The sequence below is a fragment of the Argiope bruennichi genome, chromosome 7 (genome assembly GCF_947563725.1).
Source record: "Argiope bruennichi chromosome 7, qqArgBrue1.1, whole genome shotgun sequence".
Taxonomy (NCBI): Eukaryota; Metazoa; Arthropoda; class Arachnida; order Araneae; family Araneidae; genus Argiope; species Argiope bruennichi.
Genome location: NC_079157.1, coordinates 36,823,361 through 37,026,615, shown reverse-complemented (window position 1 = coordinate 37,026,615; position 203,255 = coordinate 36,823,361). Strand labels below are relative to the sequence as shown.

Sequence of the window (203,255 nt, the reverse complement as noted above, 5' to 3'; positions counted from 1 at the left end):
AAAGTGTCTGTATTATTGAAAAATATTTACACTGAAAAAAAATACATGCATACACAAAAATAATTATATTTTTTTGAATTTCTGCATAAAATCGATTTAAAAAACAACCTTTTTTCTTTTTTTTTTTTTTTGCTGAAAAAGTGACGTAAAGCAAAAAAAAAAAAAAAATTCTAATTCTGAAATTTATTAAATAATTTATTCAAACTTTTGCAGAAACTTACCTTTTGCAGAAAAATATTACATACTATACTGAACTAAGTAATGAGTTCTATTTCAATTCAGTCTTTAAATACTGAAGTTCAAATAATAAAGAACATGAAATTTTTAAAAATATTTTTTCGTATTTTATAACATAAAAATAACTACAGAATATTTCTAAGTGCGAAAATTGCTTATTCTGTAAAATTCGGGAATAATTATTGAGAAATTATTGTATCAATTTGAAAAATTGTACCAAAAAATACGCATTCATTTTTAATTTATGAATTTTTCGTAAGAAGGTTTTAGAAATTTTTAGTTTAAAATTAAAAAAAAATAGGATTTAAAGATGCCAAACAGCATTAAAAGGTGAATAATGCAATTCTAAAAATCAATGTAAAAAAATTCAAATTATTTTTCAAAAGGGTTTTATATAAAATAATTGTTCGAATAGCAACTCTTTGTTGTATCAAATTTAATTAACACTTATTAACATTTTTTTAATCATAAAATATTAATAAATTAACTTAATATTAGTAATTTCATGTAAATTAATTTTTTTTTAAAAAGATTTTTTTAGAATTTTTAAAATAAAATTTTAGAACATATAAAATAAAGTCTTAGAATAGAAATTTCTTTAACCAAAGTCTTTTTTCATAATTCTGTTTTGATTTTTGTGTGTGTATTTTTCTGTTGTTTCATGTGAATTTTCCAAAACACCAAACTTTTTTATTTGAAGTTTTTTAATGAAGAATAAAGAATATTGAATTGTAAAAATATTCGATATTTTCGCCAAAAATCGACTTAATGTAGTTACTTACCTTTAATAAAAAATCTGTAATCTAAATGCCATTTATTTTGTGATATTGTTTTTTAAAAATGTATTTTCGTTTGTTTTAAAATGCTAATTAAAATTCTTTCTGTTAGGTTTTCAAGATGGTTCTTCATCCGATTCTGTCACCACAAAGGTAAATTACTTTATAATTTTTAAAATACGAATCTTTGATTTCGTGTAGAATCTCATTAAGAACACAACAATCAATTTTATAAACATATATTGACAGAATTTTGCATAAATAAATTTTTTTTTCAATTTTTTTTCTTTGTTTTGTGGCAACTTATTATTGGAAGGATTTTTGAAAATTTTAAAAGAAAAATTAAGTATTTCTGAGCTTGAAGCAAATATTGTAATGTTCAATAGGTGAAATATGTATTTAAAAAATTCAGGAAGAATTATTTGATGTTATATTTAAATGCTTATGGAATGATTTAAATCTTTGCAACATGTTAATACATTTTATCCATTCCTTATCAAAAAGAATTATTAATAAATTTTGTCAGATTTTTTATGGCTTCAGAATAATTATAAAAAATACAGTACAACGATTTAGACAGTGTGAAACTTTATCATAAACGTTCTTTATACATATAAATTACAAAAACAAAATCAGACATAAGACTTCTTACATAAAGAATTATAAATAGTGAATATTTTGAACTTACTGCTAAAATACGGAGCTTCTCAGCTTCTGTTCCATAAATATAGGTCCTAGCTATATATGCTATGCTACAAAGCTAAATTAAAAAAAGATGAGAAAAAAAAAAGGATAATAAATTTTAGAAAGTCAACGGAAAATTCCTCTTATTCTTTAAAAAAACAAACATAAAATTTTACTTGGATCTAGCATATAAATATTTCACAACAAACATGCACTGAATCACTATTTCAAAACCGATACTTAAAAAGTTTAAATTGAAGCTTCAATAAATTTCAGACAAAAATAGTTATTTTAAAATGTAAACAGAACAAATATCTGTTGCCGAAATCGAATTACATTTATATGTTATCAGCAAGTATGAAATCTGGCATTCTATAGAACACCTAGGCATTGTATAAAATGCCTAAAAACTAGCCGGCAATGCATGAAACGATTCATATTTCACACATTTCCTAGGCATTCTATAGAATACCAAATGAGAAACAAGCCAAGTACGAAAATACATCTCCGATTCGTTTCAAATATCACGTGGCAAGGCACGTGACTTTTAACGTGAGCATCTGGCTCAGAATTTGTCAGTTGCACTTTGTAGTTTGTTAGGGTTTAGTTTGATTTAGTTATATTAACGTCCCATTAAAAAAAAAAAAAAAAAAAAAAAACATTAGATGTAGTTTGTTTAGGAGTGTTCGCAATTTTACGTAAATTTATTCAACAACAACAACAAAAAAAATTTAGCTTTTTACTGTGCTACATGAAAATGGCGAAGCAAGCTGTAGTATTGGAGAAGAAATCGTCGTCTGTAGACGTAAAACAACGATTCAACGTTGAAGTGTCCAAAATTCGAGTTAATGCTACAAAAAACTTTTTTTCTTAACCGAAACGCCTTGTCAGAAGTTAATAAATGACGTAGAACAAGTAGGTTTATTTTAATTTCTTATTTTTTTATGTGAAAATTTTGTTTTCCCTTAACGAGAAAGGCATAAATTTTGTTTTATACAACTTTTATTTTTCTTTACGAATTTTAAATAAAAATTTTTAATGGCAATCTCATAATTTTTCCAGAAAAACATTTGTGTTTTGGGGGAATGCACGCCATTTATATAATAGCCTTATGATGACTTTTTTTCATACTTTTTATAAATAGCATTTGTTATTCTATAGAATGCTTAGGGAAAGTATGTAACCATTAAGATATTTCATACTTTGCCTAAAAACGTCCGGCAATATATACAATATAATTTTGTAGAATGTCGGGTTTCATACATTACCGGTAACTGATATAATAAAACATACTGGAATATTATATTATAAACAGATCATCAAATTTCAAATCCATATATACAATAAAATGGAAAAAATAAATTATTTAGATTGATGGCAGAATGCTTTCATTGGCATGGTTAGTGTAATAAAGAAAAAGGCAAAATTTGGTTCAAGGTTTTTTTATATTGTATATTTGAGGCAAAAATTTAACTAAATGAACTGATTATAGCTCTTTTGATGTTTCAGACACTATTTAAAGTCACTGCATTTCATTCTTGACAAAATGATATTTTTATTGATATACTTTATTTTATTTGTTCATAAGGTAGTATTATGAACTTCTGAAATATGAAATTATTTTTTATAATCAAAATACCCCTTCCTATCTTCAAAAAAATTTATTTTTTTGAAAATGATTTTTTCCAGAAACTTATTCATTATTGTAGCAAAACAATTTCATAAACCTTTTTTGTGCGAAGTCACAGTGATCGTTTGGTTATTAAAATCTACCGTCAAACAAAAATAATATCCACAAATAATTCCTCTTGGAAACATATTGATGCTTTTTTTTAAGACGAGCGTTTTCTACATGTAATCTTTTTTCATTTTTTCCTAAAAAAAAAAGCTTCGATCCTGACTATATATTTTTATTATTCAATACCAAAATATTCTATCAACCGTATAGTTTAAGTATTTTATTATTATTTTTAAATATAGAAGAGGGGAAGCCAGAAAATCTAGTTCGGAAAAAAAAAATATTTTAGGCTAGATTCGACATGTCAATCGTTGGCTATCAAATTTCTGTCCATCTTGACCATCAACTCATTTTACCGAAACAATGTCTGTCCGTTGTCTTGAAACAACTCTTTACGGAACTAATATCGTTCTTTTGTTTTTATAAAATGAGTGACTTTTTTTAAATATTATGTGATTTATCGAAGCTAAAATTTCAATCATCTTTATTAATAACTAGTCGCCTTTGGCAACCAGCCGGTTCGCCCATCTTAATGCACGTTAAAATTTTAATAATTAAATATTTTATATAACTCCTATTTTAATAGATTCTTCATCAAAATAGTTTAAAACTTCAAATTTTGATAGTCATATAATTCATTCATCTATACTTACATAAAGCTCAATGTTTGTGTGTGTGTGTGTGTGTTGGCGCTCTACAGGCCAGACCGGATAAAGAGGATAGGCTTAAGAAATTTTCGGCCACTTATTTCAAACGATTCTGTTTATTTTCTTAATGTTTGACGCATTTAATATAAAACATTGTTAATGAATCGATCTTTCAGATTCATTCTGAAGTGCTTTTGAATAAAAATAAAACAGAATGAAGGAAATTAAAAATTTCTAATCTGCATAGCGTTACCCCAACTGGAGTAGAAAATTCACGCATTTGCGTTACCATAATTGGCTTTGAAAATTCACGCATGTGCATTGTGTTCTGATTGTTGACAACTATTTTCAACGGATACGGACTTGGTTTTGAAGGCTTAATATGTTTTCGACAGATTATTTCAAACGATTCTATTTATTTTCTTAGTGTTTGATGCATTTAAAACTAAACATTGTTAATGAATCGATCTGTTCATGATGAATCTGAGAAAATTTTATTAATAAGATATTATATAAATTAAGAAAAATATTCTTTAGTGCCCATAAGGTTTAAATACTCAGCGACTCTGTTTTCAGTAATCATATTTAAAAAAAAAGGCTTCGTTTCAGTGAAAAAAATATTATTATATTAATTGCAGTTTAATCATTTACACTTTAATTTAAAGCATAGAAAATTAGAGATATACATATTACGTTATGGCTGAAGGCCTTTATAATATTATGTGTGGATTATATGACTATCAAAATTTGAAGTTTTAAAATATTTTAATGAAGAAACAATTAAAATGGGAGTTCCATAAAATATTTAATTATTAAAATTTTAACGTGCATTAAGATTGGCGAACCGGCTGGTCGCCAAAGGCGTCTAGTAATATCATAAAGGCTTTCAGCCATAACGTAATATGTATCTCTTTAATTTTCTGTTAGCTCCCGTAGAATTTTTGCTTTAAATTAAAGTGGAAATGGTTAAATTAAAATTAATATAGGAACATTTTTTACTGAAACGAAGCATTTTTTTTTAAATATGAGTACTGAAAACAGAGTCGCAGAGTATTTAAACCTTATATATCTTAGAATATATTTCTTAATTTAAGTAATATCTCAAGAATTTGTCAACAAAATTTTCTCAGATTCATCATGAATAGAAAAAATTAATTGACAATGCTTGGTTTTAAATGCATGAAACCCTAAGAAAATATACAGAATCGTTTGAAATAATAGGTCAGAAACATGTTAAGCCTTCAAAACCGTTGAAAATATAGTCTGTATCCATTGAAAATAAGAGTTGTCAACAATCAGAACAAAATGCGCATGCATGAATTTTCAACGCCAGTTATTGTAACGCAAATGCGTGAATTTTCTACGCCAGTTATTGTAACGCAAATGCGTGAATTTTCTACGCCAGTTGGGCTACGCCAGTTTTCTACGCCAATAACGCTACGCAGATTAGAATTTTTTAATTTACTTTATTTTGTTTTATTTTAATTCAAAAGTACTTCAGAATGAATCTGAAAGATCGATTGATTAACAATGTTTAATTTTAAATGCATCAAACACTAAGAAAATAAACAGAATCGTTTGAAATAATCGGCCGAAAAATGTTAACCCTAGCCTCATTACTGTTGGGGGAAAAAAAACAACTGAAGCCTTACTCATTTGGCGGTGGGGAAAATGAAAAAGATTTTTTGGCGGGAAAGTTAGTTTTTAATTAATAATTAAAATTCTAATTAAAATTTCAAAAAAAGGGACCCCATGTTCACATTTCCGACCTCCAAGGTGAATGCGCCAAATTCGGTAGCTGTAGGTCAAATGATTTGGCCTGTAGAGCGCCAACACACACACACACACACATTGAGCTTTATATAAGTATAGATAGATAAAGGGGAACACATGCATGTATGTCCTAGAATACAAAACGATTGATCTACAGCTTTAGGCACGCTCTTCAAATTTGGCACATATATACTTTAAAGAGGGTAAAATTGTGAAATCCGGAGGAATTTTTAAAAAATTGTAATTAGAATTTGCGTTTTCCTCTACGATTACTCTTGGGAATATTATGGCATAAAATAATTACATAATCTACATTACATAAAATTGCATAATCTTAAAACAAAATCTTTTTTTAATGATACCATAATTTTTAGTTGTGCAATTTTTTTTCCTGAAATTTTGATATTTTTTTAAAAGTAATTCCTGAATAATTTTTTATAATCTGTTAGATTGTTGCAATCAAATTGAAATCACCATCATTGTTTCATCGGGCATTTAATGTAATTTTTTATTATTATTATTGTTAAATATTTAGAGGGAAAAGTTTCTGATAAACATCTGCATAATTTACAAGAAAGAAGTGAAGTTACATTACAACATGCAATTTGAAATGGATTACTGATGTTCATGAAACTAGATCCCATTACAGAGTTCATGTTCATGTTCACATAGTAAACAGAAAAAATGTAAAACTATTAAAATGCGAATCTTTAATGTTTATCACATTTTGTAATTTAAAAATATTTTGTTGGGGGAATCATGAATTTGAAATCACATGCAAGGAATTTAATTGAAATTAAACATAATCATTATCCCTAGCTAGTCTCTGGTTAAAATAAAATTATTAATTTGCGACATTCTATCAAATCGAATCACATATAAATCCTTCATGCCTTCAAATTTCCATTATCTCATTTAAAAAATAATATTTCATAAGTATTTCAATGCATTTCATTTTCGGAGTCTTCTAATGTGTAACTGAAATTTCTGCAGGGCCCATCTGCCGAGCGAACACCTGCATCCCAATGGGAGCCGCTCTTCCAAAGGCGCCAACAAGGAAGGAAAACATCTGCTGCCCCCGAACATAAAGTATTGATAGAAGAACTGGATTAACAATTTAGAGATAGTTTTAATGTCATTGTTTTTCTTTCAGTCAGAATTACAATCTTAGACACAACATGATGAACGTAATTAAACATTAATAGTTGTTGGGTTTTGTGACACATTATGTAACGTCTGTTTCTGAGTTATTAAACAAAATTTTTCGTTCTATCACGTGACATTATTTTAAAGATTTGACACACGCTCCTATTTAATAAAACAGAAAACTATTATGAAAAAGAATTTACCAATTCCTTCAGTAAACTCTTTGAAAACATAATTATTATAATTATTCGAAAAATATTTTCAGTATACGAAATTATTTTTATAATTAAACCCAAAAAATGTTGACAAAAAATAGGAATAAAATTTACGAGTTAACATAAACTTATTTTCGAAAGTGTAAACAATCTACAAAATTTACAAATCAGATAGATTGGGCTCCTCGAAACTTTCTCGCGCACTCTCTAATGAAGATGTGGACATTGCGCAAGGCAGTGAATTCTAAGAGTGCTCAGATTTTTATTGTCAGAGTCCCGCACGGAACAGATTAGTCTCCTTGTATAGTATAAAAAAAGAGCACCCATTTTGACTGCTTTTTTCTTTTCATTACGTTTTTGAATTATAGTGTTTACATACATAGGAAAGAAAAGAAGTCTATCCTTTGACAGATTTGATTTAAAATTTATTAAAAATCTACACTGATCAAAATTCAGTTACTAAAATTGTGTATTTCCTTTATTCACGTCGTTGAGATTTGAATTATCGCGTTTGATGCATGCAAAAATATACAGACCGATGGTCATTCCCTCAAGGATTTTGTTCAAAATTTATTTATTTTCGAAAAGCACAATACAGAGAAAGCTCCATTTACAGAGTGCTTAAACAGCAAACAAAAACACAATAAGAAAATGATAAAAATTACAAAAACGAATATGTAATGAGAAACGAAATGAGTTTATAGTAAAAACACTACGGTAGTTAAAATACCCAATGAGATCATTACATAAAAAGACCAATTCTAAAGTTAAAACATTAAGGTAGGTACATTAAAAAGTCGATTTTTTGCGAAATTATTTTTTTTAATTTAATATTTTTAATATTTGAACAACAGGTTTCTGTTTAAAATCGTTAGAATTTTGCTCTTAAGTCTATTATATATATATATATATATATATATATATATATATATATATATATATATATATAATCTTGTTCAAATTTTCAATAGTTAATAAAATACTTTTTATTCATCCACTCAAGTTCAAATACACTTTTTTAAACTTGTAGTGGATGACATTAGATGTCAATTTCAAATATTAATTCATTAATTAAATTTGTCCAGTAATTTCTATTTAGTCGCCAAATTCGTCGCCATGTCGCCAAGCTCTGAGATTACTGACGCAACACCCGATCATAAATATTATAAGATATATATATAAATAATATAAGAAAATAAGTAGGAATTCAATTAAAAAAAATTTGCCACTAATATTGTAATTCTTTCATATGTATATACATATTTATATTAATTGTAATTATTTAATAAATTGTAACTAAAATAATTTCTTTTTGTTGACCTAAATAGGAATTGACTTACAAATTTTTTATATATATATTACTTGTCTTGGGAAAGATTATATTCGCATCTACATATATTTTAATGCGATTTTAGGTCTTTAGATGCAATTTTAATCACATTCTAATCTTTGATAAAATTTTCTTTCATAATAAATTAAAATCTAATGCAAATTTTTAGTTCAAATTTGGTATAATTATTTTTCAACATGTTCCTGCAGTTAGAGAATAAGTAATCTATACATTTAGAAATATTGTGTAGTTGTTTTAAAGCTTTACAGCGTGAAAAAAAAGTGAAAATTTCGTGTCATGTATCAGTCGAACCCCAATATTTACAGAATGGATAGAAATACAGCTTATTTCTTAGTTTAGGAACTAGGTAACGCATTTCTGAAGCTGTCTGCAGAATTTTAAGCAAATCATTTGATAAACCTTTAAATTAGAATATTTTTGTTGTATACCTCCTTTTAGCCCCCCCCCCTAAAAAAAGTCTTTTTTACCAATTTTGTAAAAAATTTCTGAGACTTAACTGGTATATTTTGGTTCCATATATGTTTTTCCAAACTTTTTTATGCAAATAGTCAAAAATATAACTATTTTTGAAAAAATTCATCCCGAACGCTGTCATATACAGTGGGTCCCAAAATTATGTATACACCTCGAAAGTTTGAAATATTTTATGAGTAAAGTGAAGTTTAAAGCTAAACTTCACTTGGAAATAATCGAATTTCCCATTGTCGATACTATTGCCCTGTCTCCCCTGTTATGTGAACAAAAAAAAATTTAGTTTCTTTCATCTTTTTATTCATAAAAGAAATGGATATGAAACTTCGCCTGAAAAAGATGTCACAAAATTCAGTATATACTCAAAGTTTCTTACTACTTTTTCTTAAAAGAAATTCTTTAAAGTATTGTTACAATTGCATGAAGAATGTGAACGTAATAGTAGTTTTTCATGAATATAATTATTGCTTTTCAATCTTAAAATCTCATAAAATGAGCTCTGGGGGGAGAGGGAAACGTCTGAAAAGAAACATTGTTCAGTCATCAAATAGTCAAAAGATGGCAAATCTCTTCGAGAAATTGCGTTGTTAATTGGGAAAAGTCATGGTAGTGTTCAAAAAATAATTCAGAAGTATCGAAAATCTGGATCTGCGGCCAATGTTCTAAGAAGAGGGAGCAAAGAAATTTTAACCACTACTGCAAAGAAGATTTTACGTTCAGTAAAGAAAAATCCAAACTTAAGCGTCCCAAAACTTGCATCGTCGATCTCCTCAGAAATTGGAAGAAGCGTTTCAGCTGAAGATGTTAGAAATGTTCTTTAGAATGCAAGATTTCATGGCCGTACTCCGGTCAGAAAACCACTCATTAGTTACGTTAATGGGGGGGGGGGGGGCATTCTTTTACAAAAAAAAAAAAAAAAAAATTATATTTCAAAACCGGAATCATTTTTGAACACTGTTCTATTCTGCAAATTCAATCTGTACGGAAGTGGCAGACGATATAAAGTGTGGAGGGAAGTTGAGAAAGAACTAGATCCTAGGAATACCGTAAAAACGGTTAAGTATGGAAATGGATCTGTCCTTTTGGGACGGTATGACAGCAGGAGGAGTAGGAGAACAGAGTCTTCATTGATGGCATTATGGATAGAATGTTATATCTTGACACCTTACAGAATAATTTACAAAAAAGTGCCGACAAAGTAGGACTTGGGTTAAACTTCGTCTTCTAGCAAGTCAATGAGCAGAAACATACTGCGAAAATAGATAAGTTGTATTTGTTGCACCATTGCTACATACTCCAGACCTAAATATCATAGAAAATTCATGGGCTCAGTTGGAAAAATCTGTCCATGAACATGATGTGACGAGTAAAGTTTGAGTTTGATGGAGTTTACTGGCACTAAAATCATTTCTGATTATGCAGCGCCAACCATAAGGTCTATGCAAAATTCGATGTAATATTTAATAGAATGAAGCTTATTTACCTCTTTCTTGTCCCATTCTGATTGCCAATCCAGATTTAGAATGGTTTTTATGTATTTCTTGATGTCGTTAAAAGGAACAGGGTCATTTAAAAGGCTGGTAGCCGATTTCGCTGCCTCGTCAGCCAATTCATTGCCCGGTATACCCACATGTGAGGGAACCCAGCAAAATAGGAGTGAATAGCCTTTACATGTAAGACTATCGTGCAATTCACGAATTTTAAAAGTTAATACATGGCTGAAGCGATGGAGTGATGTTAAGGATTCCGAAACACTCAGCGAGTGTGAATAAATAATATAATTGTCGGGGGGACCATTAGAAATTTGTGATAATGCATAAAGGATAGCAAAAATTTCTGCTGTAAAAACCGAACATAATGGATGAAGTTCGAATGAAGTAAAGAGTAAAGAGAGAAGAGTGGGCAAAAATTTCGGTTGAAACAACAACAAAAAACTAGCGAAATCCATGCCTAAAAGATTACGAGCTGTGATCCAGGCAAAAGGATAAGCGACTAAATATTAATTTAAACTTTTTATGGAAATTAATAAGGTTGTATACTCAATTTAGTGGTGTATTTTTTTTCCTCTAAATGTCATATTTATTCCTTTTTTTAAAAAATAAATTCAATTTCGTAATTTTTTTTTTTTTTTTTTTTACACACTGGAGGAGGAGAACAAGTAGTATTGACAGTAAAAAAACATGATTTTCTTAAAGCAAAATTTAGCTCGGTTGGTAAACAACATATGTAACAGGTTGTACGTTTAGGTGTATACTCAATTTTGAGGTTCACTGTATCTTAAAACTGTATCAAAAAATCCCTAAAAAATAAACACTAGAAGCATAAGAATCCCAAAAATAAAATACCCAAAATTATTAAAGTTTTGCAAACGCTTATATATTTTAAAATAATCAGACATTGTCACAAAAATATATAAAATCACAATGATTAAAAAAAATGGTCGTAAGTCGAGAATACGAAGGGGGGGAAAAAACTAAGTAAAATAAAACACATAATGCATTCAAAAGTTGCAAACGCTTCATTTTAAAAGCAGCAGAAGACGTGATAAAAATATCAAAAGATATCTTATAAAATTTGTACAAAAATACAATGAGATCTTTTAAAAAAAAAAATGCCTCTTGAAATTAATTATAACTTCTCAAAGATCTAGCAGGCACAGCGAAATTTATAGAATTCAATATATTACTAGAGTCCATCAAATCATACACAACTTTATTATAAAAGAAAACACAAATAATATCACATCTAAAATACAAGTTAGGCATATCAAAAACATTACGCAGATATAAGGAAGACACATCTGGTAAATAAAAACCAACTTTCTTATAGAGTAAAAATCGCAAGAAGTTGATTTGTTTTCACTCAATAGTTTCAATTTTGCTTTCATAACTGGAATCCCAGATAACACTGCAATATTCCAGATTCTATCAGACATAAGAAAATACTAGACCCTCAGAGAAAGTTTATTGGAAAATTCTCCTGTCTTCCATTTCAGAACAACAGGCTTGCGATACGTCTTAGATACCATGGAATGAATATGTTGGGAAAAAATCCAAATTTGGAATCAAAATCAATGAACCATGATTGAGCTTAAACGTGCTAATATATATATATATATATATATATATATATATATATATATATATATATATATATATATATATATATATATATATATATATATATATATATATATATATATATATATATATATATATATATATATATATATTAAAACTTAATTTAATCCTAATTACCAAAGTTTTATCTTAATTCAGCCCATATTAACTTCATTCCAAAATATTCTCTTATTTCCTGATCCAATTCTACCTTTTTTTAAATTTAATTTAATTAATACAACGGAAGGTCTGTAAAATTGCTGACATCGACAAGTTCCCACACTCAGAGTGAAGGGATGAAAATTTGTTGAGCTAAGACATTCTTTTTACAGATCCCTATAATTCCCTTACCAAAATCGATAAGTGTAAAAAAAAAAAAAATCCCTATTGGAATCTCACAGTATATAATCACGGGAATAAATCCTTCATTAGCTTTTCCTCTCTTGTGTCGTTCTGTGTTGTTGTGCTCGTCGCTTCATCTTGTACATAAATTATGCCTCCCGGGATGGAATAAAAGCGCAGTTTCAAATTCGAAAGTGTCTTCTCTGCCTTCGGCCACGATTCTGCTTAAAAATTTATATTTACATATATATGATTTAATATTTGAATTTGTTCGAGTGTTAAGTACATTTTCTCTAGAAAGTATTGTAATCGTCAAAAAATTCGTACTCGAGATTTTGATGAATCTTGAGATTTTAGATCTCTCCGGGTGCGAAAAATGCATTTTTGGAAAATGTCTGTCTGTCTGCCTATAACAAAGCTAACTCGAAAATGGTTTCAGATAGGCGGTTAAAATTTGTTATACGGTCTTTACACCAAATTTATATATTTTTATCAAATTCTGTACTAAACCCAAGAAGAAATTAACTCTCAATCAAGATATAGAACATAAAATAGCAACGGGACTATAATTTTTACAACCCTGTGCCCCACTTTTTATTTTACAGTATACATAATATAGAGAAATACGTAAACACGATTCATAAACACAATAATTTTCAAAAATATGTAATAATTTTTGAAAATTATTGTTCATAATAAATTCATAAACAATTGTTCAATTATTAATTCATAAACAAAATTTTCAGAAATTTGTAAAAGCGATAATTCATAAACACAATGATTCCAATATATGAAATCAAGTATGGGATTTTTTGACTACAATTGCAGTTTTGCGTCAAACTTTTGCTTCAATCGGTTTAGAGAAATGCGTTTAAAACACAAGTTCGATTTTTGTTGTTGTTTATAATGGCACTTGCCATGGACAAACTCAATAACGAGGTCAATGATTTTAAGCCAAGGGAACGTCTCTTGTTTTAGTAGCGCCAATTATGGCCACGAGTACTTCTTAGATACTCACATTCGCTTGCACAAGGCACATTCACGCATCTCACAGATAGAACAGAGGAAGAACAACCATGCCCGAACCGGGACTCGAACCCAGGACGCCCAGATCACGCGGAAAACGCGCTACACCTATGTCAGCACGCCGCCAGTTCAATTTTTGGATACTATTAATGCATACCAAGGATTAATCGCCAAATAACTCGCCAAGGATGACACGACATATTTAGTGAAAATGCTGAATCCACGTCAAAAGTAATTATTGTACGCCAATGCCATGTAAGGCTTTCTCTGGCATGAAAAGTTTATTAGAGTATGCGAGAAAGTTTTGGGGAGACAACTTCAACTGGTTTATCGTTAAGGTGTAATCTGTTGTCTATGCACCAATTAGAAAGAGAATGAAGATCTCTTTTAGACTTTGTAAAAGAACAGCATCTAAACTGTTATGTTTCGATTTAAATCATTTAAAATCTTCCAGAAATAAAAAATGATAAGAGTATTTAAGAATACATGCAAGGTAATGAATGAATAAAATAAAAAGCAGAAGTCCAAGATTAGAATCCTGTGGGACTCGGACTTTACTGTGGGACACTAGTAAACTAGTGGGAAACAACGTAAATAAAATAAAAGTAGTGCTCAATTGCGTAACTATGAAAGAAGCCAATCAATCAGCCAGGCTTATAAGAAAACAAATATCACTTAACTATTTTAAGAGATCTAAATCGATTGAATCAAAGGCCTTAAAAAAGTCGGCTTAAATAACATCAAGTTGAGAGCAAGATTGAAATGAAGAAATAATTTCATCCGGTCAAGAAAAATAAATTAATAGTTGAGCGCTTTGAAATGAATCTGTGTTGAGATATAGAAATTATGTTTTTAACTCGATGCAACAGCAGTTTACGGATTATACTCTCCAAAATCTCTAGATATAGAACATAAAACAGCAATGGGACTATAATTTTTAAAACCCTTTGCCCCATTTTTTATTTTATAGTATACATAGTATAGAGAAAATATTATAATAATCGTCAAAAAAAATTTTGAACTCTAGATTTTGACGAATCTCTACGCTTCAGACCTCTCCGAGTTCGAAAAACATATTTTTGGAAATGGTTCATCTGTCTGTGATAAAGATAACTCAAGAACGCTTAGATCTAGATGGATGAAATTTGATTTACACTCTTTATACCAAATATATAGATTTCTATCAAATTTTGAGCAAAATCCGTTCAGATAAAGTCCGTTGTTTGAATATAAGATAGCATGATAACTACAAAACGAAGATAGTATGGTGAAAGCTTATAAGCCAGTTAACAGCTACGCTACACGAGCAATTGCTTTTGTATCATGGTCATGTTACTGGACTGCGAACCACAAGGTCCCAGGTTCTATCCTCGCGCATCACAATCTTCCACAATAGCTAGATGGATAAAATTCGGTATACATATTTAAAAGTTATAGTGGAAACATCTATCAAATTTCGAGCCAAATCCAATGAGGGTTTGATCGTCTGACGGTCAGTGCTTTCAGAAACTTATAAAAGAGATAACCCAAAAACGCAATGACTTAAATATATTAAATTTGGCATGAGATTTTGCGGGAAAAAACGTATCTAAAATACAGACTCGATTTTCAGATGTTATTAACCGCATACCAGGGATAAATCGCCAAACCACACGCCAAAGATCATATGATAGATTCAGTAAAATTTTAAATTCACATCAAATGTTAATATTTTATAATTATTGTACGCCAATGACATGCAAGATGTTCTCTGGTACACCTTTATTGCAGAGTATGCGAGAAAGATCTAAGGAGACCACTCACTTTATCTCAACAACAGGTTAAATAAAACAAGAAGGGAATAAATGAAAAACCGTGCGTCCCTTAATTATAAAAGAAGGAATGTTACGGACGATTTCAAATTTTTAATCGCCAATGCTACATCATCATATTTGTCGATTTTATAAGGGATCATACGCTGTCGATTTTAATAAGATCATCGACACAATTACTTAAATTTTCATAAATTCCGATATCATCTCTGCTAGGTTTGAAAACGAAGCTAAAATAAGTACAGGGTTAGCAAGAACTAAGTTACCCACTTCAGAGGGCTCTAAAATGCGTTCTATTGATCCAAATGAGATAAAATTTGAAGTACAGATTATTGAGATGATGCGTTTTACATTTATTAAATAAAAGAATTAGAACAAAAATTCACTATTAGGTGGCGCTATAATACACATAACCATTTAATATGGTTTATAATTGTTAAATAAAGTAAAATTAAAATTGCTCAATATGTCCTCCTTTATTTTCAATAATATGCTCCAATTGCAGAACCATATTTTCTATAGATGATAGGAGTGAGTCTGCCGGAATATTAAGAATATGGCGCCGAATGTTGTCCTTCAGATCTGGTAGAGATGATGGCCTTTGACGGCAGATATTGTCCTTCAAATAATCCCACAACCAAAAGTCGCAAGGAGTGACGTCCGGCGCGCGAGGAGGCCATGCTACTGATAACTCGTGCTTCTGTGCTGTATTTACAATCGCTTTATACGACAATCAATATGAGGTGGTGCACCATCCTGCATGAAAATGGTGTCTTGAGGGTATCCACGCTGTAGAAGAGTTCGGATTACAAAATACCTCAGCTTATCATGGTACAGTTGTTCTGTGATGAAACAGGTTTGGATTTCATTTCAAGTTATATCTTCAAAGAAATACGGTCCAATGATAAAGGTAGCTGCAAAATCACACCATATTGTCACTTTTTCAGGATGCAAGAGTTGTTCCTGAATAACGTGAGGGCTTTCCTGCACCCAAATTCAACAGTTGTGGGTGTTAACTTGCCCATTAAAACAAAAGTGGACTTCATCACTCCACAGAATGTTCCATGGCCAAGTTGTGCCAACCACCATTCGAGCAAGGAACTGAAGTGCAAAAGTTTTACGGTTCTCTAAGTCCCCATCCTGCAACAGGTGCACAGACTTGATTTTGCATGGATAAAAATGCAAAATCTGATTTTTCGTACAGTTGAATACAGCATATCCAGAACACGGGAAACAACTGGCAAACTTGCACTATTATGCGGCGACTAACTGCTGACTTCAACAAGCACAATCGCAACATTTTCCACGCTGGAAGGCGGGATTTTTTCTTCTTTTTTTTCCCCGTCCTCTACCTGGAAGAATGCCATGTTGCCCAGTTCCCCCACCCCCTTCAAATTTTTGCATCAATGCCATTTGTGTTACAACGCCATGTATTGGTGAATTTTTGTACTAATTTTTTTTAATTAATAAATGTAAAGCGCGTCATCTCAATAATCTGTAGTTCAAATTTTATCTTATTTAGAGCAATAGAGCGCATTTTAGAGCCCTCTGAAGTGGGTAATTTATTTCTTGCTAACCCTGTACAAAAGCATTTGCAATACGCCATCATTTTCATAACATTCCTTATTATAGTCAACGAATCGATTTTTTTAATAGTTGAAATAAGACCAGAAATGTTCAAGATTCAAAACTAGATTACTCTTTTATAGACAGAGATGTGTGTTATAATCATTTTGGATATTATACTGAACGAATAATGGTTATGATTTCAAATTTGTTAAACGAATCAGGATTAGCATCTTTTAAAGCTAATTAATGGACTGTGGTCTTTCTTTTCATTAAGCTCCTGGTTTCCACTGAATATCAAAAGGAAAATTTCACAGCAAAATTTTTTCTAAAAGATATAGTTCTCCTAAAAATATCGTCTAACTAAAAATCGCATCGTTTATGTCATTAAAATTAAGTTTAAAAAATCCCAATCAGTCTTATACAATCAGTGCTACAAAGTTTTTAAAAAAAATCATCTCTTTTAAAATCAAGATCAGAAATATTCACGTTTCCCTTACTGAAGTGGACAGGTACAAAATCAATAGAAACTGACACAGAAGTATGATGTTTGTCCTCAGATATCAAAGGACTGTTGTTGTGCCAGACAGAAATATCACTTGAAACCACATCATCTATACTTATAATAAAGCTCAATGTGTGTGTGTGTTGGCGCTCTACAGGCCAGACCGTTTGACATACAGCTACCAAATTTGGTACATGTATACCTTGGAGGTTGGGAATGTGCACCTGAGGTTTCTTTTTTCGAATTTTTAATTAGAATTTTAATTATTAATTAAAAACTAACTTTCCCGCCAAAAAAATCTTCCATTTTCCCCACCGCCAACTTTTCCGCCAAAAAAATCTTCCATTATCCCCAGCGCCAAACGAGAAAGGCTTCAGTTTTTTTTTCTTCCAACAGTAATGAGGCTAGGGTTAAAATTTTTCAGCGGATTATTTCAATCGGTTCTGTTTATTTTCTTAATGTTTGATGCATTTAAAATTAAACATTGTTAATGAATCAATCTTTCAGATTCATTCTGAAGTACTTTTGAATTAAAACAAAACAGAATGAAGGAAATTAAAAATTTCTAATCCGCATAGCGTTACCCCAACTGGCGTAGAAAAAATCACGTATTTGCGTTACGTAACCGGCGAAGAAAATTCACGCATGCGCATTCTGTTCTGATTGTTGCCATGACAACGTTATCAATGGATGATTTAAATTATTTTTGGGTTAGTTGCATGCTTTTGTAAGTAAATTGTGAATAGGTCAGTTATATATTTTTTGTATATGCTTATAGTTTTAAGTACATCGTTTTTAAAGTAGTTTTTTTAAAACCTGTTTTCAACCGTTTATTTTAAACGATTCATTTTATTTTCTTAGTGTTTGATGCATTTAAATTTAAACATTGTTAATTAATCGATCTGCTCATAATGAATCTAAGAAAATTTTGTTGACCAACTCTTGAGATATTACATAAATTTAAAAAGATATTCTTTAGTGCCCATAAAGTTTAAACGCTGGGTGACTATTTTCAGTAATCAGATTATAAAAAAATGCTTTGTTTCAGTAAAAAATATTATTATATTAATTGAAGATAAATTCTTTCCACTTTAATTCAAAGCATAAATTCTACGGGTGCTAACAGAAAATGAGCGAGATACATATTACGTTATGACTGAATTCCTTTATAATATTATGAATGAATTATATGATAATCAAAATTTGAAGTTTTAAAATATTTTGATGAAGAAGCTATTAAAGTAGAAATTGCATAAAATATTTAATTATTAAAATTTTAACGAACATTAAGATTGGCGAACCGGCTGGTCGCCAAAGGCGGCTAGTTCAAAATAAATCAGATTACTGATTATTAGAATTATGAATATTATTATATTGAACCAAATTGAAAAGATTCATAAAATTGGGCAGTTTATAAACAATTGGATTGATGTCTTCACAAAAAGCATCATATACAGAATAAATCAAAATCACCACAAATGAATATTTTATCATAAGAACCAAATCACTCATAAAAAAATGACACGCGTTATTTACATAAGATGAAGGTGGAAAATAAACCACACATAAAAAATCTCTTTTCTGTGATTAAACCTGACTGAAATCGAAATAGCCACAGGATACAAACAAGGAGCATCCAAATTGTGCGACGAAAAACAATTTTTGATAGCCACAAGGAACACCAACACCCCATCTACAAGAATTAGCTAAAGAACCACGACCAATTTTTTTTTCAAGAGATAATCGAATAGGTGCAAGGAATCAACAGTCACAAAGTCATATCTCTGAAGGACAAGTCATAGAACTAAAGAATTCAACTGTCTTGGTGCGTACACCACGAACATTTTGTTAAAATAAAGACAGTCATATCGAATAGGCCATGATAGCCAAGTTGATAGGGGGTTGGATTCGCAGCGCTTGGGTTGCGAGTTCGTGTCCCGCCGGCCGAAGTCTCTCCGTGTACATGGCAGCTGGCGCATGCATAAATTTGTCAGTTGCAAAGTCCTCCAAGCCGAGATCATTGAGGGTACTGGATCAGAGGTGATCGTTCTCTAATTCAGATCTAAATTGCGATCTGAATGAAATGTATGAATGAAGTCCGCCACGTGAAAAGGGCTGTGACGCATGGGTAGCTGAGATGCACTCCTGGCCCTAGATGGCGCTATTGAAACACTAAAACTAGGCTTAATAGTCATTACAAAGTTTCTGTTGATACATCTCCGTAATGAGGAGGCTTACTGTCCGATTCACATATTATTTCTCGAGATATCTGGTCATTTCTTAGTTTACCATAATACTCAGCGATTAGACAACCCTCAGGTCAAAACTATGCACACTCAATAGCTTTTGAAGGTAATTTTCATGTACTAGGACGTGGAAAAAAGCAATCGATATTTTATTAATTTCTCATATACGTAGTATAGAGAAAGTGTAGTAATAATAAAAAAATTCGAATACGAGATTTTGGCAAATCTCCAGGTTTTAGACATCCTAAATTTAAAAAACACATTCTTGGAAAATGTCCATTTTTGTCTGTGACAAAGACAACTCAAAAACACTTTGAAATGTATGGTTGAAATTTGGTAAACGGTCTTTACACCAAATTTGTATCAAATTTTGAACAAAATCCATTCAGAGGAAGCCTATCTGCCCCGCTGTTCGAATATAAGCTAACACAATAACTGCAAAACGAAAAGAACTAGATAGATGAAATTCGGCATACAGATTTAACATCTATTGTGTAGATACCAATAAAATTTTGAACCAAATACATGAAGGGGTTGACGGTTTGTACCCTCAGAAACATATAAAAGATATAATTAAAAAACAAATGAACTAAATATATCAAATTTGGTATGGGATTTTCTGACTACAAGTGTAGTTTTGTTTCAATCGACTGAGGAATAAGTGTTTAAAACACAGATTCGATTTTCGGACACTATTAACCGTATGTAAGGGATTAAACGCTATTCAATAAACATGCTGAATTCACGCCAAAGGTTGATATTTCGTAACTATTGAACATCAACAACATACAAGGCATTTTCTGGGATCACCCTTGTTAGAGAGTAAGCGAGAAAGCCTTGGAGATATAACTCCGGCTAAATTCGAATTTATGACACTGAAAAAATTTCAAATTCAAAGGCGCCAAAAAGTTTCTAAAACCATTCACTAGCTTCAACAATTTCTTGTAAACAAAAGTGAAGTTTTTCGATCTGGATAATATCGACAATCGAAGATAGAAAAAATCATCCAATTTATTGTGTGTGTGTGTGTATATATATATATATATATATATATATATATATATATATATATATATATATATATATATATATATATATATATATATATATATATATATATATATATATATCCTTCCAGAAAATAGCAAACTCGTTCGTTAACTCAATAGAGATCCATCAAGAATTGATTGATTACACCACAAATGCCTCTCTGGTAAAATAAAAAGAACTGCTTCAACATATAACATTAGGAAAGCATTAATTTGTGATAACAGAAATTAATAAAATTTACAGAGAAACTTTTTTTTCCCACTATCTCTCCTGCCGATACTACTTAAACAACTTTCTTACACTTTTTCGAAGATCACGGCAAATACTGAAGGCAAGTCTTTTCATTTACCGGAGATTAACCCCCAACCCTAGGGGCTAGGCGCTCCGTTAAAACATATCATTATATAACATTAGGAAGTCAGTCTTGAAATTTATAAATAATTCATTCTTCTCTTCAGCATTTGTAGACCTTCTCTCTGATGTTCTCTTAAAAATATGTAAACCATCGAGAATTTCATAAGAAACTGAGCGAGGATAGAACTTGGGACCTTGTGGTTCGCAGTCCAGTAACATGAACGCGATACAAAAGCAATTGCTCGGGTAGCGTAGCTGTTAACTGGCTAATAAGCTTTCATCACAGACTCTCCCTCCAGTGAGTCGAACGATAAGACTGTTGAGTGGTGATGTATTAGCTGTTGATTCTACCCATTTGAGTTGCGCCAAGTGTTGTGGCGAGCGTGTGTGGGCGAGTGGTTGCTGATGCTGCGTCAAGTGAGTCTGACGACTTTGGGTTGCTGCGGCCTTTTTGTGTTGCCGCGTCAAGTGAATGTGACGACTTTAGTTTGCTGTGGGTAGATGACGCAACAACAACTGTACGAAGGTTGAAGGATGATCATCCGAGGTCACCAATGTGATGAGCGAGGATAGAACCTGGGCTCTTGTGGTTCGCAACCCAGTAACATGACCACAATAAAAAAGCAATTGCTCTGGTAGCGTAGCGGCTAACTGGCTTATAAGCTTTCACCACAAGATAAGCGTCTACAGCACTCAATGACATATTTAAAAAAAATGCATTATAAACTTTTACAATCCCCACGGGGGGCACCTTAGAAATAGGGTTGAGACATGACGATTGATTCTCGCCGTCCAGATGGTTGCAGAAATGGACTGAGGTTGGCTACCTTCTACCGATTACGGAAGTGGTTGCATCGTAGCCAGTGATGGCTTTCTTGAGATTCAACCATAGTTTCCACCTTATCGCTGTGTTCTGGTCCTTCAGATTTTTCCTCGATTGCATTCGTGGCGGGCAGAGTAGCCTTTTGTGGTGTAGATTTGTACTTTAGATACAAATCTGTGTATCAAAATTTTAGCCATTTAATTATTCACATTTTGTTGCTGTTGTGCTAATTTGTGCCTGGTAGTCAGACTCCCCACGAATGGATTTCGCAGAAAATGTGACAGAAATCTATAAACTTACTGTAAAAACCACATATCAAATTTCATTCCTCTAGCTCTAAACATTTTTTGAATTATCGTTCTTACAAACTGAGATAATTCCAAAAAAAATGTTTTTCAAATTGGAGAAGGTTTGAAGAGTTTGGAATTCGTCAAAATCTCATGTTCGAATTGTTTGACGATTACTCTATGTATGCGAGAGTGGAAAAATGCACTAAGAACTGTTGTGGCAGATAATTCCATCATTAAATATTGGTTATAGTAAGATTAGGTTATCAGCAGGCAAATCAACACATATGTGCATCGCAAGTATCTACTTGCTTGGCGTTCTCAAGAACTTGCGTAGCAAAATGCTCAGCAAAGAACAATTTCCATCCAGGGAAATAGAGTGATATACTAAGTTTGGATGATAATATATCAACCTGATAATTTGTTAACAGGCACACAAAACTGATACAGACTAAGAGTACAAGGTATCAACTTTTGAACTTAATTGATACCGAATTTAAACTGAACTAAATATCGACGGCGATAAAGAACCAATCCTTCGAAATGCGAGTTTTTTAAAATTATATATATTTCACCCCTTATCATTACAGCCCTTTAGCGCATGCAACAGTGTACATATCATTGAAAATTACTCCAATACTAACTATTTTGGAAAAGCCTTTCCTCTTCCCAACCATCCATCAATCACTGTCAAAACCATAGCTACCATTACATCGTCATTTCCGAACAAGCAAAATCCCAATTCCGAGTCATATTCATATCAATATTAGATACCGCAAGTGGGAGAACCAATAACCACTGAGATAGGGTTTCATTCTGATGGGAAATCAATCGATTACCAGCTGTATCATGTACAATCGAGTATTTTTACCAGTATAAGCCTGATACATAACCGAATATCAACTCAAGCCTAAGACATATTCTAGTCGGAAGGATTTGAGGCTTCAGTACTCGAAGCAATTAATAATTAAAATTCATATAAGAAAATATAAATTACCTTTCAAATTTATTTACATTATATGGTATAATGACTTCTTGTGAGTAAAGTATTAGTAAACTAAAGCACTCAAAAAACCATTTCATGTCTAGTATTCAGCAAAAACGTTCCACAAATACTTCTGTTTTATCGATTTTGCAAAAAAAAAAATATATAGATTTTTTGCAACATAATCTGAGAATTAGCCTTAGGAAAGGGGGGGGGGTACAATTTCCCGTTCAGTTTTATGATATTTTTTTATTATTATAGATGAAATAGTATAACTAGTTACGCCTTTTATTTTTATTATAGCTCTTATACTTTTTTGACATAGAACTACAGAATCCTACTTTTGTTACTGACACCAATATATGCCACTGTGCATGAAAGATATTTATCATGCGTCCCATATTTATATTATATATATATATATATATATATATATATATACGGCAATTAAAGTCACTTTGTTCTAATGCAATTCACTTTGTCAAAAATATAATAGACAGAACATAGATTTGGAATAAAAAAAACCGAACTTCATAAAAATGAATTGCATCAAAACATTTTATCAAGAAATAAATGAAAAATAACACCAAGAAATAAATGATTAATTGAACAATACAATGAGTAAATTCATACAAAAATTTCTCAACATATTAAAAATATTGCAAAAATACTAAATAAAAGGAAAATAGTAAATCCCAAGAATAAAATTGAAAAAAAAAAAAAAAAAAATGAATAGAAAAACACTGTATGTATCACGACTGACATAAGGTAATACAATGCATAAATTAAGTTAGAGATTTCCTTATCCCCTGTTAAATGACCACCTTTAAGAAAAAATCATTTGGATTTAAATAATACATATGGATAAGGTATGATGGATTTAATTTATTTCCTTGTACTTCAACTTCAAATCCTTATTTATTATTGTATATTATATATATATATTTACAAGTTTTTAAATAACTCTGAGATTTTGGATTCTGTTTTAAACAAAATTTCAAAAATTAGAAAACCTAACTATCCTTCTTTGCACGAAGACATTTTCTGTAATAATTTTTTTTTATTTGCTTTTTTTCCTATTCTCATCAAAGGTTTTCTTTCTCAATTCAGAATGTTATTAATTTCCTTTTTCAAAATATGAATTCCCAATTTTATAGTACACTTTTCTTTTGTGAATGCTGTAATTTATCTTCAAAGGAAGTATATTTTTTTTATAGAACTTTGTTTTGCTCTGACAATACAGAAAACTATTTACTATACCTTTTGTGTTGCCTAATGCATTATTGGATGCATCTATTTATTTATTTCTTCTCAGGCTGACTTCATGTAATAATTAGAAATCAACACTTTCAAATAGACTTACAAAAAAAAAAAAACTCATTACAAATCTAAATTGATTTCTTAGCACTGCAAAAAAAAAAAAAAAAACCATTTTTAATAAAATATTATTTTACATTTCATTGCTTTTTTTGTCTCATAAATGATAAAATAGCTTGATGTATGGGGGTGCTCATTCTAATATGAATGTTTCAAGACTGAAAATTGTTTACTATTTCCTTTACTAAATGTATTGGAAGTTTATATTTTTCAATATGATTGCTGTATTACTTTTTTTAAATTCTATGAATTTGCAATTAAATTATCAGTGAAACATTTAAGGGGGGAATGAAATACTCATTCCAACTCAAAACACAAGTGTTCTTGTGCAGGCTCGACAACTCAAATTTTATATTTCTTTCATACTAGGTTAAAAAATAAAGAGGGAGAAAAACCCTAGAAAACTGAAGTTATACATCATCATAACATATACTTGTCGGTCACACTTGAGCAGTGCACAAAGTTTCTTTTCAATACAGAAATAGACCTTCAAAGATACAGATTTATGCTCTGCTTACGATCGGAAATATATTCAGTGGAATGAAAATTTGAAGGCAGACAGAAAGTTTCAAATTAACGATTTAAAACAGACTATTACACAATAAGATTTCATTTTTGGAACTACATCTCAGAGATTAACAGTACACTAAAAGAGTTAAAACGATTTGACTATACAACTGTAGTGGACATGTTATATTTTTAAAATGTAATCATTTCAATTGACTAAAAATCTTAAAAGTGGAAATAACAAATAACAAAAAAACAATTACATGAGTATAAGGAATCATTTGTAATAGAAAAATGAAACTCAAGTAAACACTCAATACATATTTAACTGAAAACTTTATTTACATAAATAAACAAAAGTTAACAAAATATTTACTTTTAACAAAAAATGATGAGGTACAAAATATTTTAATATGAATTTTCATCTGAAATTAGAGGTATCTATGACTTTCTATTTATAAACATCCAAATTGGTCGTCTGGGAGGCATTATAATTTACATATTAAGAGCAATAAATATTTTTAAATGATTTTCACGTTACTCTTAGTCATGAATATTTGCATCCTGTAAAATTATAAAGAAATAAAAATAGAACTGATCTAATTTAAACACCAAGTAATAATAATAATAATAGAAAAATACACAAATACTTGAAATAAATTAGACATAAAACAGTTAACTTATTTCAAGCAAAGAAAAAAAACGATATCAAAATATTTGCTGGAAATTTAAAGCATATTCACCTGGTAAGTCCACTGTCCATTTAAAACTTAATGTCTAGAAAGAGAATAAAAGTGAAGACATCAAAACTCATAGAAATCTATGTGATTTTTGATATTTATTCACATTTTACAATATTTAGTTAATGTAGAGAACACTTTTCTTCTTTGTATTAATGAGATGATATAATTTACAATGCAAGTTGCTATCAAATCCTCAGGACAAGACTTCAGTACTGAACACTGTAAAAGTGTACCGAAGCAAGATAAATTTGACACTTACTAATGGTTTATTTTCATGTTTTACCTTGAGCAACGTTTTCCTGAAAGAGAAAAAATATATGTTAAGAATTCACCCTTTTAATATTTGAAACAAATAGAAACACAATTGCTAAAATCCTAGTTTAGTGTGCCCCTTATTTCACCAAAGATGACAACAGAAAAAAGTCACCAATCAAGACAGCTCGCAATATAAACACTACTGTGAAACAGTTAGTTACCCAAAATTTTTAATTAGAATTATGAGATTTATTGAACACAATTATTTTATATAAGAACACTTTTTTTAAAAAAACGTTTTGTATAACAATTCCTGAATTTCCTTTGAATTCTGAAACAATGAACTTGTGCAAATTGGCTGCACTGGTTTGTACATTAAACAAAATTCTAACAAGTGATACATTCGATATCTGAAGAAGGCAATGGGCAGAATTTTTTTTTTATTATAAATAAACATCCTACAGCTTCACTAGCAGCACAACTGTTTGTAAATAAGGTGACAGTGAAAAATTTCTTGAAAACTGATATCACATCCAGTAGAAACTGATATCACATCCAGTAGTTATGTTTCCATAATTCTTTCTACTGACTCATGCTTTGTTCTTTGCCCACCTAGCTTGAGTATGAAATCTTAGCAATTTTGTTTTGCATCTTTCTTTCCATTGTTTTTGGGGATTATAAAATGCTGTTTAGTTGCTGTGTAAAGGAAATCATAAAATGGGACTCAAGGTTTCAGTTTATAATTTCCCAAAAGGCGTGAATCTGAGAAAACAGTGGATTGTTGCCATTCACAGAAAGGTTATTGAACTCTACAAAAGCAGCAAGGTATGAAGCTATTTTATCAATATATTCTTAAAGAACTCGTTTCATGACATAATGTAAGAATAGTGTTATCTTTTTATTTCCTTCAAAAATAAGAAATGGGAAGTTGAAATAGAATCTCATGAATCTCACAAAATCATTTCATTTCTGTAGGTTTTTATGGAAAAAAGAATAAGACCTTGGATAAACAAAAAAATTGTCGAATATATAGGAGAAGAAGAACCAACTTTAGTAATGAATCAGTTGAATAGAATTACTTTTTTACAGAATCTAGTGCAAATGATATTATTTCTTTATGAATAATTTTTGCTCTGGCTGTTTATAGATTCTTTATTAAGATTTATTGTATACATAATTTATATACATAAATATTTAACATTATCAAGTTTGAAATGCTAATGATTTAGAATTAGGGGTAATGTATGCTTACAATGCAATGTGTTTGAGTGCATTATTGATCAAAATAACTCGTTATTTTCTGCCAGAGCAATAATATTAAGAATAATAAGAAATTAATTTCTTAAATATTACAATTTTATTTACCATTTTACCTAGCTCTGTAAATTTTGTTTACACTGTAAAACAAAAATAAACATTGAACATTATGAGGATATTGTTATTGCATAAAGACTAAATTTAAATTAGTATATAAGAAAATCAAATCATAATTTATTAAATGGGTTTCTAAATTATATTAAAAGTCTGCATTTCTCTTAATTTAATCAATGTAATTTGCATATAACGCAGTTATAGATTGCAGGATAATAAATTTATTTCTTACCTATTGCATTATGTTTTATTTACTGTAATCGATCTTGCTAGTTTCTGTTCATTTTACCAGTAAAGTAAAACAAAAATAAACACTGAATCATTATTTTGAATTTGTAGTTATTATTTAAATTCTGAAAACTTATTTGAAGAAACTTGAACATTATTGTGATAACAAACATAATGAGAAAAAAAAATTCTTAAAATGTTACTATGGTCATCTACAAATATATATATTTACATAATTATTGTAAAGGGAGAGGAGAGGAATCATTGTAGGAAACAAATTGTAAACTTCAAACTATAAAATATATTTTTTTTAATATTAGAAATTGTATTACAAGAATTTTCAGTTTTGTTTACTTAGCATTAACCCTAGTTTTAGATCTTAAAGTCACAATAAAGGAATTAATATTTCCAATAGCTTAAGAGACTGTTCATGGTTTCAATAACATTCTCTCAAACAAAACTTTTAGGATTCCTGACATAATAACCTGATTGTAAATTCTTCACACATGCATCATTTCATAAGCAGAAAACATCACAGTACTGCTTTTATGTCAACTTTACTTTTATGCAGGAGATATGTGTAGTTATATATTCAATTTTGTATATGTTATATGCTGCTGAAAGAAACTTTGTCCCAATGGTCTAGCTTAAGTGACAGACTAAGTATATCTGGCTTTCACTTAAGCTTGTCTTTTCAGATTTTATCATTTCTATTGTCATCTTCAAATACTGAGCAAAAGTTACTGTCTTTCTGAAAGATTAGTGAATTTTTATTCTCTTGCTTATAAATTGTAGACTATTTTGAAGTATATAGACAATTTATTAAGGTTACCATACTTGCGGTAAATTTTTGGGCATAACATTTTTTTTTTTTTTTTTGAGAAATTTAAGTAAATGTGTTTAAAAGTAAATTAAATATATTTTAAGGAAGTTAGTTTACATTAATGTCATGATTTTATAATTTGTAAATTGTGCAATTTGTTTTGCCAAGCACTTTAGGGGGTTAACGTAGAAATGCATTTGTTATGTTTTTTTCTTCAGGATCTTGGTTTTATTTGATTTGACTCTTAATCATTAATAATTTAAATAAGTATATCATATTTGCAACTATTCTCGAAGGAAATATAAACTTGAAATCAAACAAAATTTTAATAATGAAATGTGAACATACTTTGGAAAATACAAATATTTATAATGATTTTTTAGTTGTCAAATAAAGTAATTGAAATAGAATTAAATTATCACTTATTAAGTAATTTTATCAGTTTTCTTTAACTGATAAAATTACTTAATTCTACAGAGACATTCTTACTATAAAAGATTAAAAATACTCCATCTTCCTTAAACATTCAGAATATAAAAGCAATAAAATATAAATAATAATATATGTCTGTGTTTGGTCAAGTTCAACTTAAGTTTCAATTTAGTTAGCATTTTTAATATTAATGAAAAGGGAACGTATAATTTTAGTATATCTCCTTTGAACTTCCAAGTGAAATTCCCAACAAATTTTGTAATAAAAGGAAGAAAAGGAAAGGAATGATGATTTATGCAAGAAGAGAAAGTTTGCCATTCTCAAATCGATAGTGATATGATCTATCAATGATGATGTCAAGATGCAGCACTGAAGCCTTATTTCCCAACAGTAACGATAGCAGACATTTTTTGGAATAATTTTCATAAAAAAACAGCAGACATTTGCAGTGATGCAAAAGATGTCATTTTGGTGCCATATGTACAGGGTGTCCAGAACAAGAATTATGTGTAATAAAATGAAAAACCGAGAAAAGCTGGAAACTCCACAACGATTCATGTGGGAAGTATCGTAATTGATCAGTTAAGATCTGCTATTGAACGCATTGTCAAACAACTTGAAATTTTGCAGGTAAATGAGGGTGGTCACACGAAGCATATTTCCCTACATCATCCTGAACTGCTCTTCTAGTGCAATTTCATCCTAATCTGTTCTTGTTTCTGCAAACTGAACTGTCCCCATCTCCAAACAGCATACTGTTATTTTTTCCTTACTTTACTTAATGTGGTTTGATGACAAGTGTTCAGAAACTGGTCAATAAATGTGAGCATTGTTTCTTGCATTAAAATTAATCTTTTTCCGGAAAAGCGCTCTCTGACATATTTTGGAATGAACACCCCACCCCCCCTTAAATTCCGTAAGTGATCTCGTGTATAGTCTATTTAACAAATTTTGTTGCAAACCGTTCACCCGTTTGCATTGTAGATGCTGTTCATAGGGGAAGTTTAATTATTACCACACTGTATTTCAAAACATAGACATCGAACACACAAATACAACATTCCTCATAAAATTTCTGACTATCCCAATTATCAAAAATCAGATTATTGATCACACACAAACTTTATCAAATAATCATGGGAAATCTACAAAAAGAACAATAAATTGCAAATAATAACACTGAATTAAACATTAAAAATAACACTGAATGTTTTATTAGAAGCAATACTATTTTCAATTATGAAACATATTTTAAATAAATTCTTTAATGGATGTCGATCATTTTAAATTTCCAGTTCTTACATAACTGTAGCAGTAAATGCACAACTCAACAAGAAAAAAAAATGTAAACAAATCAGTATTAGGATTACTAGGGAAATAATTTTCTTTGCCTTTTTGGAGTCACCATATCATCAACAAACTCTGGGGCACACTAAACTATGATTAAACCAAAAAATTTTGTCAAATAAATAAAGAAATTTAATTGACATACCTGAAGACCAGAATCAGGTTTACACACTAATCCCAATTTTTTAGCTTCTATTTCATAGATGAGTAGTCGCCACATTTTGACTACAAAAACTTCTGCTTCTTCATCTAACACCTTTAAAAGGGGGAAAAAACTTTTTTTAAGTAAAATATTTATTATAACAAAAAATATTTTAAAAACAAATTCGTAATAGTAAAATCTGAATACATTTAGGAATTTTAAACACATTAACAGGGGTGTTTGTGGGACCCCAAAAAATCCCCTGAAACTTTTACGGACTTACTACCGGCATTTTGGAGTTTCGAGAAGGGGGGGGGGGAGAAATGAAAAATTACAATTATGAAGTATTGAATGACCTAATTATAAAAGTTCAATGAATTACTTTTTTTGCAAAATTAATAACCATAAATTTTCAAACATATAAACTACTACATTTTATGCAAATATTTTAAATTACCTGAATTAATTCTTTTAAAAAATTATCTAATTTCTGCTGCTATTTTTTTATTTTCTGATGTTTGTGGGCTTGTCTTTCTTTTGTGGTGAACTCCATAATTGCAGGAAGGTTGACTTTTATTTTCCTCATTTACAGTTGAAGAAATTTCCTCGAGAACTGCACATGCAGAGGTAGAAGCAGTTTGCTTTTCTGCTAATGTAGAAGGTTTTTCAGAGACTTTTATAGGCGACTCATCTGAAATACATGTTTTTAAGTCCTCTTCATATGTTTTCCAACTTCTGTTCATATTCAGTAAGAGATCTTTGTGAATTGGACCAGTCATTGGATTTTTTGAGCCATATTTTTCACATGAGGTTTCTTTAGAAGCCATTAAATCATATTTAATAGTCTGCACTGCATCTAGGGAATCAATCTTAAGAGAGGTTCTATAGTCAGTGACAAGTGTATCCATTAAGTTGAATGCACTTTCCACTAATGGGCCATGGAAGCAGCTAAGGCAGGCTTTGACCAATTTAGCTAATGTAGGATACTTATAATCATTTGTGAAATCATCTTTTAAATTAAAAACTTTAGACCAATATTTATCAATTGTACACTTGACTTGATTTCCACTTTCATCAGATGTGTAGAGCATTTCTTTGGTGATATCAATATCACTCTGGTATAACCTTATTTCAGTTTCTACTTTTGACTTTTCATTATCACTAAAAATATGGGACATAAAAGATGATAATTTTTCAAAAGCTAATATTGTACTGGTTTTACCTCTTAGCTCTGGATCTAATGCTGTAAAACTAATCAGATATGAATTTTTAAGGGGTAATTTCTGTTTCATATGCTGAAATTTCAAAGTGAAATTCTCTTGCGTACATAAATAAAAAAATATTTCAATAAGCGAAACGAAAAATTTACACATGCATCAATAAATGAAACGAAAATTTTACACAGCGGAGAAAAAAAAGTTGCGAAGCGATCAATGACAAATAGCTAATACGGCGAAAAATCCCCCTTCTCTACTTATTGGCGCCACGCCAGGAGAGATAAGACCTTTGAATCCAGAGTCACGTGATCGCACATCTGGTCGAACGCAGTCTCTCCCTTTTTTTTCTGCCGCGCCTACTTGCCGAAAAGAAACCAGAAGAGAATGTCCGAGAACCGGGGGAATGAGTCATAACTCACAATAAGGAAAGAACAAAAAACAAGTTTTTTCCCCCTTTTCACGCATTATCACTGCCTTTGGAGAAAGAAAGGAAAAGTTTTCACCACACACACTGACCTTGCGTTTTCTGCTTTCAAAGCAAACAAAATTACCCAGATCAAAATAAATAATTCATTATTATTCCTACTTCCTTTTGAACGACGATCCCCGGAATTTCCGGGTATCGAAGTTCAAAATCCCCGGAATTCCGGGGTTTCCCCGGAGCACAAACACCCCTGCATTAAATTCTGAAAATATTTATACTGAATCAGCTGGTTTTATGTTATAGGATCTGCACATTGCATTATGTAACATGCAAAACATCCTAAAAGGTAGATCATTATACATAAACTACAGAATTCTAGTCTAAATCAATTCTAAAACCTTATTATATTACAATGTTTTGAATTAAAAGCTCGATTTTAATTCAATTTTTTCTTTTATTATTATAACAAATAACTATTTCATGGCAATTAAGAGCTATCTAATATACAAAGAACAATGCTCTCATAAATTCGAAAATTAAACTAGGAATCAATAAGAATTTACAAATCCATTTATTCAAAATAAAAATAAAGACAAAGAGCTTACCATTGATACATCATCTAAAATGCTTTGTGCTGCACTACCAGCCATTATTTTTGAACATATAAATTCTACTAAAGTTGGTTCTTCTTCTCCTATATATTCGACTATTTTTTTGTTTATCCAAGGTCTTATTCTTTTTTCCATAAGAATCTACAGAAATGAAATGATTTTGTGAGATAAGAAGAAATATATCAAACTATATATATATATATATAACTTTTTTGCTATGATACAAGTTGCTTAATGATTAACCTTAACAAAATAACATTACAAAGCATGATTACTTTGTTTTATTTATTCATTTTTGCCAAATGATGTATTTGGGCATCAATTTGAACAGATTTTTCAGTCATCAGTTCATGGATTTCCTTAACAAATAAGGTGAAACGTTTTTGTGCAGCCTAACGTACATTTTGAAACTATTTACTTTCATTGAGCATATGTGAAAATATTTCCGCTATATCATTGAATACATTAAAAGTTATAATGCCCATAAAAATTCAGCTTTAAATTATTATTCTTTAATTAAAAAATTTGAAATTGATTTATTTTTTGACATAAAACTTGACATTTTTGGATTTGATGTCATATTTCCCTGTATTCTTTTTAGATATTAGGTACAACATCAATGATGACTTTTTTGAACTTGCAGGCATTCTTGCATGTTTTCCTCTTTTACCAAGATTAGTAAGTTTTCCCATATTACTTAAGCATATTATCTTCTTACAAAGCAAGCAGTACAACAAATGGATTTTTGCCAATTCATATTTAATATGAATTTTGAGCAGTTCACTGTTTAAAAAATAACCTCTCGAATCTACTTTGAAAAATCTGACAGTTTCACAAATAATAGGCAAATCATTCAATAAACTCAAATATGGTAGTTAAATACCACCACGCTTCTCCGACCAGAGAAATGTATCTTATTCTTTCATGCAGTTACAAAGTTAGTCATTAACTGCAATTCAGGAATCTCATGGAAAAAAGGACAAATGTCTTGAAAATCAAAACTGAACTGATCTATACAAAATGGGTAGGAGAAGAAAAGGGGCAAGTTTCTACATTATACAATCATGAATGGTATTGTTTCATTCTTAGAAGTTATGATTACGATCTTTTATTCTTGCAATCTTTAGAGTTTGGCAAGTTTTAAATGGGGGGGAAAAACTAAAATTCTCCGTGCTTTTTCCGGTTTCTATGAAAGTTTTAAAATTTCCTTGCATTTCCTCTGTTGACTTTTAAATTCCCTGTGTTTTTCTATTTCTCTCAGTGGTATGGCAACCCTATATCTGCACGTTTATAAAATAATAACTAGAGCAAAACTTTTAAAGATAACAGTAACTCAAAACATGAAGAAAATTCCTAAAACTTGATTAAAAACAAAATCTAATTATTTAAAAGAAAATTATTTCCCTCTAGTTAGAAAAAAATATTTGTCTTTTGTATTGTAATAAAATTCTAGTAAATAATCAAAGAAATATGTAATCTAAATATTTTTTGCTACAAGAGATGTTATTTCTTAAAGCAATAATTTAATATTATAGTATTTTATTTTTGATTCATTTAATGTGCAACTGCTTATTTAATATTAACTTATTATTATTTAGCATGCAACTTATGCTGCATTTTCTTATAAAGCAGCACTTACAGACATTAAATGTGTTCCTCCATTACATAGGGAATTTTTTTAAAATTGTTCATAACTAATAATAGCTAACGGTAGATGGGGGGGGGGGGGTAAAAAGGAGACAATTACCATAATTACCATTAATGTTTTAAACTAGCCAAGAAAGTTTGTAATTTTATTAATATTTTTTATCTGCCCCTCCCCTTTCAAAGATAGCTTTATATTTATTTCATCTCTCTCCTCAAACAGACAACAATATTTTATACATTATTTGCAAGAGAATGAATTATTAAATAGAAATATCATAATTAAAAAACTTAAAACTAGGAAGAAAGTTTTTAAAGATGAATTACACCTTCTTTTTAGCCAAATTAATAATAATAATTCAAATCAAGTAAAACTTTCTCTTCATTAATTACACAATCTAACTTTCTTTTAATGCAGAAACATACTAACTTATCTACAACAAATATAACTTAGTAGAATTTATTATTAAGTTTATTATATAATGAATATTAATGCTGGCATGTGGTGAACTGAGAGCATAGAGACTCAAAGGTTCACCTCTGGATTCTGAGACACACTATTGTAAAATCAGTTATACAATAAATTTGGTAAGTAGAATTAACAACTACAATTAAGTTGTTTCCTGAAATATTGATCATTCTGCTATCAAGCAATTAATAGAGATTATATATATGCACAGAAATCCCTCTTACTGCATATTGCTTCATTAGAAATTGCTATGTCTACACTTGATTCAACACCTTGCTAATTAATGAAGCTGGAAAATATTTTTAGAAATGCCCTGAATACGGCTAACTAAAAATTATTCATTCAGAGGAAAGAAGATGTAAAATAATTCAAGAAATAGCTATTAGTTAAAATTAAAAAATAGGCTTCATCGTTTCCAGATGAGTAATTACCACGAGTTACATATGGGAAAGAAAAGTAGGTTTTCCCTTTCCACTTTTATTTCATGATATATACACTTTTTTATTTGCTTTTGATTAATTAAAATAATATTTTGCCTTAACAAATAACAAGGTAAAATTTAAAAAATAAACCTTCAATATTAATATTTAAAAGCCTAATGAACAAGCTGGTCAGTAAAAATGGCCAGTTTTATTGAAACATCACCCTGTTGTTTAATAAGAATGAAAAATATAAATCGAGTGAAATCAGTGTACCACAAATTATTGCTTGGCCAGATTAAAATGTATATTCATTACTTCTAAAATATATAATACAGTTATTTCACAAAATTTCATGCTTTAATAACACGAATCACAATGATTATTTGTCTGGCAATGGTTAAGCTATTTTTACCCTCGATTCAACTCAGTTTGATGGTTATTTTTATCTCTCATTTCGATTTATTTCCTTCTTCTGATGAAATCGAGGTTTTGCTGATACAGCACATCCTTTTCCAAACATTTCTAATAACATTTTGCCACTTTATTAATTAGATAAGCAAAGTATTGAATTAATTGCAGCTACAAAAGCATCTAATTAAGATGTCTGAAGTGTTCATACAGAAACTGACAAGACCGATTTCTGTACAATGTATACTAAGAGTATAAATTTAAATACAGTTTTTTTTTTCCAGCAATGCATTTGTATATAATATAGAAACAATCAAATAAATTTTTTTAAAAACCAAAATTGGCCCCTTTTTAAAGAGAACATTTGAATGGGACCACAATAAAGTTTGAATGCAAGTCATAATTATGACATAAGCAAAAAGAAATAATACATTATTTTATTTAGAATGCAAAAGAACCAAATAAAATTAGGTATCTGAAAAACACACTTGGCAATAAGACAACTTAAACAATTAGCACTTACCTTATCAACAACTGTCCAATCTAAATTATAAGCAAAAAGTTCATTCTTTTCAGTAGGAATTTTTTCAATTAAATTTTTTATATGTTTCCTTTTTTCTTCTATTGTCATTTGTAAGATAGAATTTGGACTTTTAGAATCTTCATGATTATCATCTATAGGAATGAGCTTTCTTTTCTTTTTTGTTTCTGTTTCTTCATCATTCACATTGAACACATCGTCAACAGTCACTTTTCTTTTATGCATACCATGATTATTATTGGCTGGAACAGAAGGGCTGGAATTGTGTTGCTGAGTTGGACTTCCTCCTGAAAATAAAGAATGACAAACTGAATATTGATTGATGAAATGTTGACCCACAAAGCCTTAAAATGTTATTAACCCCTCCAGGACCAAGGTCTTGTTCATGTGAAGTACTCAGCTTCATTGCACAGGCCATTGCCGTGTATTAGTGAATTTTAAATGGAACAATCTATTTGAATATTTAAATGCTATTAAATACTGTGAAGCTGCAATGGTTTCTTCAACAGTCAAATTATATGGCAACTGATTTTCATGTACAAGTATTAGTGTCTATTCCACACTTCTAGATTTAATAAATTTATTGGTATAAACAAAAGCTCTTTAAAAATACAAGGACAATTTAAAAGTTTCTTATTCTTTGCTTTCATTCTTTCAAAGAATTCAGGAAAGTGCATTCAGCAGACTGTTGTAGGGGTGAGGGTGAAATATTTCTGGATGTGTTAGTAGGAACCTTGGGATTACGTTAAGCTTTATTTTGTTAGTAAATAAGTAAGTTAAGTAATAGTAAGTAATTAGTAAATAAGTAAGTTAGTAAGCTTTATGTGTTAGTAGTTGGGATTATGTTAAGCTTTATTTTGTTAGCACAGATTAGAGACAGTGTTACCCTCCAAGATTATGTGAAATGATAGCAATTTTCCTTTGATGCAAAAGACACATATAGTTAAATATACCATTAGATTCTCACTCTGAGTCTACTATTAGTTAGTCTTCAGAAATAAAACACAATTAAAGATGAACTTGTCAGTAAGAACTCCCAGGACTGGGAATTTCAATATCCACAGATTATTATGGCTTAATTTCCTTTAAATATTTTTTTTGTATGGATAATATTTATAATTTTGTTTCCATGTGTAAATTATTTGTTTTTGCAGGTATATTTAAAAGTTGAGTATTTTGCTTGTTTTATTCATTTCTATCAGTAGGACATTTTTTATATTAATACAAATTAAGTAGTTGTATACTATACACCTTACTTGTAAAACTGAAATCATTAAGTTGCTGATTTCATACTTTTTTTTTTTTTTTTTTTTTGCAAATTAGGCTAAACTGCAAGAAATGCACGTGACGCTCTAATTAAGGGGCATTTGGTTTTGACAGTGCTTCATTCTTTGCAAGATGCTCTAAAAGGAGTTAAATCAAATTTTAAGCAAGTTTAACAGGAGAACCTATATAAAAACGCTGAAACATTTTACAGAAATATTTAATAAATAAAACACCTAGCAACTGCTCATGCATAAAGTGAAAGAATGGATGTCCTTGAGATTAGTAGAAGCGACAGAAGCACACTCTGCTGCAATAACTGCAACTTATTTAAAATAACCTCAAAGTTAGTTGAAATATTTAAAACGCTTTATACAAAAGAGGATTTTTGATACCATTATTTATATGGAAGGGAAAAGGTAGTAATAAATCACCCTTTTCCTTTCCTTTTTTTTTTTTAAACTTTAATATCAACTGATACTCTTGTTCCACAAAATCTGGGGGGAAAAATCAATGATAAAATTATTTATAAATTAATCATTCACTTAAAATTTTAATCACTATTTGGTGTATATATACTATATATATCAGATATTCAAATTTCGAGAAGTTGCTCCTAAGTTATGCATCTCCATTATCAAAACCAATTCAATTAAAATTAATAGCTGAATACTAATCATATGTCCATTTAATGTATACAATTTTTTAAAATTATTTTATACATCTGACACTAAATTACAATATGATTCATTTGAAATTTTGATTGAAATCTAACTATATAGAGAGGATATTAAAATAAGAAAATCAAAAATTCTAAAATTTAATAATATTTTAAAACATTAAGTAAAAAATATTTTAATAAATTTATTTCATCAAAATCTTTTTGTTCATCTTTGCACCACTACGACTAAGACATGAAATGAGAAGAAAAGAAATGAAGGCTTGAATTTTTTTTAAAAGCATATATTTTCATTCATTTTTACCAACAAGAGTGCAAGAGCACCCAAACAAATATTCACAAATCTTTGATTACGAAGATAAAATTTTCTGACTTGTATATAAAATACGTGGCATGTCATTTCAAAACAGGAAATTTTTATAAATGAATGTTTTTAGAACAATACTTTTAACTCCGATTATAATATAAGGTTCAATTTACCAATTAAAATTATTTCTTAAATATATTTTCACACAAAAAACTAATCAATAAAAACTAAATTTTTTTGACATAAATATAACAAATTTTGCCAACCAACAATGGATAAATAATCCAACTTTCAGTTGCATAGGTCACATGTTTCATACACATGACAATGGGAAGATTTAAAAAGTACAAGGAACGAGGAAAGGAACAAACCTAGTCGCAAACTTGTGAAGCCCATAAGTTTGGTTTCTTCAGGTTGAGCGATGACATCAGAGAAACCTGAGAAACTATTTTGAGATATTTCTTCTTCTGGAATAGGTCGCTTAGATGATAACCGTTCAAATTTCTCTTCAATAGATATAGGAGAAGATATGGTCTTCGGTATGGATCTCATTTTAACAGGAGAAGGTTGTATCTCCGGTTCTGGCTCAGATTCAGGAGATTCCGGCTTGGGAGGTTCCAAGTGACGGCTTTCTTCCATCAATAACTGAAATATAGAAATTCAAGGAAACCAGTATAAATAATCTGGATAATAACAGTTGAAAATCAAAAATTAATAGCATAAAAAAACTTGTAATTTGATATTTTCTTTTATTTTAAAAGAAAATAATCAAGTCTTATCACCATAACATGTTTATTTTTCCTTACTTAACTCTCTCAACTACTATGTAATATAGCAAATGAAGGGAGGGTCAAAACAAAAGCCATGCTCTAAATAGATAAGAGCCCAATAATAATTCATTGCAAAACAATTAAAAGTAAGAGGACAGAGGAACTATTCTACTATACATTATATCAAGGAACAACTTTTCTTTACAGCAAATCATCTAATTCCTATAAAGGCTATAAAGTGTATTTACATGCACACACCAAAAGCATATAAAAGTTGTAAGCATTATAAGCATATAAAAGTTTGAAATATAGCAACATATCTAAAAATTTTCAATATATAATTTAATAATAATAATTTAATACATTCATACGGGCATGTTTAACTGGTGGCTCACACAAAATGCTCTAAAATACGGTTGCTACCAACAAAGATTTACATTCCAGTGTTTCATCAGATAGTGGTGCATACAACCAAAAATTTAAAATTAATTTGTTCAGTAACTAGGAAAAAAAATCCACTTATTTAAAAATTAAACTAAAGAAAATTCATTATTTATTGAAAAAGCAGAATTTATTTCAACTCAATAATAAAAACATATTTTATTCTTATGCAATTTTGTCAAAACATTTCAAGCACTATTTACAATACATTTTAAATAAAACTTAAAAAACATTGTTAAAAATAAAAAACAGCATTAGTTTCCAATGCTGTATCCCCCCCCCCCTTCTTTAGTTTGGCACTGCCTGAAATAGCACTTGAATAGCTGTCCATAGAAAAACTGCAGCATTAGTTGTTGAAGCATGTCTTCAAAGTTTTTGGTACTGAATGCATGCATCAATGGGTACAATAACAAAAATACTGATTAAAATAAGAGGAATAAAAACTTACTCTTTCAACTTCCGCTTCTGGGTCAGGATGTCCCTCTTCAACAAGCTTCTTACGAAGTTCATCTAATTCTTCTTTTTCTCTCTGTCTATCAAGCATGTCCTCTTCAATTTCTTTTTCTCGCTCCTTCATTCGACGAACTAAACCATTTCCTCTGCAAAAATTATTATTTTTTAAGCATTAAAAATCTGCAAGTAATAAAAAGGGAAAATAACTTGCATTAATGACTTCAATGTTCCTTACTTGAAATATTTAGGATCATCTTTTTCATCATCATAATCTTCTAAGAATTCTTTTAACCGTCTGGCTTCTTTAAGCTAAAGAAATAGGTACATAATTAGAAAATAAATCAATTATTTAGTCAGCAATCTTTTACTATCTATAAAATCCTTTTTCTACAAAATTTTGCAGTGTGATCTTACTTCATCTCTTTTTTGTTCTTCTGCCTTTATTCTTTCTTTTTCATATTCTTTAGCTTTTCTTCTTTCTCTTGCCATCCAATTTTTAAGACGCTAATAAATATAAAAATATTCACTTGTCTGATTTCATTTTATACACAGATTTCTCTTATTTATAAAAATTTAGATGAATATAATCAACTTTTTTTTTTTAAAGTTCAACCACAATAAATCCAAGATTGTAATTATTTTAAAAAATGCAAAATAATGTCCAAATAGTATTGCATATTTAATAATACTATATTCTTTGATGTACTGGAAATATTCACTAAATCAATAATATTAAATGAGCATAAAATAAAATGAGTAAATTAATCAATTAAGACTCAATTTTTAATTTAAAGCAAAGACTACAATAAATTGCTTTTAAATGACAATAAAAAAAATCAAGGTTTAGAATAAGAATAAAATTAAATTCAGAATTCAAATATATCAATAAAAAATGGCTAAAATGTCATTTTAAAAACTTTTATGAATATATATATATATATATATATATTAAATTTAGTAAATATTAAATCTATGGAAAAAATAAATAATATCTGATCAAGAACTAAGCAATTGGGGTGGGGGAATGCATATTGACTTCATAGCAAAAGTAAAAAAGAATCAATAGGATATCTTTCATTGAGCCACAAAAATGAAATATAACTTTTCTATTAATAAGATGTGAAGAGCTGACAGATTAAAAGAAGGAAGGATCCATCCCACAGCCTCTCAAGCAATTAATCATTAGCATTACATGTCAGATTGTCTAAATGAAAAAAGTATACATCTCCAATAAACAGACATTAAAACGAACTAAAAATAAGCTATATAAATTCTATCAATTGAATCACCCCAGAGATTCCTAGAGTTACTGACAAAAATTTACTACATACACTCAAATTAACTTTAAATTGCTTTCATGACTAGAGTAAATTATTTTAACATGTATTAAATGTTTTACAACAGATCATTTACAGTAACATTTGATGATGGGGAGGGGGAAGTAATGATTATGCTACAGCAGAAAAACATAATTGCATTTGTTTTTGATTTTTTAATAAAATAACAATTAAAAGGAAAGCATGTAATCTGAAATAAGACAGACATTGGAAAAAAAGAAAATCAAGTTTCTATATTCAAATTTTTTTTTCTCCACATTTTATTTAAGTATTAACAAATAGTAACAATTTATTCTCCTTTCAAAAAGGAGTATATAAAAAGCAAAACAATTAAAGATGAAAGTCAATTATACATTAACAAGAAAAAAAAATTAATGTACTCAATAAAAACAAAGTACAAAAACAATAATTGTATTCAAAGGTAATAAAGCTAATATACGAGGTATACATCCTTCCAAGATCTACTGACAGGTACCTCAATTCTTGATAAGACAAAAGTAATAAAATATTTTTGAAAAAAAAAAATGCTAAATCAAATTAAACAATTCTGAAAACATACCTCCTGATATATACTCTCTTTTTCCTTAGCTTTTCGCTCATGCTTTTTCTTCTCATATAAATCATCATCGTCTTCATCTCTAACTTCCTTTTCTTTTGGCCTGAAAAATTAAATGTCTTATAAATGGAATCTATTACAAACTGTAAAAAAAAAAATTAATTTAATATCATGAATATTATATATTTTTAAGAATTACTGCAGAAAACAAAATATCTTTGCTATTTTAAATTTAAAATAAAAATCCAAGAGTCATTTTACTTAACTCTAATAATAATTCATCAAATAGGTTCAAGACTTTTGCTAATTTCGTGAATTCAATACTTCTTTAATATTCTTATTACTTCATAATTAGTAAAATGATGCATTCAAAAGTGACAACTTCACTAAATTTTTGATAATTGCTATAATCATTGTTCATACAATCAAATGCTTAGTGATAATAAGCTACAATACCATAATATATCACTACAATACCATAATATATCACTACAATACCATAATATATCACTACAAGTATTTTTGTGTGTCTGGTACATTATTCCCATCCTAACCAACATTCTAATTGTTTCACAAAATTATTTAACTATTTTGAACAAATTTTATTACCTATGATTATTTACTAAACAGATTTAGCGAAATACCAAGAGAAAATATTACAGTTTTTTAATAAATTAGATGATGCAAAGTAGAAGAATAGTATAAAAAGGAATCCAGTTCAAAAAATATATATATAATATCCTAACAGATATAAATATACAAGATATAACTTTATCATTTATCTAATGATTATGCCGATCATAGAAATGCACAATGGTATAATATGGCCACACATATACTGAACAGGGCTATTTGGAAAACACATATTTAAAATTTATTAAATGTGTTCTTTCCAAATTAAAATAATTTAATTAATATCTTATAATATTGTTATAAGTTTTGTTAATTTCTTTGAAATGAAGAAAAGAAACACAAAAATGCATATTTTACAGTCAATGAGTTAATTAAATGGAAATAACGGATTACCTAAAGTTATTGTACTTACTTCTCATCTACTTGTTCTCTTTCTCGAATCCATTCACTCACGTCTCTAGATGCAGCTCTTTCTATATGTCTTTCACGAGACCTCTCTCTATGGGTTCTGGATACTATTGGCGACTCTCGAGGAGATTCGTGCCTTCTTTCACGACTGCGGCGTCTTCTACTACGCTCTTCCCGTCCACCAGAACGTTCTTTTGATGCCCTCTTCTCTCTGTCTCTTTCACGCTCTCTTTCCCGTTCTCGCATCCGGGGTTCAGGGGATTCATAGTCCCGTCTTCTCTGCCTGTGACCCTTATCCTTATCTCTCTCCTCTTCAGCTCTCTAGGCAATATAAATACAACAGAAACTTTGAGGAACAATACAAAAATCTGATAATTTTACAGCACAACAAAAAAATTTACTTGATTGAGAAAACACAAACATTAAGACATCACTGCTTTTTGAAAGAGCAATTTCAGCAAATAAAATTTTTACCAAGTCAACGGCACAAGTAGAAACAATTCCATCCACAGTCAAGGATGTGTTTGTTTTTTCAGGAAACGCTGTGAAATATATTTCATGAGAGCAGAGATATAACATTTTAACAATGACTCGAGTAACTCAAAAGGATTGATTTCATTAAAAGTCAAACGATAGAACTTCTTTACTTTTTAAAAAGTATAGAAACATTTACCCTGCTGGAAAACATAAGCCCAATTCTATTCCAATGCTGCCATATTTGTAAAAATTATAACTGAATGCAACTTGAGATAGGAAAAGCTATAACAAAATAGGAACGAAAATTTATTAACAAGAAGTAAATGAATATCATTAAGAGGATACTAAAGGCAGACTGAAATAATTTCTTTAATGTAATGAGTAAAGGAAGGATATGATGGAAGATTTAATATCTAATATTTCAGACCAAACAAAAGTTCTCTCATTCCACTTTCATTAAAGGCTTACATTTTTAAAAATAATAAAGTTTCATTTTAAAAATATATGTTACAATTTTTGGGTTCTCTTGATGATTAGAATAATTAAAATTTGTTTTTCTCTAAACTTTTTCATTTACAATTTAATGTTAATTCAAAATATTTCTTTCATATGAACATTTAAAATTACTTAGAAAAATATTGAAAATGCAAAATGTGAAAACTGATTTCTTTTTGTTAAAAAAAAAATTATTGTTTTCTATGATAAAAATTTAAACAATTAAAAATTTTTTTAAAGGAAAAGCAAATAAGAAGATTCTACCTATTTAAAATGCAGATATTTAAAGAAAATCCATTACCAAATACATCTATTTAAAGTTCCTTTATAAAAATGGAGAAAAGAGCATAATGCATTTAAGAAATCTTGACAATCTTACATTTGTAAATGCTATTAATTAATAACATTTATTTTTCCACACAATAAATATTAAGATATAAAACATTAAAATTGATTTAGCTTCCAAATTTCTATAATGTGTTAACTTTCACCCGTAAATTTCCATTTAAATTATATAAACTAAGTTGAATTTATAAGTTATTCACACTTGTTTTCAGCAATTAAATTCACTATTGGCATTAAAAAAAGTTATTAGCAATAAACTGATATTTTATTTTGATCTGATTTATTTATATACCAGTGTAACAAAACATGCAAATAAAGAAATAAAAATTATACAGTCATTAGAATTTCCAAAATAAGTAAAAATTTGAAACCAACTCTATTATGATAAAAGAGTTTAAGGAAGATAAATAGGAAAGATAAAGGAAAAACATTTTTCTAGATCAGTAAATTCCAATGGCATTTAAAATCTGGAAATTCTAAGGCTGAATAATTCAAATATTAAAATAACAGCAAAATATAACTTGCAAAATATTCTGATTATCCGTAAGCTAGACGAACTATGTGTAGGCAACTTCTTCTTTCAAGAGCTTCCTTCACTCCCAAGATGCTAACTGGAAACTCAATACAGTGGTTTTGTCTCAGATATCAAATAAAATAAGTTTCAATTAACGAATTAAAGTTGCTTATCCACAAATTTAAAAGCATAATATCATGACACTAAAATAAAATTTTAATTGTTCTTAAGACACTACTGCTAGGAGAAGATAAAAAAAATATATATGCGATTGTTCGTATAGGAGTTAAGCTAACTTTACTTCCTTGAAATAAATAGATAAATAAATAAAACTTAACCAAAATTGTTTGTCGTGCACAGCCAATGAAATATTATCAACAAATTTTAGGAAAATAAAATGCCACAGAATAATGGAAAGAAATAATGAAAAAGAACAAACAAGAAAACTTCACATACCTTACAGCAAAGCATGCTGATATGCAGATGGTATAAATATGGAGTTTACTATTATAATCAAAAATCATTTTAAATTATTGAAGACAATTCAATATTAACCAGCGAATGAAAAAGAAAGGACAAAAAGTATAAAAACTAATTGTTTCAATTAGGAAAGTGTGCGATTAAAACTCTACATTACGAAGAAGGTCAATAATGAATTTTTTACTCACCCCATTCAGAATTCCCTTCCCACCCCTTAGACAGAAATGATATATCTTATTTAGAAATAAAATACTAAATTCTTAATTTAATTCTTCCATTTTTTTTCCCAAACAGCTTATAAATTTGTGGAAAATAGTGAAATATCTTCAACTGCAAAATGTTTTGATATGACAGAAGACTAAATATTTTAAAAACTTTTAGTTATTGTATGCTACACAGTTTTGCGAAATTTCCTTTATATTTACAAATATTCAAAGATAAAATAACACAAAAGCTACTTTAAATCCATTAAGTTGAAACTAAAATTTAGGGCAGACACAAATGGGGGAAAAAAATCAAGAAATGTAAAAAAAATTTACCATATTCACTAAAAAAACTGTAATTTTCTGAAATTCAAAACCTAAACAATTCAATGATTTTCTTAGATAAAGATGGGGGGGGGGACTCATATTAACAAAACAGCTTATCAATGTGACATTCTAAAAAACACAAATTACAACAGAATGTAGAATTTATAAGGCACAATGAGGCATCCAGTTTTAAGCAAAAATCATAAAATGAAAACAAAGAACAATGTATTCACAAATTTACAGTTTATCATGCCACAAACATTCATACTACTATAATTATATGAATACTGATCTTATGAATAAAGATTTCAAAGAAAAAAGTGTTTAAGTATTTCAAAGAAAAGTAACTCAATCTAGAATCTTTTTCTATTACTACACATATTGATATACGAATTTAATCCAATGGAAATTCCTTTATTTTAAATTTTTCAATATTTTCAAGATAGTATAAATTTTTCAAGATATTTCAATATTTTTCATTATATTTATTAACACGAAAGATACATGTTATGATCAATATGATTATTATTAATAATGATAATAAGTAAAGGCTATTAATCAATTTTTCACATTGATCATAACATATATTCCTCAAAATATAAGCAAAAACGAGATTTATAAATTTTAAAGCAATTTTAAAGGATAAAAAAAAAAAAAATTACAAAAATACAATGCAAAGCCCATGCTGCAAATAGCAAGAAACAACAAATAGAAAGAAAACAAGTGGTATGAACCAGTTCAACACATTTTATTTATTTAAACCTCTGAGGCATGAAGCTACATATTTTACACAAAAACTTACCAAATGCTATTCAATTTAAAGCTACAAACAAAAATTTCAATAAGCGTATAGTGTTTTGTTTTTTCATAGGGAAGTCAAACAAGTGTCAACAACATATATTATAATTTACTCACCGACTCCTAGACAAAATTAAACAGCATAGCCCATTTAGTGGCGTGTAGTAGCTTGTTTAACATCAACAAGGTTTATTCCTATTATTTGGGGAATCATAAAACTTAAGCTGAATCCACTAGCACTAATCATTTGCACATTCACACATTAAAACATGCATAATGTATGATAAACGACCTTTTTATTTTTCTTCTTTTGCAAATGCAATTTTCAAAATGTAACTAAAAAAATTTTTTCAAAAATTTTCAAATGTAACTAAAAGATTTTTATACACATGCTAAAATTATAAGGTATTTAAAATGAAAATGCCATTTTAAAACATAAATGGCATTAATTCATTTTCAATAATATGATTCCCTTAACGTAATATTTACATAAGTTATTATTTTTAAAAAAACTGAAGTTAACAAAACTATACTATTGCATATTGGTTAAAATTATTAAAATCCTTTTATTTAACTTTCTCAATTATAAAAAGATCATTGCTGAAAATGATACCAAATCTTTCCTCAAAACTGTTACAATTTTTGCAACATCTAAAAAAAAATTTATAATATGAGCTAGTATCTTTATAAATTTAAGAAAAAGAAAATTGATCACAATTTGATAGTTACCTTATAAGTATCACGGAATTTATCAATTTCACGATGTATTAAGGACTTTTTATCTTCTTCTAAATCCATTTCATCAAGTTCCTAAATATATAGAAGAATTGAATGTTTAATTAGAAATTAACTGAATTATTTACAGAACGGACATTTAAACATAAATTAAAGTAAATATTTCATTAACATTTTTAAAAAATACATTCATATTCTTTTAAAATATTTAAATGAAGTCATAGGTAAATCCTATATCATGTAGCAGAAAAATGCCTTTGTAAGTAAATTAGGGAATGATAATAGAGGTTAAAACCAAGGAATTGCGCCCTTTTCTTTAAAGGAACAAAAAACTAAAACAGTAGCTTTTACATAAATATAGAAGCCAAGAAACTGCTGAGAAAGATAAAAGAATGAAATTATCTAATAAAAAAAATATGTTTTTAGCTAAAAAATATTCTTAATAGTAAAGATAAAATTATTAAAAGCATATATAGACATACTCTTGGTAAAATAAATTTAATACATTTTTTAAAAATTTAATACATTTAAAAAATTCTATTAACCCAATTCTCTCCACCACCACCACCACCACCACCAACAGCATATTTTAAAGAAAATAACAGCTATACTATGCAAACTGAAATAAAAGATAAAAATCAAGGATTTCAGAAAAACAAAATAAAAAATGAGATGGGTGTATTATGAGTAAAATACTGTACAGTAACAGTATTTCCTCTCTAAACAATTAAAATATTACTATTAAAAGTGAAAAGTTACAATTTAACAAGAGTTAGTAGTGGTGGCAAAAAACATAACAAAACTGTTGTAATTATGATCATTTTGTATATTTGTTAATTTGCCAACAAAACAAAATTCAACAGTGATAATTTCTAGTAAAAATTAACAATAAATTGCTAAGTTAGAGGGAAAACAGAATTCAGGTGATAGTTTTTAGAAAGAAAAAAACATATTTAATTAAGGAATCTCAACTTTGATTCAAATATATTTCAAAAGAAATATTTAAACAGAAATTAACTTTAAATGTATATAAATAATATTCTACATAAAAAAATTCCACATTTAAATAAAAATTTCAATTTTAAGGAGCTTTTACATAGTAACGTACTAAGGATACCAAATAATTTGATCACAAGCTATATTTTAATCAAAAATACACCCATATATACAGTCAAATTTAATTACCATTGACTAAAAAGTCACTAGAATGATAATTTTAAAAGGATTACAATAGGCATTTAAAATTGGGGTTGTTAAAACTATTCAAGAAATAGCAAACAGATTTAATGCATTTTTGCACATCAAGGAAGGAATTATTTGTATAATATTTTAAACTTCACAAAAAAAATTATAGCTACTTCATTTATAAGAGGTTATAAAAATGTAAATATAATCATTAACAAATGTTTCTTACATGAACTTGCATTACAGCCTTTTCTTATCACTTTTCTTTTATATATGAATATCATCAAAATTTATTCCTTTCAAACAATTATATATAAAACAATACTGCTTATACTGAAAATAATGCTTAAAAATTTGATACAGACAAGTAAAAAATTTGAATATGCAAAAAAATTAAAATATTGTCACGAATAAATGTATGATCGCACAATAGGCAAATCCAGAAAAAAATATGTATGTATATATGTATAGAAAGCAACTTACATTCTTTTTCAATCTTTCATAATCAATTCTAGGTTTTGGACTGCTAACTTCAGAATTTTGACTGGTTTTTTCTGGTTGACTGGTTACAGTTGTTGTAGTAGAATTATCTAAATAACATATCATAAATAATTTTACAATATGCAATGAGAAATAATTCCAATGAGAAAGCATACTAAAAACATTTTATTTAAAAATTGATGACAATTGTCATCACTTTTAAAACTCAAGTTTTACATAGTACAAGTTAATATAATCATTGAAGAATTGTCTGTAATAATATACAAATATTAATATATTAAAAAAAAAAAAACCTATGCAATATTCCATCATAAATCAAATTTTTTCTATATATTCATTTCATTTTTTTTTTTTTTTTATTTTCTCTTACAAGTTGGTTGGTTTACAGGACTTAATGGCACAAGAGCCAGGCTAATGCTGCACAAAATCTGTTACAAAGATGCTGAACCAATAATACTCCTTCATCCACTGCATGCATGAATTCACATAACTGTTGTACCTTTGAAAAGTATTTGGCAAGCCTCCGATAACTCATCAGCATTCTTGTTCCCTTCTTTTGTACCACAATTCATGAAATGAATAGATTATTCCTATTTACAAAAGGTAAAAATATAAACTCATGCCACTCAAATTACACGGGCTGTCAAAAGTACCCAAATATTTCACTACTGAATGAATTAAAAAGAGATTGGCACTTTTCAGTTTCTTCAGTAGAATTTTTGTTACTGTTAGAATTACTTTGATTCTGAATTATAATATACAGCGATCCAGCTGGAGGTATATGAAAGTAGTTTTGATTACTTTGGTGTTACAAATATCATTTTTTTTTTAATTGAGAATAGCGTTTTCTTTTGATTTATGCGAGTAGCGATAATTGTACAAATGCTTATTCCTGAAATAAGAAAAAAAGAGTGGATTAAAATTTAGTACCGATTGATAAATGGCTATTGCCAACAATTACATTACATGGGTCATCTATATCATCATTAAGGTACAACATTTGTTCAATCTTCCACTCTTTTCCTTAGAGTTATCCAGATTTATTTCCTTTTCACAATTTTTTTTACAAAATAAAATATCGAATATAAGTCTGAATTATTTTTATAACGATAAGAAATTATTAGGTCCCATAATAAAATACTTTAAAAATATTTTAATGCTACTGCCTAAATACAAACATAAAATAAAATACAATATAAAATCCAAAATAAATTTTACTAATATTATTAAATTATTTTGAGTTTTTGTTTCATAAGCATTAGCATTTGATTCTCTTAGCATTATAGTGGAACCTGCTTAATGAGTATCCTTCCTAAATTTTATTCATAATGCAAAACACTTGTTAAACAAAACATTTTTTTAATAAAAAGCAAAGAATATTAATGTCTTAAATAGTGAAAAATCTCAGAACCATAGATGGAATTACAAGACATTTTTCTGACTGGTAAACCACTAAAAACAGAGGTAATTGATCAAAAAGTAGAAAACAAGAAATCTGAAAAGCAACACGAAACGACACACGAAATGAAAACATGCAAAAGGTACGAGTTAAATAGTTCACATACAGAAAAAATTATCAAAACTACCATACAACTGGCTTTTATATTCATTTCAAAATATTAAAAAAAAGAAACCAACAGCATATGATTTTCTCAGATAGATGTACCAGTTTGCATTTATGCATCAGTTACATTAAAAATACAAAAAGCAACTTCATTTTATATACATGATTTAGATGTGAAAAAAATGTTTGAGAGCTAAGACCACATTTTTTCAACATGAAAATTTCTCTGGAATTTGGCAACTTTGCCAGATACTTTCATTGTAGCTTCTTTTGACACTAATTGTTGCCTTAAGACTATTGTTTACTACAAGCTTTTTTGCTACGAACTTCAATTTGTAGTTTATTGATGCTGAATTCATGTTTTACAGAGGTTTTTGTCCAATTTATCTTTAAGATATTCTTTCTTAAACAATTGAATTACAGATTTCTTAAAAGACGACAAAAGAAATTGAAAAAGAGGAAAACTATGGACCTGAGGAAGAAACGCATTCCTGCAGATATGAAAAATAAGAAATATTCTGCAATGAAAACTAATTTTAAATAGTGGGCCTTACAAATTTGAAATTCACCACTTACAGAAAATAGCATTTTAAAGTTTTTGCATATTATATTAAAACAAGAGGCCAACTGTTTTTAATGATATTTTTACTTTTAAAGTTATTATCTGACACAATTTGTTACAATATTAAACATTCTGTCTTTACAGTCAAAGCCCTGCAATTTCTTTTTAGTTTCACTATCATCTTACTAGAGGCTATGACTGCTGAGTTGCGAATTTCAGGGATGTATCACAGAATTCTTGAACTCTAGGTTCTTAACATCTGGACTGAATAGCTGACATAAGTATTAACATGACACTGAGATTACTTAGAAAATGATCGAGTCAAAGAAAGTAGATAAAATAGAAAGCTTTTGCAAGGTAAAAACAGATTCATAGCAAGCCACAATTGCTTTCACTTGTAAATCAATTTATTATATGTATTTAATAAATTGCCACGATGATTCACAATAAGTGATAAGTTCAGCAGTCATATGATTTGCAGATCAGAAAATTATAAAATTTCCATATAATAAATGGAATGGCAGCAGGAGGAGAAAAAATGTTTTGAGAACAAGGTTTGCAAATCTGAAAGATTTATCTTCAACAAAAATTTTATGAACTATGACCATTTTTGTAAGCATAAAATAAATTTAACATACCTTTCTCATCCGGTGGTCTCGATAATTCAGCTGAATGAGCATTTATTAAGTGTTGAAGACTTGTCATGATTGCATTATCTCTTTGTTTAGTTTGTTCATCTAATGCATCATCACTCGTCTCTCCTTCTTCTTTGCCGCTATCTTTGTCATTTTTATCCTTTTCATCTTCTTCATGTGCTTTAGATAATTTGCTGGCTTTGTACTCATCTAGTTTTTCTTTTGTTTTCCCATCAACTTTTACCTAAAACAACACATTAAATATTATTAACTGATAAAAGAATCTGATACATTAGTAGATACTTAGAAGAATATTTGGTACTTGTTGATATTTATGGCATGCATGAAAAATGAACATAAAATTAAACATCTTACATAAAAATAGAATAAGCAATTCTTTTTGGGTACAGACATTACATTAAGGTAATGTATGGCACTCCAAAAGTTAAAAATGATTTATTGCTGCCACACATTAAGTAATTTTTTTTTAATTAAATGATAAATTGAATGCCATGTTCACATAATAATCACAAGAATAAAAGGCATAAAATTTACATTCATAAAAGGTGGAGTTATTCTTAAAAATAATGTATGTTTTAAGAACATTCTTTCAATTAAAACTAGGGGGGCTTCAGTCTCTGCTCACTTTTGCTCACCAACCCCCACACATTATCCATCAGTTCCAGCTAATAAGTAAATAATCACTATTGGTCATTCATTCAACATTGGAAGCTTAATCTTTCTAACCTATATTTGCTGGCTGGTCTACTTTCAATCCAAAATTCAAAGTCCACAATGAGAACATTTTTCGTCATATCTCCAATATCTATATATTGATTCAATTTTCAATATTCTGCCACAAATGCAGCAACTTTCCTTTTCAAATTGGCATATTCTTATTTGGTATTCACATTTTTTGTTTATCTGATATCACTGGACATTCCATAACTGTTTTTTTAAAGCAATATACAGGATAAATATTGCCTATTTATTTAAACGACTACTGACAGATGAAAAATTTCCGTTAATTGGGAAAGGTAAACAAACCTAAAAGTTATTAATTAGTGTTGCTATAAGTGGTATGTCTAAATGTAGAATTAGCTAACAATATTGTTTTAAGCTCATTTGCTGTTAATTAAAGCTTTAAATTTCCTTTTTTTACACCATTTCACCATTAAGTACATTATAAATACATACTATGACAAAACATTAATTTTAATTAACTATTTCAAACAATACAGGCAAAACAAACATCAAATGCCATGGATAAGATGACCCGCTACCATCGACACAATATATATATATATAAAAAAAAAATTTATATAATACAGAGTTATGAAAATTTTTAACATAGTTAGAAAAAATGCACAAGTCAGTATTTTCACATTATGTTTATTTTCTGATATAACACTGAAGATTATCTTTGATTGTTAAAAGCTGCATATTTAACATTTATAATGCACAGCCTCAATCTGGGTGACACTTTTAAAACCATTTTCATGAGAACTTAGAATATTTTTTCTTCCTTCAATCAAATATTTTTTAAACAGAAGATAAACAAGGCATATAAAAGTCATATCACTGGAAAATATTAAGCACAAAATATCATTACAACTGAAGCTACAATAAATAGATTATTCAACAGCTCACTTCAATAAATTTATCACCTCATATTGCAAACAAAAAAAGTTAAAATAGTTCACATTAAAATAGTTAAAATTCGTGTTTCCCCCCCCCCCCCCCCCGATACAAAATTTGTACATTATTATTATTATATTAAACATTATTATACATTATTATTAAAACATTATATTAAATTATAAATTTCCCAACAAATCCATATATAAAACGCTAACAAATGCAGCAAAGACATTGAGCTTATTATTTACTGCCTTCGCAACCAGTCGACATGGCAGAAATTTTATTTCGTTTCAGTCTATAAATATACTTCAAAAAATTATGAAGTTATGGCGAAAAAAACGATAAAATGTCGGTTAATTTTTAAATAGTTCAAATTTTAATAAAAACTCAAAAAAAAAAATTGCTCTAAGGTGCATATTCCAGACCTCCAAGGTATACATGTGCTAAATTTGGTAGCCAAAGGTCAAATGGTTTGGCCTGCAGAGTTGCCAACACTCACACTCAGCCTTATATTATAAGTATAGATAGTCAAATGGCAACAGTAAATATAAACAAAGAATCATACAAATTTCAGACTATTTAATTAATTGAACATTTTTACAGCTGTATTGAATCAAATACTTCATTCAGTTAATTAAAAGAACAGCAAATTATTATTAGATGTGTTTTGGAGATAGTTGGAAACAGTTTTAATCGAATTCTCGTATTTTGGTTGTATCAAATTACAAGGTGAAATTTTTTTAAAAAGAAATGCGTCTCATATTAATAATTAAAAGCCAAAAAATTTAACAATTTAGGTGAACAAACTGGTTGACAAAGGCAGCTAGTATTATTAAAAGAAACAATTTTAAAAAATAAGCCGCCATATGAAAAGTGAATTGAAAATGTTCAGAAACATTTCTTCTTATTTTTTGTTAAAAAACTAAGCTTGCTTTTGAAACAAAGAAAAACTGATATACAAGGGTACTGTTCAGCATATCATTATGGATTTGTTGCAGTATTCCAAAGTTAATGTCCGCTGCTGTGTTATCTTAGGAGCATAAAGCCACTCGAATGATGTGTAGTCTCGCATTTCTTCAGCGATATCATGCACAAAGCCAATTTGGCTACCAATGACTATTTCTTTTCCCCGTCATTGAAGAAACACTTATCCTAAACAAGGTTCATATTAGACGGTGACGTTCAAAAAGGTGTCAAGAATTGGCTCAATAGCCAGGACCCGATTATTACCAAGACAGGTTAAACAAATTAGGCCAGCAGTGATAAATGCTTCAACAGGTTTGGTGATTATGTAGATATGTGACTGCCACATATGTCTCTTAATTACCATTTGTATCCTGTGTTTATTGTTAATAAAGCATTTTTTCCTTTGCCTTGTAAACTTTTTTTGGATCATCCCTCGTAAAAGAATAAAAGAGTAAAAAATATTTGAAAACAACAAGAGAAAATTAAGAAAAATGAAATTCAAACAGCCAAAATAGATTTAACCAAATGAAAGATATATAAATACTTCCATCCCTAAGTGTAAAAAAAAAAAAAAAAAAAAAAAAAAAAAAAACATAGCATACCACAAGTTTTCTATCTCCTAATTCATAATCATGCAAAATTCTCATAGCCCTAAGTGCAGATTCTGGATCACCATATTCACAGAACCCAAAAGCTATAAATAAAACAAATAAACATGGAAATAAACATATACATTTTAGAGTCAGTATAAATGTGAGATTAAACAAATTTACTAAAAATTAATTTAAAAAATTAAGATTATTTTTTATAGATATGACATATCTGTTAATATATCTTATTCACCAAGAAATGTCATATTGGACAAAATAGAGTTCTCATTTATAATTTTTATTGAAAAAACATTTTTTTGCTTTAAAATAATATAAATTATTATTTAAATACAAAATGTAGCTTAAAATGTAGTTGATATAATTACTAAAAGAATAAAATAAATTCTTAATTTATAATCTCTTTTTTCAATTCATATGAAGTTTTTAAAATTTAATCAAATATTATATAGATAATATTTTTGAAATTCATTTTAAAATCTTACCTCTAAGATGATCACTTAAATGTCTAGTATATTCTGACATGCAAATCAGACAACTTTTATTTGAGGTATTCAGATTCAATTACAAATTCAATAAAGCAGACTAATCATGGATTTCACAAATTTTTGTATCAAATTACATGTTCACGAATATTTTAATTTCAGTCCATAAATTCTTAATTATATTAATTTCATACATTTGGCACAAACAGGCAGAATAGTTCAATGGTTGAATACTTTTCAATTAATCATAATTAAAATTTCTTTACCTTGTAATTTCCCATTTGCTCCTTGGACGCGTTTCCAATTTAATACAATACCACATCTCTAAAGAATAAAATTTTTTTAAAAAAATTAGCTCAAATAGTTTTAAATGATCATTCATTTAACAAAGCACATAAAAAATAGCACTACCTGTAATATTTGACGGACGAGGTTGTCAGGGGCCCTATCTGTTATGTTACCAACAAAGACGGTAACTGGGGGACCTTTTGGAGAATCATGCAGGTCAATATTATTCTGAAAATAAAATGTGATGAAAAATGAAAAACAAAGCAAACTAATTAAGGTAAATTTCTAAGAAAAATAGCTTTTATCTATTAATCCATATAAATTGATAATTCCAAGAGTACATGCCAATCCTTCTGTTCTGTTATCTTATTTTTCTTAATTTAATGCACTAATTCTTAAATTTAGTTCAATGATTATAAGATTTATGTTGTGTGTGTTGCAACTTATGGCACTTTACAAGTCCGCTGACAGTTATCTGTCACCTATTTAAAACGAGTGAACATCTCTTGTTTTTTTAACAGAGCCAACAAGGGCCAAGAGTATGACTTAGCTACTTCATGTGTCATGCACGACCCCTTTATACAGGAGGCGTGGGAAGCACATTCACACACCTCAGAGATAGAACATAAAAGAAGAACAACCATGTCCAAATCGGGACTTGAACCCGGGATGCCCAGATCACGGTACTACCCCATGCCAGGACGCCGGCACAAGATTTATAGGAATACACATTAAAAGAAAAAGAAACTTAAATACTAGATAACAGCTTTCACAGCAAATTCATGTGTCAAAGAATGCCCATATAAATTTTAACTCATTTAATCCATTGATCTAATTATCTAGACCTACATCTTCTCAAAGCAACAATACCTGAAAGCAGAACAATTTTCTGTGTTTCATCTGGTTGAAAAAAAATAATGAAGCAAACAGAATCTAATAAATAAATAGCATTTTTAATGCAGTGTAAATGTTAATAAAATAGTTAATCATAATTAGCAACAGTAAAAGACAATTTGAAGTAAACAGAAAAATGCATAGATGGAGCAAAATATATTTTATTAATATACCAATTATATAATCTAAGGTTGTTAAAATTATTTTTTATTTTATTTAATCATCAATTTTATAGAAAGTTATACGGACACATCACGCATAATAGCTGCTTTCCAAAGATTGTCACAATTACATATATGTGTGTTACACTTTTTAAAAAAACATCATTAAATAATTATGTATGACAGTTGTCATTCTAGTTATATATGTATGTAAACACATAATTTTTTTAGTGGCAAGAAAGAGAAGACACTTTTGAATTTTAAACTACGCTTTATTCCATCCCAGGAGGCGTAATTTTGTACAAGCAAGAAGCGACAAGATACATCAATCTACGTCACAACACGAGAGCGAAAGAGAAAAGAATGACAAATATTTTCCCAATGATTATATATCATGAGATTCTGATTTTCTTTACAAGAGTCATTTTAGGTAAGGGGATTATAGGTATGTTTTAGAAGAAATTACTCAGTTTGACAGTTTTTTATTACTTCACTCGGAGTGTGTGAAAGTGCAGATTTAAGCATTTTTACAGAGCTCTTGGCACATTAAATAAAAAAAGGTGGAATTGGACCAGGAATTCCACCTTTTACCATTTAGAATGAACTTAATATGGGCTGAATTAAGATAAAACTTTGGATAAATAGGATTTAAATTAGATTTTAAAATATCATTACATATTTATGTCATCCTAGATATCTTCAAATAGATATCTAGTATGACATAATATCAAATAGATTCCTAGATATCTTTCATAGGAACAATAATTATATATCTAAATAAGGCGGGGAGGAGAAAGAAAAACCAAAATAGACTCCTTTGGATACTTCAGTAACAACCTATATAAAATTACAATCACATAATGATTTTATAACAAATACTCATCCTGAGAAAATATTTTTATCAAAGAACATTTAAAAAAATTTTAATGTTCTCTTTTAACAGAAAACATTTAAAAAAAAGTATTTCTATATAATTAAAAGCACATACTTCTTGTTTCTTAATCGTTGTATGTGTATTAAGTTTTTTCATTTTTAATTGATGATGCTGAGGCAATGGAATAGGAGTTGGCATAGTCATAGCAACAGGAGTCATCATCTATAATTAAAATATTAAAATACATAACAAAGTTTAGTTTTTAATACAAAATATGTTTACAGAAACGCAAAAATAACACAAATTTACAACTCAACGATATATATTTTAATTAGCAATAACAATCTTTAAAATCAAAAGATTTATAAATTTTGAATTACCAAAAATAATAATAATAATATTCATTTTTTAAATTTGTAATCAACAAAATGGAAGAGCGATTCTTTCCTTGTTTGAAGTTAATGAAAACTAAAATTGTGTTTTATTATTATGAGACAATTTTTTCATTATTTTAAAATTAAAAAATTGGAGAAAAATTAAAAGGAAATCCACAATCACAAATTTAAAATTATCATGCGATAACATTATTTTTTAAGTCATTATTTGTCTTAATTAAAATTATTAACCAATTTAAACCAGTTTGAAACAATCACGAGGCTTCTATATCAGTCTCTGTCCCTCTTTCTATATATGTGCATATAATGATACATTTTTTTAAAAAACTTTCATTTTCAATTTTTCTAATGGCAAACAAAATTTTGGAGCTCGACCGATTTTGAGATGAAATAACAGCTATGAAGTCATAGTTCTACGTCAACCTTTTAAAAACGCGTCTGCTGTCAAAGAAGCATACGTAATAATAAAGCAATACTGGTAAAAGCAGGTCAACCTTTTAAAAACGCATCTGCTTTCAAAGAAGCATACATAATAATGTAATACTGGTAAAAACAGGTAAAAAAATACATGAGATTAAAAGATGATGAAAATTGTTATTTATGCTTTATTCATTGCCTACGCGATTTCGAGCTTCAATATTCACTGCCTATGCGATTTCGATCTTCAAAACCCCCTAACCAAAACAACACCATGTTCTCACATGATAATAATATTAATATTATCAAATAATAATTTAACAATACTGATTTTTATTATACTAAGGTCTTGAAAAATAAGAAATTAAAATTAAACACTTGAAATTTTGCTAGATTCAGTATTAGGTTAGGTTCAAATTGATGCATACTTTTCAATCTAGAACTACTATACATATTTTGACCTATTACTGACCAATTTAGGACATAAATTTTATTCTTAAATTATGTTAAAAATTTAGCAAATTAAGATAACTGCATAGTAAAAGCAAATTCTACCCAACTTTTTAAAAAAATAGTCAGAAAATTGGCAGAAAGTCATTAAAAACTCTTACCTGTCAATTTTTTTAATAATAAAAATTTAATATCAAAATTAAAAATGAAAGATATATAAAAAAATCAGACTGCTTTCAAATTCCTTGAAACGAAGGTTAGGAGAATGAAAAAATTTTAATTCAAAGTCTAGTTAATGAATATTATATGCCAAATGATAATTCTTGAGAGTACATACTGATTTGTTACACAGAGTAAAAAAGAGAGAAATGCATTTGGCTTAGCTAAGAATTTCTTAAATAAGACATTAATGGTTAAGAAAGGAAATTAGGTATCTGCAAAGGTTAATAAAATATAAAGAATATTGCCAATTTTAGGGAGAGGAATTTAATACAAATATTAAATTTTAATTTTAATATTTGACAAGTTTATGAGTTTAATCTCAAGCGAGCTGTTCATTTTGATATTCCCTGTCACATATGGTGAACTGTTCATTCTATTATTCATTTGACAATTTCCCAAAAAGGACATTATACTAAAAACAGAAAAATATACATTCAAAGAATTAAGAGAAAATAATTCCAAGAATGTAATATATTTTTTGGATATTTTATAAACTGACTTTTTGCTCTCAAATTACTTAAAAGAATAAAACTTGATAGCATTTAATGATCATTTAACAAAATATACTCTTCCAAACAACAACATTCTATTATTATTCAACACAGCATTATTACACTTTACAAAAGTCTTTAATAATAAAGGAAATTAATATTTTAAAATAATATCACTTACTGGTGCTGGCATCATACCCACAGTCATTGGGATCATACCTCCTAGGCAAAAAGAAACCTCACTAAGTTATTCCAATAAATGAGTTAAATATGAAATATCACATATTTAAAATAAAGTAATAAAATTCACTAGTTTCTGCAAATACAATAAAGAATATTTATAGAAAAATTTAAGGAAATACTAAGCTAAAACCAGCAGGAGTAGTTTCCCATAAACTTTCTAATAAACTTGTCATGCCGAGTCTAGCATGGCATTGGCATACAATAATTGCAAAATTTTAACTTTCATTGAATTTGGCACAAAATTTGACAGATGATGTCAACACTTTGGATGTTAAACATGTGTACTGATTCTTATCTATCTAGCTGTCTCCTTTTAGTAGTTACCGTATTAACTTATATCCGAGCAGCCGGACAGACAAACTTTTTCTGAATAGATTTCCTCAAAATTTGATAAAAATCCGGAAATTTGGTTTTAAAGGCCATATACCAAATTTCAATCATTTAGCTCAAACCGTTTTGAGTAATATTTGTCACAGATAGACCGATATTTGCCAAAAATGTGTTGTTTTTTTTTAACTTGGAGAGGTCAGAAATGTGAAGATTTGTCAGAATCTCGAGTTCAAATTTTTTGACGATTGATATACTTTCTTTATGTAAATCAATATAATAGATAAATATCAATATATTAAATAGTATACTAATGCAAAGTAATAAGAAATCATCAGGCAACTTAAGTAATTTAAATTACAAGACTAAAGCTGTTAAAATATATATTTATTTTTCAATTAGACAAAAAAATTATGCATGAAACAAATTTCATAAGTAATTAAAACAAAGGAATTATAAATATAATTCATTGTAACATCTTTATAATTGACAGCAAAGTAAATTAAATTTTTATAGTTAGGTTGAAAAAAAATTTTTTTTTTAACTTTCTTACAATTTTAATTTCTATAAACTAAAACCAAATATTAATAAAGTTTTATATGATGTTTACATATAAACATTTTTACCAGAAAAAAATAATTCAATGTTATTATTTTCTCAAGAGAAGATAATATTTAATTACTTTTTTACAATATTTTGTTTTGAGCATTATGGAAATGATTCCATTGAATTGAAATCAAGATCAACTAAATTCTGATAAGGTTGAAAAATTTTAAAAATAATAATAAATGAATCAATACAATATGCATTAGATTTGGCCTCACAGTAGGTATTGGAAAAAAATATTCAGAATGCAATTTTGATTTTGAAATCAAGAATTGTTACCAAGATTTAATAATGGCTTCAATACATATTGAATAATAATTATAAAAAATATTTTAAACAACTTTTTAACATTAACTGGTTTCTGCAATAAGAAAAGAATTAAAGAGAAAAAAAGAGAAAAGATGAAACTGCATGACTATCAGAGGAACGAATTCGAAGATATTTTCATGAATATACATCAAATTCAATAAAATACAAAAAGTTAAAATTTTGCAAATACCACAAAAAAAATTATTTCTTTAGAATAAATAAGTAAAAGAATGAAGATATTATTTAGAACAGATCTGAATAATTTTTGACATTCAATACAAGAAACAATAACTCTTATGTTTGCATCATTCCTGGTCATAATAAAGATGACTGTGCATCTGTATGAGCTGGCAATCTACCGATTAGCCCATTTGATCAACACTTACCAAACCTGGCATATTTATACTTTGAAGTGCATATATATTTTAAGCTTATTTTCCAATCATATATTTCATATAAAATAAAAAGCTATTCTTGCATATTATATGCACATGAGAAAAAACTAATCTTATGAATGTATTACTATGATGTTGGTTAAAGCTTAAATTAAAATATTATGTTAACTCTCATAACAACTAAAATCTAGAAAAGTACAATTTTTAACATGTTTATATGAAATAAATAAGAAACATTTCTAGGAAAATAAGGGCAAGAAAAAGTTTATTGTAAACTTCAAAATATCTATACAATAGAATTTTGTAGAGCATAATCCATTGCCAAATCTTATTCATAACGAAAAACACTCATTAAATCGTAAATCAAATAATTTTTCCCATAACATCAAACGAATAATGCGCATTTTTGGGGGGAGGGAGCTCAAATTTATAATAATGAAATTTATTATTTATGATGCATGTTGTTTTATAAGAAAGTCACCTAAAGACATCTTTTTTGTCTGCGTTTCTAAAGTTGGAGAAAATGCGGTATAGTGTTAACGTTAAATAATTTTATAGAATATATGGCTAATATTTTATTAGGTGAATGCTTCTCTACATACAATGAAACAGTTTTCATTGGATTCAGCAAACTTTTCATTTCACTGAAGATTGATGCTATACTGACCAAAGTAATTACATCCTCCTCTGAATGAAATCCCTTGCACAACTTTTCGGTGTGATACAGAATGCAATTCCTAGCTATGTTTACAAGTGTACTTACAAGTTATTCAAAAATTTCTCTCTCATATCAAAATTTTAAACACTGATGCTTAACAAAATATATCTAAAAAAAAGCTTAAACTAAACTGCATATTTTAGAATTCCACTTTCAATTTGTAAGAGGGGGGGTATCAAGAAACAAAGATTACTATTTGTTTCAGGATCTTGAAACTATCACTTTTCCACTACTGTACTTCACTAAAGAGCGGTACACAGAATGAAGAGCGGATATTACTAATCCTAATTCTAATAATAATATGAGTTCACCATATTGCTGTAAACATCTACTCCTTTCATTTCTCCACTCATCCCTTTTTTGAGGAAATAAAGGACTCCTGATGTATGTGTAAAATTATAGAGATTCCGAATCCAAAAATAAACAGTAAATAAAGACAGACAGCTATAAAATAGTCAAGATTCTGAATACGACTTCATTATGAATTTTAAATTTTTACATAGATCCTCAGTCCTGAGTCATATATTAAAATATTCTTGAAATACTTAATATTTTATAGTTTTTCGCTGAAATTGAGCATTGAATAATTTATCTCATTTCATTTGATTTGATATTAGACCATTTCATTAACTGTCTCAAAGAATATCCCAACCAGTGCCAGAAGTTCCCCAAAAATAATTTACATAAAATAATGAAATGGCAATATAATGATGATTGTCCCAAAATAGTGATAAGTAAAAATTCGTAACTCAATCAGATTTACATTCCCCCCCCCTTCTTTTTTTAAACTTAACAAAGAATAAAAAAATATTTTCCTGAATATGAGTCACAGGACTATATAAAATGCAGGCTTCTGAAGTTCCTTTAAATAATAGAAAATATTATTATTTACACTATTTATTAATTCACATTACCAAAAATACATACCTATCTCTGCTAATAATAAACATGAAAGTATGAGTTGGCCCCTTCAAGGCAGATCATTAAACTTACTTTGGAAAGAATGTGAGATTTTTTAAAACTTCCATTAAAAATTGAATGAAATTTCAATGTTTTTCATCATAACTTCCAAAATTGCAATACAAAGACAATTTTTACATTGTTGCAAAATACTAATAATTTTCTTTTCAAAATCACCAATTTAGATGCAGCATAATTTTTCCCACATTTAAAATTAAAATTAATTATTAAATTACATATATATTTCCATATACTTTAAAAATATTTTAAGCATGTTTTACGGGTATTTATTTTACTATTATGAAAAATTTCCAGATAGTTTCATTAATACTACAAATCTATCATCCTGCATTTTTTTCCCCTTCATTGTTGATGATGAAAATTCGAAGCTATGGCTGATTTTTCCATAATAAGAAGATATATATATAAAATATGCTTTTAATTTACTTTGATTTTTATTTATAATTAAGATTGAACTTTACAAGTAAGCAATACTAAAAGTTAAATTAAAACTTTCTTGTCATTTAATATAAAATAAATGGATGAATATTATCATTTTTGGCTATTTTACTGTAATGCAGTAAATATTTTTACGAATTACATTTTTTTATTAAATAATCCTCTTAAATATTTTACATAAATTAAGAAAAATATTTTTTTTAATATATATAAATTTTTAATGCTAAACAATTCCACTTTCTGTCATTTTATAATGCTTAGTTTCAACAAGAAAATTCTTCTATCAAGTTGAAGTTTAATAACTTCAATTTTACAAATAACAATTCCAAATTTAGGAGAAGAAAATTAGATATTTCACAATGACCTGAACATTATAATGTTTCCAAAACTACTTGTCAATTAAAATTTAAAGTTAAAAAAATAATTTGTTGAGGAAGCCATTATAAAACTACATACATTATTTAAGTGAACGTTTTAACAATTATTAATTATAGCCAACCAGTTGGCTACTAAAGGTGGCTAATATACAAGAGTTATGTTTATACTTTTAAACTGATAAACTCTCCCCATGAGCCACCTTACAGCAATGTGGCAACATTTTGTTTTCAATTCAAATTATAAATACATAGAAACACACCAGACAAATCTTTGGTGAAATGGGGAACTGAATTTATAATCATCAGATCTTGGAAGTCAAGGTTTGGCTAAAATGATTTCAACTGTCTCCCATATTAAATTTCAATAAATAATAAAACTGAAATAGATATTCTTACTTCAATATTTATAATTTTATTTAAAATACTAATAAAATTATTTTACATTGTTCTAAAATAACATATACAATACAAAAACTAAATTTAATGGGAAGATGTAAGTTATGAAAAGGCAAAGTATAGACTCACCCATTGGTGGAACAGCATAAGGCGGTGGCATCATTGGAGGCATAGGAGGAATGCCAGGTATAGGTAATGGAGGACCTGGGGGAAACGACATCTTCGGCACAGCTTTAATAAACTTCACTGGAAAAAACTAAAAAAATAAAGATTCCTTAAAATCAATTAACCAAAAAACAATCCTCTTACAAAGGGCAGGAGAACTAACTTCAGGAAGTGGAAAAGAAGTAGTACATCTGAGAATAGCAGGAACATTTCAGCATGCTTCTTATTTAAATAAGTACACACATTTAAAGATACATACATATATATATATATATATATATATATATATATATATATATATATATATATATATATATATATATATATATATAAGTGGGAGGGGGGTAAAAACTCAAGTTATCACAGTACATACATCACAAAGAAAAACATTACAATACTAGTAAGAAAATAATAGGAAAGCAAATTCAATAAGAAAACAATATAACTTTAATTTTCAAAATTATTAATCAATAATTGTAAATAAGAAGGGATGTAAAACTTTCTTCAAATATTAATTAAAAAGAATTATAATTTTCATAAGAAAAAATAATTTCAAAAAGAATTGATTTTAACTTTTATATGAAACAAAAATTAACAAGACATACTTTTAATTTAAATTAAAATCTGAAAAAGAAATAAAAATTTAACCAAATTTTTTACTTCACACGATTGTGAGGAATTATATTACTTTCCAAAATCTTGATATAAACTGAAACTAAAAATAAAGTTTCAGAAAAATATAATCTTATATTTATACATTCTGAAAATATTTCCAATAATGTAGCATTAAATAAACAGTATATGCTAGTTTAACCTTGCAAATGAAAAAATATTTTTACAAAAGAAAGTTTGTCATCCCAACATGAATATAACAAAAAGTTTTGAGAAAAGAAGAAAACAAAATAAATAACTCAAAAGGTAACAGCCTCCAAAATGAAATATGTTTCTTAAAAATGAACATATAAAAATCAAAGGAGTTAGAGTGAAATGAAAATTAGTTAAAAGTTTAAGGGTAAAAAATTCAATATTAACATACCCTATAATTACTACTTAGCCAATGTGCAAAATGACTACTGATTAAAATTCTCCCTGTTAATAAAGTACAAGCAATCATAAAACAAGTTCATAATATTAAATGCAGGCAAAAGCTACTCTGAATTCAAAAAATAATGATTCATGCTTCAATCCGTAAAACAATAATAAAAAAAATCTTAAATGCACATAGCAGAACCTTAATTTTTAACTCATAAACACTAGTTTTTATAAATTGTTAATACATTATTAATAATCAAGTAAAACTGACACTATAAGTACTATACAGACTATAATCACAATCTGGAAAATATTCAGTGTGTCAGGAATACAAAAACATGCAAAATCACTTTAAAGATTATCTTTTTAAAAAGCTATACATTAGCCAACTGAAAGGTGGGGAAAGTTAAAATAAAAGATCTTACTGGTTGTTGTTTCATCCTCTAGTATAAAAAAATACTCAGATTAAACTCAGATTTATTATAATTTCCAAACATATAATTTTAAAAGAAATTACACTCATAAAGTATAAAATTTTTTTTACAATTAACAATGAAAAAAAACACTTCAATAAAACTAAATGTAATCATTAAAATCAATGCACTAAAATCAACATGTACCAAATTTTAACAAGATGCTGTATCACTATAAACACTGACAGCTCAAAATAAGTTATATACTTTTGTTTCTGAAAAAAAAAATCACTTATTTTTAAAAAAAGCTTTAATTTCTAAGTCTTTAGCAGAGAGGCCGACCTACTGGTACATAAAATACAGAATGTCTGGAAAGTATCATCACACTTATATTAATTAAAAATAAACAAAGATATTTTCTTATGGTTTTTTTTTTTTTTTGTCTCATAAAGAAAATATTAAAGGGTTTCTTTTTTTTCTTTTGCCATGTTATATTGCAAGATTTCAACATGCATACCTTAGTCATGCACAACACATCTGAGTCTTTATGAAATTTCTAGCCACATTCCTAGAAGCATTGCAGGATCAATGTTCTGAATAGTTATTGTAATTTGACTTTTCGTCATGAATTGGAGACTGGTAAACAATGTTTCTCTCATATCCTGATAAGACATTTCAAAGTATAATGTCTGAAGATCTAGATGGCCACGACATCAGACTTCCTTTCCCTACCCATCGCACAAAGAATTTTTCATTCAAAATCTTTTACACTTCCAAATTCCAGTGTAGTATTAACCTCTCCTACTAGAAAATGATATTAGGCTGCAAGTCCTCTACTTGAAGAAATGTGAAAATTTATTTCAAAAATTCAGAATAGACAGTGACTTTGGGGGGGGGGGCATTATTCAATGAACCACATCACTCATTCATTCAAGTCTAGGGTTTGTCTCTTGCCTCCAACAATAGAGGAATTTCTAATCCCCAAATTTGAGTATTGTGCCAGTTAATAATACTTGATACATGAAACATTGCCTATTACAAAAACAATACATGTTGTAGAAAATTTTCATCCTCCTCCAATCATATGTATAATTTCTTTTACAAATGTTCATTGTTGAGACTTATGATTATGCTTTAACTCATGCAAAAATTGAAGGTTATAAGCATAAAGCTGTAACCTTTTATGCACTATGCTGTGACAATCGATGGCAGTATTTGTAACTTCTGAAACATGTAGTAAATCAGTTCACAAGAACTATGAAAGAAGCATTCATCAATTCATGTAATGCCATCACAGCTTTTGCCAGGGCAGCCAGATTTTCATTTTGACAGTATGCTACTTGTCCTCGTAAATCTTTTATACCACATACAAAACTGTGGATTTTGTAGGTAGATTTCCATTGTAGGTAATCTGAAATGTATCGGTAACCATGCTGTAGATTCAAATTCAATAAGCCATGCTACAATTTATACTCATTTTTGGGGATGAAGCCATTCTGAAACAATGTTACAAAATGTTGATGTAGGGCCATCTAGTTTACATATCATTAAAAAGAAACTTTAATATTTTCTATAAGGGAAAAAAAAACATATGAAAATCTTTGTTTGCTTACTTTTAATTCATTTTTGGAAGTGTCCTATGCTTTTCAGACATATCATATATTCTCTTTACAGACAAATTAATATATATATAAAAATTGGCATTCAAAATTTCTTTGCTGTGAATCATCGGCAATCTTATTATGCAATTGGATATCCATCTTAATTTGCAATGATTAATTTTTAAATGTAAATTTTTTAAAAATGCAAGAAACAAAAGTTAAAAAAAAAAAAATTCAAAAGAATTTTGAAAAAGGTAAGACAGGATCAAACCATTTTATTTAAACTATTATATTGTTTTGTTTTCTTCCTTGGAAAATAAATTAAAAATCATTTAGATAATGTCAACTCTAATTATATTCCTCCTTTAAAAAACAATATTCATTTTATCATCATTGCAAATATATTTTTAAAATCTATAAGTTATCTGACAGATAAAATTTTTTTAACTCAGTCATCACTGCCAAATTCTGGTCAAATTGCAGACCTTTCCTGCCACAAAAAATAATAAAAATCATAAAATTCTTAAATTCATAATAAAAATGTTCATTCAATTTTAATATGCAAAAATAGTTAAAATGATGCAATAAATTCTTAAATCCAACACACTATTCACAAACACCAGACATTAACAGAAACAAATATTAGAATATAAATCAAGAAATATCCAAGAAATTAAGAAATATTTAAAAAAAAAACAAAAAAAACTCAAGAATAATTTATCACTCGAACTCCAGAAGATTATTTAAAAAATAAAATCCAAACTAGAATGCATAATAAATTTATTTAATTGCACTGGCAGAGTTTCATGGTGAAAACGAATGGCTATTATCAATAAGCAAGCATCCCTTAAAGAAAGAATAAAACTGATCATTATAAACTATTTATTATACACCTAGTATAGAGCAAAATAATCTCTTTCCCCTCAAAATCAAATTATAGCTATCTTTACTATAGTAGCAGAGAAGATTTTTATCAAATATTTTTCAAACATGGATAATGCACTAGCATATATATATATAACATTTATATATATATATATTTAAATGGTGCTATGTTTGATATTTAGAACATATTCTGTTGACAACTTCTTCAATCTTACCCATTTTCAAGATTATCTATTTAGATGACATGTTTTATTTCAGAAACATGTAATTTTGATAGGGATTCTTCAGATGGTAATAGCATGAATTTTGCATAATTTTTATTTTAAATATATCTATAAGCAATATAATTCTAGATATATGAAACAGGAAAAATTCGTTCCGCAGTTAAAAAGTAATTATCTTATTGTCAGAACATATTATCTTTTATATGCTTTTATTTAGCTCAACTTGCTTCATATTAGAAAGAATTTTGTAATTGATTTTTAACTCATTTCCAAAGAAAAGAATCTAAAAAAATTTTGTACACTAATGTATGTTATTTTAATACTTTTACAATTCTTAACTATCAATTAATTAAATTTCGATTCTACATAAAGGATTCAACATAGAAAATTTGCAAAAAGGGGGAAAAAATTAGTATTTATTATAATTGAATTATAAAGTAAAGATCAAGAAACAGAAATTAAAACCTTTATAGTGCAATAATAAAAGTGTTTGAAAAAGTTTTTTAATTCATATATTATTGATGTTTATTTCAAATGGGGAAAGTCTTTGCACCTAACAATACCCACATTTTTTTTTTTTTTTTTTACATGCACTATGGTATCTATTCTATGACACTAACCTATTTCAGCACCTATTCTATGGTCATTTTATATTATGTTTCACTTACCAGTTAAAAACAGTCAACAGAATAGCTGCAGGATTCTTCATGAAGATATTTATACATTATTTAAATCAAAATTTGTTCAAAATATGATTAAATAATGACTGGAGTAATATTTTAAACAATTGAAATAAAACTTAAAATTATAATTAGGTAATTTTCACTGATTACAAATAATTATTTCATTTTCATTAATAAAAAAGAAAGCTGATAGAAATTAAATTTTATGAATGTGAACAAAGCATACAAATAATATAACTACATGGCCCTAATAACTTTTTTACATCTACAAAATTTTAAATAATTTCTTAGCAAAGAACCAATAGTACTTTCTCAAAAATAATTAATTTACATTGTTAACAAGTCAAAAACACAATATATACAGTGCAAGCTTACAAAATCACAAAAATATACAAAATACACCACACAAGACACAAATTACAAAACGAAAATTGCTACCTAGCAGCCTCAAATCTTTATGCAATATTTAGAGAGAAAAAAAAAAGTTGCTGGTTAAAATTTGTTTCGAAGTAATCGGTATTAAAAAACAAGTAATTAAACTTGAGTCAATACTATTTTATTTGTTACCTAATAATATAACCGACTATTACCTGAACTACTTAAAATAAATGTTCACTATGAACATTCTTTTAACAACAATAGATATTTAATTCAAGCTTTATTTAAATATTTCATTTCTCCAAATATGTTAACAATATATTTAACATCAAAATCCAATAAACAAGTTTTTGCAAATAACAATTATATTAACATGTATGCAGGAAATGGTTGAATTCTGCATTAACATTTTAAAAAATCTTAGATGCATTTTAGTTAATGCCTTAGTTCTCTATTTGAATTTAATTTCTTAATAATAACTATCAAATCAGAATTTACATATAACTAGAAAACAAATTTAAAAACTATTTTTAGCTTTAATATAAATTAATATTGGACTGTAAAAAAAATATTAAAAATGTATTCTTGCTTTTTTTTAGGCATTCATATCAAATTTCCAAATAATTTTTTATATTGATCAAATAAAAGAAAGTAATACAATTTTATAGAATGAAATCAAATATTTTTTTTACATAAAAATAAACTTAAAATGCTTACTAATTATAAGATGCATGATCTTTTAAAAATTGAGTGATAAAAAGATAATTTAATTAATAAGCAATTTTTGTTTAATGTTTAAATTTAATATTACTTTATTATGTTTTTTATAATTATGAATTAATAAAAATGAAAGGATGCTAAATATTATTGAATTCTATATTTTAATGAAACATTCACTAGTAAGATGTCAAATGCTAGAATATGTAACAATTATTTGGTTCTGAAAATCAATTTTATTATAACTAAAATTGTAAACATTTATATTTGTGACATTTATAGTAATAATATTTTCTACTTTAACATATGATTGGAAGTAACACATGAAATATAAATGTATATGAAATACTCAGCAGCAGGCATACCAAATGAAGATCACCACAAATATATTCAGAGATTTCAAAGAGTTTGATGAAGCACTCATGCAAAAAAAAAAAAATAAAAAAAAAAATAACCATATTTCACAAAAAAATGGATGCAAATGCAAAATATCAAAACATTAAACAAAAAATATCTCTGGTCCTAAACAAAGAAATTTAATAATGATCTTTTAAATCAGTGAAAATCATATTTATGATCTCATCTCTTTCTACAGAAATAATCTTGAAGTATAATCTGCAAGCCAATATTTAAATAAAGTCTATCTTTAAAAAAAAAATTCTTTTGTATGCTTTGTACAAAATCCGAAAGATTTATCATACTCAAGTCAATATTTAATACAGCAATACATTCTCACTTGCATAATTTTTTAACACTACAAATTCAAAAGATTATAGACAATATACAGCATGCACATAATACAGATATGCAACACTTCAAGCCATATTCCAGTTTATATTTACAAAACATCTTTCAAAGTGAATAAATGTTAGTAGCTTTAATAAAAAAGATTTACTTCAAATAACAATAAGGCAGAATTCTTAAAAAAGTCTTTGAAAAGAATTTTCGAAAAACAGACCAAAACCAAAAGGAAAGTGACATCAAGCACACAATGGTTAATTTGCAAAGCAAGAAAAGTGAAAGTGCAAACACCACACAAATACGTAAGCATGCAAAAAAACCATGAAGCAACCGACGACTGTATATTCAATCTAAGAACACAAAGCAAGGCAACAGATTAACCCTTACCAAACTGGATTATTAGTTGACCAGATGCGTAGAAACTTGTTATTCCTTTATGTCCTAGCAAAGTTTTTTTTGTTATTACACTTGGTAGCATTGAAGGATACAGTAAGTCAAATCACCTTTCGAAATAATATTTGCCTAACTGAATACCTCATTAATAAAGCAAGGAAAATGCTCATCTGAAGCAGAGGGATACTATGAACAGAATTTCAAGATAGGAACATTCTAAACTAATATTTGTTGGTGCATATAACAGGAAACTTTAAAAAAAAAGAGAGAGAGAGGTGAAAATAGGACATATATTACAAAGGATAATTACTATAATATGCAAGGAATGTTTCTTTTATTATTATTTAAGTAAAAATGAGGCACATAATTAAATTTTGGCATAGTTATTAAGATAGAAAAATATATTAAATCAATTTTCCTCTTTTCACAGACTTTTAATAATTTTTAGGAAAAAAAAATCAAAACATACTTAAGTATGTATAACAATGTAATATATATATTATTCCTTTACAGAATGTTGCAATGGAAAATATATACTATATTTAAAAAAAAAAAAAAAAAACAGAATTTGGACCACATTTTAAGATATCTATAAAAAAATTAACTCTAAAATTCCTCTTCTTTATAAATTATCATGTTTTACATGAAAAATTAATAATTCTGACTATATCTTGAAATTAAAATTTTACAAAACCCATAAATGCAAAGAGGGAACAGCAGTGCATTAATTATCAGAAAAGAATATCAGAAGAAAATTAATTTTTAAACACATTTACTATTGAATCTGTTCAATGGCAAACTAGTTATTAAAGTTAAACTTTTAAGTTTATTTTCCTAATGGAAAAATTGAGCATTGAATCCACTTTTGTACAGGAGAGAAAAATTTATAAATTAGGAGAATACAAAACCAAAACAGAAATAAACTAAGAAAATTTTTCCAATAAATCAAATTGCAATAAAATTTTATTGTATGGACCTGATAAATTATTTCAATAGTTTAGCAATTTTATTTAGGATTCAGGAAATAAAAAAATACCAATATAATGATACTGATTTTTTCATATTTATAAAGCTTCCTCTTTCAAAAGTACTTTACTAGAAAAAATCTGCCCATTTCGTTATTAAAAAACATTATTTAATTTCTATACATATCCAAGCCATAATTTCATTTATATTTTCTACATAGAGAATATAGGGAACGGAAAACAGGCAGAAACATTTAAAATATATTCTTATCATTCAGCCTCTTTGGAAGGAGAAATTAATTTTATAGGGAAAAAAATTTAGAATACACATTAAATATGATAAATTTTGAGTGAATACATATTTTAAACTTTTAACTTTCAGTTTAGAGGGCTTGAATTTATCTCCTAAACCACTATGTCATTCTTAGTAGAATGCAAAGCAAAAATTACAATAATATTATAAGCCCTCTACTGTAGATCCAATTACTTGCTGATTAATGTTATTTTAATAACATTACAGAAAATTTTACTAAGAAACTAGAATACATGATATAAAAATAATTCCTTCAAAGTAAAAGAATTCAATTATTATGAAACCTTTATTATTTAATTCAATAATAATAAAAACACACTGATATTTATTTTTCTACTATTTGAGGTTAAGATATGACGAATTTCTTATTCAAAAATAAACAATGTAAAATATCATCTTTATAAATTAATAATATTATATATATGTTATATAATTAATGAATGAGGGGAAAAATTTAATTAAAAAAAATTAATGATCAAGCAAAAAACTTTCTAAACAGCTTCAAATAAGGCAACAAAATAGGATGTACAATGCTCAAGATTTCCATTTTATTCAGAGATCATTAAAATGTTGTTATGCATGTTGATAATAAATCAAATATAGTACAAAAAAAGTAGAAAATTTCAATATGAATTGAATTAAAAAAATATAAATCTCGTAATGTTCATATTAAATGTAATAAAAAGAAGACTCTTAAACAGCTACATCCATGAAGTTGTATAATCATTTCAATAAATTCGACTGAATAAGTATAAGACTAAGTACGAGTGACTTAGATTAAAACAATAAATAAATTAAGCATATAAACCAATAGTTTAGTTACAACTCAACTGCAAATAAATTTTAAATTATGATATACATAATTATCTGAATATTAATATTTGTAACTCCTTAAATATATCTTTATAGCAGCTCCACCTTGTAAATTATAATTTTAATTTAAAATTGAAGCGTGCATAAATCTTTTAAATTCATCTCATTTCAAGCAAAAACAAAAAAAAAGGACTTTATGTAAGTTTTTCTAAAGCACTATCCATACCAAATTAAAGACTTCAAAATGCATTGAGATTTGATTTACAATTCAAATTCAGATTATTTAATAATTCTATTTCCAAATTAAAGATTAAAAGCATTCAATATAAAATTATCAGAAATAAAATTGAAATAGTATGATTAACTTTTAAATTATCAACCTTATGCCAAAAAGCATCTATAAAAACATTTGTCGTAAATTTTTTTTTGGAATTAAATTAATAGAATAATTTTTTTAATAAAACCTTTAATGTAAACATAGCAACAAATTTTAACTACTTAATGTAAACAGATCATATACTCATTCAAGTTTTAATTACTATTAGATGAAATATCATTCAAAATCTTTACCTTTAATGTTAAATTTTCAAGCATAGCAGTAGTTGTTCATAACGTGAAAAAATGAAATTCTAAGAACCCCTTCCCCCAATAAATATGTTACTTATGGACATTCAGCAGTTCTGACATTCAATGTGCAAGTAGACTTTTTTATGTGTTTATAAATTTTATGCAACTTTACAACAACAATAAATGCAACTTTAAAAGTTACAGTAGGCAAAATTATCATTAATGTATAAAAGGATTATTTCAATAAAATTTTCACAAAAGGGAAAGCAATATGAGGAAAATACTAATTTACAGATAAATCACTAAAGATAAAGTATTTAAAAATTCAGTGCATAATGGAAAAAAAAATAACATTTAAGGATATTAAGTAAAAAATAATTTCATTAAAGAAAAATATGAGTACTAATCTTCATAAACCGTAGCCAATTCGGCAATCAGAAAGCAAGGACAAAACTAAAGAATTATGGTAAAACTGCCTAATTGCAATTTTTTTTATAGCACACAAAATTGCCATAAATGGTTATCTAATTGTATGTGTTAATCAATATTCAGTGAGTTTTCTGCATTAGGCATAACTAGGTAAACAGTGGCAAAAAAAAAAAAAAGTGTCAGGTTCTTTCATTTTACCATAAAAACAGTTTGTAACCCTAATTAATAAACAAGCAAAAGAAAAAAATTTAAACTCTTTTTAAAATTATAATTATTGGACAAAAAAATTGCTAAGTATTTTTACATTTAATTTAGCATTAATAAGTTTTCATAAAACTGAATTTGAATGTGCATTATGCAAGATATTTATGCATAAAAGAAGGGAAAAAAGCATGCAGTTTTATTTGACCATCCCAATATAAGCAAATATATCCGAAATTAAAAACAAATTTTCAAAACTACATTCCTTAATTTATTTCATTCAGATGGGAAAATATTATAAAGTTGAAGGTAATTAATTTTTAAGAAAAAAGTTCATAATCCAAATAATTTATTACAATCATAAACTCATAAAAATAATGTCTATGTAAAAATATTTGTAGCAATTTTGTTAACATTTTATGTAGTATGGCTTAGTTTTATTAATATCTTATTTTATCTTAGTACTAATTAAGCCGATTATGTAAAAATTCGAACAATGTAAAATAAAAACAGAATAATTGAGTGTGGGACAATTATACAAAATAAATTACTCTTTTCCAATTACTAACATACTAATAAGAATCATTATATCAGTTACCTCAATCATACTAAATAGTAAACAAATAAATACATAAAATTAAATAATTTGAATTTACCATAATATGTTGTAAAAAAAAAAGAAAATCTAATGTAGATAAATAATATTATTAAAAATAGCAACACTTTATCAATACACAAAAGTTGCAAAATTTAAAACTAACCATGTAACTATTTTTAGCTATCTTCTTTTAACAGCTTCCCATCTAAAAGAAAAAGGAAAATGTTTGATTAATCAACAGAATAAGGGTTTTAAAATTCTAATAATTAAAATTTTTCAATTTTAGTCAATACATAAAAACTGAAATCGCTTGAAAACTCTAATGCACGTTTCTACAATCAAATTACATAATTAATAACAATGTCATTCATCAAACAAGCAAAAAGTGCACAGAGGAACAATTTACATAAAATTATAACAGCATCTATGAATCACAGCGCCGCAATTCAATGTCATTGCGATAATTGAGTAAAATATGTTTGGACATTTTTGAAATATTTTTAAATTAATTGGACAATTTGCACTTCAATAAAGATATATTTTTTAAAAACATAATGGAAAGAATATGAAAAATTTCTTAAAATACTTTTCTAGATATATTTTACTTTCATAATTATACAGAAACTTCTCTTTTACAAAATATCAATGAAGTTCTAAAAAATATTTATCGGCCATTTGTAATTCGTACCTGGTGTGGAAAAGGCAAAGAAAATAAAATGTATATATTTAGCACACTGAAGAAAGCACAATTTTCTCGAAATGAATAAGATTTTCTTATCTTTCAGAATTAAATTTATAACTATTCAAATGATACAGCGTCAGAAAAAAAAATAATTTTTTTAGAAATTAAAAACTCATCTAAGTTCAGTTACAAAGATCTCTAAAACAATTTCTAAAGAGTTGAGTTGTCAAAATGCTTCTCATATCAGACTTTGAAATTATAGCTGTGGATTTATCTTGCGATAATTATTGCATTTAAAAGTAACCAGAAATTATATTAAATGGCCAAAGTTTATAAATGCAATGTTTTAGTATGAATTAGTGTACATCAATTAATTAAGAACTTTAAAATAAATCATTATTTCGCGGACTTATCAGAACACCAAATAATCTTTTCCAACCGGTTATTTAATTTGTGAAATATAATGAAAAAAGAACAATTATATTTGAAAATAATGGGAGGAAACTGACGATCTTATTAAATTTAACAATATTTTTTTGACCAAATTCTTTCTTATTTTCTTGACACAAGCAGCCAACAGCAATGCAATGATTTGTAAAAAGAGTTATCATTAATGATTTCGCTTATTTTTTTATAACAGTAATAATAATTATATGTATGTTAAGTTCATAAGTATTTTCTATTCACATTTTGAAAAATGCCAATCATTTAAACTATTAAAAATATACAATTTTATATTTATGTCCCACAAAAAATTATTCTAACTTAAAATCTCTAATTATTCCAACCACTTAAATTAAATTAATTTATATTATTAAAATACAAATATTAGATAAAAATTAAAATAACAATAATGCAAAATAAGTATTTATTATACTTAATTTATTTAAATTTAAATTATTTCTTAAAATTTAAAGTGTCAAATAAAAATTTATAAAAACTGAAAATGTTTTATTATTTGGAAAGAGAACTCGGACCTGCTGGAAGCAAGCAGCTAATTAAGAAATGCTGCATGTTTTCATGTTTTTTACCCAAAGTTACAATTTTCCGAAGTGAGAGATGCAGCTAAGCGCATTATGCCGTATTTTCAGGAATCGTTTTGATATCGCAGAAATGAATTTGAATCTTGTGCTAAATTATGAATTTTTACTTCAAGCATATTGGAGGGATAAATTCTTCTATTTTGTAGAGTTGCAATTTTTAAGAACTTTAAAAAATTCCCATATGTAAGTAAAAAAAAAAAAAAAAAAAAAAAAAAAGGCATTTCAAATATAAAATTCATCTATAAAGAAGCAGTGTACCATTAGGCTGTCATCTGTAGTTCTAAAAGGAAACAAAATGGTATATTTCCAAAATTTTCTAAATTTCAAAGTGCTAAGTATATATTTTTTGAAAATTTTAAAATAGATGTCCTTCTTTGTGAATACTATACCAAAATGGAAAAAGCATTTGGTATTGATCGCTGCCCTTCGGCTATTGGTTTTAAAGATCAAGAGTTTCAAGCTTTAAGCAGAATGTGCTTTTTTCATTATTCTAGAGAATTCTTGACTTAATTATAAAGTAGAGAAAAGCACAAAAAGAATATTGTCGGTAACATATTTTATGTATTAACGCTCCTATATAAAAATGCGCCAAGAGTAAAAACCAAAACCTACGCCCCTTCCCTTTCTCTTTTCTTTTAACGCAAATTCTTCTTCTTCTTTTTTTTTTTTCTAATTTTTATGCTAAGGAATACAAAAAATGAAAGAACACTTAAACCTAAATAATAATATACAAAACATTTTGGAATTTATATGATTTAAACATTTCAAATAACTTTGCAATGATCTTTGTATTGATAGAGTATTGAATATAAGGCGTATCATTTCCAAAAACGTTTGAAAAACAAATTTTATATGAAAAAAAAGCTTGAAATTTTTATGCTAAGTTTTACAGAAAAGAACTCTTATACATTAGAAAAATACAAATCAAAAATGATTTTTATTACTTCATACTTGAAAAAAATATAAAATGTGTACCAATCTCTTAATCCATCAAAAAAATATGTGTGTGTGTATGTACGTAATAACATTTTAAAGTCTAATTAATTTGTTATCGTTGTTCCTCGCACAAATTATGCCTCCTGGGATGAAATAAATCGAAGTTAAAATTTCAAGTCTCTTCTCAACCAAGCATCTGCTAAAATAAGTCTATACATAGAGAGTGTTTTTTTTTTTAAACTGACGGTACTCAGAGACCTCTGCAGCTTGAAGTATCAGCCGCAAAACCACCAAATTTTGTACGGGAACTATTAACAACATGGGGGAAAAGGAATCCGTGAAAAAAAATTAGTTCTAGAAGTTGCCGATAGAGGAAAATGTGGCGCTTTATACTTTCAGACAGCTAAAATCTTGCATAAAACACGGGGAATGCAAAATCCTGATTACGTAGTCGACACCAGGGCCAGTATTTTGAGTTATAAAGAAAAAGCGGAGCATTGAAAATTATTTCAAGTATCAATTGATTTGTAAAATGCGTCTCACTTTAGCACAGCGTGCATTACTTGTGAAGCTCTTTTATCTTAATCAATCGAATGCAGCGGCCGCTCTTCGCGAATTTAGAAGTCGTAAAGGACCTCTATCAATTAATGCAGTGAAAGTAATGATTAAAAAATTTTGAAAAAACAGGTTCTCGTGCAACTCTGCCTATTAGAGGGCGGAAACCGGTATCGGAGGATACGATTACTGATGTTGCGACTGCAATCGTTGAAAGAAATCAGACGAGCACTGCTGGTAATAGCAGCACACGTGGAGTTGCTGGATGTTAGTGCTTCAATAAATGGGAAGTTTTAAGAAAAATTCTTCAAATTTATCCATATAAAATTAGCCTTTTGCATGAATTAAAGCCTACAGATTATGATCTTCGATTAACAATTGCTTAATGAATGGAGATCCAAGATTGAGGTCGACGAGGCTTGGCCTTGGACAATTCTCTGGAGTGATGAGGCCCATTTTTATTTGAATGGGATTGTTAACACTCAGAATTCTAGAATTTGGGCACCTGAACAACCCTATGCATTTCAAGAAATCCTACTCCATTCTCAAAAAGTAACTGTTTGGTATGGTTTTACAGCATATTTTATCATCGGACCATAGTTTCTTAAAATTATTACCCTAGCAGGATCACAGACCTGTTCCGTAAACGTTCAAAGTTATCATGATTTGCTGAGTAGTTTTGTTATCCCACAACTTCAGCAAAGGCAATGCTTAGATAAAATTGTCTTTATACAGGATGGAGCACCGCCATATATTGATATATGCGTACAGAAACTGTTGCACCATTACTTCACGGAAGAAAGAGTCATTAGTCGCTGTTTTCGTGTTGCATGGCCACCTCGCTCCTCGGATCTAACCCCATGTGACTTTTTTCTGTGCAGTTATTTAAAATCGAAGGCTTATATCGGTGGAGTCTCGAACTTAACAGTTTAAAAAGAAAACCTAACATGGGCTGTTATGACATGTCTCTTGAAATGTTGCATTCAGCTGTAGAGAGTATGGTGTACAGAATGCTACGCTTAGTCCAAGAAAATGGAGGTCATATTGAAAATAGTGAATATCTTCCTAGGAAAAGCGATTCTACTGATTAAAAACAAAAGAACAAAGAATAAAAAGGAAGTCAAATAGAATCTCCTTTCTTTTTTATTCTAAATTTTAACCATTTACAGAAGTTATTTTTTTCGAATAAAGCACATTTGTGGAAAAATTAATTCTTTGTTATTCATTTATCTGTTTACTGTAACTTTTTAAAATTTTATAGTGCAGTTAAACTTAAAATTTGGATCAAAAGCGCCACATTCCTCCATCGGCAAATTTTCGAACTAAATTTTTTTTCGCAGATTCTTTTTCCCCATGTCGTCAATAGTCCCCGTACAAAATTTAGTGGCTTTGCGGCTGATAGTTCGAGCTACAGAGGTCTCTCAATACAGTCAATTAAAAAAAACACCCTGTATATTGAAATAATAAAAATCGTATAAAAGTCTTGTAATTAAGCTAGTATCTAAAATGATATATAGGATTATTTCACACATATAGTTAAATGTATTCATCGAAATTTGCAATTAATAATGTATAATGATATATTTAACGCTGTGTGACAAAATTAAAAAGCATTGCATGAAATAAAGAGGCATACAATTACAGAAAAATTCATTTTACTCAAAGATGAATTAAAATGAGCACATTATTAATTTATTTACGACATGCAAAATTGCATTTCGATGTATTTAAAAAAAATTCATTTATATACAAATAAAAAACAATGCATTCTTTTCGAAAAATTTTGAAGGCATTAGAAAGCGGAGAAATCACTTTCCACACTTTTATCGGCGCGAAAGTGATCAGGATTTTGTTGAATTCAATTTTATTCAGAAGAAATAAATCACTTGCTATTTTATTGTCTTACTCAGGCGCTGAGATGAAAATACAAACTATAGTTGGCAAAAATATCTTTTGCATCTTGCCGTTTCTGTTACCGTCAAAATTATCGGCAAAGTTGCCTCATATAGTTTAAAATTTTTTTTAAAAAAACGAAGAATGTGTATATGTAGTAAAAAAAATATCCGATTGGTGTCTGGTTATCGTATACGAAAACATTGTTAGTATTATTGTATCATTTATTGCTTAAAATTTGTGTCATAACGGTCCTTTCATTTTTAATGAAAATATTTTCCAGTTCTTAGCATTCGAAAGTATTAATCCAAATTTTTAAAGACCAGCCGTTCGGAATTATGTTGAACTTTTTTTCCTGATTAATAGAGTTTTTAACGAATGAAAATAAACATGGGATTAGTTACATCTAATCTGCCCCGTGGTTTTTCCTCCACCCTTCTTTATTAAAACTCCCATTAAGAAAATGTGTAAAATTTAATTTTTTCTATGAGTACTTATAATTCCTTTTATTATTTTACTGTAATATATATATAATTTTATTGTAATATTTATGTAAGACTCTTTTTTCAAAAACATAGTTTCCGATATTCTGCTTTTCTGCTAATTTATTTGAAAAATTATTCTTTTTTGAGACACATGATACTGTTACGGAAAGATTTTGAAATTTTAACAACTTCTAGTTATATTGTTGTCGAATGTTCGTTGCTTTCTCGATAATCGGAAAACAAAGCTACTTATTTTTCGCATGAATCTGAAAGGTTTAAAATCTATGCTCCATGCTTTTCCTGGAAAAGCAAAAAACAAAGTTATCTTATTTGTTTATTTATAATTTATTCTGTTTGATAAGTAAACAATAATAAGCTCTAAACCATAAGCTAATAATCATAAGCTTCTAATAAGCTCTTACCTATTAAGCAACCTATGGCTTTTCTAAATTTCAAAGTGCTAAGTATATATTTTTTGAAAATTTTAAAATAGACGTCCTTCTTTGTGAATACTATACCAAAATGGAAAAAGCATTTGGTATTGATCGCTGCCCTTCGGCTATTGGTTTTAAAGATCAAGAGTTTCAAGCTTTAAGCAGAATGTGCTTTTTTCATTATTCTAGAGAATTCTTGACTTAATTATAAAGTAGAGAAAAGCACAAAAAGAATATTGTCGGTAACATATTTTATGTATTAACGCTCCTATATAAAAATGCGCCAAGAGTAAAAACCAAAACCTACGCCCCTTCCCTTTCTCTTTTCTTTTAACGCAAATTCTTCTTCTTCTTCTTTTTTTTTTTTTTTCTAATTTTTATGCTAAGGAATACAAAAAATGAAAGAACACTTAAACCTAAATAATAATATACAAAACATTTTGGAATTTATAAGATTTAAACATTTCAAATAACTTTGCAATGATCTTTGTATTGATAGAGTATTGAATATAAGGCGTATCATTTCCAAAAAAGTTTGAAAAACAAATTTTATATGAAAAAAAAGCTTGAAATTTTTATGCTAAGTTTTACAGAAAAGAACTCTTATACATTAGAAAAATACAAATCAAAAATGATTTTTATTACTTCATACTTGAAAAAAATATAAAATGTGTACCAATCTCTTAATCCATCAAAAAAATATGTGTGTGTGTATGTACGTAATAACATTTTAAAGTCTAATTAATTTGTTATCGTTGTTCCTCGCACAAATTATGCCTCCTGGGATGAAATAAATCGAAGTTAAAATTTCAAGTCTCTTCTCAACCAAGCATCTGCTAAAATAAGTCTATACATAGAGAGTGTTTTTTTTTTTTTTAAACTGACGGTACTCAGAGACCTCTGCAGCTTGAAGTATCAGCCGCAAAACCACCGAATTTTGTACGGGAACTATTAACAACATGGGGGAAAAGGAATCCGTGAAAAAAAATTAGTTCCAGAAGTTGCCGATAGAGGAAAATGTGGCGCTTTATACTTTCAGACAGCTAAAATCTTGCATAAAACACGGGGAATGCAAAATCCTGATTACGTAGTCGACACCAGGGCCAGTATTTTGAGTTATAAAGAAAAAGCGGAGCATTGAAAATTATTTCAAGTATCAATTGATTTGTAAAATGCGTCTCACTTTAGCACAGCGTGCATTACTTGTGAAGCTCTTTTATCTTAATCAATCGAATGCAGCGGCCGCTCTTCGCGAATTTAGAAGTCGTAAAGGACCTCTATCAATTAATGCAGTGAAAGTAATGATTAAAAAATTTTGAAAAAACAGGTTCTCGTGCAACTCTGCCTATTAGAGGGCGGAAACCGGTATCGGAGGATACGATTACTGATGTTGCGACTGCAATCGTTGAAAGAAATCAGACGAGCACTGCTGGTAATAGCAGCACACGTGAAGTTGCTGGATGTTAGTGCTTCAATAAATGGGAAGTTTTAAGAAAAATTCTTCAAATATATCCATATAAAATTAGCCTTTTGCATGAATTAAAGCCTACAGATTATGATCTTCGATTAACAATTGCTTAATGAATGGAGATCCAAGATAGAGGTCGACGAGGCTTGGCCTTGGACAATTCTCTGGAGTGATGAGGCCCATTTTTATTTGAATGGGATTGTTAACACTCAGAATTCTAGAATTTGGGCACCTGAACAACCCTATGCATTTCAAGAAATCCTACTCCATTCTCAAAAAGTAACTGTTTGGTATGGTTTTACAGCATATTTTATCATCGGACCATAGTTTCTTAAAATTATTACCCTAGCAGGATCACAGACCTGTTCCGTAAACGTTCAAAGTTATCATGATTTGCTGAGTAGTTTTGTTATCCCACAACTTCAGCAAAGGCAATGCTTAGATAAAATTGTCTTTATACAGGATGGAGCACCGCCATATATTGATATATGCGTACAGAAACTGTTGCACCATTACTTCACGGAAGAAAGAGTCATTAGTCGCTGTTTTCGTGTTGCATGGCCACCTCGCTCCTCGGATCTAACCCCATGTGACTTTTTTCTGTGCAGTTATTTAAAATCGAAGGCTTATATCGGTGGAGTCTCGAACTTAACAGTTTAAAAAGAAAACCTAACATGGGCTGTTATGACATGTCTCTTGAAATGTTGCATTCAGCTGTAGAGAGTATGGTGTACAGAATGCTACGCTTAGTCCAAGAAAATGGAGGTCATATTGAAAATAGTGAATATCTTCCTAGGAAAAGCGATTCTACTGATTAAAAACAAAAGAACAAAGAATAAAAAGGAAGTCAAATAGAATCTCCTTTCTTTTTTATTCTAAATTTTAACCATTTACAGAAGTTATTTTTTTCGAATAAAGCACATTTGTGGAAAAATTAATTCTTTGTTATTCATTTATCTGTTTACTGTAACTTTTTAAAATTTTATAGTGCAGTTAAACTTAAAATTTGGATCAAAAGCGCCACATTCCTCCATCGGCAAATTTTCGAACTAAATTTTTTTTCGCAGATTCTTTTTCCCCATGTCGTCAATAGTCCCCGTACAAAATTTAGTGGCTTTGCGGCTGATAGTTCGAGCTACAGAGGTCTCTCAATACAGTCAATTAAAAAAAACACCCTGTATATTGAAATAATAAAAATCGTATAAAAGTCTTGTAATTAAGCTAGTATCTAAAATGATATATAGGATTATTTCACACATATAGTTAAATGTATTCATCGAAATTTGCAATTAATAATGTATAATGATATATTTAACGCTGTGTGACAAAATTAAAAAGCATTGCATGAAATAAAGAGGCATACAATTACAGAAAAATTCATTTTACTCAAAGATGAATTAAAATGAGCACATTATTAATTTATTTACGACATGCAAAATTGCATTTCGATGTATTTAAAAAAAATTCATTTATATACAAATAAAAAACAATGCATTCTTTTCGAAAAATTTTGAAGGCATTAGAAAGCGGAGAAATCATTTTCCACACTTTTATCGGCGCGAAAGTGATCAGGATTTTGTTGAATTCAATTTTATTCAGAAGAAATAAATCACTTGCTATTTTATTGTCTTACTCAGGCGCTGAGATGAAAATACAAACTATAGTTGGCAAAAATATCTTTTGCATCTTGCCGTTTCTGTTACCGTCAAAATTATCGGCAAAGTTGCCTCATATAGTTTAAAATTTTTTTTAAAAAAAACGAAGAATGTGTATATGTAGTAAAAAAAATATCCGATTGGTGTCTGGTTATCGTATACGAAAACATTGTTAGTATTATTGTATCATTTATTGCTTAAAATTTGTGTCATAACGGTCCTTTCATTTTTAATGAAAATATTTTCCAGTTTTTAGCATTCGAAAGTATTAATCCAAATTTTTAAAGACCAGCCGTTCGGAATTATGTTGAACTTTTTTTCCTGATTAATAGAGTTTTTAACGAATGAAAATAAACATGGGATTAGTTACATCTAATCTGCCCCGTGGTTTTTCCTCCACCCTTCTTTATTAACACTCCCATTAAGAAAATGTGTAAAATTTAATTTTTCTATGAGTACTTATAATTCCTTTTATTATTTTACTGTAATATATATATAATTTTATTGTAATATTTATGTAAGACTCTTTTTTCAAAAACATAGTTTCCGATATTCTGCTTTTCTGCTAATTTATTTGAAAAATTATTCTTTTTTGAGACACATGATACTGTTACGGAAAGATTTTGAAATTTTAACAACTTCTAGTTATATTGTTGTCGAATGTTCGTTGCTTTCTCGATAATCGGAAAACAAAGCTACTTATTTTTCGCATGAATCTGAAAGGTTTAAAATCTATGCTCCATGCTTTTCCTGGAAAAGCAAAAAACAAAGTTATCTTATTTGTTTATTTACAATTTATTCTGTTTGATAAGTAAACAATAATAAGCTCTAAACCATAAGCTAATAATCATAAGCTTCTAATAAGCTCTTACCTATTAAGCAACCTATGGCTTTTAAAAACTTTTAATTTTCTCTTATTTTGCTGAAACAGTTTAAATTTTGAAACATTTTGAGAATAAAAACACTTTAGGAACATAATTTTCTTTTAAATATAACGAAGATTCCTTAATTTTGTACCCCTTGGTAACTACGTCCAGGGCACGTGCCTGTCTTCCACACACTAATTATGCCACCGGTTTAAAAAGTGGCCTCAAAATTTAAGTACTTCATTTTGTTCATACATCAAAATTTAATTCTAATAGCAATACATTTTTTTTATAACTGTCTTTGCCTATATTTTCTAACTAGAAGAGCAATCATTTAAATTGACTGTTATCCTCTTGATAATATCTTAGATATGATTGTCGTAAATTAATTAACAAAAGTTATAGTGGAAGTTTTTATACGCATTAGCTTGTTCTAGATTAGTTGACGAAGATTGTAGTGGGAAATCATATACAGATTGGCATAATACTTAAGAGGGAATTGTAGCACACATAAAGAATTGTAGTACACATTAGATGAAAATATTCAGTAATATTAAAGTATTATTTTTTTGTGATATCTTTTCTTCTCATAACGACAGCGGCGGCCATTCAAACAAAAAAAATTTACTAAAATCTATTTAGAACAAATAGTAATCCACTAACAAAAAGGAATCAGATAGGCTAGGAATAAAAAAAAAGTTAAACTTCATAAAATAAGGAATTCTGTCAGACACAAACAACATGAATTAAAATAAGTACGATTAAATGAATAATAAAATGAATAAATTTATACAAAAAATTAACCGATCACAAGAATAATAAAAATCGATTTCGAAAACGCTGAAATCTGTATTTTCGTGGAAATGCAATGCCAAATACAAAATAAAAATAATGTTGAAAGAAAATATTTGCAGATCGGAGCGCATGAATCATAGACCTGAGACACTGATCTATTTTTTTTATTTTTATATTTTATATTTTTATTTATTTACTAGCCGCCTTTGGCGACCAGCCGGTTCGCCAATCTTAATGTTCGTTAAAATTTTAATAATTAAATATTTTATGCAATTCCTACTTTAATAGCTTCTTCATCAAAATATTTTAAAACTTCAAATTTTGATAGTCATATAATTCACTCATTATATTATAAACGCCTTCAGTCATAATGTAATATGCATCTCTCTAATTTTCTGTTAGCTCCCGTAGAACTTTAAATTAAAGTGGAAAGGATAAATCTGCAATTAATTTAATAATTTTTTTACTGAAACAAAGTATTTTTTTGTAATATGATTAATGAAAACAGTCACTGAGTGTTTAAACTTTATGGGCACTAAAGAATATCTTTCTTAATTTATGTAATATTTCAAGAATGTGTCAACAAAATTTTCTCAGATTCATCATGAGCATATCGATTAATTAACAATGTTTAATTTTAAATGCATCAAACAATAAGAAAATAAAATGAATCGTTTAAAATAATCGGTCGAAAACAGGTTTAAAAAAACTACTTAAAAAACGATGGACTTAAAACTATAAGCACATACAAAAAATATATAACTAACATAAATACACTTTAATTTTTTAAAGCATGCAACATCTAAAAATAATTTAAATCATCCGTTGATAATGGTTGTCATGTCAACAATCAGAATACAAGGCGCATGCGTGAATTTTCAACGCCAGTTACGGTAACGCAAATGCGTGAGTTTTTCTACGCCGGTTGGGGTAACGCTATGCAGATTAGAAATTTTTAATTTCCTTTGTTCTGTTTTATTTTAATTCAAAAGTACTTCAGAATGAATCTGAAAGATCGATTAATTAACAATGTTTAATTTTAAATGCATCAAACATTAAGAAAATAAACAGAATCATTTCAAATAATCAGCCGAAAAATCTTAAGCCTAGCCTCATTACTGCTGGGGGAAAAAACTGAACCCTTACTCATTTGGCGGTGGGGAAAATGAAAAGATTTTTTTGACGGGAAAGTTAGTTTTTAATTAATAATTTAAATTCTAATTAAAAATTCAAAAAAAGGGACCCCAGATGCACATTTCCGACCTCCTAGGTATATATGTACCAAATTTGGTAGCTGTAGGTCAAATGGTCTTTTCTGTAGAGCGCCAACACACACACACACACACATTGAGCTTTATATATAAGTATAGATATACATATATATATTTATATTGATGTATAGATTTATATATCAGCTCTATGGCATGAATCATTTCTACAATCCAGCGTAAAAACACTATAAATAAAAGCTTGTAATCTTATAAATACATAATGTTCGCGACCGCTAGTAAAAAATGATTAAAATTCGCATTGAAACAAATGGCTTCTAATAACAGAAAAAAGAAAAAAAAAAGGATTTCAAAATGTAAAATAAAAAGGGAAATCTTTTCGACGAACTGGAAGGTAAAGATAAATTCTTTATAATCTAAGTTATTGTTTTGAAATTTCTTTTAATCCTTAGACAAAAACAACAAAATTTTAAATTTTGAAGCAACCGTATTAGATTAGTAGATTATTTTATTGCTATCATCCAATTCAGTAATTATGACAAAAAAATTATATTAAGGTAAAAAATAATAATGATAATAATAATAAGTAAAAAATAATAACGATAATAAAATTAAGGTATAAAATTAATATACAAATATAAACTTGTTACGAAATTTATATTTTTGAAAAGCTTCTAAGTTTTAAAGCAAATGCCTAAAATTTGCATCAGTCGACAAAAACTAAAAACTTATCGTTTGCATTTTAAAAATATTTGAAGAAATAAATTATCGTTTGCAATTGTTCTTTCGATTAAATGCAAATAATAACATTTTATGATAGAAAATGTGAATTTATCGTTTAATCTTTCAATTATATTGGAGGAGAAAATTGCCTGCTTTCCTTAATTAATATTAGAATTAAAATCTTATTTGTTGCGCCGTTCTAAAATTGATAAATGCATTCCCTGGTATTATACATTTTGTAACATTCATTCAATTGTTTTGCATTAATATAAAAAAGAGCTACTGATCTTTTATATTGAGATAGGAATGTGAGTGACCGTATACAAAGTATTGATTCAGTATTATAATTCTAGAAAAATTCGAATTCGAGATTTTGACGAATCTAAACCTTTTAGAATTTCCAGAGTTCGAAAAATCATTTTTGAAATAATGCTCCTGCCTATCTATTCGTATATCTGTCTGTCCGCGAGAAAGATAAATCAAAAACTCTTTGAATTGGACTTATGAAATCTGGTTTTTGACCAAATTCGTAGATTTCTGTCAAATTTTGAGCGAAAATTAATCAGAAGATAAATACGAAACGAAGACAGTTATATTGGTGAAATTTGGTATGCAGATTAACATCTAAAATGTAGATCTTATCAAAGTTGGAACCAAATTCGTTAAGAAGTTGACTTTCTATCACTCTATATTTTCAAAAGCATATAAACACGATAATTTAAATCCGCAATAACTTAAATTGTGTAACTTCAATTGTAATTCTATGTCAATTTTTCATTTCATTCGGTTGGAATAAACACGTCTAAGAGACAAACTGTGTTGTCGGATGCACATTGTTAAATGCCAAGGATTAATCGCTGAAAATTTGCCAAGGATCATACGATAGATTCAGTAGAAATGCTAAATTCAATCTAAAGATCAATATTTCATAACCATTGTTCGCCAGTGTCCGGCAAGGCATACGCGGTGTTTTTCGAGACCAGTAGTAGAAGGAAAATACCTCCCCCCCCCCCTTTTTTTTCTCAAGAGTATGCGATAAAGTGTTGGAAAGACCAGTCCACTGTTTTTTTAATATTTTTATTTAATTTTTTTTAATTTTCTAAACTGTTTTCAAAGCAAATAGAACACACTGCACTATATGTAACGGGAATTTTTGCTTTTTATCAGCTATCCATCAACTCTAGCTTAAATAAAAGAACACTTTTTTTTTTTTTGATATCACGATGCGGATTTTTTATTTTTTTTAATAATTTAAAAACCATTCCTTCTTGTGAAATTGTTCATGCAGAAAATGTTTTCTTTTCAACTTAATATGTCTTAACATATAAGTAACTGTTTCTCACTACAAAAATGAAATTCCTTTCATTTTCTTTTTAAACAAAATTAACAGCTATTGGTAAATTGATTTATCTGGGATTGGTACATTGCAACTTAAATTCTATAGCCCGTAGTCTATAATTTTAAGAGAAGAAAAAATATTTTTTGGCACTTAATTCTCTTTAATTTAGTAGTTGATGTAAAAACACATCTAGACTTCCAATTGTTTTTAACTCAAAGCACAATTCTAGTAGTTTCACCACTAATACCTTTCAAGTAAATAATTTTCAGGAAGTAAGGTACAACATGGCTAACTAATTGTAGCACTTGTCCCGCAATGAGTTAAAGTATTTTTAAGATGTAACATTTTGGATTGGTGCTATTAAAAACAATTGCATTTGATATTTTAAAATTTTACTGATACGTTAACTACTCCGATCCGCCCAGAAACAAATAGTAAAATTCTGAACCGAACCGAATTCGAACCGGACCGAAGCACAGAACATCGAATGTTCTAGACCAAACGTTGGAACTCGTGTTTTAATGGAATAGTCACCAAGATTCTGAAATAACCGGAATCTTTCCCCCTTTTTCCCCCGACAAAGTGTTCATTAAGTAGGCAAAGGTTCAAGGTCATTGGTTCGGTAACCGTCCATTAGCCATTATTACGTATATAAAATTATTTTCCTTACTTAAGATTTATTGTGTAAGAAAGCAATATAATAAATTCGTAATAATGTATTGTGAACTGTCTTAGGGACTTGAGATAGGAGCTGTCAAACGACATTCCTTTTGATGGGGTGATTGTAATTATAATATCTGGTATCAGACAAGTATCAATAAATACAAACATGTCTACCAGGAGAAAGTTGAACTTTTTGAACTAAAGCTTGAATTCCATTCTGGACGTTCTTTAGAAAACTCATTGATATTCGATCCAAACATATTTTTCTAGTACATTTTTTTTTTTTTTTTTTTTTTTTTTTTTTTGTATTCTATGCAATTAAACATTTATCCAAATTTGGATAGAAACTTAAATATTTGGCATTATAAACTACATACCAAATTTCATCGCTTTAGCTCAGTGCATTTTTGAGTTATCGTATTCACAAACAGATAGACGGACACATACACATAAAATGTGTTTTTTGGACTTAGGGAAATTTCAAACACGAAGATTCGTAAAAGTCTCTAAGTCGAATTTTTCGATGTTTTCAGCATCTTTTCTTTGCACCAGAGACTGCAAAAAAGATGATACTTTTTCGTAGAAAATATCTTTAATCATATATTTATTCTACTGCTCTGTTCAAGTCTATTTAACACGGGATGTTTTTAAACAGATTATAGGGAACAACGGCATGAAAGTTAATCTGTAATTATTTCGAGATAAGGATCTTGTAATAAATTGCTCCTTCTTCTTCCCGAAAGCTTCTAAAACTCTATTCTATTGATTAATTTAACTTTTTAAATCGTTTTTTATCATTGGGAACATATTGTTGTTTTGGAATTGGGTTTGTGACAGCGAAAAAAAGTGTGACCCTAATTTTAATAAGAAAATATAAAAAATCTGATTACATCTTACTTTCTGAAAGATTAAACACGCGTGGAGAAAAATTTAATAGCTTGAAGAAAAATAGTTGAATAAATAATTAAACAAATAAAACATCAGAAACATTTATTGGCAAGATGATTAGCTTCAGAATATTCTAGGAAGTGCACTTGTTAACATCATCTAAGCATATTTATTCAAGCTCTCAAATATTTTGATATCCATTAACTGTAACTTTTTCACTTCTATGGGATAACAGCCTTTGTCGCCGTATCCTTTACTGTTTATATTCACGTTCAAGTGCACTTGCTTCAGTTCTTTTGGTTGTATTATATTTTAATATTTATTTTTCAAGCGAGTTAAGTCTCCCGCCCCTCCCCATTATTTTACTTTAAAACAGACCAAATTATTTTCTTAAATTGTATTTTCTTCATACAGTGTAAAGAACATGGATCGTAAAAATTTATCAATTGAAAAAAAAGAAAAAAAAAAAAAAAAAAAAACCACGAGAAATTGTTCAAAAACAAACAGCGAAAATATAAATTTAAAAGGCGGAAAATATTTTGATTTTATTGATTAATAAAAAAAAAAGATCAACGAGAGTAATTATTAGAACCAAAAAAGAAATCGAAACAGAACTCTACGTTGGAGCCAAGCAAATATGAGAATGAATTGGCTTTATAATGGGAACATAGGAAAGGAAATAATTGGTGTGATATCTGAAACTTTTTCGCATATTCTCTATTAAAGTTGTTATTACTCTTCCCAAAATAAAACTGTGCACTTTGGGAAAGCAGTGAATCCCAAGCATGACATTTACAAAAAGTAATTACAAAATGTAGATCTTTAATGTGAATCTAGCGATTTTACTGAATCTATTGTGTTATTCTAGTGATTTATTTGGAGATTAATCTCTAGGACGCGATTAATATACAAGTACCAGAAAATCGATGATATATTTTGTATGCCCTTTTACCAACCGATTGAAATTAAAATTTGACACGTAACTACAATTATAATTACAAAATTTCATGCCAAATTTTATATATTAAGATCGTTGTGTTTTTGAGCAATCGCGTTTATATGCATGTGAAAGTGCAGATCCATAAAAAGTCAACCCCTTAATGGATTTGGTTTCAAATATGATACAAATCTGTATTTTACGTGTTAAATCTGTGTATCAAATTTTATGCATATAGTTCTCCTCCCTTTGTAATTATCATATTAGCTTACTTTTGATCAGTCGGACAGACAGACTTCCTCCAAATGGATTTTGCTCAAAATTTGATAGAACTCTACAAATTTGCTATAAAGTCCACTCCCTAAATTTCATCCGTTCAGCTGAAATCAATTTTGAATTATCGTACTCACAGACAGATAGACATAGGGCCAAAAAATGTGTTTTTCGAACTCACGAATGTTTTACAGGTGAAAATTCGTCACAATTACAAGTTCGAATGTTTCAACAATTACAACACTTTTTCTTGATATATTTCGTTTAAGAGAAAGTAAGAAAAGCCGCATTTAATATTATTGAAAGCGCTTGTGTACAAAGATAGTTGCTAAAACAATAAAACTGAAAAAAAAAATACTTGTTTTAAAACTTTTTAAAACAATTTGATATATTTATAAAATTTAGGAAAAAAAAACCTTAGTTGAAATTAAATAGATATCAATTAAATAATTTGTTTCTTAAATTTTAAAATAATTTTTTTGTGATAAAAATGTTCTGAAATTATTGAAAAAAAACCCCTAAATTTTCTATTAAATGTCTAATTAAAATCTTGAAAACTTCTTTTGTTATTTAGCTCCTATAACTCAGGACGCAACGTCAAACCAAATGCCAAATCTCTCTCTATCTTCAATTGCCCTGTAAAGCAGTTTGCACGATTTTTAATTATTCATGTCGGAGTTTACAGATAGTATGTCATCTTATAAAAAACAAATTATAATAAAAGCTTAGTTTCAAAGAAAGGATCACAATTTATGAAATAATAAGGTGCTTCTGTGAAGTTCAAAACACCATTTCAGGTGAACAACACCATTTCAGAGAAAGTATCACATCAACTCTCGAGAGCTTCTTTTGTTGTTCAGTATGTTTCTAGGTTGTTTTAACAGCATCTAGTCTACCCCTGTGAGTCATTTTAACACCCTTGGCATAGCTTGGCTATCCTTCAAATTTGTTCAGATAAACAACAGCTCTTTTACTTTTAGTTGTCACAGTAAAACAGTTGTATTGAAACTAATAGTTACTCTTTGGTTGAATAAAATTTAAAAGCCTGCGCAGATTAACGGGAGTATTTTTTCAATCCAATACTTACCTAATATAAACCGCACCGTGCTTATTTCTACTTATAAGAAAGAGGAATGAGTATGTGTTGGCGCTCTACAGGCCAGGCTGTTTGACCTAGAGCTACCAAATTTGGTCCAAACACGCTTTGGAGGATAATAATGTTTACCTCAGAGTGATTTTTTTTCAAATTTTAATTAATTAAAAATATATTAGGTTTTGATATTTTTTTGCGATAACTTCCTGAAACATACCGGCACAAAAATGACTCTTACATGTTTGAAAGCCCCCCCCCCCAAATTATTTTTTTTACTGTAGCCAATTAAGATGCTGTAAAAATCACTTGTCGATATTTAATTAACTTTTAAACACATTTTTTTTAATATATTTCTCAGCAATATTTTCATTGTGAATGGGACAGAAATCGCTTTCATTGTTTCATGAAACACTTGATCGCGGGATTTCCTTCCATAATTGAAAGCTAAAGAAGATCCTGTTAAATGTCTACATATTTTACAAGGCAAATAACAAGTGGGAGTGGTCTCCAAAAAACTTTCTCGCATACTCTCTAATAAATTTGTCATACCAGAGAACGCCTTACATAGCTTGGCGTGCAACAGTTACGGAATATTAACTTTTGGCGCGAATTTAGCATTTTTACAGAATCTATTGTGTTATCCTTGGCGATTAATCTATGCCATGCGTTAATAGTATCCAAAAACCGTATTTGTATTTTAGACGTTTTTTCTTAAACCGATTGAAGGAAACATTTGACACAAAACTGCAATTATTGACACAAAATCTCATACCAAATTTGATATATCTAAGTCATTGATTTTATAAATGATCGCGTTTATATGTTTTTGAAGGCACAGACAGAAAGTCCGACAGACAGTCAACTCCTTGTTGGATTTGGCTCAACATTTGGCAAGTGTCTACACTAGAGATGTTAAATCAGCGTACCGAATCGTATTTACCTAGCTCTCTTCGTTTCGTTATTATAGTGGTAACTTATACTCGAACAGTCAGACTTTCTCTGAATAGATTTTACTCAAAATTTAATAGAAATCTACAAAATTGGTCTTAATCCTGTGTACCAAATTTCAACCATCTAGCTCAAAGCGTTTTTGAGTTGTCGATGTCAGACACACAGACGGATATTTTCTAAAAAACTTGCTTTTCGCAGGGAGGTCTAAAACGTGGAAATTCGTCAAAATCTCGAGTTTGAATTTTTTGAGGATAATTATAATTTTTCTATACTCCGTATACGAGAAAGTAAAAAGTAGTTATAATACCATTAAATTTAGAATATATATGAAATGGTCATAACCCCGATATGATGTCATGGAACTGGTCCCCATATCGCAGTGAATAGAACATATGTAAGACTATTAAAATGCCTGACAATTCAACGGAAGCATGGATATAAAGTTTTATCTAAAGCTGTAATTGAAATTAAACATAACGAATACCTCTGGCGAACCAGCTGATCGCCGAAGAGGTGTAGTTTTTATAACATAGTGTATAAAACTGATTTTTTTTCCTTGATTTCATCAAGAATATAATATAAATCCACAGCACTGGCGTCAAAATTATATATCAACTATACTTATTCAACACGTTAATTTTTTGAATCACCGGTAACGTAGAAAGATAAATAAACAATCTGCTCACCAACGGATATGATCCGAAATTCGGTAAAGGTTTATAATTCTAATAAAGAACCTATATGTGTCATTTGTATTTAGTTTAACCCTTTAAAGGGCCATTTTTTTCTAGTCATATTATGTTAAAATATTTTTAGATTTGAAATTAGAATAAGAAGAGGGATTCATTTAGCTTATTAGATAAATTTAATTTGATTGATTGATTAATTTGGTTAATTAATAATTAAATAACAAATCAAGACACATAATTTGTGTGAGATAAAGAACTGAAGCATCTAAGTTTCTGTCTTTCTAAAAAAGTTTGTCAGAACTTATGCCAACATACAAAATTTCATACAAAGATTGATAAATTTGGTGGGAAGCATACTTCCCACGGCCCTAGAAAGGGTTAATTGTGCTTTCCTATTCATGTATAAAAGGATATACAGAAAGAACAAACAAAAACTTTAACAAACATCTTTGACAAAAATCTTCTACCTTCATGTAAAGAATGTATCCATATTAGCTTAAAATATCATACGATACCTCCACGATGCTAACTGTTCAATATCATAACAAAGTTGGTTCTTTTGTGCAAATCAAAACAGAAAATTTCAACAAAAAGTTTGAATCCATTTAAAAGGTTGTGTTTTTGAGTTAGTGTCCAAAAACTTTACGATTCATAAAATTATATTTTTTAGATTTAGGAAGATCTAAGCAATGGCGTAATAGAGATAAGCATTATCCTACACAGCGTTTCTATTTTTTGCTAAGTCATGATATTTTTCTTTAAAAAGTGACAAACGCACTAATATTTTGTCTTGATAGCGCTCGCCAAAATTGGTCCAAGGGGCATTTGTAGCTCCTTGACCTGTGGTAGAAAGCCTTGGCTCTAAAACATAGGAATTCATAAAATTCTTAAGATCGAATTTTTTGAAAGATTACAATACTTCTTCACGCTCTGTAAATAAAACCATCAGGTGTGGTCACCTCAAAACTTTCTCGTATATTCTCTAATAAACTTTTCATGTTAGAAAACGCCTTACTTGGCACTGGCGATCAATGGTTACGAAATATTAACTTTTGGCGTGAGTTTAGCAATGAAACTGAATCTACCGTGTCATTCTTGGCGACTAATCCATGGAATGCGGTTAATAGTCCCAAAAACCGAATTGTTGCTTTAAACACGTTTTTCTTAATTGATTAAAACAAAGAATTAATACAAAACTGCACTTGTAGTTACAAAATTCCATACCATATTTGATATGTGCAAGTCATTACGCTTTTGAATTATCGTGTTTACATGTTTTTGAAAGTACAGACTGACAGACAGTCAACTCTTTATTAATTTGGTCTCAGAATTTGACATGTTTCTACACTGTATAATCAGTGCACAGAATATCATCGATCTATTTCTCTTCGTTTTGTAATTATCGTGTTAACTTATATTCGAACTTCCTGTGAAAAGATTTTACTTGAAATTTGATAGAAATTTGCAAATGTGGTGTAAACATCATATACCAAATGTCAATCATCTAGCCCAAAGTGTTTTTGAGTTATCTTAATCACAGACGAACATTTTCCAAAAATGTGTTTTTCGAATTGAAGGAGATCTTAAATGTAAAGATTCATCAAAGTCTTGTTTTAGTTTGTTTTAATGGCGCCAAATCCATATTTGGCCATGCTGCATTAAACGCATGACTTGTCTTAATATACTATGTTCTTAGAAAGATACAGAAATAAAAAAATAAAAAGCAAACTCGAAAGAATTTATCAATTCCAGTGTCAAGTAAAAACAAAAACAAATTTGGGTGGAGATTATCTCCCAGCAAGTCTTTTACAACAAAATCTTGAATTCGCATTTTTTGCCAGTTATTATACTTTTTGCATACTATGTATACAAGAAAGTAAAAAGCAATGAAAATTTATATATTATAACTGCTTTATAAAAGTTTAGTGTTATGTTTTATATACTTAACATCAAATGACTTCACATTTAGTATACTGCAAGGCAAAAACACATTAATTTCATGATGGGTCCATCCGATCATAGTGAAACTTATAGAGTAAAATTTATTTAGTTTTTAAATAATTTGAAACTCTTTACCATAATCGGGACATCACGGCATAAACTTTGGTAATCACTATTGTAAAGATACACATTGTTGCACTATATATCATTTTGGGTAATAAAGCATAAATTTCTTGGTTTAGAATAACTACAATGATTTTTATAATAAAAAGCCAGAACTTCAAATGCGTCAAGAAGTTTGCTTACATAATACATAACAATTGCAATGGAGCACTATCTATTATGACACATCCACGAGGATACTAAGCTTCACTGCTTTCAATAGTTCGACCAAATCTGAAACCAAATTTCAAAATAACTGAAAGTCTTGCATAGTTTAGCAAGGTGCAGGATCGATCTTTCAGAAAGTATCTCTGTTCTTTGAGAAATAAGCTTCAAGATTTCGAATTTCATAAAAGAACATTTGGTGCAAAAATTGATTGCTATATTGTCAATTCAAAATAGAATTAAATTACTTTTACAAATTCATAATAAAAAATAATGAAAAAGTATGTATACTGACTCCATATCCATTTGGATAAATCATTGAGATGCATTTAATAAGTGGAATGATTAGCATGAAATGCGATTTTAATGGATATGATGCACATATCTCTAAATGATCAAATTAAAAAATATAGAAAGCATAATTTGTAAATTATTTCATTAAAATTTGAATTGTATTCCTTATAATATACAATTTCAGTAAAGTACTAACAGAGTTCTTATTTATACAAACTTTTTCCCATCATAAAAAGTTTCGATTAAAAAAATGCTTAATATTCTGCTATTTAATATAATTAATCAAAAATCACTTTTCAATTTACATTTTTAATGTATATAAAATTAAGATATCAATGTAGACAGTGTAAATGATAACTTTACACAACAAATTTAATAATGTAATTTATTTATTTCTCTCAAAACTACAGAAAAAATTGTGCAAACAAATAGGTTTAACTTTAAAAAGAAAAAAAATTACATCTCTGAAAATTAAATTAGATAAGGTTTTGTACTTTGACGATGAATATAAGAGCACAAATGATAAAATATTAAGTAGTATGTTTTAATAAACATGCATGTAATATTTGTGCCACACGCAGATAAGAAAATACAATGAAAGGAAGTTAATTATCAAAAAAGTTTGTTAATATGAGTATGCAATAAAAATGCAAATGTTTGCATATTAGTGCAATATTTGTAAATTTATATTTGATAATATTTAAAAATCTCCTTTCAGAAATTAAGTTAATGATCAAAAGAGAAATCGCAAATTTTCAGAATACATGCAAGACAATATTACACATTAAAGAATATTAGTCTTCAGAACTGCATACGTCTTTATTATAAAAATCAATATCTATACATGTAATCATAAAATGTTTCATTTTTTTTTCTTATCACATGAGGATCATGAACAAAAACTTCTGTACAAATAAATAAAATTTCAAGACACACTAAACTCCATTTGGCAATACTGAACAGTTAAAATATAGTGTATTTCTAATTCACTATGAACAAAATCATACATGAGTGCAAGAGCAAGTTCACAACACACTACTGACGTGTGCATCACATGATGTAAAAGCTTCATTCTGATATGGAGCAAATCTAATTCCAAGACATGTTTCATTAGGATTTGCAACTGATACTCCTTTGCAAATAGTCTGATTATGGGGTTCAGAAATAGATGCCTCCCTCGTGTAAGAGGGAGCAGATTCGGGGGGACGGTATGAATACCATGCAACTGTGAAGAAAATACATGACAAAAATTTTACAAGACAAATAATGGTTAAAATGTTAGTGCTCATTTTCTCATTATTGTAAAACAAGCATGATCCATGTTGATCATCGCAGGAATCCTGCCAGAGAACACAACTCTTGTCAATCAGCCATCCAAAGAAGATGGGAGCTGGAATGGTACCTGCAATAATTCAGGGTTCAATACATAAAGTTCCAGGTATAAACTAATACATAATAAAAATGATTATACAAAGCATTGAAAATTATATAAGAATGCAATTTTTGAGTTCTTTATTTCCAAGTTTAAAAAAAAGATTTATGTAAAATATTGTGAATGGATTGCCAAAAATTTTAATGAATAGAGTGTATCATGATTAAGATACTCTTTTTAGAGAGTTGGCATGAAAGCAGGATAGCATATTTTATTACACTCGGCCATATTTTGAAAATTTGAATAATTAATGGAAATGAAAAGTGAAACATAACTGTGAATAAAAACTCATAAAACAAAATCATTTTAAAGTGTTGAATAATGTCAAAAAATCTCTCCCCCCCCCCCACACTGGAAGGAAAAAACTTTTCAAAGTATATAATATCAGTGACAAAATGACCAGAGGTAAAGGAATATTGATGTCTATAAATGTGTAGGGTTAGAGAAATTAAAGCTTACATGTCAAGGCTGAAAAAAAAAAATCATATACCTCAGTTGCCACTTATCTACATTATGCCATTCTGTAATGTATTTGTATTAAGCTTCAAGTTAAAGTATATCATCTTGTCAAGGGGGATGATATATCATGTCTATATCATGCGAAGAACCATACCAAAGAAATATTTAAATACTTCACAAAAACATATCTATATCAGAATTATTATAATTAAAAAGAATTGCACTGCATTCAAGATCAAAGGCTATTATTTTAAGCCCATTTTCTTCTAATCAAAAACTCGTCAAACCAACTTAGAATTTCCAATGAATCATCTCCCTCTTCCCCATTAAACAAAAGTTAAAGAAAAAAATTACGCAATTTCTCAAATTAATTAATTTAATATCTCAAAAACCACAAGGGTGTACAGTGCATATTAGAACACTGTAAACAAGTAAGCGAAAAATGCCCTTTTAAATAAATAAAATAAAGAATTTGTAGATATGATTCATCAAAATTAAATTGAACATGTAATGTGAGGAAGAAATCACCTGATTATCAAAGTTCCCATTGGGAAAATGAGATTTAAATTTCAGCAGTTGGTTTCTTAATAATGCATAAATATCCCTTCCCCCTTATTCCAGAGATTTTGTCAAATCTCATAAAGTATATACCTTTCCCAGTTTATTTCATTCCTAATTTTCAGATTAAAAGTAATAAGGAATTTCAAACCAAAAACAAATCTTTAAAAAAGTATATATTTTTTTAATTAAAATTCTGTTACAGTGTTTGGTACTTTTGTATAAATAAAATAATTAGAATTACAAATTTTATTTTTAATAATATTTGATACAACTTTTATACATTTCTAAAGAGCTGTTTTTTTTTTTTAATCACAATTTGTTTATAATAGTATAAAAATGAAAATTTAAAAAATTGTTTCACAATCTTTCAAGTATTATCATTCAAAATGATGAAAGAAACAATCACTTAATTTACAATCACCATAAAATACTTGAATGTTATCATTTTTGAGATGCCTAAGTCAAAGTAAAAAGAATTTAGCACATTTCGTGTAAAGTGGGGAGATGAAATTGTATTTTTAAGCAGAAAATAATTTCAAATCTTGCATATTGTCATTAGATATTATTTCTAACAGAATTATAATCTTCAAACCAATAAGAATCATATTTTTCCTTAACAAGATACTGTAATTAGTTTTTTCACAACTTTGAAAAGTTTCTTATAAGCCAATTTCACAGGTGTAGTATTAATATAATGGAACATAAAAAAAAAAAAAAATCCACACTTCCTAATCTCGGTTAGGATAGAACTGAAATGTTACATGAAATACACATGGAAAATTGCTACTTAAGGCATTTTTTAAAAATATAAATTTTATATTACAAATATCACATACCTAAAAGTCTTACTGTCATCCACTGAATTCCTAAAGCAAATGACTTTTGAGTTTCTGCAACACACCTAATGAAGAAATTCAATATTGATGTTGAAATAAAATATGTTTGAAGGCATTAAAAACATGGCTATTGTTAAGATATTTTTAATATAAATATATCAGATGAAAACTCATTTGCAACTGCATATATTTCCTTTTTTCAATATCAAATTTTATAGGGTATCTTTAAAAAAGTGAGTAGGGACAAGGCAAGCATATATTTTTCTCAATACTATATCAAAAGCTGCAATTTCAATTAAAAAATTTCATGAAATAAAATAGGTAGTTATATGAAAATATTTCATTCAATTATTCTGATTTCTGTGGTTGATAAAAAGTATAGTAACAATTTTCATAGAATCAAAAATGTTTTCATGTAATTGCTCAACTTGTTCAATGAAATTTTGTAACTAAAAGTATATTAAATACAATAATTAAAAAAATAAATGCTTATTCCATTTTATTTAGAAGTCTTTGTATACTAAACATAAATCATTAAGCCATCAATTACAGAATTAATATATACCTAAATAAAACATCAACATTTTTTCAAAGTTTTTTTCTAACACTTACCTTAATGTTGCAGACAAGGAAGGCATGCTGACCAAAAATGTGAAAAACATGCAAAAAAATATGACTGCTAAAAACAGAGGACCATGGCTACAATTGTTGTTGCACTTTTCTCTTGTGGCTTCGACCATATTACTAGGAGCTGGGATCGTTAAATTCGAGAAACTCTGTTCAATACATGAGCAGGCTCCATAACTCTAAAAATATATTAGATTTAATTTTTTTTTTGTATCTTAGAACAATATAGCAACTTATACTAAAATCAACACATTACCTACAGGTAATAATACATCAAGAAAGCTACATTTTAAACAATATAAAAGACATCCAATTTTGAAAAATAAACATTTGCCAAATAAAAATAACAATGATGATAAAAATAAAACAATTACTGTGTCTTAATTCCATAACTATTTTTGACTACGAAATAATTCATTCAAAATTGCTTGTGTAATAAAGGTAGCTTGGAAATCTAAATTTTTTTTTGAATTTCACTGAAAATAATATTTCAAGTAATCTGTTTTTAAAAATATCAGAAAATGAAATTAATATAAAAAAGGAATGTATAAGTAGTTAGTAAAACATTTATTCAGTAATTTAAATGAAGATATTTAATGCTTATTGAAGCAAAAACTCAAGAAATACACAAAGCTTCATTCAAAAAAGTATATAGCATCATAGTATGATGTGAATGCCATAATTAAGTGTCTACAAATAAGTAATATTAAAAAAAATGTAAATAGATGCATCTTTTGCAATTCTTAGTAAACACAGAAGAACTAACAAAACTTAATACAACAGGTTTTAATACATCAGTTTACTTCCAACATCTTAAAAAAAAAAAAAAAAAAAATTGAGCAATTTTGAATGTAGAAATTTTTTCAATGGGAGTAATGCAATAAAAGTAAACAAGATATTATATTATATTATAATAAATATAAATTTTAAATGTTAAAAAATGGCCTGACTGTACAGGCATAGTAGTAATTATATTAAAAAATAGTATGCAATGAAAAGATATGCAAATTGGAACTAGGGAGGTTTATTTTAAGATATAATAAATGGAGAAATAAACATTCTATTAAATCAGTATTAATATTTTTCCAATATTGAACTAGAAAATATAAGAACATGAGATATATTATTTCCCATGTCAAATTTTGATGTTATTAAACTGGATAATTAAAATTTTTGCTATCAAAATGAATAGATATGCTGCCTTATTTCTGTCTATATTAATAAATTAGTTTTTAGTATAATGCATGTATATTTTACATTCACATACACTTAACAGCAAAGTTCACAGAAGTTTTAATTCTTTAGATTTACATTCATCGCATGCTGAATTTCAGGACATGATGAACAGTAATAACATTTAGAATTCATGCATACACATATACAAAAAGAATACCTTTTTATCATTTTCTAGGAAAACTTTCTGACAACCAGCAAAGCAAGGAGAATAGTATATTACATTGTCCACACCACACACAGGATCATAGTTGTTGTCTGAGCATAAACAGTCTGCATTGCAATCCAATAAAAATTTGGATACATTAGTGCTAGAAATAAAAATAAAATTTTCATTTAAAAAAATATACTTAGTTAAATCTTGAAAGAAATATGAAAAATTTTCAAACACTCAAATAATTTAGCAATTCAGGGCACAAATGCTATAATATATAAAATATAATTAGAATATACATTGCAAAGAACTCAGGACCTGATTTTAAGTTAACTTATTTAAAAAAAGGGGGAAAATATGATGAAAACTATTAACAGCAAAATTTGATTTCAAAGAATTTCAAAAACAATGATATTAAATGGTAAGAATTCAAAATTTTAAACACAGCTATAATAAATTTTAACCTTTTCATAACTGATCCTGGTAGGCTGGTTTCTGTTTTATATGTATGCAGAATGTAAAATGAGCTATCACCCAATAATGTCCCTGCCTTATATGAATAGAATTTGCATGGCTAGTTGAAAGTCAGTAGTAGAAGGGTTAAAAAAAAAAAGGGATAAATGATATGAAATTTTAAAGTAAAATAATTACTTACTCATTCACAAGCTTTGTGTTGACTCCAGCAAAATTAGCATCTGGACAATGCAAAATAAAAATAAAGGAAAAAGCTAAACATACGAGAGAAAATAAAATGCACATTCGAATGATGTTTGCACATTTCATTTTGAACTTTTTCACAACATAGCCTCCAAGTAAATTGCCTCCGCCAGCTCCAGGTATAGTAACAGTACCTATGAGAATATATCAAAATTAATAACAAAAATAAACAAAAAATATCTATAAAATAAAATAAATTATAACAGTTTCTACAAGAATAACAAATTAAGCAAAATGTACTATTACAAAGTTAATCTATTATAATAGATATTGACAGGGAAGATTAGATATAAAACTTGCAAAACAATTCACATTTTAAATTTCTACTCATGAGAAATCTATAACTCTAGGAATTCACAAGCAATTTGTGAAGAAAATTTTTGTGTGTATTATGTCATTGTAAAAGCAATTAACTTGTGCCTTTTTCTTTTAAATAGTTAAAAATAAAAATAAAATTTATTCTATGCATGTAAATCTGTTTAAATTTTTTTCTTTTAAATATGGATTATTATTTAGTTACTTTGCTTATATCATCTGCCATTGTATTGTTTTTTAAAATTACATTCCAGTCACTCCCCCCCCCCACACACACAGATTTTCACTAAAAATCCAATTTGGTTTTCTTCAGGGGGTGATAATCAAGTCAAGATTGTTTAAAATGATTAATTTTTGTTTAATATGAAAAATATTTAAGTCTCAATTTAATTCATTTATTTTAGATATCGGAAATCAAAAATTACTTCAATTATTGATAAAGCTAATAAATAAAGGTTTAAGCTATTTTTATTAACTCATTGTAGATATTGATTCACATATTCCCTGACCTTCCTATACTTGCATAAGAAATACCATTTTCAATATTTAATTAGTGTATGTATACAGAGGGGGGGGGGAGGACATTCATCAATATTCACGATTTGGTTTTTCGACACATTTTATATCATTCCAAGTTTTTATTTCACAATCAGTTAAGTTTTTACAATATTTAAACAAATTATTAACTTCTGCAGCTAGTACAAATAGCATATTGGACATTAATTTACCTAAGACATTTTAAATACTTTTTAAAAAAAATCTAAACTATAGTAAGAAAATTGAATTAACATTAAATGTTAATCGCATCATTTAAAAAATTTCTGCATCAAATTTTTCTGAATTTATTAAAGAAGAAGTTGAAACTCTTGTTTATTATAAAAAATATTTTTAAAGCAGAAACTATCAACTAGTTTATTTGAGAAATAAAAAGAATACACACAGCTTTAAATAATAGTACAAATTTTACTTATTCAATAAATAAAAAATTGAATCTAAAATATTAAAAACTATGTATCTCAAAAAATTAAGCAGCTAAAAGATCATAAAAAAAAAAAGAGGAAATATATTAAAACATTTTTAAATCTCATGCTCATTTTAATTTGAAGTTACAAACAATTTATGCACAATAATCATAATTGAATGTTTGTTAGTATACATGACAAATGCTACTACTGTAAAGAAAAAACAAAGTTTCTATAATATGACTTCAAAATACTCACCTCTGTTTCAATATACTCACCACAAAAGTTTAAGAAAATTAGAAACAGGGAATACATTTTTCCAATTGAATCAGATTAAAGTATTTCTTACCAACAATAAATGCAGCAAAGCTTGCTTGATAACTGAATTGAGATTCAATAAGTTTAGGAAGAAATGTAGCCAGTCCAGCAAGTAAAAATCCTAAATGAAATTTTTTAAAAATTATAAAAACTGTAAAAATGATAAATAATTTTTTTTTTTATTAGTTATACAAAAAAAAAAAAAAAAAAAAAGGGCTTCCCAAAATTTTCAAAAGGGAAGATAACACAGACTTGGAACAGCAAATGTTAAACTTCATAAAATAATGCAGTGTGCCAAATATTAACACCAGGAACAAAAGGATTATTTTAACATTATTTATACATGCATTTTAGGAGGATTATTTATGAATACATTTTTACAAAAAGTACCCAAGATATTCAAAATATTATAGAATTATTACATATAAAAGAAAATTAATCAATCTTGGTATTGCTGAATTTGATCCCAAAATCAACAAAAATCTACGTTTTAACAGAAATATGTCATGTATAAAATAATTGATTAACATTTTAAAAAATTAGAATAAATTATGTATAAGTATCATATTACTTACATAATAATTATTTAATATCAGTTCAGACATAAATAAAAAAATTTTAAAATATAAAGTAAGCAAATCATCTAAAAAATTTCATTAGAGCCAGTAAGCATACGAAAACTTTTGTATGATGTCTTAATCTTCTATGCTTAAATGATTCTGTCTTTTATTGGGTAGTTGAATTTAAAAATACTCAGTGATGAGCATACACAAAATAGTTTATTGATGTGAATTTATTCACAATGTTATCATATGCAATACTATATTGTCACAATCTCGTCCATATATGCTGCATTGTCAGAATGCAATCACCTTGAATTTTTTTCCTGCCATTTGATTAAGACATTCCAAATGAATGATTCAATAGAATGGAGAAAGGCATACCTTGATGCGTACAGGATCCTTATCGGTAAATTGTCAATTCATATAATTTCTATAATGTTTAAATTTTAAATTAAAGAATTAGTTTAAAAAATATTATGTTTTAATGTAAATTAAGTTTCTTGCTGCAAAATTCTTTTCTACTGATATCTCATTTATTTTTATAACCTTACATATGTTGAGAAAAAGACATTAATACACACACACACACACACACACATATACACAGAAAATCTCAGAAATTTATCAGCTATTCAAATGATATGAAATTTTCTGCTGAAATTAAAGCTTAAGAATAGGACTTTGTACCTTCACTAGCTCCAGCCAAACTCAAGAATACAAATGTAGGATTTTTGATGAGTAATCCAAAAGATATAGGTAAATCCGATACACTGGATCCAAAACTAACTCGAGTAGCTTCACTTTCTTCAAGCTTTTGATGCATTTCACTTACTTTCCCCGCTTTCACTTTTGCTGTAGCTGCAATGAAGAAAATTCTAAAATTAGACAGATTCAATTATTAAAATTTAATTGTATCACATCTATTCCCTTAATTTCAAGAAAAATATAATAATGTTTACAAAAAAATTTTAAAATTAAAATGCATGAATTAAGAGTTCATCTTGAACTTTGCAAGCATTGCATACTTCAAATAACGAATAGTTCAAAGGTTTTAGTATTACAATTTAAAAAAAAAAAACATTCTAATAATTATAAAAGTTTTTTTTGCTTCACTTAACAAACTAGCGATATGACAATTTCAGAATTCACTCAATCTATCTAGAAAGTACAAAATGGCAAAGTATTTATATACTGCATGCATGTTTAAATACAGAAAAGGAAAATCAGAATATTCAATATATTTGTTTTTCTGTATTGTGCTTTTCCTTTATGATGCGAAATGTATATATGTTAAAAGAGATAATGAAGTATGATTTTTTTAGGACTCTTAATTAAAAATTAGTACAAGGACAATATCAGATTAACAATTCATATGACAGTTAAGATTTCAAGACTCTGAAAAGCAAATTAAATTTATTTGGATTCATTTGAAAGCTTACATGGCAACGTCTTCGGAAAAGCAAGCATGGGTATGGCTATGAGGAATCCAATTACTGCACAGAAAACAAATCCAATCCACCAAGCACCAACCCACACAGTACTGGAAGGTGACAAACCTAAGCTAAAATAAAGGGAATTAGTACAATTGGCAAAATATTCAATTCAAATATTGTTACATTTTATATAATAAATATTTATTGAATTATAAATTAAAATTTTATAAACATCTTACTTCCTAACAATCTGTCAAAAAAATTTTTAATACCTTTTTTTCCTTTCTTTAATAAAATAAAAGCATTTCATTTTGGCTGCAATGTTTGAAGGAGCTTACCAAATAAATTTATTAGGATATCTTTCCCTTTACAGTACAGGCTTATAATTTTTATACATTTTTAAAAACTATCAAAATCTTATAAATCATCATAATTTATCAGATTCCACTCCAGACAATTCTGTACTTTTTGAAATATACAAATTACATTACATAACAAGAATGAAACATGTTAATTCTGTTAAACCAAAACTACAAAGACAGTTTTTGATAATCTTGTAAAACATATGCCAAAATACATGGTTTTTGAAAAAATAGCTAGCCAGATTTCAAAAACAGCAACTGGAACATTTTATAGAAGTTATTTTTAAAATTAATAAAAGTAAAATGGGTATTTGTATATTAGGTACATATTTTAGGCAAACTTTTCTCTAAACTGCATGCTTCTGCTGAAGTCTAAGCTTGATTGTATGTTGTTGGTAAATTTAATCAATGGACTAAATCACATTATTGAGGAGCTTTTAATAGTGATTAATTACTGTTAGCAATAAGCCTGACATGGTTAGATTTTTTTTTAATTGCTGATAAATGTTTGATATCACAAATGAAATCCCCAAATATACAAAAAGCCAATAAAATATAAATTGACCGATAAAAATTTGAAGTGCTTAATAATTTTAAAATATGAAATATTGGGGAATTAGAAAGCTTTAGTGAGGCTTTATTTGGTAATGCACATTTCTCAATAAATATAAATGACAAGATTCTAATGTGTATTAATCATGTGCCATTGACAAAGTTTTGGCTCAGCTGCTAAATAATGGCGAACATAATCAACAGACTAACATGACATCTTTATCAATTATTGGCAGATAGTTAATATACAAGTACTTCAAAATTACCAATTTCAACATTTTATATTAATTATCTCAAAACAATTCAACTTCAGCAACTTCATTATAATCTAAAGTTTAGCTCTGTAAATAAAATAACTCAAATATTTTTCAAAATAATTTGAAATTCAGCTTTACATCCTTTTTTAATTAATAAAAATATTTGAATAAAAAGAAATTATGAATACAAGAAGAAAAAGAGTAATGTGTAGAATATCAGTCGTTGAAACAAACAAATAATTTTATGAAAACATTGCAAAGTAATAAAAACGAAAAAAAAAAAAAATGAATTCTTACTCATTAGCATTGATTCCAAAATCCACATAAATTTTCAACAGCTGTCCACCAAGCAGATAACCCAGAGCAGGACCAACAATAGCCATAGTATAAAATATTCCTATTATAAAAATATATTTAAATACTACATACATAAAATACATTTCCAACATAAATTTTATGAATGTAAATAATGCATCATTTACACAGCGAATAAATATGAATTTGCAAAATAAAAACAGAAGTGATGGTCTGAACTAAACAAATTAAATAAAACTGGTATTTATGTATAAATTGCATACCATAGCCATACATTAATTACAAAAGAGCTTTACTGGCATGTAGGATTTGTTGATGAATTAAATTACCATATAATTATAATTTTGATACATTATTTGATTTAATACATTTTTGGTACATTATTTGATTTTTAATGTTCAACTAATAGCTGTTATTAATATCATAAGTAACACATTTTAATACAATAATTGTATTAAAAAATAAATGCTTGCCAAAAGATGAAAGAGTTGAAATTTAAGTCACAAAATATTTCATAAAAATGAGCATTTCAATAACTAAAAACTACAGAGAACAGTAGATATAATTTTTAATATTTATAATCTTATAGAAAGCATAATATCTTGAATTAAATATATAATCTTGCATACTTTCAATTAACAAAAATTTCAAGATCTTCTTTTAGAAACATAAAATACATTTTTTAGATTCTAACAATTTAAAATTAGATAATAAAAAAATCTTTAGTTCCTATAAATTCAATTTCAGATATCCTAAGCAATAAATATAAGCAATGGAACAAACCTAAATACATAGAAGACATCTTTGTAGGAACATTTTCATCAATGTAAGTGCAACCTAGAGTATACAGAGGTACTGCTCCAACGCCATGAAGAAACTGTCCGATAAAGAAGATGTACTTGTAGTTTGATAATGAAGAATCACCAGGAGAACATGTAAGTGAATAGTTCACACTTGGAAGACCCAAATGACATTGAAAGTCTTGTTCTTGGCTGAACGTATATGGACCTGCTAGGAAATATGGCAAGGAAAATACTAATGATCCAAATGCCAAGATAATAAGTCCACTTCCTAGGAAAAATGGCTTGCTTCTTGTACCACCTAGATAGCTGACAGGTATTAAACAAATGAAAGATGCAATGTCATAACAACCAGCTATAAGGCCAGATTCAGTACTTTTAAGTTCATATCTTTTCTCAATTGTGGTTATCACAACATTGATGAAACCATTCACTATCAAGCCTTGTAAAGCACCAGCCCAACAAAGCCAAAAGAGTACCCACTGTGGAGTCCTAAAATTCTGCAAGCAAAATGGACGGAAATTCCCCCAGCCGCATAATTTGTCAGTTTCAGCAAAACTATCTGAAAGTTCACTCATAGAATTCCCTGAGCCATTTGTTTTGGATGGTGGTTGCTCTGTACAAGGGCTTTCATCACCACCTGGAATGAGGTAACTCTTGCTGGATGATACTGACAAGGTACTGGGTACCCTGCCTTCACTTGGTATACTCAGGCTGTCTATTCCTGCCATTATGAACTTTAGAAATATGCTATTTATATAACAGTCATATTCAGATTCTCACAGCAGACATTTTCTGGAATAAAATGAAAAACAATTACCACATTTTGTCATTTTTATTATACAAGAAAAAATATTCATTTTCTTAACATTTAGAAACAGCTTTTTTCACATAAAATATAATTTGTAAAATTATTTTGAAATAAAATGTATTGGGATAATGCTTGCAGATAAAAAGCATTAGTTCCGAAATTATTAGTTATATATTAAAAATAGAAAATATGTTTAGCTCTTTTCACAAAATATAATTTCAGAAACATATTAAAGCAAACGATGTATGGCATTTTTAAGAAGGGAATTACGTCATTTAAATAAGCAATACAATAGTAATAGAATTTTGAATACATACTTAGCTTTATTCAAAGCAATGTAAATGAGCGAATAAAAAAAGCCGCCAGCGCATTACTATTGTACTTATTGATAGAACTTCAAGTTGACATTCCCGCGTCAATCGTGGCATCTGTTGGCTGGACGATACGGATACGATAACAAACCAAACAGAACAAAAAGCAACGCTGGACGAGCGTTCCAAGCCATAATTGGTCAGGTTCTGTCACGTGACACGCCGTTTGAGGGCGCTCAAGTAGGGAAGGTAGAGGTGAAAGGTTCGATTTCATGTTATTCGTAGTCAAAAAAATTTCCATAACGATATTGGCGAAATTCATCGCAATAATAAACCGATTCTTAAAAATGAAACCAAAATTTTATACATTAATGCGACTTGGTATACAGATTTCATATGGATAAATTTCCTTATTTATTTAGAAGGAGCTACCTATCCGAACAATATAGTAACCCTTCTGCTTAAACACTTGCCAAATCCTATTTGGCTATTATTAAGAGCGCCAAGTTCAAATTAACTCCAACTTTTTCCCAAAAAACATCGAATTCTTTTTGTTTTTACAATCTTTTTATCATTCATTTGTTTCAACTATTAATTATAAAGAATGGCATTTAATTCACTCAAAGATATAACTAGAAAATTTTTATTATATATATATATATATATATATATATATATATATATATATAGTGTCACAAAGAGAGTGTTAACAAAATTATGGTAACCATTCAGTAATTTAGTGATATTAATTTGGTTTGGAACAATACGAGGAAACGATCCACGTTATTCTGAAACATGGTAATTTTGTGAGAATGATTTAAGGCATCAACTTCATTCTAAATTGCTGATTAACAGTAATAATAGGTGCTGATTGGTAAATAATAATTATTATACAGAAATAAGTTTATATTTCAGAATAGATAGCCAAACCATGTAAATAAAAATTTTAAATTTTAAACTTATATTCAATCTAGAACAATACCTGCACTTTAAAAACTGTTTCAAGTTCACTCAAAGATATAACTAGGAAATTTATCTTCATTCTGTTTCAAGACGTATTTAAACTTTAGAAAAACTTTAAATACGTCTTGAAACAGAATGAAGATAAATCACAAATGACAAAATAATCAAAAATGGAATTGATTAATCTACGAGATATCAAAAATTTTGAAAAACCTTTTTTTATGAAAAAACATTAAAAAAAAAACACATAAAGCAGATTTTTTTTTCTATCAATGTTCATCGGGAGTATTCGGATGCTTAACAAATTTATTTAAAAAAAACAAAAGAAAAAAATTGAGCAAAATCATATCTGGTTTTGGAAGATAAATATGTAGATATTATCTATTTATTTATTTTACATAATACTTTTAGGTGATATGATCACTTTCCATAAATTCTACCAACTCATAATTAAGTGAATCGTTTTCTCTTAATTTAATGCAATTTGAAGATAAACGCTAAAGTCCTAAACATTTATAATATTAAATTATTAAATGTGTTTGTTTTCTTACAATGAAAGATAATTTATTCTAATAAAAATGAGACTTTTTACTAATCATACTTCTTAATTTTTGCATTCAGAAAAAATTTAAAATAAGAAAACGATAGTGATAATCATTTCTAGTTTCAGGATATCTTTATGTTTAAAAAAAAAAAAAAAAACTTTTTTTTTTTAATAAAACAAATTTATTAAAGCGAAAGCCGGAATAAATTTCGGATTGCGAATTTAAAAAAAAAAATTATGATGAAAATTGAAGTAAAACATTTAGAAGAATATCGAATGATGTGATTGTGGATGCGTTAATTAGCAACGAATGGAGAGGGAAAAAAAAAAAAAAAAAAAAAAAAAAAGACGTGTGTTAACAAATTTATGACAGCTGCTAAAGTTAACCTAAATATCTGTTTCACTTTAGTTTTCTATGATGTAGAAAGAATATTTAAAATGCAAACACTTAGAGAACATGGTAGAAGAAAAACTAGTAATACAACCGATATCCCCGAAATTACATGTTAAATGCAGAGGATTTAGGTGGACTAAAGCAGAATAATATCATCTGTTGAATGAAAGTGTTATTTTTTTATAAAACAAAATATGAATTGAGATATAATTTATATAAATTATATTATACGAAATTATATGAATTATGTACAGTGGCTCAAAAAATTGAGAGTACACCTTACTTTCACTTGATGAATCCGATTTCCAATATAAATAACACATTACCGGGAAGTGCAAACATCTTTTTATTTTTACACATAAGAAATGGTTTAATTTAGAATAAAAATAAAGAAAAAATCAACGAAAAACTTCTAAATTGAATAGTTTCAGAAGCATTTTAAAAAAGATGCGCAGAATTTTGCCTCAAAAAATTGAGAATACACCAATGGAATTTTTGTAATATCTCGCATAGAAAGAACGTGTCAGTATTTAGTTGCATGTCTTTTGGCTTTTATAATATCCTCTAAACGTTATGCTACCGATTCGACTAATTTTTGGTAGTATTTGAAGCTATTTTACCCGATACTTCTTGCACCACTTATTTTAAATGGGTTTTGTTCCTAATTTTGAGTTTTTGGAATACTGCTTCGAGTGTGGCCCACAGAAATTCAATGGTATTGATGACGGGGTACTGTGAAGATGTGTGTAACTTCTGTTTACAATGAAAAAGACACCATATTTTGACGTTATGTGCATTCTGTTTGGGGTCGTTTTCCTATTGGAAAATGAAATTTCCATTTAAACCCAAATTTTTAGCACTTTTCTTTAGATTGCTGCGAAGTATATCAAAGTAAACCATGTCGTTTATAATGCCATCTATAAAAATTAAATTTCCTACCCCGGATGAAGCCATCATGTTTAACTATAGGAAGTAAATTTTTTGGATCCAAAAGCAGTATTACGCTTTCTCCATACGGTACGATGGCTGTCACTGCCAAAAATGTCGAGTTTTCTTTCATTACTAAATATGGCTTTCTTTCAAAGGTTATTGGTCTTCAATTGATGAGTTTTTCCAAACTTCAAATGCCTTTTCTGAATTTGCAAGCTGATGAGCGGTTACTTTCTAACAATCGACTTTTATACCCAGCTTGTCTAATGGCATTTCGCACAGTTTCAACATTACACTTCTGCCTTTGATTTGATAAGTTTCTGCAACAAGTTGGATGAACCATATGGTCACAGCAATCAAAAGGAAAGTGTTAAAAATTTGGGTTTAGATGGAAATTCCATTTTCCAGCAGGGCAACGACTCTAAACAGAATGCACATAACGTCGAAAATATGGCGTCTTTTTCATTGTAAACAGCAGTTACACACACCACCACAGTACACACACCACGGTACCATCAAAACCATTAAATATTCATGGGCCATACTCGAAAAAGTGGTTCAAAAACACAAAATTAGAAACAAAATCCATTTCAAACAAGTGTTGCAAGAAGAATGGGGTAAAATATCCTCAGATATCACCAAACATTGGTCGAATCGGTACCATAACGTTTAGAGGCCATTATAAGAGCCAAAAGAAATGCAACTTAATAGTGACACTTTGTTTCTATGCGAGATATTACAAAAATTCCATTGGTGTATTCTCAATTTTTTGAGGCAAAATTCTACGTATGTTCATTTAAAATGCTTCTGAACCTTTTCAATTTAGAAGTTTTTCGTTGATTTTTCTTTATTTTTATTCTAAATTAAACCATTTGTTATGTGCAAAAATAAAATCATGTTTGCACTTCCCGATAATGTGTTATTTATATTGGAAGTCGGATTTATCAAGTAAAAGTAAGGTGTACTCTCAATTTTTTGAGCCACTGTATATATTATATGAAATATAATTTATTTTATTAAATATAATATTTTAAAGTAAAAAGAATGCGTTGAATTAGAATATTAAAGAGAATTTCTGTCATTTCCTCATATATTTTAAGTATTGATATATGCTATATAATTAGCATCTCATAACGCATTGAATTAGTGAAATGCTGTTATCATTATAAATCTCAGTTTTTGTTATTTTTTTGTCAATTAGGTTTTCATCTCCAAGTAATTATATACCATTTGATAGACTATTGGTATTAATTTTACCAAAGAATCTAGTCATATTTAATTACTAAAAATATATAATTAATGAATGCTAAAACTCTTTATCAATGGCATAACTCAGATTTTTTCCCCCTTAGTCAGAGAATTTGACAGAAACTATATCGCCAGGAAACAGAATTGGTGAAGATACAAGAATCTAATTGCTAGTGTTGAAGCTGTGAAAATATTTAAGAATAAATGTATTAATATATTTCTAAAAAAACGTTATTTACTTTTGATATGAGTAATGCAGTAGGAAATACAAAGGAACAAGGAATTCTGTTGAATAACATATCCTACTGGTATGAAATATTTAGAAAATAAATGCGAATAAAAAGGACTTAATTCATCATAACCAAACGAATTTTCATTCAGTTGTTTGTTTCCCGAATTTCTTTTGATAACAGTGTCAAAAAAAAAAAAAAAAACTATTACAATCTTTTATTATTAACTAACATACAATTTCATTACTAACAACAATAATCTTTGATTAATTTATATTGTAACAATTTTTTTTATAATTCTAATCACAAGTTTATCAAAAAATATGAGATTACATTAAATTAGTTAAAATGAACAGGAAAATATCAGTCACAAACTGGCACCAAGTATTCGAAGAAAAGAAAAGACAGTAATTTATCGACTACCATCAGTGAGAATTAAATATATAAATCCAGTTTCAAATATTTAAATTTATTCGCAAAATTAATTTATTTATAATTTGAAGAATTATGATTGAACAATTAACTATCAGATGATGATTGATACTTCAGCAATTTCAACTACCAATTTACAATATGATATAAATAAAAAATAATATTTGAATAAATATATTACTATTGATTGAAACTTGTTTCACATTGTCTTTAACAGTAAAAATGCATGCATAAGACTTTCTGGAAGCCATTTTTTTTTCTTTAAATCTAAATAAAATTTGAGAACGATTCCTATAAATTTTATTTGAAACTCTTCTGTTTATTCCAGAATTAGAGACACAAGTAATATTTGTTCGCAGATATTAATTATTTTGCATTTTAAATTATGTTAAATAACATATTAGTGAAAAATGCAAATATAGGTGACAAACAGAATGCAAAACTACCAAAAATTATTAAGATAAAAGTTCCCTGTTATTTTGCAAATACTGTACATTTTATAAGAGTTAACATATAATGTAAGTCCTGATTGCGTTTCAATGAAATAAAACCAGAGTTATGTTTTTGAAATAAAAATGGCAATAAGTTGCTATCGAAGTCTTTCAATACTTGCAGGAAAAGAATTTTAAAAAAATCACATCGGTTCAAAACAAGTTCATTTAATTAAAAAAAAATATTCTGGATACTATATCAAATTTTGCGACAGTTTTCATATAAAGCCTAGGGTTCTATGGTAAAATAGCGAATAATTAGGAACAAATGCAAAAATATAAATTTTTCGAAACATATTTTTTTTTTTGTGAAATTAAATGTAATTCGTGAATTAAAAAAATGGATTGAAATAAAAATAAAAATACAATTCCAATACATCTTTTTTTGCCGCTATTTTTTTAGTATGACAAATTAGACACCTAAAATTATAAATTATGAAAATTTTAAAAAGCAATGAATGGACGGAAAAAAAACTTTGGAGAGATAAGTTCTATATAAAATAATTAGACCTTTTTTCAAACAAGCGAATTTAATTTTTCTAGTCAATATGGAGGGAAAAAACAGCATAATTAATATTTTCTTGATTGTTTATATCATATCAAAACAAACAAAAGTAGAAATCAATTTGAGAACATTTTTTTCATTGTTTTTCAATCTGGGAAATAGAGGGGGAAGGAAAGAAAAAAAATATGTTAACCTATTAAAAACAAAATAAAAATAATAAATTAAAAAGATCCGAAAATAAAATGTTGTTCCAGAAACTCAATAAATAAATAAACTTAAAAAACAGCTGTCTTAATAGTCTTTCTGTTGTCAACAAATTTTTTTATCAACTATTACACAGCATATAGCAATGGATAAAGTATCAGATAGCTTTTTCATCCGAAGTGTTAGGAAACCGGAATGCGACGGAACGTCATTTTGACAGAGTTTATTATTTACTAAAGCGAAATTATAAGGATTTTTTTTTTCTATATTTCTAGAGATATTTTTACAACTTATCCTCGAAAATATAATTGTTATTTCAAATTAATAAAAATAATAAGTTATTGGTAAGCGGTGGCGGAAGTTGATTCAAAATATTAATGCTAAACACATTTAAACCTGTTTTTTATTTCGATTCAGAAAGCACATAATTCTTTCGATATTACTTACACATGCCGAGATTTTAAAATGAAATTATTTGATTTCTGTGTAATTCAAAATTAAGATACATTTTTAAAAATTAACACGAATTTCAAAATATCCTTTAATATTGTTATCATATTCATATTTTGAGTTATAGTACGTTTTATGTTTAATGCTTGATCAAAAATAAAATAATTTCAAAATATGCATTGCTCCATAATTATAATAACAATGCAAAATATACATTGTTCAATATTTTTACGATTTCAGTACCTATTCAAAATAATTTTACTTTTTAAAATGAAAAATAATAATATTTATTATTGTGAAGTGATCTGTTTATTCAAACGCCCATCCCTTTCTGTTTCTCGCCACCTCCCCACGTCTTTGATAATCAGGTCTTGTTTGTTTTACATTTAAATTAAAACATCATATTCCTAGGGATCACAATCCCAAATATACCAATTCTATGTTGCTTAATTACGGTGATTAGATGAAAAATGGTACATAGAAGTGTCCCTAAGAATTTCATTTTATTTCTATTGTCAACATTTTTTTTTTCTCAAATAATACAAACTTTGGCGATATATAAAGTATCAATAAGATGTATTGTAACAAGTGGGAGAGCAATTAAATAAATAAACTTACTAATGTTCCGATCCCCGATTCAAGGATAGTATGTAGCAATGCAAAAACAAAAATTCACATTACCGCATCCTTATAACACAGAAGATAAATATGTTTATTTACGTATATATATATAAGTGAAAAAGAGAAAACAACTATAATAAACAAAATAGCGCCATCTGGAGTGAGAAATGTAAGTTATTGTAGTGGCTAGGATTGTAACTTGTTTTATAGACAGGTAGATAATCTAATAATTGTGTGGTGCTACTTCTTTGGTAAAAATAATTCAAAATGTTTTTCAGGCCAGAGCTCTGGATTCAGAATTGCAAATTTAGCACAGAGTACTTTTAGTTTAATAAGCAGTCATGAAGAAAAAAGTTCTAAAATTTAATTTTTAATTGAAAATCAATCAATTATTTAACGATTTTGCTTAACTTTAAGAGTGACTAGTCGTAACTCAATGTTATTAACTTATTTGATTCAATACAATTTTTTACCTAATTTTAATAATTTTTTAAAAATGATTGTTAAATATACTTTATAATAGTTTTCATTGTTTTAATTACTGAATTTATAAATAAGTGAATTGTGATGATATTAAATGCATTTTTAACTTCACGTTGTTATAATTAAAAGTGAATTTTTAAAAATAAAATTAAAACAATTCGAGTTAATAACATTGAGTTACAATGTTTTGGACTGGAAGTTCAAATCTCGTTAACTATTTTATATAGTTTAGAGAAGAGTTTATTTCATATGCTAATAATTAATAACTCCAAGTCTTTTTATTAAGGAGGACAAAATAATTGATATTTGGCTATGCTGTAAAATTGATTAACTGTAATATTAAAGATAAAAAAAAAATTAATGCAGAACAGTTTTTTTTTTCAATTGGATTTTTAAAAAAGAGTTCGGCAAAAATTTTGTTCGTTTTTGCAGACATTAGTTAAACTTCTATAATCTACAAAGCAATATTTCTATCTCATATACAGAGAGAAAATACTGTAATCGTCGAAAAATTTACATAAAAAAAACATACATTTATCAGGCACATGAAAAATAAATTGTTCATCACCTAAAACACTAAAAATTAAAGAAGTTCGAACGTTTTTCGACTACTGCAACGTGGTGATGTTTCGGAGTTCCACGATGTAACAAAGTGGTCACGAGCCCCTCCACATCATAATTTGGAATAGCATTTATAATTTGTAAGTTTAAGGAAAAGTTTAAAACTAATTTAACTAGTTCAGACGAGCGCATAAAGCTCTAACGTCATGAAAGTTGATATAACTTTTTTGTTGTGATCAAATTATCACTAAAGCTGATCGACTTATGAAAATTTCAACATCACTATTCTACAAAAACGGGTGATTATAGTAGATCACTTCATCGATCGTCTCAAAACAGCTAATCATCTTTCAGAGTTTCTTAAGAGTGATTGGTCTTACATTATGAAAATGTTGATTGTTTTAATAGTGTAATTTTCAAAACTTAATAAATAGGTCAGATTTGAACGCAGAAAAGAAACGTTTATTTATTTATTTAAAAGGAGAGTCAAGAATATTTTTCAGAATATGATTCCTTAGGACTAAAGGACTGTTTAAAATTTAAACTTCATAATTTTTTGAAATATATTTGAATATAAACAGAAAAAAAAATTATTATTGACAGCGTTTATATCCTTTTAAAAATAAAAATAAAAAAAAAATTTCATTGAATCCGTGAAATTTTTGTTGAATAATTCTTTGAGATATTATAAATTATGAAAATTATTGTGCAGTGCACATAAGATTTCAAAGCCGAACGAATCTGCTTTCAGTTGTCATAATTTTTTAATGACATGCCGGAACGAACAAAAATATGTTTTTATATAAATTGTAGTTTAATTATTTCCACTTTAATTTAAAATTGAATTTTACGGGCATTATGGAAAATTAGAGAGAGACGCGTAATACAATGAACAGAACGGCTTAAGGCACATGATAGTACAAGTGAACAATATGACTATCAAAATCATGAAGCTTAAAAGTATTTTGCTGAAAAACCTATTCTGAGAACAAGTTACATAAAATATTAACTGAACATTTTAGCGAGCATTAATACTGACGAACCGGCTTGTCGCCAAAGACGACTAGTTATTAAATAAATAATATTTTAATTATTTATGGGAGAAAGAGGACGTTAATGGATTTACGTTGCACGTGCCTTAATATGGGGGATGATTTATTTAATTATTTTCGAAAAAAATCCCACTCGAGTAGTTCATTGTAGCTATCTAAGGCTGAAACAGAAAATAATTTTGAAAACTTTAATTCGCCAGAACGGAATCCAAGCCAAAACGGAATTGAAAGACCGGGATCGAGCCTGCGTAAACTGCATGACAGCTTGAAGCTCTAACAATACAGCTAGCTATGACATAGTGTTTTTCGAGACATGGCGAGCATGGCACAGTCCATATTTCATACTGTCGCTTAAGGATAACCACTCCAGTATTGAAATAAATGGCGATGGATATTGTTGAAGAAAGATAAGGCGGGGAAGAAAAAGTAATTAAACGTCTTCTTGATATGTGTTGCTATATCTGGATCTATATATTCTTGGATTTCTTCTCTGAATTCTCCCCTTTTATCCGTTTTCTTTCTTGATAGATTCGGTAAATAAATCTTTATAGCCATGCTTTCGATTTATCGAATTCAGTGTCTGGAAAAAAAAAAAAAAAAAGAAGTTTTCTTTGCATTTCTAGAGAAAATCACGCACCTTTAAAGGACTCTTGTTTAAAACTAAGAACTTTTGAGGTGCTTAAAGATGATTTTCAAATTTTAGTACTTCTCAAGATTCTGCGTATCCTGTCACAGAACAAAAATGATTTTTACATCATTGGAAAATTCAAAACAATTTTTGTTCGTTGAAAACTAATTTTTGTCGCATATTTTTTTTCTTTCTATTTTTATTTAATAAATTTTAAACAAATATAAGCGTATTGTATAAAAATATTTTTTCATTGTTGAATTGAAACTCATATTGTTTTCATTGCTGTTATTAACATTTCATACTGATCTTTTTTCAATCGTGGATAAAGAAAGCAAGATATTATGACTTATTATTCCATGTGTAAGTTTCAATTTAAAGTATAATTTTAATATTAGTTTTGAAGTGTGGTATACTTATAATTAAGTTTTAATTTCATAAATAAGCAGTGATGAAATATAATTTAAAGAGTAACAATTCTTACATTCTTGAATACATAGTGTAGGAGAAGTCTACAAAAATCGTCAAAAAATTCGAACGCGAGATTTTGACGAATCTCCACGTTTAGAACTTCTCTGAAGTCGAAAAACACATTTTTGAAAAATGACCTACTGTCGGTCTGTGACAATGATTACTCAAAAACGCTTTGAGCTAGACGGTTGAAATTTGGTATACGGTCTTTATCTCAAATTTGGATATTTCTATCAAATTTTTGTGTAAAATCTGTTCAGAGGAAGTTCGTCTGTCCGGCTGTTCGAATATAAGTTAACACTATAATTACAGAATGAAGAGAGCTAGGTAGATAAGATTCGGTAGACAGATTTAACATCCATATAGTGTAGATAACTGTCAAATTTTGAGTCTAAACCAACAACGGGTTGGCCATCTGTCTGTCTGTACTTTCAGGAACATGTAAACATGATAATTCAAAAACGTAGTGACTTAAATATAAGAAATTAGATATGCTATTTTATGATAACAAGTGCACTTTTATGTCAAATTTTTGTTTCAATCGATTGACAAAAAAATGATAAAACATAAGATTCGACTTTCTGATGCTATTACTCAAATGTCAGTGATTAATCGCCCCCCCCCCCCCAAAAAAAAAAAAAACTCGCTTAGAATGACATGATAGATTTAGTAATGCCAAAATGGATTAGTAATGTTAATTTCATGCCAAAAGTTAATATTTCGTAACTATTCCACGCCAGTGCTATGCAAGGTGTTTTCTTGCATGGCAAATTTATCAGAAAATATGCGAATAAGTTTTGGGGTGACCAATTCCACTGGTTAAATATTGCTGCTGTTTTCCTCTGATATATTTGATTGTGTAAAGATATATATAGAGAAAATTATTGAAAGGCATAACAGAGTGAACAGGATGATGTAAACCTTTTAAAATGTTATCAGTTAATTTTTTTTTTTTCAAAATTTATAGTTTAAAAATATTTTACTGTGAAACCATAGAAATTTAGACAATCAAAATATTCACTTGACATTTTTAGTAACTGTTAATCCCAATGAGCTGAAAACGGCTTATACTTTAGGTATGAGAAAGATATAATAATCAAGTTCAATTCATAACTTGATCAATCAGGGTCGGTCTTAGACAATTGGACTGATTACTTCCCTGTAAGTCCCTCCCCTCTCAAAAGAAACCCGCAATCAGGAGAGCAATTTTACCTCAGTTCAATGGCGTAATTAGACTGATCAGACAAAAACACGTGCCCTGGGTACCATTACAAAGGGCTCAAAATTATTAAGACTTTAAGAAAACATTCTGCTTTTTTTTCTTTTCTCAGAGTTCTAAGAATCTCAAAATAAATAAATAAGTTTTCTACAAAATCAAGGGGAAATGAATGCAAACAGTACTTATTTTGCAGTCTGATCTTGAGACCTCATTGGATTAACTGCTACGGTTTTTCGATTCAATTTTATTTTCGCACCATTGATAGAAAAAGCCAAAATTCTATACAGCTAAATTAAATTAAAAATAATAAAAATTAGATCTCATTTTTAATAATTAAAAAATAAATATGTGTAAAGAAATCTTAAACCTTCATTTTCTTTTCCTTTTGAAGTCCATGTTTTTGTTTTTAATTCACTCTAAATTAGAAAACATTAAAAGAAATGAGGTGGCGCGCGGGGGGGGGGGTGAGACCTTGTGGTACAAGTTTGCTGGAAATCAGTCAACTATATTGTTTTCAAATGGGTCCTGCACCTCCTCCATATTAAAAGTTATAAGATTAAATAAGCCAAAGAAATCTTCAACCCGCAATTGTTTTACCTTTTGAAGCGCATGTTTTGAATCCCCTCTAAATTAGAAGATATAAAAAAGAGCGGCGGGTGGGTGGGAGCCCGACTTACCCTAATTGAGGCCCGGGGCAAAAACTTCTTTGCCCCTCCCTCTGCTTCACTACTTTAGTAATGAAGAACCGTGCATAGAAATTGTCTATGATATTTTTCGTTAATTCATTCAAAATGCTATTTAAACCTAAAACTAAAAACACTTTTAGTCTTAACTCGAAGTACCACATTTAACCATTTCATTAAAATGCAATCTGACAAAATGTTAAGGCAAGATTTATATTGGAATGCTTTCTACAACCATCTTAAGCATCTGTCTATAAGAGAAACTCCTAAATCTCACAAACTAAATATTAGTACATTTTTAAATGAAAAATATTCAAATTTCTCAACAGTTATTTCCATATGTAGGAGTATTTAATTATTTCTTGCATTTATTGCACACAAACAAAACAAATTTCATTATTTAAGAAAGGTAATTAGTTTATTAGTCTCATTTTATTATGATAAATATTTTGGCATTAAAGATCGAATATTTATTCTAACAGAATGAAAAATGTCCATCGTAATTGTGAAAATTTAGCTGAATTCCGTCCCAGAAAGCTATGGATTTACGAAATATAGATTTATTGTGTTCATACGACAGATTAATAAAGAAGCTAACATAAAACTGACGGGTTTTACACTGTATTAATATTTAAAAAAGTTAATTAAAGAAGGAAATATAAAATAAACTTTCTATTCGATTTTGGGTCCCCTTCTGATGTGGGAGGATGTATGCCCCATGCCTTAGTCAGGCTCTGTACCACGTGGTTCCCGGGAACCACATGGTACAAGTTTAATGGAAATCAGAACGGTAACTATATTGTTTCCAAATGAGCACCGCACCTCCTAAGGCAGGCCCAGGAGAGAAGAAAAAGGCGGGAAATTCTTTGACATTCCACGTACAAACCGAGCCTTTGGCTACGTATTTCCAGACCAGATGTTTATGAATTCTTTTTCCCATTCAAGAATCCTCCCCCATGGAGATTTTCCCGCCGCGAAAAAAAGAACAAAATGGCAACTTTCCAGAACCCTTTTAATTTCGACCACTTCTTTAAATATACTCCTAATAATATTTCGCTCACCCGCCGGGAGATTTAAATAGCTTATATAAGACAGACTTGTGTAATTCACATTTGGCTGTTAGATGTGAATGAAATTCTGCAGATGACCTTCGAAAAAAAATAACATGATATTTCTGCTGTTTTAAAGTTGCTAGTTAAATTTTCGTGTTTGTAAATGTATTTTTTATTTTCTCGTATTCGTAGTATAGAGAAATTATAGTAATCGACCAAAAATTCAAACTTGAGATTTTGACGAACTTCCACGTGTTAGATCGCTTTGAGCTCGAAAAATACATTTTTAGAAAATGTTAAAAATAACTAACTCAAAAACGCTTTGAGCTAGACTTTTAAAATTTGGTATACGGTCTTTACATCAAATCTGCAGATTTCTATAAAAATATGAGTAAATCTATTCAGGGGAAGTCTATCTGCCCACCTGTTCAAAAATAATTTAACACGATAAATACAGAACGAAGCGAATTAGATGAAAAAAATTCGGTCGCAGGTTTAACATCTATGGTATAGACACCGGGGAAAGTTTGAGTTAAATACAACAATGGGTTGACTGCGTAGGTCTGTACTTTCAAAAACATGTAAATTCAATAATTTAAAAACGCAATGCCTTGAATATGTGGTGAATAGCATATAAGCCAGTTAACAACTCTGCTACCCGAGCAATTGTTTTGATATCATGGTTTAGTTACTGGACTGCAAATCACAAGGTCCCAGGTTCGATCCTTCGCGCATCCCATACCGCTAAATTTGTGACCTCGGACGATGAACCCTCAACCTTCGTAACAGCTGTTGTGGCGCCATCTACCTACAGCAAACCAAAGTCGCCAGACTCACTTGACGCAGCAACCCAAAGTCGTCGCACTCACTTGACGCTGCAACCCAAAGTCGTCACACTCACTTGACGCAGTAACCCCTCACCCACACACACTCGCTACTCAACTGGGTACAGGCCCATTAGACAACAGTTAAAAAAATACATCACCACTCAACAGCTATATCGTTCGTCTCATCTCCGACTCACTGGAGGGAGAGTCTGTGGTGAAGGGCATATAAGCCAGTTAACAACTCTGCTACCCGAGCAATTGTTTTGGTATCATGGTTTAGTTACTGGACTGCAAACCACAAGGTCCCAGGTTCGATCCTTCGCGCATCCCATACAGCTAAAAGTGCATCAAGTTTGGCATGGAAGTTTGTCATAACAAGTGCAGTTTTGTGGCAAATTTTTGTTTCAATCGGTTGAGAAAAATGTGGCTGAAACGCAAATTAAAATTTTCTATATTATTAACGCATACCAGGAATTAACAGCCAAAAAAGTCCCCAAGGATGACACTGCAGATTCAATAAAATTGCCAAATTTACACCAAAAGTAAATAGTTCGTAACTATTGTACGCCACTGCCATATAAGGGGTTTTCTGGTTTGTCAAGTTTATTAGAGTGTATGCAAGAAAGTTTTAGAGAGACCACTCCATCTGGCTTAAGTATGAAGTTACACTATTAATTTCGGAAGACTAATATTTTTACTATACAAACTGCTGTGCTGTGTTTAAGTATAAAAATGTATTGATGATATGGTTTTGTTAGAGTATAATATAAGGCAAGGTTTCTCAAATTATATTATGTGCACCATTAACAGCACATTGTATTATTTTGGGCATTACAGTTTTTATATGTAAAATTTAAAAGGAAAAAAAAAAAAAACTAAATTTATCTTATTAAAAAGGTACTTTTAAATTTGAAAATGATGTAAAAATCACTTTTTAAATTTGTGCAATAATATTTTCGGAATTATAGCGAGAAAATACTAAAAAGTCGTATAATTTTTAATTAATTAAAGTCGCTCCCATAAAAAAAATCAAATTCTTATTCTCGAAGAAATATTTATACAAAAATTGATAGCTCTAGGTAGAATAGTCTAGCCTGTCGAGAGACAATTCTCTCTTTTTTTTTCTCTCCCCTCCCCTTATTATTAATAGATATTGAGATTTTCCTCCAACACAGTGTCCCTGTTGAAAACAAGGATGTTTATTCAAACTATTATTTCTTTTTCACTTATGCTAGTCCCAGACAAATTCGTCATCGAAAATTGTTTTAAAAGCAGTTCTATTCCTAAATGGAACAAAGGTGAAAGACAGAATGAGTATTTATTTAGAAGAATGTTTCGTCAGACGATTTTTGAAAGATTAGCAATCTATATTTTTATGTGTTGGTAGTACATATGGGATCTCTACAGTTGGATACAAAGGACGAATAGCGCTATGGGTTTAGTTTTCATATTTGTCCGTGATTATATTCTACATTTAAAAACACACTAATGCATCTTAGAAATGATCTTTCTCTTTCTTCTTCAAAGAACTAAAACTCTTTTACTTTTCCGTCGATAGGTAGTTAGCTGCCTAACGGAGTTGGGATGAGGGAAGAAATGCAGATCGATTAAAAAGGTATTAGCCTAGTTGCCAAATAAATTTGTAAAAATAAATAAATAAATAAAAACTCTATAAATTATAAAAAGTTAGAATAATACTACCATTTTATACTTTGTCAAATATAAATGTGAGATTCCTATCTATTTAATTATCATGTAAGAACGTGATTGTTTTGGGGCAGGGAGTTTTGAAGCTCGCGTACTCAATGAATAATTGAAGTTCGTAATCTCGTACCCAATGAATAAAGCATAAATGGCAATTTTCATCTTCATCTTTCAATCGCATATATTTTTTACCTGCTTTTACCAGTATTGCATTATTATTACGTATGCTTCTTTGAAAGCAGATGCGGTTTTAAAAGGTTGACGTAGAACAATGACATCATAGTGCTATTATCAAGGAATGTAATTTTTTTCGGAGGAAATTAAATAATTTAATTTTTATAATATATTCAAAAAAACTTCACTCGCGTTTACTAACAGTTTTGATAAAAAGTATTTTTGCTTTCTCCCAGAGGGGAAATATCACTTCATTCATTCTTGAGTGGGAAACATTGAAGACTTAGAGCTAACAAATTTGGCCCATTCATAACATTGAAAGGCTCGAATGTTAACCTCGGAGCAATTTTTTTAAATTTTAATAAAAATCTTATTCAATTAAAAATTATGTGAAAGTTTGGATTTTTTCAACAATAACTTTCGAAATTATTTTTGAAGGAAGATCAATTTTACACCATTCAAAACTAAAAAAAAAAAGTATTTTTAATGATACCAATTTATTAGTCGTGCGAATTTTTTCTGAATTTCGGCAATTTTTAAAAATATTTTTTTCCCTAATCTTTAGCAATAGATTACATTATTGGTCTGAAATTCAAATTGTATTTATTATTTCATTAGCTATCTGATGGCATGATTTTTTTATTTCATTGTTAGTTAGTTAAAGATTAAGAATTTTGTTTAATATCTGTATAGTTTACAAAACAAATAAATAAATTAAGTACACTATCGCGAAATTTAGACGATAGATAAACCGGGCATTTAAATTTTTAATAATGCAATGATTTTATGGGAATATATCCATTAGAAAAGTTCATGCACAAAATAAATAAAACTTAAACAAGACAAGTAAAATAACGTGGCCTTAATATCAGACAGTTTGGTGAAATTATGGACACGACATTATATCTGAATTAATTATCTGGAATCAAATATGAACAACATTCCTAGCAAGTCTACTGGTCGCCTGAGGCAACAAGAAATAAATAAAAAAATCTTTCTATTTATTTCGAGAAAAAAAATTAACATGTAGTTAAAAATGTATTGAAATGTGAAATATAATTGGTCTATTTATTAAAAGAAACGCAGCATAATGTACAGTGCTTACGGTTGCAAAATGTCTAAAACCGCAATTCCAATTTTTAAGATGGGTGGAAATAGGTATTATCAAAATACGAAATCTCCTGAATATCCGTAAGGCTTATGAGCTAGAATAAAAAGTTTTTTTGGACAAAATCCAATAAATAATAATAATAATAATAAAAAATAGAAACAATAAGGTAGTTAATTGTAAAAATTCTTACAAAAAAGAAAAGTAAGAAGAGATAAAGAAGCATGAATAAAATACTTCACTTTTGCATACGTTAAAATTCCTACACAGTGACTAATCTACATTTGTCACAATAAAGAGACTTTATTCCAAGTCGTTAAAGTCAGACAAAATTCTTAGGAACTCAGCTTTTAAAGATATCACATCCAGGTAATCGTTTTTAATATAAACAATTCATTTGCAATTATAAACCTAGTTAATCCAGGATATTTAATTTAAATGTAGGACATTTTCGAGCACGGCTAATCTATTATTTTGTTGTTGTTTAGTTATATAGTACCGAATAAAATCCCGTTTTAAAACAACACGGGGGGTTATTTTGGGAGAAGCCACGTAATTCTAAACCATGATAAAAGGACGGAGTCGGTTCCCGAACCGGTATCACTTCATTAAATTTCTGTGCCACACCAGCGAGCTTTTTCAACCTGGATTAGTTTAGTTTAATTATATTAAAGCCCCGTTTGAAAACAACATAAGAATTATTTTTGGAAATACCTCGTAATTTTGAACCGCGGTCGGATGATAAGGACGACATCTGAGCGGCACTCTCTCTCCAGACTTTTATAGGACAATAATAGGAAAGCATTTGACAGTATGAATCCAGATTTAACATACATCAGGTATATATACGCACGGATATTTAACTGCTTCAAGGTTTGAACCAGGAGCTTTATGGCTCCGAAACCGAGACCTTACCACAAGTGGTCTTTCTTCATGCTAAGAGTGTGTTCCTAGAAGCGACAAACATTAGAAAAAAGTAGGATTGTCGTGGCTTATCTGGGACGATTATTCGCTGGATGTAACACCATGTTCAACTTGTATCATGTAAAAATTATACATGCATGATGCAATAATCGTTCAAAACGCTCTATAGAGCAGACCATTAGTCCTTACCAAATTTGACCTATAGTTACTCCTTGGGCAGTAAATGCTAGTTGTGGATTTCTACTTAGGCAGATTAGACAGCTGTTTAGGCCACTGAGCTGGCAAATAAATAAACTTATAAAAAAGATTTTCCAGTGAATTATAAAAAGGTTATAACAATGCTAACTCTTTATCAAATATAATTGGTCAGGTTGTTATATGTTTCATTATATTCACTGTGTAATTAGAATATTTATAAGAAACTAAGATCTGCTCCAATAATGTTGCTTACAAATGTAGATATCGGGTTGTCTAGAATCATAAAAAGATAATAAAAACATATACATTTTCACAAAAATAATGAGATAAAAATAAAATGAAATAAAACATTAGCGTGTTAAAAATGCTTTGATATGAAAATTAATTAAACAATTTATTAAAAGAAAGGCCTCCTAATGTGTATTGTCTAGAGCCGGAAATATATAAATGCGCCATTGGTTGGTACTCAATAAAAAGGCTGTTTTTCAAAATTTTATTCTAATTAATCTAAAGAAATAATTTAATTTAATAAAAAGAACTAAGCAAAATTTTAAGACATTTCCCTAAATAACTTTTCCCTTTTCCTTGAAACATAATAATTCACCAAATCATTTTACATCATTTTAAAATACAAAAGAAAAAAAAATAAAACTAGATTTTTCTACGATTTAAAATATATTTCTGTGCAATTTTTTCTCTAATTCTGATAAACTCTGAAAATTTTCTTAAGTATATTCTACAACAATAAATTTTATTACTTTAGTTACCGAATTTGTATACTACTCAAGTGTTAAAACGACATTTTTTTTTTTTTTTTTTTTTTTTGCACGTTACCACTGCGATAAATAAATTTAAAAAACATAATATAAAATCAAACGAATTAGACATGAAACATTATTAGATTAAAGGTTCGAATCTGGAAGGTTTGAAATTTTTATTTTACATGTTTGTACATACAATAACTTAAAAACGAAATAAGAGAGACAACTGAAATTTGGTAAGTGGACTTAGTACCAAAATTATGTGAGAAATAATGATGATGAGTACCAAAAAATGTGTGAGAAATAAGGGTTTTTATAAGTCTAAGGATCAAAATGTCTGCTTAATAATTTTAATGATACGACGAAGTTGAACATAAAACACGCCATATTGTTTCAACATATGCAATGGCGGATTTCCGAATAGGAAGACTGGGTAGCTGCCTGCCCAAGTAGAACACATATATTGCACAATATTATATGATATTAAAAAATATTCGTATAATATTGTTGGATATTGTATAATACAATATCACACAATACTGGGCAACATGCTATGGTTCTAGCAAAGGGCTATGTTGTAAGCGGAGAGATTAAAAAACTTTATTTTCCTATTTGCCTCCTCAATAATTTTATAAAAATTATAATTATTATGAATTATAAAATAGTAGGTAATATCAACAGTTAATCAATTATAATTTCTAAAACTTTTATTTATGTTTCATTATGTTAATTTATATATTAGAGTCTTAAAAATTAAAAACCTCTGCTTTAATAATGTTGTAAGCAAACATGGATACCGGATAATTTAATCATAAGAGACAAATTAAAACAAATACAGATTCACAAAATTAGTAAAATGAAAACGATTAACCTCAAATAAATCTGGCTACGTTAGAAAATTAATAAGGTTAACCAACTTTTAAAAAATGATTCATATACCTTTTTAATTGTACCAAATAGCTATAACAGATTTGAAAGGTCACTTTTAGAAGAAAAAAAATATATATTTATTATCTTTAATTTTTGAAAAAAAAAAAAAAAAACCGTTTGCTTAATGAAAATTTAGCAAAATTTACAATGTCAGGAAAAACAGAATAAGTTAAAAATGAATGGAAATAATTAATTTTTATTTCATCCATATGTATCTCAAACTATATAAAATGTAACAGACCGCAGGATAAAAAATTTTTTTAATAAATAAAAATTTTATGAGCATTTGAAGTTGCCGTTAATGATTTCTTTTTTGTCAAAATTTGTCTATGTTTTGAAATAAAAGTGTCTGTAAAACATGTATAAATGAAGCTATCTTAAAATCTGCACTCTATCACACCTACAAAGGTTTTGGATACATGCATAACAAATTTCATAAAATTTTATTGAATGATTTTGAGATATTATGCTTCCCGTGAATCAATCGCAGTGAAATATTCATTTTTCAGAAAATGCGTTTATATATTTTACATGTAAATTAATTCATCCAAATGAGATGGAAACAAATGTAGTTTTCAGGGTTTTTTTTAAAATCAGAAATGCCAAAAATAAGCAAATTATGGCTGAGTAGGTAGAGAGTTAACCCTCCAGCGGGTTGGCAATCAATTTTCCGCGGTCAATTTTCTATTGCATCTCGCGTTTTTCGCAATTTAGTGCGTTTACTTTTACGATTAAAGATTTTTATTATATCATATTATTATCATATAACTTATAGTATCAGTTCACTTCATTTGAAAAATATTTGAACTTATTTGCAAACATTGCATCTAAATCGTGATTTTTAAAAAATTACGCAGTCAGAGGGTTAATATAAAGATATCAGATACTATTTTGGAGGATTTTACGGTAAAAATAAACTAAATTCCTCATTTTCGGTTAAAATTACCCACTATTTCCGATTTCATTTTTATTTGTTGTGTATTAATGAAACTACTGTATCTATTGTTCTGTCTTACGGATATTAAAAATAAAGTCTGTTTTAGAATCTACGAAGCTTGGACTTTAATTTTCTGATCATAAAAAGAATTTCAAATTGTTCAGGGAAAATCATCTTTACAACCTTTTCGGATACCTCAAAATGCGAAAAACTAAACTGACCATCTTACTAAAAGATGCACTGCTTAGGTCGCAAAATACATAACTCCACCAATGAACTTACGAGGCAACCCAGGGAAGACTTAAAACATCTGTATTTGCTTATTTATAAGTTAGGAGCATGTAATCCATATTTGGGACAAATCCGGGACGTCTAGTCACCACAAGCATTGCGTCATCCACAGGTTGTAGTTTTCTGTCTTCTATCTACTTCAATCGTCTTCGATTATCCCATCAGTTTCAGAGATCAATAGCCGAATAATGAAATCCTCGTCCTTTCGAAAATCCTCCGTCGCTTTCCTCCGAATTCACGCGGAAAATGCCGATGCGAAAAATGAGGTCAACCCCTACTCTCCTCCTCCTTCAGACGTTCGCAGATTTCACCTTTCATTTCAAGAGCAAATACTCCCGCTCCAGCAGGTTCGAGGGAGAAACAAGTACACGTGCACTAGAACAAAGGAGGGGGAGGGGGAAGCAATTGACAGTTACAAGGTCATCGAGAAGGCTGTGGGCTTTTCTCGAGTTGAAGGATGCACGCGAAATTTCAATTAGGCCACTCTTATTGCATGCACGTTTCTGCTTGGAAGAAGTAGAGTTTATTCGCAGTAGTTCAATCATCGTGAGGGCAGATTTAGAAGTTTTGTGGGTACCATTTGCATTTGATTGGAGAGAGAGAGGGGAGGAAAAGGGTTTGCATGCGTGCAGTTATAAAGTCGCCGTTTTTATTTATTATTCATGAAGAAATCATTATTCGCAAAATTTCAAAGGACAGAAAACTAATGTACCAAGTAATTTAACCGACACGGAAATCCACACCTGTTTCAAAACCAGTGAGTAGTACTGGGAGGTTAAAACGGGACACGGATTGTGAATTTTTTTTTTTTTTTTTTTGTGAATACTTTATATAACTTAGATACATTAAAAAAAGAATTAGAAAATATTTTTTTTCAATTTTTTTTTATATATATTTATGAAAATATATATATTTATTTGTATTTATTTATATATAATTATAAATGATTTTTTTATTTTTATATTTTAATCAAATTTAAATAATTTACATTTTTAAAAGTAAAAAAACTATATTCAAGTCATGAAAAAAAAATAATAATATCATTTTGTAGTACAATAAAAACATTAGTAAGGTTACATCAAGAGTAAACCAGCGTTTTACTATATACCTTTTGATTTAACAGTTAACTGTCAATTAATTTATCACTTTTACAAACTTAGCCATGCAACTGATCTCTACCCAATTCAATTCCAGGGTTGGATATAGGAAATTGTGAACAATATGAGGCCACAAGATCACGCACCATTAACTGATTTTTAAAAAAATGAATCCGGTCTTCTTTTATTTAAAAAAAATCATAATGTTTAAATATAATCACCTGCCTTTTCGGTGGTTTCACATCCATCAAATCCATACAAGCATAAAATAATCTCTATTAAGATACGGCCCATGCGTCCATTCCCACTTAATGAGTAGATCCGTCATGGGAGAGAAGGCAACTCAACCTACATCATTTTTATACTTAACAGGGAAGCGAGAATGTGCTTAGTTACACGGCAACTTTTCATCCCCATATCTGAGAGGCCCGCAGAAATAAGTATTTAAATATTATATAAGTGGGAAAGTATCGTCATGCGTGTGTCTCTATCTTCTGAAATTTCTTTTTGAATTTCCATGTTTCTTTGGATACACCGCAGGCTCCATTTTAACGCCCTTTTCGTTTGCTTCAATGAATGAATTGAAGATCATCATAGAGAAAGTTTTACATGAATTATCCCTTGGATGTTGTTCGTATGACCAAGGTCAGTCACATTGGGAAAATATTATATAACACAGGAACAAAACTATCTTTTGTATTAAGTTCAAAGTTTTTGTTTCTATGGTTGTATGCAAAAAAAACTATAAATCACTCAGTATTGGGGAAATATCATACATCATCATGCATTTGAATTACATATCATGCATAGAGTACAGATTATACATTTATTGAATTCATATCATACATAGAGATCTTTACTAGAGCGAGAGCTCATACTGAAAAATGGTAAAAATGATTAAATAAACTGCAAAAATAATAACAATAAGTGTATTTTTTTCAGCTAGTACAATTCTCACGAAGACACCGATTTAGAAAGAGCAATAAGTAGATATTTTCGTTTCGATATCCCGAGACGGGTACTTTTTGACGATAATGCTTTTCTAAGGGGTGATTCGAAGTAAGTGGAGTGCATTTCCGCAATTCTTCTGTTATGCCTTCATCTCAGCGGACAGAAAGTTAGGTTCTTTCAAATTTCTTTTTTGCTTTTCTTTTTTTTTCTCGTCCGCTTGTTTTGAGCAGGTCGTATTGGCCTGGTGGTAACGTCTTGGCTTCGGAGCTGATTGGCTTCAGGTTCGAGACCCAAATCCACAGAAGAAACATCGTGTAAGTGGGTCTGGTGCGCATTAAATCCGTCGGGGGCCAAACGTCCTCCCGCCGGTGTGGTGTGGAAGTTTGAAGAGGACAATACCAGCTCAGGTGTGGTCATCGTCATCTGACCGCGGTTCAAAATTACGAGGTCTGTCCCGAAATAACCCTAGTGTGGCTTTAAAAACGGGACGTTAATATAACTAAACTAATCGTCTCATTCCTATCTTAATAAAAAAATTTCTGACGCATGCACAAAAGCGTGGAGTTTTCCATAACTGAGAATGGATAATAAATAGCACCTGAGTATTAATATATTTTTAGCTCTTGTTTTGCGTTCGCCGACATAAAGAAGTTAAAAACAAAAAACTTTGACTTGACTTTAAATCGAGACAACACCTTAACAAGTGCAAATAGCGCATGGAACATATTATTTACATTATGACTTCTATATTTTGATTTGGTTTAGTCATGTTTTATAATTAGACAAATGTTGTTTCTGATTCCAGATCTCTTGGCGAAGTCGATACTTTCACGAATTTTCGCTTCCTAACAGCTGGTCAACTTTTAAAGAATTTAATAGCTTCTTAAAATAAAATATTAAACCGCATGTTTTACGAAAGGATCAATAAGCCAAAGACAGGATGGAATCTACAGTTTTAACAGGTAAGAATTGGAATGTCAAAAATTCAATTTCTCATTCATGCTACTACAAATTTATATTAAGTATACTTTTGAACTATATGTATTGATATATGTATTAAATGTATTAATACAATTTGGAAAATTTATATATTACATTTTTGAACGTTAAAAAATTAAAAGTGGTCTTCCTTTTATTTTAATAAGCATAAAAAATGCTTTTAAATATTTGGAATACATAAAATCTTAATCAAATCATTGCTAACGTTTAAAACAAAAATAACGTTTTTGAACATGAAGAATGGCATCATGAAATCAAATAAATAAATTTAAAATATTTTTACCATTTTACTTCAACAAGAGTGGCAGCATTAAATACAAAGTAAACGTTTGTGTATGGAAAAAGTTCATAATTTCTTTATTTTTAAAAATAACTGATTTTCTTTAAAATCTTCGATAGGCTTTTACATTTGAAAACAAGTTTTGAAGAAAATCTAATCAGTAATTAAAAACTTTTTAGTAAACAAACTTTTTATGAATTAAAAAAAAATAAAAATTTTATTCGCTTTGATACCAATTAATGCTGGAACATTGATCTGAGAATATACAACACAATTTAAAATTGGAAAACTATTCTTTACAATGATGTGGTATCTTCTAAAATTATCCCTGCTGTTAGATATTACGGGGATCAAGATGATGCATTCTCTTTTAGGATTATAATCGGAAGATAAACATATCGATTAGTGCTCGAATAATCGATAGTTAATTGCTTCAGAATTTTGATAAGGACATTCATTTGAAATGGTAATAGAACAAGCAATTTAGATGTTGGGGTTTCATTGTTTAGCAAGAAACCATACTTCATTTCATTTGAAAATCAGTTTTAAGTTGACATTAGACCAGAAGTTTCCTTTCAAATTTTATAAAACATTCCATCCACGTTTGTCTTACGAAACTGGAAATTTGCGTGTTAAAATCTGTTTTCCTTGTTTATAAACCTCATGCATAACAGAAACACCTACTTTGAATGCGAATGAAGGACATTTATTTTAAATCTTATACAATAATAGATTCAAGCTGCGATACGAACAGAAAGAGTAATTCACTTTTTTACTTTCTGGTATACGAAATAAACAAAGAGAGAGTATTGAAATAGTTAAAAAAAAAAAAAAAATTCGAATTCCAGCTTTTGTCAAATTTACAGATTTTAGATATGTTTCTGTCTGTGAACATAACTCGAAAACAAAAATAGTTAAATGAATGAAGTTTGGTTTCGAGATTTTATACCAAGATTGCAGATATATACCAAAATTAAAACTAAAACCAAAATATAAATCAAATCTGGCAATATTTGGACTGTTTAATGATATGTTACGAGCAAAATATAAAATCCCGACATTCTATAAAATGCTTCGGCATTTTTAGACTAAGAATATGGACATTATTTGAATATATAATATACTTTTATTTAGGTATATTATGCAATATCTAGATATTTTCAGAAGGACAAATACTACTTAGGCAAAGTGCGAAAAGAAGGCCATCATGATAAAATTTTTATATACACAGCATGCATTCTAGATGAATTAAAATGCTATTTAAAAAATAATAAAAATGAGTCACTGTATTTTTTTAATATAAAATATATAAAGGGAAATTAAATTAATATAAAACAAACTTTCAGCCTTTTTTCTTATCAAAGAAAACCAAATAAAATATGTAGCTACTCACAGCATAAGAAATGAAAGAAAATTTTATTTTGAATTGCATTTAATTCCATTTTTTATAAAAATAATCGACTCTTTACCATTTATCTTTTGGTCTTATCCTAGGAAATGTGTGAAATATTAATCGCTTCATACTAGGCATTCTAGTGAATGCTGGATTTCAAATTTTAACGGCAACATATATGTTCGTATTCAACAAGCCAAATAAATGAAATTTGTAGATATGTAAATTTGTGGCCCAATGAGCAATGGAAAGATATATTCTACTATAGGAATAATCCATATTAGGAAAGTGAACACAAAACGCACCATATTATGTACTAGCAGTACCCGCACAGCGTTGCCCGTGGCATAACATTCAAGAGGAAAAATTAGCTTTCAACTTAAGTCTAGCCTCCACCCGATATGACATGGGTATGTCACACAACATCAAACAAACATAAAAATATATATTTAGAAATCATCGAAAATAACTGCAAAACGATTTTTTATAGCGCACATTCAGAAATATTTAGACTGTCTAAAAGGTAAAAATATGATATGTTCATCCCTTCTCCAATAAATGCCCTACAAAAATGGTACAAATATCTCCAATATCAGTTAATGTTTTTGGGCATAATGAGTTTTGAATCGCTGTTTAAAATCAGACGTCAACAAAGAAATGTAACGCATATGCATTCCACAGCTCTTGCTACTTGCGCATGCGCAGTTTGAGGTTTTCGCACATGCGCGGATAAGTGCAAAGCACAGATACTGCTGTTTTAACGCACGCGCGAATCGTAGTAGGAAAAGAATTAAAATCACAATTATAAAACTCCTTTTTTTATTTTGATATGACTTCAATGTACTAAAATCTTTCTCAATAAATGCCCTGCAAAATGGTACAAATATCTCCAATATCAGTTAAGTATTTCTCGATTTCGTTTTATACTATGTACAGATATACAAGAATTGCTAGTTTAAAGTTGTAAGATATAAAGTTAAACTGAGAAAAGTAATCTCCTCCCGTTAATTCAAATATTGTTTCTCACTGGATGCATTAAATCAAATATTAAATTGTTGCTCATCTCTTGCATAAATTCAAATGATTGGGGCGTTAAAAGCTGGTCCCTCGTGATAATTAAAGCGGAAATAAATTCAATCATTCGGCGAGGAAATGAACGCCGGCCGTTATGAAAGCATCTGATGAGCACTGGAGTTGCGAATGGCTAAAATAATCGAATCTAATCCGAAATATCAATCCATCCGTTTGAAAACTGACAAATATTTGTTGATTTGACAGTGGCGGATTCCGATAATTTGAGGTACTAGGCAGTGAGCATTAAGAAGCTCTTCTTTTAAATAAATGGTCAATTTGGTTTCACATTTTTAACATTTAAATGATTTATTTCAAATAAATTATTTATTTTTTTCCAATTGTTAGTATATAGAACGTATAGTTATCGTCAAAACATTCGAACTCGAGATATTGACGTATCTCCGCGTTTTAGATCTCCTTGAGTTCGAAGAACGCATTTTTTGAAAATATTAGTCTGTCTTCTGTCTGTGATAAAGATAACTCGAAAAAGATTTGAGCTAGAAGGTTTGGTATACAGTCTTTTCACCAAATTTGCAGACTTCTATTAAATTTTGAGCAAAATCCGTTCAGAGGAAGTTTATCTTGTGTGGACAAATTTCTTGTGAATAAATTTTGCTTAAAATTTGATAGAAATTTATAAATTTGGTGCAAAAAATTTTAGTGCTTTTTTAGTGCTCATATTCACAGACAGACAAAAAAAAAGAAATGTTTTTTGAGCTCAAAGGAGATTTTTATCGGGAATTCGTCAAAATGTGAAAGTTGAATTTTTTGATACTGTGTTTTCGTATTTGAGAAAATTAAAAAAAAGTGGTGAATTATTTTGGTTTGTGAATAATTTAAGTGATTTAATATAAATATATAGACCATTATTTACTTTTTCGAATACAAAGTATATAAAAAGTATTGTAATCGCCAAAAGAATTCAAATGCCAGATTTTGGAGAATCTCTAAGTTTTTAATCTCCCAAAGTTCGAAAAACATATTTTTGATCTTGTGTCTATCTGTGAATATGACGACTCAAACACATTTTGAATTGAACAGTATAGAAATAGTGCATGTACTTAAGATTGAATTTGAAGACTTGCTTGAAATTTTGAACGAAATCCATTCGAAGGAAATCTGCCTGCCTGTTCAAATACTAGGAATCTCGATAACTTCAAAATGTAAAAGAGATAGATAAATAAATTTTGTACACAGGTTTAGCACCTACAACGTAGATTCTTATGAAACATTAATCATTTGTCGGTCTGTACTTTTGCATGCATGTAAAACATAATTATATAAATCAATCAAAATTTGGTATGTAATCTTGTAACTATATTTGTAATTATAATTACAGTTGTGATTATAATAATATTTAATTAATATGTCGGATTTTGATAACAATAGGTCGGAAAAATACGTATTCCCAATATAAATTGAGTAAAAAATGCTGCATTCATGCCAAAAATCTATATTTTGTAACTATCGTTCGCCAAAGTCATGCAAAAATCCGCTGACTTGCCCAATATTTTGCGGGGGGGGGGGGTTGAGACTTTTATTAGAGAGTAAGCGAGAAAGTTTTGTGGAGACTACTGCCGCTAGCTTTACAATATTTATCGTTCAATAACCGCATAAATGCTAGAGAAGATGAATTCTCTGTAAGACGCAGCCAGCCTTCTATAAAAATGCTGCATTCACACCAAAAATCTATATTTTGTAACTATCGTTCGCCAAAGTCATGCAAAAATCCGCTGACTTGTCCAAAATTATGCGTGGGGGGGGTGAGACTTTTATTAGAGAGTAAGCGAGAAAGTTTTGTGGAGACTACTGCCGCTAGCTTTACAATATTTATCGTTCAATAACCGCATAAATGCCAGAGAAGATGAATTCTCTGTAAGACGCAGCCAGCCTTCTATAAAAATGCTGCATTCACACCAAAAATCTATATTTTGTAACTATCGTTCGCCAAAGTCATGCAAAAATCCACTAACTTGCCCAATATTATGCGGGGGGGGGGGTGAGACTTTTATTAGAGAGTAGGCGAGAAAGTTTTGTGGAGACTACTGCCGCTAGCTTTACAATATTTATCGTTCAATAACCTCATAAATGCTAGAGAAGATGAATTCTCTGTAAGACGCAGCCAGCCTTCTATAAAAATGCTGCATTCACACCAAAAATCTATATTTTGTAACTATCGTTCGCCAAAGTCATGCAAAAATCCGCTGACTTGTCCAATATTATGCGGGGGGGGGTGAGACTTTTATTAGAGAGTAAGCGAGAAAGTTTTGTGGAGATTACTGCCGCTAGCTTTACAATATTTATCGTTCAATAACCGCATAAATGCTAGAGAAGATGAATTCTCTGTAAGACGCAGCCAGCCTTCTATAAAAATGCTGCATTCACACCAAAAATCTATATTTTGTAACTATCGTTCGCCAAAGTCATGCAAAAATCCGCTGACTTGCCCAATATTTTGCGGGGGGGGGGATTAGACTTTTATTAGAGAGTAAGCGAGAAAGTTTTGTGGAGACTACTGCCGCTAGCTTTACAATATTTATCGTTCAATAACCGCATAAATGCTAGAGAAGATGAATTCTCTGTAAGACGCAGCCAGCCTTCTATAAAAATGCTGCACTCACACCAAAAATCTATATTTTGTAACTATCGTTCGCGAAAGTCATGCAAAAATCCGCTGACTTGCCCAATATTTTGCGGGGGGGGGGAGACTTTTATTAGAGAGTAAGCGAGAAAGTTTTGTGGAGACTACTGCCGCTAGCTTTACAATATTTATCGTTCAATAACCGCATAAATGCTAGAGAAGATGAATTCTCTGTAAGACGCAGCCAGCCTTCTATAAAAGTGCTGCACTCACACCAAAAATCTATATTTTGTAACTATCGTTCGCCAAAGTCATGCAAAAATCCGCTGACTTGCCCAATATTTTGCGGGGGGGGGTGAGACTTTTATTAGAGAGTAAGCGAGAAAGTTTTGTGGAGACTACTGCCGCTATCTTTACAATATTTATCTTTCAATAACCGCATAAATGCTAGAGAAGATGAATTCTCTGTAAGACGCAGCCAGCCTTCTATAAAAATGCTGCATTCACACCAAAAATCTATATTTTGTAACTATCGTTCGCCAAAGTCATGCAAAAATCCGCTGACTTGTCCAATATTATGCGTGGGGGTGGGGGGTGGGGTGAGACTTTTATTAGAGAGTAAGCGAGAAAGTTTTGTGGAGACTACTGCCGCTAGCTTTACAATATTTATCGTTCAATAACCGCATAAATGCTAGAGAAGATGAATTCTCTGTAAGACGCAGCCAGCCTTCTATAAAAATGCTGCATACACACCAAAAATCTATATTTTGTAACTATCGTTCGCCAAAGTCATGCAAAAATCCGCTGACTTGCCCAATATTTTGCGGGGGGGGGGGGTGAGACTTTTATTAGAGAGTAAGCGAGAAAGTTTTGTGGAGACTACTGCCGCTAGCTTTACAATATTTATCTTTCAATAACCGCATAAATGCTAGAGAAGATGAATTCTCTGTAAGACGCAGCCAGCCTTCTATAAAAATGCTGCATTCACACCAAAAATCTATATTTTGTAACTATCGTTCGCCAAAGTCATGCAAAAATCCGCTGACTTGCCCAATATTTTGCGGGGGGGGGGGGGGTGAGACTTTTATTAGAGAGTAAGCGAGAAAGTTTTGTGGAGACTACTGCCGCTAGCTTTACAATATTTATCTTTCAATAACCGCATAAATGCTAGAGAAGATGAATTCTCTGTAAGACGCAGCCAGCCTTCTATAAAAATGCTGCATTCACACCAAAAATCTATATTTTGTAACTATCGTTCGCCAAAGTCATGCAAAAATCCGCTGACTTGTCCAATATTATGCGTGGGGGTGGGGGGTGGGGTGAGACTTTTATTAGAGAGTAAGCGAGAAAGTTTTGTGGAGACTACTGCCGCTAGCTTTACAATATTTATCGTTCAATAACCGCATAAATGCTAGAGAAGATGAATTCTCTGTAAGACGCAGCCAGCCTTCTATAAAAATGCTGCATTCACACCAAAAATCTATATTTTGTAACTATCGTTCGCCAAAGTCATGCAAAAATCCGCTGACTTGCCCAATATTTTGCGGGGGGGGGGGTGAGACTTTTATTAGAGAGTAAGCGAGAAAGTTTTGTGGAGACTACTGCCGCTAGCTTTATAATATTTATCTTTCAATAACCGCATAAATGCTAGAGAAGATGAATTCTCTGTAAGACGCAGCCAGCCTTCTATAAAAATGCTGCACTCACACCAAAAATCTATATTTTGTAACTATCGTTCGCGAAAGTCATGCAAAAATCCGCTGACTTGCCCAATATTTTGCGGGGGGGTGAGACTTTTATTAGAGAGTAAGCGAGAAAGTTTTGTGGAGACTACTGCCGCTACCTTTACAATATTTATCTTTCAATAACCGCATAAATGCTAGAGAAGATGAATTCTCTGTAAGACGCAGCCAGCCTTCTATAAAAATGCTGCATTCACACCAAAAATCTATATTTTGTAACTATCGTTCGCCAAAGTCATGCAAAAATCCGCTGACTTGCCCAATATTTTGCGGGGGGGGGGGTGAGACTTTTATTAGAGAGTAAGCGAGAAAGTTTTGTGGAGACTACTGCCGCTAGCTTTACAATATTTATCTTTCAATAACCGCATAAATGCTAGAGAAGATGAATTCTCTGTAAGACGCAGCCAGCCTTCTATAAAAATGCTGCATTCACACCAAAAATCTATATTTTGTAACTATCGTTCGCCAAAGTCATGCAAAAATCCGCTGACTTGTCCAATATTATGCGTGGGGGTGGGGGGTGGGGTGAGACTTTTATTAGAGAGTAAGCGAGAAAGTTTTGTGGAGACTACTGCCGCTAGCTTTACAATATTTATCGTTCAATAACCGCATAAATGCTAGAGAAGATGAATTCTCTGTAAGACGCAGCCAGCCTTCTATAAAAATGCTGCATTCACACCAAAAATCTATATTTTGTAACTATCGTTCGCCAAAGTCATGCAAAAATCCGCTGACTTGCCCAATATTTTGCGGGGGGGGGTGAGACTTTTATTAGAGAGTAAGCGAGAAAGTTTTCTGGAGACTACTGCCGCTAGCTTTACAATATTTATCTTTCAATAACCGCATAAATGCTAGAGAAGATGAATTCTCTGTAAGACGCAGCCAGCCTTCTATAAAAATGCTGCACTCACACCAAAAATCTATATTTTGTAACTATCGTTCGCGAAAGTCATGCAAAAATCCGCTGACTTGCCCAATATTTTGCGGGGGGGTGAGACTTTTATTAGAGAGTAAGCGAGAAAGTTTTGTGGAGACTACTGCCGCTACCTTTACAATATTTATCGTTCAATAACCGCATAAATGCTAGAGAAGATGAATTCTCTGTAAGACGCAGCCAGCCTTCATTTCCAGAAACGTTCCTCTCGTATGCATGCAGCTGATATTTCACTTGAGAACGTTGATCCATATGCATTAAAAGAACAGTTTGTTTTCTAGAACGTCTTGACGTAGTGAAAAGTTGCGGTTTCGAAATCTAGCACAATCGGTTTTGAAAGGTCAGACATTTCGCCATGAATATTTAAAAAAAATGAATAGTGACCCGAGTTGAAACGGAGAGTTTGCCCGAAGGAGCTTCGGTTTGCAAGGACGACAACAATAAAGAAGAAAAAAAACACCTGTTGCTTTATTTATTCAGTTAAAGAACGAGATTTAAAAGAGCTGCATTTGAAATTCATCTTTGTTCAGAACAATAATCCTCCTTGAAGAAAATATGTAAAAAAAATTGAAATGGCAACCAGCCTTCAAGTAGCTATTTTTCAATAAACTGCTTTCTGGCGATGAGCCCTTTCTTGTATGTCAACCAGACGCTGTCTCATTTTCACACTTGAATCGCCCCTAGTTTTGGCCCTGGGCGCGTAAAATAAATGGAATCAAATCAAGAGACGTCATCGTTAGATGATAAATGCGACTATGGCTGTCATCTAAAACATGTAAACATTACATTGTACTGTATGCCACAGCGCATACTCATCTTGTGTTGCATTTACACTTTCAGAGAAAAAAAATGCGTTATTGTTTAACTTTTGGCTGTTGAAATGACTGCTCTACTGCCAACGAAATAGCTTTTCAAATTTGCATTCAACAGTCTCGAATTATTGTTTGTTGTTGTTTGTTTCTTATGGCACTTGCCACTGACAAGCCCGCTGTTACGAAGACAGCGATTTAAGCCTGAGGGGGAACGTCTCTTATTTTTTATAGCAGCGCCAACTAGGGCCAAGAGTACGACTTTGCCACTCACGCATCATTCATTCGCTTGCACAACCCCTTTTTACAGGAGGGCACATTCACACATCTCACAGATAGAACAACAGAAGAACAACCATGCCCAAACCGGGACTCGAACCCGGGACGCCCAGACCACGGGGAAGACGCGCTACCCCTATGCCAGGACGCCGGCTCGAATTATTAAATGTATGGTACTAAAAATCCGAAGGAAAGCTTTAAAGATTTCATTATAACATGCTTGATAAATTTTCCATTATATCCGTAAGGATATTTATTCATTAATTATAATAAATCAGCAGAGTAGTTTCTCCAAATCTTTCTCGCACATTCTCTGATGAATGTACCTGAATATAATTAAACTATAGTTAATAATATTCAAATAAATTGAATCAAGTCAACAATAGTTAAGAAGGTATTTATAAACGTGCAACATTCGGCGATTAATCTCTGCGATGCGGTTACTGCAAAAGTACCGGGAAACTGAATGTGTATTTTGAACGCCTTTCTTCCAACGATTAAAATCAAAATCTCAGAACTCCAATTATAATCACAAAACCACATTACAAATTTCAAACACTTAACTCACTGCATTTTTGAGTTATCATGTTTGGATATTTGAGAAAGTACAGGCCAACAGATGGCCTTCTTCTCGATGAATTTGGCTTCAAACTTAACTTTCTAAAGTAAGCATTATCAATACTTTAGATGTTAAATATAATATTAAATTTCTTTTACATAGCTTCCATCTGTTTTGTAATTATCTAATGAGCTTATATTCAGACAATTGGACAGACTTCATTTGAATAAAATACATTCAAAATGTGACTGAAATCTGAAAATTTGGAATAGAGACTGTATATTAAATTTCATCCGTCTCGTTCAAAGCATTATCTAAGTCACAGACAGACAGACATAATTCTAAGAATGAGTTCTCCGGGTTCATTCTTAGAATGGAGACAGTAAATGTGGAAATATGTTAAAATCTCTACTTCGATCTTTTCGAAAATTGCAACACTTTTTCTTTGTATAAGAGAAAGTAAAAATACGAAAGAAATCTATACTTATATAAAGCTCATTGTGTGTGTTGGCACTCTACAGGCCAGACCGTTTGACCTACAGCTACCAAATTTGGTACATGTATACCTTGGAGATCGGGAATGTGCACCTGGGGTTTCTTTTTTCGAATCTTTAATTAGAATTTTAACTATTAATTAAAAACTAACTTTCCCGCCAAAAAAATCTTTTCATTTTCTCAACCGCCAAATAAGTAAGGCTTCAGTTTTTTTTCAACAGTAATGAGGCTAGGCTTAACAATTTTCTGCCGATTATTTCAAACGATTCTGTTTATTTTCTTAATGTTTGATGCATTTAAAATTAAAAATTATTAATGAATCGATCTTTCAGATTCATTCTGAAGCAAGTACTTTTGAATTAAAATAAAACAGAAAAAAGGAAATAAAAAATTTCTAATCTGCATAGCGTTACCCCAACTGGCGTAGAGAAATTCACGCATTTGCGTTACCATAACTGGCGTTGAAAACTGCGCATTGTGTTCTGATTGTTGACAACGGATACGGACGTTTTGAAGGCTTAACCTGTTTTCGACCGATTATTTTGAACGATTCTGTTTTTTTTTTAGAGTTTCATGCATTTAAAACTAAACATTGCTAATTAATTGATCTGTTCATGATGAATCTGAGAAAATTTTGTAGAAAACTTCTTGAAATATTTCATAAATTAAGAAAGATATTCTTTAGTGCCCATAAGGTTTAATTTAAATACTCAGCGACTCTGTTTTCAGTACTCATATTTTTAAAAAAATGCTTCGTTTCAGTAAAAAAATTACCTTATATTAATTGCAATTTAACTATTTCCACTTTAATTTAAAGCATAAACTCTACGGGGGCTAAAAGAAAATTAAAAAGATACATATTACGTTATGGTTGAAGGCCTTTATAATATTATGAATGAATTATATGACTATCAAAATTTGTAGCTTTAAAATATTTTGATGAAAAAGCTATTAAAATAGGAGTTGCATAAAATATTTAATTATTAAAACTTTACCAAGCATTAAGATTGGTGAACCAGCTGGTCGCCAAAGGCGGCTAGCATTAAATAAATATGATAAACTGATACTATATTTAATAATAAAATGTAATGAAAAAATAATATTTTTATTATATAGATCTCCCCTGACTGTTAAATTATCAAAATTGAGTGCATTTTAAATTTTGCCTTGTTATTTTATAGTACTGAATGGTATGAATTTAATAGAACTACTCTAATAAAATTACTGTTCTTGTAAATTAATAAGTATATATACTAAAAAATAAAAGTGAAAGTGAAAAATTTTACGAAATGTTGAGAGAAAACGTTCTTTTATCAAAATCTTAATAATGGCAGAAGCACGTGATTAAATTGTTTTAAGGATAGGAATTGGCATCATTAAAAAGGTAATATTTTTTATTTTTAATACATTGTAAAAATAAATTTTGTAAGATTATATTCCGGACACTATTGTCAAAAACCAAATTTACTCGAATATTGATTAAGTTATATTTTAATTTACTTTTGGGCGTTGAATTGTCGACAGTAATTTCCCCCTTTCCTTGAAGAACATTTGTCCCAAATTTCACCCAAAATTGGATAAAAACTGTAAATTTGTATAAAAGATATATAAAAAAACATTCGCCTTTATATCAAAATGTAAATCAGATTTAGCAAATATATCAAAAATGATAATATATCGATGCAATTCTGGTCAGATTTACACTCACAGCGCAGATGAACAATTCTAAATCAAACAGAAAATGTTAAGTAAACGAACTTGAGTGCCTATTTATATACAAAGAACAGATCAATGCTGTCTATAACGCTGAGGCCGGCGTCCTGGCTTAGGGACAGCCCCTTGATCTGGAGGTCGCGGGTTCGGATCCTGGTTAGAGCATGGTTGTTCTTTACCCTGTGTTCTATTTGTGAAATGTGTGAAAGAGCCCCCTTGTAAAAAGGGGTTGTGTGAGTGTCATCTTCCTATGAGCTAAAGTCAGACTTCTGTCCTCGGATGCTCAGGGGTCCTTACCCTCAGAAGCTGCACCCCTCTTTCCCCGATCCCTTGGATTTGGTGTTCAATCCAAGGGGAATAAGCAACAAACAAACGGGTTAAAAATATCTCTGTGTCTTTGGTCTCTATCATTACAGGTTACGTAAATCCCAATTTCTGTTTTGACGTTAAACATCTTAGGCAGATTTTTTTTACACGTTTAAAATGTTTTATCACTGCAGGAATAAACCTAAGCATGAATAAAAATTAATTACGGAATCTAAACTTCACATTTTATTTACTTTTCTTTTTATATGTTGGACTGCAGCAAAGGTTAATGGTTTGAGGTCTGTAAATTTTATTGTTTTAAATTTAGGCTGATTCATAATATTCTCAATCCATTGAACATTATTGTTAATATTTTATTTCAGTATTTATTTATTTTTTTGTATTTGACTTTACATTTTTTTTCTATAAGAGGATCACTATTTATTTCAATCAGAATTTTAAATTATTAGTTTTCATTTGAGAGTTCGTGACTATGGATAGAAAAGACGTCACTACAAGAAAACAAACCGTTTAATGTCATTATATGCATCTAAAATATACTATAATTTTTTCTTTTATTTCTTATTTCTTAAGCATTCTGTCAATGTGCATTAAACTACCGATTGCAACTCTCTTTAGTTAATCTGTGACAATCATATTTGAGATATTATTAACAAGTTAACATTTCATCTAGACAGGCACATCTTCTAGTAACTAATTTAAAAAAATCTCTCACTCTCTAAAAAGAAGCTCGGGAAAAAAAAACTCAAATCATATTAAAGAAATCACAATGCTAAGAATAAAAACTTATTTCAAATAAAAATACGCTTTTAACGTAACGGGCAAAAATTCAAGGAAAAAAGAATTTTGAAATACATTTCTTTCAGTCCCATTTTATGTGAATCATACGAGAACGGATCGACTTTCTTAATCGATTCTTGAAATATTCGATCAATCCAGCCAGCCCGCGTCAACTGTGTGTCGTACTTGAGCTGACATTTTTTCTATAACGAATGGAGTAGCTAAGTTAGGGACGAATTTTTTCAAAGGTACGGCAGTTATTTGCTTGAGGGATAAATTTTATCTAGTGATTTTCACTATAGATATGTGTCTAATTTTTGACTAATTCCTCAAATGGTAGACTATCCATGATATGTGAATACGAGAGCTAAAATAGTTAGAAGTATGGTAAATAAAAGTGAATTTGTAGGCGAAATTTTGCTTATTGGAAAATTTAGTTTAACTGCACTAAAGCTAAGTATGCGCAAATTCGGTTGAAAGGTATAGAAAAAAATTAATATTCGATCCCTCCGCTATATAGCTATGTACAAAATATACAATATTTTAAGAGTATATGAGAGAGCTGGAAATTTTAGTTATAATAAAGTCCTGTTTAAAAGCCACACAAGGGCAATTTTAAACGGATTTCTCACTTTTGAGCCTCCGGTCAGAAGACGAGGATGAAATTTGAGATGGCACCACTTCTGAAAAACTTCATCACCATTCAGTGAAATCGGCTTTCGAACCTGAAGTTGAGATTTTACCTACAGATCGTGCCGCTCAAAGAAAATCGAGACTAGAAAATGATGAATAATGCATATAAAGCATTTTATGAACACTAAAGCGATTTAGTGCCATGATATTCAGAAAGAGAAAAACGAAAAGAGAATCGTCATCCACTTCATGTGTTATTCCATATCCATACATCGAAGTATAACATTTTAAAATTTATCAGAATATTAAATATTCATACACATCATAATTCGACATGAAAATGACGAAAAATAAATAAAAAGAGCTCGAATTTACTATATTACGTATATTAGAAAGTAATAAATGCACTTCCTTTTATCAAAATATTTTAATATATTTTAGGAAAACACGGTATATATCTTGTAAGATGAGTCTAAACATCGACAAAATCAATGGAGATCGCTGGGAAACGGAAAGTTTCCCAGCAGTATCGGCGTCACGTTTAACCTGTTCACTGTCCGTCATTCGTGCATCAGATTATATCGTAAAAATTATAAGACTAAATTAAATTATTCAGAGGTGCCAAGATGGACAAAAATTGTGATACGAAAAATGTAAATAATCCAATGGTATTCATAATCTGAGCTGCTCCATGAATTCTTAGATGAACCAATAAAATAAAACTTTCCTGTTACTAAAAGTACCATCTAATTAAACGGCCAATCAATGAATTACATTTCACATATACACTTTTGTTCAAAGCATTTAGCTCCCCCCCCCACATTAGCAATTCTTCCACATTAGCATTCCCCCACATTAGTGTTCTTCAGAAGCAAGAGTTGAAAGAATTAATAAGATAGAAAGCATCCCTTCAACAGCAACAGAATATCGATTCTTTTCCCTTTCTTTCTTTCATTTTTTTTTTTAAAGAAAGCATCATGCGAATGAATGAAGCGGGAAAGCCGATAGCGTAAGGGCGGTGCCTGATTCCTGACCTATAAAAATCTTCCTGATTAATCGAATGCGAGGGCTTTTCATGGTTTAATAATCAAGTTCCCAATACTGCCAGTTCAGATCACGATCAGACCGCTTCTCGCTTCGATGATTCATTTGTTATTGTCCAACTCCCACATTTCACTCAAGTGACAATGACCTTTATCAAGGGCAAATCCGCACTGAATTAGTCGTCTTAAAGTGACATTAATTTTTAATCACCCCCAATAAAAATTCTATTTTTATTCCTAATACCCGAGAGAATGTGACCTTTGTTACATTATATATAAAGTTACTTCATTCGTTGACCATTAGAAAGATAGTAAAAAGACAGTTAACCCTGGAAAGGAAATGTCACTGCTGTGACAATTCAATCGAAATATGGAGTCAGTTTGACTTTGCTGTCAAAGTTTGTCCCTTTTTTGAAAGCATTTGCGCTTTTTATGGACATAAACTAAAAAAAAGAACATTATGAATCATTAATTAGAATGACCTACATAAATTTTATGAAGAAAAATAATAATTAGCAAACGACAGAGTGTGGAAAATTCGCAAACCAATTGCCAAACCTGACTTTCCTGTTTGACTTCTCCTTTGTTTAAACCAATATTAACAACAAAAATAATTTGTTAAGAAACTAGAGGACGAAATTGTTTTACTTTCGTAAAGAGATAAAGAAAATGTCATCCCATTTCCGCTATTTCCGTCTTAGATTTCATAAGGGTTATAGCCATGAGAATAGAAGCAACATGCAAATGAGTGAGCTTTCCACCCCAGTGACAAGTTTAGATAAAATCAGCGGGACTGATTTTTCCACATCGTTTTCGCATACTTAAGTAAAGATATTATCCTCTTCTTCCCATTTAAAATTATGGACCTTGGGTAAGGTTGCTAAGCTCTGTATGGTATTGGCGAACAATAGATACAATGTAAGGATCTTTGGCGTAAATAAGCATTTTTCACTGGCTCTATCGAGTGATCTTTGGCGCTTAATCCCTGGCATGCCGTTAATACACTTACCGGTATCAACAACGGGTTAATGCTCTGTATGGCATTGGCGAAAATTAAAGGCAAAGTAAGGATTTTTGGCGTAAATAAGCATTTTTTCACTGGATCTACCAAGTGATATTTGGCGATTAAATCCATGGCATGCGGTTAATACACTTACCGGTATCGACAACCGGCTAATGCTCTATATGGCATTGGCAATCAATAAATACAAAGTAAGGGTCTTTGGCGTAAATAAGCATTTTTCACTGAATCAATCGAGTGATCTTTGGCGATTAATCCCTGGAATACGGTTAATACACTTACCGGTTTCAACACGTTGTATTTTTTACCTTTAAAACGCGTACCAACATGGATGTTTAATACATATATTAATACCAGTTAATACAAAGATACGTTAATCGAAGATCAACAATTGTAATCAGAAAATCACATATTAAATATCATATATTTAAGTTACTGGCTTTACCAGCATGTGAAAGCACAGACCGAAAATGGGGAAATCTGACAGATCTGATTCAAAATTTGAAAAGAATCTATATTTGAAATGCATACCAAATTTATAGACCTGTATACCTTTATAGACCTGTATACTTATATAGATCTGTATACCAAATTTTATCAGTCTAGGTCTCTACGATTTATAATTATTGCATTCATTTATACTCAAACAGCATCTGAATGGATGCCCTTTTGAATTTGATAGAAATCTATAAAATTATTGCGAAGGCTGCATACCAAATTTCATCAATATAGCTTAAAGCGTTTTTGAATTATTTTGTTCGCAATCAGATCAATCTAAATTTGAAAATGTGTTTTTCGGATTCTGAGAGGTCTAAAATGGAGAGATTCCACCACCTCGAATTTTTTGATCCTTACAATGCTTTCTCTTTGTCTTCTTCATATATGAGGAAATAAAAACTCGAAGAAGCGCTAAGATTTAAAAACTTTAAAAGCTCAAAATTATTTTTCAAGCTCTAGTTTCTAAGTAATTGCAGTAATCTGAGAAATTTTCAGTAGAAATGTTATGATATGGCTATAATTCGTTTAATCTTAATTATCTTTCTATACTCAACTATAAAAAATTATGGAGATAGAAAAATTTCAACACCTTGATATTTCCATCCTTTAGAACAGGATGTCCTTTCTACTGATTCACGAGAGAAATCACACCCTACCTTTAATATATCACTCACTGATAAAATTTTAATCAGAATTACTTGGTTATCGTTTTCAAAAGATGACATGGACAACAATTCCTGTGATGCTGCATATTTTCCTGTAATTCAGTTTGACTCAGGATTTCAAAAACTACCTGTTGAATTGGAGAAGGCACATCCTATATATGAACGACGCCCACCCATCATGCCTGTAAACAGCATAGCTAGAAAATAAAGGAGGGAGTTGGTCTCCCATTTGTCTGTGGCGGTGTGGTTCCAAAATGGAGAATGAAGTCATCATGACATCATATTTTCATACCAGAGTTTAAGTGACGTAAGACTATTTGGTTGTCATTCAAATGCAATTTGACTGACGATCAAAGGACCTTCACATGAGCATTATATGTCAACATAATGATCCACTTCCACTTTAAAATATAAATTCTGCATCAAATGCTTTTTGGGTAGCATTGAATGAAAAAAAAATACGTAAAAAATTATCCAGATATATCATATAAAGGAAATTGAAAATAAAAATAAAACAACAAAGTAAGAATAAAACAATGCGATTCAAGAATTCGGAGAATTGTATTGTCACAAATTATAAAAGAAATCTAAAGATAATACCAATAAATATATAATTGTGCCATTTAACCAGTTAACTGCGTTCGACGTGTATGCACATCATTCCCACTCTTCATTTTTTTCTTTGCGGTACATACTCGTCGACCGCTCCAAAAAATTACTATTCGATGTAAAATCTCCAAATTTCATTCAGATGTAATACAAATGCTATTTAGTAACATATTTTCTTTATAATACCCGTAAACGCGCTATAAATTTAAAAAAAAGCGATCCGATTAAACTCTCTGATCTAGAAATTATTCCCCATACAATGTATTGCTCATTACTTTCCGGTATATGTAGTATAGAAAAAGTATTGTAATCGTCTAAAGATTCGAACTCGAGATCTTCAAGTTTCAGACCTCTCTCAGTTCGAAAAACACACTTTTTGGAAAATGTTCATCCGTCTGTATGTGACAAAAAACGTTTTGAGCTAGACGAATGAAATTTTGCATATGGTCTTCACACGAAATTTGTAGATTTCATTCAAATTTTGAGTAAATGTTCAAGGAATCAAAATAATATTCATCATCGGTACATTCAATCTAAAGTGCAATTCTATCGGTAATTACTTTTTTACGATTTTAGAGTTTTATTTAACCCCTTGCCTGCCGCGGGTGTATATATACGTCTCCCTAAGTCAATGTGTTAACTGCCCCTGGCGTATATATACGTCTCGCTCGCAACTATATACGCATATATACTTGGCACTGGGGACCGAATCTCGAAAGTTATCCTCGGCAGGTAAGGGGTTAAAAATTATATTAAGAATTGAAAATGCGTAATTACATTTAATTTTGCAAAATATTATTTCGAATTCTATCAATCTTGGAAACTTGTCGACATTGTATGATATAAGATCAACATGGTTTCTTGCTATGTTGGCTGAGAACAGATGTACGGCTGGAAGATAAAAAAAACTGTGAATAGAATAGAATTTGAAAGGATGAAAAAGATTTGGTGGTTGGCAACAGCTAGATGTGAGTTGACATACGATTGGAACGATACAAAAGCCCTGGTGATTCAAAGCAGACACATAATTGAAAAAGTAAAAAAAAAAAAAAAAATCATTAGAAGCAGACATTTATGGATTTAATATAGTTTTAATGTTCTATTTTAAAGCAAAATGACGGCAATTTTGTGGCCGCCATCGTAATTTTGAACCACTGTCAGACAAAGATAACACCTGAGTTAGTATCCTTTCTCCAAAATTCAGAGTATAACATTTAATTGGGTGAACATCCGAGCTGGAGGAATTTAACATGAATCACAGAAAAAGCATCACTAGAAATACAGGTAAATTCCAATGTACTTTCCCCACCTCGATAGAAAATACATGCCCGTTAATGAAGTGCGGAAACATGAAAAAGAGGGGGGGGGCTGTTATTCGGGTGCCGCCCCTGCACATCTGACCGATCACCCAATATTAAAGTTAAAATAGTTAACATAATTTAATCCGAACTCGATGGTGTTCCATTTCATGCGATCAAACGAAGAAGCAGATAATTATAGGAGAACAAATCTAACGTTACGAACGAAAAGAAGAAAGACTTTTCCGAAGACATTAGCAAAAATAGGGGAATATTCTCAGAATGGAGTCAACTTTCATCACATAACAAATATAACCGCACAAGCTATGTTGACATGAACTTATATCATTTAATGAGAAAGTAAATTCGTTAACATCATAAAATATTGCAGAGTTTTTTTAGAGTAAACACAATGACTTACTATTTGCCAACGGATTCTAAAAACCTCCGCGTTTTTGCGCATGTATTAGGATGGGTTTAATTCGACAAAATAGGGGTGACAGGAAAGATGAAAGGAGCAGATGCTTACATTTAGCAATTAAGTTAATTCTGGAAATGCGCATATCCTACGTCTCGCTCCCTAGTGCGATACAATGGTCGAAAAGTGGTCGGCTCAGGATACTAAAAAGAACAGTACTATTTGTATTTTGATAAATACAAAAGCGAAAAATAATAATCATATAATAAAAAAGAATTCTCAAAAACTACACTTAACAATCATCAGTTATTAAAAACACAGATATGCGAACATCATGCTGTGTATATTGCCTTCTTATGGATCTCACTCAAGCCAAAGTATTGACAGATAAATTTACCAACAAACTCGCAAAAAAATTAAAATTAATCTAATAAATAATCTAAACAAAATTAATCAAATGTATGATAAACCATGTAATCGCACTGTGTAATCAAATAATGCTAACGAAAATGAATGATTTTAATGTAAACTGAAAACTGTAGTATATCATTCAAAGTTTAAAAATAAAAATTAAAAAAACTAAATTTAATTTCTATTATTAAAACACGAAGTATATTATAGGACCTCACAAACACCACCGCTTTATCTCAATTTACGAAATGCCGTAACAGGAAAAAAAAATTATAACCAATAATAAGCTTCCAATAAGTTTGTTTTCATTTTTTCCTATACGAAATAAGCTTCCAATAAGTTTATTTTCATTTTTTCTTATACGAAATAAGTTTCCAATAAGTTTATTTTCATTTTTTCCTATACGAAATAAGCTTCCAATAAGTTTATTTTCATTTTTTTTTCCTATACGAAATAAGCTTCCAATAAGTTTATTTTCATTTTTTCCTATACGAAATGAGCAAAGAGAAACTATTGTAATAATCATCAAAAAATTCGAACACAAGATTTTGACGAATTTCCTAGTTTCAGATCACCTTGAGTCCAAAACACACACTTTTGGAATTCTGTCTGTCCGTTCATTCGCCTGTCTTACCAATTACACGATGTTTAATTCCAAAATTTGTAACGGCGCAAGTCATTTTACGTTTATTGTTTATGCATGGAGTGAGCCATTTACTAAGCGAGGATATAACGGTAAGTGAAGGTTAACTCCCACATATTCCGCAAGGAATTTCATTGTCTTCCATCTTTGAAGGAGATATTCCAAAAGTTCATGCCTTTCAAAACGTAGAATTTCATAAAAATAAAACGAGCACCCATATTATCCAAAAATGGAATCGTGTTTCCAAAGAGGAAGATGAAATGACCAGTTTATATTATTTTATCACACCCCTATAAAGTTTTTCAGATAAGTCTGTGATGGTCTATTTCTGTTTAAGGTATCTGTCTATTTTTAAAAAAAACAGTTTTCGGTGAAAATTCACAATTTTATTTTGTAACCCAGTGATATAGGTTTCCAAATTTGTGTTTGTTTTAATTCTACGATAAATAGAAACCGAGATATGTGGTGTTTTATAAACCACTGTCGCTGAAAACGAAACCGGAAGTAGTCGAATGTTGTCCAACATTTTATCCAAATACACATCTCCCTGAATTATAATTTATTTTATCTTATCTATCAGTAAGCGAAGCGTATTAAAATACATTTTGTGTAGTTTTTATGCCGAAAGAATTGGCAATTACATCTGCTTTTGAACATTGTTTATGTTTACAAAGTGTTTTTAGTTAAAGACAAATAAAAACTTTAAATGAATTTTTTGAAAACTTTTGTTCATAAAACGTTTCACACGTAACATGATATCTTAAAAACTGATTAATATATTACCTTGAAATTTTGCATATATGTTACCGTTAGTGTACCAAAAGCAATGAACTAGGGATATAACTTTGAACTAATAATTTGAACTGCTTAATGTCATTTTCAACAACGGATTTTGTGAAATTTTTAATACAGAAATACCCTATTAGCTATAACCTTTTTGAAAGGTACATATTTTTTAGATTTTAGTTCATGTCCTTCACCATAGTTCTAAATAAGTTATGTATAAAAATAACTGGAATATGTGCAATAGAATTTTTTGTAGAGCGTTTTGCTTCTTGTTGCAATTTTTACTATTTTTTACCTAAATTGACACATTTTATAGAATCTCAATTGGCACAGAATGTCCTGATCAATATTTTTCATTATTTTCAATCACATTTATCCAGAAAATGAACTGAAATCGCTCTTTAGAGGGATTTTTCAAAAATATGTCTCCGTAGGTAGACTGATATCTTAAGAAGTTTTCATCTTTTAAGTGACAGATATCTCAAGCCAACTTTAATTCGGTTAAAGAAAACTGAATGAAGAAAAAAATGTTTGACAGTGCTCTCTCTGGGATTTTTAAGGATATTCTTAAGAATTCTTAAGAAAGTCCTAATATTCTTAATTCCCTTGGGTGTCAATGTCACTGATAAAGGAAATTGCGTCTCTCTCTGTGTTGGCATCCTACAAGAAGACTGTTTAACCTGGAGCTTCTAAATTTGGCACAAATATATTTTGGAAGATGAAGATGTGCACCTGGGAATGATCTTCTGAAATCTTAAATATATATATATATATATATATATATATATATCTTAATATATATAAATTACGTGTCACGTTGTTTGTCCACGATGGACTCCTAAACTACTTAACCGATGTTAATCAAATTTGCACACCGTGTGCAGTTTGATCTAACTTAAAAGATAGGATAGCCCTTTTTTTGAATTTTTAATTAGAATTTTAATTATTAATTAAAAACTAACTTTCCCGCCAAAAAAATCTTTTCATTTTTTCCATCGCCAAATGAGTACGGCTTCAGTTTTTTTCCCCAACAGTCATGAAGCTAGGCTTAAGATTTTTCGGCTAATTATTTGAAACGATTCTATTTATTTTCTTAATGTTTGATGCATTTAAAATTAAACATTGTTAATGAATCGATCTTTCAGATTCATTCTGAAGTACTTTTGAATTAAAATAAAACAAAATAAAGGAAATTAAAAATTTCTAATCTGCATAGCGTTACCCAAACTGGAGTAGAAAATTCGCTCATTTGCTTTAGCATAATTGGCGTTGAAAATTCACGCATGCGCATTGTTTTCTTATTGTTGACAAATATTTTCAACGGATGCGGATTTGGTTTTGATGGTTTAATATGTTTCCGACAGATTATTTCAAACGATTCTGTTTATTTTTTTAGTGTTTGATGCATTTGAAACTAAACATTGTTAATTAAACGATCTGTTTATGATGAATCTGAGAAAATTTTGTTGAAAACTTCTTGAGATATATAAATTAAGAAAAATATTCTTTAATGGCCATAAGGTTTAAATACTCAGCGACTCTGTTTTCAGTACTCATATTTTAAAAAAAATGCTTTGTTTCAGTAAAAAAAATATTATTATATTTATTGCAGTTTAATCATTTCCACTTTAATTTAAAGCATAAATTCTACGGGAGCTAACAGAAAATTAGAGAGATACATATTACGTTATGGCTGAACGCCTTTATAATAATATGAGTGAATTATATGACTATTAAAATTTGAAGTTTTAAAATATTTTAATGAAGAAGCAATTAAAATGGAAGTTCCATAAAATATTTAATTATTAAAATTTTAACGTGCATTAAGATTGGCGAACCAGCTGGTCGTCAAAGGCGGCTAGTATATATATATATATATATATATATATATATATATATATATATATATATATATATATATATATATATATATATACATATATATATATATATATAATTTATTAAGAACAAAGTGATGTTTTGGCATTTTTATGCCTAACAGATCTCCCCGTTTTCGTGAAATTCTAGAAATTACTATTACACAAAACTAATTTTTATAAATTTTAAAAACATTTTTCTCTAATAATACGAATGCAATTGTCATGCAAAACTGTAATGAATTCGCCATTTTTTAAAATACACATTTTATCTAAATTTTAACAATACATTTCAACTTTGCAGTGAAATCAAAACCCTTTTCATTGTTCCATCAAATATTTAATGCGTGATTTTCCTCTATTGTGAAGATGTAAAGAAGGAAGATTTTGCTAATTATGTTTTGACATGAAATTTTACATGAGGAGTTAAAAAAAGCAATCCCATTAACGAAAAAGACAATATTCAAGTTGAAATAGGTTACCTGTATATTTATGTTTTTAATTACCCTTGATGCCATAGGATGTGACAAATGAGAAATTTTCTTGTACACAATAAGCAGAACAGGTTGAAAGTTATTACAATAACTGTCCCAAATGAATGTCACAATTTGATGATTCAAGATAGTTTGGTGAAAGAATCATAAAAACCAAATTTTGCTTAAGGGATTTAAGGTAGGTGACTGACTACGTTTGGGATGAATATTTTTGCAAAATGAGTGAAAATAGTTAGATTTTTGGATATCTGCATAAAAAAAATATCCAAAAAACATTTACGATACCAAAATATACCAGTACAGAGGAAAAGTGTTTTCAATAATTAGGAAAAAGAATTTTTTTTCTTTTGCAGCTAAGAAGTGGTAGAAATTAAAAATCTTCTAATTTAGAGATTTATAAAATAGTTTGCTTAAATTTGCAAATAGCCTTAAGAAATATATTATCTATTTCCTAATTAAAAAAAAAAGCTGTATTTCTATTCATTCTTTAAATATTGGGCTTTGTCTAATAAATAACGCGAATGTTTCCATTTTTTTCACATTATGAAACTTTAAAATATTTCTAATTGAATAGATTACTTATCCTCTAGTTAAGAAACTACAGAACATATTGAGAAATTATTACACCAAATTTGAATGAAAAATATGCATTAAATTTTAGTTTTTTTTCTTTCATAAGAACATTCTATTAAAGATTAGAATTTGAGAAAAAAAAAACATCTAAGCATGTAACATAACCTTATATATGCAAACCCAAATATAAATTTCGCTCAAAATTAGATGGGGATTTAAGTTGATGTACATACCAGATTACATATGTCTAGCTCTAGTACATATGTCTAGCTTGAGTTATCTTATGCTGAGATGGACATAATTCCAAATGGCAGACGTCGTCTCCCTGAAAATTTCTTTCATACTCTCAGATAAGTGTATTGATTTATTATTAAGTGTGCTATTATTAGCGAAATTTACGAAAGAGCCTATTAGACTGCCATTTTTGACCATTAATTGCTGTGATGCTGTTTATGTAAAAATATCAGAAACCCAATTGTGTATTTTTCAAAATGTCTGATTTTTCGATCAATTAAAACCAAAATCAGAGCAGAACTAATATTGTTTGAAAAAAAAATCGCAAACCAAATTCATTTCATTTATATATGTCATTACTTATGGCTTTCTTTATATACTTTTATATTTCTTTATACTTTCATTTATATATGTCTCGACTTATGGCGTTTATATGCTTATGAAATTACAGAACGTCAGGCAGCCAACCCTTAGACAGATTTAGCCCCAAAATTGGTAAATATTTACATTTTAAACCAAATATTTCTGCCAAATTATACCCATCTTTATATTTAAATTTATATCAAATTTTATCTATCTGGCTCTCTACGCTTTGTAGTTATCGTGTGAACAGTCGGACAGGCAGACTTTTTCTGAAAGGAATTCGCTCACAACTTGTTAGAAGTCTACATATTTTAGGCAAAGCCCCTATTCCAAAGTTCATTCATTTGGCTCAAAGCATTTTTAAGTTTTCGTGTTCATAGACAAACATATTCTAAAAATATGGTTTTTTTTTTTTTTTTTTTTGAATTCGAAGAGTTTGAAATGTGAAGATTAAAAAAAATTTCGAATTCAGATTTTTAAATGGTTGCAATACCTCTGTCTTTGCATACTTCGTATATGGCAGAAAATAAAAATAGCAAAATATTTTGCAATGCGAAAGAATTAAATTTTACTTCATTGGTTTTCAAACTAAGAAGTTTGCAGCACGTTACAATGTCTTATTCATTTTAGAATTGAAACGTGGAAAGAAAATAATAATAATATTTTTAATTAATGGAATTGATTTCAAAGCTGCTTTATAGCCAGATTATTTAAGAAAAATAAGTATAATATTTATTTTATTCGAGTGGTTAAGTGTACATGAAATCCAAATTTTTACAGTCTGATCATTCAGAATATATGAAAGGAAAAAGATAATTTTTATAATATTATTGTTGTCAAAAACAGACTAAGAGTCACGTAATTTTGAAAGCGCACAAGTTCCTTATCGCGTTAAACATCGGATGTTTTCTTTTTCTAGCAGGAAAGATTTCGCTTTTCTTTTACACAATAGCCAAAATTTGCATTCCTTTTCAGCAGTTTTCAATTCCACTGAATGGCAACATTTTCCTGCTTATTCATCACGTACTTGGCCTCATCGTGAGAAAGGTTAAACAGCATTTCCCTCGTACTCTTCAACATAGAAGAACGATAAGTGAACCAATAAAAAAATATATTTCGCAATGAGGCATGGAATTTGCACCTATTTTCGCCAGACGTGTTTGTTTTATACTATCTGCGGTCATCTTCGATGCAAAGCAAAAGTTCCAGGACAAATGAAATTATTTGCATTCTTTCCGTTGATAAAAAGTTTCATTGTACAATTAATAGAACCGTTTATTTTATATTGAATAATAAATCTCTTAAATTCTTATTTGCTATAAAAGAATTTTTCTCCAGTGCATTAAAATAAGATTACCACTGCTTAATTTACTAATTTCTTGATAACGCCACTTTTCTTTAACCCTTTAAAGGGCCCTTTTTCTCATATTATGTTAAAATATTTTTAGGCTTTGAATTAGAATAAGAAAAGGGATTCATTTAGCTTATTAGATAAATTTAATTTGATTCATTAATTAATTAGGTTAATTAATAATTAAGTGACAAACCAAGACACATCATTTTGTCTGAGATAAAGAACTGAAGCATCTAAGTTTCTGACTTACTAAAAAAATTACTCAGAACTTATGCCAACCTACATAATTTCATACAAAGATTGATAAATTAGGTGGGAAGCATAACTTCCCACGGCCCTAGAAAGGGTTAACTAAAAAAAAACAACTGAGTATGATATTTCTTATTGTCATTTGGACACGCTTGTATATTTTTGAATGTCATTTGTTTTTTTAGTTCACCCCCCCCCCCAAGGCTTCTATGATATCATGAGTCGGTGTCTTGGCTTAGGGGTAGCGCGTCTTCCACGTGATCTGGGCGTTCCGGGTTCGAGTCCTGATTCGGGCGTGGTTTTTCTTTACCCTTCATTCTATCTGTGAGGTGTGTGAAAGAGCCCACCTGTAAAAAGAGTTGTGCCAGCGAATGTGTGAGTGTCATCTACATATGAGCTAGAAGTCAAACTTCTGCTCTCGGGTGCTCAGGGATCTTTACGCTCAGAAGTTAATGTACATATTCGGCTTAAATCGCTGACAGTTCGTCAGAGGGCTTGTAAAGTGCCATAAGTAACAACAACAACATAATAATATTAATTATATGATTATCAAAATTTAAGGCTTAAAAAATGAAAATTAAATATATTTTCCTGAAAAATCTATAAAAAGAACAAGTTACGTAAAATTTTTAATTGAAAATTTTAGCGACAATTGATCCTGATGAACTTGCTGGTCGCCAAAGACGGCTGCTAGTATACTAATAAAAGTGCTATTCCTCCTCTTCTCTCTACCTAAAACTGTGGATCATATGCAAGGTCCGATATTTTTCTGAGTCCTGCACATGAGTGCTTTAAGTATATAACAGATAAGGAAAGAGTTTAAAACACGACGGTGATTCAAAAAAACTAAAATGCCGTGATTTGTTGAATAGCGACATACGAAAAGACTTTCAACTCTTCCCCATTAATGATTTTCACAAGGTTTTTCGAAAAACTCGGCGAGAATGACTCCATCGTAATAAAAGATAGTGAAAATTACGATCCCAAGAACGTCAGGAGACCTCGCTGACTTATCTGCGATAAGATCTTTATTTACAGTTTTACCACACTGGCTTGACTCTGGATTGGTTTCTGTCTATTTATTAGTTTATGAAAATCCACTCTGCTTTTTCTTTTAAATTTATCTACTTTTCTAGTCAAATTTAATAATTAATACGGACATTTTAATTTAATAAGCTTAATTTAGCTGAGTAATATTATTTTCTCTATTCTCTTTTCAGTTATGATGTCTGGAGGTTAAGTACCTTGAGTTCAAGCACTCTTCTCAATCTTCCTTAAATCGAAATAAAGGTCTTATTTAACCTTCCCTACCTCTTATAAAATACGTGGGCCTAGGGTAATTTTTTTTTTTTTTTAATGTGCTAAGAAGTTCCAAGTGCTTAGGTCTTTTTCAGAGAATTATGTGCACGTAGTATATAAGAATCTCTCATCGCTTCTTTCCCAGATGAAAACAAAGTTTGCCACGCAATTACAATCATAGTAACAAGATAACACACCAAATTTCATTTATTTAAATTGTTGCATTTTTGAGTTATCAAGTTAATATACATGCGAATATAGGACTGACAGACAGTCAATTCATTGATGTAGTTATTCTAAATTTGAGTAGGGTTAACACTTTTAGATGATAAATCGGTAAATTTTATCGGTAAATTTGTAGTCGGTGTTCACTTATTCTAGAACAGACAGGCAGACAGATTTTCTTAGTAGGGATTAATTATTAAATGATGGATGTAATAGAATTAATTTTAATATATGGATTAATTTAATCAATGGGTTTTGTTCCGACCTGTCACTGTGCTGCCCTCTTGCGGCAAAGGGAAAAAGACTTCAGTGTATCGTGTAGCGTTAGCGAGTGTGTGTGCGGTAGCAGGGCAGCGCCTGCTAAGCTATGATGACCAGAATAAAAGGAAAAGGAGTCCAAATTTATTCTTTTGTTGTGATTATTTAATAATGTGAGAGCTATCGACATAAATTTAGTGCATGTGTAATCATATGGTCCGTCTCGGAGGAGTGGAAATAGCGATCAGCAATGGATTACGTTTTTTTTTGTGTGTGAAAATATGCGAAGTGGATTAGCGTAGGCTTAGGAAACGAAAGTTGTTGCTTGAGTGGTGTTTTCTGTTTCTGTTCTCTGTGTTTTCGCGTATTCTCTCGTCCCAATTCTCAAGGATAATTATTGTGGGTAAGTGTTCAATTACTTAAATTTTCATTATGTCTTTGTCTAGTTTGAAGAAAGACGAATTAAAGAGTTTGTGTACGGAATTAAATATTAAATTTGCATCTTCCGCTAAAGTTGTAGATTTGATAAGTATAATTGAGAATAGTGACATTTATAAGCAAAGAATTGAGGTTGTGAAAAATTTAATTAAAGAGATTTCAGACGAAAGAAGTAAAAATTCTGATCAAGCCGAAAACGAAAGGCGTTCATTAGAACAAAAATTGGAGATTGAAAGGCTTTCGCTTTTGCGTGTAGAGAAAGAAATAGAGCTTTTAAAGCTCAAATCCTCATCGTGTGAGCTTAACGATAATGAACAGAGTTTTAGTTTAGAGAATTTAATTAAGAGTATCAAAGTTTTGACGATTCCTGTTCCCAAAAATGCTGAGTGTTTTAATCTCTTTTTCAATTCGCTCGAAAAAGCTTTCAAAACAAAAGGAGTTAGTGATAAATTTAAAGCGGAAATTCTATTAAATCTTTTAGGGGATAGAATTGGCAATTTAATGGTTTATATCAAAGAAGAAGAGTTGAGTGACTATGAAAAAATTAAATCTATTGTCTTAAAACAATTTCAACCAACTTATCAAGAATGTCTAAAACAATTTAAAAGTGCAGTAAAATTGCCAACAGAAAATTATGTGCAATTTGCTTCAAGAGTTAGATCTGTTTTTGAGTATTACATTCAACTTCGTAATGTGAATGATTTTTCTAAATTGTGTGAGTTAATGGTTTCTGATCAGATTTTTAGCACTCTTCCTCAAGATTTAAAAAGTCATATCAGTATTAAACAAGGAGAATCTGTTTTTAATGTGCAGGAATTAAGTAGAGAATGTGATTTATTTGTGGCTTCTAAAACCAAAACCAAAACTGAGTGCGTTTCGTTTTCCCGCGCATTCGTTACGAATAGAAATGAGCAAAGGAATTTCGGTAAAGGAAATTTTGAGAATCGTAATAGAAATGTTTCTAAAGTGTTCTTATCGAATACTAATTCTAAATGCGTTATGTGCCAGAACAACCACTCAATATTTAAATGTCAGGAATTTCAAAAACTTTCTGTTAGTGATAGAGTTGCATTTGTGAAATCCCAAAACTTATGTTTTAAATGCCTCTCACCAATATGCAATGTGAAAAAGTGTTCTGCAAGAAATTGTTTTTGTAATAAACCTCATAATAGGTTACTTCATTATCCCAGAGAGTTTGATCATTTCAGTGGGAGTGGTAAAAACGAAACTAGTACCATAGTTAATAAAGGGGAAAGTTCAACTTTAAACCCGGAAGTTAATTCCTTTTATCCAACTTCTTGCGCAACTAATGAAAATGTGCAATCGACATTTTCAGCTACGAGTACGGTTGAAAATAAACAAATGAGAACTGTATTGTTTAGCACGGCTAAATTTTATATTCGAGATAAATTTGGGAATCTGCAATGTGTTAGAGGGTTGCTGGATGTAGGAAGTCAATACGATATTATTACTTCGGAGTGTGCAAACAGATTAGGGTTAAAACAAGAAAAAATAAATGTAACAATTTCATGTTTAAATAATTCCTCAATGACTGTTACCAAATTTATTAAAGCTGAAATTTCAAATGCTGATAAGAGCTTTAAGCAAAATTTTGAGTTTCTTGTTGTAGATAAAATCACTGAGTTAACCCCAGTTAAATATTTAAATGTTAAAGAACAAATTCCTTCTAATATTAATTTGGCTGATAATTTTATGGTTCCCCAAAAAGTTGATTGTCTCCTAGGTGCTAAATCGTTCTATCATTTGTTGAGGCCAGAAAAGATCTACTCATCAAATGCAGAGTTGTTTTTTCAAAATAGTGTTTTTGGATTTTTGGCTTGCGGTAGTGTAATGGAATTTGATTCCCCAAAAATTCATTGTGGGTTAATTATTGATGAAGATTTAAACAATACCATGAAAAAATTCTGGGAACTAGAAACTGTTGAGTTAGAGACCCCTAAATCCCATGAGGCAAAAATCGCTGAGGAACATTTTGTTAAAACTCATTATAGAGAGCCTAGTGGAAAATATGTAGTCACAATCCCACTTAAAGAGGAACCTAGTTGTTTAGGCGAGTCTAAAAGTATAGCATTAAAAAGATTAAATTCACTTTGGAGTAAACTATCTAGTGATAAAACTTATTTAAAATTGTATGAAGAATTTATTAATGAGTATGAAAAGTTGGGACATATGAGAGACGTGACGCATGAGACAGAACCAGAAACAGTGTATTACATGCCCCATCATGGAGTATATAGACCAGAGAAAATGACCACTAAGCTTCGTGTAGTATTTAATGCCTCTAGTGAAACTACGAATGGAAATTCATTCAATAGCTTGCAAATTAATGGGGGAATTGTGCAGGAGGACTTAATTTCAATTATGATGCGATTCCGCAAACATCCATATGCATTTATTGCGGACATTGAGAAAATGTATAGGATGATTTACATTCATCCTAGTCAGCGGAACCTACAAAGAATACTTTGGAAGGACAGTGAGTATGGTTCAGTGAAAACGTTTGAACTGTCGACAATTACTTACGGTACTACTAGTGCCCCATTTTTAGCTACTCGAACGCTAATTCAAATTGCAAGGGATGAGGGACACAATTTTCCCCTTGCAGCACCCGTTGTTGAGAAAGATTTTTATGTGGACGATGTGCTATCTGGTGCTAAGACTTTACCCGTATGCATAGAGATGCAACAGCAGCTCACTTCCATGTTAAAACGAGCTGGCATGAACTTGCATAAATGGCGAGGCAATCATCCTCAGTTGTCTACCACTTCTGGATGCAACTACGACTTTGCAGACTGTGATAACAAAACTTTAGGTGTCACGTGGGACCATACTAATGACTGTTTTTGTTTTAAGGTGTCCATAACTTCAACGGATGTTCATACTAAACGAACAGTTCTATCCACAATAGCCAAGTTGTTTGACCCTCTGGGCCTCCTTGGTCCTGTGATTTCACTGGCCAAAATCTTTCTACAAAAATTGTGGCTTCTGAATCTTCAATGGGATGATCAGCTTCCTCCTGAAAATCATAGTGAATGGGAGAAGTTTTCAACCGAGTTACAGTGCATTAACAACATCAAGGTGAGCAGATGTATTCTTCCATTTTCCGACGTCGAAGCTATAGAGCTTCATGGGTTCAGCGACGCTTCTGAAGCTGCCTTTGGAGCTGTTGTGTACTGCAAATCCCAAACACCTGCTGGTGAGGTTGTTGTCAAGATGGTGGCCAGTAAATCCAGAGTGGCTCCACTGAAGAAGCTCACGATCCCGAGATTGGAGCTCTGCGCTGCTGTGCTGCTGGTGAAATTGATGCAGCGTATCCAGTCGGCTCTTCGACTGAAAGTGTCCAATATGTATTACTGGAGCGATAGTATGATTGTGCTGTCATGGATTAAAAAGGAGACGTCCCAGTTAGAAACCTTCGTGGCAAACCGTGTAGCCACACTTCAAGACCTTTTGTGTCAGGAGCAGTGGAGACATGTTTCCTCAGGTGATAATCCAGCTGATCTTATCAGTCGTGGTGTAAATCCGTCCAAAATGCTCGAGAGTAACTTGTGGTGGGAAGGCCCTGCCTTTCTAAAAAACAGTGAATATCCATGCAGAGAAATCTCTGACTCTGTGATAAAGGACGATGTAGACTGTGAACTCAAAAAAATTGACTGTGAAAGTGTTTTAGTTACTACATTGAACAATTCATGTGTTACTGATATTCTTAATTGTAGTAATAGTTATACTAAAATATTGCATGTAATAAGTTATGTTTTCAGATTTCTCCACAACTTGAGGAGTCCAACTGAAAGGAGACTGGGTCCCTTGAAAACAGAGGAAATTAGGAAGGCTGAAACCTTCATAATAAAGGAAATCCAGAGTAGGGAATTTTCAGAAGAGTTAAGGTGTTTAAATAAAAATAAACCTGTTCTTGACAAAAGTAAGATCAAATGTTTAAACCCCTTTTTAGATGAGGTTGGTTTACTAAGAGTCAATGGCAGAATAAGACATAGTAATGTAAATTTTAACTGTAAGTTCCCAATTATTTTGCCTAAAGGTCATAAATTAACTAAGCTTATTATTGAATTCTTTCATAAAAGATATTTTCATTTAGGCCCTACTGCTTTACTACATTATGTCAGACAACGTTTCTGGCCAGTTCAAGGTAAGGCAACGTGTAGGAAAGTAGTGCATGATTGTATTAAGTGTTTCAGAGTTAAACCCATAGGAGTTAAACAATTGATGGGCGATTTACCGAAAGAGAGAGTGACTCCTGACTTCCCATTTAATTGCTCTGGAGTAGATTTTTGTGGCCCATTTCTTGTGAAATATAAACATCAAAGAAAGGGCACTTATCATAATGTGTATGTCTGTTTATTTGTATGCTTAGTTACTAAGGCAGTGCACCTCGAGATGGTCACTGATTTAACATCAGATGCCTTCATAGCGTGTTTAAAGAGATTTGTGGCTCGAAGAGGTTTATGTTCGAAATTATTTTCAGATAACGACACAAACTTCATAGGAGCAAATAAGGAACTTTCTAAGTTATACAATTTAGTTGTAAAACCCGACGATAGTCTTGCTAGTTATTTGTCAACAGAGGGAATTGATTGGAACTTCATTCCACCTAGAGCACCTAACTTTGGTGGTCTCTGGGAAAGTGGAGTTAAAGCATTTAAATATCATTTCAAACGCATTTTAGGTAATTCCAAATTGAGCTATGAAGAATTCCTAACAGTTATTACGCAAATAGAAGGAATTCTAAATTCTAGACCACTTGCACCTCTGTCGTCCGATACCGATGTGTATGACGTGTTAACCCCTGCTCATTTCTTAATTGGCAGATCCTTAAATACTGTTGTAGAGCCAAATTTAATCGAAGTTAAAGACAATCGATTATCCAATTGGAAAAAACTGACAAAATTAATTCAAATGTTTTGGAGAAAATGGCATATACAGTATCTTAATAATTTGCAACAGAGGTCCAAGTGGAAGGTAGAAAAAGATAATGTAAAAATCAATGAGTTAGTGCTTCTTAAAGATGAAAACCTACCCCCTCAAAAATGGGCATTAGGTAGAATAATTGAGTGTTATCTGGGTGAAGATAAAAGGGTCAGAGTTGTAAAAGTTAAAACTCAATCTGGAGTTTATAAAAGACCCATTTCAAAAATTTGTATTTTACCTATTGATGTGTAATCTTATATTAGTGTTCTTTATTGTGTGATTAATGTTATTACCTTGTAATGTTTAAAATCTGAATTTGTGTGTTTTTATTCAGCATTGTGCATTGAATTGTGATATTCCATAGTTTTTCCTTGTGTGTGTGTGTTGACAACATTATGTCAAGGCGGGCGGTATGTTCCGACCTGTCACTGTGCTGCCCTCTTGCGGCAAAGGGAAAAAGACTTCAGTGTATCGTGTAGCGTTAGCGAGTGTGTGTGCGGTAGCAGGGCAGCGCCTGCTAAGCTATGATGACCAGAATAAAAGGAAAAGGAGTCCAAATTTATTCTTTTGTTGTGATTATTTAATAATGTGAGAGCTATCGACATAAATTTAGTGCATGTGTAATCAGGTTTAATTAATTTAATCAATCGATTTAATTAATTTAATGGATTTACAATTTTAAATTAATGCAAAGTTTGAGAGATATTTACAAATTTGGTGTCAAAACAACATGTTAAAATTTGTCTGTAAAGCTCGAGAGGTTCACAGACAGACTTAAATCCAAAAATGTGTTTTTGGACTGGAAAAAATCTGAAACGTGGGGATTTGTAAAAATCTTGCGTTTACAATGCGTTCTCTTTCATAGAAAGAACTTTGCATAAAAGAAAGCAAAAAACGGCACGAATCATTTCGAATTTAACACAGGAAGAAGATTCCGGATGTAGATTCATTGAAAACGAAATAAAATGAGTTGAGGGAAATCCATTTAAGATGGGTTTTTCATGATTGGTACATGCTGATATTTACCATAGAAGCAGGATTCAGGATATGTAAAAGTCTTTTGAAAATGAAATTGCATGAGGTGAAGGTAACACAAGATAGGATTTTCATAAATTGAACACTCAAAGCGCTTATATTAATCTCAAATACATATATCACGAAGATATGCTTGCATTTTTACTTTCTGATGCACAAAGTACTGGAAAAAAACCCAGCTAGTGTGGTCTCGCATAAAATTTCTCGTATTTAATCTAATAAAGTTGTTAACCCAGAGAACGCCTTGTATGGCTTTGGTGTTCAAAAATTACGAAATATTAATTTTGGCGTAAATTTAACTTTTCCAGAATCTATCGTGTCATCCTTGGCTAGGTACTTGACGATTATTGCCTGACATGCGGTTAATAGTATCCTAAAATCGAATTTGTGCTTTACATACAATTTTTCTAATAGATTGATACAAAAATTTGTCACAAAACTACATTTGTAGTAAAAAAATCACATACTAAATTTGATATATTTAAGTCAGTGCGTTTTTAGTTAAAGCATTTACATGTCTATAAAACTATAGATCAACAAACGTTCAATCCTTTGTTGGATTTTGCTCAAAATTTAGTCGGTGTCTAGACTGGCTGTACGCAAGAAGAAGAAGGTGTCTAGACTATAAATGTTTAATCTGCGTACCGAATTTTATCTATCTATTTATCTTAAATTATATTCAAGCAGCTGGACAGACAGCTTTCCACTCAGCGGATTTTGCACAAAATCTGATAAAAATCTATAAATTTAGTATAAAGACCGTATACCAAATTTCCACCGTCTACCTCAAATCGTTTATGAATTATCGTCCTCACAGACAGACGGACAATTTCCAAAAATGTGTTTTTCGAACTCAAGGAAGTCTAGAACGTAGAGTTCCGTCAAAATCTCGAGTTCGAATTTTTTTTATGATTACTATACTTTAAATATACCAAGTATAAAAGAGAAAGTAAAAACTGTAATTGTTAAAATATACTTACACCCTACTATGTATAAGACAAAATAAAAAGTGTAATTATCAAAAAATTCTATCTCAATATTTTGATGGAAAACTTCCACGTCTCGGATCCTTTAGATTCCCCCAAAACATTTTTTTTTAAAATTATGCCTATCTCTCAAACTCCCGATTTGTGTTTTAATCCTTATTGTCTTCTAGAAAACGTTGACTAGAACAAGTTATAAAAGGTATAACTATTAAAACCATCATTTGCAAAACATCAACCATCTGACAAAATTAAAAATTGGGAAAGGCTAAGTTTAAATGCGATTCTCTGTTATTCGATATAAGTTAATTATAAGCAAGCTCGGAGAATGAATCAAAGCTGGAAATTCCACCCATTTTCGATGAGTCACTTGAAATTCGATTTCTATCTACTATTACTTTCCTTTTGGTTAATTATTACTGGAATTCCCTTTAAAAGTCTGTTGATATTTTTAAATATTAGCATTCATTAATTCGGCAAGTCTTTGCTCTTGCATTCACCGCTTCGATGATTCCTAAATTTTTAAATTACTTAATTCGATTCTTCAGCTATTTTTATACAATAAAGAGGAAAATAAATTTTATTTACTATTTTTAAATAATTGGGAAGGAAAAAAACAAACAAACAAACTGAAATCAGCTATTGCAAATTTCAAGTTATCACGTGAGAACGTAATTATTTTTTAAGTCTTTGTTTGTCTTAATTAATTTAAGTCATTAACCAGTTTAAACTGGTTTGAAACAATCACGTGACTATCAGATTACGCAAGCGTCGATATTTAGAAAAACGATGATTTTTTTACATCTCGAAATCAGTCGAGCTCCAAAACTTTTTCTCGAAGCCAGATCCCCCCCCCCCCCCGAAAATCCGGTTTAAACTAGTTTGGAATGATCATGTGACTATTGTATTGCGCAGTCGTTAATTTTTAAAAAGCGATGTATTTTTTTCCCCTTTTTTTTCTCTCACATCTAAAAATCTTTTGAATACAAAACTTTTGCGTTCCTTCGGACGATATCTTCTTACGACCCTACCCTTTATTGGCCAGGAAGGAGAATTGGGTACATGGCGGATATTCACGCCAAAATGTAATTTTTTGTTCGCGATAAGTCTTCAAATGTGATAACCTTCTTTATTATTTTCTAATAACCCATGAGCGAAAAATTGCATCTGACGTATTAATCAAATATGCCAATAAATACTCTAACATGGCAAATAATTTATATGATGCAAAAGTTAAAATCTCAACGTTTTTTTTCTCATTTTCGTCTCGATTACATTTATAAATGGTTGAAAAGAGAAAATATCGTCATGAGAAAAGTTAATTTTGTGATTTTGGAATGAATCTTCATATTTCAGACTTTCTTGGTTCCGAAAAACACAATTTCTAAAAATATGATTGTTTGTCTGAGAATTTAACTCAAAAACGCTTTTAGCTAGATGAAAGTTGGTATATTGTCTTTATACCAAATTTATAAATTTCAATCGAATTTTGTGTGAAAACATCCCGAGTAAGTCAGTCTGCCTACCCGAATATAAGTTAACTACAAAGCGAAGAGAGCTAGATGGATTAAATCTGGTACAGAGTTTTAACATCTAAATTATAGATCCGTATTAACAGTGAAAGATGACCCAGAAATGGTTCTGTGCATTCTAAATACAACTAGTTAAATAAATGTAATTTGTTATGTGATTTAATTCTGTGATAAATTCTGGTTTCAATCGGATAGAAAAAAGGCGTATAAAATTTATATTCGGTTTTATTTACTATTATAAAAGTCATATATATTATGTATGTGATATTATATAGAATATTATTTATTATAGGGTATTATTTATAATAGTACATTATATTATTTAGTACTAAACGCTCTTGGCGACAGGTCTTTTCATCATAGATTTTTTTAGGTTATTAAATGATTAATACGGAATTATTTTTTTAAAATAAAATTCACCTTGGGATTTTATACTACTGAAAAAGATGAAATTAATTGAATAAATTTACTTTCAAATTAAAAAAAGTATATATTGAAAAATAAAATTGGTTTAGTTTAGTTTAGTTTAGTTTAATTATATTAACTCCCGTTTTAAAGCAACACTAGAGCTATTTTGGGACGGCTCTCGTGATTTTGAACCGTAATCAGATGACGATAATAACACCTGAGCTGGCTCTTCTTCTCCAAACTTCCACACCACACCAGTGAGAAATAAAAATGAAATACTATTACTGAGTTAATAACTGGCAAATGCACGCAATTAAATATTTTGATCGATGAGTTGAAATTCTATTATTTTACCCAATAGAATTTAAAATATTAAAAGTAAGGAGGAAAACGAACGAAAATGAAACTTATATCATTAAAAAGGCCATTTTTTTTAGTCTTAAGATAATACAAAGACCATTTTTGTAAAATAATTTTTTTGGAAGATATGGCCATATGTTTCCACAGTTAATATCATAACTGAAAACTACCGTGCAAAGAAACTTTTATGCCAACACCAGTATGGTTTTTCTGAGAAAAACAAATTAAATATATGAATTTATTCACATTTTTCGGAGAATGGAGTTTGGCAACCTCGCAATGAAATTTACTCTTGAGACTTACACAAATGTGCTGAATTAAGAATACCATATCAAAACTCTGATCACGTAATACCCTTTATTTCGAGATCAGAATTCTAACACAATGTGTTACAGACAGTAAAAGTGCATGAAAGTTAAAAGACACGCAGCGATCGATTTGCAGAAAATTTTGCAAACGCATTGTCCAGCTGATTCCCCATTTTAATTCTGTTTGTGTTCCATAGAATTCATTTGAGGATCGTAGATACGATGCAAATGAATTGGTCTCGATATATTGCGGAAACCAGTACCAAACTTTATCCCACATTTCTTAATAAAAGCGTTATCTCTCTCCTCCTCTTAGTATTAAAATTTTGAATAAAGAGCAAAGCCTTTAATGCCACGGGGGCCCAAATGTTAATTTTCTGAGTCTGGCATATCAGCTTTTTGTGCTTTATATTAAAGGGTGTCCGAAAATGAACGCAAGATTTGAATTTGCCACCATTCGTGCAGTAAAATGTTGGCGACACTATTAAAAAAAAGGAGAGCAGATAGTTTAGGTTTAGTAAAAAAAGGAGCGTTACACAATTTAACAACGTGTTTCCATTGTTGAATAATATTTCAAAAGTAATTAAAGTCTGGCGACCGCAATTTGAAAATTTGAGAATTGGCCCCCTATATCGTGTGATTTAACACCATTGGATTTCTTTTTATGGGGTTATTTGAAGTCAAAGGTCTAAACCACAATTTGAAAATTTGAGAATTGGCCCCCTATATCGTGTGATTTAACACCATTGGATTTCTTTTTATAGGGTTATTTGAAGTCAAAGGTCTAAACCACAATTTGAAAATTTGAGAATTGGACCCCTATATCGTGTGATTTAACACCATTGGATTTCTTTTTATAGGGTTATTTGAAGTCAAAGGTCTAAACCACAATTTGAAAATTTGAGAATTGGCCCCCTATATCGAGTGATTTAACACCATTGGATTTCTTTTTATGGGGTTATTTGAATTCAAAGGTCTAAACCACAATTTGAAAATTTGAGAATTGGCCCCCTATATCGTGTGATTTAACACCATTGGATTTCTTTTTATAGGGTTATTTGAAGTCAAAGGTCTAAACCACAATTTGAAAATTTGAGAATTGGCCCCCTATATCGTGTGATTTAACACCATTGGATTTCTTTTTATAGGGTTATTTGAAGTCAAAGGTCTATGCCAACAAGCCCACAAGCATGCTTGCATTGAAGGAAGAAATTCAACTCTGCATCATCGAAATTCAGCCACGTTTATACAAAATAGTCATGGAAAATTTCGACAAAAGGGTGCGTATGTGCCAGCAAAGCAATGGCAATAGTACATGGGCCATTTGCCCTATGTGCTGTTCTATACATAACCCTATCCTGTGCACTTTCAGATTCAAATATAGCAATTTAAAGGTAAAAAAACTGCTTTTTTTATTTAATTCAAATCTTGCGTTATAGCGTTGTTCTATCGTGTAACTCTCCATTTTTACTAACTCTAAACTATCAGCTTCAAACATTTTTTTTAATAAGATTGCCAACACTTTACTGCTCAAATGGTGGCAGATTCAAATCTTGCTTTCATTTTTGGACATCCTTTAGTATGAAGAAAACATGATATACACTTTGGATGCCTTTTATTTCCTCATATATGAAGTATAGAATTAGCAATTGTAAAGTTTTGGTATGGGCGAGGATAGAACCTGGGACCCTGTGGTTCGCAGTCCAGTAACATGACCACAATACAAAAGCAATTGCTCGTGTAGTGTAGCTGTTAACTGGCTTATAAGCTTTCACTACACTATGATAAAAAAATTCGAACTCGGGATTTTGACGAATCTCTACTTTTCAAACCTGCTTGTGACCTAAAAACACATTTTTTTTTTTGCCATTATATCTATCTGTCTGTGAAAAGGATAACTTAAAAACGCTTTGAGTCATATGAATAAAATTTAACAGATGAATTTATGACTAAGTATGTAGATTTCTAACGAAATCCAATCACAAAAAGTCTATCTGACTAGCAGTTTGAATACAAGGGAATTCGATAACTATAAAATGGAAAGAGCTAGATAGATAAAATTTGGTACACAGGTTTGGCATCTAAAATGTGGATTCTTGTCCAAATATGTCCATTTTGAACCAAATATGTTAAATGGTTGACCGTCTGTTGGTCTATACGTTTCCGTCCACTTAAATGCAATAATTCATAAATGCAATGATTTATGACAATGAAATTCGGTATGTCACCTTGTGTTTTTAATTATAATTCCGTGTTAAATTTTGGTATCAAACAATTTGCAAAAAGGCGTCCGAAATAAATGTTCCCATGATAGATTCAGTAAATATGCTACATTCATGACAAAAATCTATATTTTGTAACTATTGTTCATTAATGCCATACTACGTATTCGCAACCTTATACAAGTCCCACAATTTTATGTGAACGGGGGGGGGGGCGGGGAATAAATATTTTATTGCAGAGTGTCCGAGAAGGTTTAATGGAGACCACTCCAGTTTCAATTTCAACAGATTGAAATAAAAATTTGACTGAAATCTACAATTTTAGTAATAAAATCACACATCAAATTTCAACTCGCTTATTTTTAACCCGTTGACTTGTATCCGAATGTACAAACTGATGGACAGTGAACCTGTTGATGAGTAGGGTTTGAAAATAACATGTACCTATGTATTAGATGATAAAAATGTGTAACAAATTTTATTCACTTAGTTTTCTAAGTGTTATAGTTTTAGTATTCCTTTTTACTCAAGACAGAAAGACATAAACTTCCTGAGAATGAATGTAATTTAAAATCTGATAGAAATCTTTAAATTTTTTGTAAAGAACACATACGAAATTTCATTTATCTAGCTCAAAGCGTTTTTTAATTGTCAGGTCCGCATACAGACAAATGTAATCACAAAAATGTGTTCTAGGAATTCGGTTTGATTCGGGAAGTGAATTATGTGTTTAATAGTGTTTTGATTTGGGAAGGAATGGAATGAGGAGATTCGACGAAATTTCGAGTTCGAATTGGAACGATTACAATATTTTCTCTAAGTATACCTCATATACGAGTTAACAAAAACTGCAAAATAACGATCATTTAAGAAAAGACTATAAGCTAAATCTAATGGAACTTATATAGAATTAATAGCAAGTTATGAACCTTCATTCTAACAAATCAGTAATCAATTTGCTTCAAAAATTATTTCAAGCATGAAACTGAGGAACTGGACGCATCACTTCGATATCAGTGAGACAATTTCGATGCAGAATACGATTAATGTATCGATTATGCGATCTATGAAACCAATGAAAGGCAAGAAACTTTGCTCTTTTAAGAGGATCAAGATCTGAGAAAAACTAAGTGAGAAAGGGGGGGGGGGGATCTTTCTTAAGCATCCCCAAAATGCTCGATTCGATTCAGGTCCTGATAACAAGTTAGCAACTATTTGTATGGAATTGTACTCTTCTGAAGATAATCAACGGTGGGAGGTTACTGATGTCTTGTAAAAAGATTCACTGCAACATTGTTATTGAGAAATAAGTATCAAGGATAGCCATTTTATAGATTTAAATAGTAATTGGAAGCAGCAGGATGTATCTATTTAAGAGTAAAGATATATGTATCTATTTAAAAAAAAAAACGTATGTGCATCTATTTAAGAGCAAACAGGTAGTGATTCTTCTATTTTGAAGGTCTTTAGTCTTGTTCCTAAGACGCGTGACTTGGCAAATACCGAGTTAACAGCTTCTTGTCAACATACTGCCAGACGATCTCCCTCGATTTCAGTCCTTGCGTTATTCATCACTTTTTTTCTTATAAATTATCCCTACTTATAATAAAAGTGAGTAAATAACTTTTAAAAAAAGTGAGTAAATAACTTTTTACTTTCTCGAGTATGAAGAAGTGAGAAAGTATTTGAATCTCAAAAAATTCGAGCTCGAGATTTTGACGAATCTCCATGTTAGAGAGATCTCTAATTTCGAAAAACACATGTTTGGAAAATATCTTGTCTATCTGTCAGTGACAGCGATAACTCGCAACCGCTTTGATCCAGATAGATGAAATGTGGTATACGGTCGTTATGTCAAATTTGTAGATTTCTATCAAATTTTAATCAAAATCCATTTGGGGAAAACTGTCCGTCCGGCTATTCAAATATGAGCTAACACGGTAACTATAAAACGAAGAGAGCTAGATAGATAAGATTTGGTGCAAAGATTTAACACCTGTAATGAAGATACTTATCAAATTTTGAACGAAATCCAAATAAGGATTGACTGTTTGTCGGTCTATATTTTCAGAAACATGGAAACGCTATAGTACAAAAACGCAATAACTTAAATATATTAAATTTGGTACAGGACAAAAACGCAATAACTTAAATACATTAAATTTGGTATAGTACAAAAACGCAATGACTTAACCCTTTAAAGGGCCATTTTTTTCTAGTCATATTATGTTAAAATATTTTTAGGATCTAAATTAGAATAAGAAAAGGGATTCATTTAGCTTATTAGATAAATTTAATTTGATTAATTAATTAATTTAGTTAATTAATAATTAAGTAACAAATCAAGGCACATCATTTTGTCTGAGATAAAGAGCTGAAGCATCTAAGTTTCTGTCTTTCTAAAAAAGTTTGTCAGAACTTATGCCAACCTACATAATTTCATACAAAGATTGATAAATTTGGTGGGAAGCATACTTCCCACGGCCCTAGAAAGGGTTAAATTTGCATTCTTTTATATATTAAATATTTTTATATATTAAATATATTAAATTTGGTATAGTACAAAACGCAATAACTTAATATTAAATTTGGTATAGCACAAAAATGCTATAACTTAAATATATTAAATTTGGTATAGTACAAAAATGCTATAACTTAAATATATTAAATTTGTTATAGTACAAAAACGCAATAACTTAAATATATTAAATTTGGTACAGGACAAAAACGTAATAATTTAAATATATTATATTTTCTACAGTACAAAAACGCAATAACTTAAATATATGAAATTTGGTACAGTACAAAAACGCAATATCTTAAATGTATTAAATTTGGTATAGTACAAAAACACAATAACTTAAATATATTAAATTTGGTATAGTAATAAACGCAATAACTTAATAATATATTAAATTCGGTATAGTACAAAAACGCATTAACTTAAACACATTAAATTTGGTATAGTACAAGAACGCAATAACTTAAACATATTAAATTTGGTATAGTACAAAAACGAATAATTTAAATATATTAAATTTGGCATAGTACAAAAACGCAATAACTTAAATATTTTAAATTTGGTATAGTACAAAAACGCAAAAATATATTAAATTTGATACGTGATTTTGTGACTTTAAATGTACTTTTGTGGCAAATCTTTGTTACAATCGGTTGAGAATAGCGTTCTAAAACGATTTTTGGATACTGTTAATGCATGCCAGGGATAAATCGCCAAACAACTCGCCAAGATCAAACGAGAGATTCAGTAAAAATACTAAATTCATGTCAAAGATCAACATTTTCTAACTATTGTACACCAAAGCAATGCAAGGTTTTCTTTGCACTGTTCAAGATTCATAATTTTTTTAGGGGTTTAAGGAAAATACCTTTATTAGAGAATATGCGAGAAAGTTTTTGTGAGTTCACTCCCACCGATTACTCTCTTATATGCAAATTTTAAAAAAACGTAAAAAATTCGATTTCAATTTTTGACGAACTTATGCAACATATTTCCCTCCATTCCAAAAGGAAAAATGGAATTATATGTTTCAATCAGTTTAAATACAAATCAAAAACAAAAGAATCTAGATGTTTGACATAGCTTTTTTTTTATTTCATAATTGTAGTTTTGCATATAAAATCTGCCAAAAGGTAGCAAGCATTTAAGCAAGCAAACGTAGTATAGGCAGTTACATCATTAGGACGACATCAAATTCCAGACCAAAATCCATCAACTGTCTGTTCATTTATCTGTTTCGATTTCTATAAAAGCGATAACTCATTAATGCATAAATACGACTGATTTGATTTGTTTGAAATTCGTTGACACTCAATCATTTTGATGACAAAACTGATATATTGTTATGACCAGACATGAATGTTAGAAAGATGAATTTCAGTACATAATCTGTGTATCGAAATTGCTGATAAAGGTCAAATTTGAGAGCTAATTCCTCAATATGTCAGTGCACATGTAAATACAGAAAATCAAAAATATAAAAAAGCTAGATAAGTGAAATTTTGTAATTTATTTTTTCATCAAAATTTCACAATTAAAATGCTTTAATAATTAAATTCTACTTAATCGTTTAACAGGAAGAGAACCAAAATGCATACTGATTTCTTTGAACTGTATTTTAAGAAGTTAAAGTAAACGGTATTGTATAGGAATACGAAAAAGTATTGGAAAAACACATTTTCTGTTATTTAAGGTAAATATATTGTTTTATTAATAGTATATTAAGCATTTATTTAACTTGATTTGTTTCATGTTTACAAACATAGAATTTTGTAATTGTCTAATTACATCCTAATACATCATATTTTTGAAATTTTGCACAGTTATAGGTTCACTATAATAATGCATAGTTTTAATATTAACAGAAGTTACGTATCAATTAGTAATTCATTATTCGAAATTTTGTACAGTTATAGGTTCTCTATAATAATGCATAGTTTTAATATTAACAGAAGTTACGTATCAATTAGTAATTCATTATTCGAAATTTTGTACAGTTATAGGTTCTCTATAATAATGCATAGTTTTAATATTAACAGAAGTTACGTATCAATTAGTAATTAATTAAACTGACACCTGGCAATGAGCTTGAGAAAAAAATATAAAGATGAAAAAAAAGGAAAATATTTTGCAACATAAAATAATTTCTACTGTTTACATTCTTCCTACAACTTAATTATGTGTATAAGTTACAGATATTTAAAAATTGCTATTTAGCAGTATTTATTTTTGGTTATTTTCTATAATTCCTAACCTTTAAATAAAAATCTGATGTTGTTTCTTATGCCGCCATTACGAGGACATCGATTTGAGCCGATAGGAGAGCATCTCTTGTTTCACCAGGACCAACTTTGGCCAAGAACATGACTTCACCACTCACGCATCACTTAATCGCTCGCACAACCCCTTTTTAAAGGAGGGTACATTCACACATCTCAGAGATAGAAATAGAAGAACCATGCAGGAACCGGGATTCGAACCCACGACGCCCAGATCACGAGGAAACACGTTACCCCTATGCCAGGACGCCGGTAAATACAAATCTTTATTCATCAATTTAGACTTAAGAGTCATGTTAAACAATATGTCATGGCAATAAATAAATAAAATACAAAATAAATTAAATTAAAAAAAGAAAGAAAGGAAAAATCTTCTGCACTATATAAAAATTAAAAGTTTTTCAGTATTTATATCGATGAGAAATAATGGCAATATAAAATTTCCAGTATTAACAAAGAAAATTCAACAAATAAAAATCTTCAACAGATAATAAGTTGCCGATTCTTTATAAAAACTTTTCAACTTAACGACCATGTTATTGAAGCCCAAAAGGAAATTGAGCACCAATTGTTTTAAATGGAATTGATACTTGAAAATGAACAGGAATTCTTTAGACATATCTCTAAATTAGTGTTTCTAACTAAGAAGTGAAACACACACACACACACGCAGTACAGATCGACAGACAATCAACCTTTTGCTGAATTTGTTGGATCGTTTTGTAATTATCGTGTTAACAGCCAGACCGACGGACTTCCTCTGAGATTTTAATCAGAATTTGAAAGAAATCTGCAAATTCGATTTAAAGATCGTATATCAAATTTCAACCGTCTAGCTGAAATCGTTTTTGAGTTATCTTTGTCACGACAAATAGATAGACATTTTCCAAAAATGTGCTTTTATAACTCACAGAGGTCTAAAACTTGGATATTCATCAAAATTCCGAGCTGGGATTTTTTATTATTACTGTACTTTCTCTATACAATGTATACGAGAGAATAAAAATCAATATAAATTTTCCGAATTGGTAGCATGACTGGTAGCATTATTCAATGACGATAATCATACTTTAAATGCGCATTCGGGACGGATCAACAACTTGTTTTTCAGCAAAAAATCGATTAATCGATAACAAAAACAAAAAATTTATATTATTTGTGGTGTTTCACTAAGATTAGAATCATTTACCAGAAAACTAAACCGAAAGTTCGGGTGACATGCAACGTACGCGCATCTCGTTAAATTTCAATTAGCATTCATTATTTGGATGCAAAACTGTTCCTCCATTTTAGCATGGTGGAATGCTACCGCGTGTCAACGTAACACGTGGAGCGTCTTCAATCTAGAAACGTGCAGAGCAGCAAAATATATTTTTAGCCCGGGGGAGTATTTTCTTCTCGACTTTCTCGTAATTACACAATATGGAGTGTTTTGTTTTTAAGTTTCGTAGTATTGAGATGTGAGCCGAATATGCATTTTGAGCTTTTTCCATAGATCGGCTTAGAGATTCCATTATTAAAATGGGCAATCTTGGCTCAAAAATTATATATTATAACTCATCCATTTAGCTTGCTGTGGATGATTTATCTTTTTATTTTCTCGTATGCAATGAAACCAGAGGGAGTGGACTCCAGAAAACTGTCTCGCATACTCTCAAATAAACTCATGCCAGAAAACACCTTGACGTACTATAGTTCCGAAATATTAACCTTTGACGTGAATATTAACCTTTACTGAATCTATTGTGTGATCTTTGGCGACTAATCTCTGTCATGCGATCGAAAGTACCTAAAAATCGAGGGCCGTGGTGGCCTGGTGGTAAGGTCTCGGCTGGTGAACCGTAGGGTTTTAGGTTCGAGGCCCGATTCCACGGAAGAACCGTTGTGTAAGGGGATCCATTGAACCTTAAATCCGTCAGGGTTAAACGTCCACCCGGTGGTGTGGTGAGGTGTGGAGATGGGGGTGCCAGATCAGGTGTCATTCTCGTCATCTGACCGCGGTTCAAAATTACGATGTTCGTCCCAAAATAGCCCTTGTGTTGCTTTACAACGGGACTTTAATATAACTAACTAAACCTAAAAATCAAATTTGCGTTCCAGATGCATTCTTACCAGCCAAGTGACAAAAAAAAAAAAAAAAGTGACGAAAAGCTACATTTAAATTCGCAAAATCGTGTACTAAATTTAATATATTTAAGTCACTGCATTTTAGTTTATTGGATTTACATATTTCTGAAAGCACAGACCAACGAATGGTCAATCCCCTGATGGATTTTCCTCAAAATTGGGTAGGCATCCATACTAAATCTGTGTACCAAATTTCATCTATCTAGCTCTCTTCGTTTTGCAGCTACCATGCTGACTCGAACAGCGGCAGAGAGACTTCTTCTAAACGGATTTTAATCAAAAATCGACTGGAATCTACAAATTTGTATTTAAGTCTGTATACCAAATTTCATCCGTCTAGCTCAAAGCGTTTTTGAATTATATTTGTCACAGACAGACAGAACGGATATTTTCCAGAAATGTATTTTTCGAATTCAGGAAGTTCTGAAACGTGGAGATTCGTCAAAATTTAGTTGTTTTAGTCAAATTAGAAATCGTCAATATTTTTGACGATTTCTATAATTTTTTTTTCTATACTTCGTATGCGAGATAGTAAAAATATTGCAATCGCCAAAAAAATTCGATCACGTAATTTCAAAGAAATTCGACGTTTCAAGGCTCTCTGAGTCAGAAATCACATTTCTGTATTATGTCTGTCTATGAGTATGATAATTCTAATCCGTTTTGTGCAGGACGGATGAAATTTGGTATACAGGTTTAAATACAAAATTTATAAATTTCGATCAAATTTTGAATGAAATCCATTGATCAGAATTTTATCTGCATATCCGAATATAAGTGAACATAATAACTACAAAATGAAGAGAGCTAAATAGATAATTTTTGTAACAAATTTGGAATCAAATTTGTCAAGGAGTTGACCTTTGTCGGTCTGTTCTTTTATAAGTATGTAAGCGCGAAAACTCAAAAACTCAACGATTTAAATGAATTTCATTTGGTACGTGATTCTGTGATTACGGTTCAGTTCAATTGTAGTTTCAATCGACAGGGGCGAAGGACATTCAAAATACATATTCGGTTCCCTGGTACTTGTGTATTAACCGCATCTAAGAGATTAATGGCCCAAACAAATTCGTCAAAATTCGCACGCTATTAAGCTATTTCGTAATTATTGTTCGCTAATGGCATTGAGATCTAAAACATAAGTACATTTATTACATAATAAGGGGGAAAATTTCAAGGTGACTTCTCCCCTGTTTGAGTAATCCTATTCACATGCAGACGGATGTACACATAGATTTCTAATTCATTGATTTCGCACAAAGTTTGACGTAAAATAAAATATCTCATTACTCGCACCAAATTAAGTGGCAATTGCGATATAACGGCATGTTCTCAAGTTTATAAATACCAAAATTAAGCTGCTGAAATGAAATCAATTAATAAATTTATTTGGCAACACTATGAATTTTCAAAAATCACACGAAAAGATCAAAATATAGAATATTCTTCATTAAATTCATTTATTATAAAAAAAGAATCACATTTAATAATGTTTTTCTTTCTACATTATGCAAATTTTGTTCCTTGGAAAAAAAATATTTTTCAATTTTTTATAATATTGTAATTAATTTTATTATTAGGTTATCAATTATTCTGAATCGTCGGTTTATTTCGTTATTAACTCTTGGTTACATCTATAATGTTTTAGAATTTATATTAAAAATCAGCAGGTGTTATTTTTATTTACTTCCTATTTCGAGAATACGGTTAATTTTAGATTTATCTTCGTTGTACGGTAGAGGAATTGAGTAAGCATTTTGCACTTTTTTCCGTTGATCGATTGAATATAAAATTTCATACTAGACTTTTAATATGGACATCATGAACCGAATTCCATTGATCTAAGTTCGGTATGTTTTTTATTATATCTGGAAGACCGAGCTTAGGTAGGCAGTGAGTGCTTTTTTCTTTTCTTTTCTTTCTTTCTTTTTTTTTTTTTTTTTTTTTGAGGAAAATATTTAGTTACAAATCATATACTCATTACATATGAATATTTTTCTATCATATTTACATATTAGCTGGTCATTTAAATTTAAAAAAAATCATGAATGCATTTATTTTAACCCTTTCTAGGGCCGTGGGAAGTATGCTTCCCACCAAATTTATCAATATTTTTATGAATTTTTATGTAGGTTGGCATCAGTTCTGACAAATTTTTTTAGAAAGACAGAAACTTAGATGCTTTAGTTCTTTATTTTACACAAAATGATGTGTCTTGATTTGATACTTAATTATTAATTAACCAAATGAATTAATGAATCAAATTAAATTTATCTAATAAGCTAAATGAATCCCTTTTCTTATTTTAATTTCAAGCCTAAAAATATTTTAACATAATATGACTAGAAAAAAATGGCCCTTTACAGGGTTAACATGTTATTCGAGAAAATCTGCTATAATATATTATCCATTTTCCAGCTTATCTATCGTTACTTATATTCTGAACTTACACTCAGTTTTAGCACAGAAAAATCAGGTCCGAAATGCGCTATATGGCATTGTCAGTATGAGAGCAGATAGAAAAAGGCTCTAATATTTAGTTATAAAAAATGTTTTGTGTTGTGTAAAGTCGCTTTTTTTTCAGGAAAGACATCCATATAGATAAACTTGAAAAGCAAAACTGTTAAATATAAATGCGCAAGTAAAAAAATAAAGCAAAAAGCACGGCTCGAACTGATTACCCGCAACACAAGTATCATCCATGTTGTTCTGACCATTATACTGTACTACCCACACTTCGAAGCTGAAATTGAATATACGCATTCTAATAGTTAGTTCGCGTTAGTAAAATTACGTTTTTTCACGAAGTTTAGTTTAGTTTAGTTATATTAACGTCCCGTTGTAAAGCAACACTAGGGCTATTTTGGGACGGACCTCGTAATTTTGAACCGCGGTCAGATGACGAGGACGACACCTGAGCTGGAACCCCCCTCTCCACACCACACCACACCAGGATTTTTTCACGAAAGATATATAGATAATAGATATATAGATAAACTTAAAAAGCGAAACTCTAACGGCTAACCATTTCATCCAAATCGTTAGAGCCGTTTTCGAGATACACGAAATAAATTTATATTAAACATGAATGGCCTATTTAAAGTTATAAGATGTAAACAGGCTGACAAACTTAAGGTAAATCAAATTCGTTAAAATTTAACAAAAATATGCTATTTTGGTAAAAAGATTATATACCAAGTTTCATCTGTCTAGCTCATTGCATTGTTGATATATGGTGACCCAGAGACAATTTCAAAAGACAGTTTTTTCGGATTTATAGTTCTCTATTCGACTTCTAAAATATTGACATTAATCTAAAATCGCGAATTCGGACTTGTTGAAGAATATAATAGTGTCGTTCCATATATAAAAAAGTAAAATAAATAAATAAAAAAATAGGGCATTTAACTAAAAAAAATTAAATTTTCAAGGAAAAAAAAAAGCCGAAAATGAATTGACATCTTCCCGAAAAATGTATTACTTACTTTATAAGAAATAACTTATAAAATGTATTATTTTCTTATCTCTAACCTAGAAAATTTTTTTCACGCCTTTGCTAAAAGTCTCCACTATGAGTTATCACATAATACAACACCCACGCAAAATGCTCCTTAAAATTTTCCACTCGCCAATCCTTTTCAGTTGAAAAACAGTCGCTATCTTTATTGTGCATATATATGAGCATGAAAATAGGTAACCAAATGAAGCATTAGAGATTAGATAAGAAAATAACGGATGCAAATATTGATACTTAGAGAGCTGGGATGAAATCTTCTACTCAAACTATTTTTAAGAAGTTTCAGTATTCAGAAGACTCATAATTTTCAAGATGGCATAGAGAATATTCATTGAAAATTTTTACAATTTTAAATAAAACAGATATTTAAAATTTTAAATACAACAGATATTTAAAATTTTAAATACAACAGATATTTAAAATTTTAAATATCTAGCAGGTTTAATTCTAAATAGTAAACCGATGATTTTTCTCTGTATTTTTGGCAATAATAACAATTGCAATAATAATAATAATTAAACTCGAGAATTTGAATCTCCACGTTTCAAACCTATCTGAAACCGAAAAACCAAAAAAAAAGAAATAATATATGCCTGTGAACAAACACGATAACTCAAAAAGACTTTGAGCTAAATCGAAGAATTTTGGAAGACAGATATATTATTGCATTTAAAAATTTTAGATTAAAGAAAAATAATCGCTTTTAAAAAAATAAGTATTTAATCTCGACTTCAGCAAAATATACTGACATCTTTTTACGTAACCAATTTGAGAACTTTGGAATTTTTAAATTGCATCTTCTTCGCGCGCATAAGATTTTAAAATATTTTGCATGAAATAAATACAACTTATAAATCCGAAACATCCAAAATTGTTTAGAGAAACACGAGTAGCTCTTCTTAGAGATATATTACATTTGACATAGTATCAACAAATTATTTCAAAATAAATATTTCCAAAGAATTTTAAATAATACAAGCAAATATTTTCAAATATTATTCAAAATCAAACAGACATTTATTATTGACTGAGTATATAAGTGAAATAATTTTTAAAAAAATAAAAATCATACAACATGATTTTGTTGATCAAACAAATTATTTTTAGACATTTACACTTTATTTTCAATAAATAGCAAGTACTTTTACTTTTTAAAAAGTCACTATTGCTCAGTTTAACTTCATGAAAAACTCATATATATATATATATATATATATATATATATATATATATATATATATATATATATATATATATATATATATATATATATATATATATTAGTAACAAGAGCGACTCCAGCGTTTTATTGTTTTTTTTTCCTAGCCATGCTAAAAAAATCATTTTCTATAAATATATTATACATTCGTTTTTTAAGGTTCTTCTTAGTTTTTAACTATATCCGTAACTCCGTAGTTTTCACTTAATTTCTTCAGCAACTTAGTAGGCTTACAATAAATATTAATTATTTTAAAGTTTTTTAATCTTTATTTTATACTGAAATATCACAATGTCTAACAGAAGTCTGTCCATCCGTCCACTTTCATGTGAATACGATAATTCAAAGCCACAAATAGATAATTAGATGAAATTAAGAATGTATATTTGCCATTAGAATTGTAGATAGGTATAAGATTTTTTACCTATTCCATCAAACGGAATGTCCATCAGTTCATCAAAATTGTAAAACAGTATCAAATTTTGAAACTATTCAGTGTCAATGAAAATATCAAAAATGCTCTATAAAGCGCCATACTATGTTAATAAACGAGAAAGTCGGGGAAAAAATACTCCAGTTGATTATCAAAAACAATATCTTAAGTAAATAAAATAATTGAAATAACTTTTAAAAAATAAATTTCATAATGAAATCTATGAAAATTGGCAGATTTATATAAATGAATTTTTAATCGTCATAAAATCTTCAAAAGGAACTGAATAAGTTGAATACATTTCTGCTTTTAGCCAAAATTACAATTTTTTTAAAAAAAGTTTTTACCCAATACTTCAATAAATACACTCTTCCATCTCTCATGAGCAAGGTTTAATAAAAATGCTTTTAAATAAATATTTTTAATTTATCGTTTTCATGTATCCTTAATCGAAGAATAATTTAAATTGTTTTTACAGAACTTTATACCAGAATAAAGATACAGACAATAATTCTAATTCATCGGTAAATCAATTTTTTTCCCTTCTAATTTGCAGTTTTTTATAATAGAAATTTAATTTGCTTTATTTGAAGTATAAAAAATGTAAAGTTTAAATCTTGTGATTGTTACATGAATAATTTTTTAAAATTCTTAATCTGCTCGAGGATTTTTTTTTACTGTAAAATGCATGCAATAAAAAAGTAATAACACATTTCTCATTACTTCAAATGCTTATCTTACTGTTTATTTTGAAGTTTTATTCAACTGTTTTAATTTAAATATTGTAACTGTTTGCCTATTAAAATAATTTATTTTGAACTTATAAGTAAAGAAACTTATTAATTATCGTTATTATTACTTATTAGAATTACTGCTTACTTATTAATAGAGTATTGTTTATTAAATTAGTTAAATATCAAAAAATAAATCTTTACCGCCATTTTTTTTAACTTCAAAAATTATCGTTTTTTCTTTTTATTTTTCATTTCATTTTTTTTTTTTCTTCGCCCGAATTTTTGGAAAAAACAAACTTTTATTATTTTTTTCAGCATCAATTTGGTGATATTCTTTTGATGATGTAACAACCATCGTTCAAAATAAAGAGAGAAATATCTCGAGTAAGATAAATGAAGACCGGAAATTCATTAAGAATGAATTACATTCAATGAATATCAACTTCCTCGAACGAGCACAAAAGTATTACGGCATCGTCATTAATCTTCCGGCCGATCTAATGGGCACACTTTGAGTTCATCATTGTTAGTTCAAATTTTGCGCCAGACCGAGATTCCAAACAATGCAAAATTTTATGGCTGCTCGGTGACATTTTATTCGAGATACATTTATGTTGCAGTTATATACCTTCTTCTGCAATCTTACTGTTGAATTGGAAAACAGGTAAAAGATAGAATAAGAAAATATTTAGACAAACCTGTTAAGTTCGAATTCATCCCACATCTACGCAAGCTGACTGGAACAGAAATCCACTCGAGACCTGCGTAGAACAATTCCCGAGGCACAATAGTTCTTCCTCCTCATGGAACCGAGGAAGTCGTACCTAGTCGCGCAGGTGGATAACGGATGTCGAATCCGGTTACGTTTTCGCAACTAATCGCCAAGCTGAAAGGAATCTCGCCAAGCATTGCGCCACTTTTGAAGCCAAGTGCTTTAAACCGAGATCATTTGAAAACTCACTTTATCCTTCGAGATTTGTAATTTGTAAAGATGCAAGTTAGCTTACAATGCTATGTGCTTTTATTTATTTGCTCCAATGTTTACAATCAAATGCGTTGCTTTTGAATTTCAGTATTTTTGGGTTGATTTTGATACGAGCTGACAGATGAACATATATATATATAAGAGCTGAAATGTGACAAATAAATTATCAGTACAAATTTTAAGTTTCATGCAATAAAGTTGTTAAAATCGATTTTTTTTTGGAACCGTAGTATTATTAGTGTACAAAATAACTAACTTTTTGAAATTATTTTCTATTTTTTAGTATTTAATTTAATTTATTGTTATAAATATTATAGAATCCCTATCATTTAAAAAAAATTAACTACTGGAGGCGCCACTTTTAAGGAATCAAATTTTAATTAAATTAACCATTAACTCATAATTTAGTTCTGAAAATATTATTAATAATGAATTTTTATCAAAAATACACGATTATACGAATTTTAAAAACACTATAATAGCAGATCGCAACCTCTATTTTTTTCTCTCGTTTCTCCTGATTTATATTTTATTAGACACTGATTCTGTGGCTTCGCCTGCATTTATTTGTTCTATATATATGAAGAAAAAAAAAATCTTATTCATTAAGCTCAGGCTAAAATTAAGCATGAAAAATGCTTATGATATGTCAATGAGACACTAAAAATTTAAAAAGAGTTAAAATATGAAACAAAATTAAGACAAACAGTAAAAGAAATCAAGACAATTTTAAACGACAGTATTTAAAAGTAAATTATTGAATTCATATAATAATACACACTAAGAAATAATATCAAAAGTGAACATTTTTAGAATTAATTTTAAAAATGGATTAAAATTAGAAGAACAGTCAAGCAGAAATGAAATTAATGTCATTGAAGACCTAATTTCATAACTTTTAAGATGGTGTGACATTTTTGAGTAATGATATGTTTAGAAGTCTCATGGCATGGCGCAAAAACATAAAATCATTTTATGTCCATTTCACATCCTTTAGAGCGCTATAGAAATTCTTCCAGGAACATGTACATGTGTATTCAATATGTATCAAATATGTACATGTACATATTTGAGGGACATAAACTCCAAATTTCGTTTGAATCCGTCCATGGGTGTGGGGTGGTATTAAGGTTTTAATAAACAAGCAAACAAGCAGTCATTCACTTCTCTTTTTAAATATATATGCAGGATTTTAGCATCCTTTATTGTTATATCTTTCCTACCTCAAACACCATTCGTCTCATAGAAGTTATTGTTAATAATGCAAATCTCTGAGGAGCCGCAGTGGCTAGGTGGTAAGGTGTCGGCTGTATAACAGGAGGACCTAAAGTTCGAGACCTAATTCCATCGAAGAACCGTCGTGTAAGCGGAACTGGTGCCTGCCAAATCCGTTACGGCCAAGCGCCCTCTTGCTGGTGTGGCGCGGACGCTTGTAGAGGAGCGGATGCCCGCTCAGGTGACGTCCTCGTCATCTGTCCGTGTTTCCAAATTACGACGTCCGTTGCATTCAAACGGGACGTTAATGCAACTAAACTAAGCAAAGATTGGATTATCTTAAGTAAATCAAATTAACATAATTCTTTGGGGCTATTTGGGTAAAAAACTGCTCCGGCCTTTAGCTTAATTTTTTCATGCATGGTTTTATGCAAGTTTTTCTTTCAGTTGGGAATGCTAAATACCAACGGTAAAGACGTGGATAAAAAATAATTTATACAAATCAAAATGCATCAATAGGTTGTGTGTGCTACTGTGACTAAAGTTGGTGCATTGTATGATGCAGAGAATTTTTGACATATAATGGTATATGTTGTCCATAACGTTTGTTTTATTGTGAGCAAATAAATTAATTTGTAATAAAACAATATAAAATTGAATTCAATTTATCATTTGAGAATATTATTATTTTATAAATCATTGCTTCTCTTAATTAATTTAAGTCATTAATCAGTTTAAACCGCTTTGAAACAATCACGTGACTATCAGATTACGCATGCGTCGATATTTAAAAAATGTTTTTTTTTTTTTTTTTTTTTTTCCCCATCTCAAAATCGTTCGAGCTGCAAAACTTTTTTTGCCATTTTTTAAAAATTATATATATATGACTTTCGAAACCTATCTCATTATTTCGCGTTCATTCCCATTTTCTTCTGCGTGCTTCTTCGGGCAATAACTTCTTACAATCCTACTCTTTATTGGCCAGATAGGAGAATCGGGTACATGGCAAACATTCAAGACAAGTTTTAATTTTTTTTTTTTTACTTTCTTTCTTTATCATTTTTTAATAACCCTAAAAGTGAAAAATGGATGCCTCATAAGAGATTAATCGCTAATTTTGTACCCGTGCATTTTCCGGCTTCAAAAACCCCAAAATTAAACAACATCATGTTCTCACATGATAAAAAAAACACATGCTATTTGATGTTTTATACTAATTTTGATGCTGTAAAATGGTGGGATTATTTATGTCACACCATATAAAAATATAAACTCACTGAAATGTTATTATTATTTTCTTATTTTGAGTAATATTTTATGTTAAATAATCGAAGCGAATGTTTCTCTCCATTTTTTATAATATTTTTTTTGTGCAACTAGAGTTTTTATTTGCTTTAAGATCGTGTGCTTCAAAATGTTAGCTGCCTTTGCAATTTTTCAAAATTTAATTTAAATTTTATTTTTATGATAATATTAACTAACTCCAAACAAAAGAAAACGACATTGAGATGATTTCTCCTTAACTTTTGATGTAAGCCAATAACTTCTCATTGTTATAATTAACTATTCAAATGGAAGACAACTTCAATGAGATCCTTGAAGCTGCTTCACGCAGCTGAATTTTATAAAATTAAGCTCAAATGAAGAAAAATATAGTCTGGAGCTGCGACAAATTTACTGCAATAATAGTTCTTAATTTTCTCACACTCTTTTCATAGGTTCTGAGTTTGTGAAAGGTATTAAATGGTTTATTGATTTAACACTGAATTATAGCACTGTTGCCACAAAATCATTAATCTTTCTTAAAAATCAAAAGAATAATACGCTAGGCGATTTAAAATTCACTCATCTGCATCAATGCGTTTCGAGAATAGTATCTGAACAATAACTTTAGCTCCTCTAAATGCGTTATAATGCCCTTTGTTTACCTTCATTTGACAGCTTCAATTCATTCTTAGATAAGAAACTGTTAAGAATTTCAAAAACTTCAAAATAGAATTATTTTTATATGATTAGAGAGCAATCTCTTATGATTAGAGACTTATGATTAGAGAGCAATCTCTTCACGATCTTCAATCCAAGTTTACTTATTTCTGAAATAGTATCAGATAGTTATGCTAGTTCTAATTGCCATTCGCTTTTATGAAATTTAGAGCTACATTGTAAACAATTTCAAAAGCAATTTGAGTATCAATCCAACAAATCTTGCGACTATATTTTCTCAAGAAAGCCATCTCAATTCTATGAGTAAAAAGTGGAATACAGTCGGCCCTCTTTAAATTTTTATTCTTTTTTTTACACGTTTTCTAATTCGGCAACAATAGAACCTCTGACGTTTCCGGGTTTTTACGAGTGGATTCTGGCATTTGTTAACCGTGATCAAGATATTAATGATGGGTAAAATAAGGTGCTAGATTTGACAGAATCTGTGACAATCAACCCTTTCACAGATGCACTCCATGAGAAAGTTATTGTCTGGTTTGAAATCGACAAAAGTGTGAATATGATCAAAGTACTGTGTGGCAAAATGTTTTTACAAATTGCTGCGAATCCAGAATTCCAGGTTCGGAAGGTGGAATCTGGAGAAAAAAGGACAGGAAATAAGTTTCTAGTGCATGAATTCCCAAACTGTGGTGTGATCAATTTTGATGGTTGCGAAAATTCTCGAATGTATTTTTTTCTGAATTTGTAAAAATTTAACTTGAACATGTTTTCACAATTCTATGCTTAGAATCTCCATCAAGCCACAAAATATAAATATTTTTTTTTATAATTATGTTTAGAAAATAAATGTGTTTTTTTTTCCATTCTTAATAAAAGTTCTTTTTTGACCCATAAAGTTCTTTTTTTTTTTTTCGCCTGTTTTCTGTGTGTGCATTTTGAGGCTTCAAAAACCTGAAATCAAAAAACATAATGTTCTCACTTTTAAAGGCTTTTAATAATGAGAAATGACAGATATAACTAATATAAATTTGCTATAAATTTGTAGAACTTGTACTTCTGCTCATATTATTTGACGAAGAGATTCAAATCATGGATACAACCTGATGCCAAAACTCCTTTTTGTGCAGTGAAATTTAAATGTATTATATGGCAGATCATTGCCATATTATTTGATATTCTCTGTAAAACTATGCTGAAGTTATGACAAAAAATATTTATAGAGATGATCCATTTTTTAAATTTATTGCAAGAAAATGATCTGAATAGTTACTGTAATAAAAATAAAAAGTAAATCAAAGTATTACAGTAGTTACTGTAATAAACTACTATAATCATTACCTACTATTCATTTATTAAAAAAGAAATTGGGATTTTCAAAGTTTTAAAATATCTTAAATTCTATAACTGCATCTGAAATATTTAGCCTTATAATCGCAGTACAAAATCTGATTGTGGGCTTGTGTCATTACATTGTATCGCACTGTTGAAGTTTAGTAGTTTATCATATCCTGAATCAAAATGATATCTTATGTCTTTTTTTAATGGTCCCTTAGGTAAAATACTGAAGATGTTTCACTATAGTTTCAAAAATTGCCCTCGAGTGAAAGATAAAACTGGAGAGAACAAACAAGAAAAAGAAAAATGCTTTCCATTTTTAGTAAAATCGATGGAAATAATGTGAAAAAAAAATAGAACCACGCGTTCACAGAATTATTTGTAAAATATTGCTTATTTTACGAATTTAATATTCGATAAATAAGAAATATTTCGAAAGAATCGCTATCAAAAGTGCATTGAAAAATAAATCACAGAACAAATTTATGCACAAGCACACACTATATTAAAGATAAAAGTTTAAATGAAAAAATAAATCCTAATAATTTGCAAAAGTGAGAATAAAAAAATTAATCTTAGTACAGAAACTATAATAAATATAATACATTCATTAAAAATTTTTAAAAAAAGGAACTATCTGGTTTTATAAATTAATCGTTTGGTTTTATTCATTAAAAGAACTCACAGAAATAAGAATAAAAAAAATATTAGTGACATTGTTACTATAAAAACATATACATTAAAAGTTTTAAAAAAATTCGAAAAACCTTAAATTAAAATAAAAATTGCTGTAATGTGGCTTTGTGAAATAATCGTTTGATTTTACTCATTAACAGAAATGAGGTTAAAAAATTAGTCACAGTATCAAAATTATAAAAATAAATCCATTAAACCAATCATAAAAATGTAATATTCTAGGTATGTAAAATAATCGTTTGATTTTACTTGTTAACTGTAATCATAGATTAAATGTAAGATTTTTTTTATTGGAAAACCAAACCGTCTTAAAATAGCTCTTCTACGGTCAGACCATAAACTGTTAACAATGCATTTAACTTAATGTTAATAATAATTTTTTTTTTTTAGCATTTCGATACATTTCTTAAAAGAAATTTAAAATATATTAGAATAATGGTGATAATCATATCAAATTACGTATGTTTAATTGAAAGGAACCTTCAAATTTGGTTGGATTGTTAGTAATTTTTAATTTCTCGCTGTGAAGAACAACAACAACAAACAAAATGTTATTATTAAGAATGATTTCCGTATTAAATTTTTTGCAAACACAGTAACTTGAAACTGAGTTGAGCTAGACTGATATACAGTCTTATTATCAAATTAATATATTTCGCTTAGAACTTTAACGGAATCTGTTGAGGCTGTCATTGCTTATCAGTCCATATGGATATGAACAAAATAACTAAAAAAATACAGCCATGTAAGGGTGAAACTTGATATTTCACATACATATTTATAGCATTTGTGTTATAAACATGTATAAGAGATCCAAACCCTGGCCTTGACGAAGACAAGCTGGCAAAGAGAGGCTGCGAAACAATCTATCGAGTTGGAAATCATCAAAGAAAATCTTAAGATCACCAAAGGACAAAACTGCAGAAAGGCATTTGGATCATTGACACTACGATTTTTTGGAATCAAATAATAAGTAGTATAATATATAAGAAAAATAGAACATATGAAGAAACACAAATATTGTAAAAAAGTAAATATAAAATAGAATGCATGAGATAAACATAATAATACCTCTAGTTATTCTTGACTAAGTTTTGACCAGAAAGGCAGATTTTCTGGAAATTTATAATTTCAATAATGATTTCAATTCCAATTCCATTCAGCTAAAAGATCAATGTTCTCGTTGATCAATCCAAACCCAGCATTCTTTTATAGATGAATAGTTCCTAATGCTTTCCCATAGGAGAACTTATTTAATATTTTTGCTAACAAAATTGTCCCGATATAATTGCAAACCTTTTAAATTTTGGATAAAAACTGTCAAAGAGCTGGTTATTCGTAAATCTGTAAATGAAAAATGATAATACAATGACTTAAATAAAATTTGGTGAGTGATCTTGTGGCCAAAATTGTTGATCTATGCCAAATTTTCGATGACAATCTGTGGCCAAAAAAGTGTCTAAAATGCTTACACAGTTTTCTTAATTATATGAAGAAGCAGAAAACGTCCCATGCTGCGTTACTACATGCGGAAGTCACAGAAGGGAGGGGAGGTATTCGTGTTGGCGACCTACCGTGACCTCCAAAAGTCTGCTGTCTTCCTCCTTACTTATATTTGTAAGTCTGTGAATGCATATCTGAAAAATGGAACGAACGAGACGAATGAAGTTAGATATGAAAGCGTCACATTTATCGAAGGAAGTGGTCTTCCCGAAACTTTCTCGTATTACTGTCCAATAAATCTTATCTTCCTTCTTCCGCTTCGGTAAGGTATCGAATTTCTTGCGTGGAATAATGTAAACAATAGTTACTATATATATATATCGTTGATTTGAATTTCACATTTTTACTGTATCTATTATGACAATATATATTTTGAGTACTTTTTTGTTGGTGGAATTAAATCAAAATTTGGCATTCAACTATAGTTACAGACACAAGAATAATATACCAAATCACATAGATTTGTGGTGGTAATATTATAAGCCAGTTAACAACTTCCGGAGAAGAGTGTACACTTTTGTCTAGTGGCTTTGTTACTCGGCTATGAACCCTAACGTTGCGAGTTCGAACCTCAACCCGCACATTGGTGACCCTGGTTCTGAACAACCGCATCCTTCATTCTGCTGTCGTGGCTCCATCTACCGGCAGCAACCACTCACACACACTCGCCGTCGCCCGCCATAACACTTGGCGCGATATCAACGTTCGTCGCTCGCCGTAACGCCTGACGCGATAATCACGTTCTTCGCTCGCCATAACTGGCGCGATAAACTCAATCGACTCACTGGTGGGGGACTGTTGTGGTGGTAATATTATAAGCCAGTTAACAACTTCCGGAGAAGAGTTTACACTTTTGTCTAGTGGCTTTGTTACTCGGCTATGAACCCTAACGTTGCGAGTTCGAACCACAACCCGCACAGATTTAAGTCATTCCGTTTGAATGAACGATTTACCCTTTGATAGATTTGGTTCGAAATTTGCTAAGAATCTCTATTTTACATGGTATAGCTCGTCAACAGATTCTGAGACGATCACATTTCGACGACTCAATCTCATTAAGGGGTGAGACGAGGAACGATTAGAGATGCCTAATCCACGATTTTTTTGAATAACAAATAATTTTCCTATTGTTATTTTTAAATATTTGTTCCAAATATCTGTTATTTCAATCATATTATTAATTAAAAATTAATACTTAATATTAAATATAAAATTTATTAATTGTAATTATTACTTAATTTACTAATTTAAGTAAAGTGTGATTGAATTAATTTATCTATTTCAGCTTACTTCTTAAATTTGATTTTTTTTTTCAAAACTATTTATTTAATTTCTTTATTGGAGTAAACGATTTTCAGAAAAATTTGAAATAAATATATATGTCATTTCTTTAAATTGCTTATTTTAGTTCGATATTCTACTAATAGATGGCGCCAGTAGTAAACGGAATATATGCAAAGTCAAGTCACAAACAATTAAAAAGGATTTGTATGGAATAGTGCATCATCAAATGCGAATATTGGAAAGTCAAAGTTACTCACATGAAGTGGAGCGGCGACTTTACACTTTCCAGTGAAGTCACTGCTCCGAAAAATTTCAGTGATATGCCATTCAATGATACGATAATTCCAATAGCCGGTCCGTTCAGTTTTCAATCCGTTCACAGATTTCTCCTTTTCTGTTTTGTTCGAGAGCTCCCATTGGACAGAGCATATCGATTGCTACTTTCCAGTGAAATCACCGCTCCGGTAAATTTCAGGGATATCGCATCGATTGTTACTTTCTATCGTGATCCAAAACCTGTAATTGAAATATCACCAGTAAGATCGTATCAAGGATTTGAATCACACCCCTCTTTGAAAAGTATTGATCACTGGTATTTGTGTTTTTTTGATATTGGTTACGTAATAACCGCTCTTAAAATATTCGTCATCCCTAGGAACGATGAGTGCATTTCCGGTATTCCCTTTGACCTTGGATTTTCCCTATTACATATACTAGTAAATGTAAACATCTCCTCCTTTCATCTATCCTTTCACCCCTATTTTGAAGAATTAAACTCAGGCTAAAGCATGCGCAAAAACGCGGAGGGTTTTACAATCCGTTGCTGAACTATAAACGTGTGTACCAAATTTTATTTTCCTATCTGTTTGTGTAATGCTTTTATCGAGTGAACTTGCAATCGCAATAACCATCTAGATAGATTTCCTGTAAATGGATTTCGTTCAAAATAGGACAAAAAAAAAATCTAAAAATTTGATCCTAAATCAATATACAAAATTTCATCCGATTAACTGAAAGCGTTTTTGAATGATCGTGTTCACAAACAGACATAATGCCAAAAATGTGTTTTTCTAACTCAGTTGTGTCTGAAACGTGGAGATTCGTCAAAATCTCGAATTCTAGTCTTTTATTTTTAAAGGTTATAATATACTTTCTCTATACTTTGTGGCGAATTGAATTGAGCGAGGATAGAAGCTGGGACATTGTGGTTCGCAGTCCAGTAACATGACCATGATACAAAAGCAATTACTCGGGTAGCGTAGCTGTTAACTGGCTTATAAGCTATTCATTACAAATTAAACCCATCCTAACGCATGCGCACAAACGCGGAGGGTTTTACAATCCGTTGCTGAACTATAAACGTATGTACCAAATTTTATTTTCCTATATGTTTGTGTAATGCTTTTATCGAGTTAACTTGCAATCGCAATAAAATCTAGATAGATTTCCTGTAAATGGATTTCCTTCAAAATAGGACAAAAAAAAAATCTAAAAATTTTATCCTGAATCCATATACAAAATTTCATCCGACTAACTGAAAGCGTTTTTGATAGATCGTATTTAGAAACAGACATAATGCCAAAAATGTGTTTTTCTAACTCCGTTGTGTTTGAAACGTGGAGATTCGTCAAATTCTCTAATTCTAGTCTTTTATTTTTAAAGATTATAATATACTTTCTTTATGCTTTGCGGCGTATTGAACTGAGCGAGGATAGAACCTGGGACCTTGTGGTTCGCAGTCCAGTAACATGACCCCGATATAAAAGCAATTTCTCGGGAAGCGTAGCTGTTAACTGGCTTATAAGCTTTCACCACAACTTCGTATAAGAGAAAGTAAAAATCTAACGAACTAGATGGGTGACGTCAGATACGAAAACGTAGCATTAAAAATGCAGGAAGATATTCATCACATTTTGATTACTATTAAAAAAAGATAGAATAGAACGTCCTTTGTTTATCTATACTTGCGTATGTGACCACAATATAGAAAACGTTGTAAACTAGTTGGATTTTAATTGAAAATTCAAGGCCCTCTCAGATACCATGATTTCAGTTTATTCTTTTATAGGGATCAGAATCAACTATAGGATTTGAATTATTAATTGAGAACAAATCATTGAAAAATAAATATAAGGATAAAGTGTGTGTTTAATAATCTTAATTTACCAGGAATTTTAAAGTTTTTCAACAATGTTTGATTAAAAAAACTTCTTTTATTTAAACTAACGCTTATCAACTTTAATTTATTGAGCCTCATGGATTTTCAGTTTTCATATGCACTAACAGAACTGAAGAATTAGCAAAAATGTGGGAAAATTTCCGTTTCGAAAGCATACAAGCTCGATAGATGTTTGCTATTTTCATCTTCGAAGATTTCAATTCGTCGATGAGCACTACTGTTACGCTTCTATACAAAAATGGTCATGTCTCTGAGCTACCTAAAATATCACTTGATATAATCTTCAGCAGAAAAAGAGTATAAGAAGATTATATAGAAATTTCAAATATTAAATTAACTTTAATTTAAAAAATAATTGGAAAATGTCCGTTTTGAAAGCATGCAAGCTCGATAGATGTTTATTATTTCCACCTTCTAAGAATCCAATTCGCTGGTGAGCACTACTGTTACGCTTCTATAAAAAAATGGTCATGTCTCTGATCTACCTAAAATATCACTTGATATAATCTTCAGCAGAAAAAGAGTATAAGAAGATTATATAGAAATTTCAAATATTAAATTAACTTTAATTTAAAAAATAATTGGAAAATGTCCGTTTTGAAAGCATGCAAGCTCGATAGATGTTTATTATTTCCACCTTCTAAGAATCCAATTCGCTGGTGAGCACTACTGTTACGCTTCTATAAAAAAATGGTCATGTCTCTGATCTACCTAAAATATCACTTGATATAATCTTCAGCAGAAAAAGAGTATAAGAAGATTATATAGAAATTTCAAATATTAAATTAACTTTAATTTGAAAAATAATTGGAAAATGTCCGTTTTGAAAGCATGCAAGCTCGATAGATGTTTATTATTTCCACCTTCTAAGAATCCAATTCGCTGGTGAGCACTACTGTTACGCTTCTATAAAAAAATGGTCATGTCTCTGATCTACCTAAAATATCACTTGATATAATCTTCAGCAGAAAAAGAGTATAAGAAGATTATATAGAAATTTCAAATATTAAATTAACTTTAATTTAAAAAATAATTGGAAAATGTCCGTTTTGAAAGCATGCAAGCTCGATAGATGTTTATTATTTCCACCTTCTAAGAATCCAATTCGCTGGTGAGCACTACTGTTACGCTTCTATAAAAAAATGGTCATGTCTCTGATCTACCTAAAATATCACTTGATATAATCTTCAGCAGAAAAAGAGTATAAGAAGATTATATAGAAATTTCAAATATTAAATTAACTTTAATTTAAAAAATAATTGGAAAATGTCCGTTTTGAAAGCATGCAAGCTCGATAGATGTTTATTATTTCCACCTTCTAAGAATCCAATTCGCTGGTGAGCACTACTGTTACGCTTCTATAAAAAAATGGTCATGTCTCTGATCTACCTAAAATATCACTTGATATAATCTTCAGCAGAAAAAGAGTATAAGAAGATTATATAGAAATTTCAAATATTAAATTAACTTTAATTTGAAAAATAATTGGAAAATGTCCGTTTTGAAAGCATGCAAGCTCGATAGATGTTTATTTCCACCTTCTAAGAATTCAATTCGCCGGTGAGCACTACTGTTACGCTTCTATAAAAAATGGTCATGTCTCTGGTCTACCTAAAATATCACTTGAAATTCTTAATAAAATCTTCAGCAGAAAAAGAGAATAAGTATATGGAAATTTCTTATATAAAAAAATTGAATTGACTTTTAAACTACAACAAATATTTTTAATTATTTCTCCAATTGACTGCTTTTTCTTAATTACCACCAATCAATTTACATATTACATGTATATATGGAACAAAAGAAATGATGTTAGCGTTCCATTTTTTAAAAATGCAACCACCATGAAAAGTTACAAATAATTTATTTTAAATTTGAAATATGTTTTACTAATCTCCTTTAGCGACTAGCAGGTTCATAATGAATATAGGTTATATTTCACTTGTGATAAATTGTTTGTATATAACTTCATATTTATGACTCTGTCAAATATAGCATTATCTTGAAAAGTAATATTATATTAAAGCTGTGTTATTTTGTCTTACACAACTTCTGTTTACTGTGTACATGACCCTTTCTAATAGTCCCATAGCATGATAGCGCTGTTATATACGTAAATATGTATTTCATCTGTCTTCTAAAATCCGCGATATTGTAACTTCAATTTTCTTATTAGCTTTGTAAATTGCATAGACATTAAAAAGAATTACTTAATGACATTACACATATATAATGCCAAAATTCAGCAAATATTTACGCGATTCTATAAAAATTCTAAAAAAATTAATTTTTAATTAATTAAAATTTCAAAACAAATCTCATTAAGTTTTCACTTTTCTATTCTCATAGATAAAAATATATATGCCAAATTTGTAACCATACATCAAACGATTTGGCTTTTAGAGCATCAACACACACTTTCATCTTTATTGTTAGTAGAAACAGAGATTGTATTAATGATGTATTTGCTTTTTCAGATATTATTTCAAATGGATCTGAGCTGTTTGTGAGAAATGAGACGTATGAATTTCACCGGTGAAAATTGAAAGTAAGAAGAGGCAAATAACAGAGCGGTCAAGACTTTTATCAGTTCAAACGTCGTGTTTTCCCGTTCGAAAGTGAAAACGAAACTGAAGAATTATTTGCTCAGACAGCTGAAGACAGTTAAAGATACAGTTATTAGATTTCGAAAGAAACGAAAGAAATCAAATGCCCACGCAATTCAGAAATAAAGGGGAAAATGTTTTTATATCTGAATTTATGAAACCAAAAATCTTTTTAATAATAGTTAATTTATTTAATAAGGATTTAAATAATTCAACGTAAACATGCATTATAGTTCTGGTATTTTATAGCTCTTAAAATATGTATTCATAAATTTTACAAATAAAATATTTATAAATTTTGTATGAATTTTTAAAATATATAAATTTAAATCTATAATCGAAATAGTCTGGAGTAATGAGAGTATGATCTAGCGAAAATACCTCCTATTAAAATAATTGAAGGAAAAAAAAAATGCACATATGTTCTTTGATTATCGCCTTATAATTTTGTGAATGGGTGCCTTTTCAAAGCAGTTTTTTTCCTTCAAATTTAACCATATAGTACATAAGTAATTTCAACAATTACATTGTAAATATATATAAAAAAATATGCATTAGTTTAATGAATATTCTTTGAGCTTATATACGTTCTTTTGTAACACTGAAAAATCATTGGCTGTGGAGTTGCAAATCCTGATTATATTTTTATTTTTAACGTATTTTTAAATCAAAGAAAACATTTTGTTAAAAATAAAAAATAAAATGTATTGATAAATGTTTAGTTTCCCTTCGATTAACTGTGCCTTTAATATTATTATTTCACTATATAAGATGAACCTAATTACTTACAACAAATATTAATAAGATCACGGAGTTATGTAAATACAATAAATAAAACATTTTCTTCTGAAATTTTCACATCTTCTTAAATTTTTAAAAAATCTATAGCCTTTTCATAGGATCAGATTATTAAATTGGTCAAGTAGGTAATTGCCTAGGTGTTCAGTAGATATCATAATCTAAATCTGTTAATAGACATTTAGCAGACGATTCTTTTTGAGACATTTTATAACTGCTACTATTTTTATTTTGTTAAAATATTATTAAAAAGTAAAAACAAACGATTTTTTCTTTGATAAACATATTTTGTTAATATTATTTCGTTTATTTTTTGTATAATAGTTGATGATCAATTGTAAACCTTTTGGAATCTGGCAATGTTTGCAAGATACGCTGTTATGTTAAAAGAATAAACAAGCCCATGGAATTCTAAATTGCTTGGAGTATTATTTTAGTTTTAAGAATTTAAGATGCTCTGCAAGCTATAGTTTGAAGTTTAAGAAAACGGTTAGTTTTCAAGAAAGCATGTAAAACTAGGGGTCGCTAAACTTAAAGGAACTCCAAGCCCTTGAGATTTTACTGCGATATTTTCATTATAATTTAATTTTGTGTTTTTATTTGATTACAAATACCCCTGCAGTCGAACTTATTCAAATTAATATCAAGCATTGTATAAATTAATTTTGCAGCATTATTCTAATAACTTTCATAATTAATTAGTATTTTATATTATACTATTTTATAATTCTAAATGAATATGCTTTATAATTTAAAAAAAAATTCCAATTTAATTATTAAAATATTATTTAAGTTGTATTAATAAAAGTTTTGTCACTTTTTTACTATTTTGTTTAAATTCGTCCGTTTCGTTTTAAATTTCTTTTCTGCATTTTTATTATGCGCGATCTGTATTAATCACTTTTTT

The 203,255-nt window shown here is 29.5% G+C and overlaps 2 protein-coding genes across 8 annotated transcripts; both read right to left on the bottom strand.

Annotated features, from left to right (window-relative positions):
- Positions 1-25,357: 25,357 nt before the first annotated feature.
- Positions 25,358-76,465, bottom strand: LOC129974901 (RNA-binding protein 25-like). Of its 6 annotated transcripts, none has more exons than XM_056087683.1 (22): positions 76,270-76,465; positions 75,745-75,786; positions 71,690-71,743; positions 64,593-64,719; positions 59,855-59,895; positions 57,813-57,920; positions 55,893-55,997; positions 55,748-55,805; positions 54,991-55,082; positions 51,785-52,025; positions 49,003-49,109; positions 47,329-47,409; positions 42,965-43,281; positions 41,923-42,022; positions 40,441-40,530; positions 40,262-40,335; positions 40,022-40,172; positions 38,734-39,007; positions 36,096-36,400; positions 32,624-32,770; positions 30,381-30,491; positions 25,358-26,078 (listed from the first exon to the last, which is right to left on the bottom strand). In XM_056087683.1, exons 4-22 carry the CDS (start codon positions 64,681-64,683, stop codon positions 26,052-26,054), a joined length of 2,520 nt encoding a protein of 839 aa, XP_055943658.1. In that variant the 5' UTR covers positions 64,684-64,719; positions 71,690-71,743; positions 75,745-75,786; positions 76,270-76,465; the 3' UTR covers positions 25,358-26,051. The 6 variants fall into 6 exon arrangements, with proteins under 6 accessions (XP_055943658.1, XP_055943660.1, XP_055943657.1 ...); XM_056087685.1 differs by having other exon boundaries at positions 59,855-59,892; XM_056087682.1 differs by lacking the exon at positions 71,690-71,743 and adding an exon at positions 65,665-65,717.
- Positions 76,466-98,540: 22,075 nt separating this feature from the next.
- On the bottom strand, positions 98,541-188,634 carry LOC129975697 (solute carrier organic anion transporter family member 4A1-like). 2 transcript variants are annotated; one of them, XM_056088832.1, is made up of 11 exons: positions 188,502-188,634; positions 109,620-110,431; positions 108,819-108,918; positions 107,357-107,478; positions 106,605-106,775; positions 105,386-105,475; positions 103,698-103,893; positions 103,049-103,199; positions 101,641-101,834; positions 101,029-101,093; positions 98,541-99,142 (listed from the first exon to the last, which is right to left on the bottom strand). In XM_056088832.1, exons 2-11 carry the CDS (start codon positions 110,365-110,367, stop codon positions 98,766-98,768), a joined length of 2,214 nt encoding a protein of 737 aa, XP_055944807.1. In that variant the 5' UTR covers positions 110,368-110,431; positions 188,502-188,634; the 3' UTR covers positions 98,541-98,765. The 2 variants fall into 2 exon arrangements, with proteins under 2 accessions (XP_055944807.1, XP_055944806.1); XM_056088831.1 differs by lacking the exon at positions 188,502-188,634 and adding an exon at positions 110,765-110,899.
- Between the last annotated feature and the right edge of the window lie 14,621 nt (positions 188,635-203,255).

Excerpts from the sequence above, each read along its gene's own strand:
- LOC129974901 (XM_056087680.1), bottom strand. Across the intron at positions 55,083-55,747 it reads AGCAAATGGGAAATTACAAG|CTTTTGGGTTCTGTGAATAT; the intron begins GTAAAGAAATTT and ends TTTTATTTATAG. Across the intron at positions 43,282-47,328 it reads AATTCCGTGATACTTATAAG|AGAGCTGAAGAGGAGAGAGA; the intron begins GTAACTATCAAA and ends TATATTGCCTAG.
- LOC129975697 (XM_056088832.1), bottom strand. The coding sequence starts at position 110,367 with ATGGCAGGAATAGACAGCCTGAGTATACCAAGTGAAGGCAGGGTACCC. Across the intron at positions 108,919-109,619 it reads GATGTCTTCTATGTATTTAG|GAATATTTTATACTATGGCT; the intron begins GTTTGTTCCATT and ends TTTTTATAATAG. Across the intron at positions 105,476-106,604 it reads TTTGGCTGGAGCTAGTGAAG|GATTTTTACTTGCTGGACTG; the intron begins GTACAAAGTCCT and ends AATTTCATTTAG.